Source organism: Scyliorhinus torazame, chromosome 1 (assembly GCF_047496885.1).
Source record: "Scyliorhinus torazame isolate Kashiwa2021f chromosome 1, sScyTor2.1, whole genome shotgun sequence".
NCBI lineage: Eukaryota > Metazoa > Chordata > Chondrichthyes > Carcharhiniformes > Scyliorhinidae > Scyliorhinus > Scyliorhinus torazame.
The window spans coordinates 34414732-34620688 of NC_092707.1; the positions used below are offsets into that span (position 1 = coordinate 34414732).

The 205957-nt window shown below is 47.3% G+C and overlaps 2 protein-coding genes and 2 pseudogenes across 4 annotated transcripts; 2 read left to right on the plus strand and 2 right to left on the minus strand.

Annotated features, from left to right (window-relative positions):
- The first annotated feature begins 8365 nt into the window (after nucleotides 1-8365).
- Nucleotides 8366-12651, plus strand: LOC140413067 (endoplasmic reticulum resident protein 29-like). Its single transcript, XM_072500877.1, has 2 exons — nucleotides 8366-8564; nucleotides 10465-12651. Exons 1-2 carry the CDS (start codon nucleotides 8366-8368, stop codon nucleotides 10965-10967), a joined length of 702 nt encoding a protein of 233 aa, XP_072356978.1. The 3' UTR covers nucleotides 10968-12651.
- Nucleotides 12652-33684: 21033 nt separating this feature from the next.
- Nucleotides 33685-159442, minus strand: naa25 (N-alpha-acetyltransferase 25, NatB auxiliary subunit). 3 transcript variants are annotated; one of them, XM_072485620.1, is made up of 24 exons: nucleotides 159320-159442; nucleotides 147303-147388; nucleotides 145773-145911; nucleotides 144298-144416; nucleotides 137999-138073; nucleotides 132391-132498; nucleotides 131657-131735; nucleotides 130588-130699; nucleotides 121068-121157; nucleotides 119812-119984; nucleotides 118093-118205; nucleotides 113897-114104; nucleotides 109276-109365; nucleotides 105902-106082; nucleotides 99077-99176; nucleotides 93126-93277; nucleotides 91901-92026; nucleotides 90203-90446; nucleotides 82244-82367; nucleotides 80026-80091; nucleotides 76122-76219; nucleotides 68414-68524; nucleotides 62974-63120; nucleotides 33685-37084 (listed from the first exon to the last, which is right to left on the minus strand). In XM_072485620.1, exons 1-24 carry the CDS (start codon nucleotides 159375-159377, stop codon nucleotides 36962-36964), a joined length of 2922 nt encoding a protein of 973 aa, XP_072341721.1. In that variant the 5' UTR covers nucleotides 159378-159442; the 3' UTR covers nucleotides 33685-36961. The 3 variants fall into 3 exon arrangements, with proteins under 3 accessions (XP_072341721.1, XP_072341634.1, XP_072341803.1); XM_072485533.1 differs by having other exon boundaries at nucleotides 118039-118205; XM_072485702.1 differs by lacking the exon at nucleotides 137999-138073 and having other exon boundaries at nucleotides 118039-118205.
- Nucleotides 100285-100515, plus strand: LOC140429371 (small ribosomal subunit protein eS27-like; annotated as a pseudogene).
- A 44960-nt stretch (nucleotides 159443-204402) lies between the features above and the next one.
- Nucleotides 204403-205155, minus strand: LOC140397137 (large ribosomal subunit protein eL13 pseudogene; annotated as a pseudogene).
- Nucleotides 205156-205957: the final 802 nt, after the last annotated feature.

Below are 205957 nucleotides of genomic sequence, written 5' to 3' on the forward strand. Positions count from 1 at the left end.
TCCCCTCCCTCGCCGCCCTCCCCTCCCTCGCCGCCCTCCCCTCCCTCGCCGCCCTCCCCTCCCTCGCCGCCCTCCCCTCCCTCGCCGCCCTCCCCTCCCTCGCCGCCCTCCCCTCCCTCGCCGCCCTCCCCTCCCTCGCCGCCCTCCCCTCCCTCGCCGCCCTCCCCTCCCTCGCCGCCCTCCCCTCCCTCGCCGCCCTCCCCTCCCTCGCCGCCCTCCCCTCCCTCGCCGCCCTCCCCTCCCTCGCCGCCCTCCCCTCCCTCGCCGCCCTCCCCTCCCTCGCCGCCCTCCCCTCCCTCGCCGCCCTCCCCTCCCTCGCCGCCCTCCCCTCCCTCGCCGCCCTCCCCTCCCTCGCCGCCCTCCCCTCCCTCGCCGCCCTCCCCTCCCTCGCCGCCCTCCCCTCCCTCGCCGCCCTCCCCTCCCTCGCCGCCCTCCCCTCCCTCGCCGCCCTCCCCTCCCCTCGCCGCCCTCCCCTCCCTCGCCGCCCTCCCCTCCCTCGCCGCCCTCCCCTCCCTCGCCGCCCTCCCCTCCCTCGCCGCCCTCCCCCTCCCTCGCCGCCCTCCCCTCCCTCGCCGCCCTCCCCTCCCTCGCCGCCCTCCCCTCCCTCGCCGCCCTCCCCTCCCTCGCCGCCCTCCCCCTCCCTCGCCGCCCTCCCCTCCCTCGCCGCCCCCCCCTCCCTCGCCGCCCCCCCTCCCTCGCCGCCCCCCCCTCCCTCGCCGCCCCCCCCTCCCTCGCCGCCCCCCCCTCCCTCGCCGCCCCCCTCCCCCCTCCCTCGCCGCCCCCCCTCCCTCGCCGCCCCCCCCTCCCTCGCCGCCCCCCCCTCCCTCGCCGCCCCCCCCTCCCTCGCCGCCCCCCCCTCCCTCGCCGCCCCCCCCTCCCTCGCCGCCCCCCCCTCCCTCGCCGCCCCCCCTCCCTCGCCGCCCCCCCCTCCCTCGCCGCCCCCCCCTCCCTCGCCGCCCCCCCCCTCCCTCGCCGCCCCCCCCTCCCTCGCCGCCCCCCCCTCCCTCGCCGCCCCCCCCTCCCTCGCCGCCCCCCCTCCCTCGCCGCCCCCCCCTCCCTCGCCGCCCCCCCCTCCCTCGCCGCCCCCCCCTCCCTCGCCGCCCCCCCCTCCCTCGCCCTCCTCCCCTCCCTCGCCCTCCTCCCCTCCCTCGCCGCCCCCCCCTCCCTCGCCGCCCCCCCCTCCCTCGCCCTCCTCCCCTCCCTCGCCGCCCTCCCCTCCCTCGCCCTCCTCCCCTCCCTCGCCCTCCTCCCCTCCCTCGCCGCCCTCCCCTCCCTCGCCCTCCTCCCCTCCCTCGCCGCCCTCCCCTCCCTCGCCGCCCTCCCCTCCCTCGCCCTCCTCCCCTCCCTCGCCCTCCTCCCCTCCCTCGCCCTCCTCCCCTCCCTCGCCCTCCTCCCCTCCCTCGCCCTCCTCCCCTCCCTCGCCCTCCTCCCCTCCCTCGCCCTCCTCCCCTCCCTCGCCCTCCTCCCCTCCCTCGCCCTCCTCCCCTCCCTCGCCCTCCTCCCCTCCCTCGCCCTCCTCCCCTCCCTCGCCCTCCTCCCCTCCCTCGCCCTCCTCCCCTCCCTCGCCCTCCTCCCCTCCCTCGCCCTCCTCCCCTCCCTCGCCCTCCTCCCCTCCCTCGCCCTCCTCCCCTCCCTCGCCGCCCTCCCCTCCCTCGCCCTCCTCCCCTCCCTCGCCCTCCTCCCCTCCCTCGCCCTCCTCCCCTCCCTCGCCCTCCTCCCCTCCCTCGCCCTCCTCCCCTCCCTCGCCCTCCTCCCCTCCCTCGCCCTCCTCCCCTCCCTCGCCCTCCTCCCCTCCCTCGCCCTCCTCCCCTCCCTCGCCCTCCTCCCCTCCCTCGCCCTCCTCCCCTCCCTCGCCTCCTCCCCTCCCTCGCCCTCCTCCCCTCCCTCGCCCTCCTCCCCTCCCTCGCCCTCCTCCCCTCCCTCGCCCTCCTCCCCTCCCTCGCCCTCCTCCCCTCCCTCGCCCTCCTCCCCTCCCTCGCCCTCCTCCCCTCCCTCGCCCTCCTCCCCTCCCTCGCCCTCCTCCCCTCCCTCGCCCTCCTCCCCTCCCTCGCCCTCCTCCCCTCCCTCGCCCTCCTCCCCTCCCTCGCCCTCCTCCCCTCCCTCGCCCTCCTCCCCTCCCTCGCCCTCCTCCCCTCCCTCGCCCTCCTCCCCTCCCTCGCCCTCCTCCCCTCCCTCGCCCTCCTCCCCTCCCTCGCCCTCCTCCCCTCCCTCGCCCTCCTCCCCTCCCTCGCCCTCCTCCCCTCCCTCGCCCTCCTCCCCTCCCTCGCCCTCCTCCCCTCCCTCGCCCTCCTCCCCTCCCTCGCCCTCCTCCCCTCCCTCGCCCTCCTCCCCTCCCTCGCCTCCTCCCCTCCCTCGCCCTCCTCCCCTCCCTCGCCCTCCTCCCTCCCTCGCCCTCCTCCCCTCCCTCGCCCTCCTCCCCTCCCTCGCCCTCCTCCCCTCCCTCGCCCTCCTCCCCTCCCTCGCCCTCCTCCCCTCCCTCGCCCTCCTCCCCTCCCTCGCCCTCCTCCCCTCCCTCGCCCTCCTCCCCTCCCTCGCCCTCCTCCCCTCCCTCGCCCTCCTCCCCTCCCTCGCCCTCCTCCCCTCCCTCGCCCTCCTCCCCTCCCTCGCCCTCCTCCCCTCCCTCGCCCTCCTCCCCTCCCTCGCCCTCCTCCCCTCCCTCGCCCTCCTCCCCTCCCTCGCCCTCCTCCCCTCCCTCGCCCTCCTCCCCTCCCTCGCCCTCCTCCCCTCCCTCGCCCTCCTCCCCTCCCTCGCCCTCCTCCCTCCCTCGCCCTCCTCCCCTCCCTCGCCCTCCTCCCCTCCCTCGCCCTCCTCCCCTCCCTCGCCCTCCTCCCCTCCCTCGCCCTCCTCCCCTCCCTCGCCCTCCTCCCCTCCCTCGCCCTCCTCCCCTCCCTCGCCCTCCTCCCCTCCCTCGCCCTCCTCCCCTCCCTCGCCCTCCTCCCCTCCCTCGCCCTCCTCCCCTCCCTCGCCCTCCTCCCCTCCCTCGCCCTCCTCCCCTCCCTCGCCCTCCTCCCCTCCCTCGCCCTCCTCCCCTCCCTCGCCCTCCTCCCCTCCCTCGCCCTCCTCCCCTCCCTCGCCCTCCTCCCCTCCCTCGCCCTCCTCCCCTCCCTCGCCCTCCTCCCCTCCCTCGCCCTCCTCCCCTCCCTCGCCCTCCTCCCCTCCCTCGCCCTCCTCCCCTCCCTCGCCCTCCTCCCCTCCCTCGCCCTCCTCCCCTCCCTCGCCCTCCTCCCCTCCCTCGCCCTCCTCCCCTCCCTCGCCCTCCTCCCCTCCCTCGCCCTCCTCCCCTCCCTCGCCCTCCTCCCCTCCCTCGCCCTCCTCCCCTCCCTCGCCCTCCTCCCCTCCCTCGCCCTCCTCCCCTCCCTCGCCCTCCTCCCCTCCCTCGCCCTCCTCCCCTCCCTCGCCCTCCTCCCTCCCTCGCCCTCCTCCCCTCCCTCGCCCTCCTCCCCTCCCTCGCCCTCCTCCCCTCCCTCGCCCTCCTCCCCTCCCTCGCCCTCCTCCCCTCCCTCGCCCTCCTCCCCTCCCTCGCCCTCCTCCCCTCCCTCGCCCTCCTCCCCTCCCTCGCCCTCCTCCCCTCCCTCGCCCTCCTCCCCTCCCTCGCCCTCCTCCCCTCCCTCGCCCTCCTCCCCTCCCTCGCCCTCCTCCCCTCCCTCGCCCTCCTCCCCTCCCTCGCCCTCCTCCCCTCCCTCGCCCTCCTCCCCTCCCTCGCCCTCCTCCCCTCCCTCGCCCTCCCCCCTCCCTCGCCCTCCTCCCTCCCTCGCCCTCCTCCCCTCCCTCGCCCTCCTCCCCTCCCTCGCCCTCCTCCCCTCCCTCGCCCTCCTCCCCTCCCTCGCCCTCCTCCCCTCCCTCGCCCTCCTCCCCTCCCTCGCCCTCCTCCCCTCCCTCGCCCTCCTCCCCTCCCTCGCCCTCCTCCCCTCCCTCGCCCTCCTCCCCTCCCTCGCCCTCCTCCCCTCCCTCGCCCTCCTCCCCTCCCTCGCCCTCCTCCCCTCCCTCGCCCTCCTCCCCTCCCTCGCCCTCCTCCCCTCCCTCGCCCTCCTCCCCTCCCTCGCCCTCCTCCCCTCCCTCGCCCTCCTCCCCTCCCTCGCCCTCCTCCCCTCCCTCGCCCTCCTCCCCTCCCTCGCCCTCCTCCCCTCCCTCGCCCTCCTCCCCTCCCTCGCCCTCCTCCCCTCCCTCGCCCTCCTCCCCTCCCTCGCCCTCCTCCCCTCCCTCGCCCTCCTCCCCCTCCCTCGCCCTCCTCCCCTCCCTCGCCCTCCTCCCCTCCCTCGCCCTCCTCCCCTCCCTCGCCCTCCTCCCCTCCCTCGCCCTCCTCCCCTCCCTCGCCCTCCTCCCCTCCCTCGCCCTCCTCCCCTCCCTCGCCCCCCTCCCCTCCCTCGCCCCCCTCGCCCTCCCTCGCCCCCCTCGCCCTCCTCCCCTCCCTCGCCCTCCTCCCCTCCCTCGCCCTCCTCCCCTCCCTCGCCCTCCTCCCCTCCCTCCTGCCCTCCTCCCCTCCCTCCTGCCCTCCCTCGCCCTCCTCCCCTCCCTCGCCCTCCTCCCCTCCCTCGCCCTCCTCCCCTCCCTCGCCCTCCTCCCCTCCCTCGCCCTCCTCCCCTCCCTCGCCCTCCTCCCCTCCCTCGCCCTCCTCCCCTCCCTCGCCCTCCTCCCCTCCCTCGCCCTCCTCCCCTCCCTCGCCCTCCTCCCCTCCCTCGCCCTCCTCCCCTCCCTCGCCCTCCTCCCCTCCCTCGCCCTCCTCCCCTCCCTCGCCCTCCTCCCCTCCCTCGCCCTCCTCCCCTCCCTCGCCCTCCTCCCCTCCCTCGCCCTCCTCCCCTCCCTCGCCCTCCTCCCCTCCCTCGCCCTCCTCCCCTCCCTCGCCCTCCTCCCCTCCCTCGCCCTCCTCCCCTCCCTCGCCCTCCTCCCCTCCCTCGCCCTCCTCCCCTCCCTCGCCCTCCTCCCCTCCCTCGCCCTCCTCCCCTCCCTCGCCCTCCTCCCCTCCCTCGCCCTCCTCCCCTCCCTCGCCCTCCTCCCCTCCCTCGCCCTCCTCCCCTCCCTCGCCCTCCTCCCCTCCCTCGCCCTCCTCCCCTCCCTCGCCCTCCTCCCCTCCCTCGCCCTCCTCCCCTCCCTCGCCCTCCTCCCCTCCCTCGCCCTCCTCCCCTCCCTCGCCCTCCTCCCCTCCCTCGCCCTCCTCCCCTCCCTCGCCCTCCTCCCCTCCCTCGCCCTCCTCCCCCTCCCTCGCCCTCCTCCCCCTCCCTCGCCCTCCTCCCCCTCCCTCGCCCTCCCTCCCCCTCCCTCGCCCTCCCTCCCCCTCCCTCGCCCTCCCTCCCCCTCCCTCGCCCTCCCTCCCCCTCCCTCGCCCTCCTCCCCTCCCTCGCCCTCCTCCCCTCCCTCGCCCTCCTCCCCTCCCTCGCCCTCCTCCCCTCCCTCGCCCTCCTCCCCTCCCTCGCCCTCCTCCCCTCCCTCGCCCTCCTCCCCTCCCTCGCCCTCCTCCCCTCCCTCGCCCTCCTCCCCTCCCTCGCCCTCCTCCCCTCCCTCGCCCTCCTCCCCTCCCTCGCCCTCCTCCCCTCCCTCGCCCTCCTCCCCTCCCTCGCCCTCCTCCCCTCCCTCGCCCTCCTCCCCTCCCTCGCCCTCCTCCCCTCCCTCGCCCTCCTCCCCTCCCTCGCCCTCCTCCCCTCCCTCGCCCTCCTCCCCTCCCTCGCCCTCCTCCCCTCCCTCGCCCTCCTCCCCTCCCTCGCCCTCCTCCCCTCCCTCGCCCTCCTCCCCTCCCTCGCCCTCCTCCCCTCCCTCGCCCTCCTCCCCTCCCTCGCCCTCCTCCCCTCCCTCGCCCTCCTCCCCTCCCTCGCCCTCCTCCCCTCCCTCGCCCTCCTCCCCTCCCTCGCCCTCCTCCCCTCCCTCGCCCTCCTCCCCTCCCTCGCCCTCCTCCCCTCCCTCGCCCTCCTCCCCTCCCTCGCCCTCCTCCCCTCCCTCGCCCTCCTCCCCTCCCTCGCCCTCCTCCCCTCCCTCGCCCTCCTCCCCTCCCTCGCCCTCCTCCCCTCCCTCGCCCTCCTCCCCTCCCTCGCCCTCCTCCCCTCCCTCGCCCTCCTCCCCTCCCTCGCCCTCCTCCCCTCCCTCGCCCTCCTCCCCTCCCTCGCCCTCCTCCCCTCCCTCGCCCTCCTCCCCTCCCTCGCCCTCCTCCCCTCCCTCGCCCTCCTCCCCTCCCTCGCCCTCCTCCCCTCCCTCGCCCTCCTCCCCTCCCTCGCCCTCCTCCCCTCCCTCGCCCTCCTCCCCTCCCTCGCCCTCCTCCCCCTCCCTCGCCCTCCCTCCCCTCCCTCGCCCTCCCTCCCCCGCCCTCCCTCCCCCCTCCCTCGCCCCCTCCCTCCCCCCCTCCCTCGCCCTCCCTCCCCCTCCCTCGCCCTCCCTCCCCCTCCCTCGCCCTCCTCCCCTCCCTCGCCCTCCTCCCCTCCCTCGCCCTCCTCCCCTCCCTCGCCCTCCTCCCCTCCCTCGCCCTCCTCCCCTCCCTCGCCCTCCTCCCCCCTCCCTCGCCCTCCTCCCCTCCCTCGCCCTCCTCCCCTCCCTCGCCCTCCTCCCCTCCCTCGCCCTCCTCCCCTCCCTCGCCCTCCTCCCCTCCCTCGCCCTCCTCCCCTCCCTCGCCCTCCTCCCCTCCCTCGCCCTCCTCCCCTCCCTCGCCCTCCTCCCCTCCCTCGCCCTCCTCCCCTCCCTCGCCCTCCTCCCCCTCCCTCGCCTCCTCCCCTCCCTCGCCCTCCTCCCCTCCCCTCGCCCTCCTCCCCTCCCTCGCCCTCCTCCCCTCCCTCGCCCTCCTCCCCTCCCTCGCCCTCCTCCCCTCCCTCGCCCTCCTCCCCTCCCTCGCCCTCCTCCCCTCCCTCGCCCTCCTCCCCTCCCTCGCCCTCCTCCCCTCCCTCGCCCTCCTCCCCCTCCCTCGCCCTCCTCCCCTCCCTCGCCCTCCTCCCCTCCCTCGCCCTCCTCCCCTCCCTCGCCCTCCTCCCCTCCCTCGCCGCCCTCCCCTCCCTCGCCGCCCTCCCCTCCCTCGCCGCCCTCCCCTCCCTCGCCGCCCTCCCCTCCCTCGCCCTCCTCCCCTCCCTCGCCCTCCTCCCCTCCCTCGCCCTCCTCCCCTCCCTCGCCCTCCTCCCCTCCCTCGCCCTCCTCCCCTCCCTCGCCCTCCTCCCCTCCTCGCCCTCCTCCCCTCCCTCGCCCTCCTCCCCTCCCTCGCCCTCCTCCCCTCCCTCGCCCTCCTCCCCTCCCTCGCCCTCCTCCCCTCCCTCGCCCTCCTCCCCTCCCTCGCCCTCCTCCCCTCCCTCGCCCTCCTCCCCTCCCTCGCCCTCCTCCCCTCCCTCGCCCTCCTCCCCTCCCTCGCCCTCCTCCCCTCCCTCGCCCTCCTCCCCTCCCTCGCCCTCCTCCCCTCCCTCGCCCTCCTCCCCTCCCTCGCCCTCCTCCCCTCCCTCGCCCTCCTCCCCTCCCTCGCCCTCATCTTCTTTCCCTCCCTCACCCATGCAGGTACCATGGTTGGCGCAGGCTTCGAGGGCCGAAGGGCCTGTTCCTGTGCTGTACTGTTCTTCTCCAGCTCATTTATCACTAACAAGGCCAGGGCAGCATGACCTCGTGGAATGTTCTAGAATTCAGTCATGCGTAGAATAAATATCTAATTACAGGGCTTATTTCTCTTTAAACTACATACATATGCTAATCGGTTACAGCATTTGTGTGAGATTCTAAAGTTCGAAATATATAACAGAAAAATCATGAAAATAAATTGTCTCATTCACCCAGCATCTCACCAGACTGCGAAACTTGTCTCAAAATGCTACACACAATTATTCACTTGGTGCAAAGATGGGCAAAGAAATTATAAACCCCAAAACATTGTCAGAGTGAAGGCATTGTGGATTGCATCTCTGAAACATTGCACTTTAATTTTTAACAGGAATCTGCTTCACAAAAAGATTTTTTAAAAATAAAAGACAATGAAATCCATAAAATATCTCAGCAATAGTGATAGAAAATGGTGGAAATTCTCAGTAAGTCTGGCAGCATCTGTAAAGAAAGAAACTGAGTTCATGCATTTTGTCTCCAACCTTTCTGTTGAGTGTCCACTCTGTATATTAGTAAGCAGGGGGCGGCATGTGGCGCAGTGGTTAGCATTGGGATTGCGGCATTGAGGACGCAGGTTCGAATCCCAGCCCTGGTCACTGTCCGTGTGGAGTTTGCACATTCTCCCCATGTCTGCATGGGTTTCACCCCCACAATCCAAAGATGTGCAGGTTAGGTGGATTGGCCATGATAAATCGCCCCTTAATTGGAAAAGAAAAATAATTGGCTACTCTAAAAAAAATTTTAAAAACAATATTAGTCAGCAGATTGGTGGGTCGGTAAAGGGAGACCTGGGTGAGTTGGGTCTTATGAAATGATGAGGATTGTGCAAGCGCAGTATGTGGACCAGCACCTAAGGTTTCATTATTCCCTGCAGGTTATTCCCAAACAGAAATATGTCCTGGTAAAGATTGACACGCAGTATCCATATGGCGAGAAACAGGACGAATTTAAGAAATTAGCGGAAAACTCTGCTTCCAGCAAGGAGCTCTTGGTGGCTGAGGTGGGAATATCAGGTAGGAACTGAGTTACCTGTCCAAGAATTAAACAAAGGATAAAACATTGTGGTTGGCAATTTCATCACTTTACTTGATCGCTGTAGTTTCCTCTGACACATACAAGAATATAATGCAATTCCAGTCACAGCTGAAACTATTTTTTACACAAAATTCCCATGAAGATTTACGGTGCAGCGTTTGCTTAGAAACACTTGAGTAGGGAGCATCGCAGCTAAGAGCCTGTGCCAGGTGTCAGCCCCCGAGCTGGGAAACAGATCCATGCGAAATAATTAATGGGTGCCTCTTGCCATCCCTTTCAGCTGGGAGGCGATGAAAAATGAAGGGGATGTCGGGAAAGAGGGAATAAAATAACTTGCATTTATATAAACACTTTTCTTGCATTCGGAACATCCCAGAGCACGTTACAGCAGAGTAGTCATTTTGAAGTGTCGTAGGAAGGGTTAGGAAAGAGTTGGTCACTGCTGTAGTCACCTGAGTTGGCCAACTCCCGATGTAAAATGGAGAATAGCAAAGGCTGCAGGGAAATCCAGCCAACACAGGCAGAAACCAGCAGGTGCAAGTTACTGTGTATTAAACTCTGCAAAAGCCCAGACAGCATCGATATAAGCAGCCACCTGCATAATAATGTAGCAGCCATCTACATACTAATAAGCAATGCCTGGGAACAATCGCAACATTTGGGATAAACAAGGCCAAGCCAGACTCCCCGGCGCCAGCAGGAGCCAACACAAAAGAGGTTAACGGACACCTCCAGACCGCCCATCGATCAGGGAACCGCTCCAGTATTGGAGAAATCAAACCAAGCGATTGGAATGAAGTCTAATCACCTGGAACCAGGTATGGGGTCCGCCCCGAAAGGCGGGAAGCCCCTGGGGACTATAAAGTTAAGCCCCCAAGTTCAAATCATTCTTCTTGACAGGGTCATTCAGCAACGCGAACCAACCCTTGAGAGTGAACTGTCCAAGCTGCGGCATCACTGAAGTAAGTCTCAAGTCGACGCTCGCTGCGAGATAGGAACTCCTAGCTACCAGTCCACACCGGCTTTGAATCCCGCAGTTTCAGAATCCGAACGAAAGGCCATTTGTTCCCCTGACCTCGTGGGTCAGTCCGAAGCTAAGTATAGGCCTGTTAGTTGTAGAAGTAGCTTAGAAGTAGAATTTATGCATGAGTAGCAATTAGTGTATAATAAATGTTCTTTGATTTGAATCTTACTAATTGGTGTGTTGAGTTATTGATCATTACTTGAACTTGAACCTCGTGGCCGTATCATAAAGATACCTGGCGACTCGAGAGCAAAGGTTATAAAACAGAGCCAATTGAACCAACCAAAAGTTAGCAACACTGCTTATTCAGGAAGTTTTGTTATGCCAAACTATAGATCCCTGGAGAAGTGGGGGAAGTGTGAGGGGAAAAGAGACAGATACAAATTCTGAGGAAAATTATGTTGTTTTTTTTGAATAAACTATTTTATTGAGGTATTTTTGGCATATAAAACAATGACATTGTATAGTACTGTACAAAAAAGAAAAGCAAATAACACATAGTACAAACCACAACTCCATTCTCGCAAGGACTTGCCTAAACCACCCCCTACTCTACTCTACCCTAGTGCCCCCCAACCCCCTCTTCTCCCCCCCCCCCCCCCCCCCCCAAACCGGAAAATTGTATGGATCTGTTTCCCAGCTCAGGGACGGACACCTGGCACAGGCTCTTAGCTGCGATGCTCCCTACTCAAGTGTTTCTGTGCAAACACTGCACCGTAAATCTTCATGGGAATTTTGTGTTAAACATAGTTTCAGCTGTGATTGGAATTGCATTATATTCTTGTCCATTAATTATAGTTGAACTATGCCTAAAAAATGATTTGACTGTAGTTATATTTACATTTTTTTAACAGACTATGGTGAAAAGGAAAATTCAGAACTTGGGATGAAATACAAAGTGGAAAAGGATGAATATCCTGCCTATTTGCTATTCACTAATGGGGATTTGGAGAATCCAGTCCGGTACACCGGTGAGATTAAACAGGACGCCATTCAGCAGTGGTTGAAGAATAGAAATGTGTGGGTCGGGATGCTCGGCTGCCTGGAGGAGTTCGACTCGCTGGCTGCGGAGTTCCGTGGTACAAATGCCCAGGAAGAACGGCACAAGATCATGGAGAAAGTGAAGGCCATGGTACAGGAGGTGCCAGAGTCTGATCAGAAATTGGCAGAACAGTACCACAAAATTATGAGCAAAGTTGTGGTGCAAGGTGACTCGTTTGTCCATTCCGAGATTACGCGGATTGGCAAACTGCTCGGAGAGAGCAAGATGAGCTCAGTTAAGAAGATGGAGTTTCAGAAACGCCAGAACATCCTGAGCTCATTTCAAAAACCCATCGTAGCAAAAGAGGATTTGTAAGAATGAATTCAGGTTTGTTAAAAGTCCTTTAAGTAAAAAGAAGCATCTTTACTGTAAGTCATATCACTGCTGAAGTTGCTCAACAGGATCTTGCCATCAGGAGTCCTTTCTCTCCTGGTTTCTCATCAGTCAAAGGCTCTGAATCGTGCAGTATCTCAGCTGAGTTTGATCCTGTTTTCATCTGCCACCTCGCAGGACCCACTGGATTTATCAGGAGAGTTGCTGATTTTTTTTGCCCCTCCTTTCTAATCCAGAGGGTCCAAAAGTCAATTGTGGCATCTTGCCACTGTCGTAAGTTGACATCAGTTACTTTCACAAACTTGAGACATAACTTTTTTGGTCCGTCTGGCTCGAAAGTACATACGTAACAACAAAGCCCCTGAGGAGGTCTTAAGGTCATTCTTAGGAAAGGAATTTTCACCATCATTGCAACAGCAGTATGTTGAGGATTCAGGAGCATATGCTGATGGTGGAACATGTAAATGTCGCCACAGGACTACAAGCTGCTCTCCCCTTTGTGAGAGAGAGCTGACTGGTGGTGATTTAACCTGAAGGTCACCACATCTCAGGCGAGGGGCAAGGTGGAGAACCTCAGCCGGTATGGGAATTGAACCCATGCTGTTGGCATCACTCTGCATCAGAAACCAGCCGTCCAGCCAACTGAGTTAATCGACCCGGTGGAACATAGGTCACTGTCCAATATGCTGTAACTAGCACAGAGTTCCCAATCTCAGTTGTGCTGCTGTGGAGGAGCTTCTGGTACATGGCACAAATGGACCAACTTAGATGAGGAAATACCATTAAAGAATGGGAATTATACCATTGCAAATTGATTTAAAACTGACCTCTGGTAAGCCTCCAATAAAATACATCAGAATTGTTAGAAACTTTGATGCTCTTCAGCAGTGACATGGTTAAAAGTCTATTTGTTTACAAACCTTTTAATTTTTTAATTCTTGCAAAACAACTTTTTCACTAACCTTTTGTTGAGAGTTAATCCCAGTATTGTTTCAACATGTGGCTATCTGAGCAGCACAGATCTGTCCTGTTATTTCCCATGTGGCTTGTTCCCAATGTCAAAAATGCCACAGTGGGCTGTAACCAAACAGAGGTCAGGAAGGCAATAAAAAGTAACTGTATAGCAGATAATTCAGTTAAAACTCTAGATACTGTAGTTGTGGAGCCTTTTTCACTTCCTCTGTGGCTGTAATACCAGTGAACAGTTTTCCCGAACACGGTGTCACTGGAGGGCAAAAAGAGACGGCACAGTAGGCAGTTCCAACAAAGGTGGACAGGTGTGCACGGGCCTCCATTCATACATGAAAATGTAGGTATGCCAAGCACCACACGTGAAGGGGAAGCAGGTATCAGAAAAACTACCCTCTTCCAGCAAAAGGCAACCACAGGAAGAATTCCCCTCGGCAAAACCTCCACACGGAACAGTTTCCAGATTGACACCAGAGGTGATCTCAACATGAGCAGAGGACAACCCCAAATCCTGTTTCTCCATGATGAATGTAATGCTATTAAGGAAAGGTCTTGTCCAACTACTGGTGACATCTGTACATCTTACAATTCTGCATATTTTTATCTTCCCCCAACAGTTGATCTGTGTTAGGATTGTCCTGTTAATGCAAACAACCACTTGTGTGTTTAATTGAATAAATTGGTTAACAAAATTAAACTTGCGCTTTTAACTGTACATTTGTATGCTGTATTGCAGCTATGATTCCACTGGACTCAGCAAGAAGTGATTTTACAATCTGAAATTCAGAACAAGTCGCTTTCCATTCTTAACAATCTTGTAGTGTCAACTTGGGTCAGTTGATGGGAACTCTTGCCTGTGTCCATTAGGTGTGGTTTCAACCTTCACAGCAGGACTCTAGTGCATTAGTTACACTGATACTCCCTCAAGTATTGCACCATCTGTTAGACAAATGTTTTTCAAAGTTTATTTCCCGGGACCCACTTCTGCCAACTGGCTGGCCTTTGCGACCCACGCCAGGTTCGCTTATCTTTACTGCGATAGGCAAGCCTGCTTGGTCCTCACAATCTCACTTGGATCAGGTTCAAAGGAGGAGAGGGCATTGCATATATCAAGCGTAGACCTTCAACCAGTTCCTTTGTACTGTCTTTATCTTTGAGAAAGTGGAAAATCCAACTTTGTACATGTACGTTGTCGTAAAAGGCAATAGCAACAAAATGCTAGTTTTAGTCAGCAGTGGATACTCCTGGGAAATGCTACTCCAAAATGCTGACAATCTCATGGGCTTTTGGCATGTTTTTAATGTGGTATCACAGGTCAGCTACAGCAGCCTTAATTTGGAGTCCGCTCTAACTTAATAATTGACTCGAGGCTCTCAACCTCAAAAGGAATTTTTCACCTACCACTTCTCTTTCAAAATCTGAAACTTCTCTTCTCATTTGCCAGTACTTCCCTGCACGTAACCACATGGGCATTGGATCCTTGTTTGCATTGGTACAATTGACAAAATGATAGACTGGTTTGTTCATGAGTTTCTTCTTTGCGAGCTGTTAACCTGAGGGGCTGGAGATCTGTACAGTTTTAACAGTAGCAACTGCTCTGTCCTGCCGTGGATTCTCCTGGACAGCTCTCTCCAGCAGATTCTGTTGTGAGATCCTGGCCGGTAGGTAAACTGTCTATTTGAGGCTCCGGCTGTCTCTTACTTTTAAGGAAACGATCCATCTTCGCAGTTCTCTTGCCAGCAGCTGGAAAATGGAAGCAACTCTGCTCTGTGATTTGGCGCCAGGAGCAATACAAAATGCATGATGTCAGGTGTACATGCAGGGCATGTGATTTGCTCTGCTGCCGCTTCTGGCTGGAAGACTCCATTTATTTTCATTTAGAAGGCAGCCGTGGCTGACATTCTCAATGTAAAAAACGGTAGTGGCCGTTGGGTGCTTCTCCCGTGATCAGGACCTCTGCGGGAACAGCACAACTGAAAGCTCTGCGACTCCCGTCCATGGTGCACCTGGGGGTCACGACCCGCACTTTGAAAAACAACAGGCCCTTTACCTGTCTAAATCTAGGTTTCCTTCAGTACTAACGAGAGTAACTACGAGAGCACTAAAACTGGTATTTTAATTCAATGCGAAGTTGCCCAGGTCAGAGCCACCTAGGGGAGGCTGGGAGATGCAGGAATTTCTGGATGGGCTGGAGTACCCGAGGTTAGGGGAGGGGGACAGGGCTACATTAGAGGGGACAATAGTGGAGCAGGAGATAAAAGATGCGATTGGGAGGATGCAGTCGGGGAGGATGGCAGGGCCGGATGGGTTTCCGGTGGAATATTATGAAAAATTCAAAAATAGCTGGTACCGCTGATGGTGGGGGTGTTTGAGGAGGCGATAGGGAAGGGGGTGTTACCACAAACTTTGCTGCCGGCGCCGATTTCGCTGTTACTTAAGAAAGATAAGGATCCGATGGAGTATGGATCGTTTAGGCCCATATTGACAAATGTTGATTTCTTTACCCGTCAGTCTGGCCTCAATAAAACTCTAAATGGATTCGTAGGCATAGTATTATTTATTTTTAACCAACTTGCAAGTCTGACTCGCTTCTCAGGGACACAGAACCAGTCTCCTGGACCCCTTGGAAACGAATGAAATGAAATTCGCTTATTGTCACAAGTAGGCTTCAAATGAAGTTACTGTGAAAAGCCCCTAGTCGCCACATTCCGGCGCCTGTTCGGGGAGGCTGGTATGGGAATTGAACCATGCTGCTGGCCTGCCTGGGTCTGCTTTAAAAGCCAGCTCTTTAGCCCTGTGCTAAACCAGCCCCTAAAGAATTGGAAATATAGTGGAATAGGATGGTAGAAGCACAGTTACAATATGAATGAAATGAAAATCGCTTATTGTCACAAGTAGGCTTCAATGAAGTTACTGTGAAAAGCCCCTAGTCGCCACATTCCGGCACCTGTTCGGGGAGGCTGTTCCGGGAATTGAACCGTGCTGCTGGCTTGCCTTGGTCTGCTTTCAAAGCCAGCAATTTAGCCCTGTGCTAAACAGCCCCTGCTCTATGAGGAAGGAGACAAAGGGTTCTCTGCAAATAGATTCAAATGGCATCAAGTTTCACATACACGATTCCCATAGGTCATCCTATACCCCTCCTGACCGACAATACATCCTAATTGGCTCACTTACAATTCCTTAACCCTGGCCTCTTGTTACCCAGCATCCTTTTCTCCTCCTCTACCAGACACCCCTCCCCTTCCTTGCCATGCTTTCTGAAATCCCTTGTCTGTGAACTCACTAGAATTAGACCGGCCTACATCTACATTACTGTAACTAATATATTTAAACTAACTATTTTATATCACATTCGCCATTCCCTCCTTTTATCATTTCATGATAACCTATCCATTCAATCCGTAGCTACAGCCCCTCATCTAAAAAGATTCGTCGCTGCATTTCCAATTCCTGTTGTAGCCCCCCTTCATCCGCTGCACCCTCGTGGATCCTAACAGCCAAGATTCTAGGGGCGTCTATCTGTTCCAGTGCACCCCGCATTCTACCCATCACACATTTAAGGATGGCCAGGCCCACAAAGATGCAGCCGAGTGCCACTGCTAAATACATGGCCATATTTATCAACCAGTCCTTCCAACCTCCAAATCCCCAGTTACCCCAAGAGCCAGGGTCCTGCATTCCGTCCAGGTGATCCCGTATGCGATCCATAAATTTAGTGATGTTAGCGGTTAGGTCTTGAACTCCCATGATACACTTGCCCTGCACTATGGCGCATACCCCACCCTCACGGGCCAGAAGATAGTCAAGAGCATACCGGTTCTGCATTGCAAATAACCGCAGCTGAGACAATTCCTTGGTTATTGCCCCGAGGGCTCCCAAGGTTTTGTTTCTCAGGATGGTAAGGCCACAAATAAAATAATTCCTATCGCTGACCGCCAAGGAACCTCGCACACCTCCCAGTGTCAAGACGCTCAGAATTCCCCATCCGGCTAAGTGGCCCCGGTTGGGTGCGAGAACCTGAGGTTTTTTCCAGTTCTCGCAGAATTCAGCTGAGACTGCCCGGCATGCTAACTGATTATGCAGCATCCACGCCGAGGGGCAGGGGACTGTGGTAGGGACTAGAGTCCTGATAGCAATTTGGTGGGGAAATGGGGGTGACAAAACATTGGTCACTGTGCCATTAAAAAAAAAAGTAGTATCCTTGCTCCGTGTACAGGCTAGCATCACAATCAGTATATCGGTTGCGTAGGGATCCCCCAGTAGCCCACTTTATCCAGCTTTGGAACGCCCATTCGGGCCTCCCGGCAATGCGGAAAGCTCTAGTCCCCTCTCTCTCTCACACAACCTCTTCCTACCCTCTCCTGACGGTCTGATTTTACCTTCATGGCACCAATCTTAACACATCCAAAATCAAATTTACATGTACTCCAAAAACAAGGCAATGTCCATGTAATGTTCCCTTCCTGTCGCTGGGACCGGTGCAATTGCTTCATGAGTCCTGCATTGTCCGTTAACCTGATGACCTTCCATGAGTTGATACCATGTCCTCGTATATGGGGGCAGCGAAGAACATCACCTCTGCATAAACAAAATGTCCTTGTAGTTTGGTTGGGGTTACAGATGTAGATGATATTTCCCTTTTCCATGTCTGCCGCCAATGTCACTCCAAGCGAGGTGAGGCTGAAAATTACACAGGCGGTGCGCAGCCACCCCATCATGCTTCACACCTGTAAAACAGCGCTGGGGAAGGGAGGCAGGTTAGTAACTGACCTTTTTACAGTGGTAGAGGTGGACCCAATTTACAGTGGTGGAGGTGGACCCAAGCACTCCGCCCCTCCACTTTAACTGCAATGGAGGTGGTAAGGAGAACTCCCATCGCGGCTCCGACCCTTTCAGAGTCCAATTTTTGACATGACATAACTACCGGGCTGCACTGAAAGTGAGCTAGGTAATGGGGGCGGTGGCGGGTGAGCCGCGCGGACCTGGCCATGGAGCTCCTTGAGGACCTTAGTGAGGGCTAGTACATAGGTGGTCATCTCTTCAGTCATATGGTGAAACTGAACCAGTCTGGGAACATGCAGGCTCCAGGGAGTTCTAAGGGGCCTGCCATAAAGGATCTCAGCAGGAGAGAGCCAGGCCGGTCCCGGAGGTGTAACCCGCAGCTGGAAGAGGGCAATGGGGAGCAACTTAAGCCATGTCAGTCCCGTGTCTGCTCTTAACTGAGCTGGTATACCATACCGGGGAATGATTTCCCGCATCAGAACTTTAACCACAGTAGCAGCTTTATTATCGGTAATCGGATATGCCTCAACCCATCTGCTGAACACATCCACAATGACCAAAACATTTTAATAACATTGACACCTTTCTAACTCAATGCAATCCATTTGGAGCGTCTCAAAGGGACCATTGGGCAACGGGGTTTGCCCCATACCACAAGGGATACCTTTAGCCGGTGTTATATTGCTGACAAATCAAACACCGATTACTGATACTCTGGACCAACCCCTGCATTTTAGGGTGCCACCAAGTGCCCAGCAACAAACCACTAGTCCCCCGAGCCCCACAATGAGTTGCAAAGTGTACACATTCGATGACCCATAAAGCCAGTACATCACACATACAAGTCTGATGTGCTGGCATGGTCCATAAAGAGGAAACAGAATCATATGTACAACCTAACCGTTTCCACATTTGTTTATCACTCTCAGGAGCGTCCTCCTGTAACCTTATGATGTCTTAGATGGTTAGCATTGGCTTGTCAGAAGCATACCTATTTATAGCAGATCGTTTAGTCTGACTTAACATTTTAGGCCCCATCACTTGCTGAATTTGCGCGGCTGTCCGCGCTGCACAACTGCTTGTTCATTACCAACATCAACTGGGGTCTTACCGTTTGCATGGGAAGCGCATTTAATGATGGAAATTTGCACGGGCATAAGGAGGGCCTGCAGTAGGTCATTAACTAAACCCCGGTGGGATATTTCCGTGCCGGCCGAGGTAAGGAATCCCCTATTCTTCCAGAGCTGTCCGAAGTCATGAACTACCCCGAAGGCGTATCGGGAGGCAGTGTAAATATTTATCCGGCGATCTACCCCAAGTATACATGCACGGGTAAGGGCAAAAAGTTTGGCTTGTTGGGCTGAATAAGGGGTTTGAAAAGTGGCTGCTTCTAGGATCAGACCATCCTGATCTATGATTGCATAACCGGACAGTCTCCGGCCAGTGGGGTTTATTAATACACTGCCATCAACATACATAATCATGTCAGGTTCTAACGGAATATCACTCAGATCGTCCCTTATTGTGGTAGTTTCCTGAATCAAGGCTAAACAGTCGTGGCCAGGTGCGTCTTCATGGACAGGGGGACCGCTAAGAAAACAGATTGGATTGATAGTGGTACAGTATTTAAATGTCAGACGTGGATTGTTCAAAAGGTATATTTCATACCTATTCTGACGAGCTGCGGTAAGGTGCTGAGTCTGCTGTTGCCCCAGTAGTGCGATGACCGAGTGGGAGCTATACACCGTAATATCCTGTTGGGAGAGTTATATTGGCAGCAGCCTGCAAACTATTGTATATCGCTGCCAAAATCTGGGTGCAAACAGGGTGGCCCAACACCACTGGATCAGGTTTGGAAGAGTAATATTCTACGGGCCGGTGCTTCTCCCCATGTTGCTGGATGAGAACTGCTGTTGAACAGCCTTCCAGAACAGTACAGTATATCTGGGACGGTCGGTCGTACAAGGGCCTACCGAAGGCCGGTGCTTGTAACAAGGCCTGCTTCAGGCAACGGAAGGCTTCGAGTGCCTCGGTGGTGAGAGTAAAATTCCCCCCTTCACTAGTGTAAGGCGTCAGCAGCTTTGTATAGACAGCGATGTTTGGTATCCACTGCCTACAATAATTCACCATACCCAGCCAATGACGGACCTCCTTTGCTGTGGTAGGGGCAGGGAATTGGCATATTGGTTCAATCCTACTGGGTTCGAGACTTCTTTCTGTGGCTGTAAGTAAAACTCCTAAGAACTTGACCTTTGTCTGAGCCACCAGGACCTTTGATTGTGAAACAACATAACCCAACGAGGATAGGTGGTTTAATAACTGGATCACATCATCCCTGTTACTGGGCTCGTCAGGACTCGCTACCAATATGTCATCTGCATACTGCACTAGAGTGGAACCATGTTCCAATGTCAAAGCCTGGAGTTGGGTCTGCAGACATCTGGAGAAGAGCGTAGGTGAGTTGACGAACCTCTGAGGCAGTCGGGTCCAGGTCTACTGCTGTCCATTGTAAGTGAAGGCAAACAAATATTGGCTTTCAGATGTGAGTGGAAGGGCAAAGAAAGCGTGCTGAAGGTCAACTATGGCGAAGACCCAGGCTCGAGCTGGAATTTGAGCCAGTATGTGGGCAGGGTTAGGGACGAGAGCATGTAACGGCTGTGCGATGGCATTGATTGAACGTAAATCCTGTACTAATCGGTACTGGTCTGGCTTAGGCACAGCAAGTATGGGGGTGTTACATTCTGATTGGCAAGGGACCAAAATACCCTGTTGCAACAGCTCTCAGATTAATTTGTCTATAGACGGGGCAGCTTGGGGTTTCAGGGGGTATTGCTGAATGGAATGCAGCTTTACACAGTCCTTAATCATTACCTTCATGAGTGTAACATTTGTCTTTCCCACATGTGATGGGTATTCCGCCCAGACCTGTGGATTGACATATTCCAAAACGTCACGTCCCCAGTGATGCTGAAGTCGAGTGTTAATCGTTTCAGGGACCTCAAAATATTTTATGGAAGTGCCGTCTGGCGTGACTTGAAGTGCGTACTCTGTTGGATCTGAATGATCCACTGCCCTCCTTACCATTGGCCCCAGATCCTTGGCATGGTACTGGTTGTGGACCTGACGTGTAATATGAGGGCTTACCGAAGCTGACTGTGGCCATAAATGTGGTGATATTGTAACAAAATCGGCTGTACCTTCTTTTCCCGTGACTGTGGCTGTGACCTTGACTGGCCTTTTGGTCCCAATTAACGGCCGGTATTTGTCCTCCAACTCCCTGTTTTGTCCGGTTCGGTCATAGGCAGGGTGATGCAGTGAATGTTCAATGTCTAACGTCCACCACTGGGGAGTGATAGAAATATAGCACTATTGTCTTATCCTCCATGATTGAACCGTTACCCCTTCGTCTCCGCACTCTAGCTGTAGCTGGAAGATACACAGTAAATCTCGGGCCAACAAGTTACAGTCCAATCCAGTAGTCACCACAAACTGATGATCCGCAGATTTATTCTTGTAAGTGACTGTCACAGGTTCAGAAATAGGATACTCACATACTCACACACCTGTCCTTAAAACCCCGACAAATGCTGGGTGTGGTTGGATAGTGGTAGTCGAAGTTCTGATTGCACCGAAGACATGGCTGCTCCAGTGTCAATTACAAATGGGCAGTGTTGATCTCCTATCTGCAGAGAAATAATAGGTTCCCTGTCCGATTGGAGAGTCCTTATGACTAAATTAGCTAGTCAATCCTGTGTGGGGAAAGGGTTTGCCTGGGAGAAGTCAATGTGCCTCGTCTGTCCTCCCCTTGGTGGGTACCCCCTCCTTTGGGTCAGGTTGTCTCCTTCTGCTGCCCATCTTTTAAAGGGGCATTCCTGTTGCCAGTGATCTGCACGGCCACAATTAAAACATGCATTGTTCCCTCTATATCTGCCCCGTCCTCTTTTCCCAGTAGACCAATGGCCCCTCAGAGGGGGCGGTAGTTGTAAAGCTGTTGGTGCATATGGTGGGCCATAAAGAGGAGCTGAGGGTCCATTTGGGTGGGTTTGATATCCTCCCCCGTGTTGATCCACCCACCCAAGGTCACAATATTGGGGTTCCAGCTGGTAAGCCACCGTTTCTGCTGCTGGTTGGGGTCTCAGATCATCCTTTTTCATTACATACTCAGTCTTAATCTTTGTAACTGAGCCTCCTTCCTGGCCTACACCCTCCTCCCAATAAAATCTGACTGCCCTGGCCATCTGAGAAGGGTCGTTCTCTGTCCAATTCATGTTATTACATTTCACGGCAGTAGCCATGGAAGGTGGTAGGCAATGCATTAATATAGCACAATATTGAGGGAATTCTGACCATTTTGGTATGGCAAGTCGCCTGACTGCCCACGGTAGATTTCATTAAAACGTTCCAGAAATTCCTCTGGCTCTTCAGTCTTTTTAGGTTTGAGGTCTAAGATAGCAGAAATATTTATGGGCTTTTGAAATGTGACATTCAACGCATTCAGAATTTGTGCCCGTCTATCATCGTCCAAAGCATGGGCCTGCTGAAGTGCGGCGTGGCTAGCATAATTCAAGTGATTGAGATGATTGCGATACTCTGCTGGGGTTAAAACCTGCTGGACTAGGGCCCAGAGGTCCCTAGAATCAGCTTGATAAACTGAGATGGTAGTTCTCAGATAAAGCAGCAGGAGATTTCTTCCTGTCTGGGATTGCAGCCAGAATAGCCATCATCTCACTGGGTCTCCATGGGAAATAAACGTCTATCGTGGGCTGGGCGGCCACCGTTACAGCATCAGGGTTTGGTATTTTCCTAATCGGCAACTGTCTCAGAGTCTCACTAGGGGGCGCTCTAGCGGATTCATCTGGCTCTTCAAAGACTTTGATGTCCTTCCCTGCCACTAGGGGGAGCTCCAGCTCCTCAGAACCATTCCCATCCTCTTTCTTTGTTCTCATACTTTTCTGTCCTACCATATCGGTCTGAATGGATCCGGGTGGTATGCGTGATTGTTTCTGGATAGGATCAGGCCCCTCTCTCATTGTCCGAGATCGGGTCCTAGAGCTAACTGGGCTCGTTGAACAGAGCTCCCCTTCTCTAACAGACAGTGAAGATGCTGAAATAGGACCCAAGCTATCAACCAAAGGGGCTGGAGAGGCTGGCATGATTTGAATCTGGGGAGCAGTGACTGGATATAAATTATGATACCCTGGTGGTTCCGGAATTAGTGCAGACAATGCTACTGGTGCAGTCGGGACTCTAGCCGACATGGTCCAATTTTCTAGGTCCTCATCTGCTTCTGTCAATGCAAGGCCAGCCATTGAACTACGTAGCCCTTTTTTTTTTACTCGAGTCCACCCTCTCTTTACTTGCGCGTTTTTTGAATACACACTCCTTTTTCAAGATCTCCAGAGTTTACTGGTTCCCCCCTTCACTAATTGGAATTCCCATTTTAAGGGCATTTTCTTGCCAACTTGATAACATGATCTTATCTCTTTCCTCGTGACAATATTGTCTCCATAATCCAATTAATTCTTTTGCTTTCATACTTTGGCTCTTTTTCCAGATTTTTCTTAATGATGTCCAGGTTTTTAGAGCCCCCTAGTGGCCATTCGTCACCCAATTTGTTCCTTAAGGTTGCTGACATTTTCCTAAAATCTCTCGCTTTATCTGGATAAATATCACATAATATTTGCAGTGGCGTGCCTGGATCATTCGTGTTATCCAAGCAATTCCCCATAATCTCAAACTAGTCCTCAAGACTGTGTTTTTTCGCCACTACAGTCCAAGGATACAATTTTAGCTTAATCAACTATAGTTTCTAAAACACTCACACGTGGAATTAAATCAATTCCAAAACACACACACCTGGAATAAACCATCATCCGATGTCCCATCAATTCCAAAACTACACACATATGGAATTAAACCATCAATTTCGATGTCTCATCAATCCCAAAACTACACACATATGGAATTAAACCATCAATTTCGATGTCCCATCAATTCCAAAACTAACCCAAAACCGAACCATCAATTATGAAATCCTATCAGTTAAATTGTCTAATCCCCAGACTGACCTTTGATTTTGTTGAGACGATCTTTCCGTACCAACCGCGAGTGACCAGACCAATCAGATCATAAGAGGGGAGAATCAGTTTCCAGCTACACATTGTGGGCCCTTTTCCACTTTCCCTGTCCAAAATCAGTCTAATTCTGATTGCGCGGTTGGTCGGTAACCGGCTTGAGAAATCCCGGGTTTCCGGCACCAAATGACAAATGTTGAATTCTTTACCCGTCAGTCTGGCCTCAATAAAACTCGAGATGGATTTGTAGGCATAGTATTATTTATTTTTAACCAACTTGCAAGTCTGACTCGCTTCTCAGGGACACAGAACACAGAACCAGTCTCCTGGACCCCTTGGAAACGAATGAGGAAGGAGACAAAGGGATCTCTGCAAAGACATTCAAATGGCATCACATACACGATTCCCATAGGTCATCCTATACCCCCTCCTGACCTGGCCATACATCCTAATTGGCTCACTTCTCATTCCTTAACCCTGGCCTCTTGTTACCCAGCATCCTTTACTCCTCCTCTACCAGACACCCCTCCCCCTTCCTTGCCATGTTTTCTGAAATCCTTTGTCTGTGAACTCACTAGAATTAGACCGGCCTACATCTACATTACTGTAACTAATATATTTAATTTATTTTATATCACATTTGTCAATATCACTTTTAAACGTGGACGCAAAGATATTGGCAAAAGTAGTGGCAGCTAGGCTAGAGGAGTGCCTCCCAAAGGTGATAGGTGAAGATCAGACTGGGTTTGTGAGAGGGAGGCAGCTTTTTTCGAACATTAGGAGGATATTGAACGTGGTTATGGTACCGGCGGAGGGGAAGGAAACAGGTGGTTGTGGCATTGGAGAAAGCGGTTGACCGGGTAGAATGGTACTTGATGGCAGTTCTAGAGTGGTTTGAAATTGGACCCAGATATGTGGAGTGGGTAAAGCTATTATATAAGGAGCCAAGGGTCAGTGTCTGCACAAACAACATTATCTCAGAATACTTTCCTTTCCACCGTGGGACTAGGCAGGGATGTCCTATGCTCCCCCCCCCCCCTGCTATTTGAACTCGCGATTGAGCCATCGCATTAAGACGTTCGGGGGTATGGAAAAGGATAGTGTGAGGGGGGGGGGTTAGAGCGTAGGGTGTCCTTATATGCCAATGACTTGTTATTATACGTGTCGGAACCGAGTGTGTCAATTGGGGAATCAGAATAAATGCTATTGACAATTTATTCTAGTTTGGGACAATTAAGCAAATTGCAGCATCCTCACTGAGTCAGGATCCCTGCTTTTTCCCAGGGAATACCATTCTGCTATTGGATACATATAATGACCTAGACTTGGGTGAACGGAACATCATTTCAAAGTTTGTAGGTGACAAAATATCTCTGAAATGTAACAATCGTTAAGATAGTTACAGGCGTCAGGACAAAAAACTGGTGAAAAGCAGAGGTGTAGAAGATAAACATTTCTGCAACAAGTTTGGATGTGATTAGTGTTGGGAAGAAGGATGAGGAGAGGCAATATAAATAGCTCAATTTTAAATAGGATGCAGGAACTGGGAGTCTTGGAAGTGTACAAATATTTGAAGGTGGCAGGACAAGTCGAAAAGGCTGTTCAAAATTGCAAAACATTCTAAGCATCACACTTTAGGAAGGTTGACAATACCTATAGAGTATGCAGAAGAGATTTACTAGAATGGTACGAGGGCTGAAAGACTTTGATGATGTTGAGTGGCTAAAGTGGGGTCCTTCCCCCGAGAGCAGAGCCTATGACAGAGATTTGATACCAGTGTTCAAAATATTTAAACATTTTGGTAAAGTAAATGAGAAGGATGGTGGGAGCAGATTAAAGAGTAACCTTTTAGAGGGAATTAGATGAACACTTCAAGGGCTACTAATTTGATAGCTGTTTCAAAGATCAGGCACATGCCTGATGGACTGAATGGCTTTCTTCTGCACTATATCATTCTAAGATTCCAACTGTAATCAAACTAGTCTTGAAAACACATTTGCGTGGTCCATGAGTTAAGGATATTTGACCTTGACCTTGAATTTGAAGGTCCGCGAAGACATTTTTCAGCCCTTATGTTCCATAGTCAATATTGATATTTCATATTGGACCAGATCCATGTTCACTGACCTTTACATTGTAAACATAATAAGAAAATCAAACAATTCTGCAACAAATTATTCCAACACGTAGATCCGGAACTAAATGATACCTAGAAATGGATCTAATTTATGACAGAAATGCCTAAACAATTTCTCCCAAACCCCAACACCCACAGGCCTGCACCTCTTCCATGGGATTTGATTATGCTTTGTTCCCAAAGCTTGTCATCTGTGTCAATGCCTTTACAGCACATATCCTTATGGCTCTACACGCATGATTTGAGTACTCTTCTGAGCTTCTTTTGCCTATAAGTAGGCCACTGTCAACTCAGTAGCACTTTGTGTAATGTTACTCATTTGCTTCTTCCCAAGATGCTCTTAAACTCGATGTTGATTAACACTCGTAGTCTTCCAATTAAAGCAAATAATTTATTGAGTAACTTAAACAAATAAATTGTGAGTTTGTTCTCTCTCCAATACTTATACTCGATATTAAATAAACAAGATTGAATAAGAATAAACTATGATTAATTACATGTGCACTCTGAGCTATCTTTCTCTACCTCTGGTCACTAGTCACGATACACACAAAGAGGCGGTAACTCGGGTTGAGTCTGTCTTTTATACCCCTTTCTCGTGCTGCCATCGAGTGATCATTTAGCTGTTATGTCTATACATTAACTCCTTGTGTACATACAGGCCACTGCAATGTGTATTCGTACACACGTGTGATATGTCACGTACAATATAGTGATCCTTTGTTAACAATGAATAATAGTGAGAGAGTTACGATTATAAAAATAAACAAGGATCCCATGACCAATCGGATACCCTTCTCAATCTTTTTCTAGTCTCATAAGTTTCTATTTACTTTTGTGTTCACAGTATGTTACCTCCCATTAACCATCAATCACTGATGTGGAAACTTGTCAATTGGTAGCTCCTGAAGATTGACAAAACATGTCATACAAACTTCATGTCCTCGCGCCCCCCCCCCATTCCCAATACGCCATGTCTCCCCCCCCCATTCACAATACTCCATATCTCTCCCCCCATTCACAATACTCCCATGTCTCCTCTCCCCCATTCACAATATTGCATGTCTCCTCCCCCCCATTCACAATACTCCATGTCTCTTCCCCCCCCATTCACAATACTCCATGTCTCTCCCCCATTCACAATACTCCATGTCTCCTCCCCCATTCACAATACTCCATATCTCCCCCCCCCATTCACAATACTCCATGTCTCTCCCCCCATTTACAATACTCCATATCTCTCCTCCCCCATTCACAATACTCCATGTCTCTCCCCCCATTTACAATACTCCATATCTCTCCTCCCCCATTCACAATACTGCATGTCTCTCACCCCCCATTCACAATACTCCATGTCTCTCCCCCCATTCACAATACTCCATGTCTCCTCCCCCATTCACAATACTCCATATCTCCCCCCCCCATTCACAATACTGCATGTCTCTCCCCCCATTTACAATACTCCATATCTCTCCTCCCCCATTCACAATACTCCATATCTCTCCCCCCCCCATTCACAATACTCCATGTCTCTCCCCCCATTTACAATACTCCATATCTCTCCTCCCCCATTCACAATACTCCATATCTCTCCCCCCCATTCACAATACTCCATGTCTCTCCCCCCATTTACAATACTCCATATCTCTCCTCCCCCATTCACAATACTCCATGTCTCCTCCCCCATTCACAATACTCCATGTCTCTCCCCCCATTTACAATACTCCATATCTCTCCTCCCCCATTCACAATACTCCATGTCTCTCCCCCCCCATTCACAATACTCCATGTCTCTCCCCCCCCATTCACAATACTCCATGTCTCCTCCCCCATTCACAATACTCCATATCTCCCCCCCCCCCCCATTCACAATACTCCATGTCTCCTCCCCCATTTACAATACATATCTCTCCGCCCCCATTCACAATACAGCATGTCTCTCACCCCCCATTCTCAAAACTGCATGTCTCCCTACCCATTCACAATACTCCATGTCTCGCCCCTCATTCACAATACCGCATGTCTCCCCCACCCCCCATTCATAATACAGCATGTCTCTCACTCCCCATTCACAAAACTGCACGTCTCTTCCCCCCCAATCACCATAGGCTGGATTCTCCGCAGCCCCGCGTCAAAATGACATTTGGCGCAGAATCCACTTTGCGCTCGAATTGGGCCTGGTTGGGGGGGCCATTGCCAGAGGCCCTCCCAGCAATGCTCTGGTCCCGACCAGCCGAATTCCCAACGGCGTGGTTCTAACCACGTCTGCGGTCGGGACTCAGTCCGAGGTCGCCCTGGTGGGAGATCAAGTACCAGGGGGAGTGGGGGGCCTTATGGGTGGCCGGGGCGGGTTAGATGGAGCGGCGCGGGGCAGATCGTTGGTACCTTCTTTGTTGGTCCAGGTCCACCAGCTGAGTCTGCCATCACGTTCAGTGCGGCCTCTGGAGGCCGCCGCCATGTGCTTGCAAGGTCTCGGAAATGCGGGGGCCCGTATCAGCAGCTAAAGCTGCGAGAAGCTTTGCCAGCCCCCTGCAGGTAGGTGAATAGGTCTTAATTTTTTTAAGGAAAGTCTGGCGTGGAACACCAGCGTTTAATGCCTGCGTGGGGACATAGCCCTATTTTTGGAGAATCCAGCGCATATTCACAATACTCCATGTCTCATACAAACATAGAATTTACAATGCAGAAGGAGACCATTCGGCCCATCAGGTCTGCATCGGTCCTTGGAAAGAGCACTCTACAGCTCACACCTCCACCCTATCGCCGTAACCCGATCTATCGTTTTTGGACACTAATGAGTAATGTAGCATGGCCAATCCACCCAAACCTGCACATCTTTGGATAGTGGGAGGAAGCCAGAGCACCCGGAGGAAACCCACGCAGACACGGGGAGAATGTGCAAACTCCAGTCACCCAAGGCCGGAATTGAACCTGGGACCCTGGAGCTGTGAGGTAGCAGTGCTAACCACTATGCCATCTCCCCATTTACAATACTCCATGCCACCCCATTCAGAATACATCCTTCCGTTTACAATACTGCATACTCCCCATTCACAATACTGCTGTCTCCCCACTATTCACAGTACTGCACGTCTCTCCCCAATTCACAAAACTGCATGTCTCCCCCCATTTACAATACTCCATGTCTTCCCCCCATTTACAATACTACATGTCCTTCCCCCATTTACAATACTGCACGTCTCCCCCCATTCACAAAACTTCATGCACGCACCCCCATTCACAATACTGCCTGTCTTCCCACCACATTCACAATACCGCATGCCCCCCCACTCACAATACTCCATGTCTCCCCCATTCACAATACTACATATATCCCCCCCCCCCCATTCACAATACTTCATGCGCGCACCCCCATTCACAATACTGCATGTCTCCCTCTGCCTCACAATACCTATATGAAAAAATACCAGCAGGTTAAAAACCTGAACTGAATTGTTCTTTAACGAATTATACTTCACCAATTGCTCAATTCGAGAAAATTTTCAACCAATCTTTCTTTGTATCACACAAGTTTACTTCTCTGTACTTTTCAATTATGTTTTTAGACTTTTTCAATAATTAAATTGTTAGTCTCTTTCTCGTTATCAAGTATCTCCCAAATTTAATAAATTTACAAAAATATCAACTAAAACTTGACTAATTTTAATCTTCAACTTCTTTAAAATTTTTGCATGAGAGTAACCTGGACCAGATACTTTAGCACTGTTCATCCTGTTTGTAAGCATTTATATCCATTATTTGCAGCAGCAGCAGTGTGTACCATCTACAAGATGCACTGCAGCAACTCACCAAAGCTACTTTGACAACCTTTCAAACCTGCGACCTCCGCTAACTAGGACAAGGGCAGCAGAAACATGGGGACACCTCCACTTGAAAGTTCCCTTCCAAGTCACACACCGCTGTTCTTTCAACTGTTGCTGGGTTAAAATCCAGAAACTCCCTTCCTAAAAGCACTGTGGGTGTTCCTGCACCACACGGACAGCTCACCATCACTGTCACAAGGCAAATTAGGGGCGGGCAATAAATGCTGGCCTAGCCAATGACATCCGCATCCCATGAACAAATAATAAACAGAATTTGTACTGTGTAGTAAGTCGTTAAAACATAATCACCAGAATAAGTCAGTTAAATAGGATCACTAGAGTGAATCTTGCACAGTTAACATGATCACTAGGGCTAGATACACACAGAAATAAACTAAGGTCAAGCATGAGTCAAATTTCTGTGCACAAATGGGCGGCACGGTGGAGCAGTGGTTAGCACTATTGCCCACGGCACTGAGGATCCAGGTTCGATCCTGGTCCCAGGTCACTGGCTGTGTGGAGTTTGCACATTTTCTCATGTCTATGTGGTTTTCACCCCCACAAATTAATTGGAAAAAAAATAATTGGGTATTCTAAATTTCTAAAAAGAAAATTCTGTGCACAATACTTAGGCAGGATCTCAACAATGAATTCCTGTGTCATACAAAGTATGGTCAGTGGCAGTACTATTGCAAGTGCTATAGAGCTAGAATACAGACGGTACAGTTGTAAAGAGTCACACTACACAGATAACAGACAGTTTAGTTATGCACTGAATTTTATTGCTTTAGCATCTCGATTTAAATATACAAATATATAAAGCTGCTGAATTTACAGGTGTCCAATTCTGCTGCTCAACATAAAAAAAGGTTTTCAGAACACATCACAGACTTACAAAAATCAGTTTGAATGGTCTGGATTCATCAAATAGGGGGCTGCTTATAAGCGATAATAAGTGCATCAACTAAAACAGTCAAATGTGTGTGTATCCAAGAAAAAGAATTGGGAAAGAGGCTGCAATTAAGGCCTGACTCCACCTATGAATACTTACTGGCTTCTATTTCAATTGAGAATTTTACATTAAGCTGCGCTATTAAACTGGTTGATTGTCATAGTCGGGGTTTGGGAGGCAAGATATTGCTTCCTGGTTTTATTACAATAACTATGAGCTTAATGGCCCAAGCAAGAAAAACATCCCCTCCAGTAATGACACTGCCAATTCAATCAGGAGGATGACTCCAGTAAAAATAACCCTCCGATTCCAGCCACCAAAATCTTCTTTGTTTTAGTACCCAGTTTGTTTCTTCATAAGGATCTGGTCTTTTTTCCATTATCATTTGTTGTGCCTTGCTACTGAATTAAATTCTGTTCCATATTGACATAATCATAATTTTTCAGTCAATCTAGGTTTCTTTTTCCGGTGGTGTGCAAATGGGCGTGTTTGATTGGCAGTGTTGTATCTTAAATTACGGTCTCCAGTTCAATTCCAACCTGCGCTAAGTTAACTGGGGGGGGGGGGGGTTATTCTACAAGTCAACTTTGATGGGATGAATTGATCATGAGTTAGCGATTGTTTTTTTAAATACATTTAGAGTACTCAATTATTTTCCCATCCAAATTTAAGGGACAATTTAGCATAGCCAATTCACCTACCCTGCACATCTTTTTGGGTTGTGGGGGTGAGATCCATGCCAACACGGGAAGAATGTGCAAACCACTGCGTCACCGTGCTACCCTTATGAGTTAGCTATTGTTGATGTGACACTAATGTGTAAACGTGCGGCTGTCCTGTTATTTTTTTTTTTAAAAGAATTTTATTTTCTTTAAATGATGGCATGCTGTGCCAAGCCTGTCCATGCAGCTGGCTGGACCCTTAAAGTCCCAGTAGCCACCTGTATAAGTAACCAGAGTGTAGCCAAACAACAAATGGATCTATGGATCAAGGCGAACCGGAGGCTGTAAGTGATCACATACGATTCCCCAGACTCGCACAGTAAGTCCTGAACTGTTAAGTTTCAAACTCAGACATGTTGCGAGATTGGCACTTGTCCATTGATCCCGTGGATAGCGAGCATTGTGGCCACCTGAAAAAAAGAATAAGGAAAGAAACACAAAACTCACAGAAAGGAAAAAAGCAACAATCAATAATCAATGAAGCCCAGAGTATCAAATTTAACAGAACTATTTAGCTCGGTCTAGATCACTGGCAAAATCAATGATGGTAGTAGCAATGCAGCAATAAATCAATGCCTTTTCTTGAACTGTAAGTTGTGTTGAATTTCGCTGTTGACTGTTAACACAATTACACACCGCATTTGTGCTAAGTTACTAGGTTTTAGTAAAGGCAACAATTGGGCCTCAGCACCCCTGGGCCAAGGGAGGTGGGGAAACTTTAACCTAAGTCATAGAATGATACAGCACGTAAGGAGGCTGTATCTGTGCCAGCTCTTTGAAAGCGAATAGTGCATTAACTCCTCCTGGAAAGTGCATATGCTGAGGTCAGATGAAGATAGGACCAGTTGTGGTTGTGACAGCATCAAACAGTGAGAATAGGCTGCTGATACTCAGACTTGTTTAGAATGGTGGACAAAGGCACAAAGCTGCACTTAGGAACTGTACACAAGTACAAGTCAGAGCCTTTGGTGGTGGAACAGAAAGGTGGGAAAATGCAGGAAGAAAACCCATCAGGCTTTATTTTCCACTTGCAATGAAAACAGTCACAATGCGTAGATTAGCATTTGCAAGGGAAACACAGGTTAGTGTTTCCAGTGAACTCTTTTAAATGTTGCTCCCCTCCTTCGAAAATGTATTTCTTGTACAAAACTAAAAACTACCATGTCATGGTCAAAAAAATGTCAGTCGTGATAGGATAAGACAACAGGTAAATACCTAGGAATTAAAGAATTGTGAAAGGGGTTAGAACATTTAAAAAATAAGTTTAGAGTGCCCAATTCATTTTATCCAATTAAGGGGCAATTTAACATGGCCAATCTACCTACCCTGCACATCTTTGGGTTGTGGGGGTGAAACTCACGCAAACACGAGGAGAATGTGCAAACTCCACACAGACAGTGACCCAGAGCCGGGATCGAACCTGGGACCTCGGTGCAGTGCTGCCCCAGAAATTTTAAAGTTATTTACCCATCTGTCTTGGGGACTGTGGTGAAAGTTGAATTTTCTCTATTAATCCAATATTTTAAATATATGGAAACAAGACTGGAGCTTCTGGTATTAAATAGTTCCTTAACATCCCATCTAAAATAAAACATGATAGAAATTTAACATACCAGTAAATATTGGTCAAGGCACAGTGTAGCACACGGGGAATTACATTTTGCCTTCATTCCAGAAGCAATGGTAAAGATGTAACTCGCCAAACCCACAATTATACACTCAATTGAACTATACAATTTAGTTATAATACTAATTTAAAAACAAGTCCATATTTCTACACATTCCTCCATTTCAGTAACATTGAGCTTGTGCACGTTGTAAATGAAAGATGACCAGTAAAGTTGTTTTATGTGTGACTCAAAAAATTTCATTGAAATGCAAAGTCAAGTTGCAGATAGCTTTAAATAGAATAGTACACGCCCACAACAATTCAAGTATTATGCCCGTGTCCAGAAAAATGAAACTGGCAGATTTAGGGAGTGTTTCTCAATCCTTCTAAACTGTATCATTTGAGTTGGCAGTGGTCAGTTGGGCCGACTTATTAACTTGAAAACTGCACTAGGGGTGCAGTGGTTATCACTGCTGCCTCACGGCGCCGAGGACCCGGGTTCGATCCCGGCCCCGGATCACTGTCCACGTGGGAGTTTGCACATTCTCTCAGTGTCTGTGTGGGTCTCACTCCCACAGCCCAAAGATGTGTAGGGTAGGTGGATTGGCCACGCTAAATTGTCCCTTAATTGGAAAAAGAGAATTGGGTACTCTAAATTTATTTTTTAAAACTTGAAAACTGCACTGGATATATGCATATGGAAGAGCAGGAGCACTCCTGCAACTTCCCCAAGACCTAGAGCTTCTCAATCTAGCTCAGGTGTGAACAGTGCAAGGTTCCATACACCACATTGGCAAAATTCTGAGCAGCCAGCCTAAAAAAGCACTGGTTAAAGGTCTGTTAACAAAGTTGCTCAACTGCTTCCTCAAAAGGCAAACAGGAAAATAAATGTACGGGGAAGGGATTCCTACACCTATCGCCACTTTATGATAGGTAAATCTTAACCATTTAACTATCATAAAGTGGCTATAGGTGTAGGTTTTAATTTGGAGAAGCTATCGAATGCTTATACACAAGTATATTAGTTCAAGAGAAAGTTTAGAATATATGCAGGATTCAATCACCACTGTACCAATCAGCTGTGCAGTTAAGGATATTAGAACCAGAACATTTTTATATTCTTGACTGGCTTCCAGTGAGTTACTTCTGTAATCGTTGATAATTCAGTTGGGATTTGGAGCTCATTTAAAAAACAAACAGTTTATATAGGATTCTGCTCATATGGCGCCTCTGCAGGCATTTGCCTCAAAAAATGGACAAACACGGGTAAAAGTCAAACCACACAGAATCAGTGTATTTCAGCCAAATTGTAAATCCAAACACATGATTCCCCAGAAAATCAGCTCCTAATCTTTGTTGAGCCAGAAGAAGCAGGCACTTATTCTCAAGGGAAGGTTCGGAGCAAAGGGTAAATTCCCTGGATTCGAGTTGATCAAAAAGTAAAACTGAGTGCAGGTGGACCAGGGAGAGCTAAAACAGGGAAGAGAGAAAATACAAACTCGGGTTGAAAACAATGATGAGCCAACTTGAATATTTTACCTGTAAAAAAAAAAAAAAATGAATGTTCACAAAGTTACAAGCAATTTTGTTTTCATAGATCCAATTCATAATTTTAAAATGAAATTCCAGATGATTTGAAATTTTGTATTTTAGATTTTAAAAGCAGTTAACAGACCTTATAATACAAACACTTCCTAGGCCAGGGAAAAAGTTAACATGAGTGAGAAAATGACCTGAAGTACTTCAAACTCCTTAGCAACATTTATGGTCACAAACATTCCGTCTCTCCCAGTTGTTCCAATAATATAAACAAAAACTATAGCCAATAGTGACCCCCCGCTTGTGCAATCAAGCTCAACAGAACAAACAGCTTGTCTCATGCATTATACAGTGGCTCAAGTTTCACATCATATAAGCAATTAAGCGGCATGTCACTTCCATCATAACCAGTTAACGTTGTATCATAAAATCCAATATTACTTCCAATACCATGCAAAAATACGTGGTGCTGTGAGGAACTATATAATTTATTAATGCAATGGTTGACAAGTTTTACTTCTTTGACCCAATACCTGGATTTAAAGAAAACTAAAACCCAGTTGCTTATTGTATTCATACAACTTTATCAGCACTGTACTTTTTAAAAATAAATTTAGAGTACCCAATTATTTTATTTTTTTTCCAATCAAGGGGCAATTTAGTGTGGTCAATCCACCTAACCTGCACATCTTTTTTTGTGTTGTGGGGGTGAAACCCACGCAGACATAGGGAGAATGTGCAAACTCCACAGGGACAGTGACCCAGGGCCGGGATTCGAACCAAAGCCCACAGTGCCACAGTCCCAGTGCTAACTACTGATGACACCCCTATCAGCACTATACTTAATTTGTATTTGTTTGGTCAAGCTGATTTAAAAGTTCACATTTCTGCCACCTATGTACACTGTATGTACGTTTCAAACATGTCCAGGTCATATATAACACATGTCGATTGGGCAGTAAAGCTTCCCAGAGATTTTCAACGATTGTTCTTAGCCCCAACTTAATATGTGAATCCACAATAAAGCAGACATTTCCATTTCATGCCACTTCGGCCTGAGAGACATTCCATAAATTCTGTGCAGTGACTCCATACTAAGCATGAATTTAGTTGACACGAAATCCAAACTCTTCTTGTAAAGGACCCTCGCAAAGTGAAAAAGTGAGTGTAGTCTGCACTGAATTTACACTCGGGTCTTAAAGGGGAAACAACTGTGTGCCAACCTAGTATGCTCGTCAGTATGGGAGGCAGCTATTTAGCTCATGTCTAAGAATTAGGTGGAGTCCATTAGGCCTCTCAAACATTGCCAGATCTTTGAACGAGCTAGCCAATTTGTTCCATTCCCTTGCTTTCCCTAAAGCCCTGCAGCATTTTCCAGTTCAAGTATTCCTCCAGTTCCCTTTTGACAGTTATCATTGAATCTGCTTCCACCACCCTTTCAGAGAGCACATTCCAGATCATCAAAATTACCTGTGTAAATGTTACTCCGCACGTTCCTCCTGAATGTTACCTCTGATTCTTTTCACCATTACCTTAACTGGTGCCCTCTGGTTTTGACCATTTTGCCCCTGGAAAGCTTTTCCTCAATTACTCTATCAAAACCCTTCATGATTCTTAACACCTCGATCAAATTACCCCTTTTGTCCTTCCCTGTTAAGAAGAACTCCACTTTCTCTAATCTCTATGTTGCCATAAAATGCCCATGCTTTAAAAAAAAAAGTTTTTATATAAATACAAAGTTTACGTAATGCTGACACACCTGGCCCTCGTTGATCTACAAATCTTCTGGAACACACCAAATCCTCCCCCAACTCCCTTCTCTTCCTAGTTCCCCTTTCTAAAAGTGCCAGCTGATGCTCGGAAATGATCTATGCGGACCAGAAGCACTTCAGCAACTTGACAATAGGGTATGCTCCATGCAAGCCCAGATCGGTGATTATTGGCAGGCATTTATTATTTAGAGCCATCAAAGCATGTTCACCGTCAGTCTCACTCAACATTACATACATTTTCTGTGTAGGACCAGCAGCTTCAGATGAAGAATAGGCTAACATTTTCTCCTTCCTAGCTTGAAATACTACGGGTAACTTCAATGCCACTCAAATGAGATAAACAAATTTAGCACAGATCAATAAGTAAACAGTAGGCCATTTTGGTTTGTATGATTCAGTGACATATTGCTAAACCGTTGGGAAAGCAGGCAATACAGCTTTGAGTACATCTGGTTCTGGATTAAATTGATGGAACTTTTGTTTGACAAATTAATGTTGCTGCAACATTGCAGAGAGCCTTCTACAGAGTGTGTGGCGTCAACAAGATACTCATACTAAGGGATCTGTTGTTTAGTATTTGAGTACACCTCTTGAAACCCAGGCTCTCTTGTCAAAGTATACTCTCTGAAAGACAACTGTTTTAATACATTAGGTTTCCCTTTCCCTCAGTTATGTCTTCAGCAGCTGTGAAGACAAACGGAAAGGATACTCTTCTCCGTTAGATGCTAATACTTTGTTTGACAAAGAGGCAGTAAACACACTGAGAAATGAGGGAGACAACATTTATGTCTCCTGGTTAAGATTAGACTGTCTGGAGACTTTCATCCCCAGCCCGCTCACAGGTGTATGCTGCAATGAGCTTGGAAATGAGACCATCAGTAATGAGATGTGGATAAGCAGCTCATACACTGTTCAAAGAACACCATTTGACAGGAAAGCACCTTATAAGCAAAACAATACCTCTCCCAAATTAACCTGATAAAAACAGGGTCAAAAAGAGAATTGCGAAATATGGGAATGGATTTGAGAAGCCAGATCCACAAATGAAAATATACTCTTTTACAGTTCCTGAAAGAGAGTTTTGCTTATACAACACAAATTTTATACAAATTAAAAAAAAACACATTGAAATGTTGAATAAATTATGATGGAACATGTGGTACTTATCATATACAGTCTGTACACCCATATGTGTTGTATAAGCTGCCGTCAAAATCTCAGCACCTACACAGGTACTATATTTGCTATTGAACACAGTTTAACCTTTCATTTGACTTTTCAGCATCTAGTAGCAATGGTGCTGGGTGCATCATGCACTTGACTACACAAGAGAAACACCCAATGGATTCTAAAAATATTGCCATCATGTCTGAGAGAAGGCCTCTGACTCTGGATTTATGTACATAATTTATTAACCTTTTTTGTTCTAAAAACCTTTTACTCAAACTCTTTTGTTGCAAAGTCCTTCATGCTCTCTGGTAAATGTTTGGCATCAGTTGATGTATCTGATGGGGTCCTAGGAACATATAGTAGTAATGGGGGTATTACGGCATTGCCGAGCAGTTCTCCACTGGTCTCTTTCCCCCTCTGACTCGGTTAAATTTTCAGGCTTTTAACCGTGTCCAGTCTTTTTCTCAGTAGCTCTCCGATCTCCTGAAGGGAACGCTGGTAGCTGCTTTGTACTTTACCTCGCACCGTCTGGGGGAATTTCTGCTCATCCTGAAACCAGCAACAAAAATAATTTTATTTTTAATTCCTGCAGCTATGAAGAATAATCCACTGTTTAGTAACACGAGTGACTCCAAAGCACGCTGGAAACTGCATACATCTATGTAAACACTATAGCACAAATGGAAAACGTCTATTTTACACCTGTGCTCGTGGTGAGGGGTACCACTGTTTGGGAGTGGGAGGCTTTTCGGCACCAAGTGTCAATGTTAGATACTCCTGGTCCATTATAACACCATTATGTGAATAACAGTGATCTTTGCCATCAAACCCCTAACGCACTAGAGATGTATCCGGGGCTGGTTTAGCACAGGGCTAAATCACTGGCTTTGAAAGCAGACTAAGGCAGGCCAGCAGCACGGTTCAATTCCCGTAACAGCGTCCCCGAACAGGCACCGGAATGTGGCGACTAGGGGCTTTTCACAGTAACTTCATTTGAAGCCTACTTGTGACAATAAGCGATTTTCATTTTCATATGTTTCCTTACCAGCTATCCTGTGCCACTCTCAACGAGAAAGCTAATTGAATTCCAGCTGATTCAGTGGCAGCACTTACCTTAATCAAGTGGGTTGTTTAAAGTCCTCATTCCAGGACTTGAGCATATAATCATTTTACAGTAGTACTGAGAAAATGCTGCACTGTTGAAGGAATCATACGTCACATGCAAGGTGCAATTCCTTTGTTGTGCACAAAACAATATTCACTTATCCCTCTGACTTTAAAGGGGAGAACCAACACTGAGGGAAGTAATTTTAATAGCTATAATGCAGTCCAACATTGGCAGCTTTCTTAAAAAAATGAAAAATTTGCAGATGAGCCCACACGTTGCTTCAGCATATTTTGGAAACACTTCAATGACTTTAGCCAAGGTACAGTAATCTTTCAGGTGAAACCAATATACAAGTTGAAATACTACTGTACATGTGTAGCACATTGCATTCCTTTTTTAAAAACATTTTAATTTTTATTCCAAACCAAAGTACACAAATCACAAACTTTGAAAAATGTTAACACAGTCCAAACAGTTTGTCATTTTCCCCCCTTCTCCCCTTAACGTCCCCCCGACAACAAACAAATCCTTGAATACAAACAAATCCTTGAATAGGGAGAACATCCTCCATCTTACGAAGAACCCCTCCCTCCTCTGACCCACTAACTTATTTTTTTCCAAATTAAGAAACTCCACCACGACCCCCAAGCACGCTGACAACATCGGTGGCTCCACCAACCTTCACCCCAATTGAATTCACCACCGGGCAATCAGAGTAACGAAAGCCACAACATCGGCTTCCCTCCCCTCCAGTAGCTCCGGCAGTTTTGAAGCTCTGAAAATCGTCACCAATGGGCACAGCAACATCCCCCATGATCTCAGACAGAACTTCAAAAATTGGGGTCCAAAAACCCACTAATATAGGACATGACCAAAACATATTTAGGAGCTGCATGGCGGCGAAGTGGTTAGTGCTGCTGCGCTACAGTGCCAGGGACCCGGGTTCAATTTCCATCTTGGGTGCCTGTCTGTGTGGAGTTTGCACTTTCTTCCCGTCTGTGTGGGTTTCCTCAGGGTGCTCCTGTCTCCTCCCACAGTCCAAAGATATGCAGGTTAGGTGGATTGGATATGCTAAATTGCCCCTTAGGGTGAGGTTCCAGGGTGGGGTATATGGCCTACGCAGGGTGTCTTTCAAAGGCCAAATGGCCTCTTTGTGTAATGAAGGGATTCTATGATTCTATTCTATGATATGGACATGATTTGCTGCCCCCTCCTCCACATCTATCGCACTTATCCTCTACATCTGCAAAGAACCTGCTCATACAAGCCCACATCATATGAGCCCTATGCAACACTTCAAACTGTACCAGGTGCCTCCTGAAGCAGGATGTTGTCGCAAGCACATAACATTCCTAGCTGGAATGACTTGCAAAGTAAAATCATTCACGGTCTATATCAGAATACCATATCAATTCAAATGAGACATTAAATTACCCTCCAGTTTCCTCCCACTGTCCAAAGATGTGTAGGTTAGGTAATTGACCATGTTAATTTGTCCCACAATGTCCAAAGATGTGCAGGTTAACTGGGTTATGGGGATAGGGCAGGGGAGTGGGCCTAGGTTGGGTGCTCTTTTGGAAGGTCAGTGAACCTCAATGGGCTGAATGGCCTCCTTCTGCACTGTATGGATTCTCTTCTATGGAAACAAGCCCCAAGTCGAACACTTGTGACTTGTGTTGATAAGATAAATTTAAGAGTACCCCCAATTAAGGGACAATTTAGCACGGCCAATTCACCTAGCCTGCACAGCATTCCTGAAACTCAGCTCAATGTTTTGCTTGCTTTCCTTTCCCACTGTCAGTCTCTCTCACTCTGGAGCCTGGACACCTTCATGACAGTCTGCTGGTGTGGTGGCCGCGGATTAAGCTGGGGCGACGGTTACTCTCACTTCGCCACCTGGTTGGCAACTTACTGTTTGAGCCACCATGGGAATGGTGAAAGCTGCCCAACAAACCTCTGGGTCAGGCTCCCCGCTCCAAGATCTCGGGCCTTGCGCTCTCCCTGCAGCCTTGGCCTCTGATACCAGCGGCTGCTCTAGTATCAAAATATGACAGTGACTGACCCAGAAAGCAGGGCCAGGAAGGGAGCAGGGCCAGACTTCAAATTACGCAAAAGCAAAGACAAATCAGAAGAACAGGCCCTAAATAACAAAAAATGTTAAACAGAGCAACTTAAAAGGGAGGACTTATTGTAATTTGCTCTTTCTTGGACATTTTATACACACACCCAGTCATTTTGTTCTCTTTCAAAGTTCTGGGGGGAGGCAAATGTTAAAAAGGTTAACTTGGGCAGGACTGGCTGGTTGCCCCAGAACCTTTCAACTTAAACCACTCTCACCACAATTCCTGCTGGTGGGAACTATCCTGGCACTGTAAAAAAATGTTTTTTCCAGACACAACCAAATTTGAATAAACAACATTTACAACAGTCCAGCTATGCTTTCTCATTTTGTTTTGATTATTTGGTTGATTGACACTCATCACCTGCTTAAGTCTCCAAACCAATCTTTTTTTAAAGATAAATTTAAGAGTACCCAATTCTTTTTTTCCCCCAATTAAGGGGCAATTTAGCATGGCCAATTCACCTAGCTTGCACATCCTTTTGAGTTGTGGGGATGAGACCCACGCAAACATGGGGGAAAATATACAAACTCTACATGGACAGCGACCCGGAGCCAGGATGGAACGCGGGTCCTCGGTGCCATGATGCAGCAGTGACTGACCCAGAAAGCAGGGCCAGGAAGGGAGCACCACCGTGCTGCCCGTTTCCAAATCAATCTGCTGAAAAATACACAAAGCAGGCTTTATTTGCCAGATATGGAATGCATACTCCCTCTAGGGACAAGTATACAAACTTCTTGGAGTTCGGTCATAGCCTGACAACAGTCAAGGCCGGGGGACCTTCAATATCAAACACCTAAAAACCTGCCCAAAACAATGCAGCTCATCAACGTATAATCTTCCTGATGCTAACCAGTTGGAACTTACCTACTATTTGAGGGAATGGTTTGCAGGGTCAGCTGCAGCAAACTTGGAATTCCAGTCCCCCAGTGAACATGATTACCCCTTCAGATCCATCAATAATCAAGCCTGGCTGGTTTCCGGGTGCGGCGATGACCAGCTGAGTCGCACGTTTCGGCAGCTCCTGGTGGAACGGACTTTGGGCTCTTAATAAGAGCCCCAACGGCAATTTTAACGGCTAAAAGTACTGTGCGGTGAACCAGAAGGGAATCCCCCCTGGATACGGATGAAAAAAGGAGGAAGGTGGCCGGATTGCGGTGGATCCTTTAGAGCAGCGGCAAGGAAGGCAAGCAAAAACCAAGATGGCGTCGGAAGGTGGCAGTTTAATATGGGGCCCTGAACAACACAAGTTTTTGAAACGCTGCGTGGAAGAACTCAAAAAGGAAATGAAGAAGGAGCTGTTGGCCCCGATATTACAGGCGATCGAAGGGCTAAAGGAGGAGCAAAAGACCCAGGAGCGAGAGCTTCGGGTCGTGAAGGCAAAGTTTGCCGAGAATGAGGACGACACACAGGGCCTGGTGGTGAAGACGGAGATGCACGAGGCACACCATAAACGATGTGTGGAAAGGCTGGAGGCGCTGGAGAACAACGCGAGGAGGAACAACCTAAGGATTCTTGGTCTTCCTGAAGGTGCGGAGGGAGCGGACGTCGGGGCATAGGTGAGCACGGTGCTGCACTCGTTAATGGGAGCGGAGGCCCCGGCGGGTCCGCTGGAGGTGGAGGGAGCATACCGAGTGATGGCGCGAGGACCGAGAGCAGGAGAAATTCCTAGAGCCATAGTGGTGAGATTCCTCCGTTTTAAGGACAAAGAGATGGTCCTTAGATGGGCAAAGAAAACTCGGAGCAGTAAGTGGGAGAATGCGGTGATCCGTGTATACCAAGACTGGAGTGCGGAGGTGGCGAGAAGGAGGGCGAGCTTTAATCGGGCCAAGGCGGTGCTTCACAAAAAGAAGATAAAATTCGGAATGCTGCAACGGCAAGACTGTGGGTCACATATCAAGGGAGGCACCACTACTTTGAGACGGCGGATGAGGCGTGGACTTTTATTCTGGAAGAAAAATTGGAATGAGCGGGTTTAAAAAAAAAAAAAAAGAACGTTTGAAACAAAGTGGTGGGGCGAGTATGGGGGGCGAAGAGGGGGTAAAAAGGGGGGAAAGAGGAGTTTTATGTTATTAATCCTGCGATGTGGTAACTTTTCTCTCTTCCACAGGAGGTGGTGGGGGGGAGGAAAGGAGGTGGAGGAGATGGGGCGTTGACCATTGGGGGCGGGGCCAAGGGGGAAGCGCGGGCTCGGTTCCCGCGCTATGATAATCATGGCGGGAATAGGGAAGCAGGAAGGAGGGGGCGTCGCACGGTGCGAGCCGAGGTCACGGGGGGAAGCCGAGGTCGGCCAGAGTTTGCTGACTTCTGGGAGCAACATGGGGGGTGTAACTACGCTAGTGTGGGATCTAGCGGGGGAGGGGGGGGGGGGGTGGGGGGGGGGTGAGAGGGGGGAACTATTGGGCTGCTGCTGCTGGGGAGAGGGGGGAGCTGGTATGGGTGGGATGGGCGGGGGGGCACCGCCTGGGGGGGGGGACACAGCTGCGTGGGAACCGGGTAAGGAGCTGGAAAAAGAGGATGGCTAATCGACAAGGGGGGGGGGGGGGTAAAAAGCCCCTCAACCCGGCTGATCACGTGGAACATGAGAGGGCTGAACGGGCCGATAAAGAGGGCACGGGTACTCGCACACCTTAAGAAACTTAAGGCAGACGTGGTTATGTTACAGGAAACGCACTTGAAACTGATAGACCAGGTGAGACTACGCAAAGGTTGGGTGGGGCAGGTGTTCCATTCGGGGCTAGATGCAAAATACAGGGGGGGTGGCTATATTAGTGGGGAAGCGGGTAATGTTTGAGGCAAAGACTATAGTGGCAGATAGCGGGGGCAGATACGTGATGGTGAGTGGCAAACTACAGGGGGAGACGGTGGTTTTGGTAAACGTATATGCCCCGAACTGGGATGATGCCAATTTTATGAGGCGTATGCTAGGACGCATCCCGGACCTAGAGGTGGGAAAGTTGGTAATGGGGGGAGATTTCAATACGGTGTTGGAACCAGGGCTGGACAGGTCGAGGTCCAGGACTGGAAGGAGGCCGGCAGCAGCCAAGGTGCTTAAAGATTTTATGGAGCAGATGGGAGGAGTAGACCCGTGGAGATTTAGCAGACCTAGGAGTAAGGAGCTTTCGTTTTTCTCCTATGTCCACAAAGTCTATTCGCGAATAGACTTTTTTGTTTTGGGAAGGGCGTTGATCCCGAAGGTGAGGGGAACGGAGTATACGGCTATAGCCATTTCGGATCACGCTCCACATTGGGTGGACTTGGAGATAGGGGAGGAAACAGAAGGGCGCCCACCCTGGAGAATGGACATGGGACTAATGGCAGATGAGGGGGTGTGTTGAAGGGTGAGGGGGTGCGTCTAAGGGTGAGGGGGTGCATTGAAAAGTACTTGGAACTCAATGATAATGGGGAGGTCCAGGTGGGAGTGGTCTGGGAAGCGCTGAAGGCAGTGGTTAGAGGGGAGCTGATATCAATAAGGGCACATGAAGGAAAGCAGGAGAGTAGGGAACGGGAACGATTGCTGCAAGAACTTCTGAGGGTGGACAGGCAATATGCGGAGGCACCGGAGGAGGGACTGTACAGGGAAAGGCAAAGGCTACACGTAGAATTTGACCTGCTGACAACGGGTACTGCAGAGGCACAGTGGAGGAAGGCACAGGGTGTACAGTACGAATATGGGGAGAAGGCGAGCAGGTTGCTGGCACACCAATTGAGGAAAAGGGGAGCAGCGAGGGAAATAGGGGGAGTGAGGGATGAGGAAGGAGAGGTGGAGCGGGGAGCGGAGAGAGTGAATGGAGTGTTCAAGGCATTTTATAAAAAATTATACGAAGCTCAACCCCCGGATGGGAGGGAGAGAATGATGGGCTTTCTGGACCGGCTGGAATTTCCCAAGGTGGAGGAGCAGGAAAGGGTGGAACTGGGAGCACAGATTGAAATAGAGGAAGTAGTGAAAGGAATTAGGAGCATGCAGGCGGGGAAGGCTCCGGGACCGGATGGATTCCCAGTTGAATTTTACAGGAAATATGTGGACTTGCTCGCCCCGCTACTGATGAGGACCTTTAATGAGGCAAAGGAAAGGGGACAGCTGCCCCCGACTATGTCTGAGGCAACGATATCGCTTCTCCTAAAGAAGGAAAAGGACCCGCTGCAATGCAGGTCCTATAGACCTATTTCCCTCCTAAATGTAGACGCTAAGATTCTGGCCAAGGTAATGGCAATGAGGATAGAGGATTGTGTCCCGAGGGTGGTCCATGAGGACCAAACTGGGTTTGTGAAGGGGAGACAGCTGAACACGAATATACGGAGGCTGCTAGTGGTAATGATGATGCCCCCACCAGAGGGGGAAGCGGAAATAGTGGTGGCGATGGATGCCGAGAAAGCATTTGATAGAGTGGAGTGGGATTATCTGTGGGAGGTGCTGAGGAGATTTGGTTTTGGAGATGAATATGTTGGATGGGTGCAGCTGTTGTATAGGGCCCCAGTGGCGAGTGTGGTCACGAATGGACGGGGATCTGCATACTTTTGGCTCCATAGAGGGACAAGGCAGGGATGCCCTCTGTCCCCATTATTGTTTGCACTGGCGATTGAGCCCCTGGCAATAGCATTGAGGGGTTCCAAGAAGTGGAGGGGAGTACTTAGAGGAGGAGAAGAACACCGGGTATCTCTGTATGCGGATGATTTGTTGTTATATGTAGCGGACCCGGCAGAGGGGATGCCAGAGATAATGCGGACACTTCGGGAGTTTGGAGAATTCTCAGGATATAAACTGAACATGGGGAAAAGTGAGTTGTTGGTGGTGCATCCAGGGGAGCAGAGCAGAGAAATAGAGGACTTTCCACTGAGGAAGGTAACAAGGGACTTTCGTTATTTGGGGATCCAGATAGCCAAGAATTGGGGTACATTGCATAGGTTAAATTTAACGCGATTGGTGGAACAAATGGAGGAGGACTTCAAGAGATGGGACATGGTATCCCTGTCACTGGCAGGGAGGGTACAAGCGGTTAAAATGGTGGTCCTCCCGAGATTCCTTTTTGTGTTTCAGTGCCTCCCGGTGGTGATCACGAAGGCTTTTTTCAAAAGGATTGAGAAGAGTATCATGAGTTTTGTGTGGGCCGGGAAGACCCCGAGAGTGAGGAAGGGATTTTTGCAGCGTAGTAGGGATAGGGGGGGGCTGGCACTACCGAGCCTGAGTGAGTACGACTGGGCCGCCAATATCTCAATGGTGAGTAAGTGGATGGGAGAAGAGGAGGGAGCGGCGTGGAAGAGATTGGAGAGGGCGTCCTGTAGGGGGACTAGCCTACAAGCTATGGTAACGGCCCCATTGCCGTTCTCACCGAAGAAATACACCACAATCCCGGTGGTGGTAGCGACTTTGAAAATTTGGGGACAGTTGAGACTGCATAGGGGAAAGACGGGAGCCTTGGTGGGGTCCCCGATAAGAAATAACCATAGGTTTGCCCCGGGGAGAATGGATGGGGGATTTGGAATATGGCAAAGAGCAGGAGTAACGCAACTGAAAGATCTGTTTGTGGATGGGAAGTTCGCAAGTCTGGGAGCGCTGACCGAGAAATATGGGTTGCCCCAAGGGAATGCATTCCGGTATATGCAACTGAGGGCTTTTGCGAGGCAACAGGTGAGGGAATTCCCGCAGCTCCCGACGAATGAGGTGCAGGACAGAGTGATCTCAAAGACATGGGTGGGGGACGGTAAGGTGTCAGATATATATAGGGAAATGAGGGACGAGGGGGAGATTATGGTAGATGAGCTGAAAGGGAAATGGGAAGAAGAGCTGGGGGAGGAGATTGAGGAGGGGCTGTGGGCGGATGCCCTAAGTAGGGTAAACTCATCGTCCTCGTATGCCAAGCTAAGCCTGATTCAATTTAAGGTGTTACACAGGGCGCATATGACTGGAGCACGGCTCAGTAAATTTTTTGGGGTAGAGGATAGGTGTGCGAGATGCTCGAGAAGTCCAGCGAATCACACCCACATGTTCTGGTCATGTCCGGCACTACAGGGGTTCTGGGTGGGGGTGACAAAGGTGCTTTCGAAAGTAGTGGGGGTCAAGGTCGAACCAAGCTGGGGGTTGGCTATATTTGGGGTTGCACAAGAGCCGGGAGTACAGGAGGCGAGAGAGGCCGATGTTTTGGCCTTTGCGTCCCTAGTAGCCCGGCGCAGGATACTGTTGATGTGGAAGGAAGCCAAGCCCCCGGGCGTGGAGACCTGGATAAATGACATGGCAGGGTTTATAAAGCTGGAACGGATTAAGTTCGTCCCAAGGGGATCGGCTCAAGGGTTCACCAGGCGGTGGCAACCGTTCGTCGAATACCTCACAGAAAGACAGAGGGAATGGAAAAGAAGAAGGCAGCAGCAGCAGCCCGGGGGGGGGGGGGGGACCAGAAGGACTCTCAGGGTTGTTAATATATATGTATAATATGTATAGGTCGTTGCTATAAATAATTGTATATTGGACTGTTAAATCATATTTTTGGAGAGTGTTTATCTGAGACAAGGCAGTTGCCATTTAGTTTTAGTTTTTGTTATATATTATTTATTTTTTGTTTATAAAACAGGTCATTGTTATTTATACGGTTATATTATTGTGTAAAGGATACACAATGTACTGTGATGGTTGACCAAAAATTTTCAATAAAATATTTAAAAAAATAAAATAATCAAGCCTGGCTGATCAACCACCAATACGGGACAAGTACAGATTTACCTGACTCAAGAATAAGAAGGTGTCACACAGACAGGTGTAGCTCTTGAACCACCTTGATTCAGGATGACCCTGCTTATCTACAAGAGAACAGTCACTAGCTGTGCGCCAGAGAACTGACAATCCCTTAGGCAGCAAGTACAAGGGATTTTAACAGCTCTGCAGTTGTACATAAAATCTCAGTTGCTTTCCAGGCAAACTTGTCTCAATGTAAATCTCAGAATTAGTTCTGATTTAGGAGATAATTACCCATATTACTGAAAGTGAAAACACTTGTGGAATTCTATACAGAAACACATTATCTTTCACATTATTCCACAAAAACACATTATTGTGAATCTTTCAAATACACAAATGTCTCGCTTACTCTTCTACCAGAAGAGAGAATTTCAGTCTCATTTCAATGCATTACCTCGCTTTCCCCTCAATTTCTATATCACCTGCTCAAACTGAGCATCTATGGTGTCAGGAAAAAAGGTAGTTTGTGATCTACATTTGTAATGCTAAATAATAGAAATAAGGTATAGATTTAAGGAGGTGTTTTGTGTCAGAGAGGGTAAAACTCTAGTTCGATTCATGTTTGACAAAGGTGTTCACACGTAGGGAGATTTTGGTTCCGGTTCAAACTGTGCATCTATGCTGAGAGCTTACGACGTTACGGTAAATAAGAGATTGGAGAAAGAATAAGATGTTGTTTAGCAACCAGGGGCCACTTTTAGGAGAAAACCATTTGAGCTTTAGTATTTAATTGGATCCAGGCAGTCGGAAACAGAAAGTTGGAGATGGAACAGCTCTCAGCTCTGCTAGAAACAAGAAAGCTATACAATGGAGAAAAGAACATGAAAGCACGCTGCAGATTCCAGGGCCAGGATCGAACCTGGGTCCTCAGCACCTTGAGACAGCAGTGCCAACTACTGCGCCACCGTGCCGCTCTTATGCAATATCTTTTGTTACAATGCCAGCTAACGTTAATGCTGAACAAGTCAGATCCCAGAGTGAAGCCTAGCTCAATAGATCCTAATTTTTAATTTATTTTTTGACCGAGGTAAGTTACTGAACAAATTTATTGGAGTCGGAGGAGACCTTTAAAACAGAAAAAATAAAACATTTTATTAAACGGGGAAAAAAATAGCTATATTACACCTGACAAAAGGGTTGCAAAGATCTCAATGCAAACCTAGGAAAATGATTAAAATATTCACTTTTTCTTCAACCCAGCTACCTCGTTACAGACACATACAAATTTGGAGAGCTAAAACAATTTACCATATATCTCATACTCTAATATGCAGCAAGTAGGCTGGACAGGTGAATCAACCGGCAAACTATGGTCTGACACACCACAAAATGGTACTCCTATTCAGGACAGATAATCTCCAGTTTCACAGTGTTTCACTTTTCTTATGTGCCCCTGTGCAGGCCAGCTCCTGACCTGAAGCATGAAAGACCAACTGCTCACGTGCGGCCATTTCCAGGTCAGTACATGCGTGAAAGTCCTAAGGGTTGCCGAGAACTGTAGTTCCTGGCGGCACGGTAGCACAGTGGTTAGCACCGTTGCTTCACAGCGCCAGCAACCTGGGTTCGATTCCCAGCTTGGGTCACTATCTGTGCGGAGGTCTGCACGTTCTCCCCATGGTCTGCGGTGAGTTTCCTCCGGGTGCTCCGGGTTTCTCCGCACAAGTCCTGAAAGACGTGCTTGTTAGGTGAATTGGTCATTCTGAATTCTCCTCTCAGTGTACCCAAACAGGCGCCATAGGGTGGCGACTAGTGGATTTTCAAGGCAACTTCATTGCAGTGTTAATGCAAGCATACTTGTGACACTAACCTCACATTTGCCCACATTATGCTCCATCAATAAATTTTTCTTCCCACTTACTTAACGTATCCGTACCCCATTGCATACTTTTTATCCTCACAAATTGCTTTCCTACATATCTTTGCATCACCAGCAAAATTTGACCTACAATAGTCTGTCTCTTCATCCAAGTCATGAGCAAAGATGGTAAATAGTGGAGGACCCAGCACAGATCCCTGTGGCGCCCCACCTAGTTGTGCTTTGCCAACCTGAAAAGAACACATTTATCCCAACTCTCTGCCTCCTGTTAGTCAATCCTTTATCGATGATCACTCCCAACACCATGAGCTCTTACCTTGTGCAGTAACCTTCTATGTGGCACCTTATCGAATACCTTCAGGAAATCCAAATACACCAGATCCACTGGTTCCTCTTTTTCCGACCCTACTTGTTACAACCACAAAAGATCTTTTCTGTCAAAATACGATTTCCCTTTCATAATCTGTCCGATTGATTGTATTATGATTTTCGAAATATCCCTGTTGCTACCTCCTTAATAATAGATTCTGACATCTTCCGATTGACAAATATTAAGACTAACTCACCTACAATTTCCTGCTTTGTCTCTCCCTCCGTTCTTGAACAGTGTTACGTCTGTAGTTTTCCGACTGCTGGGAACATTCCAGAATCTAGGGAATTTTGGAAGATTCCAACCAATGCATCTATTCCTCGAAGACTGTAGGATGCAGGCCATCAGTCCACGGGACCTGTCAGCTATTTGTTCTATTAGTTTTCTAGTACTTGTTCCTTGAGTGCTCACAATTGTCCCTAAGTTCCTCCTCCATGGTTACCATCCCTCCCCTTCCTTTTCTGTGTTTCAAGCGTGAAAACAGATACAAAATACTTGTTCAAAATTTTAGCCATTTCCTTGTTTCCCACATGATTAATTTCCCCAGTCTCACCATCTAAGGGACCAGCACTCGCTTGTGCCATTTTGATATACTTGTAGAAGCTTTTACTGTCTGTTTTTATGTTTCTTGCTAGTTTTCCGTCGTACTCCAATTTCTTTTTTTTAGCCACTCTTTGCTAGTTTCTAAAATTTTTCCCAAAAATCGTTTTCTTGTATCCCCTTTCTCCATGACAACAAGCAGTACCCCATCTCCAAGTAGAAATGCTAATTAGCTATCTCTGACCATTACAGCCACAAAAACAAAGGACAATTTCCAACACGGCTACTTACAATCCTGATGTCGGGTAACATCTCTATAGCTTTCAGGAGACTCAACGCCTTTTGATTGTGGGCATAACAGCTGTGATTGTTCTCAAATGTAAATGAGTAACACGATTCGAGTCTTCCCTTTGATGCTTACTATTTACAACCCAACTTTAACAGTCATGTTACACTCCAGCACAGATCACATGATCCCTCTAATTTACTCTGAATATAAAGATACAGCAAACTCTAGCCTCCTCCGACTAATCAAAAGATAAAGTCCTAGAATTATGGAATCAGATATTTGCAACATTATCATGAAATAATGATATACATCTCTTCCTGGTACGAATGCCTTGCCCTTGCTCTTTAAAACTTCTGAAATCTCCCCTCACGTGAACCCTTCCCCAAGCCCTCTCTACATCCTCAATTGGTACGATTTGCCTGTCCACTGGTCATGGGTCAGCTAAAGGTTGTCACATTGGTATAGATTTTTCTTTCCCCCCAGTACTAGTGCCAGTATCCATGAATCAAAACCCCATTTCTCCACACAATCTTTGAGCCACACATTCAGCTCTCTCCCTATGCCAATTTGCTTGTGGCTTAAGACAGAGATGTTACCTGGCCGGTTCTGCCCTTTAATTTAGCCCCTACGCGGCTTATATTTCCTCAGCAGAACCTTTTCCTTCCTATGTGATTAGCACTCAAGTAGACCATCACAACTGAATCGTTGTCCTCCCATTCCAAGTTCCTCTCCAACTCAAGATGTACTTTATCTTGCACCGGGATCGAGACTTGTGCTCTTGGTTGCAGAGAACAGCATCTATTTCTCTAATGATACTGCTCCTCCTACTACAAACTACGTTACTTTTTACTCTCCCCATTTGAATGGTCCCTGCGTCACAGTACTGGGGATAGTTTTCTTATTCATCCTGCAGTCCTGCTTTTCATCTACACAAGATGCAGGAACATCAAACCTGTTGTGACAATTGCAAGGGCTGAAGCTCCTCCATTACTACCTTCTGGATCCCCACAATCCCTTTTTGTTTTAAAATAGGTTTTTATTAAGAATTTTTCAATAAAATATTTTCCACCTTACAAACAAAATCGCACCTCCCCGTAACAAAGAAAAGAAAAAGAACTTGCGTGGCAAGACATAAACATGGCAAAGTCAATAAGATACAGAACTTTGTACATTGGATTCTTCCCGTACATGTCAGTTTCCGGAATCGTTTCATGTGTTTTCTTGCTCAAATGCACTCCCCCCCCTCCCCAACCCTCCCCCTCCCCTCCAGAGAAACCCCCCCCCCACCCCCCCCAGACGAGAAGCCCCCCACCCCCCCCAGAGAAAGCCCCCCTCCCCCCCAGAGAACCCCCCTCCTCCCCCCAGAGAAATCCCCCCCCCAGAGAAACCCCCCTCCCCCCCCAGAGAAACCCCCCCTCCCCCGAGAAGAACCACACCCCCTCCCCCCCCCAGAGAAACCCCCCCCTCCCTCCCCCCCCCCCAGAGAAACCCCCCCCTCCCTCCCCCCCCCAGAGAAACCCCCCCCACCTCCCCACCCCCCCAGAGAAACCCCCCTCTCCCGCCTCCCCTCCTCCCTTCCCCCCCCCCCCCCCCCTCCCTTCCCCTCCTTCGCCGGGCTACTAGGGACGCAAAGGCCAGAATGCCGGCCTCTTTCGCCTCCTGCACTCCCGGCTCGTCCACTACTCCAAATAGTGCTAGCCCCCAGCTTGGCTTGACCCGGACTTTCACCACCTTAGATACTGTTCCTCGCAACTCCCCCTCCAGAACCCCCTGGATCCCCACAATTCCAAGCGTATACTCTTGGCCTCCCGGCTTTTCCTCGGCTTAGACAATGCTCTTGAGGTGGCATCGTCATTCGTGGGGGTCAGCTTCCAGTAAATGCTAATGATTCCCGGCCATCTTTTAGCCATTCCTTTTCACAACTACCTGAATTCTGTACTGTGAAAACCTCTTGTCGACATCAAGTAATGGATGAGAATTCAATTTCCTTCATCCAACAATTAAAGACTGGAGCTTTTGTTCTTAAGACCCTGTCCAGTCCTTTGTCACTCCGTCAGAGCGAACAAGAACAAAACCACGACCGTTACGTTTGAATGTGAGCCATGCTTTAATCTCCACATCCTCTCTATGATTCAGACAGTTTATTTGCAATTTTTGCAATCTGACCTCGCTGATTAATTCTGTTGCTTTCCAGGCTTGTTTATTCAAAAGGTTTCTTGGATAATGTTTCTAATCCCACCTTCGGGAGCCTCCCAGGTCCTGCCTCTGGAATTTCACCGTGACTCACTCCCAAAACTCTCTCCCATGTCTCTGTTCTTCTTACTATCATCTTGCAAAGTACCTTAGGGATGTTTTGTATGTCAATTGCTGTTACTAACAGAATAAAGAAGCCAATTGATACACTACACCGGAGGCTTATCCATTTAAATATACACTATTTGTAACAACTGTGAGATAACTAACTATTCAATTTAATTCAAGTACGTGCTTCTTTGTACTGTCAATTTAATGTTTCAGTTCCAGCAGTTATAAAATTATTCTAAGACACAAAATCGAATTCTGTTCCAAGTCCCAAGTGACTTACTTACCAGGAAGTTTAAAATTTATACCCAGCCTCTCTGCATATCAGTACAGTTGCACTTTTACAAACATCCTGTAAAACCAAGTAATGGAAAAAAACTTATGGCATAATATGTTGTCGGAGAATTAGTGACAACATCTGTTCTGCCTTTCTTCTCAATTTCCTTATGCTCCTGATTTTAAGGTGTTGGTTTGTCGATGGGTATGGCTCCACTGATACATTACTTCATTACCTATTCTAGATGTCTGATCCTGGGCAGCAACTGCTGGCAGGATTCAACCTTGAGGGAACATACATATTACAGTAGCAAATGCAGCAGGAAGATACATTTTCGCCTATTTCATAGATCATTTGGTACTCGGGTCTTTTTTCACGATGAATCTTCCTTCCCAAACAACAAAGTTTTTCTTCCTTTTCTGACATGTGGAACAATGCACTATGGTCAGTCACAGAGGATGTTATTTGTGACTTTAATTAAAACTATTTTGGTGCTGTGGAAGTAAAAGAAGCCCAACTTGGAAAGATTCAAACATGGAGTTGTGGAAAAGATGAGGCATGGATTTGAAAGGCGATAATGTATATCAATACTACGGAGAGGAAAGGGACTGGAGATGGAACTGTGTTTTCCTGCAACACAGGGGAGGACGGTGTTTTTTCCTTGGGATACATTTTGCAAAAGGTACAGGCAAAGTCTATCTAAGAGTAGAGGCACGGCAAGCCAGAAACATACTAATAATGAAAAACAGACGGTGACAGGAAGGGACAGAAAATAAAAATCTCTGAGCAAATCAGCAGATAAGGTCAGAGGTTACAAAACAATAAAAGGACGAAACTTAAGGCTCTGGGCAGGATTCTCGGTCCCGCCACGCCCGCTTTCTGGCGCCGTGCACCCCTGCCAGCAGCGGGATCCACCGTCCCGGCAGCCGGCCAATGGGGTTTCCCATTGTGGCCACCCCAGGGAAGCCCACAAGCGTGACTGCGCTGCCGACGAAGCGGAGGATCCCACCGATGGAGAATCCCATCCTCTGCATTTGAATGCACGTAGCATTCAAAACAAAAGCTGAAATAGAATTAAGTGTGATCTGATAGCCATCACAGAGACCTGGCTGCAGGATGGTAGATTGGAACCTGAATAGTGAAGGCTGCATGACATTTCGGAAAGACCGGAAGCTCGGAAAAGCCGGAGGGGTGGCTCTGTTAATTAATGATGGTAATACCACAATAAGAGGATGACCCAAGTTCAGGAACCCAGGATGCAGAAGTGGTTTGAGTAGAAATGGGAAATGATAAAAACAAAGACTCACTTGTGGGAGTGGTGCACAGGCCCCCGAACAGAATCAGCATGGTAAGACAGAGTACAAAGGGAGAATTAATGGAAGCTTCTCAGAAAGGTATAGTGATGATCACAGAGGATTATAATCTACATTTGACTGTAAAAATCGGATGGGCACAGGTATCTAGATGAGGAGTTCATAGAATATTTTTGGGATTGTTTCAGAACAGCTCATCTTGGAGCCAAGTAGAGAGCAGGCTCTGTAAGACCTAGCATTGTGTGATGAGATAAAAACTTTCACAATGAGGTCATTAGTTAATCCTAAAGTAGCAGTGATCATAATACGATTTAATTTTGCATTCTGTTTGAGGGAGAAGAGTGGGTACAAGACTAGTATTTTAAATTTAAATAAGGGCAATTATGAGGGCATGAAAACAGAGCTAGCTGAAATGAATTGGCAAATTCGGTTAAGGAATAGGTCAATAGCGATGCAGTGGTAGAGATTTAATGGGATATTTCAGAATACACAGAATAGATACATTGCAATGGTGACGTTTCCCATCTTTGGGCTACCCCTAAGTTACAGGACTAGAAGTTACATGGTGCATCTAAATGGTGAGAGAATGCAGAGGGATCTGGGTGTCCTTGTGTATGAATTGACAAGGTTAGTACGCAGGTACAGTAAGTCATTAGGAAAGCTAGTAGAACGTTATTGCTCATTCCGAGGGGCACTGAATACAAATGGTTACGCTTCAGTTATACAGGGTGTTGGTGAGATCAAATCTGGAGTACTGTGCACTGTCTTGGTCTCCTTATTTAAAGAAGGATGTAAATGTGTTGGAAGCAGTTCAGAGAAGGTTTACTCGACTAACACCTGGAATGGATTGGTTGTCTAATGAGGAAAAGTTAGACAGGTTAGGCTTGTACCCGCTGGAGCTTAGAATAATATTGAAACACAAAGATTCTGATGAGTCTCTGACGAATGTGATATAAAATAGCTACTTTAGAGATATTAGTTAATGTAATGTAGAAATAAGCCACTTTGATTCTGGCAAGTAGAGACAAAGGATTTTAGACCGCATGGGAAAAAGCAGGAAGAGGTGTGTCTATGAGAGTGATGCTGAATTGATAGGGGCCGGAGAAAGGGATTGGAAGTGAGCCAATCAGAATAGATCAAACAAGTCAGGAGGGACATAGGATGACCTATGGGTGTCGAGTATGTGAAACTTGATGCCATTTGAATGTATCAGTACTGATCTCTTTGTCTGGGACATTCACTTAGTTCCCGGGGCTGCAGAAAGCAACATGTTATCTGTATCACTGTGGACTAGGTAGCTTGCAAGCTGAATAAAATAACTTTTGTTATACTTGCAAATCCCTCTCGACTTTTATTGAGGCCAGACTGACGGATAAAGAAATTTGGAAATCAACATCTCGACTGGGTGGATGTAGAAAGGATATTTCCACTTGCGGGGCAACCGAGAATTAGGGGTCACTGTTTAAAAATAAAGGGTAGTCCATTTAAGACAGAGATGAGGAGAAATCTTTTCTCTCAGGATAGTGTCTCTTTGGAACTCTTCCTCAAATGATGGTGGTGGAAGCAGAATCTTTAAATATTTTTTAAGGCAGAGCTATACTGATTTTCTTTATAGATAAGGGGGTGAACAGTTATCAGGGGTAGATAGGAATATGAAGCTGAGGTTACAATAGGATCAGTTATGATCTCAAATGGGCCAAGTGACCTTTCCTGCTCCTGATCTGTGTATTTGTGTACTGAAGTGAGGTACCCATTTAAATATTTGCTGGCATGGGGATCAAGGAGGAGTGATGGATGGCATTTCCCAGAATCAGAATCAAGGGAGCAGGCGGTAGATTCATTGACAAGATGAGCTCAGAGAGGGCATGAAAGTAAATAGAGAAAGGCAAAATATCAGGGCAGGGGGCAGCTGGAGCGCGTTTTTTCTGGTGGACAAAGGGTAGGGGATAGGTTCAACAGCATAGCTATATAGATGGTCTCAATCTTATGATAAAAAGTCCAAGAACTCCTAGTTGTAGGATGGTAGAGGCATCAGGAAAGAGGGGGTTAAGGAAATACTTCATAGTAGAGAAAGTAACCCAGAGATAATCTTTGTTCTTCAGGGTGATCCTGGAGTAGAAAAAGCAGGTTTGGAAGAGGATAGAAAGTTCCATAATGCTTGACGTGATTCAGTCAGATCTGATAGTGTATGACTAAACCAGTTAGGAGCTCGATATGTTCAAGTCTGCACCCCTTGGGCTTGAGGGAACAAAGATGGAGGTGCCATATCAAGGCGAATGACCAGGATGGGAGTGACAAAAGCATCAGTAGTGGAGGAAATTAGTGGTTGATTAGATATAACAGCTGCAGGACTATAGCAGTAAGGAGAAAACTATGTAACTGGCAGCTTTAAAGTGCCATTTTAAGTGATTTTGGGGAAGAGTTTCTATTTCAGGATGGACACAGAAGTAGAACTGGAAGGAGGTAGGATGATGTTGTTGGTGTGAGGGACGTGAAGAAGTGGTCAGAAAAGCAAAGTGACATGACCAGATTAAGGTGGCGTGATTATGGGTGGACATTTTGTTTCAGAGATTCTGAGGATCAGCTTCCTGAGCAGTAATGCACATCAGCTCCTGTCATTTCAGTGATGTTCTTTACCAAAAGATTCTCCTGCAAGTTCACAAACTGAAATGCAATAGCATCTCATCAATGCACCTTTGACGCTACCTCACGGCACCAAGGTCCCAGGTTCGATCCCAGCTCTGGGTCACTGTCCGTGTGGAGTTTGTACATTCTCCCCGTGTTTGAGTGGGTTTCGCCCCCACAACCCAAAGATGTGCAGGGTAGGTGGATTGGTCACGCTAAATTGCCCGTTAATTGGAAAAAATGAATTGGGTATTCTAAATTTTTTTTTTTTTTTTTTAAATCAATGCACCTTTGCCAACATCTTCCAAACTAGTGTCATTACCACCAAGAAGGACATGGGCAGCAGATGCATGGGAACACCATCACATGCAAGTTCCCCTCCAAATCACACATCATCCTCACTTGGAAATATATTGTGGTTCCTTCGCTGTCACTGGGTCAAAATTTTGGAACTCCCTCCCAAACAGCAGTGGGCGTAACTACACCACATGGACTGTAGCAGTTCAAGAAGGCAGCTCACCACCACCTTTGAGAGCAATTAGGGATGGATAATGAATACTGACATAACTAGCGATGTTCATATCTCATGAAAAAATAATAAAGGAGATTAAATAAGGAAGAAAACCTAAACTGCCAAAGAGATACTTCTTTCGTGGAAAATCAAAAAGGAAGCAAAAATAATTACAGTAAAATAGAAGTAAAGTGCAGGAAACAAAAGCTAACATTCCCAAAAGAAGCCATCTCTGCTGCTACCATTGCTCCCTTCTTTGTCAATTCCCAAAATAGAGATTGAAAGGAAACTATCAATGAAAAAAAAAAAAATTTAGAGTTTCCAATTCTTTTCTTCCAATTAAGGGGCAATGTATTGTGGCCAATCCACCTCCCCTGCACATCTTTGGGTTGTGGGGGTGAGACCCACGCAGACACGGGGAGAATGTGCAAACTCCACACGGACAGGACTTCCGGGTGCGGCGATGACCAGCTGAGTCGCACGTTTCGGCAGCTCCCGGTGAAACGGACTTTTGGGCTCTTGATAGGAGCCCCAACGGCAAATTTGACGGCTAAAAACACTGTGCGGTAAACCAGAAGGGAATCCCCCCTGGATACGGATGAAAAAAGGAGGAGAAAGTGGCCGGATTGCAGTGGATCCTTTAGAACAGCGGCAAGGAAGGCAAGCAAAAACCAAGATGGCGTCGGAAGGTGGCAGTTTAACATGGGGCCCTGAACAACAAGAGTTCTTGAAATGCTGTGTGGAAGAGCTCAAAAAGGAAATAAAGAAAGAGCTGTTGGCCCCGATACTACAGGCGATCGAAGGGCTAAAGGAGGAACAAAAGACCCAGGAGCGGGAGCTTCGGGTCGTGAAGGCAAAGGCAGCCGAGAATGAGGACGACATACAGGGCCTGGTCGTGAAGACGGAGACGCATGAGGCACATCAGAAACGATGTGTGGAAAGGTTGGAGGCACTGGGGAACAACGCAAGGAGGAACAACCTGAGGATTCTTGGTCTTCCTGAAGGTGTGGAGGGAGCGGACGTCGGGGCATATGTGAGCACGATGCTGCACTCGTTAATGGGAGCGGAGGCCCTGGTGGGTCCGTTGGAGGTGGAGGGAGCATACCGAGTGATGGCGCGAGGGCCGAGAGCAGGAGAAATTCCCAGAGCCATAGTGGTGAGATTCCTCCGTTTTAAGGATAGAGAAATGGTCCTGAGATGGGCAAAGAAAACTCGGAGCAGTAAATGGGAGAACGCGGTGATCCGCGTTTATCAAGACTGGAGTGCGGAGGTGGCGAGAAGGAGGGCGAGCTTTAATCGGGCCAAGGCGGTGCTTCATAAAAAGAAGATAAAATTTGGAATGCTGCAACCGGCAAGACTGTGGGTCACATATTGAGGGAAGCACCACTACTTTGAGACGGCGGATGAAGCGTGGACTTTTATTGTGGAAGAAAAACTGGAATGAGCGGGTTATTAAAAAGAACGTTTGAACAAAGTGGTGGGGCGAATGTGGGGGGCAAAGAGGGGTTAAAAAGGGGGGAAAGAGGAGTTTTAAGTACTAATCCTGCGATGTGGTAACTTTTCTCTTTTCCACAGGTGGTGATGGGGGAGGAGGGGAGGTGGAGGAGATGGGGCGTTGGCCATTGGGGGCGGGGCCAAGGGAGAAGTGCGGGCTTGGTTCCCGCGCTATGATAATCATGGCGGGAATAGAGAAGCAGGAAGGAGGGGGCGTCGCACGGTGCGAGCCGAGGACACGGGGGAAGCCGAGGTCGGCCAGAGTTTGCTGACTTCTGGGAGCAACATGGAGGGAGTAATTACGCTAGCGGGGGATCTAGCGGGGGGGGGTGGGAGGGGGGAATTACTGGGTTGCTGCTGCTGGGGAGAGGGGGGGGGCTGGTATGGGAGGGGATGGGCGGGGGGGGCACCGCCTGGGGGAGATACAGCTGCGTGGGAACCGGGTGAGGAGCTGGAAAAAGGTGATGGCTAATCGACAAGGGGGGGGGGTAGGAAGCCCCCCAACCCGGCTTATCACGTGGAACGTGAGAGGGCTGAACGGGCCGATAAAGAGGGCACTGGTACTCGCACACCTTAAGAAACTTAAGGCAGATGTGGTTATGTTACAGGAAACGCACCTGAAACTGATAGACCAGGTTAGGCTACGCAAAGGATGGGTGGGGCAGGTGTTCCATTCGGGGCTAGATGCGAAAAACAGGGGGGGTGGCTATATTAGTGGGGAAGCGGGTAATGTTCGAGGCAAAGACTATAGTGGCGGATAACGGGGGGCAGATACGTGATGGTGAGTGGCAAACTACAGGGGGAGACGGTGGTTTTGGTAAACGTATATGCCCCGAACTGGGATGATGCCAATTTTATGAGGCGGATGCTAGGACGCATTCCGGACCTAGAGATGGGAAGGCTGATAATGGGGGGAGATTTTAATACGGTGTTGGAACCAGGGCTGGATAGGTCGAAGTCCAGGACTGGAAGGAGGCCGGCAGCAGCCAAGGTACTTAAAGATTTTATGGAGCAGATGGGAGATGTAGACCCGTGGAGATTTAGCAGACCTAGGAGTAAGGAGTTCTCGTTTTTCTCCTATGTCCATAAAGTCTACTCGCGAATAGACTTTTTTGTGCTAGGAAGGGCGTTGATCCCGAAGGTGAGGGGAACGGAGTATACGGCTATAGCCATTTCGGATCACGCTCCACACTGGGTAGACTTGGAGATAGGGGAGGAAACAGGAGGGCGCCCACCCTGGAGAATGGACATGGGACTAATGGCAGATGAGGGGCTGTGTCTAAGGGTGAGGGGGTGCATTGAAAAGTACTTGGAACTCAATGATAATGGGGAGGTCCAGGTGGGAGTGGTCTGGGAGGCGTTGAAGGCGGTGGTTAGAGGGGAGCTGATATCAATAAGGGCACATAAAGGGAAGCAGGAGAGTAAGGAACGGGAGCGGTTGCTGCAAGAACTTTTGAGGGTGGACAGACAATATGCAGAAGCATCGGAGGAGGGACTGTACAGGGAAAGGCAAAGGCTACATGTAGAATTTGACTTGCTGACTACGGGCACTGCAGAGGCACAATGGAGGAAGGCACAGGGTGTACAGTACGAATATGGGGAGAAGGCGAGCAGGTTGCTGGCACACCAATTGAGGAAAAGGGGAGCAGCGAAGGAAATAGGGGGAGTGAGGGATGAAGAAGGAGAGATGGAGCGGGGAGCGGAGGAGAGTGAATGGAGTGTTCAAGACATTTTATAAAAAATTATATGAAGCTCAACCCCCGGATGGGAGGGAGAGAATGATGGGCTTCTTGGATCGGCTGGAATTTCCCACGGTGGAAGAGCAGGAAAGGGTGGGACTGGGAGCACAGATCGAGGTAGAAGAAGTGGTGAAAGGAATTAGGAGCATGCAGGCGGGAAAGGCCCCGGGACCGGATGGATTCCCAGTCGAATTCTATAGAAAATATGTGGACTTGCTCGCCCCGGTATTGACGAGGACCTTTAATGAGGCAAAGGAAAGGGGACAACTGCCCCCGACTATGTCTGAAGCAACGATATCGCTTCTTTTAAAGAAGGAAAAGGACCCGCTACAATGCGGGTCCTATAGACCTATTTCTCTCCTAAATGTAGATGCCAAGATCCTGGCCAAGGTAATGGCAATGAGAATAGAGGAATGTGTCCCGGGGGTGGTCCACGAGGACCAAACTGGGTTTGTGAAGGGGAGACAGCTGAACACGAATATACGGAGGCTGTTAGGGGTAATGATGATGGCCCCACCAGAGGGGGAAACGGAGATAGTAGTGGCGATGGATGCCGAGAAAGCATTTGATAGAGTGGAGTGGGATTATTTGTGGGAGGTGTTGAGGAGATTTGGTTTTGGAGAGGGGTATGTTAGATGGGTGCAGCTGTTGTATAGGACCCCGATGGCGAGCGTGGTCACGAACGGACGGGGATCTGCATATTTTCGGCTCCATAGAGGGACAAGGCAGGGATGCCCTCTGTCCCCATTATTGTTTGCACTGGCGATTGAGCCCCTGGCGATAGCGTTGAGGGGTTCCAAGAAGTGGAGGGGAGTACTTAAGAGGAGGAGAAGAACACCCGGGTATCTTTGTATGCGGACGATTTGCTACTACACGTGGCAGACCCGGCGGAGGGGATGCCAGAAATAATGCGGATACTTGGGGAGTTTGGGGATTTTTCAGGGTATAAATTGAACATGGGGAAAAGTGAGTTGTTTGTGGTGCATCCAGGGGAGCAGAGTAGAGAAATAGAGGACCTACCGTTGAGGAAGGTAACAGGGGACTTTCGTTACCTGGGGATCCAGATAGCCAAGAATTGGGGCACATTGCATCGGTTAAATTTAACGCGGTTGGTGGAACAAATGGAGGAGGATTTTAAGAGATGGGATATGGTAGCATTGTCAATGGCAGGGAGGGTGCAGGCGGTTAAGATGGTGGTCCTCCCGAGATTCCTCTTTGTGTTTCAGTGCCTCCCGGTGGTGATCACGAGGGCTTTTTTTTAAAAAAGGATTGAAAAGAGCATCATGGGTTCTGTGTGGGCCGGGAAGACCCCGAGAGTGAGGAAGGGATTCTTACAGCGTAGCAGGGATGGGGGGGGGGGGGGGGGGGGGGCTGGCGCTACCGAGCCTAAGTGAGTATTATTGGGCCGCTAATATTTCAATGGTGAGTAAGTGGATGGGAGAGGAGGAGGGAGCGGCGTGGAAGAGATTAGAGAGGGCGTCCTGTAGGGGGACTAGCCTACAGGCTATGGTGACAGCCCCATTGCCGTTCTCACCGAGGAACTACACCACAAGCCCGGTGGTGGTGGCTACACTGAAGATTTGGGGACAGTGGAGACGGCATAGGGGAAAGACTGGAGCCTTGGGGGGGTCCCCGATAAGAAACAACCATAGGTTTGCCCCGGGGGGAATGGATGGGGGATATGGAATGTGGCAAAGAGCAGGAATAACGCAACTGAAAGATCTGTTTGTGGATGGGAAGGTCGCGAGTCTGGGAGCGCTGACCGAGAAATATGGGTTGCCCCAAGGGAATGCATTCAGGTATATGCAACTGAGGGCTTTTGCGAGGCAACAGGTGAGGGAATTCCCGCAGCTCCCGACACAAGAGGTGCAGGACAGAGTGATCTCAAAGACATGGGTGGGGGATGGTAAGGTGTCAGATATATATAGGGAAATGAGGGACGAAGGGGAGACTATGGTAGATGAACTAAAAGGGAAATGGGAAGAAGAGCTGGGGGAGGAGATCGAGGAGGGGCTGTGGGCTGATGCCCTAAGCAGGGTAAACTAGTCGTCCTCGTGTGCCAGGCTAAGCCTGATTCAGTTTAAGGTATTACACAGGGCGCATATGACTGGAGCACGGCTCAGTAAATTTTTTGGGGTGGAGGATAGGTGTGCGAGGTGCTCGGGAAGCCCAGCGAATCATACCCATATGTTTTGGTCATGCCCGGCACTACAGGGGTTTTGGATGGGGGTGACAAAGGTGCTTTCAAATGTAGTGGGGGTCCGGATCGAACCAAGCTGGGGGTTGGCTATATTTGGGGTTGCACAAGAGCCGGGAGTGCAGGAGGAGAGAGAGGCCGATGTTTTGGCCTTTGCGTCCCCAGTAGCCCGGCGCAGGATATTGTTAATGTGGAAAGAAGCCAAGCCCCCGGGCGTGGAGACCTGGATAAATGACATGGCAGGGTTTATAAAGCTAGAGCGGATTAAGTTCGTTCTAAGGGGGTCGGCTCAAGGGTTCACCAGGCGGTGGCAACCGTTCGTCGAATACCTCGCAGAAAGATAGCTGGAATGGAAAAAAGAAGGCAGCAGCAGCAGCCCAGGATCGGGGGGGGGGGGGGGGGGGAGGAGGAACCAGAAGGACTCTCAGGGTTGTTAATATATACTGTATAATATGTATAGGTCGTTGCGACAGATAATTATATATTGGACTGTTAAATTATATTTTTGGAGAGTGTTACTTGTGATAAGGCAGTTGCCAATTAGGGTTAGTTTTCATTTTTGTTATTTATTATTTATTCATTTTTTGTTTATAAAATAGGTCATTGTTATTTGTGTTGTTATAATATTGTGTAAAGGATGCACAATGTACTGTGTTGGTTGACCAAAAATTTTCAATAAAATATTTATAAAAAAAAAACAACTCCACACGGACATTGTGTGGATCGAACCCGGGTCTTCGGCGCTGTGAGGCAGCAGTGCTAACCACTGTGCCCCCGTGCCGCCCGGAAAGCAACATTATCCATTGACCTGCTCCCACACCTCAGCCAGTGCTTGTGGCACTTTTCTCAAAATGTTCTCACGAGGCCCGAGTATGATGAAGGGACAATTTGCAATCGTTTGCGAGGGAATCGTGTGCAGCACAGAAAAAAAACAAAGATTATGAAGAAATCTGAAAATAAATAATATCCAACAGGAAACTCCTGGTCCTACTCTAGATTATTTTGTACCTCAGCAGATGAGTGGCTTTCCAGTGTCAGCTCTTCAAGTTTCAGTGCAGTGAGTGCCGATTCTAATTCTTTAAGATGGTTAACCACTTCGGACAGGAAATTCTGTAATCTGGCCACATAGTCCTGGAAGCTGCTGAAAACAATCGGCTGTGGAAATATGTGAATGTATTGTCAGTTAAGTCTGGCAACTTCATAGGGATGAGCTTCTACAATTGAACATTAATAACATCACTTTCTGAATCTAAGATTTCCATTCTCTAATCCAAAAGTGATCTGAAACAAAACTGCCATCAGTTCTTCCCTAGCCACTCTCATTGTCGATACCACACAGCAAACCATCTGAGATGCTCAGATGCCTATATTCGTAAATGATGGTATTCATAGAATTTACAGTGCAGAAGGAGGCCATTCGGCCCATCGAGTCTGCACCGGCCCTTACAAAGAGCACCCTACTCAAGCCCACGTCTCTACTCTAGCCCCGTAACCCAGTAACCCCCACTTAACATTTTTGGACACTAAGGGCAATTTAGCATGGCCAATCCACCTAACCCGCACATCTTTGGACTGTGGGAGGAAACCGGAGCACCCGGAGGAAACCCACGCAGACACGGGGAAAACGTGCAGACTCCACACAGACAGAGACCCAAGCCGGGAATCGAACCTGGGACCCTGGAGCTGTGAAGCAACTGTGCTAACCACTATGCTACCATGCTGCCCACATATGTCTGCGGGCATCATCACAAATGGAACCGCTTGATGGAATTTCCTGTCAGGTTCTGTGGCATTCTGCAGTGTAAACAGGCAACCTTTCAATGTTATAGTCCTCTTCCCTCATGTACAATTTGGACTAAGTTGGGTAAGGTATCAAAATAACCCAAAATTCTAATTTAAAAACTGAGCTTATTCTGGATTCTTTGTTCCTTTATATATCACACGTCAGCTGAGCATACATAATAGCAGGAAAGTCTCAAAACAAAAACTAAGGTAAATATTAAGCAAGTTGATTGGCAGAAAGTCATTGGCAGAGGAGACTGTACAAAGAATCAGTGGAATTTCTTTTTAAAATTAGATGGTAAAAGTGTATTAAAAATATATCTTTTTTAAAAAAAAAGGAAATTACTATAATTTCAGGATGTTGCAAATAAATAGATTACAAACTAATTTCAATGGAGTCAGCTATTAAAAAGCTGAAGGAGAACCTGAAAAAATAACTAGTTCAAAAATACATTGAATAATGCTACGTGACCATTAAAAAAAACACAGCACCTCACTCAAAAGTGTCTGCCAGACAATGAAGTTCTATTTAATTATAGTTGCAAGGTAGGAGCAATTTGCAGAGCTACAGGGAAGAGTTGGGATTGGGAGGAATTGGACAGCTCTTTCAAAAGGTCAGCCCACGCATGATGACTGAATGGTCCAGCAGAGGAGCAGGTTGGTCTTCTGCCCTGAACCACTGAAGCTCAAGATGAGTTCGAGAAACAGCTCCTCATCTTTTGATTTGGCATTTTACAGCCTTCTGAGCAGCGAGCTCAATTATGTCAGACGCACCAATTCCTTCCTTTTTTTGGTAAGTCAGTTTTTCTCTTGCATTTACTTTCCGACAGCAGCACAAATGCTCTAAACATACTTTCTTGTCCCATCATCATTCCCTTTTGCCCTGTGAGACTAACTCTTCTATCATTCATTCTCTCCTGTTTTCTATCTTATCACAGACCATTCTTTTGTCTCCCTTTCTCACCTAAACTTTGCTCAAAACCCATTATATTTCTATGATCTGATTTCTTCACACATCTTCTCTCCTGAGCAGTAGTACACTCCTGTATGCTTCACCCGATGCCTGTGTCTCTGTATTTACATTGTGTTTTATGCTTGCCCTATGTTTTTTTTAAAATGTATGGAATGATCTGTCTGAACTTTACACCCAACAATACTTCTCACTGTACCTTGGTACACGTGACAATAAATAAATCAAAACTAACTTTTCCCAATTCTGGTGAAAGGTCATTTTGACCTGAATCGTTAACTCTTATTTCTCTCTCCCCAGGTGTCACCAGACCTGACTATTTCCAGCATTTCCTGATTTTATTTCTAATTTTCAGCATCCTTTTTCTGCTTTTCAAATAGTGGTTTTTGGGAAGATGTGACTAAGCACAGGAAGTGAAGTAGTGTTAAGAGCAAACATCATCAAGGATACGCAGAAAACATATAGAGAAAAAGATGAAAAGAAATCATACAATAAGTTTCATAGGACTTTACATGGTGTCAGTTTGAAAGGTTTTTAAAAAATTAAATTTAGAGTATCCAATTATTTTTCTCCAATTAAGGGCCAATTTGGTGTGGCCAATCCACCTACCCTGCACATCTTTGGGTTGTGGGGGTGAGACCCACGCAGACAAAGGGAGAATGTGCAAACTCCACACAGACAGTGACCCGAGGCCGGGAATGAACCCGGGTCCTCGGCTGTGAGGGAGCAGTGCTAACCACTGCGTCACCATGCCACCCATCAGTTTGAAAGTTGCCGATCTTTTTCAAAGGTAATGTCCCAGAGGAAATAGACTCTGATATATTGAAAGGTGGTTTAGCCCCTCGAATCTTCTTATAAACTTGGAGGAGCAATATAGGGTGTAACAATCAGTGAGTGGCACAGTGGTTAACACTGCTACCTCACAGTGCGAGAGACCTGGGTTCAATTCCAGCCTCTGGTGTCTGTCAGAGGGTCGGTGCAGTCTTGATGAGCCGAATGGCCTCGTTCTGCACTGTAGGGACTCTATGATTCTATTAATAATCATATCCTCCATCAACTATGTGAAAGCACCAAAACACAAGAGTTTACACTAGTCTAAACAACACCTTCCAGAGAACGGTTCAACAAATTCTGGGAACATACCCGAATTCTACATGAGGCATTTGTTAAAAATATTTTTACAGCAGACTGCTATATCACTGCCATCTAGTGGGCAGAGTGGCATGATTTTATGATATATAAAGGAACGAAGATTAAATTTTAAGCAGTGCTGGAACATTCTCAAAATGATCCCCTTCCCTCTTCATTTATAGTGCCTTAAGCTCAGTTCTTAAATTAGAATTTTGGGCTCTTTTGATATCTTACTCCGCCATCAAATTAAAACCATCCCTTTTTGAGTCCCTGCGAGGCCATCATTTTTTTTTCAACACAAGGAAGGGCAAATGACCTGCATGCAGGACTCTGCCAATGCTGCCCAATGTACAAGTTCAGTCCACAATTCCTCTAATTTTAGCCTCCTTGTGGGGATGGTGCTACGTTTTATCACCTGATTATTTAACCCTTTAAATTAAAACACACCACAGGCGACACGATGGTGCAGTGGTTAGCACTGCTGCCTCACAGCGCTGAAAACCCGGGTTCGATCCCGGCCCCAGGTCACTGTCCATGTGGAGTTTGCACATTCTCCGTGTCTGCGTGGGTCTCACCCCACAACCCAAAGATGTGCAGGGTAGGTGGATTAGCACCTGGATTAGCACCATAGCGGCTGGTTTAGCACAGGGCTAAATCACTGGCTTTGAAAGCAGACCAGCAGCACGGTTCAATTCCCGTACCAGCCTCCCTGAACAGGCGCCGCCGGAATGTGGCGACTAGGGGCTTTTCACAGTAACTTCATTTGAAGCCTACTTGTGACAATAAGCAATTTTCATAATTTTCATTTTTTTAAAATTAAAACAGTAAAAAATATATACAAGGCCAAACGGTACAAATACTCATTTTGCATTGGAGAAACAAGCTAAATTGCCCCTTAATTGGAAACTTAAAAAATAAAGAATTAAACCACATCAGTCAGTAGAGTCAACACAATTTTGGACCTTTATCTTCTATCTTTCTAATTCATTGATCTTTGGAAGCAATACGCAAAAATACAAGAATGCAATGGGAAAATCCATTCGCTCAAGCAAATAGTCTATTTGACAGATCAGACCATCTGCCCACCTTTAAACAATGTCCCTTGTTGCCACAGAACTGTCTCCTTAATCCATTTATATTATTTCAATGGAAACGCTTTGATTCAATATTCTTGTCTGGAAAGCATGACCCTCAAGTATCGTTCTATCCACTTCAATCTTTGGAGGTCAGCTGGGCTTTGCTGTGTAACACGAAGAACTGTTTACAGGTAAGAGACCATCTCCTTGTAAGACAAGAGGCACTTAATCAGCAATAGATTCATGTCTACAGCACCATCAGGTGATGTTAATATTCAGGAGTGCAGAAAATCACAAATCTGCCATCATCTGCCTTCTACTGATGTAAAATACCTTCTTCGAAATCAAAATTTAGGTGAACAAATCAGATGTCATCCTATCCAGTGCCTGCTACTTATCGTGCAGGATCCCTCAGTGTTTTAAGATTGCTGGCCTCCAGGGCTCCATTGTTGGAGATGAGATGTTAAACGGAGACGCCATCTGTACCCCCAAGTGCAGGTATGAAAGATCTCATGGCACTTCGATGAGGTGCAGGGGAGTTACCCAGGTGTTTCTGGCCAATGTTTATCCCTCAATCAACATCATAAAAGCACATTATCTGGTCATTATCACATTGTTGTCTGCAGGAACTGGCTGTGTGCAGACTGACTGCCACGTTTTCTACATTACAACAGTAACTACACTTCAACACTACTTAATTGGCATGTTTAAAGACCCTAACTACGTAAATGGAAATCTTTATTATTCATCCAACTATGTGCATCTATGACAAAGCACCCAGTTGCAAAGTCATTTTATGAGCATAACAGGAAACCATTTGCTGAAAAACCTTGCAACTTCATTATTATTGCTCAGAACGGAAAGCTTTATCAGTACACAAGTGGAACAAATCAAAGAGAAAATCTTCATCCCTGAACACAGTAAGAGAACATAACAACAGATCAGATGGAAGCATTAAGCAACCTGAAATTAGACCAGTGCTTTTAGATAAGAGTACTTTTATTGAACAAAGCAGCTTCATGGATTGCACAACTGAAAATAAAACAAATGCTTCTGTTTAATTTTCCTCCTGAAGGCACTCAGTTTTCCCAGGGCATGATTCCATGGACATTGGACACTCATCTATACCGTGCTTAAGTAACTGCTCTCCAATTGCAGTGCGAATGGACTGTTCAGCTAAAATTCGGCTAAAAGGGTATCACAGCCCAGTGCAAAGTTGAACACACTGGTGCATTTGCAGAATAAGTCACTGGATCGTGATTAAGAACAAGGAACCAAGATGAATTTCTGGACCTGGGGATAGCGAGAACCATTGTGGTACCTTTACCACCATCCACAGTCAATATCAGTAAATGCAACAGTCTGGGGAAGAAGTCTAACACCTTCTAGTATAGTTTAACTCACGGAATAAAGTTACTTGGCTATCAGTGAAGCACTTAGACGATCATTTTCTTTTCTTAATATCTCTTAATTCTTTCCAACATCTTACCATTGTGATATTGATCTCCTTTCTCTTCTTCTTTTTCTTCTGTAAACTTGATTTTAGTGGCCGGAGGACATTACCACAGTAATAAGATACCCACAGGATGATACAGACCGTCTGAGGTGATAAGAACAGGCCCAAATTAGTTAACTTCATTTTGTCTTTGATAGGCATATGGTGCTCTAAAATGAGCTATTCTCAATGCTGAACATTTTATCACAATGGAACAGAATGGTTCAAAACTGGATTCACAGCCAAGTCCTAATAAAAACACAACTGATTTGTCAATGAGATGTCAATGCATCAGAAAGTCTAGAAACTGAAAGAGAACAAAGAAGCAGAAACTGAAATTGAGAGTTTAAAAAGCGTTCTATTTAGGGTAGGCTGTTGGAATGGTGAGGCTTAATCCAAATAGCTTCCACTCCTGAGCTCCTCATCTCAATGCCTGTTCCCAATACAGAGAAGGGTGTTTTTCTCAGTTTGTAACATTAGAATTGGCAATTGTCAAGGAGCATGGCACCCACGGCTTCCGGGTGCGGCGATGACCAGCTAAGTCGCACGTTTCGGCACCTCCCGTTGAAACGGACTTTTGCGCTCTTATTAAGAGCCCCAACCGCAATTTTTAACGGCCAAAATCATTGTGGGGTGAGATAGGAGGGAATCCCCCCCGTACAAATATGGATAAAGGAGAGGATAGCGGCCGGATTGCAGTGGATCCACTGGAGCAGCGGCAAGGAAGGGAAGCTCGAAGCAAGATGGCGTTGGAAGGTGGCTGTTCGGTATGGGGCCCGGAGCAACAAGAGTTCCTGCGGCGCTGTGTGGAAGAGCTGAAGAAGGAGGTGTTGGCCCCGATGCTACAGGCGATTGAAGGGCTAAAGGAGGTGCAGAGGACCCAGGAGTTGGAGCTTCGGGTCGTGAAGGCAAAGGCTGCGGAGAATGAGGATGAAATACAGGGCCTGGTGGTAAAGACAGAGACGCACGAGGCACAGCACAAAAGGTGTGTGGAGAGGTTGGAAGCCCTGGAGAATAACTCGAGGAGGAAGAATTTAAGAGTCTTGGGTCTTCCCGAAGGCATAGAGGGGGCGGACGTCGGGGCATATGTGAGCACGATGCTTCACTCGCTAATGGGATCGGAGGCCCCGACGGGCCCTTTGGAGGTGGAGGGAGCTTACCGAGTTCTGGCGCGAAGACCAAAGGCAGGAGAAATACCTCGAACCTGAATGGTGGTGAGGTTTCACCGCTACAATGACAGAGAGATGGTTCTAAGGTGGGCGAAGAAAACTCGGAGCTGCAGGTGGGAGAACGCGGTGATCCGCGTGTACCAGGATTGGAGTGCGGAGGTGGCGAGAAGGAGGGCAAGTTTCAACCGGGCCAAGGCGGTGCTCCACAAAAAGGTTAAACTTGGAATGTTGCAGCCGGCAAGACTGTGGGTCACACACCAAGGGAAGCACCACTACTTTGAGACGGCAGAAGAGGCGTGGACATTCATTGTGGACATTCATTGTGGACGAGAAGCTGGAATAGTCTGGCGAGAGAAAAAGCTTCTATAATAAAGTGGTGGGGTGATTATGTGGAACGAGGGGGGGGGGGGGGGGGGAGAATTTTTTCAATTTTGTAACTTCTCTCTTTTCCCCTCGTGGGGGGGGGGCATGGGGTACTGTGGGCGCCGGTGGGAAGGAGAAGGGAACTGCGCCATCAGGGGCGGGGCCGAGTGGGAAACGCGGGCTTTGCTCCCGCGCTATGGTAACTGTAGCGGGAACGGGGACGCAGGAAGGAGGGGGCCTCGCACAATGAGGGGCCGAGGACAAACGGGGGAAGCCGAGGTCAGCCAGAGTTTGCTGACTTCTGGGAGCAACATGGGGGGGTGCAACTACGCTAGAAAAGGATCTAGCGGAGGGAGAGGGGGGGAGAGAGAGTTAACTGGGTTGCTGCTGCTAGGGGGAAGGGGAGCTGTAATGGGGCGGGGTGGTCGGGACGGGAGAGCACCGCCGGTGGGATATACGGGTACGTGGGAACCGGGTGAGGAGCTGGGTTAGAAAAGGGGATGGCTAGTCGACATGGGGGGGGGGGGGAAGAGACCCCCAACCCGGCTGATCACGTGGAACGTGAGAGGGCTGAATGGGCCGATTAAAAGGGCACGAGTACTCGCACACCTAAAGAACTTAAAGGCAGATGTGGTTATGTTGCAGGAGACACACTTGAAACTGGCAGATCAGGTCAGACTACGTAAAGGATGGGTGGGGCAGGTGTTCCATTCGGGCTTAGATGCGAAGAATAGGGGGGTGACTATCTTAGTGGGGAAACGGGTACAGTTTGAGGCAAAGACCATAGTGGCGGACAGTGGGGGTAGATATGTGATGGTGAGTGGCAGATTGCAAGGGAAGGCGGTGGTTCTGGTGAACGTATACGCCCCGAACTGGGATGATGCAAACTTCATGGAGCGCATGCTGGGGTGTATCCCGGACCTAGAGGCGGGAAAGCTGGTAATGGGGGGAGACTTCAATACGGTGCTTGATCCAGGGCTGGACCGGTCTAGGTCTAAGACCGGGAGGAGGCCGGCAGCGGCCAAGGTGCTTAAGGACTTCATGGAGCAGATGGGAGGAGTAGACCCCTGGAGATTTATTAGGCCTAAGAGTAAGGAGTTTTCATTTTTCTCCCATGTTCACAAGGTGTATTCGTGGATAGACTTTTTTGTCCTGGGAAGGGCACTGATTCCGAAGGTGACAGGGACGGAGTACATGGCCATAGCCATTTCGGACCACGCTCCACATTGGGTAGATCTGGGGATAGGAGGAGAAAAGGAGCAGCACCCACTCTGGAGATTGGATATGGGGTTGTTGGCGGATGAGGGGGTATGTCTAAGGGTGAGGGGAAGTATCAAAAGGTACCTGGAGCTTAATGATAATGGAGAGGTCCAGGTGGGAGTGGTCTGGGAGGCGCTGAAGGCGGTGGTCAGAGGGGAACTGATATCCATAAGGGCCCATAAGGGGAAGCAAGAGAGCAAAGAAAGGGAGCGACTGTTGAGAGAACTTCTGAGGGTAGACAGGCAATATGCAGAGGCTCCGGAGGGGGGACTGTATAGGGAAAGACAAAGGCTACATATGGAATTTGGCCTGCTGACCACGGGCAAGGCAGAAGCACAGTGGAGGAGGGCACAGGGAGTACAGTATGAGTATGGAGAGAAGGCGAGCCGGTTACTGGCCCAACAACTGAGGAAGAGGGGAGCGGCGAGGGAGATAGGTGGGGTGAGGGATGAGGAAGCTGAGATGGAACGGGGAGCGGAAAGGGTGAACGGGGTGTTTAAGGCATTCTACGAGAGGCTGTATAAGGCTCAGCCCCCGGAAGGGAAGGAGGGAATGATGCATTTCCCTGATCGGCTGGAATTCCCGAAGGTGGAGGAGCAGGAGAGGGCGGGACTGGGAGCACGGATTGAGGTGGAGGAGGTGGTAAAGGGGATTGGGAGCATGCAGGCGGGGAAGGCCCCGGGACCGGATGGGTTCCCGGTGGAATTTTATAGGAAATACATGGACCTACTGGCCTGCTTTTGACGAGAACCTTCAATGAGGCCAGGGAAAGGGGGAAGTTGCCCCTGACTATGTCGGAGGCGACGATATCGTTACTCTTAAAGAAGGAAAAAGACCCGCTGCAGTGCGGGGCTTACAGGCCTATTTCCCTCCTGAACGTGGATGCTAAGCTCCTGGCCAAGGTGATGGCGACAAGGATGGAGGATTGTGTCCCGGGGATGGTCCACGAGGATCAAACTGGGTTCGTTAAGGGGAGACAGCTGAACACGAATATACGGAGGCTGCTAGGGGTGATGATGATGCCCCTGCCGGAGGGGGAGGCGGAGATAGTGGTGGCGATGGACGCTGAGAAAGCATTTGACAGAGTGGAGTGGGACTACTTATGGGAAGTGTTGAGGAGATTTGGTTTTGGAGAGGGGTTTATTGGATGGGTACAGCTGCTATATAGGGCCCCAGTGGCAAGTGTGATCACGAACAGGCAGAGGTCCGACTACTTCAGTCTTTATAGAGGGACAAGACAGGGGTGTCCCCTGACCCCGTTACTGTTTGCATTGGCAATTGAGCCACTGGCCATAGCACTGAGGGACTCTAGGAAGTGGAGGGGAGTACTCAGGGGAGAAGAACACCGGGTATCATTATATGCAGATGATCTATTGCTGTATGTTGCGAACCCAGTGGAGGGGATGCCTGAGATAATGCGGACACTCAGGGAGTTTGGGGAATTTTCGGGGTACAAATTGAATATGGGGAAGAGTGAGTTGTTCGTGGTGCATCCGGGGGAGCAGAGCAGGGGAATAGATGATTTACCGCTGAGGAGGGTAATAAGAGATTTCCGGTACTTAGGGATCCAGATAGCCAGGAGCTGGGGAACCCTACATAGGCTTAATTTAACACGATTGGGGGAACAGATGGAGAAGGATTTTAAGAGATGGGACATGGTGTCCCTGTCACTGGTGGGTAGGGTGCAGGCGGTCAAAATGGTAGTCCTCCCGAGATTTCTTTTTGTGTTCCAGTGCCTCCCGGTGATGGTTACGAGGGCTTTTTTCAAAAAAATTGAGAAGAGTGTTATGAGCTTTGTGTGGGCTGGGAAGACCCCGAGAGTGAGGAGGGGGTTTTTGCAGCGTAGCAGGGATAGGGGGAGGGGGGGGGGGACTGGCACTGCCGAGCTTAAGTGATTATTATTGGGCCGCCAATATCTCAATGGTGTGTAAGTGGATGGGAGAAGGGGAGGGAGCGGTGTGGAAGAGACTGGAAATGGCGTCCTGTAAAGGAACCAGCCTACAAGCATTGGCGACGGCGCCGTTGCCGTTCTCCCCGAAGAAATACACCACAAGTCCAGTGGTGGTGGCAACTCTGAAAATTTGGGGGCAGTGGAGACGGCATAAGGGAATGGCGGGTGCCTCGGTGCGGTCCCCGATAAGGAATAATCATAGGTTTGTCCCGGGGAGAATAGATGAGGGATTTAGAACATGGCAGAGAGCAGGGATTGTGCAACTGAGGGATCTGTTCCTAGACGGGACGTTTGCGAGTCTGGGAGCGCTGACGGAAAAATACGGGTTGCCCCAGGGGAATGCATTTCGGTATATGCAATTGAGGGCTTTTGCGAGGCAACAGGTGAGGGAATTTCCGCAGCTCCTGACGCAGGAGATTCAGGATAGAGTGATTTCGGGGACATGGGTGGGGGATGGTAGGGTGTCAGATATATACAGGGAAATGAGAGACAAGGGGGAGATCATGGTGGATGAGCTGAAGGGAAAATGGGAAGAGGAGCTGGGGGAAGAGATCGAAGAGCGGCTGTGGGCAGATGCCCTACGCAGGGTAAACTTTTCGTCCTCGTGTGCCAGGCTTAGCCTGATACAATTCAAGGTCTTGCACAGGGCGCACATGACCGGAGTAAGGCTCAGTAAATTTTTCGGGGTAGAGGATAGGTGGAGATGCGCGAGAAGCCCAGCGAACCATACCCACATGTTTTGGTCATGCTCGGCACTGCATGGGTTCTGGGTGGGGGTGGCAAATGTGCTTTCGAAGGTGGTGGGGTCCGGGTCGAACCAAGCTGGGGGTTGGCTATATTCGGGGTTGCAGAAGAGCCGGGAGTGCAGGAGGCGAGAGAGGCTGATGTTTTGGCCTTTGCGTCCCTAGTAGCCCGGCGAAGGATATTGTTAATGTGGAAGGAAGCTATACCCCCGGGCGTGGAGGCCTGGATAAACGACATGGCAGGGTTTATAAAACTGGAACGGATAAAGTTCACACTAAGAGGTTCGGCTCAAGGGTTCACCAGGCGGTGGCAACCGTTCATTGACTATCTCGCAGAACGATAAAGGAACTGGGAAAGTAGCAGCAGCAACCCAGGGGGGGAAGGGGGTGGGGAGGGCTCGGGTGGGTCCTCGGGGGTGTTTTTGTATGGATATTTTTACTTGGACATGTATATTGGCTTGTTAGACTTTACTACTTGGGAGAGTTAATATTTTGTTATGGCAGTTGCCATTTAGTTTATATATTATTTATTTGTTAAAAAACGGTCATTATTATTTATATTGTTTTATTGTTGTAAAAAGGGAAAACATTTCTTTTTGTACTGTTTTGTTTGGCTGAAAAAAATTTTGAATAAAATATATTTATTAAAAAAAGGAGCATGGCACCCACACATCCTGCCAAAGGGAGAAATTAGGATTGCAAAACAGAGAAAAAAATAAGACCATAAGACATAGGAGCAGAATTAGGCCACTCGGCCCATCAAGTCTGCTCCGCCATTCAATCATGGCTGATATTTGCTCATCCCCATTCTCCTGCCTTCTCCTCATAACCCCTGATTAATCAAGAACCTATCTATCTCTGTCTTAAAGACACTCAGTGATTTGGCCTCCATAGCCTTCTGCAGCAAAGAGTTCCACAGATTCACCACCCTCTGGCTGAAAAAAATCCTCATCTCTGTTTTAAAGGATCGTCCCTTTAGTCTGAGATGGTGTCCTCTGGTTCTAGTTTTTCCTACAAGTGGAAACGTCCTCTCCGCGTCCACTCTATCCAAGCCTCACAGTATCCTGTAAGTTTCAATAAGATCCCCCCCCTCATCCTTCTAAACTCCAATGAGTACAGACACAGAGTCCTCAACCGTTCCTCATACGACAAGTTCTTCAGTCCAGGGATCATTCTTGTGAACCTCCTCTGGACCCTTTCCAAGGCCAGCACATCATTCCTTAGATACGGGGCCCAAAACTGCTCACAATACTCCAAATGGCATGCACAGCTGGTCAAATAAAATCCTGTTCCCAGCAGGTTAATAATGGAAGTTACCTGATGTAGGAAAGGTATTTTCTCACAGGAAGGAACAAAACAGGGAAGGACACTCTTCCAATTCTCCAACAAACACTTTCAGCAAGTTTGTTACTTACAGTGTCCCATTATGAACAGCAAGGAATAGCACATTTTGTTTGTTCAGATTGTCTTGTGGATTGGGTAGTGGGACGACACACTAACAGCCACTGGTGGGATTTGTTTGAAATCCAGTGGGGACTGATAGATAGAATCATAGAAGTTTACAGCATGGAAACAGGCCCTTCGGCCCAACCAGTCCATGCCGCCCAGGTTTTACCATTAAGCTAGTCCCAGATGCCCGCACTTGGCCCATAACCCTCTATACCCATCTTATCCATGTAACTATCTAAATGTTTTTTAAAAGACACAATTGTACCCACCTCTACTACTACCTCTGGCAGCCCATTCCAGACACTCACTACCCTCTGAGTGAAGAAATTGCCCCTCTGGGCCCTTCTGAATCTCTCCCCTCTCACCTTAAACCTATGCCCTCTAGTTTTAGACTCCCCTACCTTTGGGAAAAGATGTTGACTATCTACCTTATCTATGCCCCTCATTATTTTATAGACCTCTATAAGATTATTTTATAGACCTCTATAAGATAAATGATAGGATGAGAAACTCTCCTTTCTGCTGGCTATCATTCACTTAAAATGTTAAATGCTGACAGTAATTACAGAACCCAAGTAAGTATACTGTAAACCCTAACAATTTTTCATTTAAATTTTAACCACTCTTCTCAGTATTCGAAGATTTAATATAAATCCAGGATTCTGCACCAGATTTATTTCTAAAAATAATTGATCTGGGATAAATGAAGAGAACCTGAGATTTTTTACGTAACAATAAAGGCCTGAAGTAATTATGTGACCGCTTACCTCAACTAAAAAGACAAGATTTTCTAAAAGTTCTGGTCTTGTTGTACATTCTGTTTCTTTCGCTTCCAATATACTTCCTTTACATTTATTGAATAACTCTGAGGGGGAAAAGACAGACATTACAAGAGGTGTCCTTCACACACAGCAGACTCTTTGCTCATTGTTTTTTTATAAAAATCTTTTTATTCAAACAAAATTTTTATTTAAGCAAACACACACAACCAGCCCAATCCCAACTTGTTCCCAAAATGCACCAACACAATCCCAAACACCCTCTCCCCCTGTATAAAAAAAACCACAACTTTAACCCAATTAAAAGACAAGCCCCCCACCCCCCGAACAGCTGGTGGTAACCAGTTCCCTGAAAAAGGAGATAAAAGGCTGCCATCTCGAGTAGGACCTTTCCACCGACGCCCTCATGGTATACTTGATATTCTCTAGGTGTAAATTTTCCATTAGGTCCCCCAATCAGGCCGAGACATTAAGCGGCAACGGGACCTCCACCCAAGCAGAACTTGCCTCTGGGCTATTAGCGAGGTGAAGGCCAAGACATCTGCCGTCGATCCCACGTGCAGCATCGGTGAGTCCAATACTCCAAAAATGTCCATCAACGGTTCCAACTGAACGCCCAAAATCCCTGACATTGTTTCAAAAAAAGAGACCCAGAAACTACGAAGTTTGGAACAAGACCAAAGCATGAGTGTGAGAATCGCCGGCTCCCTAGAGCACAGCTCACACCTATCCTCTACCCCCGAGAAGAATCCACTCATAGGCACCCTAGTCAGGTGCGCCCTGTGCACCACCTCAAACAAGATGCGGCTTAACCTCGTACATGAGGATCTGAAGTTGACCCTGTGAGGAGCCTCATTCCATATTCCCCCTTCAAAGACGAAACCCAGCTCATTCCCCGCCACCCCCCCGCCCCATTTCCTCTTTACCTCCTCCAACGATGCCTGCTCCGTCGCCAAAATCTGCCCATAAACCTCCACATTCTTACTCTCTCCTGACTCAACCATGGACAGGACCCGGTCCATAAGCGAGGGCGACGCACTGAAGGAAATGAGGGCAGCTCCTGGTGTAAAAAATCGCGCACCTGAAAGTACCCAAATATATTCCTTCTCAGGAGCTGGAACTTCTCGAACAGCTGGTCCAGGCTGGTGAACCTACCCTCCAGTAACAAGTCTCTAAACCTCTCCCCTGCCCTAAATGATGAATCTTAGCAATATGGCACAAACCTATGGTTCCTGCAAATCGGAGACAACAGAGACATGGAGCCCAGTTTAAAATGCTGTCTAAACTGATTTCAAATCCTCAAAGTGGCTATCACCACCGGATTAGAAGGGAATCTAGCAGGGCAAAACAGGAGTGGACTGTAACCAGGGTCCTCAGGCTCAACCCTATGCACAAAACCTTCTCAATCTGCCCCCATACGGAATCTGGATCCTCAAACCACCCCCACACCATATCAATCTATGGTAGCACAGTGGTCATTGTTGCGTCACAACGCCAGGGTCACAGCTTTGATTCCCAGCGTGGGTCACTGTCTGTGTCGAGTCTACACGCTCTCCCAGTGTCTGCGTGGATTTCCTCCGGGTGCTCCGGTTTCCTCTCACAATGCCCCAAAGACGTGCTTGTTAGGTGCTTTGGACATTCTGAATTCTCTCTCTGTGTACACGAACAGGCGCCGGAGTGTGGCGACTAGGGGATTTTCACAGTAACTTAATGTAAGCCTACTTGTGACAATAATAAAGATTACTTTCTTAGCATCAGTGCTTAACAACGAAACAGGCCGATATGACCCCCCTTCCATGGGATCCTTGTCCTGCTGCAGGATCAAGGAAGTCGACACCTGCGTCAGCGTGGCCGACAACAACCCCCGAACACAGAATTATTAAACTTTTCCAGCAAAACTGGGACCAACTGATCAACAAACTGTTTGTAAAATTCAATGAGTGTCCCATCCGGACCCGGTGCTTTGCCCGTTCTACATTAACCAAATGCAACTCATGACGTCCTCCAGCCCAATCTGCGTCTCCAACTTCTGCCTCCTCTCCTGCTTCACCTCCGGGTAGGTCAACCCATCCAAAAATTGCCTCATTGGTGAACCCTCTTCCGGAGGCTCTGACCTCATACAACCCGAGGTAGAAGGCCTCAAACACCTCATTAACCTTCTCTGGGGCCCAAACTATCGTGTCACCCGAGTCTGACCTGCCTGCCCTATCTCCCGGGAAGCAGTCTGCCACCACACCTGGCCTTCTCCCCATATTCGTCAAAAAAAAAGGTCCTCCCCCAATTACAAAAATCCTACACAAGATACAGACACAGATGAACTTAATACGGAGCAAAAAAACAAACAAACACCATAGTCCTCAAGCACTTTAGTTCACCCCGAGTCCATGCTTCCCGACAAACCCAATTGCATCCTCCGGCACATCAATATAATAGGCTCTGACTGCGAAAGTTACCCAAAAACGACCCGGGTACACCACATCAAACCTCACGTTGCCTTGGTCTTATTAAATGCCACGTGCCTGCTTTGTCAACATCTTTGTATAGTCTGATGGCACCTATAGTCTCAATAGTCCTTCGCCCACCTCAGGACCCGCTCCTCATCCAGATAACGATCAAACCTGACTATTATCGCCCGAGGTGGCTCCCACCTTAGCGATCTGTGAGCCAGTGCAACTCAGGAGGGGACAGAAAGACCTACCAATTTTCTGAACATCTTGGACACATAGTCCATGGAGTTGGATCACTCCAGGCCTTCCGCCTGCACGTCAGTGCTTTTACTGTGTCCATTGCAAGCTGTCATTTCTTTACTTCACATAGAGTGAATCAAATTGGCTGAACACTTGCATCTATGATGGTGGAGGTCAAGAAGTGTCATCTACCGGACAGTCCTGGTGAAGGTGGTTACAAATGTCTCAGCTTTGTCTTTTGCACTTGTATTGGACTCTGTCAGCATTGAAGATTCATGAAGTTGTCTCCCTCCATTAAATGCTCGACCATTCAGGACTGGAAGTGGCAGGATTGCAGAGCTTTGGTTTGGTCTGCCCATTTGTGGGGATTGTTTGGCTTTGTCTAGATCATGATGCATTTGTTGGTTAACATGATGCAGCCCTGCATAGGCACTTCATCCAGTTGGGATCTCAATTTCAGTTATGCCATGTGCTACTCTTAGCATGTTGTTCCACACTCCTCATTGAAGCATGGTTGGTCATCGGATAGTGATTGAGGAGTGAGGGATAAGGAGCCTATGAGGTTACAGATTTTGTTGATATACAATTCTGCTGCTCACCGTAACATTTCACAAATGCTCAGTTTTGAGCTACGAAGTCTATTCTTTATCTATTCCATTAGTTAGTACCACCTGGCACAATGGACCGTGTCCTTAGTGCAAAGACAGGACTTTTTCCCTGAAGTGCAATTGTCACTCTTGTCAATGCTGCCACGGACTTACTCATCCGCAAAAGGCAGATTGGCAAAGACAAGGTCAAGTGAAATTATTTTGGGAGTTGTCCCATCACCTTCTGCAAGCCCAGTGTAACAATAATGTTCTTCAGGACTTGTCCAGCTCTGTCACTTAAACTTCTCACACAGGTTGTGTGCTGTGCCCTTGCTACCAGTAGCACTTCCTTCAACAAATTGATCAAGAATCTTCCTGCCCTATATGGCTTGATGCTGCAATGTTCAGTGTTATTTTGGGGGGGGGGGGGGGCAGCGTTCAAGACATTTCTCTCTTTACTGTTGCTTCATAGAAGCAAGCTAATTCAGTTTACCTCCACATACAAACTTACTTTTAAAGTGCAGACAAGATAGTAAATGGGAGCAGTTACGACTACAATACAAAACAAAGAGATGCAGCAGAAAAATGGAAGCAAGATTTATGGAATGTTGGTATTACCTCGTAATTGATCTAACAAAGATTTAAAATTATTCGCTATCCTCTCCTGGACATTCAGCGTTTCATCTGTGGGGTTTTAAAAAAGAAGCATGAGTAAACACGCAAAGATAAATCCTGTAAATAGCAGAATTGCCTCCTTCTGTGCTCTGAATTTTTATAATTCAATGAAAACCAACAACCTCATCTGAGCAGCCTGTCTTTCACAACACAAACTGGGAATTACTTCTGAAGAACTCAATAAGTCAAATGTACAGGACAGGAAAATATATTTCCATTTATAAATAAGAACATGAAAAAGGATCTCCTCCCAGTGGTTCAGCTGGTGAATACATTCCAGGCTTGGGCTGAACGAAGGGATCTCAGCCAAACCAAGAGGGACACACCATCGAAGGACAATTGGAAAAGGGTCACCGCCTACAAAGAAGAAGTTTGTACTTTTGGAGATCAGGCAAAGATAGGACTGATCTCAGCTGCGATTGCTTCCTTGAGTGAAATATCTGCCGATGTTCAATGCCTCAGATTCTAAGTTAAGATCACTCTGGTGAGGTACTTGAGGGTGGAAACCCTGCTGTACGGGGGAGAAGAAAACTTGGAGAAAAGACATGTTCAAGACAGTGTGTAGCACAGCGTGGAGTTGCAATCAAAAGCTTTTCTGAGCTTTAAGGCATTTCAACAGCTTCGCTTCAGAAGACTGATATTCTCCATTTTAACTTTACCCCACCCACTGAATTGAAAGTTCTGATTTTTTTTTTCTGGGCATGGTTTCACACAATCTTCCTTGCCCATATAGTCATTTTCATGTGTAAGCTCAGAGGTTAATCGGAGAATCAAAACCCACTGCAACAGGTGCCACTGAACAGCAATAAAAAATAGCTGCTGACAAATGAATCACTTCTGTGTTTCCCAAAACAAATTGTGCACCAAATCTATCACTATCAATCTATCAATTTAAATGTAGCAAGCAAAGTTAAAATTGGACACACACCTTTCACATACTACCACTCTTAGTCATGCACGGGTGCACAGATTCCCCAAATCTCGGAGGAAAATTCCTCCTCATTTCAAGATAACCAGGGCACCGCAGGGTACTTCAATGTCCATCACCAGCAAAGGTTCGGCAGCACTACTACTGACCGAGTTGGCAAAGTCCTCAAAGACCCCAGAACAATCAGCATTGACCAGAAACTTAAATGGGCCGGCTACATAAATACCGTGACTACAAGAGCAAGTCAGAAGGCATTCTGTGGTGAATGACTCACCTCCTGATTCCCCAAAGCCTTTCCATCATCTACAAAGCATGGGTCAGGAGAGTGATGGAATATTCTCCACTTGCCTGGATGAGTGCTGCTCCAATAATATTCAAGAAGCTCAACACCATCCTGGACAAAGCTTCCACTATTGGTGCAACATAGTTGCAGTGTGGACCATTTACAAAGTCCACAGGGCAACTCGCTATGGCTTCTTTGACAACATCCTCCAACACCTACCACCTAGAAAGACAAAGGCAACAGGCGCATGGGAACCTGCAAGTTTTCCTTCAAGTCACACACGATCCTGACTTGGAAATATGCAATTGCTTCATTTTTGCGGAGTTAAAATCCTGGATCTCCCTCTCTAAATCAGAGGGCCTGCAGCACATGGACTGCAGGGGTTCAAGGAGGCAGTTCACCACAGTCTTATCATGGGTAATATTGTGCGGGTAATATTGGGCAGGCAATAAATACGGGCATTGCCAGTGACAGCCACAACCACACAAATCAAAAAAGCAAACTTTCTGCAACTGTTGACTGATTTATTTCCAGACTCTAATTTTGCTCAACCTTCCTGCACACCTCATGTTCTTCAATCAATTTAAATATCTGTTCCCACTCATACTTTAACTGCCACCCAAGGGGAAGGAACATGCGTACCTGCGTACAGTATTTAAACCTGCCACCCCAGAGCCAGAACATTTTAATGTGCCAAGTACACAATGGTCTTTGCATTTATGCACTTCAGCATTTTGAGAAGCCAAATATTACTAATCATTATTTATTAATAATACAATAAATTCAATGTGATATGTAGGAACTTATGTTCACACAATACTTGCTGGCTAAGTGTGTACAAGCAGATTTATTGATGTCTGATTCCCAAGCTACAGCTTCCAACATTTGAATGATTTAATTTATAAAAGTAACAGCAATATTCTCCATTTGATTGTAGCTCAGTTCCTTACCTAATCCACTGACATCCAGGTCGTAGATATCAGTGACCAGATGGAAAGCATTAATCTGACACCGACAGCTACTGCTTTCCAAATAGGTTGCCATACGTGTTGGAGGAGGTCCCTGGACCAGAAACTGCGAAGAACAAAAAAAATATTAACTTTCATGTTAATTTCCTGATTAAATTCAAATTTTCTGAAGCTAGACATCATAATAGCATATTAAAATGAATTAACAGAATATACCTTCGTATCTGCCATTCTAGTATCTGCCATTCTAATAGAGACTTGCATTTAAATGGCACTTTGCATGACCACCCGACATCCCAAAACACTTTACAGCCTATGAAGTACTTTTTGAAGTATAGACACTGTTGTAATGTAGGAAACACAGCAGCCAATTTGAACAAAACAACTCCTACAAACCAACAATGTTGATAACAACCAGATAACCTGTTTTTTGGTGATGTTAATTCATGAATAAATATTGGACAGGACACTGGAGTTAACTCTCCTGCTCTTCTTTGAAAAACTGCCATGTGACCGTTTACATCCAACTGAGCAGATACCTCCATCCCATTCCCGCAACTCAGCAACACCACCCAGACCTTTTGGGCAATTTAGCAATGGCCAATCTACCTAACCTGCACATCTTTGGACTGAGGGGGGAAACCGGAGCACCCGGAGGAAACCCGGGAAGAACGTGCAGACTCCACACAGACAGTGACCCAAGCCGGGAATCGAACCTGCAACCCTGGAGCTGTGAAGCAACAGTGCTAACCACTGTGCTACCGTGCCACCCCTATGCTACCGTGCCGCCCCAGTATGGTAGCATTGAAGAGTCGCCCTTGACTTCTGTGCTCAAGCACAAAAGTTACATTTTTATATTCAAGCGGGACTCAATTGCCGACTGCGCTACCAACCGAGCCACAAGCTGACAAAGAACAAACAACTGGTATAATTCACAAGATGCAACACAATTAAAACACCATCTCCTGCACCACCCTGATTATTTTCCCAATTCTGAAAGGGGTGGAATTCAGTTGGCTCTAGATACATTGTTGGCTCTTTTTACGGTTCTGTGAAAGCAGTCCATGCTGCCAGACTAAACTTCTCTCAGTTACTTTTTATAAAAAATGCTGTACATTTCCACGGCATTACTTTGTAAACAGTACATTTTATGATGTCACAAAAAACAGGATAAATCCAATCGGTCCACTCTCAATCATCAGCAAAGTGAAGGAAGGTGTCGTTTACAGGGCTATCAAGCTGCACTCATACAACAATAACTTGCTCACTGACGCTCAATTTGGATTCTGTCGGGGCCATTCAAATCCTGACCTTGTTACAGTCTTGGTCCAAACATGGACAAAAGAACCCAACTCCAGAGGTGAGGTGATGGTGACCGCCCTTGACATTAAGGCAGCATCTGACCAAGTGCGGCATCAAGAAACCCCAGCAAAATTGGAATCAACAGTCATGAGGGGGAAAATTATCCACTCGTTGGAGTCATACGTAGCACAAAGGAAGATTTTTTTTTTGTCAAATCATCTCAGTCCCAGGATATCGCTGCAGGCGCTCCTCACAGTTGTGTCCGAGGCCAAACCATCTTCAGCTGCTTCCACAATGACCTTCCCTCCACCCAAGGTGACAGTGGGGGTGTTCGCTGACGACTGCACAACGTTCAGCACCATTTAAGACTCCTCAGTTACTGAAGCAGCCAGGGTCCAAATGCAGCAAGACCTGGACAATATCCAGGGATGGGCTGATAAGTGACAAGTAACATATGCACCACACAAGTCCCAGGCAATGACCATTCCTCAGTAAGACAAACTAACCATCTCACCATGACATACAATGGCATTATCATCGCTGACCCCCCACGATCAACATCTGGGGATCACCACTGACCAGAAACAACTGGAGCAGCCATATAAATACTGTCAGAGCAGGTCAGGGGCTGGGAATTCTGTGGAGGGTAACTCCCTTTCCACTATCTAAAAGGAAGAAGTCAGGCGAGTGATTGAATACTCTCCACTTGTCTGCATGAGTACAGTTCCAACAATGCTCAAGACACTCGACACCAACCAGGACAAAGAAGCCTCCTTGATTGGCACCCCATCCAAAAACATGCACTCCCTCCATCACCGACACAGTGGCAACAGTGTGTACCATATACAAGACCCACTGCAGCAACCTGTCATGCCTCTGTCCAAACCTTAGACCTCTACTACTTAGAAGGATAGGGCAGCAGATGCATGCACCTAGAAGTTGCTCTGCAAATCAAACACCATCCTGACATGGAAATATATCGCTGTTCTTTCACTGTCGCTAGGTCAAGTTCCTGGAACTCCCTTCCTAAAAGCAGAGTAGGCGTACCTACATCGCACAGGATGCAGTGGTTTATGAAGGCAGCTCACCGGGACTTCCAGTGGCAGCTGTTGAGTGAGTGGTTGCACACAGGGCAGCTCCAGCTCCAAGGTGTAGATCTGAGCTCTTTTTACCAAAAACAGAAAGATTTTGATAGGGAAGTGTAGTTGAGGGTATGGAGAAGTTCCCCCTAGAGTGGCATGTCTGCTGGTTATCAGACCTGACAGAAGGTGAAAGATGGAGCCAAGGAACTGGAAGAGATCTGTGACGCAGTAGCAATTGGAAAGATGGTAGAGGGGGAAGGGTCGTCACAAGTTGGAAAACCCCAGATGGAGCAGTGGATGCCGTTTATTAGAGAGGAGTTTTGCCAACAAAGAAAGCAAATGCAGGAAGATCGATCGAAGGAGCGGTTGCACCCCTGAAAGACTCAATTGAGACTGTCGAGGAGTGTGTGGAGGAACAGGGGTCGCAGATCTGGGAGTTGGAGGGTAATGTCTGACCACAGTGTTCGGGTGGTGGCATTGGAGACGGAGCTCCTGAGGAACATTTGCAAGAACAGAACAGGTCTAGAAGGCAGAACCTGCACATCATTGCCCTGCCTGAAGGAGTGGAAAGCACAAGGATGCTGGCAGGGCTGGTGGCGGAGGGGGTGCTGGACAAGACCCCAGAGGTGGATAGAGAGCACAGGTCTCTAAGGCAGAGGCCAATAGGAGGTGAGCAACCAAAGGCAGTGATTGTAAGGCTTCACAGGTTTGTGGAGAAGGAAAAGAAAAAGATCTGCGGTGGGTCAGGGAGAAACGGAACTGTGAATGGGAGGGGAACAAGGTCCGAATATACCAGGACACTGGACTGGAGCTGGCAAAAAGGCATGCTGGGTTTAACAGGGCCAAGGCGGCCCTCTATCGAAGGCAGATCAGGTTTGGGGTGCTGTACCCGGTGAAACTGTGGGTGACATTCGAGGGCTGGGAGTATTATTTTGAAACCCCAGAGGAGGCCAATGACTTTATTAAAGAGCATAAACTGGGAGAGACCTGGGGCGAACTTCTCCCCCAACGGCGCGATGTCCGCCGACTGGCGCCAAAGACGGCGCCAATCAGACGGGCATCGCGCCGGCCCAAAGGTGCGGAATTCTCCGCATCTTTGGCGGCCTAGCCCCAACATTGAGGGGCTAGGCCGACGCCGGAGGGATTTCCGCCCCGCCAGCTGGCGGAAATGGCGTTTGTTGCCCCGCCAGCTGGCGCGGAAATGCGGCGCATGCGCGGGAGCGTCAGCGGCCGCTGTCAGTTTCCCGCGCATGCGCAGTGGGGGAAAGTCTCTTCTGCCTCCGCCATGGTGGAGGCCGTGGCGGAGGCGGAAGGGAAAGAGTGCCCCCACGACACAGGCCCGCCCGCAGATCGGTGGGCCCCGATCGCGGGCCAGGCCACCGTGGGGGCACCCCCCGGTGTCAGATCGCCCCCCCAGGACCCCGCCCACGCCGCCTGGTCCCGCCGGTAAATAACAGGTTTGATTTACGCCGGCGGGACAGGCAATTTCTGGGCGGGACTTCGGCCCATCCGGGCCGGAGAATCCAGCGAGGGGTCCCGCCAACCGGCGCGGCACGATTCCCGCCCCCGCCCAATCTCCGGTACCAGAGACTTCGGCGGGGGTGGGGGCGGGATTCACGGCGGCCAACGGCCATTCTCCGACCCGGCGGGGGGTCGGAGAATGACGCCCCTGAACTCTGATGGGAGAATTGGCACAGCGGAGTTGGGAGCATGGGGGGAATTTGGAGAGTGGGGGACTTTTCTTGGGCGACTAATTGCTGTGGGGTGATATGTTTGTAAGGGGGCAACTGTACCTCCCCCTCCTGTGGTGGTGTATATTTTTTGGAGTAGGTGGTCTGTGGTTTTGGATATGTCTTTGTTTGGGTGGGGGAGAGGGAGGTCCACAGGGAGTTGTTTGCACAGATCAAAGGGGAAAGAGGGTGGGGTGGATAGGAGAAGCATTCAGGCAGGAACTGCCACGCAGGTAACATGGAACTTGCGGAGGCTAAACGGGCCGGTGAAGAGATCAAGTGTGGGACCCGGGTGGGAGATACGTGATGGTGAACGGGGTGTTGGAGTGGACACCGGCGGTGCTTGTGAATCTATACGCACCTAATTGGGGAAGAGGGAGTACGCCTTCTTCTCGCACGTGTATCCGATATAGTACAGAATCAATTTTTTTTGTGGTGGGCAGAGAAGTGTTGGTTGGGGTGGTGGGGGCAGAGTTTTCGGGAATTTTAATCTCGGACCATGCACTGCATTGGCTGGAGATTCAATATAGTTCGGGATGGGAGCAGAGGCCGGGATGGAGGTTAGACTCGAGGCTGTTAGCAGACTGGGGGTTCTGCGATAAGGTGCGCCCGGTGATTAAGGACTATGTGGAGTTGAACCAAATTGGGGAAGTATCGGCAGCACATTTTGGGAGGCATTGAAGGCGGTGGTTTGGGAGGAGGTTATCTTGTCCAAGGCAAACGGAGATAGGAAAAGGAGGGGTACAAACGATTATTAGGCTAGATTCGAGGTGGATAGGGAGTATTTTAGGGTCCCACAGTGGAACGATTGGCGGAGAGAAAGAGGTTCCAGGGGCAGTTCGACAGGTTCATGACGGGAAGGGCGGTGACAGCTATGGAAGCGAGGGAGTTGCAGTATGAATATAGAGAGAAGGGGCAGCACAGTGGCACAGCGGTTAGCATTGCTGCCTCATGGCGCCAAGGTCTCAGGTTCGATCCCAGCTCTGGGTCACTGTCCGTGTGGGAGTTTGCACATTCTCCCAGTGTTTGCATGTGTTTTGCCCCCACAACCCAAATGTGCAGGGTAGGTCAATTGGCCATGCTAAATTCCCCCTTAATTGGAAAAAATGAATTGGGTATTCTAAATTTATTTTAAAAAAGAATATGGAGACAAGGCACGCCGCATGTTAGCCCATCAGCTACGGAGGCAGCTAGGGAAATCTTGAGGGTACGGATAGGGAAGAGCAAGGTAGTGTCGGAGCCGGGGAAGATAAATGAGTCATTCAGGGAAAATATTTGAGGAATTGTACAGGGCAGATCTGGGGGGTGAGGATGGGGATATGGGGCAGTTCTTGGATAGGCTGGAATTTCCAGGGCTGGATGAGAGGAGGCAGGCGCTAGAGGAGCCTCTGGGCTGAGGGTGGTAATGGAAAGCACTTGACACTGGCGGGGAGGGTTCCAGTGGTGAAAATGAATGTCCTACCAGGGTTCCTATTTATCCAGATGCTCCCACGATTTGTTCCAACGGCCTCTTTTCGGAAGTTGGACACAGTCATTTCAGAGTATGTATGGGCAGGGAAGGTGCCACGGGTGAAGAGGGTCCTGCTGCAGAGGCAGAAAGGGGGGGGGTTACTGAACCTGCTGCACCACTACTGGGCAGCGAATGTGGAGAAAATGAGGCGGTGGTGGGAAGGAGAGAGGTTAGAATGGGTTAGGATGGAGGAGGAAGGCCACGGTGGTGCCAGCTCTACCGCTGGAGATGTACAGAGAGCCCGGTTATACAGACGGATGGTTATGAACAGGAGGTGGAGAGAGGTGGGGCTGGTGAGGGCGAGGGATTTGTATCTGGAAGGGAGGTTCACAAGTCTGGAGGGGGTGCAGGAGGGTAGAGCTCCCGAAGGGAAGTGAATTTAGGTATTCACATGGAAGGGGCTTTGCACAGAAGGTGTGGAAAGGGCTTCCCAGGCTGCTGAAATCTGGGGCTGAAATCTCCGCCGTCGTGATTCTCCGTTTTGCTGGCAGCCCGGGGGTTTCCCGACGGTGTGGGGCTGCCCCACAATGGGAAACCTAATCAACCAGCCGGCGAAACAGACAATCCCAAGGGGACGGAGAAACACGCTCATGCCCTTTAAGAACGGTTGCTATTTCAAGACGGGGAGGGTAGGATTGGGGATACATATATGGGTATCTGGGAGAGCAGGAGGGTACACAAGTGATGAGGATCAGGAACAATGAGGAGGAGGAGTTGCACGGGGGGGGTGAATTTGACCTCCTCTCGTGTGAGGATGAGTTTGATGCAGTTTAAAGGTGGTACACAGGGTGCACATTACTCACGAAAGGATGAGTGGGTTCTTCCAGTGGGTGGCGGGCGAGTGTGAGAAGTGCGGGCGAGAACCAGCAAATCATGTGCAAGTGTTCTGGGGCTCTTAAGTTAGATACTGGGCAGGTGTGTTCGGGTGCTAGCAAAGATTGTGAGGGTAGAGGTCGGGCCAGACCCGATGGTGGCAAAAAGCCAGAGCTGATGGAGGGGAGGAGGGCCAACTTCATGACCTTCGCCTCTCTGTTGCCCGCCAAAGAATTTTGCTGGAATGGCGGTCGACTACGCCGCCGGGGGTGGCGGCCAGGGTGGGGGATCTATATGACTTCCTCCGGTTGGAGAAAATTAAGTTTGAGTTGAGGGGTTCAGTGGAGGGCTTTGAGGCATGGTTGGGATTGTTCGTGGCCATGTTTGAGGAATTGTTCGGGGGAGGAGAGAACTTGTACAGACTGTAAAAATGTGTTGGGACAAGTGTTCCCCGGATGATTGTTTTTGTATTTTTTGGAAAAGTTTGGAATAAAATACTTTTTTTTTGTTTTAAATGAAGGCAACTCACCACTTCCTTCTCAACAGAAGGAATTCATTCTGAAAGAATACATTAAAAAATATATAAATTCCCTAATACTTGTAGGAACACACATTAGGTCGAAAACACTTTATGATAGGGCATTCCTACTAAATGGGAAGGCTGGCAAGCAAAAGCTGTTGTATTAGGCTGAAGGCTGGCAAGCAAGAGCTGTTGTATTAGGCTGAGGCAGCTGCAGTCTTAGTCAGGTCTTCAGTCTTATTTTGGCCTGTCATACCTTTATGTTTCCCCTACTCCACGTGCACTTCCGACAATAAATACTCATGCTCAAATTATCTCTATTTTTTTTTACCATGTTATCATGGCTCCTATTGGGCTACATCACAGTAGGCAATGTGCCTCCTATCATTAGTTCTGTCAGCACACATCTAGCTGTAAACTGTTCATCTGCCATTATATGATCATACTGGAGCAAGAATACACTGACAACAATTCTGTTCACAAAGTCACTTTTCAACAGGAATTAAAGGATAAATGGCAGGAGAAAGAAAACTGTCAACCTTCCTCATTCCTTAACACCATCTCTGAAACCAGACAATACATTGGAACAGTAGTTAGCCACTTAGCACTTTGAGCTTGTTATACCATTCAATAAAAATCATGGTGATCTTTGACCTAATTTCATTTCCCTGCCTTTTTCCCAAATCCCTAAATTCTATTGGTTAACAAAAATCTATCAATCACAATAATAAAATTAACCGACCTAGCAACAATTGTTGTCAGCAGAAAAGAGTTCCAAACTTCTACCACTCATACCATAGACAGGGGACTGAATACATGAAACTCGTGATCTGTAAATCATTGGACGGTGTCTTTTACCAACTGAACTTGGTGGTGTGCCAAAGGACGAAGAGAGACTGGATCTAGGAGTTGCAGAAAATTGATAGTGTCAAGTATCAACTTCTTTTCAAACCCAATTACATTTTCTCACATTGAGGACTGTACCTGAACAATTTGTTTGTCTTTTTTCTTCTCAGACTGCACTACACATTCAAGCTGTTGAATTAAAGAGCGCAGCGTTTCAATTTTAGAAGTGACACCATTTTCTGTCGTCTTTTCCGAATTTTTCGGCTCTAGTGTATGGCTAACAGCAGCGAGTGCACAGATCAGACGCAGTGTCAATGAGCGGACCTGAAGCCATATTCTTTCCTCTTTCACAGAAGTCTTTCTTTCTCCCTCTGACAACTCCCTATCATAATTGAGGGAGAAAAAGGTTACAGTGACATTTTTCTGGACGAATATGCAGAGGTTTTCACATATTAACTTACACCCCATAGTGCACAAGAGATATTTTCTCATACCAGTTAGCTGAGATCACGCTGAACGAAATGACCAATTCAGTTACAATTCCATGAAAGTTCAGGAGCTGTATTGTGGTGTGATCACACATTGCTCTGAGATTGTACAAATTAATTTCATACAGCAGCCTTATTAGCATGAGATGCCTCAGATCAGCAACCTGGATTAGATTATAATCTAAATTTCACTGAAAAATGAGCATTTAACTCTCTGTACCAAGGCCTTGTGGAATTCTTGAAGATATATAAAGAAACAGATACAATAGCTTACATTTATTATAATGCTCTTCACCAAAAAGGTGGAGAGTGAATGAGAGGGATGAGAGGGAACAGAGGAAAAGGGAATTTCCAGTCACAGAGAAAGGAGGATGGCATGGTTAAAAAAAAACAAGTATTAGGACGGCTTTTGAGACGGTGAGTCAAAAGGATTTTTCTGAGAAGTTGTAGGGATCAGGACAAAGTGACTGAAGGAACGGTCACCAACATCAGAACAGCGGAAATGGCAGCCAAGGAATTGACTGGTACCCGAGTAGCAGGGGACTAACAAATTAGCACAGTGGGCTAAATAGCTGGCTTGCAATGCAGAACAATGCCAGCAGCACGGTTCAATTCCCGTACCGGCCTCCCCGAACAGGCGGCGGAACGTGGCGACTAGGGGCTTTTCACAGTAACTTAATTGAAGCCTACTTGTGATAATAAGCGATTATTATTATTATAAGGGTAGATATCAAAGGGAGAGTTGGGAAAGGCCATGTCAGCATTCAACTGCAAAGGATGAACCCACCCAACTGTCTGGGCACGTGGAAATTGATATGGAGAAACTATGTGCAATATAATTTGGTGCTGTTTTCTGGATAGGTTGTGGAGTCAGGAAGGCTGCCAAAGAAAACTTTAAAGAAGCAGAGTCTTGGCTGATGCAGGTGAATGTAAAATGGCACAGGTGGGCAGTATTTGAGGTGAAAGAAAGCAATATTGGTGATAAATGAATTAGAACGAGTCCAAGAATACTGCTGGGCTGTTCCTGATTAAACTTGTGGGAAAAGTCTAATTTGCAAAAGAGTGGACATTGTACAGGATGATGCAGTGGAGAGCAATGCCTGACAAATATATTTATATTACATATGTGTACATATATACACACAAATAAATACATTATATTGTGTTACAGGACAATTCAAAACAATAAAAAGGCAGTCATTTAATACTAGGTTTTTGGTCCCTGCAATAGAAATCTACAATTGCCCATAGAGGTTTACCATTAACTAGGTCTTTAGAACTAGATTTAACTAGATTATCACTTTCTCACTGTCAGATAGCTAAAATTACATTTCACAGTACTGTTCACCTGTCCTTTGGGTCCCAGCTAATGAGAACAGCCAGATCCCGGTTGTCCCGAAGATTGTCCCATGGAATATCATCTTCATCTGGACATAAGCCCATTGATTTTATACTTTCTTCCAGGCTGTTAGTTCTAGAAAGGGAAATAAAGAGATAGAGGGAAATAGCTGACACATGTGACTGAGACTTTTCCTCATTGGAGGATAAAAGCTAACATGCTGTGTTAGACTAAAATACAGATTTCCATATTCTAACTTCTACATGTAGTTCAGGGCATTAAGCTGCAGGAACTTTTGCATCATCAACCTCACCATAGCTCCACTTTAGTGTGGAGCATCAGGTAGGCATAAAGTTAAAACCGAAAATTAAGCACAGTGCCAATTTTGTAACAACTGACAAACAAAACAAAAATTCAATCACTGCATTTCTTCCCTGTTATTACCCTCCCTTGTTATATGTGCTCTGCATCGTGATGAGAAATTAGATGCGGCCGCATGGTGGCGCAATGGTTAGCACTGCTGCCTCACAGCATCGAGGTCCCAGGTTCGATCCCGGCTCTAGATCACTGTCCGTGTGGAGTTTGCACACTCCCCACGTGTGTGCGCTTCACCCACAAAAGCCGAAGATGTGCAGGCTAGGTGGATTGGCCACACTAAACTGCCTCTTAACTGGAAAAAATTAATTGTGTACACTAAATTTTTTTTTAAATTACAGATGAGATATTCAGTTACATTTTGTATTCTACAGCATCTCAAACAGCACACGTTTGAAGTAACATCATGGCACTACATTCTACAATGCAAAAAGATATTTCACTGGAATGCCAGGACATGGGCTAATTTCCTTTTTCCCTACATCTCCATTCATTCCCTGCCATCTTTATTTTGATTGGCAGGAATGTGGAATTTCTCCAACAGGGAGGGAAGAGGTTGGGGACAAAAAAGACAAGGGTCCGTGCCAGACAGCTGATGGTAATGGTTCGGAAGATGACCACTGAGCCTCAGGAGTAGAAACAGAAGTGAGAAAAATCAGGATCCCTGTGCTTCACTGGCAAATAACAGAATACACATTATGAACAAAAAGGAAGATGGGAGACTTTCAATTTTATTCCCAAAAATGATTATATATGGACTGCTCTTCTCCCAGCCATAGAAACCATGACCAAACAAAGTGCTTCAACCTCTGACCACATTGCCCCCAGGTACAATACTGTATGGTACAGTCACACATACATGTTTGCTTCGAGGAAGAGGTCTAACAGCATACGTTCAATGCGGACTTGTGCAAAATGCAGAGAATTGTTCAGTCTGTTCCGGAAGGCAATGAATTCTGGAATTTTCTCAAATGCACCATATTTGTATGCCTGGATTATGTATTCGGAGGTCTGAAAAATAAATAGAACAGTACTCAATAAAGGGCTCTTGTCACAAGCATTATATCAAAAAGCAAAGATCTCTCTGAAAACTGAAATACAATCCATTTAAAGAGGGAGAATGCAATTTCTCACCACTCCTCCTGAAAGCAGGGATTGCTGCTCGGAAATAATTCCACAAACTATCGGTACCAGAGAACCCTGAAAGTGCAGGGGGTTATTTGGGTCTGCACAGACCCTCTGAAAGAGCACCCTACCTCAGTCCACTCCCCTTTCCCCGTAACTCCACCTAACCTGCACATCCCTGGACACCAAGGGGCAATTTAGTGTGGCCAATCCACCTCACCTGTACAACTTTGGAATGTGGAGGGAAACCGGAGCACCTACAAGAAACCCACGCAGACACGGGGAGAACGTGCAAACTCCACACAGATCGTCACCCAAGGCTGGAACTGAACCCGGGTCCCTAGCGCTGTGAGGCAGCAGTGCTAACCACTGCGCATATCAGAATGTTACTTAATTGTGGGTCACAGTACAACCCAATCCTGTCCGCATTGGAGGTTCACGTTCATACTTTGCAGAAGGTGATCAGTGGATGGACATCAGGTTCAGATATTTTACATCTCTAGCCCACTGTCAATCTGTCTGAGACCAAGTAACTTGGTGCGTATTTACTCACTAAACTACGATTGGACCTCCAAGTATTGAAGTTGTAAAATTGCAATTGTGGGATATAGGAAATTGAGGCAGGAGGATCAAAGCACAGATGAGATATTCAGGCAGAATGCTCCCAACTTCAATTCCTGATCTATGCTGAGTTACCTGATCCCAGCTGGAACAGAAGTGGGGACGGTACAATTGGCCTCTGTGACCGTGTGGTAATCCTCTTCTGGAATGTGTAGATGTATATAAATGGGTTGATAAAATAAGGATTACATAGGGTGCCCTTTGTGGTAGAGCTGTCTGCTGACACTCACTGTCAAAGACAACATATGGCCACCAATGAACTCTACTGCAGCACAATTCACCAATCGCAGGAGAATGGGGTGTTGCCACACAATGACATTTGACAACTACTTTCAAAAATCATATGATGCATGAAAATACCATATCACCTTTAATGTGCTAGGATGATATAAATAACATAACACACACAGTAGGTGACGGTTGCATTGTAGCTTAAACAAATAACACGTGAAATGAAAATGAAATGAAAATCGCTTGTCACGAGTAGGCTTCAATGAAGTTACTGTGAAAAGCCCCTAGTCGCCACATTCCGACGCCTGTTCGGGGAGGCTGGTACGGGATTGAGGTGGCATCCACCCCACGTCCAGGGATTGAGGTGGCATCGTAAATCAGAAAGGTGAGTGCTGCCTTGGCTGAGTGAGAGTGCTTCTTGGAATTGGGTGAAAATTGGGAGTTAGGTGGAATTAGGGGAAGGAGAAACTGGCAGCTGAGGCTACAAAGGAGAGAAATGACTGCTAAGTCTCCAGGGGCAGAGTCGGAGACCGGGGGGACACATTGTAGCTGTATAAGTTAACCTAAAGGTTAAGACATGGCAGGGGATCCCAGACCCGTGTCATGCTCCTCTTATGCGATGTGGGAGTTCAGGAATACGTCCACTGTCCCTGTGTCCCTGGCTCCTTTATGTGCAAGAAGTGTCTCCATCTGCAGCTCCTGTTAGACCACTTAACGGCTCTGAATCTGCGGATGGACTCAATTTGGAGCATCCACAATGCTGAGGAAGTCGTGGATAGCACGTTTAGCGTGTTGGTCAATGCAGATAAAGAGTCCTGAGGGAGATAGGGAATGGGTGACCAACAGGCAGAGGAAGAGTAGGAAGGAAGTGCAGTGTTTCCTGCGGTCATCTCCCTCCAAAACGGGTATACCGATTTGGATACTGTTGGGGGAGATGGCTCACCAGGGGAAGGCAGCAGTAGCCAGGTTTGTGGCACCGTGGCTGGCTCTGCTGTGCAGGAGGGCAGGAAAGAGTGGTAGAACTAAATTGATAGGGGATTTGATTGTATGGGAGTGGACAGGCGTTTCTGCGGACGCAAATGAGACTTCAGGAAGGTATGTTGCCTCGTGGGTCCAAGGGCCCTGGATGTCTCAGAGCGGCTGCAGGGCATTCTGGAGGAGTAGGGTGAACAGCCAGCTGTTGTGGTGCATATAGGCACCAACGATATAAGTAAAAAAAACAGGATGAGGTCTTACATGCTGAATTTAGGGAGTTAGGAGTTAAACTAAAATGTAGGACCTCAAAGGTAGTAATTTTAGGATTGCTACCAGTGCCACGTGCTAGTCAGAGTAGAAATGACAGGATAGACAGGATGAATGTGTGGCTTGAGAGATGGTGCAGGAGGGAGGGATTCAGATTTTTGGGACATTGGAACCTGCTCTGGGAGAGGTGGGACCATTACAAATCGGACGGTCTACACTTGGACAGGACTGAAACCAATGTCCCAGGGGGTTGGTTGCTAACACTGTTGGGGAGGGTTTAAACTAATGTGGCAGGGGGATGAGAACCAATGCAGGAAGTCAGAGGGTAGTAAAGAGGGGATAGAAACAAAAGCTAGTAAGGAGAAAAGTGGAAGGCAGAGAAACAGATTGAACTGCATTTATTTCAATTTGTTATTTCAATGCAAGAGGCCTAACGGGCAAGGCAGATGAACTCAGGGCATGGATAGGTACGTGGGACTGGGATATTATAGCTATTACTGAAACATGGCTAAAGGAGAGGCAGGACTGGCAGCTCAATGTTCCGGGGTACAATGCTACTCGAAAGATAGACCACGAGATAGGAGGGGAGGGGGAGTTGCGTTTTTGATTAGGGACAACATCACGGCAGTACAGAGAGAGGATATATCCAAAGGTTTGCCCACTGAGTCTATATAGGTAGAACTGAAAACTAAGGGCGAGATCATTTTGATAGGACTGTACTATAGGCCCCCAAATAGTCAACGGGAAATCGAGAAGCAAATATGTAAGGAGATTACAGATAGCTGCCGGAAAAATAGGGTGGTAATAGTAGGGGACTTTAACTTTCCCAACATTAACTGGGATAGCCATAGCACCAGGGGTTTGGATGGAGAGAGATTTGTCGAGTATATTCAAGAAGAATTCTTCATTCAATATGTGGATGGCCCGACTAGAGAGAGGGCAGAACCTGACCGCCTCTTGGGGAATAAGGAAGGGCAGGTGACGGAAGTGTTAGTGGGGGATTACATTGTCACCAGTGATCATAATTCAATTAGTTTTAAGATCGCTATGGAGAATGATAGTTCTGGCCCAAAAGTTAAAATTCTAAATTGGGGCAAGGCCAATTTCGATGGTATTAGGCAGAAACTTTCAAAAGTTGATTGGGGGAGCCTGTTTACAGGCAAGGGGACAGCTGGAAAGTGGGAGTCTTTCAAAAGGGTGTTCAGGGTGAACACATTCCTCTTAAAGTGAAGGGTAATGCTGGTAGAAGTAGGGAACCCTGGATAACTCAGGATATTGAGGCCATGGTCAAAAGGAATGAGGAGGCATATGATATGCATAGGCAGATTGGATCAAGTGGATCCTTGAAGAGTATATAGGGCGTGTCGGAGTTGAGTTAAGAGAGAAATCAGGAGGGCAAAAAGGGAACACGAGATTGTCTTGTCAGATAAGGGAACGAAAATCCAAAGAACGTTTACTGATTCATAAAGGGCAAAAGAGTGACTGGGGAGAGGGTAGGGCCTCTTAAGGATAAACAAGGATCCACAAGGGATGGGAGAGGTCCTAAATTAATATTTCTCGTCAGTATTTACCATTGAGAAAGGCATGAATGTTAGGGAAATAAAAAGTGATATCGTGAGTGCACATATTAAAGAGAAGATGGTGCTGGAGGTATTACAGCGGATCAAGCTGGATAAATTCCCGGGACCAGATGAAATGTATCCCAGGACGTTGTGGGAGGCTAGGGAGGAAATTGCCAGCCCCCTAGCTGAGATATTTGAATCATCGACAACCACAGGAGAGGCGTCTGAAGATTGGAGGGTAGCAAATGTTGTGCCTTTGTTTAAGAAGGGCAGTAGGGATAAGTCTGGGAACTACAGATCGGTGAGCCTTACTTCTGCAGTGGGTAAGTTGTGAGAAGGTATTCTGAGGGACAGGATCTACAGGCATTTAGACAGGCACGGGCTAATTAGGGAAAGTCAGCATGGCTTTGTAAGGGAAAAGTCATGTCTCACGAATTTGATTTGAGTTTTTTGAAGGGGCAACCAAGAAGGTAAATGAGGGTAGTGCAGTCGACGGTGTCTACATGGACTTTAGCAAGGCCTTTTTGATAAGGTACCGCATGGTAGGTTGTTGCAAAAGGTTAAATCCCACGGAACCCAGGGCGAGGTAGCCAATTGAATACAAAATTGGCTTGGCGACCGAAGCCAAAGGGTGGTTGTGGCGGGTTGTTTTTCAAACTGGAGGCATGTGACCAGCGGTGTGCCTCAGGGATCAGTGCTGGGTCCACTGTTATTTGTAAATGATTTGGATGAGAATATAGGAGGCATGGTTAGTAAGTTTGCAGATGACACCAAGATTGATGGCATAGTGGATAGTAAAAAGGTTATCTCAGATTGCAACAGGATCTTGATCAATTGGGCCAGTGCGCCGATGAATGGCAGATGAAGAATTATTTGGATAAATGTGAGGTGATGCATTTTGGTAGATCAAATCAGGGCAGGACCTGCTCAGTTAATGGTAGGGAGTTGGGGAGAGTTACAAAACAAAGAGATCTAGGGGTACAGGTTCATAGCTCCTTGAAGGTGGAGTCGCAGGTGGACAGGGTGGTGAAGAAGGTATTCAGCATGCAAGGTTTTATTGGTCAGAATATTGAATACAGGAGTTGGGACATCTCATTGAAGTTGTACAAGACATTGGTAAGACCACACATGGAATACTGTGTTCAATCTAGTCACCCTATTATAGAAAGGATATTATTAAACTAGAAAGAGTGCAGAAGAGATTTACGAGGATGCTACCAGGACTTGATGGTCTGAGTTATGAGGAGAGGCTGGATAGGCTGGGACTTTTTTCCCTGGAGCATAGGAGGCTTTGGAGTGATCTTATAGAGGTCTATAAAATAATAAGGAGCATAGATAAGGTATAGTCGACATCTTTCCCCAAAGGTAGAAGAGTCTAGAGCTAGAGGGTATAGGTTTAAGGTGAAAGAGGAGGGATACAAAAGAGATCAGAGGGGAAATTTCTTCACACAGAGGGTGGTGAGCATCTGGAACGGAGTGGTAGAGGCGGATTTGATTTTGTCTTTTAAAAAGCAGTTAGACAGTTACATGGGCAGGGTGGGTATAGAAGGATATGGACCAAATGCAGGCAAGTGGGACTAACTTAGTGATAGAAACTGGGCGGTATGGACAAGCTGGGCCGAAGGGCCTGTTTCTATGCTGTAAACATCTATGACTTTATGACTATAATTTATCAAGGCCAAAAATTCTATAATGTTTTCAAATGGATTTGTGAGCTTTAAATATTCCAGGTCAACCTGTGTACCCCGATGCTAGGTACTGACATAAGTTCTAACTCACCCTTCGTGTGTGTATGGTTCTTAATCGTAAGTTAGGGAAGTGGACCATCAGTGTGATAATAGGAACTTTAAATTATGTCGAAGTGCCCTTTTAAAATAATTTTCTCATACAAATGGTATCCACTTAATTGCACATCCTATTATAACATTTGTTTGTGTGTGGTGTTTGGTGGGAAGAACAAGTGTATTAACTGCGATGACTCACGCAGACAGACCTCTTTCGACACAACCCAAGTCTACACCACACTTACATCTTTCTGGTTGGAGTGGAAAAACCTGAGAGTGAAGTTACACGCTTGGGAAGCAGCAGCAAGGTGGCCCAGTGGCTCCGCATATCGAGTCAGTAGATACCTGTCAGTCAAACACTGCAGTGTCAGTCACCAACACCAATGAGACATTGTCACTATACAAGTTTATGTTACCGTCAGTACCCTGGGACTGATCTTCTCACAGTTGCTGACATTTCTGAAATAAGATTTCTGAATCTCATCCATCAAAGTTTCAATTGATTGCCAAAGCTCTTGTGTAAAATTTATACACGTTGCACAAACAACAATTACCAACCTCTGCTTTTCAGATTTAAATTAACTTCAGTCCAAGAACAATTATATTCCATTTGTTTTGGACATAAATGCGGGGATTAGAGATATGCTTATAATATGAGGAGACTTCCGGTGGCGGCCATGGTGGTCGTACACAGGGCAGCTCCTGCTCAAAGGCATAGAAAACTTAATTGAACTGCTTCCAGGGCAAGGGACCAAAACTGCACTCTACTCTCGGTGAAGGTCGGGGAGATGGAAGGTCAGGGACAGAAAAGGGGGCCATCTTGGATGGGACCAGAACAGGACGAATTTAGAGGGGGTGGCGCCGATAGGCAGGGATGATGGATGGTAGAGGGGAGTGGAGGCGTAAGCCCCCGGTAAGGCTTATAACGTTAAACGTGTGAGATCTCAATGGACTGGTGAAGAGATCTCAGGTCTTCGCACACCTCAGGAATTTGAAGGTGGGGATGGTCTTTCCGCAGGAGATGCACCTCCACGTTGAAGACCAGGTTAGGTTGAGAAAGAGATGGGTGGGTCAGGTATTTCACTAGGGGTTTGATTCAAAGTTGCGAAGGGGTGACCATCTTGATGGGCAAGGAGACGGAGTTTACAAGTGGGAGGGAAGTGAGGGACCAGGGGGAGGAGAGTGTTGGTCAGGGTGGAGGGGGCGGAGTACGTGGGCATAGTAATTTCAGACCATGCACCCCACTGGGATTCGGCTTAGATCGGGACGGGAGCAGAGGCACACCAATTGCGGAGGCAGGCCGCATCCAGGGAAATATTGAGGATACAGACAGAGACAGGGGAGGTGGTGACGGAGCCGGCGAGATAAATGAGAAGTCTAGGGAATACCGCAAGGAATGTACAGGATCCTTTTCCACACCAGCGGCTCCACGCGAAAGATGCCCCTGGCATTCGTCTCCAGAGGAGGAGAAGCGGAAACACAAGAAGAAGCGTCTGGTTCAAAGTCCCAACTCGTATTTCATGGATGTCAAATGTCCCGGTTGCTACAAAATCACTACTGTGTTCAGCCACGCACAGACTGTCGTGCTGCACTGTTCTCTGCCAGCCCACCGGAGGAAAAGCCAGGTTAACAGAAGGCTGTTCCTTCAGAAGAAAGCAGCACTAAAAATGAAAGTTGGCATTTAGGGTGGGCAAGACTTCACACAGCCGGGCATCGAGAGACTGGCTATGGGGTACTGTTTCGCTCCCTTGGCATCTGGATGGCGGCACGGAAGAGCTTAATGGGTGAAAGAGGGCATGTGTCAGTGTCCCGAAGCCTTGTTCACCCTGGTTTATAGAAGCATTTTTGGACCTTGCTGGGTTTGCGAGATTTGTTAAGAATTTGTTAAGAAATGACATAAAAATTAAAAATAAAGGAATGTACAGGGCGGACCAGGAAGATGAAGAAGGGGACATGGAGTGGTTTTTGGATGGGCTGGAGATTTCGGAACTGGAGGAAGAGAAGAGGCAGGCGCCAGATGAGCCATTGGGGCTGAGGGAGGTATTGGATAGTATAAGGGGGATGAAGACAGGAAAGGCCCAGGGGTCGGATGGTTACCCGGCGGGATTCTATAAGGAGTTTCCGACAGAACTGGCACCACATCTGTTGGTGACGTTTAGCGAGGGGCTGGGGAAGAGGTAGTTGCCAGAGGCGATGACGCAGGCGACGATCACATTGATATCAGAGATGGGGAAGGACCCATTAGAATGTGGGTCGTCCAAGCCCTTATCGCTGTTAAGAACAGATGTGAAAGTACTGGCTAAGTTGGTGGCGGGGAGGATGGAAGGTTATGTCCCGGGGTAGTCGCGGAGGACCAGACGGGCTTTGTAAAGGGCAAGCAGCTCTCCAGTAATATTAGGAGGCTGTTAAATGTGATTATGACCCCAATGAGAGGACGGGTACCGGAGGTAATGGTGTCCATGGATACAGAAAAGGCATTCGACTGGGTGGAGTGGCGGTATCTGTTCGAGGCCCTGGGAAGGTTCCAGTTTGGACCGAAGTTTTTTTTAAAAAAAATATTTTATTGAACATTTTTGGCCAACCATCACAGTACATTGTGCATCCTTTACACAGTAATATCATAGTATAAATAACAATGGCCAGTTTTATAAACAAGAAATAAATAATATATAAACAAAAACAAAACTAAATGGCAACTGCCTTGTCCCAGATAAATATTCTCCAAAAATATGTTTTAACCGTCCAATATACAATTATCTATAACAACAACCTATACATATTATACTTATATATTAACATCCCCGAGAATCCCTCTGGTTCCTCCCCCCCCCCCCCCCCGGGTTGCTGCTGCTGTCTTCTTCTTTTCCATTCCCTCTATCTTTCTGTGAGGTATTCGACGAACGGTTGCCACCGCCTGGTGAACCCTTGAGCCGATCCCCTTAGGACGAACTTAATCCGTTCCAGCTTTATAAACCCTGCCATGTCATTTATCCAGGACTCCACACCCGGGGGCTTGGCTTCCTTCCACATCAACAGTATCCTGCGCCGGGCTACTAGGGACGCAAAGGCCAAAACATCAGCCTCTTTCGCCTCCTGCACTCCCGGCTCTTCTGCAACCCCAAATATAGCCAACCCCCAGCTTGGTTCGACCTGGACCCCCACCACCTTCGAAAGCACCTTTGTCACCCCCACCCAAAACCCCTGTAGTGCCGGACATGACCAGAACATGTGGGTGTGATTCGCTGGGCTTCTCGAGCATCTCGCACACCTATCCTCTACTCCAAAAAATTTACTGAGCCGCGCTCCAGTCATATGCGCCCTGTGTAACACCTTAAATTGTATCAGGCTTAGCCTGGCACACGAGGACGATGAGTTTACTCTACTTAGGGCATCAGCCCACAGCCCCTCCTCAATCTCCTCCCCCAGCTCTTCTTCCCATTTCCCTTTCAGCTCATCTACCATAATCTCCCCCTCGTCCCTCATTTCCCTATATATGTCTGATACCTTACCGTCCCCCACCCATGTCTTTGAGATCACTCTGTCCTGCACCTCCTGCGTCGGGAGCTGCGGGAATTCCCTCACCTTTTGCCTCGCAAAAGCCCTCAGTTGCATATACCGGAATGCATTCCTTTGGGGCAACCCATATTTTTCGGCCAGCGCTCCCAGACTTGCAAACGTCCCATCTACAAACAGATCTCTCAATTGTGCTATTCCTGTTCTTTGCCATGTTCCAAATCCCCCATCCATTCTCCCCGGAGCAAATCTATGATTATTTCTTATCGGGGACCACACTGAGGCTCCAGTCTTTCCCCTATGCCGTCTCCATTGCCCCCAAATTTTCAGAGTAGCCACCACCACCGGGCTTGTGGTGTACTTCGTCGGTGAGAACGGCAACGGCGCCGTCACCATGGCTTGTAGGCAAGTCCCCCTACAGGACGTCTTCTCCAATCTCTTCCACGCCGCTCCCTCCTCTTCTCCCATCCACTTACATACCATTGAGATGTTGGCGGCCCAGTAGTACTCACTCAGGCTCGGTAGCGCCAGCCCCCCCCTATCCCTACTACGCTGCAAAAATCCCTTCCTCACTCTCGGGGTCTTCCCGGCCCACATAATACTCATGATACTCTTCTCAATCCTTTTGAAAAAAGCCTTCGTGATCACCACCGGGAGGCACTGAAACACAAAGAGGAATCTCGGGAGGACCACCATTTTAACCACTTGTACCCTCCCTGCCAGTGACAGGGATACCATGTCCCATCTCTTGAAGTCCTCTTCCATCTGTTCCACCAACCGCGTTACGTTTAACCTATGCAATGTACCCCAATTCTTGGCTATCTGGATCCCCAAGTAGCGAAAGTCCCTTGTTACCTTCCTCAGCGGTAAGTCCTCTATTTCTCTGCTCTGCTTGGATCGAAGTTTATGACGTGGCTGCACCTGCTATATGTGGCACAGGTGGCGAGTATACGGACCAACAATATAGGCTCACAAAGCTTCGGGTTACACAGGGAAACAAGGCAGGGGTGCCCGCTGTCATCGCTGCTGTTCGCGCTAGCAATAGAGCCTCTGGCAATGGCCCTTAGGGGGTCAGCAGAGTGGCAAGGGATTATGAGGGGGAGTAGGGAGCATCGGGTGTCGCTATATGCTGACGACCTGTTACTGTATGTAACGGACCCGCTGGAGAGCACGGGTGGATCATGGATCTATTAGAGAGGTTTGAGGCATTCTCAGGGTACAAGTTGAATGTAGGGAAAAGCAAAGTGTTAGAATCATAGAATTTACAGCCCAGAAGGAGGCCATTTAGCCCATCGGGTCTGCACCTGCCCTTAGAAAGAGCACCCTACTTAAGCCCATGCCCTATCCCATAACCCAGTAACCCCACCTAACCTTTTGGACACCAAGAGGCAATTTAGCATGGCCTATCCACCTAACCTGCACATCTTTGGGAGGAAACCGGTGCATCCGGAGGAAACCCATGCAGACAAGGGGAGAAAGTGCAAACTCCACACATACAGTCACCCGAGGCTGTAATTAAACCCGGGTCCTGGGGACTGTGAGGCAGCAGTGCTAACCACTGCACCACCATGCCGCCCACCGTGTTCCCGGTAAACAAATAATAATCTTTATTAATGTCACAAGTAGGCTTACACTGCAATGAAGTTACTGTGAAAATTTCCGAGTCGCCACACTCCGGCGCCTGTTCGGGCATACAGGGGTAGAATTCAGAATGTCCAATTCACCTAACAAGCTCGTCTGTTGGAGAACCAACTTCGGGGGGCTACCAGTTGTAGGTAGCAGATGAGGAACATATCGGCCATGATAGAATGGCAGAGCAGGCCCAATGGGCCAAATGGCCTAATTCTGCTCCTATATCTTATGAACTTATGAACCAGAAAAGGTAGCCAGTGACAGGTTCAGATACCTGGGGATCCAGGTAACGAGAGAGTGGGCAACGTTGCACAAGTAGAATTTAACTGAACTGCTGGAGGAGGTTATGGGAGGATCTCAAGATGTGGGATACACTGCATCTGACTCTGGCAAGGAGGGTCCAAATGGTGAAGATGAATGTCCTGGCAAGTTTCCTATTCATATTCCAGACGCTTCCGATTTTCAGAGTTTGTGTGGACGGGGAAGGCGCCAAGAGTAAAGAGGAGGCGGCGGCGGTGTGTGTGTGTGTGTGGGGGGGGGGGGGGAGAGAGACGAGACGAGAGACAGAGACGGGTGGGGTGGGGGGGGGGGGGGGGGTGGTGTTGGTGATCACGCCGTTGGCGAAAACCATGGATTTGAGCCGGGGTCGACCGACGATATGTATAAAAAATGGAGAGAAGCGGAGGCTGGTCAGGTTGAGGAATCTGTAGCTGGAAGCGAGGTTTGCTAGTATAGAGGGACTGAAGGAGAGGGTAGAGCTCCCGCGAGGAAGTGAGTTGAGATACCTGCAGCTAAGGAACTTTATACGGAAGATTTGGAAAGAGTTCAGCAAGTTACCAAAGTATGAAGTTTGCTGGAGCGACTGCTGCTCCTGGATGTGGAAGGGGAGGGCAGGATTGAGACATATATGGATGGCTGGGAGAGCAGGGAGGTTTGTTCTTTGTTCTTTGAGGTGAGCAAGTGGTGAAGAATAAGGAGGTGGGAAGGGGAGCTGGGAGGGGAGATTAACTGGGGAGTATGGAGCGAAGCACTCAGTAGGGTAAACGCGTTCTTCTCGTGAGCGAGGATGAGCCTGATACAATTCAAAGTGGTACACGGGTGCACATGACTCGGGCAAGAATGAGCGGGTTCTTTCAGGGAGTGGCAGAGTGCGAGAAGTATGGGTGGGGACCAGCAAACCACGCACATATGTTCTGGGGCTGTAAGAAGTCGAGGAGATGCTGGGCGGAAGTGTTTGTGACACTAACGAAGATCGTGGGGGAGGAGGTTGGGCCGGACCCTTTGGTGGCGGTTCGGGCTTTCAGAGAAGCCGGAGCTGATGGAGGGGAGGAAGGCCAATGTCGTGGCTTTTGCCCCCGGACTATTCATGTTTTGTAACTGTTTGAATAAGTTTGGAATAAAATACAGAAAAAAGAAACAATACGAGTAGGACTAAGACTTTGCTAATCCAGGGAACCCTAAAGTTGATAACTGCAATTCTACTGTATTTTGTTCAGTTCAGTGGGTTCAATGTTAGTGCTGGGGATTGTAAGTCAGTCAACATCAAATAACGCAGATCTTGGACTGGTTTCAGAGAAAAGCCCACTCCATATGCCCCAATAATGTGATTTAACTCCTATCCTCAGAAGAGCACCAATGTTACATTCTTCACTGCTTGCCATTTTTTAAACTGTTAGGTTTCCAAATTGCGCCCGAGATAACAATAACTCAACCGTATTTCTTTCAGGAGGAGCACAGCCAGCCACTTTGTGGCAGAAGCTATGCCAAAAATAGGAGAATATATCATTCATCTTTGAATCCCTTTATTTCTTATTCTGTTTTTCAAAACACAACACCCATAACCAGAGGCACAGATAAGTGGCCTTATCTTTCAAAATTAAGGGGAATGCGCTGATACAATCTATCGGTTATGAATCAGCACTCACCCAATTGTATCATGCTGCACGTGCTTGGCATCAAGGCTTGTGTACAAGTCGACAACTGGCTCAAAAGCTCCCAGCAGACAGTAGATTCGAATGAGTAGCAGCTTGAACTGAGCACTTGAGGGGCTGTTAGAGAGGCTCTTCTCCAGCAGGGCCAGGGACTGCCACAGCGGCCATTCCTCACCTGCAGGAATTTCAGGACAGTTCGTAGATCCACCATCAAAAACAGACACGTAACAGTGAATAACAGACATTTAACACTCCCAAGAAGTTGTCACAAGCATTGCAAATGATTTATTTCCTTCAGCATCTTTACACTTTCTCCCTTCTCCCACAAGAAAATTATCCGTGTCAAACTTTTTATACATTCTTCAAACCTGCACATCGTCCTGCATTGATTTACATTCTTAAACACTGGTTTGTCCTAAGTGAACTTTGTGGGGTTGGGAGTTTAGAGAAGGCCTCATTGGTGCAGAAATATTAAATCAGGGTCTCTTAGAATTAACATCTCAAAAGTCTTGAAAATGAATGGAAATATGAATTTAAGCTCTGAGGCGTCAGGGCCGACAGCTATGCAGCACACAAAGGCCAAAACACCGGATCTCCACTCTATAGCATAGCATTGCACAACACACTGACGGTAGGACTCAGATGCGACCAATGCAAAACATTACATTCTGGTAACCAAACCAATAAAATTTAAATTAGTTTCAAATATTAACAGTTTTGAAAATGAGCCTCAGAAATTACCTCAATTAATGGCAACATTGCAATGCCTGCTTATATTCAAGAGTTTAAGTGTGGGCTGGAGATGCACTGTTGCGAACGGTTCAGGGAGAAAGACATATCAATTTAAATTCAGCATCCTGAGATTTGTCAGTGAGCAAGGTGACCTGAATTATTCATTGATTCATTGACTTTTTTGATAAATTAATTTATTTCAGGAGGTGAAGTGAGTTTAATCTTGGTGTGGACAAAGGGGTTATTTTCGGAGCAAAGTTTCGACAGGTTGAGCCCTATCCTTTAGTGTTTAGAAGAATGAGAGGTGATCTTATTGAAAGATACAAGATCCTGATGGGAACTGAAAGGATGGATTATGAGACTATGTTTCCCCCCTTGTAGGAGAAACTAGAGCTAGTGGACAGAGTTTTAAATAAGGAGTTTCCCAATTTAGATGGAGATAAGTAGTATGTTTTTCTCTCCAATAGTCATTTGTGTTTAGAATTCTCTTTTGCCCAGAGAAAAGCAGAGGCAGTGTCACCAAATATTTTTAATATTGAGGTCGATAGATTCTTGACTGACAAGGGAGTCAAAGGGTTATAGGGAGTAGACAGGAAAGTGGAGTCATGTCAAAATCAGATCAGCCATGATCTTATCAAATGGTGGAGCAGGCTTGATGGGATGAATGCCCTACTCCTGCTCCTAATTCTAATGTTCATATGCAATATCTAACAGTTATGCCTGGGAACTGGGTTAATTTCAGGTTCTGTTCAAATGCATAAACAACAGCCTGAAGTCAAGGGGGTGACTTTGAAGACACTAGTTTCGATCTTGTCTCATGGAAGCAAAACGATTTGCCAACCTGAACAATTGTCAAAGAGCCAATCATTGCCCTTTGCCACCTTAAACCTGCTCACAGATGTGACCTGCACCCTCTGGAAATCACAAAGATGAAGTCCTTGTTAGTTTTAAAAAAACTAAATAATTGTAGACATAAGAAGCCTACCATGGTGCAATCTATTGGATCAACAGAAAAAGTAATTAAACTGCAAAATAAGCAATCTTCACGGACATGGTGGAATAAAATCATTTTGCAATTTTCCTTTTAAGGAGTTCAAAACTGAAAGGCTTAATAAGTCAAACCCTTACAGGTTGTAAACTAAAACCTAAGCTCTCACATGGACTGCTTGCTATAGTTGGGGAGTTTGAATTCTCACGGACAGAAACAAGTTAGCAGAGAGCAGTTGCTGCAGCAACAAATAAGCATTCAAGGATTTTTAATTTCAGCAAGAATGTAGACACACAAGCTTACACAAAAAAATTCAATTGATCATGCAGCTGCCGCACATGTGGGTCTTACAAAATACAGGACAATAGGATGGGAGTAGAGGTACCATAGCTCATGCGTACATTTAATCTAATATATGTCCAGCTGTTAGTAGATAAGTAGAACAAATATGTGCTTGGCGATAACAGAATACTGTGTACGTGCCTTGATTATGGTTGGTAATTATACTCATATGTAAAGCAATATGTAATCCTAATTATTCGCTGTGAATGGACATAGATAATTTCAAAACAAATGCATTCTTTTGATTGGTGTATGTTAATTACCTGAAGGATAAGAAAAGATATAACTACTCTGTATTTTCTGTGATCAAGGAGCTAACAAGCCAGCTGGTGGATGTTTAGCTCCCCTGCTATAGCTTGAATAAAGAGGTTCTTGAACTGAAATTCTTTCAGTGCTGCCTGGTCAGTTGGGAAGTGAGGAACACGATAGTCGAATAGTCATGAAGCTCCTGCAACAAAATCCCTATGCTTTCCACTCTGAACAGGTCTGGCCAGGTCATGCACATCATGCAGTTGATTAGCTTCCCAGTTTTTCTGCTCATCCCACTAGAAGATATGCAACAGTGGACTGACACCACTCTAAACATATCCGCCTTGTTCCTTCTAAGATTAAAATACACTTTCGACACTTTTTGTTTAATTGAAATGAAGACATTGCACCATCTTCAACTCTAATTCTTTCTTTCCCAAGTATTCAGAACTGCATAATGCCTCACTTAGTCTCCTTCTTTCATTCCTCTTACAATATTCAAGCTGTTTAGCTTGAGCGCAGTGTTACCAGATTACATGATTCGATTCATCTGATCTTCTTGCCTACACACACTTCACAATCTTTAAGATGTCCTGCAGTACTGTACATGGCTTGACCTTTCAAATTGCTTCTCAATTAACTTTTCTAAATGAACGTTTCTACAATTTGCTCCCGATACGAGACGGTTGCCATTCTCAACTTACTTTTTCCTCAAACTAGAGTAATGGAGACTATCAATACAGTAGAATTAAGTGGATGATAAAGACTGAATCGGTCTGTGAGCTCTGTGCATTGAAATACCGATACAATGCACCACTGTGGAAATCTGCAGTAGCATCCATCGCCCTAATTTAGAGGTATAGCTACTTGAAAGGGGGTGTATTTCAACATTATCATTGCAACTGGAAATGTAACTTATTTATAATAAGAAGAAGAGTACTTGTTAGCCTACTGGGACCATGTTTAACAAGTTTCAAATACAGCAGTTTTTCTTGGAACATAAAAGCATTTTCAGCTGGTCATGTTACAGGCTAAGCTTCAAATGAAAAACACTGACCTGATTGTCGCCAAATGTCGAGAAGAAGGTGCACAGCAAGGAGACAGTAATTATCAGAAAATTGTAGTTCTGTTTTCAAGCACGATTTTCCTATTAAACATTTTTTAAAAATCAAAAAAAAATCAAAAGAGGTCTTAAAAACTACACAACATATTGACTTGAGAGTGGGAGTTGGGAGCAGAGTCAAGCTGGCTGCATGTGCGTGCATAGACCTGAATTGAAACTAGCAAAGTAGTTGGTTTCCTGCTCAATAAAAGACAACTAGCAAACACCGAGATACTGGCTCAGGTTTCTTGTTAAAATAATAGTGAGTTGCTCATTGTTATTCGTACACAGAGACATTTTGGGTGAGGAATAGATGTGTTGATGTATATAAATATATCAGGGGACCCGGTGGCGCAGTGGTTAGTACTGCTGCCTCACATTGCTGAGCACCCAGGTTAGATCCCGGCCCCAGGTCACTATCCGTATGGAGTTTGCATATTCTCCCCTTGTCTGCGTGGGTCTCGCCCCCACAACCCAAAGATGTGTTAGATTGGCCACGTTAAATTGCCCCTTAATTGAAAAAAAAAAAAAGAATTGGGTACTCTAAATTTATAAAATCTGTCCAAGTTGTGTTGCCCACCATTAATTGGCGAAAACGGCATCCTCACTACTGGAATGATTTGCATGCCACGAAGAAGCTGTCTCTGCCCGGCAGATAGAATCTAGTAGCACAGAAGGAACCATTGAGCTTGTTGTGCCTGCATCAGCCCTTTAAAAGAGCTGCCCAATTTAGTCCCATAGCCCAGCATTTACCCCATTATGCTGAAAATTATGTTCTCCACGATGGGTACTAAACATGGCACAGGCAGTTGAATCTAGTCCATTCAGTCTAAGTACCCTTTTAATGACATGGGACGGAGCTAATTATTGGCAAATAACCTCTCAGCCCAGTTATGGGCAACAAGGAAAAGGCAAAGGAGTTAAACAGATATTTTACACCAGTCTTTACGGTGGAAGATACTTCAAACATCCCATCAATACTAAAGAATACGGGGGAGCAACTAAATACTTTCACCACACTAGGGACGCAGTCTTAGACAAACTCATGGGGCTAAAGGCAATAAAGTGCCCTGACCCTGATGTCTTGCATCCTTAGATCGTAAAAGAAGTAGCTACAGAGAGAGTGGCTGCATTGGTTGTAATTTCCCAAAAATCTTTGGATTCTGGAGAAGACCAGAGGATTGAAAAACTGCCAATGTGACACCATTATTTAAAACTGGAGGGAGGCTGGTAACTTGGCCGATTAGCCCAACATATATTGTTGGAAAAATGTTGGAATCAATTATTAAGGGAGGAATAGCAGCACATTTGGAAAATCATAATCTAATCAAGCAGAGTCAGCATGACTTCATAAAAGGGAAATTGCATCTGACAATTTATCGAGGACATCTCAACCAGAGTGGATAGAGGGGAGCCAGTAGATGTGTTGTTGGACTTCCAGAAGGCGTTCGATAAGGTACCTTACAAAAGCTAGTTATAAGAGCCCATGGTGTTGGAGGTAGTGCATTGGCATGAATAGAGAATTGGCTAATAGTTAGGAAACAGCAAGTGGAGTTAAGTGGTTTTTTATCAGGTTGGTGACCTGTGGGGTTCAACAGGGATCAGTGCTGAGACTGCAACTGTTTATAATACATATTAATAACCTGGAGGAAGGAAGCGAATATACTGTAGCCAGATTTGCAGATGACATAAAAATAGGTGGAAAGGAAGCTGCAAGAGGGATACAAACAGTTTGCAAAGATATATTGATAGGTTAACTAAGTGCGCAAGAAGCTGGCAAATGGAGCATAATGTGGGAAAACGTGACGTTGTTCATTTTAGAAGGGAGAACAAAAGAACAGAGTATTATTTAAATGAAGAAAAACTGCAGAAAGCTGCAACACAAAGGGACTTTGGGGTATTTGTGCACAAAACACAGAAAGCTAGCACACTGGTGCAGCAAGTAATCAGGAAGGCTAATGGAATGCTGGCCCTTATTTCAAGGGGGTTGGAGTATAAGAGTCGGGAAGTCTTGCTGCAACTGTACTGGTGAGACCACATCTGGAGCACTGAGAGTGGTTTTGGTCTCCTTATTTAAGGAATGATATTATTTCATTGGAGGCGGCTCAGAGAAGGTTCATTAGGATGATCCCCGGTATGGAGGGATTGTCTTATGAACAAAGGTTAAACAGGTTGGGACTCTATTCATTGGAATTTAAAAGAATGAGAAGTGATCTCATTGAAACATAAAGGGCTTGAGGGGGTAAATGCTGAGAGGCTGTTTCCCCTCATAGGAGAATCTAGGACCAAAGAGCATGGTCTCAGAAACGGTGCCAATTTAAGATTGATGTGAGGAGGAGGAGGAATTTCTTCTCTCAAGAGTGTTGAGAGTCTTTGGAAAACTTTGCCACAGAGGGCTGTGGCGGCAGAGTCCTTATGTATATTTAAGGCTGTGATAGATTCTTGATCAGTAAGGGAATCAAGGGCTACAGGAAAAGGGCAGGAAAGTGGATGTAAGGAATGTCGGATCAGCCATCATCCTATTGAACGGCGGAATAGGCTCTTAGGGTTTTAAAATTAGATCTTGCAGGATATTCATTACTTCAGGTTTGAATTGTTGATTATTAAAACATTAAATTTAATTCCCCACTTATGTTTTCCTGTCTTTTCTCTAAGACAATTTTTTCTCCTCTCTTTCTCTCATGCACCTGACTTGACATTGAATTATTCACAGCTGTTTGCTCTGTTCGCGCAGATTCCTAGATACCACATTTTTCCTCAGCGACATTATCAGCTTCCACTTGCAACAATTTTTCATGCAAAATATTTAAAGCCTAAAAATGTACAAGGGCATACCAAATAATGACAGATGCGTTTTGATGCCCTGATAGAGCAACAAGAAAATTGTGCATGATAAAGCTGCCCTCACAATCTACACAAAGAGATGATCATTAGTTCTGCAAATACTAAGTCAGTAATATAAAGGTGTAATTGAGCTACATTGACAAGGAAGGTCCCAGTTTTGATTCCTAGTCCACATCGAGTGAACTAATTTCAACCAGGATGGTGATAGGGGCATTACAATTGCCATCAGTGCTCCAGGTTACGGAGGGAGAAAGAGGGGGGAAATATGTTGAGTTTCCACATCTGATTGCTAATCACTGAACTCTGCTGGAAAGTGCATCTATAAACACAAGATGATAGTGAGATTGAACTTGATTGGGACAAATATCCTGCCAGTACACTAACTAAATTCAACACCAAAGATTGACTATTTTGACAAGCATTCAAGCAGGGCAACTGGCATTTGTGGAATAGTATGCAGCATAATGCAGGAACTTCAGGAGTGCAAGGGAGGGAGAAATTAGAGTAACATAAAATCCAGTTTCTTAGACAATGGGTAGCACGGTAGCATAGTGGTTAGCCCTATGGCTTCACAGCGCCAGGGTCCCAGGTTCAATTGCCGGCTTGGATCACTGTCTGTGCGGAGTCTGTATGTTCTCCCCCTATCTGCGTGGGTTTCCTCCAGGTGCTCCGGTTTCCTCCCACAAGTCTCGAAAGACTTGCTGTTAAGTGAATTAAACATTCTGAATTCTCCCTCTGTGTACCCAAACAGACGCCGGAGTGTGGCGACTAGGGGCTTTTCACAGTACCTTCATTGCAGTGTTAATGTAAGCCTACTTGTGACAATGAAGATTATTAAAATTATTAAAAATTAAACAATGAAAGTCAAATGCTGTGAGCCAGCTAACAAGAAAAGTCTCTTGATGCAGTAAAGGATTATTTTTGGAGCGAGTATGTTTTCAGGGTAATCTCACTTGAAAACAGATAATTGAGATCATAGTTAAAAGTGTTCATCTATCCTCACTGTCTGCATTTACATTAAGAACACACAGCTTACAAGAAAAGATAAGCTTCTCATTTGTTAAACAACTAATTCCTAACTATACAATAAGGATAAATAAAAAGGCAAAACATGCAAATTTGACTGTTCAATTCAAGTTTGGAAAATGAATTTTATTAAGATTCCTGATACAATAATGAGATCTAACCAGTAACTATCCTCCTTTGGATGGGGATGGGAAAATGGAGGTCAAGTTGATTCTGAGATGATGTGTTTAACAGGAGTTTAAGACAAGCCAATCCTGCAGTAAATCTGGCAGTCCAGTACCTGAGTAATAGGAGTCCATAGTAGGCCAAGGCTTTCAGTGAAAGACTGGTTAGCCAGGCTCATTGGCACTATCTGAATGTTAAGCCACGTTACGAAGGACTGAAATTCTTCCCATTTTGCTTGAGATAATCCCGCAAGCTAAGGCCTGATGGATGGAAGGCTTTTGCAAGACAAGTAAGGGCACTGCTCAAAATTGCCAGATGCTGGCAAACATCACAGTTTTAGTTTGTTAAGCTCCAGCACCATTATTGATCAGCTTCTAAATTTGGGCTTCAGGTTTACCCTTCAGCAGAAAAACATTAACTTCTCTTTTTAAAATAATTACTGCTTGCAAATCTCTAAAATGAGTGCCAAACAGCCTACTCAAAATCACAGATTAGGGTGTAGCAAGACCTGACAGCACAAAATTAGTAATGACTAACTCACCAAACTTAAGGGCATGCTTGTATCTCTGCATCAACTCCTCAACAAGTCTGAGCTTCCGTGTCTGCTCCAAAGTCTCATGAAGGCCTAATAATCTGGCAAACTGGATGACAAACATGTGTCTTTGCATGGCTTTGACATCACCTGGCAGTGCAAGGTTACTTTCTGTTGTTATTGAAAGAGGTACTACTTCCATCAGTTTGTTGATGAACTGCAAATAAAACAAGAACAATATTTACACTTAAAATGCAAAATAAACAACCACTCAAAATGCAAAATACACAACCAATAAACACACTAAATGTATAATCTGTTACTGACAATCTCCTCTGGAGATCTTCCATCTAACCCCATATACCCTGCTTCTACCTCCTTCCGAATATCAATTAAAATCAATGCCCTGGTAGACAAATCAATTCAATCTGTTCTTGCCCACAGAAATTATTCCTTCCTATCTCAGCTCTATTTTTCATCCCTTTATCATTCTCTTCCGCCTACATCCATTACTCTTCCAGCACCCTCTGCCACGGACAGTTTCTATGCCTTCAACCTTTACTTTCCAACATGGACATCAGATTCCTCTACCCCTCCACCCAGACAGCAAAGATCTCTATTGTTCTTCCTAGAACACAGAACAAAGAAAAGTACAGCACAGGAACAGGCCCTTTGGCCCTCCAAGCCTGCGCCGACCATGCTGCCCATCTAAACTAAAATCTTCTACACTTCTGGGGTCCGTATCCTTCTATTCCCATCCTAATGGGAACACAACAGGTCCCCATCTTCTATTGCCACCTTTCTATGCATGACTGAACTTTCTCACATTGAACAACTTCTCCTTAGACTCCAATCGCTTCCCCAAAATAATAGGTGTTGCTGTGAGAACTCAAGTTCCAATTATGTCTGCTGCTTTATAGAACATGTGAAACATTCTTTGTCCAAGTCCTACTCTGGTTGCTTCCCATCACTTATTTTTCCGGTACATTGATAATGGTATTGCTTTTGCTTCCTCTTGCATCAAACAGGAAAATTCCATCAACTTTGCTTCCAATGTCCACCCTTCCTTTGCTTTCACATAATCCATCTCCCACTCCTCCCTCCCTCAACTACTTTGTCTCCATTTCTGGGGATAGGCAATTGACCAATAGCCACAATAAACCAAGTGACTCCCAGAGTTACATTAACTATGCTTCCCAATGTGTAATATTTTCTTGTTCAGCCAAGCATTCATTTTCACGGGAGATGACAGTGCCCTCAACTGCGTTCATTCCATTTCCTGACCCTCTGTTCTCACTCCTTCCCTCTCAGAACTATGATCAGGTTCTCCATATCCTCACCATACACCACAACTGCTTCCACATTGAATTGATCATTTTTGCCACCTCCAGCAAGGCAGCAGCAACAAACACAGCTTCCCCTCTCATCATTCCAAAGGAATCATTACCTCTATGACACCGTCAATTACCTCCAACACTTCCTTCCCTCAGGGCCACCCATGCAAGCAGAGGATACATATCACCTGCCCTTTGATCTTCTCCCTTCTCACTGTGCAGGCCCCAAACACTCCTTCTAGGTTAAACAGAAATTTACCTGTACTTCTTTTGATTTGGCATACGGTGCTCTCTACTCGCGATGTGATCTTCCCTACATTGGGAAGAGCAAACGCAGATTGGGTGACCACTTTGCAGAACACTTCTATTCAGTCTGCTAGTGTAACTCTGAGCTTCCATTTGCCAGTCATTTTAATTCTCCACCTTGCTCCCACTGTTGACCTCTCTATCTCCGACCTCCCATACTGTTCTAATGAAGCTCAAGGAACAACACCTCATCTATCGATTAGGCACTTTACAGCCTTCCAGACTCAACACTGAGTTTGACAATTGTGGACTGTAACCTCTGTTCTCCATTTTTTTCAGTGAGCCGCTGATGATTCTCCCATGTGCACCTCCTCGAAATTCACCTTTTGTTTCCTCACCTGCCCTAACAGCCCTTTCTTTTGCCTTGTACTATCATTGTTTTTCTTATTTATTCTCTCATTCCACCCAAATACAGGCCTTGCCTTTTCTTCTTCTCCACTTTCCTTGCCGTTTGACTTGCTTATACACCTGTTACTTCTCAAACTTTTTTCCAGTTCTGACGAAGATTGCCGACCTGAAATGTTAACATTTTTTCTCTCCACAGATGCTGCCTGACTCAAATGCTTTCACTAATTTGTTTTTAATTCAAATTTACAGCGTCCGCAGTATTTTGCTTTTGTGAACTTGACATTTTGCAAATTAAGTGGAAGGTCAAATCACACCAAGGTGGCTCATATTCAAATTTATCATTCATCCATTCAATCACTTTTCAGCAGGACAGTAAAAACAAGACTGATATCAATATATCACAATACATCTCTCATGTCATGGATCTTTCTTCCTGATCCATCATCAAATGAATGTAAGCACCAATGCTGATTGCCAATTTATTTTTCCAATAGGCTAGGTGTGGGAGAAGGAACACAAACATTCAAATTCCCACCTGTTACAAAAAGCCCAAATACACAGAGCTTAAAAGACAGGAGAGATGGAAGCGACAACGATTATAGGAATGGGAAGAGAGAATAGAAATTCATAAAAACATGCACTCTGAGATAACAGCAGGTTAAACAATTTCAATTTGTATGGTCAAAGGAATGAGCTGAACAAAGTAAGATGGGGAAATTGGGGCTACTGCATTTAAAGTAGTAACATATGCCACAATGAGTCTATTGGTATCTGATAAGAGAACAGAAGGCAGCTGCGGGCTTGCTTAGTGCAGTGGGGGTGGGGGGGATGATGATGATAATAAAAGGCATTGCCAATGATAATGAAATTAAGTGAAAATGGAGCAGCCAAAAGGTGAAGGGGATAGAAATATGGTTTACGTTCAAAGTGGCAGCCAAAGTGTACATTCAAAGAAACTGCATAAACATGGGACAGAGAGTCGACGATGTGAAACAGCAAATTTAAGACTGATACATGACCACAAATACTTATGTCTGAGAGCAAGTGTCTGAAACAAGAAATTCTCCAATTCCACAACACTGATTGACTTTGCTTTGATGGGCAAAACATTCAATATATTGATCAAAAAACATAACTTGTGTATGTGATGGACAAAGACTACTACAAAGAAGCTGTGTGCTGAGCTGGGCTGGAGTGACAGTGACATTTAAGGAAACCCTTTGATTATGTTTATTCGCTCTTTGCCAACACGGGCTGCAATCTGGAACCAGTGGTGTTTTCTTGTGCAGGGAAAATGGCATTTCCAATAAAGGAGCAAGTGAAGCTCTAAAAATAGTACCAACTGTGCCAGATTAGTGGGAAGTCCTGCTACATAGGACAACCTGCAGCAGTATCAAAGGGCTCAAATGACACCAATATCCCCTAGGCAAATCAAACTTTGATATGTTATAACCTTGTGTCAACACATCTCATGTGATATGCTGAGCTTAGCAACCCAGTATTCCACTTCAGCATTCTAGAACTCGAATATACTCTCCAGGTACAACCCAAAGTTCAAGAGACAAAATCTACACACCAACTACATGGTTGGGTCTTTTCTACAGTTTAAATGAACAAAATATAGAATAAATACTCTTCATTTAAGTCCGAGTGGTAACACTGTTGGTACATTGCGTCAATTTACCACTGTATTATATATACCCCAATGAAATGAAACTCTTGCTCATTTCCATACAGTGTAAATTTTCAATTACACATAGGAAAAGGAATAAACTATTTCCATATTCTACCCTTATGATAATGAATGTAGCTCCCGATCTATTTCCAATCGTAATTCTCTGCCTTTTCCATGTCTCTTACTTTCCGACATGAATTTAGTTCTATTTTAAATCATCCAAATTGATCCTGTATCCTTTGCATCCTGGCAAGAGCTACATTTTCATAATCTTTTGGGTTCAGAAACATTCCTGAATTTGCTTTTAACAAGCTTAGTTCTGATTTTAAGGTCACATAACCTCCTTTTGAATCGCCCTACTGAAGGGTAGAATCAGGTTTGTGTGTCAATTAAAAATGATAGTCTCTAATTTTATAACATGTATAAGGTTGCAAGCAACTCATATAATGACTGAATGCTGAGGCCACTGGGTGCACTTACCCACTCACCTCACTGTAGCACAGTCTGAGCGAATGAAGACTCTGCCAGTCTCCCGGTCTCACCTGTGTATGTCGCTCCGGTGACAGAAGGTCGACAAAGATTCTCAGGTCAGAATAACAGCAAGGCTTATCCCCAAACCTCTCAAAGTACTGGAACATCAGATCCTCTGGAATCCCTAGCAATAATACGGAGAAATTAAGAATAAGGAAATTCATTCAATGGTTAACGTGGGAGTGAATACCAAATTGATGTTGCCTAATATTTTAAACGGATGAAATCTGTCAGTATGCACAATCTGAAGGTTCATAGAGCAGCATGGTTCACTTGCCTCAGTTTGTGTATTACGACAGAATTTAAGTATATGATCAAGACTGATGCTTCCGTGCATAAATGAGGGACTGTTACAGTTTGCCAATGATGCAATAAACCAAAGCCCAAACTACTTATTCATGAAGACATTTTCAAAGAGGAACGGGGAACATGCTGAAGACTGGGCATCTCAATTTGATGGGCATATATTTCATCTAAGGACTTGAAATAGTGCTTCTGGTTTAGGAATTACTGTTCAGATGTGGGGTGTGGAGAAAGACTTTTTAAATAAATTTACATTATCCAATTCATTTTCTCCAATTAAGGTGTGGCCAATCCACCTACTCTGCACATCTTTGGGTTGTGGGGGCGAAACCCACGCAAACATGGGGAGAATGTGCAAACTCCAACTCCATATGGACAGTGACCCAGAGCCGGGATCGAACCTGGGACCTCGGCGCCATGAGATAGCAGTGCTATCCACTGCACCACCGTGCTGCCCGGGTGTGGAGAAACTTAATGGAAAGAACCGCACTATGCATCTGACAAATATCCCTTCTCCTTCTGGTGAAAATGAAAGTTTCATTACTTGCCTGGTTCAAAGAAGGACAAGAGATTATACTCTACTGCCACTCCAATGTAACCAGCTAACTCAGCACAGATTTGAAGTCAAGCCTCTGATTTGAATAGGACAATAGCTCACTAGATAAACTTGCTGACAACGTTGTGCCAAAGTAAGAAGAGTGCTACAACTCCACAATCAATATATTTAAGTAGGAGGGACACCCTCCAATTTTTTTTACTTACTTTCCTTGGACATCAGTTTTGTACATTCCAGCCCTATTCTACATATTTAGTACAGTACTGAGACACTATTCCATTGCCAAATGTACCATCTTTTGAGATGTTAAAGTAAGAAATAGAGTTCATCTGATGTCCCAGCCAACATTATATGGAAATTTATCTCGTGGCTACTTGTGGGGCTTTGTTGTGTGCAAATTGCCTGCCCATGTTTGCCGACATTGCAACAGTAATTATAATTCAAAAACGTGAATCATTTTGGAATGTCCTGAGGCCATGGAAGGCACTATGCAAATGGTATTTCTTTCTTTCTCTCTGAAAACTGTGACCCATGCTCCAGTACAATATTTTGCTTAACTAAAAGGCTTCTTGTACCTAAACTACCTTTAGAGCCACAAAACATGAGTGGGTGTCAATAATGATCTTGGAGGGCATCACAAATAAATTTAAAACTCTCTGCAATGGATGGTGTGCACTTTCTAATGAGGATCAGAGGATTTCAAGCAGGAGGGGTGACACTTTTTTTCTTCAATCACTCCCTGTGGGTCAGGTATTCTATGCTCCAACAACACTGCAAATGAATTTCTCCTAACATCTCTCTTTATGATAATTTTAAGTTAATATGTTGATAATGAAATACATTTCAATCCAGTAAACTATTAAACACTCACCAAGTTTGTGCTCATCATTGGTACCTCTCTCTCTCAGCCGTCTTATCAATTCAAGTTTAGCCAGGTATGGTCCCCTCAGGCGACGAGAGCCCTTTGGTTCCTCATTCAAAATTCGCTCTTCCACAAAGGTTATGGCTTCCTGTACAAGGCAGGTGACTGGACCCTCTGGACAGCTATGAAAAACAAAGAACACCGTTAGCTACCAGTATTGCACAAAGAAATCTAACTATGGCTTACATTTGATGTATCCCACCATATTGGGGGCAGATTAGCCAACAGCGAAAAGAAAACAGGAGAGAAGACTTTTTTTAATATAAATTTAGAATACACAATTATTTTTTTCCAATTAAGGGGCAATTTAGCGTGGCCAATCCACCTAGCCTGTACATCTTTGGGTTGTGGGGGCGAAACCCACGCAAACATAGGGAGAATGTGCAAACTCCACACGGACAGTGACCCAGAGCCGGGATCGAACCTGGGACCTCGGTGCCGTGAGGCAGCAGGGCTAACCCACTGCGCCACCGTGCTGCCCTAGGAGAGAAAACTTGATACCAAACCAGCAGCAGAAGACACAAAGGATTTTAAAAAAAATTATGCAAGACAGGACACAGTGCAACATTCTGATATTTCTTATTGGTCATTCAGGAAATTTTGTCATTATGATAAGCATAGAGAGAGCATAATAGGTAGTGAAATGAATTCTGAGGCAGCTGAAGCATTCAAAAGATAGATAAGATTGAGTGCTAAAGAGGAGTGTGTGTGTTGACGTGTACCCAAGTTGGAAAATGTCAAATCCAGATGGAAATCTGAACTGGATGGCCTAGTTCAGACTCTCTCTCCCTGGGCAGCATTTCTGCTCGTTGAGTTGTTGTGTCGGAAGTCATGGTAATAGTGACCAACCGTACCCCTCAGTAGAAGAGTAACAGATATCTGCCATGGTGTTGAGAAGGGATTGAAAACTTGAAATAGAAGTGGAAGTGAAAAGAAGTAAATGCTTATCAATTAACAGGTAAAATAAATATATTTTAAAACAACATTAAAACACAATGGGAATTTGCCAGTTTCAAAATATATACCCATGAATAATCTTTTACTGCACTGTAATGCAAGTACATTGCGAAGCTTAAACACTGACCTTCCTCCTGCTTCAGAAAATAGGTGTTTGGATTCCATTTGATAGAGGTTATATAAATGTAAAGCACAGCAATTTTATTCATTTTACAGTAAGACAATAAAAGAACAACCACACCACTTACTGCTCTGCGTCTGCAGGTGGAGTCCAAGCATTGTCAATCAGATGGAAGAGCGAATCAAAGTAGGATAAGTAAAATTGCCAGTCGTCTGGGCTAGAAGAGAACAGCAACAGCATTTACTGCACATCCAGCAAACCCTTAGAATTGTACTTAAAGATCACACATTCAATTGCTTTGATGGGCACATTTTAAAGTCAATTAGACTCATGTATTTGTTGAGGGTAGCATACCTTTAGGTTGGCATGCGTTTTCCAGCTCTGAAAATGCCAATAGGAAATAGCCATTCTAAAATGTTGCGTGGTCATTAACTGTGTTGAGTAATGCTTTGTTACTTCATTGATACAGTTGTGCAAGAACAAATCAGACTTTGTGTCTTTGCGACACTTTTAAGGTTTGAGACACGCACAGGGTCTAAGACAATTAATCTATAAATACTTCTACCCCAATGTTAAACACTAAACAATCTCAAAATATTTTATGCCAGAGAGCTGAAATCTTAAAGACACAAAAACATATAAATTTTCAATATCCTTAACCAAACAATAATTAAAATCTAAATGAGTCAAGGCTATTAATTCAGATTTTGCAGCTTTGAGCGATACTTTCCATTTATTATCATGCATTGCTCATTACATTGGTAACACTCCTTTCCTTAGAAAACAGAGCCTCAGCCAATTTACTGGAGACATTTAAAGAGATCACAAATGTTGGAAACCTGAAATGAAAACAGAAAATGTTAAAATGCACGGCTGCTCAGACAGCATCTGGAAGAAGAAAGGCATTCAACTTTTTCTTTCAGATCTTGGCAAACCTGCTGTACATTTTCAACATTTTCTGCTTTTATTACACTAAAAAATGTCACAGTCCAATGTCCTCTCATGCTTAAGACTATTCCATCTGTGGGTATGGTTTGAATTGAAAACATATTCCTTCACACGTCAAAATGAGTTGGAAGAGGCCAGTTGGAAATAATAATTTTTTTCTGGTTACTTTTTAATTGATGGATTCCCTCTGCTCGGTCTGCTCAGTTGAGAATTGTTAATTGACTCAAATGCATTTATAAATTAAGTTCAAGAGCAACAAGTGCATTGCTGAGAGGGGCATTAACACAGGATTCTGAAGTCAGGATGTTGCTCTTATTAGCCTTAGTTTTATTAGCTCTAATTCTGTCACCTTTGCTCACGAGTCGCCAGGTATCTTTCTGATACCGCCACGTAGTTCAAACTCAAGTAATGATTAATAAGACAGCACACCGCTTAGTAAATTTTAAATCAACGATCATTTATCATATACAGCAATAAATACTTACACAATAATACTACCTCTAGACTATTACCAACCACTAAAGGCCAATACTTAACTTTGGTGATGGCCCACCAGGTCAGGGAAACGAATGGCTTATCGAATTGGGTCTGGCCTGCGGGATTCAAAAAGGCTGGTACGGGTCGATAGTCTGGAACACCTATCAGGTAGTGATCGCTGGAGTAAGACTTACTTGTTCTTGTGTCGAAGGGTCTCGAAGGTTGCAAGTAGGAGAAGAAGGGTCGATCTGAACTTGGCCCCTATCTTTATAGTTCCCAGGGGTTTCCCGCCTCTCGGGGCGGACCTTGACCCTGGTCCCAAGTGATTGGACTTGGTCCCAATCACTGGGTTCGATATGCTCCAATAATGGGGCGAGTCCTTGATTGGGGGGTGGTCGTTCACCTTTCTTTGTCTCGGCCACTGCTGGCGCCGAGAGGCCTGGATCGGCTTTCAATTGCTAATTTGTTGCAATTGTTCCCGGGGATCGCCGATTAAACTGCAGATGGCTGGGTTGATGTGCTGCTAATGGTTGCAGGTATCGATCTGGGCCGACGTCCCCAGAGCCGAATACACTGTTCTGTCAGCAGCTGTCCGTTTGTGCCCTGTTGGCTGATTTTCCCATCAGCCTTTTCAGTTCGCCATTTTACATCGGGGTTTGGCCAAATTAATCGGGAATCAGCCATTTTAGGTGGCTACAGGAATACAATGTTGTAATGAAGAAGTGGTCAACTATATTAATTTAGGAATTCATTGGAAGGCAAAAGATAACAGATTTTAATAAATGTTTGTTTGCACTGATACAACACTGTTCCATTAGGATACCACATGTCAGAGTTGCAAACAGAAGGCAGTCAGAGGTCAGCACAACCTCAATGTAAGAAAGAGAAGGTTTCTACAGGAATCGTTATCCTCATACCTCCCACTGGAGGTTTGGACATAGAATTTACAAGTCAGAAGGAGTCTATTCGGCCCATTGAGTCTGCAACAGCCCTTGGAAAGAGCACCCCACTTAAGACCACACCTCCACCCTATACCCGTAACCCAGCAACCCCTTTGGACACCAAGGGCAATTTAGCATGGCCAATCCATCTAACCTGCATGTCTTTGAACTGTGTGAGGAAACCAGAGCTCCTGGAGGAAATCCACACAGATACGGGGAGAACGTGCAGATTCCGCACAGACAGTGACCCAAGTCAGGAATCGAACCTGGGACTCTGGAGCTGTGAAACAACTGTGTTAACCACTGTGCTAGTGCCGCCCACAATTGGTCAGATGTGTGCTCTCTCAAACACAAGTATCACATATTTTACAAAGAATAAATCATTCATGATTGCAACCAGTGATCTTTTATATCTGATCAACAAATTTTGGTTTAGTTGCTTTAAAATTATTGCAATCATATTAGAACAATGGCCTTTTTCACAGTATAATGTGGTGAGTACAACCATATCAACTGGGTGAATGACCTGTTTGAGCAACAATTCTCGCCTAACATGGGCACTACTAATTCAGAAATGTTGGTGAGGGGGAAATACAACTTGGCTTAACATTGTCCAGCTCCATCAGATAAGCTCATTACTGATTATACCAATTGTTTGCAACTGGTTTACTTGTTAGGGCACTTTAGAGCCAATTAAGAATCAACCCAAAGCCACATGTAGATCAGACTAGGTGGGATTGAAAGAGAAGAATAAACTGGTTGAGTTTTATCCCAATCTAGAAGATTTCTATTGCTATTTTTCTAATTCAATTTCCCACTTGTCATAGTGTGATTTTAATTTTATATCCAAGTTGCTGTTCCAGTATAACGACTAAGGTACCCTTATCCCAGTGGATTCTATTTTTTTTATTTTTAAAAATATATATATTTTATTAAAGTTTTCAAACAGAATTTTTCCACTTTACAAATCAACATAAAAATAGCACAATAACTGATAAATAACATTATTTAAATAAATAGTGAGCTAACAAATTGACAACAAAAAAAAGTTTTTTTAGTGCTCTCCCCTCCCCCCCCCCCCCCCCCCCCTCCGGGCTGCTGCTGACGATCTATTTTCCCTTAACGTTCCGCGAGATAGTCAAGGAACGGTTGCCACCGCCTGGAGAACCCCTGAGCCGATCCTCTCAGCGCAAATTTCATTCGTTCCAGTTTTATGAACCCCGCCATATCGTTTATCCAGGCCTCCACGCCGGGGGGTTTCGCTTCCTTCCACATAAGCCAGGCTATCAGGGACACAAAGGCCAGAATATCGGCCTCTTTCGCCTCCTGCACTCCCGGCTCTTCCGCTACCCCAAATATAGCTAACCCCCAGCCTGGCTTGTCCCGGACCTTCACCACCTTTGCCACTCCCCTCCAGTACTCACCCAGTGCCGGACACGACCAGAACATGTGTGTGTGGTTCGCCGGGTCCAAGCACCTCCCCCGCACCTGTCCTCCACTCCGAAGAACCTGCTCAGTCTTGCTCCCGTCATATGTGCTCTGTGTAGAACCTTGAATTGTATCAGGCTAAGCCTGGCAAACGAGGACGAGGAATTTACCCTACTTAGGGCATCAGCCCACAGCCCCTCCTCAATCTCCTCCCCCAGCTCATCTTCCCATTTTCCCTTCAGCTCCTCTACCAGCGCCTCCCCCTCGTCTCTCATCTCCTGATATATTTCGGACACTTTGCCCTCCCTGACCCATACCCCGGAAATCACTCTATCCTGGATCCCCTGTGTCGGGAGCAGCGGAAATTCCCTCACCTGTTGGCTCGTAAATGGCCTCACTTGCATGTATCTAAAGATATTCCCCGGGGGCAACTAATTTCCTCCAGCGCTCCCAGGCTCGCGAACATCCCGTCAATAAACAAATCTCTCAATCTCCTAATTCCTGCCCGATGCCAGCTCTGGAACCCTCCGTCCATCCTTCCTGGGACAAACCTATGGTTGTTCCTGATCGGGGACCACACCGAGGCACCCGTCACCCCCCTGTGTCGCCTCCATTACCCCCAGATCCTTAAGGTTGCCACCACCACCACTGGGTTTGTGGTATACCTTTTCGGGGAGAGCGGCAGCGGCGCCGTCACCAGCACCTTTAGGCTCGTTCCCTTACAGGACGCCATCTCCAGCCTCTTCCACGCCTCCCCCTCTCCCTCCCTCATCTACTTACAAACCATCGCCACATTGGCGGCCCAGTAGTAGTTGTCCAGATTCGGCATTGCCAGTCCCCCCCCTGTCCCTGCAGGAACCCCCTCCTTACCCTCGGGGTCTTCCCTGCCCACACAAAACTCATAACGCTCCTGTCTATTTTCTTGAAAAAGGCCTTCATGATCAGAATGGGGAGACATTGAAACACAAAAAGAAACCTTGAGAGGACCATCATTTTTACCGCCTGCACTCTGCCCGCCAGTGAGAGCGGCAGCATATCTTGAAATCCTCCTCCATCTGCACCACCAGCCGCGTCAGATTGAGTTTGTGTAAAGTTCCCCAGCTCCTAGCTACCTGAATCCCCAAATATCGGAAGCTCCTTTCCACTCTCCTTAACGGCAGGGCGTCTATTCATAGAATTTACAGTGCAGAAGGAGGCCATTCAGCCCATCGAGTCTGCACCGGCTCTTGGAAAGAGCACCCTACCCAAGGTCAACACCGCCACCCTATCCCCATAACCCAGTAACCCCACCCAACACTAAGGGCAATTTTGGACACTAAGGGCAATTTATCATGGCCAATCCACCTAACCCGCACATCTTTGGACTGTGGGAGGAAACCGGAGCACCCGGAGGAAACCCACGCACACACGGGGAGGATGTGCAGACTCCGCACAGACAGTGACCCAAGCCAGAATCGAACCTGGGACCCTGGAGCTGTGAAGCAATTGTGCTATTCCTCTTCCCTGATCCCCAGGGTGTATTACAAAAAGCTCACTCTTCCCCATATTTAGCCTATATCCCGAACTCTCCAAACTCCCTCAATATCTGCCTAACCTCTGTCATCCCCTCTACAGGATCTGCCACATATAGCAGTAGGTCATCTGCGTAGAGTGACACTCGATGTTCCTCTCCCCCTCTAACCACCTCCCTCCATTTCTTAGAGTCTCTCAACGGTATGGCCAGTGGTTCAATTGCCAACGCGAACAGTAATGGGGACAGGGGGCACCCCTGCCTTGTTCCCCTATGTAACCGAAAATACTCCGATCTTTGCCGATTTGTGACTACACTTGCTACTGGGGCCCCATGTAGGAGTCTGACCCAACTGACAAACCCCTCCCCGAACCCAAACCTCCTCAACACCTCCCATAGATACTCCCACTCTACCCTATTGAATGCCTTCTCTGCATCCATCTCCACCACTATCTCTGCCTCCCCCTCCGCTGGGGGCATCATTATCACCCCCAACAGCCGTTGCACGTTGACATTCAGTTGTCTCCCCTTTACAAACCCGGTCTGGTCTTCATGCACCACCCCGGGACACAATCCTCGACGCCAGCACTTTTGCCAGCAGCTTGGCGTCTACATTCAGGAGTGAGATAGGCCTATATGACCCGCATTGCAGTGGATCTTTGTCCCGCTTCAGGATTAGTGATATCGTCGCCTCCGACATTGTCGAGGGTAGAGTCCCCCCTTCTCTGGCCTCGTCAAAGGTTCCCGCCAGCAGCGGGGCCAACAAGTCCACATATTTCCTGTAAAACTCCACCGGGAACCCATCTGGTCCCGGGGCCTTCCCTGCCTGCATGTTCCCCAGCCGTTTAGTCACCTCATTCACCTCAATTGGCGCCCCCAGACCTGCCACCTCCTGCTCCTCCACCCTCGGGAACCTTAGTTGGTCCAGAAACTGTTGCATTCCCTCTTTTCCCTCCGGGGGTTGGGACCTATATAGCCTCTCATAAAAGGTCCTAAACACCTCATTTACCTTCCCTGCTCTCCGCTCCGTAGTTCCCGTTTCATCCCTGACTCCCCCAATTTCCCTCGCCGCTATCCTCTTGCGAAGTTGGTGGGCTAGCAGCCAGCTCGCCTTTTCCCCATATTCGTATCTCATCCCCTGTGCCTTTTTCCACTGTGCCTCTGCCTTTCCTGTGGTCAGCAGGTCAAACTCCGTCTAAAGTCTTCGCCCGTCTCTCTATAGTCCTTCGTCCGGGGCCTCCGCATATCTTTTATCCACCCTCAAAATCTCCCCCACTAATCTCTCCCTTTCTTTGCCCTCTTTTTTCTCCTTGTAAGTCCTAATGGAGATCATCGCTCCCCTAACCACTGCCTTCAGCGCTTCCCATACTACCCCCACCTGGATCTCACCATCATCATTGGCCTCCAGGTACCTCTCAATACATCCCCGCACCCTTCCACAGACCCCCTCATCCGCCAATAATCCCACATCCAGTCGCCAGAGTGGGCGCTGCTCCCTCTCCTCTCCTAATTCCAGATCCACCCAGTGCGGGGCATGGTCTGAAACGGCTATGGCCGAATACTCCATTCCTGCCACCTTCGAGATCAGTGCCCTACTCAAAACGAAGAAATCTATTCGGGAGTATACCTTGTGGACATGGGAGAAAAAGGAGAACACTTTGGCCAACGGCCTAGCAAATCTCCACGGATCCACTCCCGCCATTTGCTCCATGAACCCCCTAAGCACCTTGGCCGTTGCCGGCCTTCTTCCAGTCCTGGATCTAAACCGATCTAGCCCTGGATCCAGCACAGTATTGAAATCCCCCCCCCCCCATTACCAGGCTTCCCACCGCCAGGTCCGGGATATGTCCCAGCATCCGCTTCATAAATCCCGCGTCATCCCAGTTCGGGGCATATACATTTACCAGCACGACCTCCTTTCCATGCAATCTACCACTCACCATCACATATCTACCCCCGTTGTCCACCACTATATTCGTAGCCTCGAACGACACCCGTTTCCCCACCAAAATCGCCACCCCCCTATTTTTCACGTCCAACCCTGAGTGGAACACCTGTCCCACCCATCCTTTCCTTAACCTAACCTGATCCGCCACCTTCAGATGCGTCTCCTGAAGCATGACCACATCTGCCTTCAGTCTTTTTAAGTGCGCGAACACTCGGGCCCTCTTAATCGGCCCATTTAGGCCTCTCACATTCTACGTGATCAGCCGGATTGCCCCCCACCCCCCGCCGACTAGCCATCCCCTGTTCTAGGCCAGCCCCCCGTCCGGGTCTCGCGCACCCACCCGTCCCCCAGGCGGCACCCTCCCGTCCCGACCACCTCTTCTCTTGCCAGCTTCCACTCGCTCCCAGCAGCAGCAACCCAGTTGATACACCCCCACCCCGCTAGATCCCCATCTGGCATGGTTACTCCCCCCATGATGCTTCCGAAAGTCAGCTAACTCTAACTGACCCCGGCTTCCCCCGTTCTCTCGACACCCGTGCGTGGAACTCTCTTCCTTCCTGAGCCTATCTTCCCGTCATCATCTCCCTGGCGCTGGAAAACCCCCGCGCTTTACTGGATCGGCCCCGTCCCCTATGGCGCAGCACCCCCATTCCCCATCCCCCCTCTCAGTCCCTTTTTCCACCGGCGCCCACATTTCTCAGTGTCCCCCCCATCAAGAGGAGAAAAAATCCCCGTCTGTCGTCTCGATACTATGAACCTCCCATTCCCCAATTTACATTTTGGTACATCAACCTCGTTGTCTCCCCCCCCAACATCAGTCCCTCAGTTCTGGTCCAGTTTCTCTTCTTAGATGAAGGTCCATGCCTCATCCGACGTTTCAAAGTAGTAGTGCGTGCCCTGGTGCGTGACCCACAATCGCGCCGGCTGCAGCATCCCAAATTTTATTTTCTTCCTGTGAAGCACCGCCTTGGCCCGATTAAAGCTCGCCCTCCTTCCTTCCTGAGGTCTTAAAGCTCGCCCTCCTTCCGCGCTCCAGTCCTGATACACTCGTATCACCGCATTCTCCCACCTGCTACTCCGTACCTTCTTGGCCCAGCTCAAGGCAGCCTTCCGGTCAGTGAAGCGGTGAAATCTCATCACTATCGCCCTTGGTAGTTCTCCAGCCTTTGGTCTTCTCACAAGGACCCAGTGAGCCCCTTTCATCTCCAGGGGGCCCGAGGGGGCCTCAGCTCCCTTTAGCGTATGGAGCATTGTGCTCACATAAGCCCCAACGTCAGCTCCCTCTGCTCCTTCAGGGAGACCCAGAATCCGGAGGCTCTTCCTCCTCGAGCTGTTCTCCAGGACTTCGAGCCTTTCAATACACCTCTTATGTAGCGCCTCATGCGTCTCCATTTTTACCACTAGGCCCTGTATCTCATCCTCGTTTTCAGCTGCCTTTGCCTTCACCCCACGGAGCTCTATCGCCTGGGCCTTTTGTGTTTCTTTTAGCCCATCGATTGCCAATAACATCGGCGCCAGCACTTCCTTCTTTAGTTCCTCCACACACCGTCGGAGGAATTCCTGCTGGTCCGGGCCCCATCCGCTGCCATCTTGCTTCTTCCTTCTCTTCTCTGCCGCTGCTCCAGAGGATCCTTCGCAATCTGGCCACTACCACTGGTCCTTTCCATGCACACCCGGGGGGACACCTTCCTTCGTCACCCCACACTGGGTTTGGTCCGAAAAAAATTCCGTTGGGGCTCCCGAAAAGAGCCCAAAAGTCCGTTAGAATGGGAGCTGCCGAAACGTGCGGCTTAGCAGTGCATCGCCGCAACCGGAAGTCCCCCCAGATGATCCTATTAATACAACTTTAAAATTTCCATTGTAAAACTAAGGTTTAAAATCTCTAATTGTGAGCTTCAGACTGCAGTCATTATTGCCAATCTCAGTTGCTGTAGGGCAACTACAATTTGCCATAGCCCCTGAACAAGTAACAAAACATTGGCACCAAGGCTGTACTCTAATCTCTAAACAGCATTCCCCGCTAACAGATGTGTGAATGCTAACTGAGGACACAATCAGCCTCAACTGCAGTGACCACCACAGTTAGCCTGCCAGTATTCACCATCATCGATCACAAATGAAGGCCACAATTTGCATAAGGTGCCAGTGGGCACCTGCTGTCCATGAAGCTACTCCCTCTAAAGAAACTGAGAAAACTCTTGGGAAAGTATAAACAGGAACTGCATTCTTCACCTGCGAGTCCAATCCTTTAGGGTACACCCTCTCCTATGGAGAATTAGTAGGATAGACCCAGCTTCTGACAATACAACAGCAAAGCAATGTATCGTTAATTGAATGGAAGAGCACATAAACGTGGCCTCTGAGAATTCTGTTAAATAAATGTGGAATTGCTCACTTGTTCAGTAAAAGTTTCCTTGACAATGCGTTGCATTCAGGCCATTTTATTAACTTTGTGTACAGCACCATACATTTCATCTCTCGACTCTGCAACTCGCTGGTCAGTTTCTCTGAGAAGAAAAACAGAATTTCTATGTATATTGTTTGTCTCGAACATAAACCTGTAGAGCACCTGTCTACTTGGACATTCTTCGGTTCGAATCCCACAGTGGCAGATAGTGAAATTTGAACCCATTTTAAATCTGGAATTAAAAGTCTAAATATTTTTTAAAATAAATTTAGAATACCCAATTCTTTTTTTTCCAATCAAGGGGCAAATCAGCGTAGTCGATTCACCTACCCTGCACATCTTTTGGATTATGGGCCAGAGACCGACACAGGGAGAATGTGCAAACTCCACACAGACAGTGATCCAAGGCCCACAAATTAAAAGTCTAATGATGACCATGAAACCACTGTCAATTGTCGTGAAACCCCATCTGGTTCAATAATGTCCCTTTGGGGAGGAAATCTGCCATCTTTACCTGGTCTGGTATCGACGTGATTCCAGACCCACAGCAATGTGGGTTAGCTCTGAAATGGCCCAACAAACCACTCAGTGGGCAAAGGCAATTAGGCCCAGCCAGTGACGCCCACATCCCATGAATGAATAAAAATACTATCCAGTGATCCCTGCAAGAAATTGTGTGATTAGCTTTCCACTCATATGAATAATAATAATCATCTTTTTTATTGTCACAAGTAGGCTTACATTAACACTGCAATGAAGTTACTGTGAAAAGCCCCTAGTCGCCACATTCCGGCGCCTGTTCGGGTACACGGAGGGAGAATTTGGAACTCTCAGCTGGTACGGGAATTGAACCCATGCTGCTGGCCTTGTACGGCATCACAAACCAGCTGTCCAGCCCACTGAGCTAAACTAGCCCAGTCATTTGGGCAGAAAACTGGAGGGCTGTCCTTGCTTCTGGAACCGTAGTCTCAGGACAAGAACATGGGAAGGGAAGTGGAAAAATATACGGTACAGTTCTTTTCACAAAAATCTTTCAATAAGCTAGTTCCAAGGTTACCTCCTAATTTTCCTCTGATAACTTCCAAAGCCTCCTGATCTTTTCCAAGTCGTTCTAAAATCATTAAGTAGAGTTGCACCTATTAGCGAAAACAAAAATTGTGAAACAGATCGAAATCACATGCTTTCAGAGGCTCAGAACACATTGGGGGTTCAAATTTTTTTTTAATTGCTATGGTCTCACAGTCAGCTTAAAATCAGTTTGAAGAGGTACAATCTGAAGATCGAATTCCTTTCCAAACTTTATTCTAACTAGTCAAAGAGAAGAGTGGGCACTGAATCGAGGTTCATTCGATCGGCCCGAATCCAAGCACTGAACTGAATAAAGACTGCGGGACTGTGGGAGAAGACAGGATGGTGGTTATGAAGTCTGTCTTGAAAGCTGGCTAAAGGGAAGTTGCTTCCAGTCGGGGAACAAACCATCTACATGCCTTCTCTAAACTAAACATGTGGGAACAAGGTTTCCAAATTGCAATGAATTACTAAGAAGAAATATTACTAAACTTAGTAATGGGCTTCTTTTTTGTTTAGCTGGTAGGCATCTGCCGGAAAAATACAACAAGGCTCAAGAGAGATGGAATAAGTTAATTAGCCAGCATAGCCATCCCTGATCACTATGCAGGATCAACAAGAAAAAGGACAAAGCAATACAACATAGACAAAAATACCATTCTTGTGACAATGTTGTGACTGGCAAGGCACATGCTACGACTTGGGATATTCCAACTTTCTTACCTCAGCTTCTGCCTCAATCTTGTCTTCTTTCACCATCTTTTCCACCATTCGCTGTGCTAAGGGGAGGAACATTGTCTTTGATAACTTCTCATCTTGTGCTGAAATAGACTACATAAGACACAAACATGATTTTAAAAGCCATGGGGCAAGATATAGATTGTCAGTCCTCTTAAAAGCGCAATGTTAAGCATCCTTGCCACAAATTAATAACCCCCGTCACCTGTCTACTGCTAGGAGGCAAATATTTGTCTGTCATCAGCTTTTATGATATTAATCCTGCACAGGTGTGTGACTCAAAGTGCCAAATAGCTTTTAAATTGCCCTTTATACAACTGCTGTGGGCATATTTTATATTCAGTTATCGTGAACAAGCATTTTGTCTGGAGCAACATTTCTATTTTAAGGCAGGAAAAAACATTGCAATAAGCTTTGAGAATAGTCCTTCGGCATGGCACAATACCCCAGGTGCCTCATTGCAGCAACTGCCATCGATAAAGCACCTTTAATGCAGAAAACTGGCAAATGGTTCATGTTGCTTCAAGGTCAAACATGCTCATTCATTTTGGGGAGGGCAAGGGTAATGTGGGGGAATTTGGTGAGTGCACTTAGGAAAGAAAGTCAAAGATTTTGTCTAAGAGTTAGGCCCTCAAGAGGTTCTGAAAGTAGAGAGGTTTATGAAAAGAACTCCACAGAGAGTGAGGCTTAAATGAGCAATGGTGGTGCTGAGTCACAGAGGGAATACAGTAGTCAAGAGTCAGAAGTGTGGAAAAAAATGTAGGATGGCAATGAAGAAAGTTATAAACAATAAGAAATTTAAGAACGTAAGGAATCGGAGTGGACCATATTGCCCAAAAAGCCTGATCCTCCATTAAACATGGTCATGGTTGGTTTTCTGCCTCAAATACATTTTTTTCCGCATGCTCCCATATCCCCTGATTTCCCGAGAATCTGTCCATCTCAGTCTTAAATGTATTAAATGATGGAGCATCCACAATTCTGTGAGGATTCCAAAGTTTCAAAATCCTTTTGAGTGCAGAGATTTCTCCTAATCTCAGTGCTAAATGATCAGCCCTTTATCCTGAGACTCCGCCCTGGTTCTAGATTCTCCAACCAGGGGAAATGAACTCTTAGTGTCTACCCTATCAAGTCCCTTCAAAGTTTTGCATGTTTCAATAAGATAACCTCTCATTCTTCTAAACTCCGAAACGTATAGACCTAATTTATTCAGCCTCTCATCATTGGACAAGCCTCTTCTCCCAACAACCAATCTAGTGATCCTTTACTGTCCTGTCTCCAAGGCAAGTACATCCTTCCTTAAACAGGGAGATCAAAACAGCACACATTACTCCAGGCGTCGTCTCAACAAGCATTGTATGATTTTAACAAGACTTCCTTATTCTTGTACAGCAGTCCCCTTGCAATAAATGCCAACTTGCCATTTGCCTCCCTAATTACTTGCTAATTTTGTATGTCTCTCATTCAAGTACACCCAAGTCCCTCTGAACATCAACAATTACAAGTTTCATGCTATTTTTAAATTCGGCTTTTCTATTCGTACTGCCAAACTGAATAACCTCACTTCCCCATATTATACTTCACCTGCCACCGTTGCCCTCAAATATCTATATCTCTTTGCAGCCTCTTTGTATCCCCCTAACAGCTTGCAATCCCACCTTGTATTGTCAGCAAACTATTTGTCACTTAATTTAAGTCATTAATGCAGACTATAAATAGTTGAGGCCTTAGCACTGATCCTTGCAGCACTCCACTAGCCTGCAAACTTGAAAATGCTTCATTTATTCCAATCGTTTGCATCCTGTCCATTGACCAATTCTCTTTTCATGTTGATATATTAACCCCGAGTCCATGAGCCATTGCCTTGTGTATGAACTGTTTTTGTGACACCTTATCAATGCCTTTTGGAAATCCAAATATACAACATCTACTGGTTCACCTCGAGCTACATTCTAAAAAAAAGCCTTAAAATTTGTCAAACACCATTTCCTTTCTGCAAAGCTAGGTTGACTTTATCTGAGATTTTTTTTCTTTCAGAGGATTTGGGCATCGCTGGCATGGTCAACATTTGTTACCATCCCTAATTGCCCTTGAACGGAGTAGCTTGCAAGGCCATTTCAGAAGCCAGTTAAGGATAAACCACATTGTTGTCAGTCTGGAGTCACATGTAGGCCAAATCAGGGCGGCAGGTTTCCTTTCAGGAAGAACATGAGTGAACCAGATGGGTTCTTACGACAACTGATGATAGCTGTCATAGTCACCATTACTGAGACGAGCATTCAATTCCAGATTTATTAATAGAATTCAAATTCCACGACCTGGGATTTTAAAATAATAATAATAAAATAATAATAATTTGAATCCATGTCCCCAGGGATTTGAACCCATGTCCCCAGGGCATGAGCCTAAGTCTCTGGATTACTAGTCTAGTGACATTGCCACTGTGTCACCATCTCCCCTTGATCATACTGTGATCTTCTAAGTGCAATGTTAAGACTTACTTACTAATAAATTCCAGCATTTTCCCGATGACTGATGTCAGCCTAATTGGCCTGTAGTTCCCTCTTTTCTCTCCGCCTCCTTTCTTGAATGGCGGTGTTACATTTGCTAACTTCCAATCTGCTGAGACAGTTCTAGATTTTGAGGGACCACAAGACGTTAGTGCGGGGGGTTCGCGAGGGGTAATGAATGAATGGGACTTGCATGGTTTAGGGTGCTTGCAGTGGATCTTTGGGCAAGTTGTAGAGGATGGAGCTCACATGCTGGAGGGCAGAGTGTTGGATAAATTCAGTATTGTGATAACATGAATGGGGTTTGAGGTGGGCACTGTTGTGAAGTTTTGGTCATGGATTAAATATGCAGTTTGAAACCCAAGGTCAACCACCACACAAAGGTTTCAGATGGTCTGACAGAAAGGTGAGGGAATTGCAAGGAAGTAGAGCTTTTAGTGATGGTCAGAAACAATTCCCATGGCCCTCTGTACTTTCAATTGGGGAAAATTCAGGTTCACCCATAACAATGTCAGACAGCACAGAGATTCTCAGGTGTCTGAGGGAATTATCATAGAATTTACAGTGCAGAAGGAGGCCATTCGGCCCTCGAGTCTGCACCGGCTCTTGGAAAGAGCACCTTACCCAAGGTCAACACCTCCACCCCATCCCCATAACCCAGTAACCCCACCCAACACGAAGGGCAATTTTGGACACTCAAGGCAATTTAGCATGGCCAATCCACCTAACCTGCACATCTTTGGACTATGGGAGGAAACCGGAGCACCCGGAGGAAACCCACGCACACACGGGGAGAACGTGCAGACTCCGCACAGACAGTGACCCAAGACGGAATCGAACCTGGGACCCTGGAGCTGTGAAGCAATTGTGCTATCCACAATACTGTACTTCAATGCTGGTGAAGTAGAGGTTGCCGCCTCATAACGCCAGGGACGAGGTTTAATTCCGACCATGGGTGTCTGTGTGGAGTTTGCACGTTATTCCAGTGTCAGCGTGGGTTTCCTCCAGGTACTCTGGTTTCCTCCCACAGTCCAAATAATTTGCCCCTTTGTGTCCAAAAGGTTAAGTGGGGTAACAGCATTAGGGAGGGGGAGTGGGCCTGTATAGGATGCTCTTTCAGTCAGTGCAGACTCAATGGACGAATGGACTCCTTCTGCACTGTAGGGATACTATGGGCATGTAGACCAGGACCTTAACTAACCTAATTTATCCTTAATCCAGAAAAAAATATAAAGAAAGAAATTTTTAAAAATGGGGTACTATCAACAATTTAAGAAAAAGTACGCTGCAAACATTCTTCGCTATGCATTATACCATTGTGTCCCCATCAGGCAACATTTGAGAAAATGGGAGAGGGAAGATAGAAACAAAACTCTTCTGTGTACTGACTCAATGGTTGGTATGGGAGAAATATGTTTTGATTCATGGGACACTGGGACCAGTACTGAGGAAAGATGGAGCTGTATTGTTGGAAGAGCCTGAATCATGCACCAGTAAATCATATAATTCAGGCTGCAGGGGGCGTTTTAAATTAAATAGTGGGGAGAGGATTCACACGAGGGAAGATTTGGAAAGTTCAAGAGAAAGAACAAGCAACAGGCAAGGTAGCAATATGGTAATGATAACCAAAATGTGACAGGAAGGAGGAATTACTTCTCTCAGAGGGTCATTAGTTTAGGAATTCTCTTTCACAGAGAATTGGAGGCTTGGTCATTGAATATATGCAAGGTTGAGTTAAAAATGTTGGATTGACAAGGCAGTTCAGGGTTATGGGGGAAGGCAGGAAAGTGGAATTAAGGCCACAATCACATCAGCCATGATTTTATCGAATGGCGGAGCAGGTTTGATGGGCCAAATGACCCAAGCCTGTTCTTGTTTCTAATTATTCGTGTCAGTGCCTCCATCCCTCATGTTTTCAGCAATCAGATATTGTGGGCAGCAGCGGTTTACAGATGTCAACAAATTGTTTTGGATGCTACCACAGAATACTGATGAGAAATGATGACCCGTTCTTTTAATAAGCCATTGAAATTTTAAACAATCCGTGGATCCATGGTTAAGTAAAAACTGGTGTGCAATAGTTGGCAATTACTACGTTGAAACTTGACAAGAAAAACGTCCCACAAAAACCTGCCCTGATTTTCACACAAAACAATTACATAAACATTGTGGCAGACTGAATTTATTTTGTGAAGCAGTCGATCTTTGAACCAGTCCCAGAGCATGATATCTTCCCCGATATTGATGCTCGTGCAATTAAATCAGTACTAAGTGTCAGTTTTCTAGAAAGCAGAAGTTAGCCACCTAGTTAAATTACTATTTACACTTCCCCTGAGGTTCTCTTTCCAAATTGATGTTAGGCTTCAAAAGCAATAGCTTAATCGCACTTTACTGATCAAATGTTTTAAAGACTGCAGCAATAGTGCAGCTACTGATTAGAAACAGGAGTTATCAACTGGTAGCTGTATTCTTTAACTAACAGAGCATTTTGTTAGCTTGTAGTTCAAGCTGTTGGGCAAGGTTAACTTACACCCAGCCAATATGTTAATGTATACAATGCAGGCACGATGTTTTTCAGCTGCACAAACAAGGCATCAATTTAAATGACAAACTTGGTGAGTGATAAGTCCTTGGACAACAAGGTAATGCTTAGGTAATCTCAATAAGTCTCAATTTTAGTGTAGCAGGCAGGCTACGTGCTTTTAGCAAAACGATTCCTTCTGGTAATTACTGCTTTTTTGGGTTGTTTTTGACTGAAGAAAATGATATGATCAGCCTGCAAGCTGCCCCATCATACAAGTTTAAACAGCCGTGCTCAAGCAGAATTCCTTTAGCTTACATCAATTCAGCCCCACAGTAAGTAATATGTTGCTCTGTATGTTTTATAATTGAATGCAATAAATTTAATTAGCAAGAAAGCTTCTATCACATCTCTCTGGAAGTGTATGCAATGTGTTTTCCTTACACTACACTGATTCTCTCCTCCCCCCACACACACACACACACACACACACACACACACACACACACACACACACTAGTTACCATACAAGTAACATGTCCATGTTAGCAAGTACACTCACCTGCATGACCAGACTCATGACAGACCAAAAGTAATAGGGATTCTTCGGAACAATCTTATAAAGTGCCATGCCAGCCTAAGAGGAAACAGAAAATTCCACACCAACCTAAGTACAACACTTCAATATACTGCAGTAAACCTCAATGAATACACTGTCCGGGATGAGATAAATCACAAGTCTAATTCTTGGTTGTAACAAAAATCAAATTATTAGCAAATTAATTATTTGTTTTCCCTCATTTAAAATCATATCTACTTCACCTGCACATAAATCAAAGCAGGAGGCAGGGTGGAGTTTTTTTAAGGTAGCATGAATAAACGAGGCTGTTACACCCCCGGCACTGATGGACAAGAAGCACAATAGAATTTTACAAAGGCTCATGTTATCAAGCGACAGGGCGGCATGTGGTGCAGTGGTTAGCAACGTAGCCTACGGCGCTGAGGACCGGGATTCGAATCCCGGCCTGGGTCACTCTCTCTGTGGAGTGTACACATTCTCCCTGTGTCTGCGTGGGTTTCACCCCCATATCCCAAAGATGTGCAGGGTACATGAATTGGCCATGCTAAATTGCCCCTAAATTGGAAAAAAATAATTGGGTACCCTAAATTTATTTTTAAAATGTTATCAAGCGACTTTTGCTTGAAAAAGCTTTTGAGGACTTTGCCAAAAATTCAAACACAGAAAACTACAGCACAAATCCTGAGGAAAAGGAGTTGACATCCTCAAAAAAAAACTAAAGATGCCAAAATCCAACCTGGGCTGGTTTAGCACACTGGGCTAAATAGCTGACTTTTAAAGCAGACCCAGGCAGGCCAGCAGCACGGTTCGATTCCTGTACCAGCCTCCCCGAACAGGCGCGGAATGTGGCGACTAGGCGCTTTTCACAGTAACTTCATTTGAAGCCTACTTGTGACAATAAGCGATTTTCATTTTCAAAAAGAAATAATTCTACGATAATTTATGTTTACAACTTTTAGTACACCAAATTCAGAGAACAATATTACAATCAGCTCGTGGGCAGCACGGTAGCATAGGGGTTAGCACTAAGGCTTCACAGCGCCAAGGTTCCAAGTTCGATTCCAGGCTTGGGTCACTCTGTGCGGAGTCTGCATGTTCTCCCCATGTCTGCGTAGGTTTCCTCCCGGTGCTCCGGTTTCCTCCCACAAGTCCCGAAAGATGTGCTATTAGGTAATTTGGACATTCTGAATTCTCCCTCTGTACCCGCACAGGCGCCAGAATGTGGCGACTAGGGGATTTTCACTGTAACTTCATTGCAGTGTTAATGTAAGCCTACTTGTGAAACTAATAAAGATTACGGGAGAAATAAAGAGTATTATTATCACACTAATGGAGATTAAGTTTTCAACATGTATTAGCCAACCATGTTTTTATCTGAAACTCAGCTATTCCAAAAGGCATAATGGTAGAGATGGGATTCAGGTTTCATACAAGTTACTGAGTGGTGAAAATAAATAAATAGGATGGGCATATATAGTCACGTGTTGTCCAGGGAAATTACTTAAAAACAGAATTGGCAAAAGACATCAGAACTACATTGCAGTGTTAATGTAAGCCTACTTGTGAAACTAATAAAGATTATAGAAGGACAAAACAGCATGAGTTAACTGATCTCAATAAAAACTAGGCCACTTGTATTTGAAATATAATGGAATTCAACAAAATTAACATGGTGAACAGGCCGAGGGGTTGCACAACAGCCTGTGACCTTTAGTCAAGTCCATAAATATCCATCCAATGTATCTTACAAATCTATATCCGTGTATTGCTGAAAAATGGCACATGTTGTCGAAGCTTTTCATCTTGCACTCATCAGAACAATTCGTAATAATACCAAATGCAACGGGAACATTAATTTAAAATGAGCTCCCGTTCCTTGGCGTGCCAGTTGCGAAATCTGCCAGGAGGTTCTCCACTCATGTCTAACACACACCTAGCTTCACTGATCAATACATGCACTGGGATCCCTACGGTTCCACGTGCTATGAGATCACCCTTATTGGCAACCTCGTAAATATGGCCTAGGCCATTTCGACACCATTCAACCTTGATGTTGAAATAGGCAGCATCAAAGCAACCTTGCGAGATAATGGCTGCTCAGGTAAGTCCTCACTGCATATTGTGAATACGCATGAAAGGTTGGCACTATTGGTCCTGTAAAGTGCCCAGTGTACCTCAGATTACGCTGGAAGTACAAGGTATCTCAAAAAGTTGAGCAAACGGCTAAGTTAACCGTTTCACGATGCTCCCATGCAGTAGCACGAGGAGTGTGCACCACTAACAAGATCTGCCTTCAAACCAAAAAGACACTCTGCTTATCATACAAATGAGTAATGGAGTAATGTGATACATGAATTTCAGTGCCAACGTGATGCCATCTACATCCCAAAGACTGGTGGATCATATAAAACAGTATGTCTCTTTGGCTGTTCGCAACAGGCAAGGCACAGATTGCAACCAACCAGCCACACTTGTAAAACTCAAAACAATGTCCAACATTAGATGTGATTCCACGATTGGACAACATTTGCTAAACAATCGTGAGTGTGCTAAGAATTACACTGACAACCAATTCCATAGAACACCTACAGTGCACAAGGACGCCATTCAGCCCGTTGGGTCTGCACCAACCCTCTGAAAGAGCATCCCATCTAGGCCCACTCCCCCACCCGATCCTTATAACCCCACATAATCTGCACATCTTTGGACACCAAGGGGCAATTGTAGCATGGCAAATCCACCTAACCCACACATCTTTGGGCAGAGGGGGGAACCGGAGGTAACCCATGCAGACATGGGGAGAACGTGCAATCTCCACATAGACAGTCACCCAAGGCCAGAATTGAACCCGGGTCCCCTGGCCCTGTGAAACAGCTGTGCTAACGACTATGCCACTGTGCTGCCCCAAGATCATCAATCAGGCTCACAGTGTGGCGCACTTACATGAGCAAGGTGGTACATATATTAAGACATAGGGCCCTGTTCTTTGCAGACAGAAAGAACATGTACACACATTCATGTTTCAACTAAACAAAATAGGCGATGCCCAGTTTCTGGTCCATTCCCTTTCTCCAGGACAATGTCTGGTTTAGCACACTGGGCTCAATCGCTGACTTTGAAAGCAGACCAAGCAGGCTCCCCGAACAGGCGCCGGAATGTGGCGACTAGGGGCTTTTCACAGTAACTTCATTGAAGCCTACTTGTGACAATAAGCAATTTTCATTTCATTTCATGACCAGAGTCAACCAGTCTAGTTAGAATTTAAACAAATTTTGGCAGTTATCTGGCCATTGTTCTCCAATTAACACTTTCCGCTATCTTACCATTATTCCGCTATTAGCACTCTTCGCCTTAATGTCATCATTAACACACCATTTTTATTTTCTTGCGTCCATTACAACTTTGTCAATCTCTCCTCAGCTCCTGCCTATCCCTGACCTGCCATTTAGCCCCACCCTACTCTCCAACTATACATTTCATTACATTTCTATCCCTCTTCACTTCTGTAGAAGGGTCATATAGATCAGAAATGTTAACTCTGTTTCTTTCTCCAAAGATGCTGTCGGACCTGCTGAGTTCATCCAGCATTTTCTAATTTTATTCTTGGCATTTGTCAGTCTTAAATTTACTCCATGGCAATGCCTCTACCAATCAGTCCACTTGACAACCAATCAGTACTCTCTTTGCATACAATATAACTTATTGATTTCTGCTGATGTGATTTGTCCTGATGAATGCATGTGGTACTGGGGACAGCCTGACAGAGGGGGAAAAGACGTATAGGCCAAAAACAGGAATTACCAAATCAAGCCCTGGTTGGAATCGATACTGGCCGTCTGCCAGAGCACTGAAGTCAACACAGAAACTCATTTTTGTATGGAACTTTGTGATTACCCACTTAGACTAGTTATCACGTTTACACAAAAGGGCAAAAGACCATGCTATGAATATGTAACTTTGAGATAGTAGTGACCAACTTTGCAGCAGGTATGAACGATAAACAAAGAGGCCACCAGACTACAAAATGGGCTAATAGCTGGTCAGACAAGAGAGTTTCAGAGGACAATGGATCTTGATTGAATTGCCATGGCTGAACTGGATAATAATCTTTATTATTGTCACAAGTAGGATTACATTAACACTGCAATGAAGTGACTGTAAAAATCCCCGATCGCTACACTCCGGTGCCTGCTCGGGTACACAGAGGGAGAATTCAGATTGTCTAATTCACCTAACAGGCACGTCTTTCAGGACCTGCGGGAGGAAACCGGAGCACCCGGAGAATACCTCCCCAGACACGGGTAGAATGTGCAGTCTTTGCACAGACAGTGACCCAAGTGGGAATCGAACTCAGGATCCTGGTGCTGTGAAACTTTCTTTTTTTTTTTAAATTTAGATACCCAATTAATTTTTTTCCAATTAAGGGGCAATTTAGCGTGGCCAATCCACCTAATCTCCACATCTTTGGGTTGTGGGGGTGAAACCCACACCGACATGGGGACAATATGCAAACTTCACACCGACATTGACCCAGGGCTGGGATTCGAACCCGGGTCCTCAGCACCGCAGTCCCAGTGCTAACCACTGCGCCACATGCCACCCTAGCACTGTGAATAATAATATTTAAAAATAAGAATAAAATAAATAATCTTTATTGTCACAAGTAGGCTTACGTTAACACTGCAATGAAGTTACTGTGAAAAGCCCCTAGTCGCCACATTCCGGTGCCTGTTCGGGAACACAGAGGGAGAATTCAGAATTCTCAACCGGTACGGGAATTGAACCTGCGCTGCCGGCATTGTTCTGCATCACAAACCAGCTGTCTAGCCCACAAGCAGCAGTGCTAGCCACTGTGTCGCCCATATTATCCGCTTTATGAGTTTAAGTCCTGATAGAACTCAGGCCAGGTGTGTGCATGTATCATGACTCAGCACTAGCAGAACCTGGATAAAAGAAGAAACATCAGAACGTATCGCCAACGACAACCTGGAGCAACCATCACAGAAGTGAAGCCCTGAGCTCAGAGAAGAAGATATCCACATCGAGTGATCGTAGTTGGCTAACCTGCTTCACTACGGTGGGTAATATCTAGAGCTCAGTTGTGAGTCTGAGTCATATTCTGTGTTGTGGTAAAATGGACAACGGTCTGAATTTTAGGCCCGATAAAATTGGGCTTTAAATTAAGAATTGAATATTTTAAATCAAACCACAGTCAGCTCCAGACAGGCCTACTGGGAATTCAAACAGCCATGTTCAAATCCACTGAACAGAGACAGAGTCAGGGCATTTCTGGGCCTGCCCTGTCAACAAGACATCAGGAGAAAATCGGTCCCATTCAAATGGATCGATTGTTCTGGATTGCCCAGATAAAGTTAGACCTCTGGCACCCAGTTACCATATATGGAGTATGGTTACGTGCGAACCTGGTGTCCTGCAGAGTTGCAATCGGTAATTTCAATTGGTGTTGTGAAACCGCGCCCCCCGGACCTCATTGGCTATGGGCTAGAGAACGCTCTGGAAAGGCACGAAGAGGGGTATAAAGATTGATCATCCAGGACGCTCTCCAGCGAAGACTCGGCGCAGAGGTAACAGAGAAGATTAGATGAGTGATCAGAGATGGAAGGAAGCAGCATGAGCGACCCACCTGATGAAGGCCCTGAGACAGCCAAGACTTCAAGACTCAAAGAATTGGACCTGCAGCTCAACTGAGTTCATAGGCACGGGTAGTGTTAAGGATCTTGGTCTTATTATTATTTGGTATAATTTGAGGGGGATTAACTGTCTTACTGGGTTTAATAATAAATTTGGTTGAATCATAAACTTATATTTGTCCTTTGTTCATCTCTCAAATAAGGATACCCAGGTAAAACGTTTGAGTTATAAACTGGTCAAAGTGTCTGAGGTTTTACAGACAACAGTGTGATTGGTTTTGAAGATTGTAATACCTAAATAAAACAGAAACGATAATGAGCACTTTCTTGCCTGTCCAAGCTGATTGATAAGGGGGGGGGGAAGAGAGAGAGAGAGAGAGAGAGAGAGAGAGAGAGAGAGAGAGAGAGAGAGAGAGAGAGAGAACATTTCAGAGTAAAAGAAAACAAATGTCATGCATACTGCAGTTTAGCAACATAGTACAGCATCGCTCTATTGATGCTGCTAGACCTGCTGAGTTTTTTCAACACTTCCTGTTTTTAGTACAGCATTCTGCCTGGTCATCAATCACAAGTCAATGTTGCATTTTGCTCGGGACAGTAAAAACTAATTCAATGCTGTACAAATAGTACCTGTTGCATTTTCTTGTATTCTCCAACCCTGGCATATGCCATAAAGAGATGCGAGTGATACTCCTCACTGCTGGGGACTTTCCGCACAGCAGCCTCATACAGCTTTGTGACCAGTTCAGCTGAAAAAAGAAGCGCAAGTAACTCTGAGATGAAAGGGGGATAAAAGGCAGTCTATTCAATACATCACATTTTCATGCAAAATATATTAAACCAAGATTTTTACACAAAATACGTTCTGGGTTCCAGAGCAAAGTCGCCATAATCCCAGATGACCACAGGCTGCTTTCCCCTTTAAAGGGGGGGGGGAACTGACTGGTGGAGATTTAACCCCAGGGTGACCCTGGGGTTCTCTCAGATGAGGAGCGAAGTTCAGAAGGCCGGGCCTCCATGAATAACCTACTCCGGCAGGAATTGAACCCGTGCTATTGGCCTCACTCTGCCTCACGAACCAGCTGTCCAGCCAACTGAGCTAAACCAGCCCCAATATTTTGTTCCTTGACTGGGAATTTAACCCAGGCAGCAGCGGTGAAAGCGCCAAATCCTAACCACTAGAGACCACTGGATTCCACAGATAAGGGGCTGATAGCATAGTGGTAATATTATTGGACTAGTAATCTAGAGGTCCCGTCTCAGGCTCCAGAGACAGACACTCAAATCCCACCATATCAGATGGCGGAATTTAAATAAATTAATACATCTGGAATAAAATGCTGCTCTCAGTAATGATAATCAGAATAGCCACCAGGTTCACTAATGTCCTTTGTGGGAGGACGTTTGATGTCCTTGCCCGGTATGGCCTGCAAGTGACTACAGAACTAAGCATTGTGATTGACTCTTAAATGCTCTCTGAAATGGCCTATCAAGCCACTCAACAAAAGCAATTAAGGACAGGAAATAAATGCTAGCCTTGTCAGCAATGTTTACGTCCCAAAGTCAAATAAAAAAGACAATTCAATAGTTTTCAGCAGTAACTGAGGCATAGAGAGCTGGGCCCAAAATTCAATCCTTAGTTTGTGTCGAGTTATCTAATCTCAATCAAGGTGGCTCCAAGTGCCTGAAACTGGTCTTAATACATTTGAGCTAGGGTGGGGAATTTCTGCCATGTTCTGGCCCAGTCACTATGTCTGTCCAAATCCTCCTGTGGCTGAAAATTCTTCCTCACAACATACATTCCCACCTAACTTTGTATCATTCCCACCTAACTTATCATCCGCGAATGTGGGAATTATTACATTTGGTCCCCACATACAAATCATTGATATAATTCTTTAGTGGATGTCACTAGAGCAGATTAGTTTCTCTGTGCAAACATGAACAACTTTAGCTCTAATTTTCAAACATTGTTCAGGAAAGGTGATCCAAGGGACATATTCTCTAGGTGGGTACATGAATTGCACAATGATTTTCTAACAAGACACTAATTTGAGCCCTTTTTGCTCCTCTCTCCCCCCCTGTCCTTCTCCAAGAGAACTTACGTCTGTGCATCTCACGATAAAGAATAGTGAGAGCTTGTAAGGAGTTGTCATCTGTCGGTTCAAGTGCAGCTACCTCTTGTGCCACAGCAAATGCCTCTTCTTGTTTCCCTGTTCGCTGCAGGCCAATTGCCTTCAGAACCTAATAGGCCAGACCAGAAAAAGGAAATTCTAAAGATTCTATATTCATTAACAGTCATTACTTAACACTTTGGTACCAACACTTTGGTATCAATATGATATAGGGAGGAAAATGTACACGAGACATTGCTTAGTGAACATGTTTCTCAACCAATATTCTTAATTAATGACTTCAAATTATTCCCATTGTTGAATCTATTTTGAATCATACTATATTTGCGTGTTAGCTCGAAAAAGGAGAACATAGAACAGTACAGCACAGAACAGGCCCTTCGGCCCTCGATGTTGTGCCGAGCATTGTCCGAAACCAAGATCAAGCTATCCCACTCCCTGTCATTCTGGTGAGCTCCATGTGCCCATCCAATAACCGCTTGAAAGTTCCTAAAGTGTCCGACTCCACTATCACAGCAGGCAGTCCATTCCACACCCTAACCACTCTCTTGAGTAAAGAACCTACCTCAGACATCCCTCCTATATCTCCCACCCTGAATCTTACAGTTATGCCCCCTTGTAACAGCTACATCCACCCGAGGAAATAGTGTATGAACGTCCACTCTATCTATCCCCCTCATTATCTTATAAACCTCTATTAAGTCGCCTCTCATCTTCCTCCGCTCCAAAGAGAAAATGCCCCCTCAACCTTTCCTCATAAGACTTATTCTGCAAACCAGGCAGCATCCTGGTAAATCTCCTAGAGAACAAATTTATTTCAATATGTTTGGCATAAAAGAGGGAGAAAAACAGTTTCTTACAACTTAAAAAAATAATCCTGCCCATTACAATTTTTTAGAAATAGCAATGGAAATCAGACATTTCATCCTGGATTATGAACTACAGCCTCAAGAACAAAAGCTAAAAATATTTGCCGCTGTTTGAAAATGAGAAGCACATGAACATTTCCTGATCAAACAACTGAACTCTGAATGACCTATGATATGTTGTGTCCCTAAAAGGACAAAACTTTACCTTAGCAGAATTGTGAATTCTCTACTAAGTGGTACAACACTTCTGTCATTATAAAACAGATTGGACTTACAAGACTAACATCACAGAAGAGCTTCTAATATTGGCTTTGGTACAAAACACCAACAATTGAAAACCAAACAATAATATTATTTACTACTTCTTATCTTGAAATAACCATGAGAGGTTATTGAAATAATAAGAAAAATCAAACAGCTCCATATCAAGAGAAATATTGCCAATACTTAGGCTTTCAACTGAAGGCAGGATCTACTTAGACCACATCTCCACGGGGAATTCCTGAGCAGTGTCTTTAAACAGACAGGCCAACTTAGCAATTACCATTATAATCATGCTCCAAGCTACCCAACCGTGAGATGAGTTATAGATTGTGTTCCACTTTTGAAAACTATTGCTATGTTTGCTTACCTTTGCACAGTGAAGGTCTTTGTGTTTTTTGAGTAGTTTGTCAGCTTGCTGTATAGCCATCTTGTTATTGCCATTGTCCAGATAATCTGTGCAACAAATACAACATATCATTTTCTTGGTTCCACATGGCGGGGAAAGAGTGTCGGGGATTTAAATTGAAAAATACTGGCATGGAAAACTCATGCAGGATCAAGCACACCAACATTTTTTTTCAATTTAGAGTACCCAATTCATTTTTTCCAATTAAGGGGCAATTTAGCTTGGCCAATCCACCTAACCTGCACATCTTTGGGATGTGGGGGTGTAACCCACGCAAACAAGGGGAGAATGTGCAAACTCCACACGGACAGTGACACAGAGCCGGGATCGAACCTGGGACCTCGGCGCTGTGAGGCTGCAGTGCTAACCACTGCGCCACTGTGCTGCCCCGCACACCAATATTTTGAGTGCAACTGAAGCACTGTCGTAAAATGTGCAACAAAGGAGAGTTTGCTTTGCAAACCTTGAGGGCAGCATGGTGGCTAGCTCTGCTGCCTCACAGCACCGAGGGCCTAGGTTTGATCCCGGTCCCAGTCTGTGTGGAGTTTGCACATTCGCCCCATGTTTGCATGGGTTTCACCCCCACAACCCAAAAATGTGCAGGGTAGGTGGATTGGCCACGCAAAGTTGCCCCTTAATTGGAAAACTTTTTTTTGCTTTGCACCCCTTGGTACCATTCACATCAGGTGCTTGAGAGAACATAGTGTTTGACTTCAATGCTTATTCCAGCACTCAGAAGCTCTAACACTATGTGTGCGAGAAGTTTTTTAAAAATATATTTTTATTATCCTTCTTTTTCACATTTTCATCCAAATTTACACCCACCAACAATCAACGGTAACAAATACAATGTCAATCCCCTGACCAACAATTCCTCTCTCCCACCAACCCCAAACAACCCTCAAAATTTTAAATACAAACATCAAAGAAAAGGATTCAGGAATCCACCATCCACCCATATATAGTCACCAACAACATACAGTCCAATCCCCCCCCGCCAATGTTTGATGTCATCAAATTCTTGAAAGTGCATAATAAACAAAGTTCATGAACTGTAGAACCCTACCATCCTTCACCTCAACTCAAACTTCACCTTCTCGAGTGTTAAAAACTCCAACAGAGGGCAGCACGGTGACGCAGCCTCCCGTAACAGCCTCCCCGAACAGGCGCCGGATGTGGCGACTAGGGGCTTTTCTCAGTAACTTCATTTGAAGCCTACTTGTGACAATAAGCGATTTTCATTTCATTTCATTTCAGTGGGTAGCACTGCAGCCTCACGGCGCCGAGGACCCATGTTCGATCCCGGCTCTGGGTCACTGTCCTTGTGGAGTTTGCACATTCTCCCCGTTTTTGCGTAGGTTTTGCCCCTGTAACCCAAAGATGCGCAGACTAGGTGGATTGGCCATGCTAAATTGCCCCTTAATTGGAAAAATTAATTGGGTACTCTAAATTTTAAAACAACTCCAACAGATACCCCCACCATGCCAGAGCACAGGGTGGAGAAGCTGACCTCCACCTCAACAGGATCCGCCTTCGGGCGTTCAGCGAGGCGAAGGCTCAGACATCTGTCTGAGGACCCGGCTCAAGCCTCACATGTACCACCTTTGAAATTACCCTGAACACCTCCCTCCAATGCCCCTCCAGCTTTGGACAGGACCAAAACATATGAACGTGGTTTGCACCCCCACCACCCGCAACGTTCACAAACATCCTCTACCCCCTCAAAGAGCCGGCTCATCCTCGCCTTTGTGAGGTGCGCCCTATACACCACTTTCAGCTGTATGAGCCCCAACCTCGCGCATGAAATGGAGGCATTTACCCTCCGGAGCATCTCACACCACAACCCCTCCTCCATGCTCGCTCCCAACTCTTCCTCACACTTTGCCTTAATCCCCTCCAGTGGTGCCTTCTCTTCTCCCAGAGTCACCCCAGAAATTGCTGACACCACCCCTTCTCCATTCCCCTTGCTGTCAGCACCTCATCCAATAGTGTGGAGGCCAGCGCCACCGGAAAGCTCTGTATATCCTTCTTAACGAAATCTCGGACCTGCATATACCTAAACATTTCCCCCTTCCCCAATCCATATTTCGCCCTCTGCTCCTTCAATCCCGCAAACCGGCCCCCGAGAAACAAATCCTTTAATGCCCTAACTCCCCTCTCCTCCCATCTCCAAAAATTCCCATCCCACTTCCCTGGCTGTGATTCCCCGAATCGGCATTTCCCTTGGCCTAAAGTGCTGGCGCAATTGCCTCCAGATTTTCAACGTTGCTACTACTACCGGACTCCCTGAGTATTTCCCCTGGGCCATCGGGAGTGGTGCTGTTGCCAACACCCTCAGCCCCGACCCCCTACACAGACTCTCCTCCATTCTAACCCACTGGGAGATTCCCCCCTCCCCCAAGTATGCGAGAAGTTGACTGACTTCACATGGCCAACTAAGACAGGACCACTTATGGCCTTGAATGCATAGTACCTGTAATTCCTTACCCTCGCACTATCTTATAGTTATTTGAAGAATAGTTATGCACAGTCATTATACAGCAATAAGATTCTGTACCAGCTATGCATACATGTAACCATTCCTTCAATTATATCTTTAGGATTCAATCAGGACAAATCCTTCCATCTCAATGAAGCTCCATGATCTGTGGACATTTAATAGGCCTGCTGAAAACTCATTGCTCCGTGAAATTACTATTCGCCATCTTCAAAATTCTAACATCTATCTCTGTTCTGGTTTGCAAGAGAAGGTGTAACATGTCAAGAAGGAGCATGACAGAGGAGGTCACTGTTGTGTTCGATGGCTTCCCTGATCATGAATTTCCACATAGAACACGAAGATGTGATTGCTATCACTATTTATTCTTGACATGCTTGATGGTAACCATGCATTTCTATGTACAGACAATTCTGTCTACGTTACTGTGAAACTAAGGAGGGAGGCGACTATCCTCTTGTCCGTCCTCCTACCACCAAATGCCTGTGTCTCATCCGTCCCCAGGTATGTATGTATCTGTATGGGTGTCTGGTTCCACCTGCTAGCGGGAGGTCATAACTGTCCCTACATGTATTGGTCAGCCACTATGTACACTGGTGCTGTTATATACAAATATATACATTGGTGCAACGGTACAGTTATGCATAGATATGCTGGTGCGCATATGACCACAGTCACCTTACCGCTCTCCCCAACTTCACCACTTTAGGCTTTCTTGAGTAATTAACAGTTCAGTCTCCCAAGCAAGAGATTAGAGTTCCTATGTTAGAGGCTTCCTACAGCTCAGGAGTTCCAAAGGCCACTCACATGTATATGGAAATTTCTGTCAACAGGCAGCATGACAACAAACCAGAAAGTTGTTTGATATAGGAGGGGAATATATACCATAAATTGTACATGCACTAATTTATATCACGTGATAATGTTCAAACGTTGTTGCCACCCAAGATGGCTTACTAACCAATATGCTGTTGAGCTAGATAAAATGGCAGAGATTCGACAAGCACTATCTCCATCCTGAATTTTTTGAAATAAATTTAGAGTACCCAATTTTGTTTTTCCAATTAAGGGCCAATTTAGCGTGGCCAATCCACCCAACCTGCACATCTTTTGGGTTGTGGGGGCGAAAGCCACGCAGACACGGGGAGAATGTGCAAACTCCACATGGACAGTGACCCAGGGCTGGGATTCGAACCAGGGTCCTCAGCGCCGTAGTCCCACTCCATCCTAAATTCTGACATCACCTCACCCATCTTACTGATGTGATTAGGTGGCAGAAACAATCAAGGGAGTTGTGCCATGTAAAGAGTCACTCGTTTTCTGACACCAGAAGTCTAAAATGAGCAGTGGAAATTAGTACTCTCATGACAGAAAACAGTATACCATTAAAATTTGCTCATCAACTTTACATTGTTATGTGGTTAGCCCTGCTGCCTCACAGTGCTGAGGTCCCAGGTTCGATCCCAGCTCTGGGTCAATGGCCGTGTGGAGTTTGCACATTCTCCCTGTGTTTGCGTGGGTTTCACCCCCACAACCCAAAGGTGTGCAGTGTAGATGGATTGGCCATGTTAAATTGCCCCTTAACTGGGGAAAAATGAATTGGATACTCTAAATTTAAAAAAAAACACTTTACATTGTTATGGAGTATAGAAAATTGTGGTTTGGTGTGTCAAACAACAGAGCGAAGTATGGAGGAAGGATAGGCCATTCAGCTCAATACCACTCCATCCAAAAATGTGCATGGACCCACTTTCTCCCCATACACCACTTTAAGGAAAGTCAAATTCATCCCTGCCCTTCCCCGGAATGTATCAAATGAGGCTATTAATATCTCTTTATTTCACCTCTCTCCTCCTCAGTAGATATCCATCCAGCTCTCTTTTGGAAAGCAAAATCTGATTTATCAATGATTCCTTACAACATGAGCTCCTGACTGTGGCAGAGTCACAGAGATTTCTTTAAAACAGTAATGGAGATTTCAAACACATTTGAAAAATGTATGTGGAATCGTGACTTCAGTGGCTTCCATGGTCTCCCAAAAGTCCAAACACGCTTTTTTTTGTCTGGCCCCAATGTCACTGTGAATGCCGTGTAACATCACAGTGCGTGTATATGTGTGTTTGTCATCATGTCTCAAGGACAATGCCAAATAGGGTTTGGCACTGAAAACCAAAGCAAATGTTATTCTTAAAGTTAATAATAATTTAATAATCTTTATTGTCACAAGCAGGCTTACATTAGGGCAGCACGGTAGCACAGTGGATAGCATTGTGGCTTCACAGCGCCAGGGTCCCAGGCTCGATTCCCCGCTGGGTCACTGTCTGTGTGGAGTCTGCACGTTCTCCCCGTGTCTGCGTGGGTTTCCTCCGGGTGCTCCGGTTTCCTCCCACAGTCCAAAGACGTGCCGGTCAGGTGGATTGGCCATGCTAAATTGCCCTTCGTGTCCAAAAAGGTTAGGAGGGGTTATTGGGTTATGGGGATAGGGTGGAAGTGAGGGCTTAAGTGGGTCGGTGCAGACTCGATGAGCCGAATGGCCTCCTTCTGCACTGTATGTTCTATGTACATTAACACTGCAATGAAGTTACCGTGAAACGCCCCTAGTCGACACATTCCGGCACCTGTTCGGGTACACTGAAGGAGAATTCAGATTGTCCAAATTACCTAACAGCACATCTTTTGGGACTTGAGAGGGGAAACCGGAGCACCCGGAGGAAACCCATGCAGAAATGGGGAGAACATGCACACTCCACACAGACAGTGACCAAAGCCGGCAATCGAACCTGAGACCCTGGTGCGGTGAAGCGGCAGTGCTAACCACTGTGCTGCCATGCTGCCCGTAAGTAATATGCAGAGTCTGCACATTCTCCCTGAGTCTGCGTGGGTTTCCGGGTAGTCCGGTTTCCTCCCACAAGTCCCGAAAGACGTGCTGGGAGGCGAATTGGACATTTTGAATTCTCCCTCTGTGTACCAGACTAGGGGCTTTTCACAGTAACTTAATTACAGTGTTAATGTAAGCCTACTTGTGACAATAAAGATTATTATAATATTCTTAGCTCTTCCAAAGACTCAGTGGGCAACAAGACATTTATGATAAATAAACCACTAGATTTGGAAGAGTCACAGAGATCAAACCTGGATCTTCTGTCTTTGTTGTTAACTGTTCTTGGCAGGGGCCATAGCTGGAGCACTAAAACTTGGCATAACACCTGGGAACAAAATTCCCAGACTGGGAGGCATGGCAAGGTACAGAACCCAGAGAGGCTTCCTGTCACTCAAAACAGGGGTGTCAAAGGTTTAGTAAGGATTGGAGATAATTTTTATGTATTTCTCCCTTGTTTGATTATTGTATGATTACTCACTCTTTTAAAGCAAGTACTTGACCCAAAAAATAGATCCATAATACTCTCATTAGATTTGGGCAGCATGGTGGTGCCCTGGTTAGCACCGCTACCTCACGCCGCTGAGGACCTGGGTTGAATCCTGGCCTCGGGTCACTGTCCGTGTGGAGTTTGCACATTTTCCCTTTGTCTGCGTGGGTCTCACCCCCACAACCCAAAGATGTGTGGGGTAGGTGGATTGGCCATGCTAAATTGCCCCTTAATTGGAAATAAAAATAATTGGGTACTCTAATTTTTTTTAACGTACTCTCATTAGATTTTGGACAGAGGTACTTGTAGTGGAATTCTGAGAATAGCCTGGAATACATCAATCCATCCCACGGGTTGAGGTGCAGCAGGTTGGAGAAAGGTTTTCTTATTATGGGTTTTGTTCCTCAAATCTGAAATTAGCATGCACAGTATCAAAGCATCATTAACCAATGTGCTCACATTATGACAGCATGCCCAGCTCTCATGTGCTTTATAGCTGGCATGTACACACTGTTTGGTGTTCAATAATTATGAATGACTGGAATCATATAACCTTACAGGACAGAAAGGCTCTGCAGTTTGTGACAGTTCTTTGAATGAACTGTTTAGTCCCACTTTTTCTCTGCAGCCCTGCAAGTTTTTTCTTTTCAGGTATACATCTCCAGAGGAGATGGTGGCATAGTGCAAAGTTACTGGACTAGTAATCCAGAAGAGACCCAGGCTAATGCTATGGGGACATGGATTCAAATCCCAGATAGCAGCTGGCGGAATTTAAATTCAATTAATAAATCTGGAATACAAAGTCAGTCACAGTAACGGTGACCATGGCAAATATCATCAATTGGTATAAAAACTCCTTTAGTGAATGTCCTTTCAGAAAAGAAATCTGCCACTCTTACCCGTCTGCCCCACATGCGACTCCAGACCCACAGCAATGTGGTTGACTATTAACTGCCCTCTGCAGTAGCCTAGCAAGCCGCTCATAGAACATAGAACAATACAGCGCAGTACAGGCCCTTCGGCCCACGATGTTGCACCGAAACAAAAGCCATCTAACCTACACTATGCCATTATCATCCATATGTTTATCCAATAAACTTTTAAATGCCCTCAATGTTGGCGAGTTCACTACTGTAGCAGGTAGGGCATTCCACGGCCTCACTACTCTTTGCGTAAAGAACCTACCTCTGACCTCTGTCCTATATCTATTACCCCTCAGTTTAAAGTTATGTCCCCTCGTGCCAGCCATATCCATCCGCGGGAGAAGGCTCTCACTGTCCACCCTATCCAACCCCCTGATCATTTTGTATGATCCTATCCCTCAGTTCAAGGGAAATTAGGGATGGGCAATAAATACCGACCTTGTCACATCCCATTAAAGAATAAATAAAAAAATCCCATTCCATTTTTGAATTAAAATGTTAAATCTGCTTTAAACTGCTTGAAAGCATAAAGTGTGGATGTTTGTCCCTGCAGAGGAATGGTGGGACTAAACAGTTCTTTCAAAGAACCATCACAGACTCAATACTCTCCTTCTGTACTGTAAGGTTATAGATTCAATTCATTCATAATTATTGAAGGCAGAAAAATATTCGGAAATATGAAGAAATATCCTAGTTCTCTTTCTTGCTCCACAGACGCCGACAGACATGTTGAGCATTTCTAGCATTTTTTGTTCTCATTCTAATAGGAAATAGGAATCCTTCCTACTTGGATCTGAGATTCAATTTTACTGTTTCTATGAAAATTGTCAATCTGGTGTTTGTAATGAAGTTCTTGATCAGGATCGCATGAAAGCAAGTAAACTAAAACACCACTTGAAGGCCTCTGTCCTCAAAGATAAAATCACAGGAGCTTTTTTCAGTACTATCTCACAGGAACAGAAATAGGCAATTCAAACCTGTTAATTCAATGTTATCACGGCTGATCTAATTTACCTGCTTTTGATCCATATCCTTTGATACTCTTACCAAAAAAGATTGGTTCATCTCAGTGAAAATTTCAATTAACCCAGCATCCATAGCTTATTGGGGAAAGCACAGTAAAAAGTCTTACAACACCAGGTTAAAGTCCAACAGGTTTGTTTCGATGGGGAAACACAGCTCAACGCATCACACAAGCTTGCCACCCTCACATTGGTTCTGTCTACACCTCCCGCTGCCTCAGGAAGGCAGACAGCATTGTCAGAGACCCCTCACACCCAGGCTTTGCCCTCTCCCAGATCCTTCCATCAGGCAGAAGATGCAGACGTCTGAAGACCTGCACATCCAATCATAGGACCAACTTCTTCCCCACAGCTACTCGACTCCTCAACAACTCTCCCTTGGATTGATCTGTTCCCTGTAAGAACACTATTCACGACACCCTGTGCTGCTCTTGTTTGGCCCTTGTTCCACACTGTAACCAATCACTATTTGTTGACGTACCATTTGTCAATGTATTCTGTCGATTATTCTTTTGTATACTATGTATGTACTGTGTACGTTCCCTTGGTCGCAGAAAAATACTTTTCACTCTACTTCGGTACATGTGACAATAAATATCAATCAATCAATCAATCAGGTCACCCCTCAACCTCCGTCATGCTAATGAAAACAGTCCAAGTCTATTCAGCCTCTCTGTATAGTTAACAGTCATAGATAGAGGTAATGTTTTTTTAATGGTTTCCCTTTAAATACCAAACTGTCAACAGATGCTTTTTTTGTGGCAAAAGAAATATTGACTGCAATTTCTTTATTCTTTAAGCACAACCCTAAATTGTTACTTTAAACAATAATCACAATTATATCTTGTGTGGGTTGTTTAATCAGGTTATGGTCTCTTTTAGACCCAAATTCCCTCTTTAGTCACCTAAAACCTAAAAACATTCAAGTTGTGCTTGTGAAACAAGTGGCTTAGAGCTCTGCAAACACACCATTTGGAAAAAAAATGTTCTATAAGCAGTCAGATGATATTTCATATGTACAAAGAAAATGCACGTACTTGCACTGTAAACTCCCTCTGTTTGTGGGACCTTGCTGTGCATAAATTGATTACTGCATTTCACTATATTACAGCAGAAACTAAAAGTGTACTTAATTAATTGTAAAGCAGCTAGAGGCCATGAAAGCAGTTATATAATTATTTCTTCATCACTTCACACAATGTGGAAATTTACTTCTTTTTGGTATTAGATATAGTTTTTTTCTTCTAATCTCATGCTAGAAACCAAAAACAGAAAATGCTGGAAATACTCAGGTCGGGCAGCATGCGTGTAGAGAGAAAGAGCTGACATCTTAGGTGGATGACCGTTGCCCAAAACATTACTTGGTTCACTATCCACGGAAACTGCCTAAGCTGCTGAGAACTTGCAGCATTTTTTGATTTTAATTTTAGATCACCATCCCCAGCATTTTACTTTTCTTGAAGCTAGAAAATAATTGTCTTCAAATTGGTAATTGGAATACCATAAAGGTTGATAGACAAACACTTTGTCTTTGGTCTGCAACTTCCCAGCAGACAGCATGAAGCTATCAAAAGTGTATCAGGAAATCTTGTTTTTGATACTGTGGTCTTATCATTCAAAGGTAACTTGACTGCAATATTTAAACAGTGTACCTGAGGCCTACAGTAACTTATGTTTATATAGCACATTTAATATAATGAACTATGCCATGATGATGCACAGGACCATTATAAAACATGGTATGAAACTGAGCCACAAAGGAGATATTAGATCAGATGACCAAGAGCTTTGTCAGTGACATTGTTGAGGTTTTATGGGCTGAAATGGCAGGGTCTACAAGTCTCATGCCTACTCTGAGGATTATCTTTCCTGACGTCAGTTTTTTAAATTTGTAATTCACATCCTCGAAGATTCTCAATATGACAAGATCGTGACCTCAGCCATCGGCAAAAAAGGAGCCAGGGCATTTCCTTACAGGAAATGAGAGATGAGAAAAAACAAATTGCCCTTAATTACTCTGGTTTGTTGCTGAGGATTAGAAGACTAAAAGAATATGAAAGTATCTACTGACTTTCAGCTGGTGTGCAACAACGTGGGTAAACTCTAGACACAGAAAGATAAAATAAGACTTACGAGGAAGGGGGAATAAAACATATACACATCAGGTCTTACATGCCTACACTGATGTATATTTACTGACACAAACTGCTGCAATGGGGATATAAATAGCATCCCTTTTCATGACAAAATAGATCAAATAAATCTTTCATTATCTGTTAAGGCAGATCTACATTTCTCTTTAAACATAAAAAGATTCACAATTATAGAAGAGTGTTCACTTTATAAGATCATGAATGATCTTGACATGGTGGATATGGAAAAGATGTTTCCACTTGTGGTTAAGTCCAGAACAAAAGGGCGCTGTTTTAAAATTAGGGGTCGCCCTTACAGGACAGAGATGAGGAGAGCTTTTTCCCCTCAGAGGGTTGTGCGACTTTGAAAATCTCTGCCTCAGAAGCTGGTGGAAGCAGGGTCACTAAATATTTTTAAGACAGAGGTAGATTGATTCCCTTGCCTAACAAGAACCTAGTTATTGGGGTAGATGGGAATGTGTATCTCGAAACACAAACACATCAGCCATAACCTTACTGAATGGCCGACTTCTGCTCATATTTTGTATGTTCGTAATCAGTTATTTGATCATGAGCATCTCTGCTTGCCCCAGATCCACGAACCACAACAGTAACAAGAGCATCCTGGATTACTCAACACTTTAAATGCATCATAATTTACAGAATTGTTCTAAGCAGTGACACTTCCAACATAAAATATGACTAATGCTAACAAATCAGTTTCAGCAGAGGTTCAGCATTATAAATTATCCAATTACAATATTAATAGTAGAATGCAGAGTCTGGACTTCAGAGTCAAGTTCATCTTTTCCCACGCTTATGCACATTTTTTCCTTTCAAGCATTTATCAGATTCACATTGAAAGATATTGGATCTGCTTTTGCACTACATTCTACATCATAACGCCACACTATTAACGACGTTTCCTTTTGTCACCTCAAATTATTCTATCAATTACTATAAATCTAGAGTACAATGGATACCAACACACCTGGAATTTAAATCAAGCCCTTCATGACTTTCAACACCACTATCAAATCTCCCCCTAATCTCAGCTTCTGCATGTGGAGCAACCTCAATTTCTTTTCTCTCCAAGTACCAAGTCTTTCATTCCTGGCACCATTTCAACAAATCTCCTCTGCACTCTCCCTTAAAGCCCCAACATACTTCCTCAAGTGTGGTGCCCAAAATTGGCTGCAATACTCTATAAACCACATCTGCTAGACTGAAAAAATAAGTTAAATAAGTACATCAGTGGAGCAGCCTATCTATTTTATGACGAGAAAACAACTCAATTCGTATAAAATGTTGACCATTTGTCTATGACTATATTCCTTGTAATCTAATGACTCATTTACACCCAGGGCAGATAATTCAATTAAAAATTCATTTCAATCAATTGATACACGATTTAGAGAAAAATACATTAAAACAATAAAATCTTATACGTTAAATGCAAATGCACTGTAGCTCTCCAGTTAAATTAGTTATTTCCGGAAGGCGCTCAGTTCCAGCTGCCAGACAATTTGATTTTTAAGATTTAAAACATCCTCAGGCGGCAAAGTGCAAAGGTGCGCCGTCAACCAAAGTCCATTCACTTCAGCAGTTCCCGTTCCCATGGACTTACAACCGACACCTCAGCCGCTCTCTCCCAAACGTCCCGTCTCCGCCGTAATGGGGAATTCAACAAGTTCCAATGCAGAAAAACACATCGCTCTGGGCAAACTGCCGCCACACACAGACCCCAATAAACTCCGCCGAAAAACCTTTCTATTACAGAGAATATAATGATGACAGAATAGGAACCTCACACTGCCGCTAGACTGCATGACGATCGCCAGACGAGAAACGTCCGGTAGGAGTGGGCTCCTCAAGTGCTCTTAACTCGAGCTCGAGGATATATTTGCGGCCTAGCAATGAGGGGCGCCCCGGTGTGAAAGCGGCAGCGCCGCCAGCTTTCTCAAACTCTTGGATTTTGTAATTAGTGTGTGTTAGGGTGAACGCTGAAGGCACAAGATGACAAATCATTCTGTTACCATATATCGGACGCAACCTCCTGTCATTGGGATCCTGCACATGGCTACGAGCCGCCATGATGACTCTCTGCTACTGCACATGCGTGGTCCGACTCAAGCACTCTGGTTACTGCGCATGTCAATTGCCGGACAGGCTGCCGGCCCTGACACATGCGCGGTGTTCCTTTGTCAACTCAGCAGAGGTCAGAATTTGCTTTCCTTCAACCTTCCAAATGATCTCTCGTCCTTATTCTAACCAAGACTGACACATATTGCAAAATATAATTACATTGGCCTGCTGATTTTACAACGATTTTCTTCCCTTTTCAGTACTTCTTCTTTCCCTCAACAAAAGGAGGTATCTAGGGATTTAGATTTAAAATTTAGATTGCATTAAATGGAGGTGAAGATTTATTCAGAGGATGATGCGGGTTTGGAGCTCACTGCTTCAAAGGGTGGGAGAGGTAAAAACCTTCATCACAATCACAAAAACATGGATTATGCACTTGAAGGGGCTAGTTTAGCACAGGGCTAAATAGCTGACTTTTAAAACAGGCCATGGCAGGCCAGCAGCGCGGGTTCAATTCCTGTACCAGCCTCTCCGACCAGGCGGCGGAATGTGGCGACTAAGGGCCTTTCACAGTGTGGTAGTCACCACCGATGTATATATTGTATATATAGGATGTTGATATAGGTGCTTTACGGTAAGGCCCCTGTACTACAGGTACGGGGGTAGATCCCTGCCTGCTGGCTCTGCCCAGTAGGCGGAGTATAAATATGTGTGCTCCCAACACAGCAGCCATTTCGTCAGCTGCTGTAGGAGGCCACACATCTCTGTGCAATAAAGTCTTGATTACATCCTACTCTCGTCTTTGTGTAATTGATCATGCATCAATTTATTACACTGCGTTTTTCAGAAGATGGACCTCCGCATCAAGCCGGATCGCCTGCTGCTGCATCCGAAAGCAGACGACGCCAAAAAGGACTTTGAACATTGGCTAGCCTGTTTTGAAGCGTACATCGGGTCTGCGCCAGATGAAATTCCAGAAGCACATAAGCTCCAAATCCTTTGCACGCGGCTGAGCTCCAACATCTTTCCACTTGTCCAGGACGCGCCGACCTATGCAGAGGCCATGGCGCTACTGAAGGAAAACTACGCTCAGCGGACTAACACACTCTACGTCAGGCACCTCCTCTCCACGAGACGTCAACTTCCCGGTGAGTCGGTGGAAGATTTCTGGCGCGCCCTGCTCCCCCTAGTTAGAGACTGTGACTGTCAGGCCGTTTCGGCCACAGAACACTCAAATTTGCTAAATGAGAGACGCATTTGTTATGGGCATAGGGTCTGACTACATCCGCCAGCGCCTCTTAGAGGGGGCCATGCTCGACCTCGCGCCGACCAAGAAACTAGCGCTTTCACTTACGGTCGCATCAGGCCTATGCCCCTGACCGCGCAGCCCACACCCCCTGTGCATCGTGGACCCCATTAGCGACCGCCCTCAGCCAATCCCACGCCTGTGCCGTGTGGCAGCTAACCAACCCCAGGGGGCCAAAACGCTACTTCTGTGGGCAGTCAAAACACCCCCGACAGCGCTGCCCGCGTGGAGCGCCCTCTGCAAGGCCTGTGGTAAGAAGGGACATTTCGCTGCAGTGTGCCAGGCCTGCTCAATCGCCGCTATTGTCCCGGCAACCCCACATGCAGCCAGTGGGTGCCGCCATCTTCCCCTCCGAGGACCACGTGCGGCCAGTGGATGCCACCATCTTGCTCGACTCGCAACACATGCGGCCTGTGGCGCCACCATCTTGTTCCTCCCAGGACCAACGGGCGGCGCCATCTTGCTTTCCCCACGACATGTGCGGCCCGTGGGCACCGCCATCTTACCCGACTCAGGACCCATGCCCATCGGGCACCTCATCCGGCCGATCATCGCCTGCAACCGCCAACTACCAGCCGCATCTTGCCTCAGTCACGATTGACCAGTCTCAACCGCACAACCTCGCGACTGCTTCAACTAAAGTGAAGGTCAACGGGCACGAGATCTCCTGGCTGCTGGACCCCGGGAGCACTGAGAGCTTCATTCACACCGATACGGCAAGGCGTTGCTCCTTCGCGCTAACCAGAGAATCTCCCTGGCCTCCGGGTCCCACTCCGTGGCGATCCGGGGGTACTGCATCGCCACTCACTGTCCAGGGCGTAGAGTTCAGTGGCTTCCGCCTCTACGTCCTCCCCAACCTCTGTGCTGCCTTGCTACTCGGCCTGGACTTCCAGTGCAATCTCCAGAGCCTAACCCTGAAATTCGGCGGGCCCCTATCACCCCTTACTGTGTGCGGCCTTGCGACCTTTAAGGTCGACCCACCTTACCTTTTTACAAACCTAATCCCGGATTGCACACTCGTCGCCACCAGGAGCAGACGGTACAGCGCCCAGGACAGGACCTTCATCAGCTCTGAAATGCAGCGGCTGCTTCGGGAAGGCATCATCAAGGCCAGCAACAGCCCCTGGAGAGCCCAAGTGGTAGTGGTCAAAACTGGGGAGAAAAACAGGATGGTCATTGACGACAATCAAACCATCAATCGGTACACACAGCTCGACACGTACCCCCTCACACGCATATCTGATATGGTCAATAAGACTGCGCAGTACCGGGTCTTCTCGACAGTAGACCTGAAATCTGCCTACCACCAGCTCCCCATCCGCAAGGCGGACCGCCCATACACTGCATTCGAGGCAGACGGCCGCTTTTACCACTTTAGTAGGGTTCCCTTCGGCGTCACCAACGGGGTCTCGGTCTTCCACCGGGAGATGGACCGAATGGTTGACCGGTACGGGCTGCGGGCCACTTTCCCGTACCTGGACAATGTCACCATCTGCGGCCACGATCAGCAGGACCATGCCGCCAACATTGCCAAATTTCTCCGCACCGCCACTCTCCTCAACCTCACGTATAACAAGGAGAAGTGTGTGTTCAGCACGAACCGCTTAGCCATCCTCGGCTATGTGGTCCAGAACGGAGTTCTGGGGCCCGATCCCGATCGCATGCGCCCCCTCATGGAACTCCCCCTCCACCACTGCCCCAGGGCCCTCAAACGTTGCCTTGGGTTCTTTTCGTATTACGCCCAGTGGGTCCCAAACTATGCGGACAAGGCCCACCCACTCATTCAATCCACTGCTTTTCCTCTGACGGCCGAGACTCACCAGGCCTTTAACCGTGTCAAGGCCGACATCGCCAAGGCCGCGATGCACGCGGTCAATGAGATGCTCCCCTTCCAAGTCAAGAGCGATGTATCAGACGTCGCTCTGGCCGCCACCCTCAACCAGGCAGGCAGGCCCATGGCATTCTTTTCCTGCACCCTTCATGCCTCCGAAATTCTGCACTACTCCGTCGAGAAAGAGGCCCAAGCCATCGTTGAAGCTGTGCGGCATTGGAGGCATTACCTGGGCCGGCAGGAGATCCACTCTCCTTACTGACCAACGGCCGGTTGCCTTCATGTTTAATAACACACAGCGGGGCAAGATCAAAAACGATAAAATCTTGATGTGGAGGATTGAGCTCTCCATCTATAATTATGAGATTTTGTATCGCCCCGGTAAGCTCAACGAGCCCTCCGATGCCCAATCCCAAGGTACATGTGCTAGCGCACAAGTGGACCGACTCCGGACCCTGCACGACAACCTCTGTCACCCAGGGGTCACACGTTTTTACCATTTCATCAAGGCCCGCAACCAGCCCTACTCCATCGAGGAAGTCAGGGCAATCACCAGAGACTGCCAGGTCTGCGCAGAATGTAAACCGCACTTCTACCGGCCAGACTGTGAAGACCTCCCGCCCCTTTGAACACCTCAGAGTGGACTTCAAAGGGCCCCTCCCCTCCACCAACCGCAACACGCACTTTCTCAGTGTGGTCGATGAATATTCTCAATTCCCCTTTGCAGTCCTATGCCCCGACATGACGTCTGCCACCGTCATCAAAGCCCTCAACACCATCTTCGCTCTGTTCGGCTTCCCCGCCTACGTCCACAGCGACCGGGGATCCTCATTCATGAGTGATGAGCTGCGCCAGTACCTGCTCAACAGGGGCATTGCCTCAAGCAGGACGACCAGCTACAACCCCAGGGGAAATGGGCAGGTGGAAAGGGAAAATGGGACGGTCTGGAAGGCTATCCAGCTGGCCCTACGGTCCAGAAATCTCCCGGCCTCCCGCTGACAGGAGGTCCTCCCCGACGCACTTCACTCCATTCGGTCGCTCCTGTGCACCGTGACTAATGAAACCCCCCATGAACGTCTCTTTGCCTTCCCTAGGAAGTCCACCTCCGGGGTTTCGCTCCCGACATGGCTGGCAGCTCCAGGACTCGTTCTCCTCCGTAGACACATTCAACTCCACAAGGCGGACCCGTTGGTTGAGAGGGTACGCTAACCCGCAGTACACCTACGTAGCATACCCCGACGGCCGCCAAGACACAGTCGCCCTCAACATTGGCCTCTCTCGCTCCCTGGTCTCCCGGTTTTCCGACACACCAAAGATCGCCACCACTGGACTCTGTACCACCCTCACGTTTAATACTTCTGACATGACGTCAGCAAAACCCTGCCAGAAACCTCTCAGCCTCGGACATGCCCAGAACATATGGACATGGTTTGCAGGTCCCCCTGCACAGCGCCTACACCGATCCTCCATCCCCTCAAAGAACCTGCTCATCCAGGCCCAAAGAACCTACTCATCCAGGCCAAAGAACCTGCTCATCCAGGTCAAAAACCATTTTAATGACATTCTGATAACAGCAAGAAGGGACTTTGGTCAAAGAAGGGACAAGTCACTGGCAAAGAGGCCATAGCTAACTTGCATTCTCAGGTAGAATTGAAAAGTGAACTAGGAAGTGAATAAGAATTTGAAGAAATGGCAACTGATTTAGCTCCAGATCTGTCAGAGCCAGAATCTAGAGAAACTCCAAAGTTAAAATCAGTACAAATTGTTGTAAAACCTGGAAAAAAGAGAAGGAAGAGAATCCCAAATAAAACCAAACTGAAAGATGTAATAATAATAATCTTTATTATTGTCACACGTAGGCTTACATTAACACTGCAATTAAGTTATTGTGAAAATGCCCTAGTCGCCACACTCCGGCGCCTGTTCAGGAAGAATTCAGAATGACCAATTCACCTTACAAGCCCGTCTTGCGGGACTTGTGGGAAGAAACCGGAGAGCCCATATGAAACCCACACAGACACAGGGAGAATGTGCAGACTCCGTACAGGTAATGACCCAAGCCAGGGATCGAACCTGGGACTCTGCCGCTGTGAAGCAACAGTGCTAACCACTGTGGGAAGTCTGTCTATATTTGTATGGGAAATAGGTATGTGTATTTCTTTATCTTTTGTTTCTACAATATAATTTTGTAAAAAAAAACAAAATATATTTCCAGAAAATGCTGAACAATCTCAAGGGCTAACGTTTCAAGTCTGGGTGACTTTGACAAAGAGTCATCCAGACTCGAAACGTTTGCCCCTTTTCTGATTAACCACTTCCTTACCTTGCAGGTCAGCTGTTCGGGAGAGAGAGGGAGCCGGGACCTTGGAAACAGCGCGGGAGTTTGAAAAAGCGCGGGAGCTGCGAGGCAGAGGGGACAGATTAAAAGGTCGCTGCCTGGGTGAGGTAAGTACTGATTAACCACTTCCTTACCTTGCAGGCCAGCTGTTCGGGAGAGAGAGGGAGCCGGGACCTTGGAAACATCGCGGGAGTTTGAAAAAGCGCGGGAGCTGCGAGGCAGAGGGGACAGATTAAAAGGTCGCTGCCTGGGTGAGGTAAGTACTGATTAACCACTTCCTTACCTTGCAGGCCAGCTGTTCGGGAGAGAGAGGGAGCCGGGACCTTGGAAAAAGCGCGGAGTTTGAAAAAGCGCGGGAGCTGCGAGGCAGAGGGGACAGATTAAAAGATCGCTGCCTGGGTGAGGTAAGTACTGATTAACCACTTCCTTACCTTGCAGGTCAGCTGTTCGGGAGAGAGAGGGAGCCGGGACCTTGGAAACAGCGCGGGAGTTTGAAAAAGCGCGGGAGTTTGAAAAAGCGCGGGAGCTGCGAGGCAGAGGGGACAGATTAAAAGGTCGCTGCCTGGGTGAGGTAAGTACTGATTAACCACTTCCTTACCTTGCAGGTCAGCTGTTCGGGAGAGAGAGGGAGCCGGGACCTTGGAAACAGCGCGGGAGTTTGAAAAAGCGCGGGAGCTGCGAGGCAGAGGGGACAGATTAAAAGGTCGCTGCCTGGGTGAGGTAAGTACTGATTAACCACTTCCTTACCTTGCAGGTCAGCTGTTAGTTTCGGGAGATCAGTTTCGGGAGCAGGCCTATTGGCTGACTGTAAATCAGGAAGGATACAAAAGGCGTGGCTGAAGTGCCTATAGAAACAGAGTGCTGGAGGCAAACAGAGTGTATCTAAGTTTGGGTAAGGCTGAGTTCGGGTAAGAGGTGAGTGAGGGCTGTGTTTGTTTTTTGGAGTTTGGTGTTTGGGTTTGAGTTCCCCCCCCCCCCCCAAAAAAAAATCCAATTAATTAAGTAAATTAATTAACTAGTTAAGGGAATTTGGTGCTCATCTTAAGGAGGTGCAGAGAAGCAGACCTGTGAGGGAGCCTCGGGAGCAATTACATCACAGCCAGCAGGTGAGTGATTGGCTTGTAACTGGTAAGTGATTTCTCTCTCTTTGACTTTCTCTTAGCTATGTAGTGTAGTTCAAATTTAACTTCAGGTTTAAGTCATGGCAGGAGAGCTCAGACCCGTGTCATGCTCCTCTTGTGAGATGTGGCAAGTCAGGGACCCTTCTGGTGTCCCTGACTCCTTCATCTGCAAGAAGTGTGTCCAACTGCAGCTCCTGTTAGACCGCTTGACGGCTCTGGAGCTGCGGATGGACTCACTTTGGAGCATCCGCGATGCTGAGGAAGTTGTGGATAGCACATTCAGTGAGTTGGTCACACCGCAGATTAAAATTACTGAGGCAGATAGGGAATGGGTGACCAACAGACAGAGGAAGAGTAGGAAGGCAGTGCAGGGATCCCCTGCGGTCATCTCCCTCCAAAACAGATTTACCGTTTTGGAAACTGTTGGGGGAGATGGCTCACCAGGGGAAGGTGGCAGCAGCCAGGTTCATGGCACCGTGGCTGGTTCTGCTGCACAGAAGGGTGGGAAAAAGAGTGGCAGAGCTATAGTGATAGGGGATTCAATTGTAAGGGGAATAGACAGGCGTTTCTGTGGACGCAAACGAGACTCCTGGTTGGTATGTTGCCTCCCTGGTGCAAGGGTCAAGGATGTCTCGGAGCAGCTGCAGGGCATTCTGGAGGGGGAGGGTGAACAGCCAGCTGTCGTGGTGCATATAGGCACCAACGATATAGGTAAAAAACGGGATGAGGTCCTACAAGCTGAATTTAGGGAGTTAGGAGTTAAACTAAAAAGTAGGACCTCAAAGGTAGTAATCTCAGGATTGCTACCAGTGCCACGTGATAGTCAGAGTAGGAATAACAGGATAGCTAGGATGAATACGTGGCTTGAGAGATGGTGCAAGAGGGAGGGTTTCAAATTCCTGGGACATTGGGACCGGTTCTGGGGGAGGTGGGACCTGTACAAATCGGACGGTCTGCATCTGGGTGGGACCGGAACCAATGTTCTCGGGGGTGTGTTTGCTCGTGCAGTTGGGGAGGGTTTAAACTAATGTGGCAGGGATGTCCTACGATGTAGGAAGTCAGTGGGGACAGAAACAAAAGGCAGGAAGGGAGAGTGTGTAAAGCATGACCTGAGAAAGCAGGGCAGAGAGCAAGGAAGGTCTACATTAAACTGCATTTATTTCAATGCAAGGGGCCTGACGGGCAAAGCGGATGAACTCAGGGCATGGACGGGCACATGGGACTGGGATATTATAGCTATGACTGAAACATGGCTAAGGGAGGGGCAGGACTGGCAGCTCAATGTTCCGGGGTACAGATGCTATAGAAAGGATAGAACAGGAGGTAAGAGAGGAGGGGGAGTGGCGTTTTTGATTAGGGAGAACATCACGGCAGTACTTAGAGGGGATATATCCGAGGGTTCGCCCACTGAGTCTATATGGGTGGAACTGAAAAATAAGAAGGGAGAGATCACCTTGGTAGGACTGTACTACAGGCCCCCAAATAGTCAGCGGGAAATTGAGGAGCAAATATGGATGGAGATTACAGATAGCTGCAAGAATAATAGGGTGATAGTAGTAGGGGACTTTAACTTTCCCAACATTGACTGGGACAGCCATAGCATTAGGGGCTTGGGATGGAGGGAAATTTGTTGAGTGTATTCAGGAGGAATTTCTCATTCAGTATGTGGATGGACCGACTAGAGAGGGGGCAAAACTTGACCTCGTCTTGGGAAATAAGGAAGGGCAAGTGACAGGAGTGTTAGTGAGGGATCACTTTGGGACAAGTGACCATAACTCCATTAGTTTTAAGATAGCTATGGAGAATGATAGGTCTGGCCCAAGAGTTAAAATTCTTAATTGGGGCAAGGCCAATTTTGATGGTATCAGACAGGAACTTGCAGAGGTAGATTGGGGGAGACTGTTGGCAGGCAAAGGGACGGCTGGTAAATGGGAGGCTTTTAAAAATGTGTTAACCAGGGTGCAGGGTAAGCACATTCCCTTTAGAGTGAAGGGTAAGGCTGGTAGAAGTAGGGAACCCTGGATGACTCGAGATATTGAGACTCTGGTCAAAAAGAAGAAGGAGGCATATGACGTACATAAGCAACTGGGATCAAGTGGATCCCTTGAAGAGTATAGAGATTGTCGAAATAGAGTTAAGAGGGAAATCAGGAAGGCAAAAAGGGGACATGAAATTGCTTTGGCAAATAATGCAAGGGAGAATCCAAAGAGATTCTACAAATACATAAAGGGGAAAAGAGTAACTAGGGACAGAGTAGGGCCTCTTAAGGATCAACAAGGGCATCTATGTGCAGAGCCACAAGAGTTGGGTGAGATCCTGAATGAATATTTCTCATCGGTATTCACGGTGGAGAAAGGCATGGATGTTAGGAAACTAAGGGAAATAAATAGTGATGTCTTGAGAAGTGTGCATATTACAGAAGAGGAGGTGCTGGAAGTCTTAAAGCGCATCAAGGTAGATAAATCCCCGGGACCTGATGAAATGTATCCCAGGGTGTTGTGGGAGGCTAGGGAGGAAATTGCGGGTCCCCTAACAGAGATATTTGAATCATCGGCAGCCACAGGTGAGGTGCCTGAAGATTGGAGAGTGGCGAATGTTGTGCCCTTGTTTAAGAAGGGCAGCAGGGAAAAGCCTGGGAACTACAGACCGGTGAGCCTAACGTCTGTAGTAGGTAAGTTGCTAGAAGGTATTCTGAGAGACAGGATCTACAAGCATTTAGAGAGGCAAGGACTGATTCGTGGCAGTCAGCATGGCTTTGTGCGTGGAAAATCATGTCTCACAAATTTGATTGAGTTTTTTGAGGGGGTGACCAAGAAGGTAGATGAGGGCAGTGCAGTAGACGTTGTCTACATGGACTTTAGCAAAGCCTTTGACAAGGTACCGCATGGTAGGTTGTTGCAGAAGGTTAAAGCTCACGGGATCCAGGGTGAGGTTGCCAATTGGATTCAAAATTGGCTGGACGACAGAAGACAGAGGGTGGTTGTAGAGGGTTGTTTTTCAAACTGGAGGCCTGTGATCAGTGGTGTGCCTCAGGGATCGGTGCTGGGTCCACTGTTATTTGTGATTTATATTAATGATTTGGATGAGAATTTAGGAGGCATGGTTAGTAAGTTTGCAGATGACACCAAGATTGGTGGCACAGTGGATAGTGAAGAAGGTTATCTAGGATTGCAACGGGATCTTGATCAATTAGGCCAGTGGGCCGACGAATGGCAGATGGAGTTTAATTTAGATAAATGTGAGGTGATGCATTTTGGCAGATCGAATCAGGCCAGGACCTACTCAGTTAATGGTATGGCGTTGGGGAGAGTTATAGAACAAAGAGATCTAGGAGTACAGGTTCATAGCTCCTTGAAGGTGGAGTCGCAGGTGGACAGGGTGGTGAAGAAGGCATTCGGCATGCTTGGTTTCATTGGTCAGAACATTGAATACAGGAGTTGGGACGTCTTGTTGAAGTTGTACAAGACATTGGTACGGCCACACTTGGAATACTGTGTGCAGTTCTGGTCACCCTATTATAGGAAGGATATTATTAAACTGGAAAGAGTGCAGAAAAGATTTACTAGGATGTTGCCGGGACTTGATGGTTTGAGTTATAAGGAGAGGCTGGATAGACTGGGACTTTTTTCCTTGGAGCGTAGGAGGCTTAGGGGTGAACTTATAGAGGTCTATAAAATAATGAGGGGCATAGATAAGGTAGATAGTCAACATCTTTTCCCAAAGGTAGGGGAGTCTAAAACTAGAGGGCATAGGTTTAAGGTGAGAGGGGAGAGATTCAGAAGGGCCCAGAGGGGCAATTTCTTCACTCAGAGGGTAGTGAGTGTCTGGAATGGGCTGCCAGAGGTAGTAGTAGAGGCGGGTACAATTGTGTCTTTTAAAAAACATTTAGATAGTTACATGGGTAAGATGGGTATAGAGGGTTATGGGCCAAGTGCGGGCAACTGGGACTAGCTTAATGGTAAAAACTGGGCGGCATGGACTGGTTGGGCCGAAGGGCCTGTTTCCATGCTGTAAACTTCTATGATTCTCTCCACAGGTGCTGTCAGACCTGCTGAGATTGTCCAGTATTTTCTGGGGGGGTTTTCAGGTTCCAGCATCTGCAGTCATTTGCTTTTATTAAAATATATTTCCATTTGTTTCCTGTAAGCTAGGGGAGGGTGGCATGTCACAAATAACTTATACAATTATGGATTTTAAAGGGACATTTTTTCATTGAAACCTTTAAAATTGAGTTGAAAAGCTCTTCTCAAAATGGAAGAATGGACAAACATCTTGGCACTTTTCTGTTTGTCCAGACCTTGTCAGACTCTGTTAACTCCAGAACTGATCACAGAATTATTAAAATGCAAGACTTCTCCAGGCCTGTCCATTGAATCTTCGAAAGGTGTAACGATTCCTTATCTTCTGAGAGAACAGGAGACAGGATGATACTGCAAAGGGACACAAGCATAATTAGCTTCTTTGCCTGGTGACCAATAACTCATTTGAACCTTACATTGTCGACATTTTGGCTTTTGTTTTGATAAAGATAGGTTACTAAAACCGTGTTTACAGAAGCCCAGGGTGAACTCGGAGAGACATTGGGCGGGGTTCTCCGGCCACGCACGCCCGGCGACCTGAAATTCCTGCTCGAGGTCAATGGACCATTACATGTTCCACGCCCTGCCCATGGCGATCTTGCGATGGGCGTGGCCGAATAATCCAGCCCTTAATTCAAGAGGTTTCTTGACCAAGGGAGGCAAAGGAGAAGGTATTCAGAAATCAATTGCTATTCTGTCAAAAGAGTCCAGGCAACCTACAAGTGCCAAAACTGCAGAGCTAGTGAGGAACAAAAATAACTATCTCCTGTAGCCACCTAAAATGGCTGATTCCCTATTAATTTGGCCAAAACCCGATTTAAAATGGCTAACCGAAAAGGCTGATGGGAAAAGCAGCCAACAGGACACAAACGGACAGCTGCAGACAGAATAGCGTATTCGGCTCTGGGGAAGTCGGCCCAGATCGCTACTCAAGACTATTAGCAGCACATCAACCCAGACATCTGCAGTTTAATCGGCTATCCCCGGGAACAATTGCAACATATTAGCAATTGAATGCCGGGCCAGACCTGTCGGCGCCTGCAGTGGCCGAAACAAAGACAGGTGAACGACCACCCCCCGATCGAGGAATCGCCCCGTTATTGGACGTATCGAACCCAGTGATTGGGAACAAGTCCAATCACTTGGGACTCAGGGTCAAGGGCCGCCCCGAGAGGTGGGAAGCCCCTGGGCCCTATAAAGTGAGGGGCCAAGTTCAGATCTCTCGCTCTCTCCCTTCTTCTCCTGCTCGAGACCTTCGCAAGAACATCGACCAGAAACTGTAAGTTTGACTCCAGCGATCGCTACCCGATAAAGACTCCTAGCCATCGACCCGTATCAGCCTTTTTGAATCCCGCGGGCCAGATCCGATTCGATAAGCCCTTCGTTTCCCTGACCTGGTGGGCCCTTCCTAAAGTTAAGTATTGGCCAGTAGTGGTAGGTTTCTATATAGATAGTAGGATTATTGTGTAAACATTACTTGTTGTATGTAATAAATGACCGTTGATTTCAATCTTACTAAGCGGTGTGCTGACTTATTAATCATAACTCGAGCTTGAACCACGTGACGGTATCAGAAAGATACCTGGCGACTCGTGAGCAAAGGTGACATAATCAGAGGTAATAAAACTAAGGCTAAAAAGAGCAACACTCTGAAAATCTGCTGAGTCCACCTACAAATGCAACCTCGTATCATTCAACTACATAAACCATTGCAGCTACTCAACACAACTCTTCAGCCCTTCACTCCAGACAACTAACACTTCAATTCTAAGCTATGGGCCTGCACCAATATCACAGCAAACTAGGGATAAGGTCAAATAAAAGGGTTGGTTTATTTTATGCACACACAAAATGCTGGAAAGGGGTTTCACCACCTCTGTCCCTTTTGTAATCATACAATACAAGAGGGATAACGGAAAGAAAGGGATATAGGGCAAGACCACAATAAAAATAAATTTACCCTGCTCTAGGGCTTCTCTGGTCCCTAATTAATTCTGGGATAGTTGGAGAATCAATTTCAAATTCTAGGAGCCTTCCCTAGATCCCGTTTATTTTTACCGGCCTGACTTCAATCTTGCTGTCTGTGGTAAACCACATTATTGTATTATATTCATTGTGCTGTATTGTACATGCCTGGGCTTGTCCAGGCAGGCTCCGCCTCTGGCTCCTCCCCTCAGGCTTCTGTATAAAAGTGGCAAGTCTCCGCATCCAGACCCAGTTCGGGTCCAGAGGCAGGAGGCTTGCTGTTTAGTGTATTAAAGCCTCAGTAACGTTTATCACTCGTCGTGTATTATTGATGGTGTATCAACTTAATACACTAAACTTCTAAAGATGGACTCTTCACTCAAGATGAACTCCTCACTCAAGCCTGATCGCTTGCAACTGGACCCACAAGCAGCCGACGCTACAGAGACGTTTGAACACTGGCTAAGCTGCTTCAAGGCGTACCTCGCATCCTTCAACGAAGACTTCACAGACCTCGAGAAGAAGCAGGTCCTCCACGCACGGGTGAGCCCAATAGTCTTTAACCTCATCAGGGATGCCCCCTCGTATGCGGAGGCAATAACGCTGCTAAAAGGACATTACATGAAATACGTTAACCAGGTATATGCTAGGCACCTCCTCGCCATGAGACGCCAACGTCATGGGGAATCACTCGCGGAATTCCTGCGTGCCTTGCTCATCCTCTGTCGGAACTGCGACTGTCAGGCGATATCGGCTACCCAGCATGCGGAGCTGCTGATCAGGGACGCTTATGTCGCGGGCATGAGCTCTAACTATATCCGCCAGTGATTAATAGAAGGGGGGACACTCGGCCTCCCTGAGACAGTACAACTCTCCAACTCGCTGGAGGTGGCCTCCCAGAACATGGGGGCCTACACCTCCGACCGCGCCGCACCCTCGTGGGCACAGCCATCAACCGACCCGGGTTCGACGCACGCCTGCGCGGGGCAGGGGCCCGCCAACGCCGGCGGCCCGAAGTGCTACTTCTGCGGCCAGAGTAATCACCCCCCGACAACGCTGCCCGGCACGGAACGCAACCTGTAACGGCTGTGGGAAGAAGGGCCACATCTCAAATGCCTGCCAGGCCCGACCCCCCCCATAAATCTTCTAGGCCCAGCAGCGCTGCCTGCTGCCTGTTGGGGCCACCCCCTGCTGCCGCGCCACCCGCCATGTGCGACCCGTGGGCACCGCCATCTTTAATTTTGCCCGACATGTGTGACCCATGGGGGCCGCGAACTTGGACACCATCTTACACCTCACCCGCCACGTGCGACCCATGGGGGCTGTCATCTTGGACACCATCTTACACCTCACCCGCCACATGCGACCCACAGGGGCCGCCATCTTGGACGTCATCTTGCACCTCACCCGCCACATGCGACCCACAGGGGCCGCCATCTTGGATGCAATCTTGCACCCCACCCGCCACATGTGACGCATGGGGGCTGCCATCTTGGGACCAATCCGCAGCCTCCCGGAAACCCTGCTCACCCCACCGTACGCTCGCCGCCGCTACCTCCGACCGGCCTGCCGACCGCCTTCCAACACTCGGCTCCGTCACACTCGACCAGTCCCGGCCACACCACCTCACGAAGTTCACGATGACCGTCTGGATCAACGAGCATGAGATGGCCTGCATTTTCGACTCCGGGAGCACAGACAGCTTCATACACCCAGATACGGAAGTCCACCTCCGGGGTCTCGCTTCCATCCTGGCTGACAGTCCCGGGGCCCGTCCTTCTCCGGAAGCATGCGAGGACCCATAAAACCGACCCCCTTGTCAAGAAGGTCCTGAAGCTCCATGCAAACCCCCAATATGCCTATGTGGCACACCAGGACGGGCGGCAGGACATGGTCTCCCTTCGGGATTTGGCTCCTGCAGGCTCCCCGGCGACCATCACCACCACCCCCCAACCTACACCGTCTTCCCCCACCTCCGCCCACCTCCCTCACGGACTGACTCCCGCAGGCCCACCGGCGACAAGCACCGCCACCTCCGCCCATACACCGCCCACCCCCCTTCACCGACTCAACATCTGGGTGAAGAAGAAGTCAACACGCTCCCGGGCGCGCAGGTCTCGACGCCGGTGCCCAGACCACAGCCAGGACTGAGGCGGTCACAGCGGAAGGTCAAGGCCCCTACAGACTTGACCTTTAAGACCACCTCACCCCCGCCGGGCTCTTTTTTAAACAGGGGGTGAATGTGGTAAACCACATTATTGTATTAGATTCATTGTGCTGTATTGTACATGCCTGGACTTGTCCAGGCTGGCTCTGCCTGTGGCTCCTCCCCTCAGGCTTCTGTATAAAAGTGGCAAGTCTCCACCTCAGGACCCAGTTCGGGTCCAGAGGCAGTAGACTTGCTGTTTAGTGTATTAAAGCCTCAGTTACGTTTATCACTCGTCGTGTATTATTGATGGTGTATCACTGTCTTTGAGCAGCTCTTGCTTGAGGTCCATGGGGGTTATCCTACCCTTTTGGGCCGCTTGACTTTCTCCAGCTTTCTGACCTGATGTAGTTTTCTGCTGCTTTCCTTTGTTGGCTAACATCTGGCTGCCAGCCAAGAAATTCCCAAGGAGGAATTGATTCCTGCTTCTGAAACAAGGCTTGAAACACAAATCTTCCTCCCATTTCACTGATCAGGGACCAGGGCTTTGGCCTTCAGCAAGTGCTCAGGGGACAGAGGTGATGAGGGGAGGGGAGGGGCCAGGGGGCATAGAGGGTGGTTGTGGTGGTGAGGGGATAGGTTTCCCTCTGACATTAAGGACTGGGTTGCCCCTGTGTCCCGGAGCAGTATCACAGACAAGCTCATATTTTCTGATGGGTAGGGGGACATGGTTCATCAAAGGACAAAACTCCAGAAGCTCTGGGCTCAGGCACATGCAGTGCCATTCTCTCCAAAGGGTTAAGTTTCTGTAGCGAGAGGCTCTACCTGCCCTGCTGCACTACCCATTGAAGCATTCTTTGAGGGACTACTTATGTGAAACCCTACTAACAGCTGGCTTGTGATGCAGAACAAGCCAGCAGCATGGGTTCAATTCTCGTACCAGCCTCCCCGAACAGGCGCCGGAATGTGGCGACTAGGGGCTTTTCACAGAAACTTCATTGAAGCCTACCTGTGACAATAAGCGATTATTATTATTATGTCAACTGGCTTGCCCTGCAATCTCCAGCATTCAGGCCCAGAATGGCCTGTTTTGTTGAACACACTGGCCTCTGGGATCCTTTCTTATCTGGATCACCTTCCCTATATTTCCAATGTGGGCATAGTTTGGAAATGGTCCATCTGAGTTTAAGGCCTCTGGGTAAGGTTATAGATCGACTGTGCCTACTGCATCCAAGGCTGTGAGGATTCTTTGCTCCTCTAGCAGCATTCACAGGTTGGAGGCTAGGTAGGCAATTTTTGAATTCCTCCAAAAATACTAGTTCATGCAAGCCCTCATCGATGGGATTTTTAGGGATCTTATCCATCGTCGAATGTCATTTATTTCAGCTGTTCAAACTTGATGTAGATTTGGGTTGGCTTTCTTACGAGCGTTTTGGAATTGCTGGTGATCTGGCTCTGGGGTTAACTCATAGGCACTTAGGATGGCAGCCTCAGACTGCTCATAATCTAGGGATACCTCCAATTAAGGGGCAATTTCACGTGGCCAATGCACCTAACCAGCACATCTTTGGGTTGTGGGGGTGAAACCTAGACAGACATGGGGAGAATGTGCAAACTCCACACGGACAGTAACCCAGGGCTGGGATTCGAACCCAGGTCCTCAGTGCCGCAGTCCCAGTGCTATCCACTGCACCACATGCCGCCTGAGCACCGTCATTTTAACAGTCTGCCCGCGCCCAGCCAGTGACAGCGGCAACATATCCTACCTCTGTAGCCACCTGGGTTGGCCAACTCCCGACGTAAAATGGAGAACAGCAAAGGCTGAAGGGAAATTCAGCCAACAGAGGCAGAAACTAGCAGGTGCAAGTTTACTGTGTATTAAACTCTGCAAAAGCCCAGACAGCAAGGATACAAGCAGCCATCTGCATAATAATGTAGCAGCCATCTACATACTAATGAACGACCCCGGGTACAATCGAAAAATTTGGGATAAACAAAGCCAAGCCAGACTCCTCAACGCCAGCAGGAGCCAACACAAAAGAGGTTAACGGACACTTCAAGACCGCCCATCGATCAGGGAACCGCTCCAGTATTGGAGAAATCGAACCAAGCGATTGGAACAAAGTCCAATCACTTGGAACCAGGTACAGGGTCCGCCCCGAAAGGCGGGAAGCCCCTGGGGACTATAAAGTTAAGCCCCCAACTTCAAATCGTCCTTCTTGACTGGGTCACTCAGCAACGCGAACCATCCCTTGACAGTGACCGGTTCAGCTGCCGCCGAGATCCAGTAAGTCTTAAGTCAACGCTCGCTACGAGATAGGCATTCCTAGCTACCAGTCCGTACCAATTTTGAACCTCGAACGAAAGGCCATTTGTTCCCCTGACCTGGTGGGCCAGTCCGAAGCTAAGTATAGGCCTGTTAGTTGTAGAAGTAGCTTAGAAGTAGAATTTATGCATGAGTAGCGATTACTGTGTATAATAAATGTGCTTTGATGAGCTAGTCAGAGTAGGAATGTCAGGATAGATAGGATGAATGTGTGGCTCGAGAGATGGTGCAAGAGGGAGGGATTCAAATTCCTGGGACATTGGAACCAGTTCTGGGGGAGGTGGGTCCAGTACAAACCGGATGGTCTGCACCTGGGCAGGACTGGAACCGATGTCCTAGGGGGGTGTTTGCTGGAGCTGTTGGGGAGAGTTTAAACTAATGTGGCAGGGGGGTGGGAACCGATGCAGGAAGTTGGAAGGTAGTAAAACAGGGACAGAAACAAAAGGCAGTAAGGGGGAAAGTGTAAGGCAGAGAAGCCATAGTCAAAAATCAAAAAGGGCGCCAGTACAAGGTACAGTGACTGAGGGGAGCTCAGTGAATAGGACCAGGAATACTAAAAGGAATAAAACGGGAAGTGAAAACATATTAATGGTAAGCGACGCGGCAGGTTGTTACAGGAAGATATGGGTTCAACGACAAGGAAAATTAGGAGAAAGGTTAAGAGGAAATATAACTTAGGAGAGTTTACTGATCGAGGTGTTAAGATTCAGAACAGAGGTAAAAAAGCCAACATAAGTGTACTTTACCTGAATGCTCGTAGTATTCGGAATAAGGTAAATGAGTTGATGGCGCAAATCATCGTGAATGACTATGATTTAGTGGCCATTCCTGAAACATGGTTAAAGGATGGTCACGACTGGGAGTTAAATATCCGAGGGTATCAAACTATTCGGAAGGACAGAGTGGATGGTAAGGGAGGTGGTGTAGCTCTGTTATTTAAGGATGACATCCGGGCAACAGTAAGGGATGACATCGGTGCTATGGAGGATAAGGTTGAATCCATTTGGGTGGAAATCAGGAATAGTAAGGCGAAAAAGTCACTGATAGGAGTAGTCTATAGGCCACCAAATAGTAACATTATGGTGGGGCAGGCAATAAACAAAGAAATAGCTGATGCATGTAGAAATAGTACAGCAGTTATCATGGGGGATTTTAATCTACATGTCGATTGGTTTAACCAGGTCGGTCAAGGCAGCCTTGAGGAGGAGTTTATAGAATGTATCCACGATAGTTTCCTAGAACAGTATGTAATGGATCCTACGAGGGAACAAGCGGTCCTAGATCTGGTCCTGTGTAATGAGACAGGATTGATTCAGGATCTCATCGTTAGGGATCCTCTCAGAAGGAGCGATCACAATATGGTGGAATTTAAAATACAGATGGAGGGTGAGAAGGTAAAATCAAGCACTAGTGTTTTGTGCTTAAACAAAGGAGATTACAATGGGATGAGAGAAGAACTAGCTAAGGAAGACTGGGAGCAAAGACTTTATGGTGAAACAGTTGAGGAACAGTGGAGAACCTTCCAAGCGATTTTTCACAGTGCTCAGCAAAGGTTTATACCAACAAAAAGGAAGGACGGTAAAAAGAGGGAAAATCGACCGTGGATATCAAAGGAAATAAGGAAGAGTATCAAATTGAAGGAAAAAACATACAAAGTGGCAAAGATTAGTGGGAGACTAGAGGACTGGGAAATCTTTAGGGGGCAACAGAAAGCTACTAAAAAAGCTATAAAGAAGAGTAAGATAGATTATGAGAGTAAACTTGCTCAGAATATAAAAACAGATAGTAAAAGTTTCGACAAATATATAACACAAAAAAGAGTGGCTGAGGTAAATATTGGTCCTTTAGAGGATGAGAAGGGAGATTTAATAATGGGAGATGAGGAAATGGCTGAGGAACTGAACAGGTTTTTTGGGTCGGTCTTCACAGTAGAAGGCACAAATAACATGCCAGTGACTGATGGAAATGAGGCTATGACAGGTGAGGACCTTGAGAGGATTGTTATCACCAAGGAGGTAGTGATGGGCAAGCTAATGAGGCTAAAGGTAGACAAGTCTCCTGGACCTGATGGAATGCATCCCAGAGTGCTAAAAGAGATGGCTATGGAAATTGCAAATGCACTAGTGATAATTTACCAAAATTCACTAGACTCTGGGTGGTCCCGGCAGATTGGAAATGAGCAAACGTGACAGCACTGTTTAAAAAAGGAGGTAGGCAGAAAGCGGGTAATTATAGGCCAGTGAGCTTACCTTCGGTAGTAGGGAAGATGCTGGAATCTATCATCAAGGAAGAAATAGCGAGGCATCTGGATGGAAATTGTCCCATTGGGCAGACGCAGCATGGGTTCATAAAGGGCAGGTCGTGCCTAACTAATTTAGTGGAATTTTTTGAGGACATTAACAGTGCGGTAGATAGCGGGGAGCCAATGGATGTGGTATATCTGGATTTCCAGAAAGCCTTTGACAAGGTGCCACACAAAAGGTTGCTGCATAAGATAAAGATGCATGGTATTAAGGGGAAAGTAGGAGCATGGATAGAGGATTGGTTAATGAATAGAAAGCAAAGAGTGGGGATTAATGGGTGTTTCTCTGGTTGGCAATCAGTAGCTAGTGGTGTCTCTCAGGGATCAGTGTTGGGCCCACAACTGTTCACAATTTACATAGATGATTTGGAGTTGGGGACCAAGGGCAATGTGTCCAAGTTTGCAGACGACACTAAGATAAGTGGTAAAGCAAAAAGTGCAGAGGATATTGGAAGTCTGCAGAGGGATTTGGATAGGCTAAGTGAATGGGCTAGGGTCTGGCAGATGGAATACAATGTTGACAAATGTGAGGTTATCCATTTTGGTAGGAATAACAGCAAAAGGGATTATTATTTAAATGATAAAATATTAAAACATGCTGCTGTGCAGAGAGACCTGGGTGTGCTAGTGCATGAGTCACATAAAGTTGGTTTACAGGTGCAACAGGTGATTAAGAAGGCAAATGGAATTTTGTCCTTCATTGCTAGAGGGATGGAGTTTAAGACTAGGGAGGTTATGCTGCAATTGTATAAGGTGTTCGTGAGGCCACACCTGGAGTATTGTGTTCAGTTTTGGTCTCCTTACTTGAGAAAGGACGTACTGGCACTGGAGGGTGTGCAGAGGAGATTCACTAGGTTAATCCCAGAGCTGAAGGGGTTGGATTACGAGGAGAGGTTGAGTAGACTGGGACTGTACTCGCTGGAATTTAGAAGGATGAGGGGGGATCTTATAGAAACATATAAAATTATGAAGGGAATAGATATGATAGATGCGGGCAGGTTGTTTCCACTGGTCAGGGAAAGCAGAACTAGGGGGCATAGCCTCAAAATAAGGGGAAGTAGATTTAGGACCGAGTTTAGGAGGAACTTCTTCACCCAAAGGGTTGTGAATCTATGGAATTCCTTGCCCAGTGAAGCAGTAGAGGCTCCTTCATTAAATGTTTTTAAGATAAAGATAGATAGTTTTTTGAAGAATAAAGGGATTAAGGGTTATGGTGTTCGGGCCGGAAAGTGGAGCTGAGTCCACAAAAGATCAGCCATGATCTCATTGAATGGTGGAGCCGGCTCGAGGGGCCAGATGGCCTACTCCTGCTCCTAGTTCTTATGTTCTTATTTGAATCTTACTAATTGGTGTATTGAGTTATTGATCATTACTTGAACTTGAACCTCGTGGCGGTATCATAAAGATACCTGGCGACTCAAGAGCAAAGGTTGTAAAACAGAGCCAATTGAACCAACCAAAGGTTAGCAACACCTCTCAAAATCCACCTTCATGTTCAATTTATATCCCGAAAACCAGCCAAATTCCCTCCATAATCCCTCCAATGCTGCCCACCGGGTCCGAGATATATAACAAAAAATCATCCGCAAATGGGGAAACCCTGTGCTCGATCACCCCCCACCCCTTCGCCTCAACCCCCGCTCAATCCCTTTCCAATCTCTGGATGCTTTAAGCACCGTTATCAACGGCTCTATTGCCAAGGCAAAAAGCTACCCTGTGGACATTAATCTGAACTCCATCTGGAGCTCCGTCTCTCCTTTAATGGCCTACCATCAGGATCTCGTCTACCAGCCTTGCTCTCTCCACCCACACTACTCTCTCCTTGTGCACCCAATCGAAATAAATTCCCCCCTGACTACTGCCTTAAGTGCCCCCCACAGCGTGGCTGCTGTGACCTCCCCCGTGTCGTTCAACTCCACATAGCCCCAAATGGCAGCCCGCACCCACAACCCCGCATCCGCCAACAGCCCCACATCTAACCTCCACTGCGGCCGTTGGGCCTCCCCGTGAACTACCTGCAAATCCACCCAATGCAGCATGTGGTCAGAAACCACAATCGCCGAATATTTTGAGTCAGACACCCCCGCCAGCAGCGCCTTGTCCATCACAAAAAAACGATCCGGGAGTACACCAAATGCACATAGGAAAAGTATGAAAACTCCTTCACTCTCGGCCTCCCAAACCTCCATGGGTTCAACCCCCAATGTGCTCCATGAACCTCCTCAACTCTCTCGCCACCGCCGACACCCTCGTCTACTTAGGATTCGACCGGTCCAAACTCGGATCCAAGACCGTATTTAAATCCCCCCTCATAATCAGCCAGTGTGTGTCCAGGTCCGGAATCTTCCCTAACACTTGCCTCATAAAGTCCATGTCGTCCCAATTCAAGGCATAAACATTTACCAGGACTATTGGCATCCCCTCCAGCTTCCCACTGACCATCACATATCTACTACCCGGATCAGCCACAATACACCCCACCTCGAACGCCACCCTCTTATTTTTATTTCTTTAAAAAAAAAATTTAGAGTACCCAATTATTTTTTTCTAATTAAGGAGCAATTTAGCGTGGCCAATCCAGCTGGCCTGCACATCTTTGGGTTGTGGGGCTGAAACCCAAGCAAACACGGGGGGAATGTGCAAACTGCACAAGGACAGTGACCCAGTGCTAACCACTGTGCCATATGCCACCCACGACACCCTATTTATTGACCAGCACCACCACCCCCTTCATCTTCATATCCAACCTTGACTGGAACACCTGCCCCACCCATCCCTTCCTCAGCCTCGTCTGTTCCCCCAGCTTCAAATGCGTTTCCTGCAAAAACACAAGTCTGCCTTCAGACTCCCCAAATGCGTGAACGCATGTGACCGTTTAACCAGCCCATTCAACTCTCTCACATTCCATGTGACCAGCCAGGTTGGGGGGTCCCTGCTGATCAGCCATATCCCTTATTAAGCCAGCCCCCAGCCCACGTCACGAGCCCTCCATACCACCCTCAGATGTCCACCGCCATCCCTCCCCAACTGCGCCACACCATCCACACCCATGTCATCAACCCACCCCTCCACCCCACCAAACTAAATAAAATCCCCCCCCCCCCCCCCTCGAAGCCTTCCTCCTGGCAACTCCCCACTTTGCTCCCATTAACTAGCCAACCCAGCTTTCATGTTGGCCCCCTGACCAAGGCCTCTGATTTCCCCTCATCCCTCCAGTCCACCCCCCCAATCCTCCCAACCACAAACAAAGAGAAACAAAAGGCACACTCACCATTAGGGCTCCTCCGTCGAAACCCACATGCCCACCCCATGTGCCTTACAATGAACACAAAACTCCTCACCAAAGTTCAATGTCCTCACACTCTTCCCAGTCCAGGGTCCCTCATAAAGTCAATCGCCTCCTCTGGCGAGTCAAAATAAAATTCCTGCTTTTGGTGTGACACCCACAGTCAGGCAGGGTACAAAGCCCCAAACTTCACCCCCTTTTTAAAGAGGGCCACCTTTATCAGGTTGTACCCAACTCTTCGCTTCGCCAGCTCCGCACCCAGGTCCTGCTAAATCCACAGCTCGCTCCCCTCCCAGATGCATTTCTTGGTCTGCCTTGCCCACTTAAAAATGTTTCCTTGTCCAAAATTCAATGCAGCCTCACCATCGTTGCCTTCAGTAGTGCTCCCACATTCTGCCTCCTCCTCAGCGCCCAATCCACTTCGAGGGGACGGCCGAAGGCCCCCTCCCCCATCAACCTCTCCAGCATGCTCACCAGATACTTGGCGACCTCCGCACCCTCCATGCCCTCAGGCACCACGACAATCCTTAAATTCGGCCTCCTGGAGCGGTTCTCAGGGTCGGTCAATTTCTCTCTTAGCCTCTTCTAGCTATCCAGCACCATCCGATGGCACAGTGGTTAGCACAGCTGCCTCACAGCTCCAGGTTCAATTCCAGCCTCGGGTGACTGTCTGTGTGGAGTTTCCCCCGTGTCTCTGTGGGTTTCCTCTGGGTGCTCCGGTTTCCTCTCACAGTCCAAAGATGTGCAGGTTAGGTGGATTGGCCATGCTAAATTGCCTCTTCGTGTCCAAAAAAAGGTTAGGTGGGGTTACTGGGTTACGGGATAGGGTGGAGGCATGGGCTTAAGTAGGATGCTCTTTCCAAGGGCAGGTGCAGACTCAATGGACTGAATGGCCTCCTTCTGCACTGTAAATTCTATGATTATCTGTGATCCCCAGCTCCGTCTCCAGCAAGGCCAGCTGTTCCTCATGCTCCCCATCGACCCCTGTCCCAGCCAGACCCTGAGGCTCCTGACTCTGCTCCACTTGCCCTGAGCAGCTCCACCACTTTGGCCAAATCCGTCTCCTTCCTCTGCTGTTGGAATTTTTATTCAAAAGCTCAACCAGCTACTCCGTCGACCACTGGGCGAGCACCATGAAAACGTTCCTGCTCCAGCTGCTCTTTCTTTCTCTTGGCAGTTCTCATCAGCTGATCCAAACACTGACCTCACCAGAGGAGCATTACCTTCCCTGGGCACTCATACACCCTTTGCCCTCAAATACTGCACCATTCGGGTGGGGAAGGAAGAAAAAAATCCACCTTGAGTGGGAGCCACCAAATGTGCAACCACTCTCTCCATGATCTCCATCAGAAGTCTGTCCTTTATCTTCTTAACGGGGGGTGGGGGGCAGGTTTAGCTCACTTGGTTAGACAGCTGATTCATGATGCAGAGCAAGGCCAGCAGCGCAGGTCAAATTCCCATACCAACTGAGGTTATTCATGAAGGCCCGCCTTGTCAACCTTGCCCCTCGCCTGGGTATGGTGATCTTTCGGTTAACTCACCATCAGGAAGCTCCCCCCCTCAACGAGGAAAGTAGTCCACAACAGACTGGAGTGTCAAAGGGGAAAGTAGCCTTTGGTCATCTGGAACTACGGCAACTTGACTTTACCTATCCACATCAGTATCTTAATAATAATAATAATCGCTTATGATCACAAGTAGGCCCTTCAAATTTGGAAAGGATGCCCACTTACTTGAGAGCCTCAGAGCGATTAAAAAAAAAAAAAAATAATATAAATTTGGAGTACCAAATTATCTTTTCCAATTTAGCATGGCCAATCCACCTGCCCTGCACATCTTTTGTGGGTAGGATCCTTTTGTGAGGGCCACGAAGAATCCAGCATGAGTTTTAAGGATACAAAGTAATAACATTTATTTACAATAACATATATATATAACAGCAGCAGCAACTTCCCTTGCTGCACACTCCTTCCTGCTGGTTCCAAACTGGCCAGCTTTATTTATACTAGGAGTTTACTAATGGTTTCTCCACCCCCCTCATTGGGGAAGCTCATACTCCCACAGGATTGTGGGATTGGTCCCCAGCCAATGGTAAGTAGGCAGGTTATAACATCCCTCCCCCCCAAAGTCCAAGGAATCCACCGAAGACCCTGGCGAAGGAGGGCGTCGGACTCGTTTTGCCGCAGGCCGGACACCATTTGCACGCGGCGCTGGATCAGGCGGCGTGTAACGAGACGGAGACCGGTGCTTCCGTGATGAACGGCGCAAAGGTTGTACATCCACGGCCCGTGGACCCGAGGATTCCCCCTCTGATGCATCCTGTGTCTCCATCTCGGAGTCAGAGTCTGCTGCCTCGGTCATGTCAGCGTCTCTATCTCCATTCGGTTCTGTAACGACCTGCGCAGGCTTCGAGTGAGGCACCAGTGGAAGATTGTGAGGACTACCTTCCCTTGTCTCTGCGGCTGTAGAAATGAGCTCCGGGGGGGGGAATCTTTTGAGGGGATAGTCTTCTGGACCGAACGTGGTCTACATGTTTACGCTGGAGACGACCCTGGGCTTGCACCTGATAAGATATAGGGCCCGTTTGGCGAAAGATTACACCAGGAACCCACTGGGCACCACCAGCAAAATTCCGAACGAACACTGGGTCACCGGGCGCAAACTGCCGAATCGGCCGATGCCGAGAAAATCCCTGTTCCTGCCGTTCTTGTGTGCGGCGTACTTTTGCGCCAATGTCCGGGAAAACCATACTAAGGCGGGTGCGAAATCTCCGGCCTATTAGGAGTTCTGCGGGAGCTACCCCAGTCACCGCATGGGGGGTGGTCCTATACGTAAACAAAAAGCAAGCCAGTTTCGTGTCCATTGATCCGGAAGACTACTTCTTTAGGCCTCTTTTGAATGTCTGCACTGCGCGCTCTACCAACCCATTTGAAGCCGGGTGGTAAGGGGCATTGCGGATATGGCGTATGCCGTTCATCTTCGTGAACCTCACAAACTCCTCACTCATGAATGGAGTGCCGTTATTCGTGACCAGCACCTCGGGGAGGCCATGCGTACTAAACGACAAACGCATCTTTTCAATTGTTGCGCAGGACGTTGTCCCCTGCATCTTATGCACCTCTAGCCATTTAGACTGGGCGTCAATTAATAGAAGGAACATGGATCCTTGAAAAGGGCCTGCGAAATCTGCATGCAAGTGTGCCCAAGGCCGCCCTGGCCATTCCCAGTGATGTCGGGGCGCGGCCGGCAGAAGCTTCTGATGCTTCTGGCAAATGGAGCAGTTTTGGGCCACCTTCTCAATGTTGGTGTCGAGGCCTGGCCACCAGACATAACTCCGGGCCAACATTTTCATTTTGGTCACGCCTGGATTGCCCATTGTGCAAGTCTGTTAGTATCAGCTCCTGGCCTTTTTCCGATACAATCACACTCGTCCCCCACAAGAGGATGCCGTCTTCCACGCTGAATTCTGACAGCTTGGAGGAAAATGTCCGCAACTCGCTCTGGAGCTGTCTATGCTGCCCACCATACAGGACTATGTGCCGAACCTTTGACAGGACTGGCTCCGTCTGGGTCCACTCACGGATATGTGATGCCGTGACAGGCAAGGTGTCCATAAAATTTAGGGTTGCAACCACCTCACCGGTCATGGGGGTCGACATGGGGCCGGTTGATAAAGGCAATCGGTTCAGTGCGTCGGCATTTGCCAACTGCGTACCTGGTTTGTGCTCCAGAGAATACTTGTATGCAGCAAGCAACAAAGCCCAGCGCTGGATCCGTGCGGAAGCAATGGGCGGTATTGGCTTATCCTCTCTGAAAAGTCCCAGCAGAGGCTTATGATCAGTCACGATAGTGAAATGGCGGCCGTACACGCACTGGTGGAAGCGTTTCACCGCAAAAACCACTGCCAGGCCCTCCTTCTCGATCTGCGCGTACTTTTTCTCCGCTGCAGTCAATGTGCGGGAGGCGAAAGCTATCGGTCACTCGGCCCCGTTCTCCATCTTGTGGGACAGGACGGCCCCAATACCATACGGGGATGCATCACATGTGACGAGCAAAGGCTTTCCAGATCATAGTGGGTTAGTAACCCAGACGACGACAATTGTTGCTTTACCTGCCGGAAAGCGGTTTCTTGCGGCTGACCCCAAACCCAGGTGTGATTTTTCTTTAGCAGAAGGTGCAAAGGGGCCAGCGTAGTTGCCAGATTGGGGAGGAACTTCCCGTAATAGTTTACGAGACCGAGAAAAGAACGAAGATGCAAAGTGTCAGTCGGGGCGGGGGCCTGTTGAATTGCACGCACCTTCTCCGCGATGGGGTGCAAACCTTCGCGGTCCACCCGATAACCTAGGTAGAATACATCCTTTGCCTGAAATACGCACTTTGTGCGACGTAAACGGACTCCAGCCTCCGAAATGCGTCTAAGGACAGCCTCCAGATTTTCCAAATGTTCCTGCTCCGATGTCCCTGTAATCAAAACGTTATCTAAGTAGACAGCAACACGTGGTAAACCTCTCAAAATGCCCTCCATAACACGTTGAAAAATTGCGCAGGCAGAGGATACTCCAAATGGCAACCGTGTATATTCATACAGGCCCCGGTGTGTATTAATCGTTACATATGGTCGGGAGGCAGGGTCCAGCTCCAACTGCAGGTAGGCGTGACTAATATCTAATTTTGTGAACGAGAGTCCACCTGCAAGCTTGGCGTAGAGATCCTCTATGCGAGGCACTGGATATCGGTCGGGTCGGGAAGCCGTATTCACTGTAAGTTTATAGTCGCCACACAAGCGAACTGTGGCATCTGGCTTCATTACAGGTACAATTGGTGCTGCCCAGTCAGCAAAACGGACGGGCCTGATAATACCCAAACTCTCCAAACGAGTGAGCTCCCCTTCTACCTTCTCGAGCAAGGCGTAAGGGACTGGGCGCGCCCGGAAATAGCGCGGCGTGGCTCCTGGTTCGACTTGGATACGGGCTACGGCCCCTTTTATTTTCCCCAAACCAGGCTGGAATACATCTGGGTATCATCCTAGCACCTCAGTCAACCCTTCAGAAACTGTTTGGAGGATGTGCTGCCATTGCAACCGCAAATGGCGCAACCAGTCCCGACCCAACAGGCTGGGCCAATGGCCGCGCACCACGATAAGTGGGAAATGCCCCTCCTGGCATCCATAAACAACAGGGGTCATTGTAGTTCCTGCAATGTCCAGTGGTTCCCCCGTGTAGGTGGCCAACCTGGCCTGTGAGTCGGTTAATGTAAGGGTCTGTATACCCTGCTTGATGCGGTCAAATGTCCTCTGGGCGATCACAGAGACCGCTGCGCCAGTGTCCAACTCCATCTCAAGCGGGTGGCCATTGACCCGTACTGTCACCTTAATGGGGGCCACACGGGGAGCTGCCACACAATGCAACTGCAGGTAGTCGTCCTCCGTCTCCACGTCCTCAGGAGTAGTTGCTGCAGGTTCAGCCACATGGAAGGTACGGCCCCTGGGCTGGTCCCAGTTACGGCCCCTGGGCTGGTCCCAGTTTCGGTCGGAACGACGGCACCTCTGGCGCCCCCAGGACCACCGTCCGTGACGGGGTCGGCGCCTACAAGTCTGACACGGACATGGCTCCTCATCCATTGGTTCTGGAGAAGGCTCCCTTCGGGGAGGAATGTCCGACGGCCACTGGTGTCGGTCCGGACGTTGCCTCGCCCAAGGTACCGCAGGAGTGCGGGGGGACGTTTTCGGATGGAAGGGGTTGCGCCCCAAGGCATGCACTTCCATTCCCTGTAGCTCCTGTACTCCTCGTTCTGCGCTCTCTCGGGACAATACTATTTGAATGGCCTGTTGAAAAGTCAATGTTGGCTCAGCTAACAACTTTCTCTGGGTGGCCGCATTGTTAATACCGCAAACCAAATGGCCGCGTAACATTTCTGACAAGGTCTCACCATAGTCACAGTACTCCGCAATCCTGCGTAGCCTGGATAGAAAATCGGCAAGGGATTCTCCAGGGGTCCTCTCAGCGGTATTAAACCGGTAACACTGGACTATCGTGGACGGGGTTGGGTTAAAATGTTGCCCCACTATATTCACAAGTTCATCAAACGTTTTGGTGTCCGGCGCAGCTGGGTACGTAAGGCTCCTAATCACCCCAAACGTATGCGGGCCGCAGGCGATGAGCAATATGACCACCTGGCGCTCATTTTCGGTGATATTGTTTCCCGGAAATAGTAACGCATCCGTTGTGTGTACTGGTTCCAGCTTTCCAGCGCAGCATCAAAAACATCCAAACGTCCATACAGAGGCATGGTATAATAGAAAACAACTTCCAACCTGTATCCAACAAAAATCCAGGGAGGTGGCTTCAGCAGTGTAGACAGCTATTCACTTTAACCTTCGTCGCCAGTTTTGTGAGGGCCACGAAAAATCCAGCACGAGTTTTAAGGATACAAAGTAATAACATTTATTTACAATAACATATATATATATATATATATATATAACTGCAGCAGCAACTTCCCTTGCTGCACACTCCTTCCTGCTAGTTCCTAAACTGGCCAGCTTTATTTATACTAAGAGTTTACTAATGGTTTCTCCGCCCCCCTCATTGGGGAAGCTCATACTCCCACAGGATTGTGGGATTGTCATTAGTCCCCAGCCAATGGAAAGTAGGCAGGTTATAACAGATCCACACTGACACAGGGAGAATGTGGAAACGCCACACGGACAGTGACCCGGGGCTGGGATTGAAACTGAGTCCTTAGCGCCATGAGGCAGCAGTGTCACCATGCTGCCAAGGGCCTCAGAGAGTGATGCAAAGTTAGGTCTATAATAATAATAATCTTTATTGTCACAAGTAAGCTAACATTAACACTGCAATGAATAGACTGTGAAAAGCCCCGAGTCGCTACATTCCGGCACCTGATTTGGTACACTGAGGGAGAATTCAGAATGTCCAATTAACCAAACAGCACATCTTTCGGGACTTATGGGAGGAAACCCACGCAAACACAGGGAGAACGTGCAGACTCCGCACAGACAGTGACCCAAGTTGGGAATCGAACCTGGGACCCTGAAGCTGTGAAGCAACAGTGCAAAGCACTGTGCTACCGTGCCGCCCACCATAAGGGGTGTTGCTGGGTAGAGGGATATTTTCTCTTGCCGTTTCCAATTGTCTGGCTTCTCTCTCCCTTTGAGCTGCTAGCTCCGTTTCCAATTTCTGGAGCTGGAATTCCCTTTCTCCTTTCTGTTCCTTTGCTCTCTCTCTTTCCCTTTCTCTCTCTTTCCCGCTCCTGAAATTCGAGCTGCAATTTAAACTTTTCCAGCTCGAAGTTGGCTAGGGGAGGAAATCTGGAGTCATGATTGTGTCCTTCAGGTGACTGCTTTACTGGTAATGTCACATCCAGATGTTGTACCATTGCCAGGATTAGTTAATTTCTTTCGGTTTCGCTGGACAATTGAACTGTATTCAAGGAATAAGGTTGGTGAGCTGGGAGCATGGATTGGTACCTGGGACTACGATGTTGTGGCCATTGTGGAGACATGGATAAAACAGGGGCAGGAATGGTTGTTGGAGGTTCCAGCGTTTAGATGTTTCAGTAAGATTAGGGAAGGTGGTAAAAGAGGTGGAGGAGTAGCATTGTTAATCAAGGGATAGTATAATGGCTGCAGAAAGGCAGTTTGGGGAGGATCTGTCTACTGAGGTAGTGTGGGCTGAAGTTAGAAATAGGAAAGGAGTGGTCACTTTGTTAGGAGTTTTCTAAAGGCCCCCAAACAGTAACAAAGATGTGGAGGAAAAGATTGCAATGCAGATTTTGGATAGGTGCTGTAGTCACAGGGTAGTTGTCATGGGTGACTTTAACTTTCCAAATATTGATTGGAACCACTATAATTCGAATAGTTTGGATGGGGCTGTTTTTATCCAGTGTGTGCAGGAGGGTTTCCTCACACAATATGTGGATAGACCGACAAGAGGCGGGGCCACATTGGATTTGGTACTGGGTAATGAACCGGGCCAAGTGTTAGATTTGGTTGTGGGAGAGCACTTTGGAGATAGTGACCACAATTCGGTGAATTTCACTATAGCAATGGAGAGGGATAGGAACATACGGCAGGGCAAGGTTTATAACTGGGGGAAGGGTAATTACGATGCGATTAGGCAAGAATTGGGGAGCATAAGATGGAAACAGGAACTGTCAGGGATAGGCACAATTGAGATGTGGAGCTTGTTCAAGGAGCAAATACTGTGTGTCCTTGATATGTATGTCCCTGTCAGGCTGGGAGAAAATGGTTGAGTGGGGGAACCATGGTTTACAAAAGAGGTTGAATGTCTTGTCAAGAGGAAGAAGGGGGCTCATGTAAGGATGATAAAATAAGGTTCAGTTAGGGCACTTGAGGGATACAAGATAGCTAGGAAGGAGCTCAAGAAAGGGCTTAGGAGAGCTAGGAGGGGGCATGTGAAGTCCTTGGCGGATAGGATCAATGAAAACCACAAGGCTTTTTACACTTATGTGAGGAATAAAAGAATGACCAAGGTGAAGTTAGGGCCGGTCAAGGACAGTAGTGGGAACGTGTGCATGGAATCTGAAGATATAGGGGAGGCCCTAAATGAATACTTTTCTTCAATGTTCACAAAGGAGAGGGGCCATGTTGTTGAGGAGGATAGTGCAATACAGGCCGGTAGGCTGAAGGAGGTAGATATTCGGAAGGAAGATGTGTTAAAAATTTTGAGAAGCCTGAGGATAGATAAGTCCCCTGGGCCTGATGGGATATATCCTAGGATTCTTTGGGAGGCAAGGGGTGAGATTGCAGAGCCTTTGGCTTTGATATTTATGTCCTCACTGTCTATGGGAATAGTGCCAAAAGACTGGAGAGAGGCGAATGTTGTCCCCTTGTTCAAGAAAGGGAATAGGTATAACCCTGGGAATTATAGGCCGGTTAGTCTCACTTCGGTCATAGGTCAATTATTGGAAAGGGTCCTGAGGGATAGGATTTATGATCATTTGGAAAGATACAGCTTAATCCAGGATAGTCAGCACGGATTTGTGAGGGGTAAGTCTTGCCTCACAAGTTTGATTGTATTCTTTGAGGAGGTAACTAAGTACATAGATGAAGGTAGAGCAGTTGATGTCATATACATGGATTTTAGTAAGGCGTTTGATAAGGTGCCCCATGGTCGGCTCATGCAGAAAGTATTGGCATAGAGGGAAATTTGGCCGATTGGATCAGTAACTGGCTATCATATAGAAGACAGAGGGTGGTGGTCGATGGTAAATTTTCATCCTGGAGCCCAGTCACCAGCGGTGTACCACAGGGATCAGTGCTGGGTCCTCTGCTATTTGTGATTTTTATCAAAGACTTGGATGATGGAGTTGAAGGTTGGGTTAGTAAATTTGCTGATGACACCAAGATTGGTGGAGTAGTGGATAATGTGGAGGGCTGTTGTAGGCTGCAAAGAGACGTTGATAGGATGCAGAGCTGGGCTGAAAAGCGGCAGATGGAGTTTAACCCTGATAAGTGTGAGGTGATTCATTTTGGTAGGACAAATTTGAATGCGGATTACACGGTTAACGGTAGGGTTCTGAAGAATGTGGAGGAGCAGAGAGATCTCGGAGTTCATGTCCATAGATCTCTTAAAGTTGCCACCCAAGTAGATAGAGCTGTGAAGAAAGCCTATAGTGTGTTAGCATTTATTGACAGGGGGATTCAGTTTAAGAGCCGTGAGGTTATGCTGCAACTGTAGAAGACCTTGGTTAGACCACATTTGGAGTATTGTGTGCGGTTCTGGCCACCTCATTACAGGAAGGATGTGGAAGCATTGGCAAGGGTGCAAAGGAGATTTACCAGGATGCTGCCTGGATTGGAGGGTAGGTCTTATGAGGGAGCTAGGGCTTTTCTCATTGGAGCGAAGGAGGATGAGAGGTGTCTTAATTGAGGTGTATAAGATGATGAGAGGGATAGATAGAGTGGACGTTCAGCGACTTTTTCCTCGGGTTGATGTAACTGTTACAAGGGGGCATAACTATAAGGTTCATGGTAGAAGATATAGGAGGGATGTCAGAGGTAGGTTCTTTACTCAGAGAGTGGTTGGGGCGTGGAACGCACTCCCAGCTATGGTAGTGGAGTCGGACACTTTAGGAACTTTCAAGCGGTTATTGGATAGGCATATGGAGTGCACTAGAATGATTGGGAGTAGGTTGATTTGATCTTAATTTCAGACTAGTTCGGCACAACATCGTGGGCCGAAGGGCCTGTAATGTGCTGTACAGTTCTATGACCTATATGTTCTATGTATCTCTCTAGCTACACCTTTTAATTGATCAGTGCTAAAGGTCTACAACTGTCCTCACTTAAATTCTCTTGCTGATTGTTGTCATTATCTTAATATTAGGACAAGATATTTGTAGTCATAAGTTACTTGTCTTAAAATTAATTCCAGTGACTGAATTTTTCCAGTTTTGTCTTCCAATTCACTCTTTTATCTCAAATTTGGCACATCTTTTACCTTTGGCTATGATCAATTTTTGATTTCTGATTCCCCCCCTTTATAAGTGGTGGCGTATTTCCGGCAATCCTTCAGATTGGAGTGTTCCAGACCTCTATCGATAACCATTGCAAACTTGTGATAAGGTAAAATAAAAGAGGCGGTTTATTTTACACACACAAAAATCATGAGAAAGCTGTTTTGTCACATATGTCCCTTTTGTACTCATACAATAAAAGAGGGATAAGGGAAAGAAAGGGACACAGTTATTACGATCCCAGACCAGACCTCAATAGTGACTAGGACGGGGCAGCATGGTGGCACAGTGGTTAGCACTGCTTCCTCACGGCGGCGAGGTCACAGGTTTTCACACAGAATCACAGAATTTACAGTGCAGAAGGAGGCCATTCGGCCCATCGAGTCTACACCGGCCCTTGGAAAAAGCACCCCCCTAAGCCCACACCCCCACCCTATCCCCACACTTCCTCCTATCCCCGTAACCCCACCTTACCTTATTTTTTTGGACACTAAGGGCAATTTATCATGGCCAATCCTCCTACCCCTGCACATCTTTGGACTGTGGGAGGAATCTGGAGACCCGGAGGAAACCGTGTGGAGTTTGCACAGTCTCCCCGTGTTTGCGTGGGTTTCGCCCCACAACCCAAAGATGTGCAAGGTAGGTGGATGGCGATGCTAAATTGCCCCTTGATTGGAAAAATTGAATTGGGTACTCTAAATTTATTTTAAAAAACAGTGGCTAGGACACTGGACTGAAACCCTAATGTTTTAGTTTATTTTAAGACTGTGCAGAAGGAATGATTCGATCCAGGAGTGATTGCATGAACAAAAAGGACTTTGGTATTCTTAAAACGAAACTTTAAAGAGATGGTGGTGGATAGGCAACAGCAAACATTCAAAGAGCGCATTGGTTCACTGTAACAATTGTTCATTCCTTTCAGACGCAAAAATAAAACGGGAATGGTGGCCAAACCATGGCTTACAAGGGAAAGAGACATATCAATTGACCAGAAAACAAAGCACATCTGAGGATTGGGAGCAGTTTAGAATTCAGCAAAGGAGAACAAAGGGATTGATTAAGAAGGGGAATACAAGAGTAAGCTTGCAGGGAACATAAAAACTGACTAAAATCTTCTGAAGGATGTGAAGAGAAAAGAATTAGTGAAGATAAATGTACAACAAAACAAAGAACAAAGAAATGTACAGCACAGGATCAGGCCCTTCGGCCCTCCAAGCCCGTGCCGACCATACTGCCCGACTAAACTACAATCTTCTACACTTCCTGGGTCCGTATCCTTCTATTCCCATCCTATTCATATATTTGTCAAGATGCCCCTTAAATGTCCCTATCGTCCCTGCCTCCACTACCTCCTCCGGTAGTGAGTTCCAGGCACCCACTACCCTCTGCGTAAAAAACTTGCCTCGTACATCTACTCTAAACTTTGCCCCTCTCACCTTAAACCTATACCCCCTAGTAATTGACCCCTCTACCCTGGGGAAAAGCCTCTGACTATCCACTCTGTCTATGCCCCTCATAATTTTGTATACCTCTATCAGGTCGCCCCTCAACCTCCTTCGTTCCAGTGAGAACAAACCGAGTTTATTCAATCGCTCCTCATAGCTTATGCCCTCCATACCAGGCAACATTCTGGTAAATCTCTTCTGCACCCTCTCTAAAGCCTCCACATCCTTCTGGTAGTGTGGCGACCAGAATTGAACACTATACTCCAAGTGTGGCCTAACTAAGGTTCTATACAGCTGCAACATGACTTGCCAATTCTTATACTCAATGCCCCGGCCAATGAAGGCAAGCATGCCGTATGCCTTCTTGACTACCTTCTCCACCTGTGTAGCCCCTTTCAGTGATCTGTGGACCTGTACTCCTAGATCTCTTTGACTTTCAATACTCTTGAGGGTTCTACCATTCACTGTATATTCCCTACCTGCATTAGCCCTTCCAAAATGCATTACCTCACATTTGTCCAGGTTAAACTCCATCTGCCATCTCTCCGCCCAAGTCTCCAGACAATCTAAATCCTGCTGTATCCTCAGACAGTCCTCATCGCTATCCGCAATTCCACCAACCTTTGTGTCGTCTGCAAACTTACTAATCAGACCAGTTACATTTTCCTCCAAATCATTTATATATACTACAAAGAGCAAAGGTCCCAGCACTGATCCCTGTGGAACACCACTGGTCACAGCCCTCCAATTAGAAAAGCATCCCTCCATTGCTACCCTCTGCCTTCTATGGCCTAGCCAGTTCTGTATCCACCTTGCCAGTTCACCCCTGATCCCGTGTGACTTCACCTTTTGTACTAGTCTACCATGAGGGACCTTGTCAAAGGCCTTACTGAAGTCCATATAGACAACATCTACTGCCCTACCTGCATCAATCATCTTAGTGACCTCCTCGAAAAACTCTATCAAGTTAGTGAGACACGACCTCCCCTTCACAAAACCGTGCTGCCTCTCACTAATACGTCCATTTGCTTCCAAATGGGAGTAGATCCTGTCTCGAAGAATTCTCTCCAGTAATTTCCCTACCACTGAAGTAAGGCTCACCGGCCTGTAGTTCCCGGGATTATCCCTGCCACCCTTCTTAAACAGAGGAACAACATTGGCTATTCTCCAGTCCTCCGGGACATCCCCTGAAGACAGCGAGGATCCAAAGATTTCTGTCAAGGCCTCAGCAATTTCCTCTCCAGCCTCCTTCAGTATTCTGGGGTAGATCCCATCCGGCCCTGGGGACTTATCTACCTTAATATTTTTTAAGACACCCAACACCTCGTCTTTTTGGATCACAATGTGACCCAGGCTATCTACACCCCCTTCTCCAGACTCAACATCTACCAATTCCTTCTCTTTGGTGAATACTGATGCAAAGTATTAATTTAGTACCTCGCCCATTTCCTCTGGCTCCACACATAGATTCCCTTGCCTATCCTTCAGTGGGCCAACCCTTTCCCTGGCTACCCTCTTGCTTTTTATGTAAGTGTAAAAAGCCTTGGGATTTTCCTTAACCCTATTTGCCAATGACTTTTCATGACCCCTTCTAGCCCTCGTGACTCCCTGCTTAAGTTCCTTCCTACTTTCCTTATATGCCACACAGGCTTCGTCTGTTCCCAGCCTTTTAGCCCTGACAAATGCCTCCTTTTTCTTTTTGACGAGGCCTACAATATCATTCGTCATCCAAGGTTCCCGAAAATTGCCGTATTTATCTTTCTTCCTCACAGGAACATGCCTGTCCTGTATTCCTATCAACTGACACTTGAAAGCCTCCCACATGTCAGATGTTGATTTGCCCTCAAACATCCGCCCCCAATCTATGTTCTTCAGTTCCCGCCTAATATTGTTATAATTAGCCTTCCCCCAATTTAGCACATTCATCCTCGGACCACTCTTATCCTTGTCCACCAGTACTTTAAAACTTACTGAATTGTGGTCACTGTTACCGAAATGCTCCCCTACTGAAACATCTACCACCTGGCCGGGCTCATTCCCCAATACCAGGTCCAGTACCGCCTCTTCCCTAGTTGGACTGTTTACATATTGTTTTAAGAAGCCCTCCTGGATGCTCCTTACAAACTCTGCCCCGTCTAAGCCCCTGGCACTAAGTGAGTCCCAGTCAATATTGGGGAAGTTGAAGTCTCCCATCACCACAACCCTGTTGTTTTTACTCTTTTCCAAAATCTGTCTACCTATCTGCTCCTCTATCTCCCGCTGGCTGTTGGGAGGCCTGTAGTATACCCCCAACATTGTGACTGCACCCTTCTTATTCCTGATCTCTACCCATATAGCCTCACTGCCCTCTGAGGTGTCCTCTCGCTGTATAGCTGTGATACTCTCCTGAACAAGTAGCGCAACTCCGCCTCCCCTTTTACATCCCCCTCTATCCCGCCTGAAACATCTAAATCCTGGAACGTTTAGCTGCCAATCCTGCCCTTCCCTCAACCAGGTCTCTGTAATGGCAACAACATCATAGTTCCAAGTAGTAATCCAAGCTCTAAGTTCATCTGCCTTACCCGTAATGCTCCTTGCATTAAAACATATGCACTTCAGGCCACCAGACCCGCTGTGTTCAGCAACTTCTCCCCGTCTGCTCTGCCTCAGAGCCACACTGTCCCTATTCCCTAGTTCTCCCTCAACGCTCTCACCTTCTGACCTATTGCTCCCGTGCCCACCCCCCTGCCATACTAGTTTAAACCCTCCCGTGTGACACTAGCAAATCTCGCGGCCAGGATATTTATGCCTCTCCGGTTTAGATGCAACCCGTCCATCTTATACAGGTCACACCTGCCCCGGAAGAGCTCCCAGTGGTCCAGATAACAGAAACCCTCCCTCCTACACCAGCTGTTTAGCCACGTGTTTGTCTGCTCTATCTTCCTATTTCTAGCCTCACTGGCATGTAGGTCCTTTATAATCAGAAACAAGGGAATTTATAATGGGAACAAAGAAATGGCTGACCAATTAAATGCATACCTTGGATCTGTATTCACAAAGGAAGTTACAAAAAAACGTACCAGAAATGTTGGGGAACATAGGGTTCAGTGAGAGGGAAGAACTGAAGGAAATCAGTAAGGGTAGGGAAATGGTGTTAGGGAAATTGATGGGATTGAAGGCCATAAATCCCCAGGGCATGACAGCCTACATCGCAGAATACGTAAGGAGGTGGCCATAGAAATGGTGGATGGGGTGGCATGTGGCACAGTGGATCGCACTGGGACTGCGGCGCTGAGGACCCGGGTTTGAATCCCGGCCTTGGGTCACTATCCATGTGGAGTTTGCACATTCTCCCCATGTCTGCGTAGGTTTCACCCCCACAACCCAAAGATGTGCAGGTTAGGTGGATTGGCCACACTTATTGGGAAAAAAAAAATTGGATACTCTAAATTTATTTTTTTTAAAAGAAGAAATGGTGGATAAATTGGTGGTCATCTTCCAAGATTCTATGGACTCTGGAGCAGTTCCTACAGATTAGAAGGTAGCTAATGTAACCCCACTATTTAAAAAGGGAGGTAGAGAGAAATCAGGGAATTCTAGACCAGTCAGCCTGACATCAGTAGTGGGGAAAGTCCATTATAAAAGGATTTATAGCAGAGCACTTGGGTAACAGTGACAGGATCAGACAGAGTCAGCATGGATTTATGAAAGGGAAATCATGCTTGACAAATTGACTGGGGTTCTTCATGGATGTAGCTGGTAGAGTTAACAAGGGGGAGCCAGTGGATGTGGTTTATTTGGCTTTCAGAAGGCTTTCGACAAGGTCTCCCAGAAGAGATTAGCATGCAAAATTAAAGTGCACAGGATTGGGGGTAGTGCATTAAGATGGATGGAAAACTGATTGGTAGATAGAAGACAAAGTGTAGGGTTAAACAGGTCCTTTTCCAAGTGGCAGACAGTGACTTGCAGAGATCAGTCTGAGAACCCCAGCTATTCACAATGTTTATTAATGATTTAGATGAGGGAACTAAATGTAATATATCCAAATTTGCAGATGACACAAAGCTAGGCAGAAAGATGAGCTGTGAGGAGGATGCAGAGATGTTTCAGTTTGACTTGGACAAGTTGAGTGAATGGGCAAATGCATGGCAGATACAGTAAATGTGAGGTTATCCACTTTTGTAGCAAAAACAGGAAGGCAGATTATCATCTGAATGGCTGTAGATTGAGAGAAGGGAATGTGCAACAAGACATGGCTGTCCTTGTACACCAATCGCTGAAAGTAAGCATTCAGGTGCAGCAGGCGGCGAAGAAAGCAAACAGTATGTTGGCCTTCATAGCAAGAGGATTCAGGTACAGGAGCAGTTACGCTGGGCCTTGGTGAGACCAAACTTGGAATATTGTGTGCAGTTTTGGTCTCCTTATCTGAGGAATGATATTCTTGCTATGGAATGAGTGCAGTGAAAATTTACCTGAATGATTCCTGGGCTGGCGGGACTTACGTAGGAGGAGAGATGGAGTCGGTTCGGATTATATTTGCCGGAGTTTCGAAGAATGAGAAGGGATCTCATTTAAACCTATAAAATTCAAACAGGACCAGACAGGATAAATGCAGAAAGGATGTTCCCGATGGCGATGGAGTCTAGAACCAGGGGTCACAGTCCGAGGATATGGAGTAAACCATTTAGGACTGAGATGAGGAGATGTTTCTTCCCCCAGAGAGTGGTCGGCCTGTGGAATTCGCTACCACAGAAAGTAGTTGAGGTCATAACATTGTATGTTTTCACGGAGTTCGATAAAGCTCTTCGGTACAACGGAATCAGAGGATATGTGCGGAAAGTGGGAACAGGCTATTGAGTTCGATGATCAGGCATTATAATAGATGCCAGAGCAGGCTCAAAGGGCTGATTGGCCTCCTCTTGCTCCTCCTTTCTATGTTTCCATGACACAATCTGTTGCAAAGTGTAAAGGAGTGATTAAAAAGTGGTAACAACAGGGAGAGGTTGTGAAAAATTACATCAGTAGTTCCTGTGACTGTGACCAATTTCAGGCACAGTAAAGGCATCTCCTATTCGTTACCTTCAGAATTACTGTGGGTGGGATTTACTGACCAACCCACTGTGTGCTTTTACGTGGCAGAGGTGGCCTGCCAGCGGGATTTGCCGACCTCACTGTTGTCAACAGGATTTCCCGGTGACTGCACCCCTCGATGCCGGGAAACACTTGTGCCAGTGTGGAACTGGAATATCCCACCAGCGTGAACAGTTGGTAGATCGTGCCATACAAGATGCACTACAGGTTAGCAAGGCTATTAAAAAAAGCAAACTGAGCACTAGAATTTGTTTCTTGGCTAGTAGAATTGAAAAGCAGGGAAATGATGCTGAACATGTTGTGCCTTTGCTTGGGCTGTTGTGTGCAGTTCTGCTTGCCATGAAACAAAAAGACTATAGAGGCACTGGAGAAGGTGCAGAGAAGATTTGCAATGATGGTACCAGAACTGCTTGGGTATACATATCAGGAAAATATTGCCATTGTTCCTTGAAAAAGAAGGCTGAGGGGTGACCAAAAGAGGTCTTTAAAATTATGAAAGGTTTTGATAGAATGAATACAGAGAGAATGTGTTATTGTGGGGAAGAGACATCAATACAATATTGTCACCAGGAAATCCAACAAGAATTCAGAAGAAAATTCTTCATGCATAAAACGGTGAGGAGGTGGAACTCGGTATCAGAGGGATTGGTTGACATGATTAGGATATTTCTTTTTTTCCAATTAAAGGACAATTTAGCTAGGCCAATCCACCTACCCTACACATCTTTGGGTTGTGGGGTTGAGATCCACGCAGATACGGGGTGAAACTCCACATGGACAGTGACCCGGGGCCAGGATTGAACCTGGGTTCTCGGTGGCAGGAGGCAGCAGTGCTAACCACTGCGCCACTGTGTCGCCCTTGAAATGGTTAGTGTGAATTTAAAGGGAAGGCAGAGAACCCTATAAGGGAGAAGGGAACATTTGGTTTTGGTGATTGATCTGATGAGTAAAGATGGCAGGAGGCTCTAGTGGAGCTCAGTCACCGGCATGGACTGGTTCGGTTGAATGGCCCACTTCTGTGCTGTAAATCTAATGTAATAACATTAAACATCGACTGTGTTTGTATGGAACTTTCTGGAACTTCCCTTTTCTTTAAAATAATGGACATTTAAAGGTGGCTAAGATGGCTGCTAAAAGAACAGGTGACTTTTGCAATTTCCACACATACTACTTCAACTCTCTGGGAACATCCTCATTGAATGACCCTTGAATGGACAGACCAATACAAAAACATATATGGAATTCACATTCTAACTAGTCCAACACATGTAAGTGCGAACAGACTCCCATCCATTCTCCATGGTGTTGCTACCAATTGCTTTGACCGTCCAAACCATTCTGGGTTCACAATAGCAGTGTTGATCATGTGATCGAAACTGGTTACAGATATCAAGACTTCATTTTTCAAAAATCAGGGCGAAACTGGACAGTCTGCACAGAACGTCAACTGCAGAAAAAGTAGCAGCAGAAAAAGGCAGTAATATACATTCCTTTAAAACCTGTAGACTGCTACGTCTTAAAAGTCCCACGAGTCTTTTTCTTTTCACATCCACCAGTGCAGAAGCCTGACCTCCTGATAAGAAAACTACAAGTAACCAACTTTGAAATCTGCTGAAAAATCCATCCCTTCGAGGAAATACTGCAACAATTCTGAGATATGGCTCCAGCTATTTGAACCTACGTAGACTAACCCTTCACGAATGAAAATGCCTGCTTCGACGGGCCCACCATGTATTCTTCTTTTTAAAGATGAGCCAAACACATGAACTACGAACTGTTCCTTTGTTTGTAATTGGTAAAAGTGTATTATCCTCTATAGATGTATTTCTTCTCGGGTTTGTGCGTATGTGCCATGTGAGTGACATAGTGTTCGACTTTCGGGGTGAATGTGTGAATAAATAATCCTCCTTATTTAAACCCATGAAAACTTGCTATTGATTGTTTGAATTGACCACACACTCAAGTGTGACACATCTTTCTTTTCAAAAAGCACACTGAGTAGTGACAGTAAGAAAAGGGAATTGGACATTTGTCCCGTGTCTGCGTGGTACCACCCTCATCTTACCTCTCCAGCCATTGCCAGAGCATCTCCAGCAATGGCTTCTCTTCCTGTCTGGCACCATTATGTCCATTATGGGGGACGGGGTATGCATCTATCCTTGGCGCCCTCCCCCTCTTCAAGTACTGTCCCTTGATGACATGTTCTGAAGATATTGGGTAAAGTCATGCAGCACTCTCCTTCAGTACTGAAGTGTCAGCTTTGATTTTTGTGCTCAGATCCTAGAATGGGACTTGAACTCACGATCTTCTGACTCAGAGGTAAGAGCCTACTGAAGCACAGTTGGCAGGTTCTTTGATGGATTGAGTTTCCTGATATCTTGAGAATGGAAAATGAAGGGTTACATATGTATGGAGGTGAAAATGAAGGACTGAAGGAACTGAACTGTGATGTTCTCTGTGTTGGAACAGCATGCTGTTGGTTCAAATATGGTTCAAAAATGAATAACAACATTGTGAGTGAGCCAACAGGAGGATTGCTGGAACTAGTGGAACAGTGCTACTGCTGCTCAAGTCCAAAGACATAAGTTTTGGAATTCTCTTCCGAAACCTTTCCATCTTTCCAACTCTCTCCCCCAACCGAGATGCAGTTTGCACTTTCAAACCTATCTCTTTTGCCAATCTATTGGTCATTTGCCCTGATGTCTTATGCGCCACAGACTCAAATCTGCTTTAAAATGCATCTGGGATGAGCCTTGAGATGTTTTATTACATTAAAGGTGTTATATAAATGCAAGTTGTTGCTCAGAATGGTAAAATGGGGGCCAGGGTAAATTTGGGAAAGATGGGACAACAATCCAAATAGAAAGAAAAGGGAAGTGTGATGGCTGGGGACAGATTGGCTGTTTGTTATTGAGACTATATCTTTTACAATTTTCATTGTCTGCTTTAATATCAATAAAGGCTGACGAGACGTTATTGCGTCTCTGATAGAACGTCAACAACCTGAAACTTTAACTCCGTTTCTCTTTCCGCACCTGTTGAAAATTTTACCGAACTATTACAGCGCAGAAGGAGGCCATTTGGCCCATCGTGAGTGCACCGGCTCTCCGGATGAGAACTCCACTGAGCGCCGCTCGCCTGCCTTCTCCCCTACTGATGTACCATCAATGACCACAAGACGAATGGTGAACTATTGTGGCTTTATTGTGCCAGATGTAAAGCCTCCGGTAGCTGGACCCAAGAATGGGGGCAGTGCAGGAGAGCATACACTTTTATACAGAGCCTACTGGGTGGAGTCAGCAGGCCGGGATTTACTGTAATGACTGGAGTACACTGGCAATGTATCGTAATACATGTAATGTATGTTCAGTGGTTTACCCAATTCACCCGTTTATAAAGAGTCCAGCGGGGGTGAATCGAAGTTACAGGTTGAGTCTGTCGGGGGCTTGGACTTTCCACCGCGATCGCCTCAGCCCCGGCTGCGGTGTGGGCGCTGACGCGGGTACCTGCGACTCCGGGAGCGTGTTGTCCTCTCCTTCTTCACCCAGTAGTTGAGCCGGTGGGGGGGTGGGCGCCGCCGGGCAGGGGTGGTGGTGATAGGCGCTGGTGGGTGGGGGGGGCGAAACGGTGCAGGGGCGTGGGTGGTCGCCACCGGAGGGGGGGGGGACGGTACCAGATCGGGGGTGGTGGTGATGGTGGATGGGGAACCAGCGGGTGCCAGGTCCCGGAGGGAGACTGTGTCCTGCTGCCCGTCGTGGTGTGCCACGTAGGCATACTGCGGGTTCGCATAGAGGAGGAGGACTTTTTCGACGAGGGGGTCTGATTTATGGCTCCTCACATGCTTCTGGAGGAGAACGGGCCCACGAAAGGTCAGCCAGGTCGGGAGCGAGACCCCGGAGGTGGACTTCCTGTTCGTTCGTGAGGGGTCTCATTAGTAGCAGTACACAGGAACGACCGGGTGGAGTGGAGCACATCGGGGAGGACCTACTGCCAGCGGGAGACTCCTAGACCGAAGGGCCAGCAGGACGGCCTTCTAGACCGTCCCGTTCTCCCTCTCCACCTGTCCGTTCCCCCGCGTGTTGTAGCTGGTCGTCCTGCTCGAGGCAATGCCTTTGCTGAGCAGGAACTGACGCAGCTCATCACTCATGAACGAGGAGCCCCGATCACTGTGGATGTAGGTGGGGAAACCGAACAAGGTGAAGATACTGTGTAGGGCCTTTATGACAGTGGCAGAGGTCATGTCAGGGCATGGGATGGTAAAGGGAAAACGGGAGTGCTCATCAATGATGTTGAGGAAGTACACGTTGCGGTCAGTGGAGGGGAGGGGCCCTTTGAAATCGACGCTGAGGCGCTCAAAGGGGAGGGAGGCCTTCACCAGGTGTGCTCTGTCCGGCCGGTGTAAGTGCGGTTTGCACTCCGCGCAGACCTGGCAGTCCCTGGTCACGGTCCTGACCTCCTCGATGGAGTAAGGCAGGTTGCGAGCCTTTATAGAGTGAAAGAACCGGGTGACAGAGGTCGTTGTGAAGAGCCCGAAGTCGGTCTACTTGTGCGCTGGCGCATGTACCGCGGGATAGGGCATCTGGGGGCTCATTGAGCTTCCCTTTTGACAGAGGAGTGCCGTATTTCGGAGGCATGGAGGGTACGGGAGAAGAAGGCCACGGGTCTGCCCGCCTGGTTGAGGGCGGCGGTCAGAGCCATGTCCGATGCGTCGCTCTCCACCTGGAATGGGAGGGACTCGTCGACTGCGTGCATTGTGGCTTTGGCAATGTCCGCCTTGATGTGGTTGAAGGCACGGTGGGCCTCAGCCGTCAAGGGGAAGGTGGTGGATTTGATGAGTGGGTGGGCCTTGTCTGCATAATTAGGGACCCACTGGGCGTAATATGAGAAGAATCCCAGGCATCGCTTCAGTGCCTTGGGACAGTGAGGGAGGGGGAGTTCCAGGAGGGGGCGCATGCGGTCAGGGTCTGGCCCTAGGACTCCATTTTCCACAACGTAGCCAAGAATGGCTAGACGAGTTGTGCGGAAAACGCATTTCTCCTTATTATAGGTAAGGTTAAGGAGTTTAGCGGTGTGGAAGAATTTCTGGAGATTCGCGTCGTGGTGATGCTGGTCGTGGCCGCAGATGGTGACGTTATCCAGATACGGGAATGTGGCCCGCAGCCCGTACTGGTCAACCATTCGGTCCATCTCTCGCTGGAAGACCGAGACCCCATTGGTGACACTGAAGGGAACCCTAAGGAAATGGTAGAGGCGGCCATCTGCTTCAAATGCAGTGCATTGGCGGTCCTCCGGGCGGATGGGGAGCTGGCGGTACACAAATTTCTTTTTTTTTCTTTAAAAAGTATTGGTTATTTATTGAATAGTTCCAGATATTTTAGATTTTATTCTTCTTCTCAACATCCTGCTCTGCTGCTTCCTTTGCTCTCTTAGCACGGATTCCAAACAAACGGGCATTTGCACGAGCCATACGGAGGCTTGCAAAGGCCTTGAAATTCTTCTTAACCTCAGAGATCACCCGGGCCTTCTCTCTTTTGTATATCTTCTTGATTGGCATGACAGGTCCAGTTAGCTGGGTTGTCACCTTAATTTCTTCAGCAGAAGAATCTCTCTTCTTGGGCATTGAAGCCTTTCTTGGGAAGATGATTAACTTGGAGCGATATTCCTTCAGACGTTGAACATTACACTGAATAGATTCAGTTGACTTGTTGTGCCGTCTGTGATCAACAGCAATGCCAATAGTATGCGCCACCCTCCTGTTAATGCCTTTAGCTCCTCCAGGCTGAAGCCTCATCCAGCATGTACTTTGGTGTGATATCTGACAGTGGGACACCTAACAACTGGTCGAAGGGGGCCAGCAACTGGACGTGGAGCGATGCAACGTGCTTTAGCCAACCGTGCCCTGCCCTGCGGACTTTTCTGGCCGGCTGGTTGAACCAAGTGAGGACTCTTCTCTGCCAGTCCTTGTGGAAATGAGGGTTCAGGATCATTCCATTCCGACTTGGGGCCATGGCTGCTTAATGAAGGGCTGAAACCCTTCAGGAGGGAAATGGCCGAAGGAAAAACTGGTACACGAATTTCAAGTCAACGGTGGAGAAGACTCAATACTGCGCAATCTGATTGACCATGTCAGATATGCGGGGGAGGGGGTACGCATCGAGCTGTGTGTACCGGTTGATCGTCTGACTGTAGTTGATGACCATCTGGTGCTTCTCCCCAGTTTTCACGACCACCACTTGAGCTCTCCAGGGGCTGTTACTGGCCTTAATGACCCCCTCCCGCAGAAGTTGTTGGACCTCCGACCTGATAAAGGTCCTGTCCTGGGCACTGTACCATCTGCTCCTCGTGGTGACAGGCTTACAGTCCGGGGTGAGATTCGAGAAGAGCGAGGGTGGCTCGACCTTAAGGGTCGTCAGGCCACAGAACATGAAGGGGGGCAGGGTTCCGCCGAACTTTAGGGTGAGGCTCTGGAGGTGGCACTGGAAATCGAGACCCAGTATCAAGGCAGCGCAAAGATGGGGGAGGACGTAGAGTCTGAACTTACTGTACTCTATGCCCTGTACCGAGAGAGTCGCAATGCAGGATCCCCGGATCTGTACGGAATGGGATCCGGAGGCCAGGGAGATTTTCTGGGTCACGGGGAGAACCAGGAGGGAGCAGCGCCTTACCATAGCTGGGAGTATGAAACTCTCCGTGCTCCCGGAATCGAAGGTCGTCTCGTGCCCATTGATCCGTACGGTCGCTGTAGCGGTCGCGAGGTTGCGAGGCCAAGACTGGTCGAGGGTGATGGAGGTCTTAATAAATTGATGTACCATCAATGACCAAGAGACGAATGGTGAACTATTGTGGCTTTATTGTGCTAGATCTAAAGCCTCCA

Excerpts from the sequence above, each read along its gene's own strand:
- LOC140413067 (XM_072500877.1), top strand. The coding sequence starts at position 8,366 with ATGAGGATTGTGCAAGCGCAGTATGTGGACCAGCACCTAAGGTTTCAT. Across the intron at positions 8,565-10,464 it reads GGCTGAGGTGGGAATATCAG|ACTATGGTGAAAAGGAAAAT; the intron begins GTAGGAACTGAG and ends TTTTTTTAACAG.
- naa25 (XM_072485533.1), bottom strand. The coding sequence starts at position 159,377 with ATGGCGGCTCGTAGCCATGTGCAGGATCCCAATGACAGGAGGTTGCGT. Across the intron at positions 119,985-121,067 it reads CCACCTGCAGACGCAGAGCA|CTGTCCAGAGGGTCCAGTCA; the intron begins GTAAGTGGTGTG and ends TGTTTTTCATAG. Across the intron at positions 114,105-118,038 it reads TCAGACTGTGCTACAGTGAG|TTCATCAACAAACTGATGGA; the intron begins GTGAGTGGGTAA and ends TTTTATTTGCAG.